The sequence below is a fragment of the Caloenas nicobarica genome, chromosome 6 (genome assembly GCF_036013445.1).
Source record: "Caloenas nicobarica isolate bCalNic1 chromosome 6, bCalNic1.hap1, whole genome shotgun sequence".
Taxonomy (NCBI): Eukaryota; Metazoa; Chordata; class Aves; order Columbiformes; family Columbidae; genus Caloenas; species Caloenas nicobarica.
Genome location: NC_088250.1, coordinates 15,932,167 through 16,155,462, shown reverse-complemented (window position 1 = coordinate 16,155,462; position 223,296 = coordinate 15,932,167). Strand labels below are relative to the sequence as shown.

The 223,296-nt window shown below is 38.0% G+C and overlaps 3 protein-coding genes across 3 annotated transcripts; all 3 read left to right on the top strand.

The window, feature by feature from the left end:
* Window positions 1-107,700: 107,700 nt before the first annotated feature.
* On the top strand, window positions 107,701-119,994 carry ZC3H15 (zinc finger CCCH-type containing 15). Its single transcript, XM_065637720.1, has 10 exons — window positions 107,701-107,893; window positions 110,413-110,514; window positions 112,702-112,813; window positions 114,617-114,769; window positions 115,760-115,851; window positions 116,806-116,988; window positions 117,707-117,853; window positions 118,002-118,106; window positions 118,344-118,470; window positions 119,191-119,994. The coding sequence occupies exons 1-10, from the start codon at window positions 107,816-107,818 to the stop codon at window positions 119,382-119,384; spliced, it is 1,293 nt and encodes a 430-aa protein (XP_065493792.1). The 5' UTR covers window positions 107,701-107,815; the 3' UTR covers window positions 119,385-119,994.
* Window positions 119,995-132,616: 12,622 nt separating this feature from the next.
* On the top strand, window positions 132,617-182,944 carry ITGAV (integrin subunit alpha V). The gene is made up of 30 exons (XM_065637542.1): window positions 132,617-132,836; window positions 137,399-137,526; window positions 149,999-150,090; window positions 150,575-150,689; window positions 151,984-152,045; window positions 153,661-153,706; window positions 155,125-155,250; window positions 155,932-155,976; window positions 156,166-156,209; window positions 156,297-156,353; window positions 156,828-156,880; window positions 157,293-157,495; window positions 159,961-160,152; window positions 160,264-160,309; window positions 160,899-161,000; window positions 161,770-161,828; window positions 162,856-163,010; window positions 164,400-164,537; window positions 165,254-165,321; window positions 166,337-166,484; window positions 167,660-167,752; window positions 168,771-168,850; window positions 170,659-170,739; window positions 171,771-171,876; window positions 172,547-172,705; window positions 174,108-174,221; window positions 175,698-175,811; window positions 175,904-176,011; window positions 177,084-177,206; window positions 177,582-182,944. The coding sequence occupies exons 1-30, from the start codon at window positions 132,682-132,684 to the stop codon at window positions 177,675-177,677; spliced, it is 3,108 nt and encodes a 1,035-aa protein (XP_065493614.1). The 5' UTR covers window positions 132,617-132,681; the 3' UTR covers window positions 177,678-182,944.
* A 3,354-nt stretch (window positions 182,945-186,298) lies between these two features.
* Window positions 186,299-222,882, top strand: FAM171B (family with sequence similarity 171 member B). The gene is given in 16 exon segments (XM_065637609.1): window positions 186,299-186,417; window positions 186,626-186,674; window positions 186,676-186,765; window positions 186,768-186,857; window positions 186,859-186,903; window positions 186,905-187,051; window positions 187,053-187,084; window positions 187,086-187,172; window positions 187,174-187,436; window positions 208,523-208,756; window positions 209,465-209,557; window positions 209,853-210,011; window positions 211,837-212,004; window positions 215,925-216,041; window positions 216,830-216,953; window positions 217,224-222,882. Coding segments are annotated over 16 exon segments (3,153 nt in total). The 3' UTR covers window positions 218,560-222,882.
* Window positions 222,883-223,296: the final 414 nt, after the last annotated feature.

Genomic DNA, 223,296 nt, shown 5'->3' with positions numbered 1-223,296 from the left:
TATTCCAGCCGTGAGAGCACTTCTTACACATGCTGGTCAAAGTCTTAAATGCAGAGTCACTCTCTCTCTCTCTTTAAAACACACACTGTTCCAAGGCTCAACTTTTTTTTCTTCAAAATAAAAGTTGTGCAGCTGTTTCAGCATTCCCATGCGAGTACCTTCAGAAAGTTTGTTCTGGTAACAGAACTGTATACAAATTAATGAAGACGGATGGATCTGGTCTGTGAGGCTGGCTCTACTTCAAGAGATTGTAATTATTTTACAATCTGGCTTTTATTCACTCTGGATGATGTGTGGATATAACTATGCAAATTAAAGCACTGCTCATAATTTTTAGCATTCATAACCTAATAACCCAGAGTAGGCTGAAGCAGAATATGGTGTTTGCAGCTGGTAGGACCATAACTGCACAAAATAAACCAACACCACACGAGTGAGGAAAACAAAACTGAGCAAGTTCACATAGTGACAGTAGTAAACTGTTACTGTTTGCAAGATAAGATTTCACCAGAGATCTAAACTGAAAAGCTCGGTCTGACATCACGCTGACATAAATCAGGAAGAACTCAGCCGCAGCAAACACAGGCTGTAAAGCAAGTTGTAAAGCAGAACCGGCTGACCCTGGCTCCCAGGGAACAGGAGTGACAAGTGGTTCAGGTGAGATGCCATTTCCCCGGCACATCCAAGGCCTCATGACAAAGCTGTGCTGCTGGAACAGGGCTCAACAGGAAACATAGACCCCAGCCAGAGGAGCAGTCAAGTAGCAGAGCCACCACCACGGGTGCAGCTGCGCAGCCCGGCGGCGTGTGCCCCCTCCCTGCCCAGGAGGGAAGGGACCCGCTGCAGGTGATTCCTCCTGGGACCCCAGTCCTGGAGCTCCCTTGTGGCTTAACTCCTGAGCAGCACTCCGTGTGTGCTGGGTAAGGTGACAGGGAGGATCAGGAAGGTTGGGCATCTTTGGCAACGGCATTATTGGTTGGAGGGAGGGGAGAAGAGTGGTAGATTTACACAGTTAAGTGCATAACACTGGCATTATCAAATTAAGTTTGAGGGACCCTTTAAATCCACAAAAAAGGCAAGTAACACTGAGATGTGTCTTGGGCTGCACAGGACCAAGAAATTTCGTATTACATTACGCAAAAATTATTATTCAGTTCATAACATTTACATGAAATAATGCTATATAACAGAGATATAACAAACATTCTAGTAACACATATTTTCACAAAGAAAAATTTAGCAGTTTTACTCAAAAAGGTAAAATCTCTTCCTAGAGCTAATATATATTGCCTATACAACAAAGAGACTGTCAAGTGTCAAGTTTGGTCAGCCTGATCCCCACAGTATATAAAACTATTTTCTTGACACAGCTACGGAGTAATTCTCAGAATTATCAGACAGTCATCACCAGTTATTTTGTGTCAATTCATTTTCACCTTGCCCCACAGTTCATTTCTACCCCTTTGAGAAGTAAAGAGAAATACACCTTCACCAGGAAAACAATTATCTTTGTCAGATCCCAGACTAGTTTTTGCCAAGATCTTGAAGGATCTGAAGATCCTTCTTCAACAATATGCAGTGTTCAGAGTGTTGTTATATTTTTAAAGACTTTCATGTAGTCAAGTTCTTAACTTATTCTTGCCTGCCAAGATTCACATTTTTCCACATGTAGTTTTCCTGCTCTAGGTTTCAGCATTTCAAAATAATTTGCTGCTTTTTGAAGTGTGTTCACTCACTGTCTATACAGAAAGCTGAAAATCACAAAGAAACCTCTCTTTTCTTTCTGTTTCACATTATATGCACAGGACTGCCATACTTTTATTATTCAGAGGAATTATCTGTAGCTCAGGGTAAAATCCTAATATCTTCTGAGAGTTTCAAGAAAGAAAACAGAAGTCTCCAAGTTCTCAGTGAGAGCTATAACAAATACGTTTTGCCAATGAACTCCCCAAGCTTTCATCTAGCACTTTTATCAGTCCTGAAACTAGTATGCATCTTAAAAGTGAATTTTTCTGGGCCTAGTCCAAGGCACATTGTCATTCATGGGACTTCCATTCAAGCATGGTACTGTAAAAAGTACTATTTGAGGGAGCTGAAGTTCCTGCAGTGTAATGGCTTTGGCTGCAAGGAATTTTGAGCTGGTTAAAAAAAAACCAAACAAACTAAACAGGGAAAGAAAACATTAATACAAAATGGTAACACAACTTCACTTTAATTGCATTGTTTTCCATCATCCAAAGAGCCTTTTTTGACCATTTGTTCATTCAACACAGCAACGACCCACTGACTTTTTCCTTATAGTATTCAGAAATCATGTCTACATGTTGAATAAATATTCACCAAGAAAGGGCACTTTAGAAAGATACAATAGATTAACTAGACTGCCTGAAGCCCGAGTCCCACTAAGATTATTCCTGTAATGTTCAGTGGAAAAATCACATGTATAAAATTCACCAGCATGTAACTTTTTGCAGACTACAGAATTAGAGCTTATCGGAGTAATATTAGTCAATTGTAGGATATACCTGGACCTCATATATGGAATGCACTGAAGTGTTGCAATTTTTTCAGAATGAAGAAGGCTTTTGCTTGAAAGTATTATTGCAATTTTTAAAAGTCCTTTATAGATAATCTTCATCATATTTCTTACTTCAGACTAATCCTTTCACCAGTAAGTAGAATGGTAAAAATCTATTTAAATGATGCCCTAGAGATATCTTACTTAATTCGCCAACACTGGATGAAACTCAAGCAGAAAACTCCTGAATTGTTTGGTTTAAAATTTGTTTTCCAATTATTGTTGCTATTGTTTGCCCATTGCAACCAATGACCACTGCTCTTTCTATATGATCCAAGCTAATTTTATTTCATCTCTCACACATATATTCACGTAAAAGCGGACTTTTTGGACCAAAAGCATGCAATACTTTACCACTCACAAAACCTGAGTTGCCCTAACCTCAAGATCTATGGCAATGGTTAAGCAATTTGACATCTAGTACTGCGCCCCAAAGCAAAAGATTACATGTGAGCTAGAAACCAAAATATTTTATTCTTGTTGTTTTAATGGCACATATTTCACAGAATCACAGAATGTTAGGGATTGGAAGGGACCTCGCAAGATCATCTAGTCCAATCCCCCTGCCAGAGCAGGAACACTCAGATGAGGTTACACAGAAAGGCATCCAGGTGGCTTTTGAATGTCTCCAGAAAAGGAGACTCCACAACCTCCCTGGGCAGCCTGTTCCAGTGCTCTGTCACCTCACCGTAAAGAAGTTTCTTCTCATATTTAAGTGGAACCTCCTGTGTTCCAGTTTGCACCCATTGCCCCTTGTCTTATCATTGGTTGTCACAGATAAGAGCCTGGCTCCATCCTCCTGACACTCACACTTTACATATTTATCTACTGGACACAATATTCTAGATGCAGTCTCACCAGGGCAGAGTAGAGGGGAAGGAGAACCTCTCTCGACCTACTAACCACCCCCCTTCTAATACACCCCAGGATGCCACTGGCCTTCCTGGCCACAAGGACACAGTGCTGGCTCATGGCCATCCTGCTGTCCACCAGGACCCCCAGGTCCCTTTCCCCTACACTGCTTTCCCACAGGTCGTTCCCCAACTTATACTGGAACCTGGGGTTGTTCCTGCCCAGATGCAAGACTCTACACTTGCCCTTGTTACATTTCATTAAATTTCTCCCTGCCCAACTCTCCAGCCTGTCCAGGTCTCGCTGGATGGCAGCACAGCCTTCTGGCATGTCAGCCACTCCTCCCAGCTTGGTGTCATCAGCAAACTTGCTGACAGCGCACTCTATTCCCTCATCCAAGTCACTGATGTATATATTGAATAGTACTGGCCTCAGTACTGACCCTTGAGGGACTCCACTAGATACATTTCTTATTGATCTGTAACTCTTTGCCAGGAGTCTATAAACGTAATTATTTTTCCCACTTTAATTTCAAAGCTATAGGCAATTAAGATGGTATATTTAAGAACCAGTAGTCTGGATGCTTCAGACAGTTGATTCTTTCTAATTTCTAGCTAAAATATCTACTGTCTAATGAAGATACGAGTAGGCATTGCTGGTCAGGGTTAAGGGCTCATCTGCCTCTGTAGAAAGACAGATATGTGGGAGGCTCAGCATAAGGGGAAGACAAAGAAATTACAAATGCATGATCAACCACATATGGGAAAAAAAAGAAGTTATCTTTATGAAACTGCTGGAACATAAGTGAGAAAAATAATTGGTAAACTGTTCTGGAAGAGTAGTAATTCTGTCAAAGTAGAAAGATAATTTATCTAAGAAGCTTGCTGTCTCAGGGCCAGCACTATTCAATGTTTTCTTCCACAGTTTGGATCGAGATAGGTGATATACTTAGTGCAGCACTGATAATATTAAGCTAGTAAACTCTTCTGAATGTCCCTGACAAAATGGAGAAATGCTCAGAAAAACAAGAGGATATCAAACCTACCAAGCTCTGCATACACATGGGAACACTCTGCTGCAGAAGGGTCCACTGGCTACACAGCACTTCTTCAGAAAATGCATGGGAATCATACGCTAAACATACTAACACAGTCATATGAAAACATAAGCATCACTCTGGGACATAAAAAAGAGAGTACCATCCAGAAAAGCAACCTCCCATTCCCTCTGTATTCCTGAGTCTCACCTGAAGCACTGTTTTTTGCTTTGAGGCAAGAGGATTCAGCAGAGGCATACTGGACTAAACCTTGAGAAAACAGAAATCTAGAAAAGATCTCATATGAAGAAAGGCAGAAAGTCACACATAATGTAGCTTAAAGAAACATAAAAGCAGACATAACTAAAAATCTTCTAGATTATAAACATAGCCATTTAAGTTTATGGAAATAGACTACTTTCCTTATTCTTGTGGTCCAGAAATAATGGGCTGCGAAATAGCTCATAGGGCCATAAGTTGCAGTAATAAAGATTAAATGATGAAAATATTATTTTTCAATGGAAAATAATAAGCACATTAATTGCTGAGGGATCTGTTCATGGAATCACAATGAGTAGGTTTTTAAGAGCAGATTTTTCAAAGGCTATATAAACACCTCTCAGAAGTTATTAGCTTTGCATTGGAGGAGGAAATAATCTCTGAATACACCATTCAACCTCATTGTTCTAAAATTCTTAGGTAACCAACTGCTATTATCAGCTTCAATCTGAACTTGCTATTTAGTTTGGGATTTTTGTGTGCTTGAAACCTTTTACCAGCCAACCGTACCATTTAGACTTTCAACTCTTTCATCTACTTGCCACTTCATCCCAATTTTGAACTTTGATCCCTAATTCTGGCAATGAAGTGTGACACTTAAAACTTTAATCCATTAAATGCCATAATTTCTGCTCTGCTTCCATAAGAAAGTAAGAGGGTAAAGGTTTGAAAATTAAGAATCTAAAGCAGGACTTATGACAAGAATGTTACTTTACGTTTCAGTACGCTACCTTGGAGCAGTTCACTGTTTAGAAAATTTGTAATGTGACTAAATCACTAACTAAAGCGCAAAGAAGAAACATTTTACAGTAGAAAAATCAGTGTATCTTGTGGAATTCTTAACAAGATTTTTATTTAGGTATTTATAGGATTGGTGGATTAAATCGACTCCAAAAAGGCTGTGTATAGGCTAAGCATTTAAATTTGATGTATAAGAAACTGGAGGGAATGACGTAAAATCCATCTGTGTCATCATTGTCACTTCAGCAAGGAAGAGGGTTTCCCAAAGCTCTCTACAAGACAACAGCTGTCAGAGCCTTTTCATTATAATGAGAGGGATATGTCTCTCAGCACCCCTTTTTCCAGCTTCTTGTCCATATGCTGGCGCTCCAAATCTAACAGTCTATATCGAGCCAGGTGTCTGATGTCTTATACTGTCCCCAGACACAGGTTAAATGCTGTAGGAGATGCTGTGATTGCCTGCTGTACAAAGGGTAATATTTATCATAAGCATATCATACTTAATATAGAATACTACCTACTAGAACTGTGTTTGTGTAATGGTTTAAGAGCCAAATTACAGTTATCCACATTCTCCATGTAGGCACCCATATTCCTCAGCACAGTTCATCCCACCATGGATCAGGCTGGATGCTTTTGCACCCAACTGCTCTACCAGGTCTGCATTAAGTTTATTGCACTCTGCATACATAAACGTGTAGGACAGTCTCAGTTTATTTCATCGTATTGCCGTCAGAAAAACTCACTCTAAAACTTAACCTAATGACTTCTCCAAGCTTGAAAAACTAGACAGTACTGAAGCTAATTGTGACTCATTCAGAATACAGATAGAAAAGTTGGCAAACGTTACTGGATCTATTGTAGTACATGTGGTAAAGCTCTTTGCAAACAGTTGTGCAAGTCTTTAAGTTCTGGCTTCCCTTTTTACATCTCATAAGTAGGAATATTTATGAAACTGTTTTATTCTCTCTTGCTTTCCCTGTTTACATGCACACACAAACTGAGCAGAGACTTACGTCAATGCCGTCATGCAGAAGATTGATTTCCCTGCTCAGACTAGAGCACAGGAACTTGGCTTAAGAAACCTCCCAGTCCTTTAGTTTTGCTTTTATATTTTACTACATCTTAAGAGTCCTAGCAAAGCTCAAAGCAAATAAGCAGAATTACCAAAAAATACAAATACCAATATCTCATGAGGACATTATTTTTCCCAAGTAATAAAACCCTTCTAAAGAAAACAACCAGTATCACAGTTGTATTCTGTTTGACTCTGCTTGGTATTATTAGGTTTTTATAGTCTGCATCTTCAGTGAAGGGAAGAGTGGGATGAGAAGGAAAGGAAAGGAAAGGAGGGGAAACAAGAAGGAGAAAGAAATTCCTTTGGGATACATGATGCTAAATTAGCACTGAGATACACAAGTCAAAACATGGCATGCTTTGGTTTTGAGCCAGTGCAATATTATTATTGGCCACAGCGGATGGAATTTCAGTCTCTATAGGAAAACACTGTAATTAATTTGCCATGTGTTTTCTAAATGTATACCTATAATGCCAGCTATGTACTGGACAATAGAGCAACTACTGACTAAGCATACTGCTGTTCTTTAAGGGGGAAAAGGGTAATAATATGCCCAGGACTTAGTACAGACAGGCTACAGAATATCATGCAAAAAATAACGGCCAGACTCCTTAACGATAATGATTAATATGCATGTCAGTACAAATATTTGGTATAATAATTAAAAATAGTCCAAAAAAGTTTAGAACTTCAAAATTATCCAGAAAGAAAAACATGAGTAACTGTGGCATACATTAAGAATAACCATTGGGCAATGGCAAGATCATGACCAAAAGAATTTCTCTGCTACACTGCAGCTCCCCACAGAAAATATATGGGCATTTCATAGGACAGAGACTATGCTAAAAGGAATCAGACGAGACACGGTGGGCAGTGGCTGTTCTCTCATTCAGCTACATTTGATGAAGAATGTTCTTATAACTTATAAAAGTTATGAAATTTGACTGTATCAATTTTCTCTATATATTATACAATAAAAGTTCTAATCTGAAAGACTAGAATAAAAAGGCAAGAATGTATCATAACTACCTCTCCACTACATAGGTTTTTCTTCTTAACTAGTGTTAAAATCCAGTTTTAAATTTCTGTGTAGGTGGCAGACCATGAACTTGAAATAAAATTTAAACAACCATCAGTCATACATAATAGAAAAACCATTGCAAGGAAACGGGAAGAACTGTAGGCCTGTTCTGATTAACAGTATATGAAAAATAAATATTATTTTAAAGGTTTTTTTTCAGGCAATTCTACTTCAGATACAGTAAGTTTGGTTGTTTGTTTGTTTTAATTTTAGATTTGAAAGTATTTTGTATTGCCTTTCATCATGGTCTCCAAGTTCAGCTATTTCTTAGTTTTCTGGAACTTACTTCATTTTCGTTGGTTAAAATACTCTGGTCTATGCACAGTTATTGACATTTTCTGGTTTTCATCATTAGATTTCTGGCATCCAGTTTGAGAGACATGGAAACTACCTGGAGGTACGCTCACATGCATTTGCCTAGGGGACCAGCAGTATCTGGGCATTGTTGCAGCGTCTTTTCTATCAACTATTTGTTCTTTGGTCACGTTGTCATTATCCATTGGTTAGATATAAAAGAAGTTGCAGCAGCAAAAGCTCTACAGGTGATTGTATATCATCTTACACAGCTGTTCCTTTGAAACAGCTAATAATACCAGAGCTTTGCCTTCTGGTTGCAAAAATTGCTTTTAAATAACTGTTTGTCTGTAGATGTCTTGAAATCTGACATTCATCATTTTAAAGTCTTACAAACAATGATAAATAAAATTCTGAGTTCAGCTCTATCATCGGATATGTAACATGGCCATAAACAAAAAAAGTCTTTTGCATGACTCAGAAATCTATTATTCTAGCACAATAACATTTTGATCATTCTTATCTTTCTATTACAAAGATATTCACAAAATGTAATGCATACAGCAATGATCTGAAGTTTTCTTTCTATCTAGATTCTGTTATGGCCCTTGCAATACACAGTATTGGTTTTCAAAGACAAGATGACTGTACAGTTATATCTTTTATTCTACATATCAGTTACCTACATTATATTCCTCCTTATACCAGCTCACCGTCTCCCCAACACCACACATACATCTTCCCAAGTCTCTGTTTCCTGTGATGACGTCCTTTCAGGTGGGCCAAGCTCATGTGTACTCGTGACACAAAATCAGTGGGAAGTTTACCTCTTCTAGCAAATCTTAAAGGAGACCCAGAAAAAAAATCTCACCTTGCTTTTTGGCAATAGCATTACCAGAGAGGAAAAAAAACAAGCAAAGGAGAAATGTAGACTTTTTGTATATCGAATATTTCTCTCCCCCTAGTAAATTTAATTCTTAGTATGACTGAACTATGTTAAACAAGATTCTCCTGCTAATTGTAGTCTAGATATGAGAGAACTCAAACATATTTCAAATGTATCAGCTCATTTGATTTTAAAAGTATGTGTGCAAAACCAGTAAAGAATCCTTTAGCCTCTTGCTAGAGAAAGTGAACACAATTATATAGGCGTGGGAAATACAGTATATTTCCCACTGAAATTACTGGTAATGATCCTGAAAAAGGGTTCACTAGTGTGTTTGTGTTCAGGACCTGTTAATCCTTTGGATAAATTTTCACAGTCAGTTAATCGACAGTGATCTTGTGAGAATATAATTTATTTAGTCAAAAATTTTTAAAAATAAAAACAGTGCTCAAAAGTAGTTCAGTGCTCACATTTTTTGCCAAGGGTCAAAAGTTTTCCAGCAATTTAGAATAAAAAGGACCTGACTAGAGAACGTGAAACACACTAAATGTTATAGTTTATAAACAAGGAATGAGTCATGGTTTGCTGCAACGTTTCTGCCTAGATTTTTTTTTCTCTTCTCCTTTCCATGGAAATGCACCTTTCTTCATTCATACATTTAAAATCTCATTTCAGAAAAATTTATTTGAAAACTGTACTAGAAGAACAAACCACAAAAACACTGAATATGCATTTGGATTAATTTTGCTAGTTAAATTCTCTGAGATGCTTGAATGTGGGTACAGTATTATTTGCTTTATTACTCATGCAAGTATTTTACATATTAATTTAGCATATGTGTAACAGGCTATGCTCCTAGTCCCATAGAATGCGCTGTTTTGCTTATCCACTAAAAAGAAAAAGCACACACCAAGGTGTTTTAAATTCCTTACCTATGGTCTGTAGGTGTATCTGGACCTAAGAAGGAGTTGATATTTTTCATACTGAAGTCTTAAAATTGAACTAAAAGCAAAGACCAGAATTTTTAACAAAATCCGTGTACTGATGTCTTTCATGGAGCTATTAAACTTCTCATGAGTCACTACTGAATGATAAATTAAAATGCAATATTCAGTAAGAAAAAGATTTTCCAGTATCTAAAAACATCTTGATGACAGCTGAAAAATAATTTCAACAACATATATATTAAAACTGACCACAGTATAATATTTTATGTTATTTGAACTGAACACTGGGTGCATTTTCCCTCCTCCCAAAAGGTGTCAGTTCTGTAGCTCTTTTTAGAATTTTGTCACTTAGTTCCACTCATCCCCTAATGGAAGGATGAACAGTTTTGCTTCACTCATTCCATCTCACCTCTTTCTCTGGAACCCGTCAAAAACACACCAAGTTGTGCTATATATTATGATTCTGGACCATGTTATGTGGGTCCATCTGACCAGAATCAGAACTGGCAATTTGAATTAAAACACTGAAACACAATTCAGACGAGAATCATCAATGCAAAGGTGCAAGATTCTTCTTTTGAGTCCCAGAAGCTTCATGGCTCCCCTTTGTCAGTACACTGAAATATTGTGCACTTTCATAATCTATTTTTACAAATTCTCGTGAGAAAAGCAAAAGTTGCCATTGCGTTGTGCAGTACGGCGGTCATTGTGACATCAATTTCTTCTTTGACAAGTATATTTCACACCAGTATTTGTTTTCTTGCTCCTACCTATTAAATCTTTGACACCAGAGATTAATTTCTAATCTCATTTTTATGAGTAACAAAATCAGCTCTCCACTAATGTTTAATATACATTTTTCCCTTCAATGTAAAATACATATTTTCAACAGCTTTTAAATACCACTGCCATGAGCACAGTCAGTCTCTTGTTATACAGATTATCGTCAAGCAGTAAAGCATAATGAGACTAATTTGAAATTAATGATATAAATAGCCAAGTAGCAGAATTTTAATTATCTTGTTGCAGAATTTATAATTAAGCAAGGAGATCTGTATATTCATTAATGCTATTCTGTTACTATCCTGACAAGACAAACTAGAACTGGAGTTAACCTGTCCAAGATAACATTATCCAATCCAGTCAAACAAGATGTAACAGATGCCACCACATGTATCCCAAATCGATGCTGTTGCTGAAGCCGGGTAGGTGTGCCATGGGGAACGTGGAGCATCTGCTATAATCAGACTTTTATTTTTTCTGCTACTCTATGCTTTTGAATATTCAAACCAGACCACTTGCTACAAGAATTAAATTAATGCATATAGAAAAAAGAAATACAAGACATACATGGTCACGTAACTAGTTCCAACCAGCTAACATAGTCGCAGCTAAGCACACTTAACCAGACCAATTAATTACAGTTAATTCTCACAGGTGTACAAAATTCTATGGATTCAGTATTTCCCACCATGAGTCGTAGTAGTCTCATCATGGACATTTTGAAAAACAGAGTGCCTCTCATCCACATCAGAGAGATCTTGTCATAACACCAGTGCCACTGATGTCAGTAGCATTCATTGCGTGATTAAACTCACTGTCACTGTGGTCCTTAAAGAGCAGATGGATCAATGTTCATTAAACACACTGTATGTGGTAAATCATATGCACAACAAAAAGACTTATCCAGTTAGGATAGGACCTAACTAATCAGAACATCTGCAGCAGAAAATAAAAAATGCAATTTGAGATAGCCTTAGGATAAAGAAACAGGTTTTTAGTGGATCTTGAAGTAAAAACACACTCCCCACCGCATTTTTACCTTTTCCACCCATAAAGGCCCTGAACTTGGGTAACACCTGTCAGATATACTTCCAGAAATATTAGTGAAGCTCACAGACAGTTTTCAAGTGAGGAATTACATCCCTTTACATAGGAACAATATGAGCCATGAAGATGCTAAACATCCCCCCACGTAGCCTGTTAGCAGCGCTCGTATAGCTCAGAAACAGGAATGCTAGGAGAACAGCTGCTGGTACAACCACTCTGCCCTGAGCAGGGTGCTTAGCATGGTATCTTCTCCAAGCCTTAAACTGACATAACTAGGAATGGATCAAATCAACCTTTTAGTAGCCGGTGTTCCCCCAGTGCTCTGTGCCCCACTGCAAACTATGCAGACTGAGCTCGCACCCTTTGCTCCAATACTGCTGTTCAGATTCTTGAGGTGCATTTGCTCAAACTTCTTGCAGTCAGGTAAGTCTTGTGTTCAGATTGAGGCAGCTGCTCCTATTCAGTTTTATTTGAAGTAACCCACAATATTTATTGCAAGACCATTATAGCAAGTCAAAGACTTTAAATTCAAAGACATAGAATTATTCTGGTTTGGTACAGTGAATGATTTCACTCTACAGATAGATAGAATCAAGAAAGTATTTAAAAATGGTGATCATTTAAGTACCATGTAAAATAAAATTAGCATGTTATAATTAATGACTATATGACAGGTGCTAAAATATAATTGTTCATTTGAACAGCCTTCTTTACAGAGCATTTGAGACATTTCTGAACCTGGCTTTCACCCTGACTCTATACAAGCAAGCATCTGTGCTCACATGACTTCTGTCAGTAAAATGCCAATCACGACTAAGAATTTTTCCCACTTGGATCAATGCAATACTGTTTAATTGGATCTGGATAAATCTTTATCCAGATTACTTATCTGAATTCTTCCATTATATTCTTTGACCCTTACGAAATGATTCCTTTAGTGATATTACAGGGACCAGCTCAAAAACCACAATTAAAGAAAACATTTCACAAAAACATGTAGCCTCAGGAAAATGTTACGGGCTAAGCAGTGTTGACCTGAGAAGGTTGTTTTGGTGTTACCATTTTTAGAAAAGAAACACAGGGAAGACCATGGAAATGCCAGGAATATGTCTATATAAAAACAAGTTGTCTTCTATTTCTGATAACACTTGTATTTCATATTCCTGTGTAAATCACTGGTGTTGTGATTTGGATTTCTCTGATTTGGGGAACCATATCTTTGGGTAGGGGTTCAGGGGGAGTTCAAATCGTGGCTGTGCTGTGCAGAAGTTCATGTTACAAAGCCATGGGAGATAATGATTAATTAGACTTCCAAGTGGCCCAGGGTATCAAAAACAAGAACCATGACTGCAAGAAGGGAGCCATTAAAAGCTCCCAGAGAGCTGAGGCTTTTTGGAAACACAAGGAATAATTGCAGCTTTAAATAGTACTTCATTTGTCTCTTCCAGCAATGGCTGCCAGCAGTGAGAAAATAGTCAGAAAGCAGGTTTAGTTCTTAGAATAATTGGTTCTGATGCACTTCACATTTCAGTATTTTCCTGTTAGATTAGGCAAGGATCTATGAAACTGTATTGCAGGTGCTGAAGAAAATTGCATTCCACCTAAAACTGAAAATTTTAAAACTGCACTGCAAACACATATCCTTGAAAAGAATGAAAAGTGAGAGAGCTACTCATTCATTAACACAAACATACAGGCTGAATCTCTGAAAACGAAACCAAAACCAAACAAATGACGATGGTGATCTGGAAAAAATATCTCAGAATGATACTACTGAAAGACCGTATTTGCTCTTGACCAGTTATATTCGCAAATAAAAAACATTTTGCACTTCAGGTTGACATCTTAAGAAGGGTAGAAAACCTCTCAAGAATAACCCTGTGATGCACATGCAGAGCTCAAAATTAGATACATCAGCAGTATTTTGCAACCATCAGAAACAATACAAGACAAGACAATAACAAGTGTTTGGAAAGAGATGCAAGAACTGCAGAAGTTAGATTACTATGACAATCTTCACAAATGCTAGCATAGATTATATCTCCCAGCATGATATTTTACCTGTTTTGTAACAGCAGGAGGCTGTTGATTTTTGTTCAAGTTTGTGATTACCTCCTGAATCCTTTTCTGTGGTATTGCAATGCATCTAGTTTTTTCCCCATCCTGTGTTTGTACAACTGATCACTGTTGCCTAAATGTAGCAAAAGCCTGGTAATTGCACTGTATTTTTGGACCACAAATATAATTTTGAATTCTAATTTTGCTCTCACTGTATTTGCAGCTCTTGCTGTAAGTTAATAATTCTCCAAACTACAGTACAAAAATGTACCTGTGTGTCAGACTACTTCAGAGCCAGTGGATACACCTTTCTATTCTGACAACAAACCTTTGATAACTCTTTGCCAATACTGTTTTCAGCCAGTATGTGATTCTTAGAAAGTTCTTCCAAGCCCTAAAAGCAATTATATGGATATGTTTCTCAAGAAACCATAGAACAAAAGAGGTGGTAAAGCAAGATACTGTATCCATTCACAGTGATCACGGCAGAGGAAAAACTAAATCTAAAAGGCAAAGCCACATACAGCAAACAGATCAAACTTGCACTCTCATTTCAGTCAACTAGTATCAAAAGCATATCTTCAAATTCGCAGGAAAAATCCCTCTATTGGTAACTGTGGTAAGCAATGACCCTTCCTCGGACCCCATCTAAAGTGATGTTGACAGGTAAGCTATGAATATAAATTAGATAGAAAACTATTTCACCAACTGTATGAAACCACCGCAGAAAGGGTATACATCATGAGTGGTAAGTACATTATCCTCACAGTTTCTTAGAGTAATCTAAAATTATGACGTTGAAGTGACATCTGGACACATAGGAGACAGCTTTAACTTACTGAGATTTAGCTTGTTATTGCTAATACTGCACAAAACCTCATATGCTTATGCCCAATTGATGGTGGAAGCTGATCGCTTCACAGAACGTCCTTTGTTAAGTGAAGTGAGTGCCATTCAGAATGGATTGATGGCAAAAATAACCTGGTTATTTTTCGTTCTTGTACATATGTAAATAGTGTGGACTGATATCGGACTAAGACCCTGGGCTGGGACCTAAGAGCCCTGAGCTTTTGATTAGTCCACTGGCTGATCTCGGACAGGTCACTCAACTCAGACTGTTTGAGTTTCAACACGGAGCTGATGAAATTTCTTCCCTTCAAAAGTTGCTTTGATTTTTATGGACTAAAATTCTTTGTAAGAACTAGGTATTCTTTCATTCTCTGTTTCTTCTCCTGTATCAAGCAAATTTTCATTTTAGTGACTTTGTAGCAATAGTTTCTTTTGAAACCCTCTTCCTATGTAGTAATATCTAACAATATCTTTTTCATCCCTCTTCTGTATCAGGTGCCCTACTCTCATGCAGATATTCTCAGTTTGTGGATATGTAACTCACTATTTCATACTAGCACTTGCCACAAATTCAGTGTGTCCTCTGATATAAGCTTTAAGGAACTACTTTAAGTGATAAAAAACAAATATCCACTTGTTCTCAAGGTTTCTGCTTTGTTCCAAAACCACAGTTACTATTTGGAATACTGCAGCAATTTCCTGCTGGTACTTTGATCCAAGAACATCATGAGCTATGCAGGTGGTTTCTGTCACACCATCATCCATACTTTTGACAGATTTTGAGTCTGCATAATATTCCCTGATAAATTTCTTAATGTGATCTCTGCCAGGAAAGGAAAACTTATGTTCTGACAGCTTGCTGACAAACCCCATCTATGATAGCAGACTTTTGCTCAGTTAGTAATGCAAATAAAACTTCAAATCACACTGAGAAACACTGAAGAACCTTGTAGAAGGAGGCCACTACTCTTGACCAGGCTGACTCACTGAAGTCACGGTGTTACGTATACTTTGCTGCATAATCATAATCTTGGCTTTAACAAAAAAACAAAACAAACAAAAAAACCCAACAACAACAACAAAACAAAACAAATCTTTAGTCAGGTCTGGAGTTCACCAAACCTACCTACCCTCTCCCATCAGCATAAGTAATCTTTAAAGTTAAGCAACATTATAATGAAAGAACAGTGTCTGCCAATAATTCCCCTTAAGTTGAAGATACAAAGCCAAGGAGGGTTACCCTGTTTCAACTTCTTAAAGGACTCTTCATTAACATCTTTGACTTGGGGCAGGAGTAAGCAGAAATAATACTGCAATTTAACAAGTCAGCTTCATAGAGGTTGCCTGGAGGAGAGGTAACTATTCTGGACCCTAAATAAACATGTGGAAACACAGGTGGTGTTCAGCACCCTCTCCAGCTATCTAATTACTCTAATGAAGAATGAAATGATATCTACCTCAATCTCTACCATTTATTCATACTATGAAATTTAAAAGGTAAATCCCTATAAGATTCTAAATTGAATATCACAATGCACAAAATAGCCATTTATTTGTTTTCCTGATGTAAAAGTACTGAAATGTCTACACTTGGACACAGTCCTCTTAGACAGCCAATATATTCACTTACTTTAAAGCTGAAACCTACTTTGAAATACTGTTTTGTCCTACCAAATTAATCGGCAGCTGGGCATAGTAACTGAAGGAATTTAGAAGATAATGGGGGTTGGGGCTCTTCCCACACACATCACTTCTGGGGAGTTTTAGGTCTTCTCCCTCCCTCACTACTTCCATTGAAGTCATTCCCACCTCCCCCCTCCTGCCACTCTTAAAACTTCTTTTGTTACACACCATCTGATTCCTCCATTTTTAGTAGTATTCCAGCATGAGACATGTTTTGGGAAGGCTTTGATTCTAACATACAACAACATAAGGTCACAGGAGAGACCTTCAGCTGGAGTTGAATGCCACAGGAACAGGGAAATCAAGGCAGTTCTTTGTGCCTCACCTCCCTGTGTATCAACAGAGCTCAGGTGACATGCAAAAATAAATGCTGAAATACTACATAATAGCGTTTACTTGCTAGGTGAAGATTTTCACTAACATAGAATGCACTATATGACTTTTAAACACTGTTCTTTTAACATCTGTTTGCTGTGATAGTACACAAAATTCCCAGGGGTAGATAAAGACATCATTGTACCAGTTGTTATACAAACAGAACAAAAAGCTGATTGTTACCCCAAAGATCTCACAACATAAGTTATCTGGGAAATAATTACATTGATATGTTACCAGGTCTGAATTTTGTTTTACACTTTCAGCAATGACTGGTGAGAATGAATCTGCATCCCACAGTAGTTTACTTATCAGCAGAATCAATTATGCTTTGAGTCATTTTTATAAGGTTCAAAATTCTAAGAAATTACAACTATACATTGTTAAAATAAGAATCCCTGCTTGCTTAAAGGCAATTGCCAGGGAGCATCTATAGGAGTGAAGCTACAAGTGATTCATTTAAAATTAGATAAATACACAAACTGAATGCTAAACATAATCAATGGATCTCGAACGTCCCAGTTTAGACAGTGAACAAACGCTCAGCTAAGAGGTGGAACTGTTTTCACATTTCAGCAGCCAGCTTCCAACAACAACAAACACAATAGCTAAACCAGGTGAATTAGTTTCTTTTGTATAGCCGCTCTCCTAACTGCAGCATACACCATTTTTACACAGCTGTTACACATTTCTTGCAGGTCATTCGAAGTAAGGCAGCTCAAGCCCTGGAGATCGGTATCATTCGCTGTTTAAAGCAAACACCTGTGCTGCCCTGATTTTTTTCGGTTGGTTCAGTTGAAAGGACAACTTTCTGAACTTCCAGTCATACTTAGCACATCTTTAAAGGGTGCAAATAGATAATGAATGGTGATTGCAGTGATAATTACACTTGCCAGGAAGTGATGAATCATTTCATACTGTCTTGCTGGTCTTATTTTAAATCTAAGAACTTGGTACTCATCCTTTTTTTTGTTTTGGCAGATGTCCAAAAAGCTGCAGTATATTTTTCTAGACCAAGGGTTAAAACAGACACATAGAAAAATGTAACAAGAAAACAACTGCTTCAAAGAAGAGAAAAAGAAAGGAAGAAAAGCCAATGACAATAGTCATTGGAATTTCTAGGTATGTGGTCTGAGGCTCTACTTAAACTGCCAGAATATTAAGCTTTCCACACTGGTATGGGGAGGAAACATGGAAAAAAGCTCTAGAAAAAATGCTGAACAAGAACTAAGAGGAGTTTTAAGCTATGGGATACGAAGAAAAAGCTGCAGATACCCAGTTACATGTAAATGGATCTAAGAGGAGAATGGCTAAGAACACAAAGCGTAGAGTTTGCTTCTTGTGATACATTGATACTTCAGTCAGATAATCAGTGCTATGTCCATTATCTGAGCAGAAACTTGTAATGGAGGAATTTATCAACATCCCAGGATGAGGAAAGACTGTTGAAAGTGCTTTAAATTCTTCTGCTTGGTTTCCATCAAAAGTTGAAGGTTGGGCACTTAAACATCATAGTTACTTCACAGAAGTTCATAGAAGTCAATCACTCCTGAGCACAGTTTCCTATGTCCTGCACACAGCTATGCTCTTCACAGAGGTAAACTAAGAAAACTATGTTTAGAAACTTTGATTTACAACAGTTAAACCAAAGAAGCATTTTCTGTTTTATCCAATTATAGCATTAGTGGACAAGTAGAATCAGCGGTATCTTTAAAGAGGAATGAGAAAATAAGAAATACTTTCCTCTTCACACCTTTTCTCAAAGCCTTTGAGCACTGAGGATTACATGAACACTGAGAGGTGCCTGGTGAACATTTAGTTTGAACATTTTCACACTCAGGGTCTCCAAAAGCCACTGAAAAATAAGGTCTCTGAAAGGCTTAAAAGTAACAGACAGCATTGTTTGATTTTTCCATGTGCTGATCTGCCAAGAAGAGATTAGAAAGTTCAAGCATCTGGCTCCTGACCCTGACACAAAAAGACACAAATCTGCAATAAAGATCTTCTTTAAAAAAGTCTGCTTGAAGTAACAGTAAATGTTAAATAAAATTAGTACTGGCAGCCTATAAATTTGTATATGAATTGTCCCAAACCTTTGTTGCATTTAAATTCTGGTTTATTTTTTCTGATTACCAGTATTCTGCATTTTGTCATGTATAAGACTTTGAAGAAGCACCACTAACAGTGCAACTCAACAGCTACGCCAGCAGCCTGGAACCTAAACAGCCCAGAGCATAATGCCCAAAAACCTCCAAAATCTTTCTAGCTGCTGCACTGTAAATAATAATACATACTAATAAGGATAAAACTTGTACAAGAACTTAATGATCTTGCCTTTTTTTTTTTTTTTTTCCTCCAAGGAAATGGTTTTCTGTGAGATTCTGCATTAACAATACCTGAAATGTGGAGCTTGCATTGCCTTACTTTTGATGCCTTTTTAGTTTCCCATTTTTGTCTAAAATATCCATTTCATGCCATGCTTTTTTATCATTCCTGTGTGTTTTCCTGCTATTTGTTACTGGTCCAGCACTATTTCAATTTGGAAAACTGACAGAAAAAATCCAAAATGAATATAAATAGTGCTTTTAAAATTTATTATAACTTTAAATAAACTGTGGATGAGTCTGCCTGTCTCCAGCTCCTCAGATACATTTTTGACAATGGTATGCAGTGCTGCTACCTCTAAAGATTACTCTTACATTTTGTTAAGTAAAAGAATGTATTAAATTCACTTCTTTCTCCACAGCTTCTGAGGATCAATTGGTGCTGGTGACTTGAATTGATGTTGGTGTATTTAACAGCACATATCTAGCTGCTCTGAAGCATTCAAGTTCACCTAAGTAATGACATGTGAAAAAGTATCACTCAGATTTGACAGGTATTTTGAAAGAAAAAGTACCATAGTAAAAGGAATTTTCACACACACACACATATATATGTATGTTTAACACAGCAGACTATGCAAAAAATTGAAGTATTTATTCTATTTCATCAGCTAAAAGTATAGTTATATAAGAATCAGCAAAAAGGAGATAACTTTCTGTGACACGTGAAGGCAGCATGCTTATAATGACATTTACGCCCACTCAGATATTCATCTGGGAAAGTCATATTGACACCTTAGTACTTGAAGTGATCATTGTTCACAGACACATACAATTAATAGCTAGACAGTAATGAGATGTAAGTCTACATGAGTATGCAGAGGGTGGAAGGTTGTGGTGTACCCACATATATCCACTATAAAACCTCCTTATTGCAAAGACTGTCTTTATTAGCAAACTAGGATAAATCAAACTAAAATGCCATTTTTGTGAACCCTGTGTAGGGCTACTTTCCAAGTCTTGCCACTGTCCAGAATCTTTCATTTGTAGGTTGAGGGGAAGAGGGTGAGGAGATGTTCAGAACTTGTTCTCCCTGTGTATCACCATCTTTACCTCTATATCATGTCTTTGCAAGGTGGACTTGGGCAAGTCCCATCAGAATAAATCACCTGAAGAAATCAACAATAATTTGTCTGGGGCTCTTACTGAGTTCCCAGATGAGCTCATGGCATAAAACATCAGAAAAGTAAAATATGCATGAACTTCCCAACCTTGAAACAGTTTATAATCTGCTAAGAAGGCTACAGAATTTCACACTTCTTATGGGATGGGTATTTTAGCTTTTAATCAGTTTTACCAGTGACTCTGGATTTCGTCAGTCCAGAGAAATGAAGACTCACACAGGTATATGTCAGGGGAAATGCTCAATAATCAAAAACCACAGAGACAAGGAGGAGTACAGATGAGAATTAAATATAACCTTCTAGTCAAGTGATACACAGAAATCAACCCTGACACAGCGGATACTGGAATTACCCAGAGTGCATAGGCCTCAGCTATAGCCCTCACTACACATCACCTCCAACTCATAGTTCTGTACATATGCTTCGGTATCATCCAGAATCAACAGCAGAGACACATATGTTGGTAACATGAACATGTGTGACACTTTCTTTCCTGTTTTTCTTTCTGTCTTATCTAAAGCAAAATATTAGGCATATCAATAAATCCTGATAATTTGTGTTAAGATATGTATTTAATGTTTCCAAAATATATTTTCCTTCCTCCATCTTTTTGTCTTAATCATTCCTTTTAAATACCTTTTTAATACTTGTGTTCTTGCAAAGAAATGGCAATGAGATATCCACTCAAAAAGTGTGCATTTCCAAAAGCACCATTAACATGTTTATCTGAAACATGTTAGGTTTACTTACCAGATTTTACACTTTTGAAGAAGTCCCTCAGCACCACCATTCATTTTACTTCAGCCTCTCTCTGAGAGGTGAAGTGTTAAAAGAAACTCTCTTGCTAGCAAAACACAGTGACATGACTAAAACAGAATCAATTGAAACTGAAAATTAAGCCTTTATTCTAGGTCAGGAACTAGTTCACTCTCTTGCTCTCAGAACAACAGGTATTTGCTTAGTAGTCCCAGATGCATTAAAGTTTTTGTGCTATTGGAGCTCAGAGAACTACTTGAAATGTTTGAGAAGTTTGATTGCCATGTATATAGACAGTGTAAGCAATATGGTCATAATGAACTAAAGCGGATGGGAAACAGGACATTAACAAGAATGTGCAACAATGACCTAATTTATACCAAGTAACTGCAACTAAATGTGACTTTAGGACTTTGCAACCTAATCATTCCATAATAAGTAGGACAAAGCTATTGATCAGTATTTTTAAGGGGAGGACAATCTGAACGTATTGAGTATATTGTTTAGAAGCTGACTGATAAAAAATGACCAGCAGCTTCACTGAGGGGGCAAAAAAAAGTGAAAAGCTGGTCTTTGGGCGTAGCTTGAATGAGAAGCGCTTTAACCGTCAAGAGAAGTCTTGCCTGTCACAGTACTACTTAATGATAATGCATGAATGTTGAGAGTGATTTTACTGGTAACCTTTGGTCTGTTTTGCTACAACAAACCCATTTAGTAAGGAGTCAAGAGAACTTGCAATCATGTCAGGATTTCAGGTTCTAGAGAAGTGACTAAACACCAAAGGAATGTAGAGTGCATCTTTCAGCAAAAACGGAGTGGGATGACAACCCATTCCATAAATATCGCTGTCATCTACCTTTAAGACTATTTTTTTCAAACATTAATAGGAAGAGAATAAAATAACACATTTAGAAACAAAAACAAGTGCAAAACCTTGAAAGGATGCAAGCCATTTTGTGAAAGGGAAAAAACAAAACCAAAACCCCTCTTTTTCTCTGCTGCTTTCTTTGTGAGTCATACTCTGGGAGTGGCACCAGAACGTCTTGTTGTCCTATTTCTATGGAAAAAATCCTTGAGCAAGTTCATTCTTGATTAAGTTAGCCTGGTGCCAAGCAAATGTAACACAGTGAATCTTTGATTCAGTGTTTTCTATTGTTCCAGTTGCACTGGGGGAGGGAGGCAATTGCATGGTTTTGTAAACAGTGCTTCAGCACTGCCATTGCTGGGGTGAAATTTCCTTGCGTTTGTCAGCTTCAATGAAGGAAAATATTTTTGATTCAATTTAGAGATTTTGTTTCTCAATACAGCAGCTTCAGCAGTGAATTAACACTTGCACCCCAGCTCTGACAGCTCATTCCCATACCATATCCATTATGTGCCAATAAACCAGATCCTTGAAATTACATGGATTCCTACAATCTGGATGAAAGGTAGCCCTCCTTTCCAAAAAACTGTGGAGAAGTAAGAGAGAAGAAACTATTTTGATCCCTGATGTAAGCACACGTGATTGTATCCAAAGCTATGGATTGAAGCTGACACAAACGAGACAACTTCTAGTGTTAGTAATTTTTCCCACAGTAGAAATACAACCTTTTTATGCTTACTCAATTTGTTCAGAAAGCTTTCATGTGAAAAGAAAAAAAAACTACCTTCCATCGAAGTACAAGTGCCTGAATAGAAGTGTTATAATTGTATAATCACATCACCATACTTGGTAATACATTGCTGCTCAGGTAATGCCTTTACTCATTTTCACTTCCTTAATTCATTTACACAGATAAGGCAATCTGGGGAGCTGCAATCACATAGGTTGGCATTGGTGCTCTGTGGATAATGAAACTGAAAATGGCAACCTACGTTTGCTTGTTAGCAGTCTACTTCTGGTACAAAGACAGTTTACTGAGTAAAACATCGCCATTACATGTGTAACTGCTGAGCTGAATTCTTTACACATGAAGGAATGGCAGCTTCTAGACTCGGTGTTAGGAATCACAGAATGGCTTTCAGTGTTAATTGGGAAGAGAAGCATAGGGAAACTGAAATATTTGTGATGGGAAGAGACATTTTGTAATGGAGTAGTAATGCAAAAGAAAAGAGTTCTTTCAATTGAGAAGGCTGGATTTAATCATGAATTGAAGCAACAAAGGCTTTTGTGCTTCTGACACTTTCCTCTGAGGCAACTAAGTAGGGAAAAAACAAAACTTTATTTTTTTAATATACTTTTAGCAGTGCTGAGTGTATAGTGAGAAGCCTTCAGCTACCTATAAAAATGCGAGTACAACTTTTAAGGCTTGACCACTTAATGTGTTATATACTTCTACTATTATACCAAATACTGTACAATATTCTGTGTATCATGCTAGTTGCATTCTGCACTAGAAAGGAATGCAATGTAAATATCTGGTTTAAGTGGGGGTGGCATTAGATAAAACTTCCCTTCCCATCTATTTCTCCCTTCATCCCTATTCTTATTCCCCAAATTGCTCCAGAAAAACTGCTAAAATAAAATTTTAGATGAATGCTGTTCACCAATTTTTTCTTGCAATGTCTAACTCCCCGCCTCCGCACAGTCAAAGCCTCACAGTCGCATTGAACATGGCGAGATCTAGTCAAGACAATCATAATACAAATTGGAATGTGCTGATTTTATTGTTAAAAATAAATTTAATGACAAACCAGGGTACAACCAAGTGCATGTGAGCTGAGGAGCCCATCCTTAGTTTGTCTATCTGCAAAAACACAGCTCATTTTTGAGAGTGGCAAAAATCCAAAATCATAGCAATAAATAGCAAATTTGTTGCAATCTGTTTCTGTGTTACTACTATAGCTGCAGCCAAGTGATAGACAAAGGGAGGTAAACATGTTTCTGTCCTTTGGGAGACGGGGGAAGAAAAATAAAGAAAAAAAAAAAACTAGAAGCTTCAGGGAATCATTCTTATTCTATCAGGTGACTTGCTCACTTAAAATTAAGAAAAGAAGAATCACATCCAGTAACAACTAACTTTGAAAAAATATAACATACTTGACATAGCCCAGTGTTCATGAAAAGGAGTAACCAACAAACCTTCGCCAAATTCCACTGCATCCACAAAATACTGTGCTTTTTTGTCACAATAAAGTAAATCTGTTTTGAGGTCTCATTTATTGTGTTGTAATTCAATAGCCTCCAATTATGCTGGTGTGAGACCAGAACCAGGATAATTTTATTAAATTATGGACTTGATGGAGAAACCACAGGCTGAAATTCTATTGCCTATGTTCTTTGGGCATGACATCAACTGTATTATGTTAATTATGACACAAAAACTATTACATGCCTTTTTTTCCTCATTCAAAAACCCCAAACCTCTTTCGCACTGTCCATTTCAGAAAAACCTGCAGTCCAACCCTACATTTTACCTGAGGGAATGAATTAAATGTCAGATCTTGACATTTTCTTACTTCTCTGAACTGCAGTCTTGCAAAGCTATGAGATTTTCAGGTCTTTCACACTGAACCACAAAGTGCCAGTACAGCCAGGATATTATTATATCCTAATAGATTTTATAAAAGCAGATGACCGAGCAAGAAGAACCCGTAGCTGGCCTATGAAGTACTTTTTGCTGAGATACAGAATTGCATTATGCAGCAGCCCTCTTGTGAAAATCATCAACTAATTTTCAGAAGTGAAGCATCATATGGAAATTTTTGCACTCATGCCCATGTCTAAAGCTGGAACTAAGCCCCTGCATGTGGTAGTCTGCCAGCTTCAGTAAAGCATGGGTGCCAGCTAACGACAGATTTAATATAGCTTGTACAATGTAGAAAAATTTCAGTTCCATGCCAAGAGGATCATCATAATGTTAATCATAGTCGAATGATAATAATGCATTTTAGTGTGAGAAATCACATCTGTTGTCACTTTACATTGCCATTATAAGGCTTTACACAGTATCTTTCTGAGTCTCTTTCAATGCAGAGTCACTGTATGTAGAGCTGCAATGCTGTTTTTCATTACTGGGAATGAAAAGTACAGAGTTAATCTCTAAGACATCTATGAATGCTACCTTTTCTTTGAGATCTTTCCCCTTGAAATCTTCCACTACTGAAGCTGATGTCTTGAAGTACAAAGTTTCATTCTATTCCCTTTCTCATTCAAGCTAAGTATGCGTTTGAGATTATATTTAACATATAAGGTTGAAAAGTATTTAAAAACCAAGTTCTATTAATAACTATGTTCCCTAAAGAGTAACATGATTCAAGGACTCCGTAACTTCTGAGTTCTTCTCTCCCAAGGCAATGAGATGATTTTTAGCATTGACCTGAGGATGAAAATGTTCTAAACTTTCAAACTAAGAGATCTTAAGTAAAACTCATAGGAAATTATATACTTTCGTTAACTCATTATCCACTCTCTATGTTTTGCTTTCATCTTGTAAGTGAACATAAGGATATTTTTAAGCTACACACAACAGCATTCTGGATACAGCCCCTTGTCACAACTCAAAGATCAGCACAGTGCTAGAGGGCTAAACATGAGCACATGCTAAGACTATGTTGACTCTCTCATGTATCCGGAATGAATCTGGTCAAAGCTGAGTGTAAGTCAAGGGAGAGAGAGGTGACAGAAATGGCTCCACGTGGCCTATGCCCACCTGAGTCACCTCATTTTTCCAGAAAGTGATAGTATTAACATATTATGGCATGTTTGTTAGTGTTGAATTTACTTAAAGTGTAACAGAGTTGGCATGTGATGTTAACAGATCTGCCAGATTCTAATTTAAAAGGAGAAATACAATCAGAGGACCAAAGCTAAAATTTTCAATAAGTATGCTAATATCATGTTTATTGTAAACTTCAGGACATAGTCCATAGTTGTAATAAATCTACCATAATTTAGTCTTCTAAAAGGCTCTAAGTGTTTGAACACAAACTTTGGTTTAGGCTATAACAGTGATAGGAGCAACTCCGAAAGTTTAGATTGAGCTATAAACTATCATAATCTTCTGGGATGCTCACATCCTGTGTTTACCTCACATCCATCTCTAAAAGAGACTTGCAGCTGTTGTACATTCACTTTTAAACCTTTTTGTCCCTGTGCTATGTAGGCAGACCATTTTTCTCTTAATGTTCCGTTTCACACAGCGTATGAAGCACATTTGATCTACATATGTGCACGGTCTTGGAATACTGAAGAATAAAACAATACCTTACTGGTGAAGGAAGGGGGGAAGTTTTGAACTATTAAACCAGAACTGGGAATCACAAGACCCAGGCCACAATTGTTCATGGGCTGTCCGACATTCTTGGAAATTCAATTTCTGTTTCATAGGACAGAAATATGTTACCAATCTTTCATTTCTTACCACAAAGATCATCTGACATAACCCACTGAATAGCAAAGAGCTACTAAGTATGCATCATACTTTTTTTAATTACAAAGCCAGGAAACCAATTAATTATATAGGTTTAGAAGTGTGTTGAACCAAAACGTTTTAACACTTTCATGCCTAGTTACTTCTACACATTATATATTTAAACATTTCAGGAACAGTAGGGATGTTCTAGCAATCAAGTGGAGAGGGAATCCGTTTTTGAGGTGTAGCTCACACAAAGCAGACCATGGCTAACCAAACCGCTCAAGGGAACAACTAAAACCAGAATTAAATATTTGTCTCTTGGAGGTGAAGCTTCCTCACAGTTATCACTGAACTATTTACATGTATAGGTTATTAACATTCTTCAGTATGACATGTCTTTGACAAATATATTTTTAATATTTCAAGAGAAACAAGAAATATTAGAAGTTCTCTTCTAACAGATTGATTTAAGTCAAAAGGCCCAAATAACCCAGTTTTTACTTACAGCATTTTAAGTTAAGAACATAGTACTCCTGACAAAAATTTACATAAACTAGAAAGTTTCTAGGAGAGATGAACTTATTTTGAAGAGCATACATCTTTTTCACTCTTTTACATATGCTCTCATCACTCTAAGTAATACTTCCTATCATCTAATGATTGCAGTCATCCTTTCAGAGGTATGTGTACTACTTCATTAAATAAATCAAAACAGCTACACAGTTTTGAGGAGTCTCTATGGCAGGAACAGGAAGGAAGGGCTCGACATTTTCCAGCACAATATTATAATGTGCCACTGTTAAAAGCATCAAATACACGCTCAACATGGAGAGACAGAGACATACATTTCTTCTCATTATTAACAGGGGCTTGTATCCAAGCTAAGCTTTACAGATAAATGGGAAAAAATCAAAACCAACCAAACAAACAAAAAAATGCACCCTATCAAAATGTATTTGTATGTAAAACACGCTTCAAGAACTGTAAGTACACACACACAAAACAGTCACAGGTAAACTAACTTGAAGTCTGATTTCTGTTACAATTACTTAGAATTAAGACCAATAATGTATGTTCAAGAGAGTTATAGCACAAAAATAAGGTTTTCTTTTCATGGCAGTACATGGCAGGGAAAAGGCAACTATATCTCCATTTTACTGCCATTGATTGTTACAAGATTATCCCATGAACCTGGTTTGTAAACTTTAACTGATGTTATGGCTGCTGAAGGTGTCTCAGTAGCCATTGAAACGTATACTCCAAATTATAAAAGAATGAATATATGATCAGAAAAAACCTTCTGTGATAATTTAGCAGTTTTCCGTGAAAGAGAAACATCTAAATTCCTATTACCCATAAAATCCATGGTATTTCTAGTGAAGTTGAAAACAATTAAATCAGAGCTGATCGGTAATTCTCTAATTTAACTTCTTCTCCGATGGAGAATTTCAGGTTTTGTGCGTGGCTTACTTGCTCATAAAATTAAATCTATGTTGGAGGTTTCCTGACTATAGGTAACTATTCCACTGGGTGGCTCAGATCTTTGCTCCCGGGTCATTTTTGGCAGCACAGGGACTAGAGGCACTGGTTTTCAAATATCCAGTTTACTGTCACCTCAGTTTATGGTCTTGAAAGTAGAAAAAGTCAGAAAGGGAAGCTGATTCAAATTTTTAAAAAGACATTTCAGAATACTCTGTTATTCTGAGGATTTCTTTTTGGTGGCCTCTTTCAAGGTTTTTTAAATGTATTTAGTTATCTTCAGAGCAGGAATTCTGCATTCAAGCCCACCCTAATGGAAATCAATGCCAATGATGCAATGCTTTTTGCAGTGCACTTGCCTGTGCATCAGAAAATAACACACTGATGATAAAAAGGGACTGTCAAAAGGGACAACCATTTGCAGCTCCAGCTGAGCCTGGCATGTTTGGCATCTCTGCCAAACAGGTGTCTCGGTTACCTTAACTGAAAGTATTTGGGGTTAGGAAATACAGTGATATTAATAAAACTCTTCAGTTTAGAGGAAAAAACTTCAAACATTCATCAAGCCCTTAATAAAAAGGGAACACAAAGCTTCTGCATTTGCCTAAGTGGTGTCAGAGGTATTAAGGAAAAAAAAAAAAAAAAGAAAGAAACTATTCCAACCTAACAGTAAATCAAAATACAAAACATGTAACTGCAGGTAAGCATGATGTTAGACATCAATTCTTCAATAAATTCTGCAGACAACACAGCAGGAGGAAAAAAAAAGTATTTCATTTCTGTTTTCCCAGGCAGAAAAACAGTTCTGTATTGTGGATGAACAACAGAAAGAAGTAAATACTACCCAGTAGTCTGTTCCTTAGCGTCTTTCTGGCATAAATTACACTAACAGTGAACCATTCAAATGTAACTGCCTCCAAACACTATTTATCAGAGAAATTCACAACAATTAAATGTCTGTGTTATATTTATGGAGGCTACTTGTTCTCTTGGGGGCGCCAAGAGTCTGGAGAAGGGTTGGGTCAAACAAACTGCAGCCAGTGTCAAACAATAGATAATGGAGCATAAGCACTTCCATAGACAAACATCTTCCTTTAGATCTCTCTCTGTTAAATAACCCTGCATCAAATAATATTTGCATTATATCTGGAAGGTTACACTGCTGTAATTCCTCTCTAAAACTCGTTAAATAAATAGAAACAAAACCAGGCAAAAATGCTGAATTACTATGATTACAAACATATGGTTATGCCATCATGCAGCAGCCATGAGATCAGTGAGGAAGACTTCAGAAAAAGCACATTCCTTTATGTTTCATTAAAAAGCAAGCAAACAAAAGACACACAAACAAACACCAACAAAAAACCCACAAACAACCCCCCCCCCAAAAAAAAAAAAAAACAACCACAAAACACAAACAAACAAAACCCACCACACCACCAACAAAACACATTTGCAGGGATATTTGTAGAACTCTTCTCCAGCAGATGACACCTCAAGGTACTCTGGCTTCTCTGGAAGGTTTAAAATCAGACACATTTGTCTAAATTGCCAGAAAAGCAGTTTAGGAATACTTTTTTTTCATCGTTTTATGACACTGACTCAGACTTCTCTTACTTGTTCCAAAGAACCTATATTAAACCTCATGACTATCCACCTTCATTGTACAGACCATAAGCAACCCGACGGCAGCTAACAACTACTCATTCTCAGGGTATTTGGTTCAAGAAGAATCAAAATTTTAATGTAGAAGCTTTCACCTGTTTTTTTGATTTGCAGATACATGAGATATTCACAGTGATGACAAAGAGCTTTATACAGCAGTGGCAAACAATAGGCTCAGGGGGGGTCTGGATTACAGTTCTGTAACTAGTAGTTATAGATTACCTAGCAGTACTTAACTGATTCAGTTGAGGTGCAAACATGTGATTACAATTGTCTTGAATTAGCCAAAGTACACAACACAGATGTTTATACTGGCCTTCTTTCAGGTCAGCTTTCTGCTGGCTGCAGGAGAACGGATGTTATCTGATGCATCAAAAAACTGCAGTGACGTGGGCAGTACTTGATCTTCATAAAATCTGCTAGTTCAAAGTTAACCTTTCAAAAATACTGGAACAAAATTGAACCCTCAGGACAAGTACATACCGGATCAACACTTTGTCATGTTTTGATCTAATACTAGGCACTCTACAGTAGGATTTACAGTATTACAGAATCAAGGACTTAAACCATGAGCAATATAAGACTATGATTGTTTTGCTGGAGAGCTGCTCAAGCAGAACCATCCCCTTTCACTTTAACTTCACATATTCCCACCCTCAAACAACTTCGTCCATTGTAAGGATGCACCTAGGTATGGAAACACAGACAGAATCCAACCTAGGAACAGGTTCAAGTTTAAATTTATAGTAGGGGTAAAAAAAACATTATTACAGGTTATTTTTAACACGGAAGAATTCCCTGCATGGCACCAAAACCAGTCATACTAGAACAGCTAAGAAAGATAGCGCAGAGGCAGCAATGAGAGCTAGGAGAGAAGGATGAATCATGGGAGACAATTTAATCTATGATGGCTGCTGAAAAAGGTAATCTTTAGGGACCATGCGGCTGACAAACTCAGCTCACAGAAGACGCGTGTGGTTATCCCTTTTCCAGCAGAATCCACAGGAATAAACGCAACAAATCATGTTGACAGTATTTGACTTACACTTATGAAATTACATATGCTGACAAACAGTCAGAATCACCCAAACTTTCAGGAGCAGGTCACGTACTCCTTTAAGACCACTATTCCTTGCATATAAATATTCAGCGAATGTGTGTCTGAGCAACAGACCACTCTGCAGCCAGCTGCAGCCTTTAACAGACACTGAATGCCTTCAGTAGTGCTTCAAAAGCCTAAGCAGTTTTCAAAAAGAAAAGAGAGGTTCAGGAGAAGGCTGGATTGTTCAGTCTGCAACCCTGCCTAATTATAAAGCCTTATGGACCATGAAAAACGAGTCACTTCATTGTCAGCTGTAACTTATAACTGATGCACTCAATTTCTGTTCAGCTTCCCTTAACCACAGCAGAGTGCAATTTTCTGTTATTTTAGTCACAACTGCTCAGTTGTCTCTATGTCCTCAGTAAAATCAAAGGATTGACTTTATATTAAGTTCTGACTGCCACTACAGCTCCCCTCTACAGGGCCTTATGTTAAAGGTTCCATTAATTGCATTGGTGACCTCAAGTACTTCATGAGATTGTATAGGAAGGCAATTAAAAAACCAACCAAACAAACAAAAACAGAAAACATCTGCTGTCAACAGAGAATGAGTAAAGTACTTCATCACTCTGTTTGTGGGTCAAGCTCAGCCCATTTGGTCCTTGGTTCGTTGGTTGATTTTCCTTCCTTTTGGGGCACTTCAGATGCTTTGTTTGACAAAAAGAAAATCTGCATGTTGGATACAACAATAGAGTAGCATACGAGGACTTGCTGCCCTACACTAGATCTTAAACCTTTTTTTGCAGTCTTAATTTTCTAAAGACTCCAGGAAATGGCAGCAGAAATAACTGCAAGTGTTTTGCTCTAGCCCTCCTCCAGGCGTGATATCAGCAGTAAACCAGATCGGATGGCAAACACAAACAAAATGGAAGAGTGCTAAATGCTTAGTTGACTCCTAACTGATTATTTTGACATTACAGGAAAACTTCTGTCAGACACAATTTTGATAAACCTGAGCTTATGTTTCTCTTTCAGATGTATGAAGTCAATGCCTATTTTTATTATAACTTTCACTGGTAACTATGTAATTTCAGTATTTAGGCATTTGCATTTTTCCACCTCTGTATAATTAACAAGACAAAAGGTGCTTTTTTGCCTATGCAGATATTCTGACTTATTCTGTTGTGAATGTGGAGCAGAAACCGGGAGTTACATGCAGGAGGGCAATGTGAACTCTAAGGTTTTGACCAATAGCTCTGAGAAACTGCAAACCATTTTGTGGCAGGATTCAGTGTGTACCAGCTCAATCAGAGAACGAGGGTTTTGAAAGAAACAACAAGGGCCCTTGCACAAGCAGCTGGTAGGAGTTCAAAATAGGAGGAAAGTAATTATTTGCGTAGGGGATTATATGCAATCTCTTTCTAGGCAGAGATCTGAATTGAACATTTATAAGTTAAATACTCACTTATAGGAAACCCTAGAAGTATTTGTTGTAGCATAAGTAGAGTCAGAAGCCTAAGCCAAACAAAAATACAAAGTATAGAAATTTGAGACTTCATTTAATTCCAGTTTAGCAGTCAGCTTCATGAAATGTTAATTTCCTTTGCAGATCTTAGATAGAATACTTAATTTTAATTGAAAGCATATGTGAGGAGTGTATATACATGTACATTTACAGTTCTAGAAATGGAGGATTTCAGTATGATATTATATTATTTAGGGACTGTGAGACCTGTAAAGACACACTGCTGTTGTTCTTAGTGATATCATAGGCAAATTATGGCTTGTGCACCACTCCTTCCATTTGCAATCACTTCTAGTAGAGCTTTCTATAAGCACAGCAATTCACCTACCCACAGTAAATTGGAGGATTAGCATTTACTCTAATCCATCAAAAGCACTGATATGTGAAATTGCAGCAAAAAATTAGTATGAACCAGAAAATTAATTCTGTGCCTCCTGTACATGATAATAATGGAAGTACTTTTCTAACAGCAAAATAAAATCATCATTCTAATACGACTGGATAAAACTGCTCTCTAAATTGCTAATACTAAGTAGCTGAGTATGGCTAAAACATCTATAGGTATTGAAAATTCTAACATTTATCATATTATCAATTTAATTAGATACATATTTTTAGGTTACAAAGTTGCAAATTGTTTACCTTGACTACTCAGGCACAGAAACAGGCTTTGATTTCAAAATCAAAAGAAGCCATTCACAATTTATAATGGAACAGTTCTTACTGTAATTATAGTACTAATGGGATACATATCAATCAAGAAGCAAATCATTATATAAATTCTTCAATTTTCTGTTCAGAGCATTTCTGAAATCAAATTGGGCAAACAACAGCTTTCATTTTACTTCCCTTTAGAAATAGCTGTCACTTGAATTCTTCCAAGAGCTTAAGATTTTCCTTTAAAGAAAAGTTTTCACTAGAACTGTATATCCATTTGTTCCTAATATAGTTGAGCAGTGACAACTTCTGTCTCATAGTTATCCACCTGTAATTCTAGCTCTTCTCCTCTCTTTGATTGTTCAGTACTCACAAATTTATAAAACTTTATATCACAAAATGTTATGTTTTGAGAATGATAATCTCTTCAGTTAATCTTTACTAAACTTTCCTAGTTCAGGAAAATTGACCATACAAAAAAGGACAATAAGCAAACACAAACACCAAATATAGTATAAAATAAAATGTGAACAAGGAACTTAGAAAAACAAAGGAAAGACCTTTTTGTTGTATACAGTTCTAAAAACTGTTCTATAGCTCTTCTACCAGTATCCATGGGTCTGGAGAAGGAATGACTGGGTGAAGTTCCTTAACTAAAGTTACCCATTCTGGTCCTTTTAGACATAACACGCTGCTAATCTGGATTCTGTTTGATGCCTTTTAAAGCATTCTCTCTTCTGATAATTCAGCAGGTGTGGAGGAAACCTCTTCTCTACTTTCCTTGACATCGAGCCAAGTTTCCTCAAATCAGTGACTAGGGCCCCATTTTGCCCCCTACAAAATGCGTGCTCATGCAATGATAGGCATTTGTCATTGCAGCATTGCAGAATCAACAAACCAGGTCTACGAGTCAGCTCCTTTCAGTGTCTAAACCAGTTCAGACTCTGCAGAAATGTTGCAGAAATTGGGGTCTATTCTGTTGGATGGGGAGGAAAAAAAAGGGAAGAAGGTAAGGAAAGAAGCTTACACTTTTTCTCAAATCTCTTTTACTACTCAGGGTAGCGTAAATTAGTTTTAGGACAGTGATGGCAATAACACTTACTCTCTTTTTACATCAGCAACAATTACATAAAGTAGCCTATTCTAACCACATGTGAACTCCAATCCCTCAAACTCTTGGGACCTTGGATTTTAACTTCTTCCATTCAGAGATGTTCTGGCCTTTTAGAGGCAATTCTAACAAATATGTACATCTATGAAAAGCAAGTTATTTTCTCACAAAGTAATTCAAAGCTCAGAAACGGACCTCACTCCTAATACTGGGTTCAACAGTGGTGGGGGTACAAGAAGCTACTTGCAAAAAAGATGCCTCCTTGCAAAATAAGGTAAGATGGGGTGTGTCTGACTGTTATGTGGGTGACATTGAGTGAAGTGCCAGACAGCCAGTGTATACCATAAACAGACAGCACACCATTTCACAGATTAGTGAAGAACACAGAGTTAAGTCTATCTGCAGATTAAGGAGAATACCAAACACTGTAAGGCCAGTAAGCATGCAGAGCTTTGCTTTCAATCTGGTTATCTGGGTTCTGAATCTAAAAGCTTTAAAGGTGCTTCTCTTTCAGAGTTCACTGCTGTACTCTATCAGCATCTGAAGAGAAACCCTCCTAGGTAGCAAATCTTCTGGTCCTATTGACACCAGAATAAATTTAAACTGGAGACTTAGTTACTGTCTAAAGTAAGATCCTATCTGATAGAGAATGAAAGGCTCAGGGACAAAAAGAGTTCTCAGTGGCACTGAATAGTTTGAGGAGGCCCGGCCAGGCAGTGAGGAGACATCCTCTGAAGCAGGAGGCACACAACGCTCCTCTTCAGTTGGGCAGCTGGAATTATAGCAGTCTCAAATGGCTTTTGTTTTTACTCTTCTGCATAACAAAGAATTATAAAAGCCCCACTATTGTATTAGTTGTTTAGTTGTCACTTGTTTTTGCTTTCTCCCTGAAATACAAAACATTAGAAGCTCACAGTCTGCATACTGAAACCGTCTTAATTCAAAGATCAGAAGCTCAAGACAGAGATGTACATGACTCATTTTCACAAGTCCTGTTTCACTGAACTTGTGTTTTATACATTCAGACATCAATAAACTCAGCACCAATGTTGAAGAAGTTATTAATTTCAAATTATTCTCTGCCAAAGAATCTCCCTTTATTGCAGCATTGCTGTAAATGCAATGTAAAGGAAATATAGTTGGATTTTGACTTGCCATGCAGAAGGCAGAGCTTGGCTGTAGGGCCATATGGCCTCAGTGAAAGTTAGGTATGTTTTTTGTTTTGTTCAAAATGTCCAAGCTTTTATCACAGCACTTAAAGAAAGCATTAGGTTTGGAAGGTCTATGCAAGTCTATAGAGTAGAAAACTTATAGAAATGCCCTTTCATTCAAGCTTCCACAATACCCAGCTTTTCTCCTTGAGCATTCAAATAAGGATTTTCATTTATCCTAAAGCATATTCAATTCAACTATCTTATAGAATAGCTTGCATTTACAATTAAAAAAAAAAAAACCAAAACCACACAAGAACAACAATAACAAATCAGCAACCAAAACACCCCAAGACAGGAGGTTAAATGTATATGGAATTTTGCAGCCAAATGCATAATTAAATGCCTACAATGTGAAAAGCTGAAATGCTAGAAGAAAATAAAAGCTTCTTTTAAGTAAGGACCTATTGCGTAGCTTTTAAACACCATCCTGACAGTTACCTAAATGAAATCCAGTGTTCTTTCAGAAATAATGACCTGCTTGCATGAAGATAATCAGCATTTTTGACTGGCAAAATACAGTAAAACTGTGTCAAAATCACATGTATACATTCGTGAAAACTCAATAGGCCTGTGGACTCCATCAGGAAGAACAGATTCAGCTTCATAGCACATCTTGACTTCAATGCAGATATATACTACTGTCCACTCCTTTAAAAAGTCAGAAATTTGCTTCGCACATACTAGTTTCATTAACAGTTCCCCTCTTTAAGATGAAACAATTCTCCTGACTGGCAGTTTATAAAAGAATTCTTCCCAAGTCAGCTTATCTGCCGCAGTCCCACTTACCTGTCCCTCTTCCCTACCACAACAAATAGTCATGAGGTTGGCACCAACCTGCAAAAGATGTGTGTTTTTCAAACACTTAAGCTCCAATTGCTTTTGATACATGAGAAACTCCAACTATTGTTTTAACTACTCCTAAAGAAGTATGAACCTTATTTTCTGGAGTTGTATTGAATGTCACCAATTTTTAGTTACTTACTTTAGTCTGCTTAATGGAACCATTCCAGAGCCATCTGAAAGGAAATGTTTCAACCCAAGAGCCCAACAGAGAATGTACAGAACGGACAAAAGCAACAACTTAGACCCTGCACAAATGGGACCCCGCACAAATGGACGTCTGCACAAACTGATGGAGGTCTCTAGCAGCAGAAACTCAGAGGCAAGATGTGTGGCATAAGGAAATTACCAAAATATTTGCCCTCGGGTCCCTAGGGGCAAAATGGTTCCCAAAGTGCATAATCTTAAACAGAACGATGGTAGGATTCAGAGCAAAAATTCAAAAGCATATCACAGAGAAGTTCTGTTAAATCCCTGGCCACAACTGAAAAGTGACTTTTCAGTGAAGCAAAACAACTTTCTCTTGAAAGAAAGCAGATGATGCAAAGTTATTTTCCCACAGCCAGCTTGAATATCTACCCAATGCATAGAGGGACAGGCAGTGCCACAGACAATGCATCATTCTTTTAGCACTGCAAGTAACCTGTTTCCCTTCAACAGCTGAGGTACTATGTAGCATCTGTGGTTTACCTTTAGAAATCCAGAATTTCAGATCTTTCCAGCAAAAATAGTAGTGCCATTTCCCTGCTTCCAAAGCAACAAATGTATTTGTTTGTAACATCCTGACTTCTGCTTTCAGAGCAAAACACCAGACAAAGACTTAAAAGGAGGCATTGAAGTTTAAGGGGTTTAGAACACACTAGTTGATGGAATTTCTCTCTGACAGGTTGCAGAGGTTTATTTACTGATCATTTGTCTACACTGAAAATTGCATTTGAGAGGAGTGAATTATACACAGCAGGTGCATAGTGGCCCCTTGAAATAATCCTTCAATTTGTTTTTAGCACTACTGAGCACCAAAATAATTGACAAAAAAACCCCTGACACATAGCATCCTCCTAATAGCTAAGTACCTTTTAACACAGACTTCTTTAGCTGCACTCTCAAAAGACAAAGTACTGATTACTCCCATGGAACTGCAATTATATACTTACCTATATATACTGCCAGGAACGATTAAACAGCTCCAGCAATGCCTATTCTGAAGATAATATTTACAAAATCACAGCAGAGCTATGGAAGTGTTAACTTGAAAGGACTTACCTGCATTTCAATTTGGATAATAACTCTCACTAGTTATATATCTTTTAGATGAGGTGATTGAACCTGACATTAATCTAAGTACTATCATATATGAGAGCGATACACTGTATTATGAGAGTAAATACTATTCACAGCTTAGAGATAACTCTCCCGTTTGCTAATTAGTCATTTTAACAAACAGATGAAAACGATCTTTCCCAGGGAACAAAACAAAAGCCAAGGAAAGCTACTCACATTCCTTTGAGCCGTTGCCACATTTTCTCTGCATGTCCTCCTATTTGGTACTTTATAGAGGTGCTTTCCAGTTCCCGAGTTGTTTCCGTTGCTCGAGCCCCCATCGTTATTGTCCTACAGTGATACAGGTACAGTCAGGCTCAGCAGCAAGTAAAAGCATTCTTTAGCCCACTACAAATGTCAGAAGATCCAGGCATGTTAGACAGTAGCTGCTGTCATATCGAAACACATCAGAATTACAACAGCTGAGGGACAATACTGCCTGAATCGGTATTCACTTTGATAGACAAATCTAATCTTCCACCCCCCGCCCCTGCACAGCACCAAGCACAGAGCAAGTACACACAGCTCCTCTGACCTCACAAGTCTAATCCATATGGGTGAGCCAGCTACTACACTGACTGCTCAAGCTCCTTTCTTATGCACTTTTTCTGCTGTAGGAATATGCACAGAAGCACAAAAGATTCCTTATTCCTTAAAATGGACTATAATTCATTGCCATGCAGGATAAAAGTGAATGGCTTTCACAATCCAAAAAGGAAAGAAAGGATGGTTTCTGCTCTGCAGGTTGGAGAAACAGGCTGCAGTAGGAAAGCAGATGGTAGAAGCCAGTATCAGCCACATCACCCTACAAAAAGAGTGCATGTTCAAATGCCAGAGCTTTCCTGTCTCTAGTTGATCCTGAATTGATTCTTAATGAATAACTATCTACCAGTCTCTCAGTAAAAATATGACTGTATAAATTCTAAGTCGGTAGTGAAGACATGTATAAATCCCTGCCGAAGAGAAACCAGAGAGCTCTACAGGTTGTTATTGAAGGAATATGCTGTAATGATGACTATTCACCTTCTCCTAGCAACTCCACACAGTAGGTAACTGTCAATTTAACTGGTGGAAAATGCAGTAGCTGCAAGACAGCCTGCTCAGCGAATCCTCTGGGACAGCAGCATGCGTGTGTCAAAATCCAACGCTGAACTGTGTGTCTGCCAGCAAAAAACAATTAAGTGCAAGCAAACAGCAAAAGGGTTGAGGACTAAACAGTACTCCAGCCGTGCAACAGATTCCCAGCTCTGCCTTTCCAGTACAAACCTAAGAACCAAGTTGTGTGGCCAAAGCTGGAGTTTGGAGAGGGCAAAGGAGAGGATTTCCTTGCTGCTTGCTCAGCCACGGACTTGGGTTTGCCGAGCAGCTCCTGTGCTCTGTAAATGGCACCTGTCTTGTTTGGTGAGTCAGTAACAATCTTCATTTCGAAAGCAACCGCCAAATAATCAAATATACCACCGACTTATCTAAGTGATCGTGTTTGTTTCAATCAGAGTGAGAGCTGTGCAAAAAGCCAGGCAAGAGGGTGGTGCCAAGTAGGAGTAAATATGTCTGAGCTTTGCCAGCTACTGGTGTTGCTGCCAGCCAGGAAAAGGGGCTTTGGGGCCACGATGGAACAGTGAGGATGAGTGTCCTCGGGTGCTGACTAGAAGGAGCCCAAGGGTAAGGGATGCATGTCTCAGTATGGCTTTAACTAGGTAGCTTTATCTGTGTTAAATTTTACAAAGATATGAGATGACGAGAGGTTCCATCTGATGCAATTGGCATAAATGGATAACGTCATTAAGTACTTAGTGTCTTACAGAAAAATAAAAAAGAGGCTCACTGCTTTGAAATAATCCTAACAATTCAGAATTTTGTAATTAGTTTTCTTTCTCTAGGGTACCTTTTATGCACATTATAGATTTAAAATACATCCTGTGAGAGTTATAAACCAGTTTGAGATGTGTCTTTTACACACTGATTGTGGGGAGATAATTAAATAGTACATTTCATTTACTTCTGTGGATTTAACACATACACAATTTTAATCCAGTATTAATTCATGGACTTTCACAGAATTATTCCTAACTCAGTCATCCAGGGGTCAGTCCCATAATATTCCCTAGCAATATCTGAAGAACAATCACTGGGTTAACAACATGTCTTACGATTTTCAGACAGCATGATATAACAAAAAAGAAGAGATACAAACAGCTGTTTTTTTTCAAAAACTGCAATGCATTTATTTGGTTAAAGGCGCCAGTAGCATCTTTGAAACTTCACTAAGGAACCACTTAAAATCTTGCAAACTTTCCACTCCTGTTATGTACCGTCCAAGTAAAGTTTGTAAGAAAGAGTATAAATATCCTTCCATGGAATAACTAATGATAACCTCTTGCACTAATCTGGGTTCTTCCCTGCTTTTTAACTGCTGAACATCTGAAGCAAAGCGAAGAAATTCAGTATTTATAGAAACCACATAAACCTCCAGGGACAGAAGGGAATTTCAAGGGCCTATTTTTTCTCATAAAGTATTCTCGGCTCTTGTTGTCCAATTCTACAATGAAAAAATAGTGGTGTTTGTAAGCTGTTCTCTCTCTCACACAAGGAAATAAGTAGTTGAAAATATATTGCTTTGATTTACTGGAGAAAAGTATTAGGAACAGGTAATATCTGTCAGGAAGGGAAGAAGGAACTAACAGCTCAAATAATATCACTGCAAATGGAGATACACCTGCTAACTTCACCAGAACTCCATGAAGGAAAATTGTAAAAACTTTGCTCTCTGCAGGACCTCACCACTGCAACAAGTGAAATTCCTACAATGAAAGCACCTGGCATGGCTCAAGCAAAGGACAAACAAAGCAGCCTCCTCCCCAAAGGTTTAACCTAAGGATCGATATAGCAAACCACCAGAGATGACACTGAAGAATGAAATTGTGTCTCTGAAAATGAAAGAATCAGCAGGATACACATACAAACAGATAGATAAGGCATTAGAAAATCAAGGAAGTAGCCAGAGCCAGTGTACTGTATGTCTCTAAGGAGAGGGGAACAAACCACTTAAAAAAACCAAACAAACAACTTTTAGGTATGCTGTTATCTTGGAGACATGAGCAAAGAAATCCTCACAGAGACATGGGGAAAGGGCGGGCCTTTCCTCCCTTTCGCCTCTGTGAATAATGCTCAGAGAACAGAGCTGAGCCTGCACCCCTCCTCACGCAGAGGCCAGGCAGGACAGAGCCAAAGCAGCACCAGCACCCGCTGCTGCAGGAGGTGACGTGGGGCAGTAAGGACAGGAGTGTGCTGCTGGGATATAGAACCACCATACATTGCGGTCCATGCATAAAGAGGGGATCAGAGAAGGAACTACGGACAGCCGGACAGAAACACACCTCTGTGCCCCTGCCATGCAAACTGCTGTAAAGATCCAGAACACTAAAGAATGAGCAGCTACTTCAGGAAGCCAAATCCACCAGAGAGGGAGCACCTGGAATGACAAGTTATTTTAAATCATTTTTCTCTTTCCACTTCCTGTTCTTGTTCAGGTTTTCTGTTCTTGCCCTACCTAACCCGGTGTTTGTGCTACAGTCCTAGCAAGTTGTCGTTATAGTCTATCTTCCTCCCACAAAAATATAAACTTTTTTGCCCTCTGCCCACAGCTTTTGCTTAAAAAAAAAAGCTTAAAATTTCCATACTAATGTGAACATTAAAGGAAAGCCCCTATTAGTCAATATGGAGATATATTAAAATAGGAATAATCAACTTTTTCACCCTTAATTATGGCAAAATAAAACCATCCCAGTGCCACTTAATCCTCAGATAGGAAGCTACACTTAGTGATAACATATCCTAAGGTACTTTTCTTTCATCTAAAAATACTTCACTTCAGGAGTAATATCAATACAAAGAAATAATTTTAAAATACACCAAACAGTAAAGAAAAATCACGTTGACTTTCAATATTGAGTACTGAGAGACCCTTACAGTTATGCCAAAATCACACAGTTACAATGAAAACAACTTACCTTAAAAATGGGAAAATCCTGTGGCTAGACCAGATAGAGACTAGCTACAGAGACAGAAAAAGGATCGTGCAGGTTTTGATGAGAAGAATTAGAGCTTTATTTTAAATAAATCCTCTGCCTCCAAAGGGAAATTAAATATGCTGCTTTGTTTGAAATTATCTACAAAACATCTAACTCATGACAAATGGAGAATAAGGAAGTACCAAGAGGCCTGCAGGGTGACTTGTCAGACTCATACTCATCCCTCCAAACCTGACAACACAAACCTCCCCATGGTGGAACTGCAGGAGACCCACAAACCAATTAAGAAATTTGAAAACATAAGGAGAAAAACAAAACAAAACCAACAAACTTGCAAAAAGATAAGATAAATTTATTGAAAGCAGTGACAGCAGGTATTAGATCTGTGTGCGCTGACTGTCCTGGCCCTGATCTAGCAAGCACTAACACACATTTAATTTTAAACAGGTAACGCATTGCATTTATTTGCTGGGTAAGACAGAGTTCAGCACCACTGTAAATAAGAGGTACATCACTAAAGAACTGCCTGCCAGCAGGCTCCAGTGTTACATGGTACTTTGTGAACAGGACCTAAGGCAGGACAGAGATCCCATCGCTCAAATTCTGCCCTTGCAGAAAAGGACTGGTTTGCTAGACAGTGTTCTCCACGTCTCCTTCTGCTCTCCCCATCGTCTATTACATTCGCATTTGTGATGTGCAATTCCCTTCTTCACAAGCAGAGTCTCCAGCTTATTTGCAATGCCCAAACATTCGCATTATTAATTAATAAGAAGTGCGGGAGAGGAAAAGGGAGTATTTGGTCTTATTAAAGTTCATGGATTTTATTTAAATACAGAGGTCTCCAACAATCTGGCAACGATAAGATATTGATCTTACAGCAGACTTGGATTTTCAGATTCTCCATAGAATATATTAATGAAATTAGTAGAGTTTCATAACTGAGGAACAGCAACTTTAAAGATTTACACATACGGTTTACACAGTGTATTGGCATTGACTCAATTAAGTAGGTAAAGGAGTTGGGACTGATATATTAACAGTTATTAGATGATCTAAATAAGGACATCCAACAAGGAACATTTTTGCCTTTTTTTTTTTTTTTAGTATTTTCTGCTACATCTGTATTGGAGGCTTCTTCATACAATCACTAAAGTACATATATTCATTCATGTGTCATGCAAGTTTTGAGCTTTAAGTATAACAGGGAGAAAAAAATATCTTCTATTTGTTTGCCATATGTATGGCATATCATATTGGTAACGAACATAGTCAGGTTTACTGAAACTTTTAGGCAATTAAAAATGAAAACAAACACGCAAGAAAGCCTGCAAGCAAATTAGCTCATAAGCCTCAGGGTACAAATAGATATTTCAAAACCTACTTATGACATACTAAGACCTCATCACATTTGATTGTTCAATACTGCCCCTTACTAGAGGTCACCAGCTCCAAAACTCTGTCATGACTGTGTGTGAGTGTTCACAGACCAGTTCAGTGTCAACTAAAGTTGGGCTGATTAAAGATAATGTCTTAAGCCTGCAGTAAAGCTGTCTAGGATCTCACTGCAGTAGATAGATGTCCAGATGCCTTAGTTAGGCACATCTATTTTTAAGTTTACTTTGAGTACGATCTTTCATGCAATTTATTTTAAGGAATCATTTATTTACTACAGTGAACCAAACAATCTGAAAAATTGTGGAAGATGGAAAGATGGCAAAAAATGAATAATTGCAGAGATGTGGAATGCATGAGAGGCGTGCTACAGATAATCCCAACAAAAAGAACTGCAGAAGAAAACTTGCTACTGCATCATCAGTAGCAAGACTGAAAAAGATAAAAACCCAACTATTTTATAAGCAACTGGACTTGGAAAGAGGCCTCAGAAGCAAAGTTTGAGAAAACAAAGACAGCTGTCAATCAAGAAGAAATAAAATGTTCAGCAGAAAGTGTGTTGCATGTCAGTGAATGAAATTAAGCAAGAGAGTTGTTCAAGGCAGAGTGATGAAAGGATCATCTTGACCTGCTTTGTAAGATAGACGGTCAGCTGGCAGGTACATGCTACATCTTTCTCCAGGTACGTGGAAATTAATCAGCAGAAATTCACTGGTAATTCAAGCTGAAAGATAACTGTTTCATACACATAAAGCAAACTGGATGTTGAGTGAAGAGAAAATTTCAAGTACCGAATAGTTCTGAGGTTTTCTTTAGTCTTACTTCCCATTAAAAGTTACTCTGTTACAGTTTTTCAGTACTTAATTGTAATACTTCAGAAAGAAAATGAGAGGCTGTGGTTTCTGAAAACAAGAACTCCAGCAGTTGCTTGTAGCTCATCCAACGTCACAGGGCAATCAGCACAACCCAAGAAAATAGAGGTTACAGGTTTTTAAGGTTTGGTGCCTTTTAACTTCTTTACTTAAGATGAATTGACAAACTGGTTTTGCAAAGGATTGGCTGAAGCTGATAAACACCAACTTTTAGGAACTCCTTAGGAAGCAGTTTGGCTACAAAACTAATATGCTGATATTTGCAAAGAGAGGAAGCCATTCTAGAACTGGCAACAGTGTTGAAATAAGAGGGATTGAAATGGCCACAGAGAATCACAAGGATAACTGTGTACTTCATAACATGAGACTCTTACCTTTCAATGTCCAAAAGGGCAAAAATGTCCCCATAGTGCAGAATAAACAGTTGTAGAAGAAACATAAATGTTCCAGGTTAGTTGTGCTCCTTTTATCAGAGGCCACTACCTGTTTTATCACATTTCATATGTTTTCAATCTTCTTCTAGAAAGTTTTTATGAAGCCATCATAATTTTGATAACCATACACAGAAGAGGTAATGGCAAAGTAAAAGTCATTTGAACTACAAAAGCTGTGTGTGGCTGACTGTGAAAAATTGTAACTTCCAAGTTATTGGTGTGAGCATATAACTAGGGAAAGAGAGAGAATACAGAATACAAGGCAAAAGGAAGTAGGAAATCTGGATTTAGCAAAGCATTTGCGAGCTTATCCCACTGAACTACATTCATGTAAAGAAAATAACTAGTGCGTTGTGGCAAGATTTGTGCAGACAAAACCAACATGGAGTAATGTTGTTTCAGCTAATTATTGGCCACAAGAGGTTATTTCAAGCATTCATTTTGAGCTACTTCAACAAAGAAAACAAGAAAATCATTCCCTTTTGCTATACGTTACTTACACAAAGACCATAGCAACAAGAAAAATGTTTCTTGATATTTATAAAAGACTATAACAGAACAGACGCCAGCAGAGAAAAAATTGTCTCAAACTAAAGCTGTAAATTAGGGAATCTACCCTTACCACAGCCGTTTTTACTGTAAATCAGCTTTTCATTAGGAATTGACCCCAAACACATGGAATAAATTAATTACATCCCTCATAGCAACCTCTTCCAAATCTGAACTACAAATCCAAGCTTTTGCGACAGAAGGGCAAAGGCAGCCCTTTGAGACAGGAGACCTTCTGCGTTGTAATCCCAAGCATCTCCTGTCAGGTGGGCGCAGTTCTGGATGACACACAGTATTACATGTGATACTGTGAGAGCAGATTACATCTAACAGTGCTTTCAAAGGTATCAAAGTCTTTATTCATGTATGTTTTTGCTTTAAAGGAAAATAATACTATCAGTACTTCCCCAATCCATGCTATAAAAATATTGAAGGACAAATCTTAGTAATGGCAGCACATTGCATCTATGAAGCAGCCACTTGATCAATAGAGGAAGCAAAAAAATAACTATACACATAACCTGATTATTTTCATTTCTACACACCCTAAATGCACAATTACTTTCTTGCAGATATTGCTTGGACCAACCTTGTCTCCTACTTAAGGATGTAGGGGTAAAGTAAAAAAAAAATCTGATTTCCTATATTTTATTGAATGTGGAGACAGTCACAACTATTGTGTTCCTGTTTACATTTATAGATTATGCTCCAATGATCAGAAGAAAGCACCAAAAAAAGATGAGGCGTTTTTCTAACCTATCTTCTCATATTCTGTATCAGCCCCATAGAGTCGTCTAAAATTGGCATTTGACAAATCAGAAAAATTCAGAAGGTGTGTACAGAAAGCTAAACTGTGGTTATCTAAACTGTAGCTAGAGGATTTGAGGTTTGGATTATCAGAAAGTGGCTTTCCCCTCAAAAACTAAGCCATTAATACTGAATACTAGACTTCATTCCCACTTTACACATTCTGGGGAAAGACAAGCATCTGTAAGTAACAGCATTCTAACCTGCGCTGTCAGATTTCACTTGAGACCTTTCTTACCAATGAGAGAAGAAAGCCCCAATCCCACACCAAATCTCCTTCAACCTTAGAGAAAACATAAGAAAAAGGGCATTCAGTACTAGCTGATGGGCAGGTAAAACAACAGGGAAAGCAGAGGGTAAGAATCAACAAAACAGGAAAATTTGTCTTTTCACTTCACAACATCTCTGATAACTACTTTAATTTATATAAATGTTAATGAGTAACAGGACAGAACTATAATTCTCCAGGAAAGAAATTCTGCACCAAATGCATTACTAAATGTGGAACTCAACATCATGCATCAGTGGTGAAAACCAAAAATATAATTATTTCCAAAATACTGGATAAGACATTAACTACAAGTCCAACAATAGCTGTTAAACGAGAGTTCACATATAACCTGCAGCTCATGATGTGAACAAACTGTGGGATGTTACAAGGTAAAAAAGACTCACTCTATGTACCTATTCTTTGTTATATTCCTTTTCAAGTATTTTCTCTTACCCATCACTGGGAACAGAATACTAAGTGATAGAAATATGGTAGTTCTTACATCTTTATTCAATATAAAAGTCCCTCTCATGACAAAAAACTATTTTTTATTCATTTTAAAATTTAAAAAAAGTATCAGTAGGTGCAGTAGTTTTCCTCCTTAATCTATAAAGCAGTAGTGTCTCAAAATGTTTGCAAAATGCCTTCCACTTCAGTAAACAAGATGATGGAGTCATTAGTACTGCATATGCATGGCAGAAAAGTAAATATATAGAGTGTCCTTAACAAAGAGCCAAGAATACGTTCCACACATCCTTCAACTTGGCTTGAATAATTTGCTATATACTGCAAAACCTACAGCAGATGTGTAAAGAACCTGAGAAAAATGCAAGCTTTATTTTCATAGCTTCTAATTTCAAAAAAAAAAAAAAAAAAATCAATCTGTACAAAACTAATATTTTCCAAAAGCCAGCATGAAATAGAACTGTATTGAATATCATTATGTATATGACATGACTGTGTTGGAGGATGCACAATATTATCTGATTCAGAATTCTTCTGTTCAGAGCCTCTGCGCTTCAGGGAATTGATACATAACTTGAAATCTCAGTGCAGCTGAAATCAGAAAGGCCTTTTCTTAACATATTCTGCATTTTAACCTTAATCCAGGAAGATAGATTCCAGCTTTTGGCTTTTAAACATCTTAAAAGATGAGTGGAGTACGAAACTGATGGTAAAAATTGGCAGTACATTTAAAAATTAGTTCAACAGTCTAGCATGCAAAAAGATTAATGACAAGAACAAAACTCTGCTGACAGTCAGATGTTTAGTATCACTTAAATGTGTTTAATATCATTGGAACATGCAAGTTCAACCAAAGTATAAAGGTAAAGTTTAGTTAAGTTTAAATTTTTCTGGCAAAATCTCTCTCTGTCAAGTTTTTCATATCAGCCCATGATTTGGTATAAATGTCTACGTACACATATGCCAAATAAAAATTAGAAGAGAGAAATACATGAATTCAAGTCAAAAAAGCAACTAAAATGATGAGTTTTCAAATAAAATGTTGGGTTTTATCTTAAATGTTAGACTGCTTAGAACGACAGGTTCTAAAAGCATGATTTATTTATCTACCGTATTAATTTGTACTTTCTTGACCCTTCAGCAGTTGAATGTTAAACATACGTTAAAAGACTGTTAGTGGAGGCCACCAAAACTACTCACATGTACAGGTTGAAACCTGAGGCCAGAGGAGCAGTTGAACCATTCTTAATGCCAAATGCATTATTGATGGAGCAGTACATTAGCAATAAGTTTACGTCTTTCATCAGGTATATAACCAAAGTGATTTTCCTATTTTAATAGCTATAACTCCTCCACTACAGGCTGTTTTCATTGTTATTGTGGGGGGTCTGTTGCTGTTGGGGGGGGCAGTTGTTTGTGGTGTTTTTTGTTTGTTTTGTGGCACCTGACATTATTCTAAGACCACTGATAGGACTGCTGGGTAGAGTAGGAAATGAAAAAGACTATTACTCCATCTCTTATTCACTCTGTAGAGTTACTAACACTGATGACTAAACTTTGATACACCTGGTAAAGTTGCATGAGCAATAAAGACTTACAAAAAAGAAGGGTACGGGAAAAGTAAGCCCTATGCAGCTCATCAGAATCCTTTTTTGGGCTTATTTTTCTTCTGTTTGTAGATTTATCCTTATAATGCTTCCTCCCTGTATTAATCTCCATCAACGTAATGTCTGACCATTTTTAGCCTGTGTAAATAGTTGTAAACCTCTTACCAATAGCAAAAAAAAATCTGGAGATTGATTCAGACAAAAGCTTTGTCAAGCTCTGGGAGATGGAGGAGTGAACTCACTCTAGTGTGATGAAAAATGTAAAAATATGTAATCATAAAATCATAGAATAGTTTGGATGGAAGGGACCTTCAAAGATCATCTAGTCCAACCCCCAGTAAAACAGTGAGGTGGTTTCCCCTGAAATATAATACAGCCTGAGCGTAAACCAATCACAGATTTATCATCTTACAGGAGTGAAGAGACATTAAGAATTTCTGCTTGATCTGATACATCTCACCTACCAGATCAGGGCTCTCCCTCCTCATTATTAAGTCGACAAGGCAATCATGCTGAAAAAAAGGCAAATTTCGCAATTTAAATAAGGCAAAATACAGGAAATGTCTAAGAGATCTCAGGCAAATTCCTGTCCAGTTTTAGGAACTAAGCTTTAGTAGTTTGAGCAAATAAGAGAGTCCAGAGGAGAACAACAATAAAAAATAGCATAAGTATAGATAAATATAAGTAAAGTTAGTATAAAGGAAACAATAATTGTATTTACTAGTCTATAAAATAAAAGAGTTTGGTTAGGATGCTTTTTTAACATATCTACATATATCTCAGATACGAAGGCTAAAAAAAAAAAATCAGTGGTTGTCAATATATAGTTAGGGCAGCAGAAGAAGTAATCAGTTTAATTTGTAATCAAGTTTACGCTAGAAATTAGGAAACATTCTGTAATTAGAATAGTTAAACACTAGAGCTGGATACCCAGGGTGATAATGGAATCTTTTTCAGGGAAGCTTAAGAACAGGACAGACAAAAATCTATCAGAAATATAGATGGTCCCTTGCATCTTTTCTATTTCCATTTTTTTAACCTTGATTTTGAAAATAGGCACTTTAATTAGCTTGGGCTGAGATATTCAAATATATCCCATAAAAAAGAAGATAGCAGTGGGTCCCACAGAGAAGCAACAGGACAGCACATTATAAGCACAAGAACACCCAGCTACTCAAAGGAGAATTCTCATGACTTGTAAAATCTAATTTTCATTTCCATTAATAAAGTATAGTCATTTTCTTTCTATCAATCCAACATACTAGAAACACTTTAGCAATAAATAGCAGTTTGTACTTCACTCAAAATGAAAATATCTCTGACTCTCCAGAAAGCATCTATGGAAAGCAATGGCTGCACATGCATGTTGTATGACCTAAAAAGTGCATTGTTGCAGCCAGCCAGGTGCAACCTGAACACGGGTTAACACACTCATTTGACCAATTCCACATCACTTTCAAGAGCAATGGTATTGTTGAAGTATATCTTTACAAAATACTTCTATATTTTACAGATTAGAGCAAGAGCTGATAGTAAGAAAGAAAAAAAATTGTTTCTAAATTGTTGCAGTGTTTAATTTTTCTTTTTACTAAAAAACTTGCCCTTTATTTCCAACTGGTTTAGGTCCAATTTCCAATACTAGGATATTTTTCTATTTTCATCCCTTGCCTTATGAACTCTCTCTGCAGTACATTGCTTCCTCTCGTCCATACCTACGGATCATATTCCAGTCACCATATAATCTCGTTGATAAACTAAAACATTGGAGTTCTTAAATCTCCAACAAAAAGTTACATTTATCACTCTTTTACAACATCAAAAGAATTTTCAGTGTTGGCTAAAATAAGTTCAGCCTGAGTGTCCCAGCTGAGCTCTCAAACAGTTCTATTTTCTGTGCTGCCACAGATGTTTTCTGTGAAGTAACTTGTCATCAGAAAGACTAAGTTCATCTAATTTTTTTTTAATAACTAGTATTTAGCAAAAGTATCATATGTTTGATAGCTTCCAACATTGATGCGATCAATCAGATTATTTATAAGACTTCCAATGAGAGTAAAAAATAGAAAATAAGCCTTTTCCTTTTTAAGACAATAAGCCTTTTCTTATTTCAGGCTACAAAAGGGCCTGAGTGAACATGCAAGAAAAAAACATTAAAAAAACCACACAACAGCAAAACAGGATAGAGGACTAGTGATATTGTTATTCTGTAACTATTTTAAGCATCTTTACACTGTTAACCACTTTTCAGGGCACCATTTGATGCCTAAATTACGACCATTAGGATAGATCCATTTCAAGGAAAGCCTGGAAATGGAAGTCAAAGCCGACATTTTGGTTTTCCTCTGATAAAAGACTGACAATACATCCTCCGAAAATTCAAAAATGCTAAGTTCAGGGAATATTTCAAGTCAAACACATAATTACAAATACAGATAGGAAAAAGCAGTGCAGTTTATCTATTATAATGTAACCACTAGTTATATCAAACATCCCATGGAGATGTGGCGCTTTTTTCTTGTTTGTTGTTGTTTTGATTTAAAGACAACTATACATTAGGATATGAAAAATATTTACTATATTGTGATGGAAAATGACTGGAGAAAAATATGATGTCTAGTACATGGTATTTTAGCAACATCAGCATTCATTATATGTTCCAACATACATGTGAACTGCAAAATTTTTTTCACGTAACATTTTTGGTCTAGTACAAGATCTTAAATAATGTAAGTTTTTAATTCAGGCTACCAGATTTTTCACTAAGTGCAGCCCATTTAAGGATTAACGGGATTTCCTCATGACTATTTACCTTCCTCAAAATTTGAAGGGAGGCTGCCATTTGACCCAAAAAACACCCCAAACCAAAACCAACCAAACAAAAACCACAAAACCAAACCAACCAACCAAAAAACCCACCTAGTTTAAAAACTTTCTAGTACCCACATGTAATTTAGTATACTTTCACATTTTATAAAAGTGGTCCAAGTAATTTATAACATTATCTCAGTGAACTTAATGTCATTATCTTGTATTTATACATGCATAAAGCAGTTAATTTACCTTCTGCGGAGAGCAAAACTTTGGTGAGTCCATACAGATTTTAATTATTCTGTAAACTAAGGTTCTGCTTTGGGCTTTTGCTTGAGAAACTGGAAATATAACCCAGACTGTTCCACTGTTTCCACGTGGCCTGATTCAGCTCTCACTGAGGTGTTTCGGCCTACGGAACATATTTTTGTGAGGCTGTTGTGCGTATCAGCATTGATACAAAAATGGCAAGAGGGAGGCCCCATGATGACACAATCCTTGGCTCTGAATGGTCCTTTACCAGTGAGTCTGAGGGCAGCAAGTCCCTTAGGGCTGCTGCACTAGGAAGGATCTGGCCTCTCTATCATGGAGCAGAATTTTACACAACAGGAAATATCTCCTATGAGCCTGTTTTTAAGAAAAGGCATTAAATTTTGACATATAAAACAGAAAGAATGTCCTGCAGACATTGATCTTGAACTTTTAACATCAGCATGATTTGAGCTGTAATTCTAAAATTCTTGCAAACATTTACACTAAATGGTCATAGCCCAAGTTTAAACTGAAGCACTTGCCAGAATATTACTGAGATCACTAAAATGATGGATATAGCCAGAATAATCTTTCCTTTTGTTCATTAAAACAGCCCAGTTTCTGGAATATGAGGGCTATAAAGACCTTTTATTTCATTACCACGTGCCAATATCCTGACTGCAAAACCAGCCAACATTACACATCTAGAGAGCAAATATGAAATTAGGTAAGCATCAAATGAGCCTTCTCCAGCATCTTCCCAAACCAGGGACTTTTTGAGCCAGAGATTACATTTGATAGCACGTCCCATGGCCCCTGCTAGATTTATTCCATATGAATTTGCCTGAAGCTTTCCTGAAATCCCTTATTCATTATTCTCCACAATATCCTGCAGCAATTCATTCTACAATTCAATAACCCATTACAGAAAATATATCGTCATTTGTAGGTTTTAAATGTAATGCATGCTAGTTGTATATGATCTCCCTAAATTCTTGCATTAGAAGAACATTAGATAATTATTTCCTGTTCACATTCTCCATAGCATTCACAGTTTCATACTATTCACATGTAAATGACACGGATTTACAGAGTGGCATAATATTTCACGTTTTACTCTCAGTTTTCCTTCTAAGAACTACAAACTTTTCAAGTGTCTTTTCACAGTTGCTGAGCTCTGAGTATCAAATTGATATTGAAATCTCTTTATTGAGTAACAAAAATATTACAGAGGCCGTTACTGTGTAATTATAATTCAGGACTGGTTTTTTTCCCCTCCCTATGTTAATGATTCTTCATTTATCCACAAATTGTCTAACAGTCAAACTGTCAAGTATTTGTCAGAAATCACAACGTTGTTTTCTTTGCTCATTTTTAGCAAGAAAAAAACCCTATCAATTACTTCTAGTATGGTCTTCCAATCCATCCTTTTCAGTATTCCATCATGTGGATTTTGTTTCATTTTGCATTATGGCAGACCTTTGCAGAACATGAATTACATATTGCATATGGTCCTTGAATTAGGACAACCTTGATCAGTCCCTGTAAACTATCTCAAATTGGTATCAGCTTATTATTGCAGTATGAGAATTTAGCTCTATTCCTGAATTCCGATCAGTTATCAGAGTTTAAACTGTCTGAATCATTGATACATTATTCATAGAAACTTAATCACACTTTGCTATAGTTACACAACTAAGTGTTTAATGAAAGATACTTTTCTTTTTCTGTTAGTGGTATTGGTATTTTAAAATTACACACTTCAGGAGTGAGACTGTCACTGGGACAATTGCAAACAACTTACCAGTCCTCACGACATCTCAAAAGGGTCTCCAAGGTGGCTCTGTTTGGTCACACAGTGCCTTGTGCAACAGTACTGTCCAGCACACCCCAGCTGGCTGAAGTATTACACCTGCTCCCACTCAACAGACAAAACCAGTTCTCCACATACCCTGCTTCTCACTTATTGCAGAAGAGCTTATGGTCAGAGGTAGCAAGGCATACACTGCCACCTCACTCTCAGGAAAAACAGAGCACTCCTGGGGACAAAATTTGAGCAGTAGCACAGAAGAAAACAAAACAGAAGCAGCATCCCCTGTGCAGGTGTCCAACAGCAGAGAATTCCCACTTTAGGTAACTAAGTAGTGCTAAAATCTTGTTCAACTGCTGTACAAATGGTTTGGTCAGACTAAAATTTCCTCACTGTGAACTTAACCATGGTACAGCATCTTTGCAAATTGGCTAAAACTGAATTATGTTAAGAATTATAGTTCTGGAGAGGAAAGAACTAATTGCTCAAGAGTGTTACTAAAATTAGCAAAGTTTTACACAATTCTTATGTATCACATGATTTGGTTTTTTAATATGAATTCCCCTGTCTTTTCAAAGACCTAATAAAGATGACTAGAGGAAATTAAGAGGTAATGCATAACACAATTTCTAATACAGTTTTAAGATACACTCACCTTGTATAAAAAGCACGTATTTTGTACAAAAAAGCAGCTAGAAGTTTTACAATAACTTTGTATCTGGGTTTCTGAATTTCATAAATAACTTGTGTCAGCATGGGAAATTATATTAAACTATGAGGAAAACAGAAGGAAAAGAGACGAACAAGCAGAAATGTAACTTATCCAAGTACTATGACATGTATATAAGACAAAAAGTAGGAACACAAAGACAAAAACTGAATACGACAGAACAATTTTATCTTACATTCATCTTCAGAAGTCAGACCAACATTGTTTCTGCTCTTCTAAAAGAGTGAAACAGTATTCATGTAGCACTTCTGAGATCAAAGAGATTCATTATATTAGGAAACCTCAAAAACATATTCTAGAATTAGCAACCTACTGCTTGATATTTTTCATACCAGAAAGTAATATTACGTCTCAATTTTTTAATACATAATAGGTCAGATCACGTAAAGACCTATGTATAAGGCAAAGTCCAGAAAGAGAAGAATACAACAGTAAGATAAAGTTTACCTTAATACCTTCTTATTTCAGCATTAGGCATCAGTGAATCCTCATGTGTTAACATCCTACAGAAATAACCGAGACTAAAGCTGCATACATGCACCCTAGCCAAACTTTTTTTTCTGCAGGAATGGCAAACCTATTCCCCTGCCTTCTCTGATTGGTCTCAGCCAAGAAATTCTCATAGTATTTAGATAGTTATAGCACCGGTGAAAGAGAGGTGCACACATAGGTGAAGATACGATCTGGAAAAGGGGAAGAGAAGATTCCCAAGTATTTTCTCGAGAAGGCAATAAAAAACAACAGAAAAGAAAATTTTCTTTTTCCCTGGAAAGGCTTGTCCAGTGCCTTCCTGAGTCCATAAGCCTCCCAGCAGACACTGTGGGAGTGAAACAGCACTTACTGCAGAGGGACAAAGAGAAGGGATCACTTCACCAACTTGGGCAGAAGCAAACCCACAGACCAGACAGGAGGGAACCAAAAGGCACTGAAGGAGCTGGACAAGGTCCTTGCGAGGCTGGTCTCGATCTTCTGTGAGCAATCAAAGGAAACGGGGAGCCCATAGAACAGAAGGCTCAGAGGAGACCTTATTGCTCTTTACAGCTACCTAGTCAAAGAAGACAGAGGAGATGGAGAGAGACTCTTCTTGGAGGTGCACATTTATAGGACAAGGGGAAAAGACAAGTAGAAACATGAGAAATTCTGGTATTTGGGCAGAAAATTACAGTGAGAAATTCCAATATTTTGAAAATTTTCACCATGAGGGTGGTTAACTACTGGAAGAGGTTGCCCAGAGGGGTTGTGGAATTCCCTTCCTAGGGAGTCTTCAAGGCTCAGCTGGACAAGCCCTCAAGTACCTCGGTCAGGTTTGATTACACGACCTCCAGAGGTCCCTTCCAGCTAAAACCGGGGCTCTATTATTCTAACACAGAGCAAAGTACCGACCCGTGGATAAAGCTGTGTTAGCAAAGCTGTGCTGTGCACTGCAGTAAGTTGGGACTTTTCATTTCCAATTACTTGAACATTCTTTTAAAGCAGCACTTGAAAACTGTACACTTCACATTGTCTCCATTAGCAGGATATAAATGATATAATTTACCTGCAGAATTCATTGCTCCAGGATGCAATTGATTTAATTATGTTATTAAGATTTTTAGCAGATTAAGTATAAATAATAATGACGACTGCTATTAATGTAATATAGGATACAAATTAAAAGGCTAGCAATTTTCAGGCTTTAGTCAGACCATAAGCATATCACCAGATGGAACAAAAACAAAATTATCTTGTTACAATAATACAAAATCCTGGCCAGATCTATCTAATACACAATACTATCAGAGACAGAAAATTGAATTATTTAATTATTTTCCTACATGTTATATACTGGTTTTGCTATGAACTATTTGAAGAATTATTTTGTGTATTTGATTTTTGGGGATAAGAAACAGACAATACTGCACATCAGTAATTGTCTTTCTGCCTTTCCCTTTACTCATTTGTCAAAAATATAAAAGAATAATTATGACGGTATGCAAAAGACAGATAAAATATTGAAATTTTTGTTACAAGTTATTGTTGAAATACACGCATCTGTTAAATCCATATTTTTGCCAAAGGTATTACAAAGTAGATCTAAAATTTAATATTCAATAACCCAAAGTATAATGGTTCGTTCAGCCCAAGCAAAGGCTAAAAACATTAAAAGGCCAAAGCCTGGAAGAATTATCTTCTTTTTTTAAAAAACACATTTAAAATGAAGAGACCTTAGCAAATTTAATCTGCTATAGCTGACATCATTCCTGGGCATCTATTCAAATTCCAAATTTAATTTCAGCGAAGCTTTAGTAAAAGTAATGCCTTCTGCAGATTCAAACCCATCTGACTGACATTATCTACTCATGACAACAAAAAGTAACTTAACCAAATATGGTTTCTGTAAACAGTTCTTAAAGTCAAGAATAGATGAAATATATGTTAAACGGGCTTGGGACAACTTTCTAGTGGATATTGCTTACAACAGTTTGTAAGCATGGTTTATGCCCTTCCCAGTAAGTATCAGCACAGACTTTAGAGTTCCTTTGAATGCGTTTTTTCTTTTAGATAGACACATGCTTTGTGTCACAATTTGATGATTTTTGATTTATTGATATGCTGAAAACATATTTACTATTGAAGAGAGATACAAGACATGGTGAACAAAGCGTAGAACAGAGAAAAGGAAAATCCAGGTTGGGGAAAACCTCTGCCATGGGCCTACCTCCATTCCATTTAGCAAGATTTTTAATCTGTGACAATGGTAAAAGAAAGATTAAAAGTAATTTTATTTATCCTACTTTTTATGGTAGATATCAAAGTGTACTTAGCTCGTCCCTGTTATTGACTTTGCAAAATTGGCAGGCAATTGCGTGAGTTGAAGCTTTCTTGGGAAATTTTTAGATTCCAACTTTGCTCAAAAAATTATCTGAAAGTACACTTGGCAGAGCCTCCTATAATTTCACAAAAGAGCACATTGGAATTTGCTGGGGATTGACAGAGCTCCAAGCACATATATTTGCATATGCAAAAAACATTACTTGCATTTATTCATATCGGCTGATATTTAACCAAATCAATTAAATAGTAACTTACATAACAGCTCATTAATCCTTACTAGTGTGCATTTGTATAGTTCCTAGGATTTCTATTTGTAAGTATCTGAGAAGGTAAATGCTTTTCAGTTGCAATGAAACACACTCTATTCTACTTTTTTTTTTTTTTTTAATTACAGCATTGGGAAACAAGGCCATAAAGGTGCCAAGCACATCATATCAAATCCCTTCTCCATTCCCTTCTCAGTTCCTCAATCCCTTTCCTCATAAGAGCAAGTGTTAAAGAAATAAGTATACCCCAAAGTAAAAACTTAAAATCCATATCCAGGAGATTTTTCAGAAATGCTTTCCTACCTCTTAGACTAAAAGGTTTGTGAACATGTGAAAAAAACTTTGCTAAATCACTCAGAACATCCACATGCCCATGGCCTTTGGGCCCATCAGTGAAAAACAAAAGTGCTCATCAGTGAAACAACTGCTTACGTAAGTTTGCTTAGTTTTACATTCCTAATCAATAAATATCTTCAAATAAATTTCTGTTTGTAAGAATACCACAATTGACTATAGACCATGAAATGGTATATTAGAAAAAAATCTGAAAGATGCAATAACACATACATTCCCTTTGTGGGCTATGAATAATACCCAGAAACTTCTGTGTTACGAAAGTTGTTGAACTTAGTTAAAAATTACTACCAAGAAGGAGGCAAACACAGTTCTTCCTTGTTTTAATAGAACAAACATCACCTCTCAACACTGCCCCACACAGTTACTAGGAGATAAAAACAATTGTTCCCACATTGCAGCCACTTCCTAAACAAGCAGGACCTTCCCCATTACCTTTCCTCACCCTCCATCTGTCACTTCCTAATAAAGAAAAGGGGAGAAATTTTCTTCATCTGTGACCTCTGCCAACAGCAGTAATAATTTGGGTGGGGTTTTTATTTGTGGGAGGGGACTTGTTTGTTGTTTTGGTTTGTTTTGTTTTTAAAGAAGGAGAAGAAGAAGAAGTAGGTTAAAATGTACATGGTTTTAGATTTCCTCAGGAAACTGTGAAAGTGAGGAAGCTCCTGATGGTAGTTGAGATTGAGTTTCAAAAGAAAGCCTGATCTGCTTGGTCAGAAGTATTTAAATTGCATTATAGTCTGGCAAATAAACCCCTGAAAAACTTCCAAACTATTTCTTCAGAAAACAAAGCCCAGCCATGTCAGACATGAAACAATTGATTTCCTTTAACAGTTGTAGATTTAGAGTTGTGAGGATTTTAGAAGACAACAGCACCCACCTTTTAGAAGTCTGAAAATATAGATTTCTTGGCAGCTGGAAGCGTGTGGAGCCACATTTTCTCACAAAAGGCAAGGCAGAGGCAGGGCCAGGAAACACAATGGTAGCCCATAAATGGAGAAGTTAACCAAGGCCATTACAGAGAACTTCACCCCATCTGTGTATCTGTAAGACATAGTTTGGGACATGGAGTTAGTATAAGTACCTCCTTTTAAACTATTTTCTAATGCTTTTTCATATCACTCATTGTAGGTGAAAGTTTATTATTCTAATCTGAATTTTTATGGATGGGAAATACTTGGTATTCCACAGTTTACATAAACCTCGGGCAACTATAAGGTATTATAGCATATGATTAAAGGGCTGTATCTCTGGCACAAAATAATGCAGAGGAGAAGGAATGATGGCCAGCTTTCACTGTATAGCCCTATACAGTAAATTAACACCCTATACAGTAAACTAACACCAGCCCAAGGCACCAAAGGCTGCACAGACAAAATTACGCTTGGCACTGGTTTAAGTTTCAAACAAATGCAGCCTTTTATAACTAACAAATATTTTGTTCTGTGGAATCATTTTAGTCCAGAATTTCTGATTCTTCCTATTTTCCACATACCTTTAATAGCAAGTATCTGGTGGATTAAATAGAATATTTTTGCCAGAAATTTTTAAAATGTACAGGATCTCAAGCTTCTTATAATCTCTCTGTATTTTCCAAAGCAGCTCTTTGTTTCATTTTGTGTACAATGTTTCAGCCATTTGGATGAAGACAGCAGCTTAGAAAGATCTTTTGTAATGCACCAAAAACAATAGGGAAAAAACTCTGTAAGGTTTATGTTGAACATCTTTGCTGCAAATTCAGAGTAAGTAAAAATAGACCTAATCCAAAATCAGCATAAGACCATGCCATCCCAAAGCATGCTGCAAAACATTTACATGCATGCTGGAAAGCTCAAATTGAAAAGCAAAAGGGAAAAGTAAACTGACAATGGCAACAAAACCAAACAACAGGAGACAAAACCAAAACACTCATCACTCTGATCACACTAACACAGAGATAACTTTTTACCCATAATCTGTTCCCTGACAGCCAGTTCATAACTGTCTTCAAAATCCCAGAAATAACATAAAAGGAATTCCCTGGTGAAGAACTTAAGCTCTCTAGATAGTTTCTAATAAGACTTGGCATTTTTTAAAAAGCAAGAACAGTATCAAGAATAATAATAAACGTACAAGACTGCCACTTTAAAGAAATGAAATCTTTGCATTGTACACTTCTATGCCTTTCCTTTTTGTCCTTCTCAACTATGTACATTAAGGACTTGATTATACAGAAAACACAGTTATTTGGTCCCAAGCCAAGAATCTATTTGCTGAACAAAATTGTAAACATGAGAATAAATTTGAAAAACAATATTTTTGATTTTTAATTAACTGATAAAGAAAACACCTTGGAAATTTGCATGAATTACACACTGAATTTTAGAAAAACAAATAACAGAAACTGTAACTGCGGTCCTATGTCAAGACAGAGAGGAATTTGAAATATGTTAATATCCCTCTGAAGATGCTTACATAGACAAGTGTCTGCTTACAGTTTGCATGACAGATCTGCAAACCCAGCAGCCGCTGGCCCCTACAGAAATTTTTTAAAAAGGAAATAAGAACTAATCATCCCAGTAGCATTTTAGTCATTGTTCATGGTAATATCATTGTAACAATGTTACTAGTATTATTACTAATCATCTTATTAATATGTTGTAAAATTAGAAAGCAGAAACCCTTTAGAGTTAGCTGAGTTGGGTTTGTCCTTTAAATCTGTAGGAGCTATATTTTCAATAGGACAAGACATCCCCCTTGCATATATCACCTGATGAACCTGTTTCTCCTTGATCATTAAGCACTCAAGGGCAGTTGCAAGGATTTCACAGAAACACTGGCATAGGTGCATAATTATATCATGCACCTGCCTGAGGCTGGGTTCTCTGTGACAGATACAGGACATGGGAGTCATCCTGAAGCTTAGGAATCTCTTCAGGTAACATAGACACACACACACACACACCAAAAAAAGTCATACAGAGTATGTAGCATCTTCATTCTGCTCTTTTGAACTCCCATTTTTAAAAAAAATATTTCAAAATTTCATGTTAATTCAAGCCATAGTAATCTGGGTTCTTAGCTATAGCTTTGATCATGGGAATTACTGATTAAATCTCACTCATTTTAGGTATCATTGGGGATTCCCTATACTTCTCAAAACCATTAAAACTGGGCTGTACACTTCTGCTTTTTTGCTTTTCCACATTAGGGAAAAAAAAATCATCCTGTTGTTGTCATCATGGAGTTTAAAACTGAGAAGGAACAGAGACATGAGAAGAATCCTCAACATCAAATTACAGTAAAGCATGGAACACATTCAATGTACCATTCTCGTAAAGACGACCTTTAAGATTCAAAGATATTAAGTGAAATGCATTCTAGCATAGCAATACAACATTGATATCCAAGTTTATTTTATCTGCAGAATTGTCAGTCTTTCTACCATCCTTATCTGCTGTCTCATTTACATGAATGAATACAGTCTTCATGTTTTCCAAGTACTAATATTGCAATACAAAAGTTTTATAAACTTGGCCTTTTCAACAGCAAATATATCATATTCAAAATGTTCCTAGATGTAAGTTATTCCTTATTTAGTCTTCAGTGAAGACCACAGATGGGGATAACATTTGCTCACACTTTATTACAGAGCAGACTATTTAATAATCAACCTGTTGAAGCACTGTTCATTTTGCCTTAAAATAAGTAGCTTTTAAAAGAAGTTCCAGTGGTTAACACTAAAAGAAGTGTCTTTTTCCTTTAAATACAGCATGGAAGTTCAATGAATATGCAGACCAAAATCCTAAAAGACTTTACAGCAGTCACAACTAAATTTATATGTGTAATCATCCGTATGAGCACTCTGAAGTTGTAATGTAATTCTGACTAGTTAACACAAATACACTGTTGAGCTTTAACAAGAGTAGAAATTTAATACTCATTTGACAATTGAAAAGTAAACAAACTGATGCATCTACTAAGTGATGAAACAATTCTGTAAGAATTGGGCAGGGAAATCAACCAAGCGCTATTTTCTTTGTACATAGTACCCAGAAATGTGACTTCAACTGGCACTTACCCTGTCCCTGCTATAACAATAAACCACAAGGCAAAGCTAAAATGAACCTCTCTTCTGAACAAGTATTGGATTTTTTTTTCCTACTAGCAAAAGTATTTGGCAACATTTTAGTACAATGCAAGAAAAGAAATCTCGCAAAGGAAAATGAATTCTAAAATCATAAACAGCTGCACATAGCAAACATCAAGTAAGGTAGCGCAAATATGTCCTAGATTAAAGTAATTTCTATTTCCACATTGTTTCTCAGCTACCTGCATAAAAAACTCTCTGTATTAAAAATAAAGACCAAAATGGCTTATGTTATATTTTAAAGGAAATTCGCATAACAGGGCACTAGTGTTTTGAGGTTTGATTATGTATTGTTTTCTGTATGATCACCTTATTTATTTGAATTCGTGCAAGATGTAGCCTCCTGTAAATACAAACCTAAAGCCAGTGTTACAAATTGCTTGCACTCAATGAGGTCACCCCAACAAAGTCTATTTGTAATCAGTAAAAAATTCATTTTCATGTTTTCGCTATATTGTACACACAGGCATATTCTGCTTAAGTCAATTCTTTTTAAGTACTTTTCTATTCTGATACATAGTATAGAATGATCACATGCCCATTCAAGCCACTCTTATACTTCACAAATAATTCATTCTGGTACACAGAAACATGGGTGTGAGGATACCTGTGATGATGTTAAGCCTGCGAGGAAAAAATAATAGAAATACATAAGATATTTTATAATGTATTATAAATTTATTATAAAATTTATCATTTTCATCCATTCCTTGTCATGTGTCTTAAAAAGGGAGAGAGGAAATCAGGATGCCCAAACAAAACAAAAAAAAGGGGCATTCTTGCAGCTATCTGGTAGGTATTACATCTGGAGCATTTGTTCTGGTTTTTGGAGGTTTGGTATTCTTTGTGGGGGTGACACTTTTTATTGGTTGCTTTGGGGTTGTGTTTCATTGGTATTTTGGGGGTTGTTTGGTTTTTTGTTTGTTTGGGGTTTTTTGTTTTGGTTTGTGTTTGGTTTTGTTTGTTTGTTTGTTGGGGGGTTTGTTTGTTTGGTGTTTGTTTTAATTCTCAACACCAGAAATCTAAACACTATCTATGTTAGGCTTGTTCACCAAGTTTTTTGAAGCTCCTGTCCCCCTCACTGGAATTCAGTCTGTATCCCCCCGACAATCCCTCTGCAAAACCAATCCTACATTGTCTGGAACATCCAGACACATTTGCAGACATCTGACTTTCCAAACTACGCACGCAGTATTGCTCACCAGGATGATCTGGAAACAATCTTGTAAACTCTTATCATATCTGGAAGCATATGGAAACAAAACAAAATCTTTCTCACAGAAAACCTCTGCTGTACATCCACTAAGGAGCACTTGGCTGCTTATGGTTGGATAAAACATAGTAGTCCTTCAGAAACACTTTTGCAGATGATGTTATATCACTTTGTGCTGCCTCTACATGAATGTTTTCCAAACTCAGCTGCCCATAAATTCTAGAACAATACTTAACTGCTAAAATATTTTAATCCATGTAAACGATTCTTTTGACATGTAATGAAAAGGTGTAAATTCAGCTAGAACTATTAAATACACTTAGATTCCTCACTGAGCTCAGTTTCTTTTCAAGAAAATAAACATTCATAGTCCATCAATGCAATAGTAACAGTTTAAAAATATCTGAAGTTTTATGCCTTACATGGGCCTTTAAGAAGTAATAAAACATTCAAAAGCTCAGGCATATATATTTCGGCAATTAATGTTTCAATTATATTGCATTATATCTTACATATACTATGCATCTTAAATATATCTTGAGACATGTATTAAATATTTGTTGTTGTCTGCCTGCTCAGTTATTTTAATTTTCTGTGTTACATAACACTTTCTTTTACTTCCTTCGTTCCACTTGCTTTATGTTCTCCACTAACTGATCCGCTGCTGTTACAAGCAGGTCTAGGCCAGGTCAAATTAGGGACTCCACACATTTAAATAAACATTCAGATTCTGGTTACAAGATGGACCCAAGTAAAAGCTCCCAAGGTTGACTCTCACTAGTAGTATTTTACTTCTAAATGTTCCTTTTCCCCTAGAACACAGAGTACAGGCAAGAAGTATGCAATGTGCAGCACTTAGAACCCTAACATTTTAACTACATTCCAATAATCAAATTTGATGCAAATACTGTTGACTATCCTCAGGTAGTAATTTTGCTCTCTTTTAGAATGAATCTAGAGGCAATTTGTTAATAATATATACGATTTAAATATTCTCTTGGGACATCTCCTTAAATAGGATATGGCAATTCACAAAAACATCAGGGAGAAAAAAATATACAATGATTTGAATAAATACAATTTGCTAAAACAAGCTTTTATTGGGATGTGGTTAAAACGTTAGGGTTCTAAATGCCGCATATTGTTACATTTCTTTTTACAGCAGCAATGCCCTGAGGTTTGCTCTGAAGACAGCTGCTATGATTTTCAAGACCACCTAACCATTTTCCTTGAACATTCCTCAAACGTAAAAGCTATTTTCCACACTTTGTTTCCATAGATACAGTGATTCTTTTTATTAATCAGAATGATAGCCTGTAAATTGCTAAGCAAACACACCATGAGCAAGACATGCTATGTCTGTTTAAACAGGGTCCCACTCTGATGACATTTAATTTTGGACAGTTCAGGCGGTGTGGGATGGGACAATGTGATACTTTCTAAATGAAGATTTTGACACCGTGGATCAGGACAGAAATGAAGGTCACTTATCCCATAATACCACAGGTGAGGAACGTACTGAGAAAAGCAATCGGTTGCTACTTACAAGAGGAAAAATCCCAGTCCGGGAGACCAAATTAAAGCATAATTTCATCCAAGTATTTGACTAAATTGAATTTTAATCCAGGAAACCTAAACAGGCAGACTGGATAGCAGAGGGGAAAGGGTTCTCTCAAGCTATTGAGTTAAATGGAACAGCTCTGGAAACACATATCCAAAGTAAAGGCTCCACTGTCTTCTGCAGAGACACCGATTTGGGTTTTTTTCTGCCTGTTGGAATAAGGTAGTAAAGCAAAACAGATGGGCTAAAGTTGCTACATTATCTTTCCAGGAAAAAACAACACCTCAACTCTCCAACTTCAGCATATACATTAAAGTATCTGAAAGACTCTGAAGTGGGAAGACTGAAGTATTCAGAACTCAGAGGTATTTTAAAAATTAGAAAAATATAACATTCAATCATGGCCACAAACATTCCCTCTCTCCTTTATCTCCTCCAAATAACCAAACTGCTTAAAAAAAAGAATGAGATTATCTTGAAAATATTTCCAGCAAATTGACAAAATAAAATGAAGCATTGTTCTAGACCAGAAAGTGTGAAAAGGAAGTGTGTTGCAGAAACACAGTATTAAAACTGGTCCTCCTTGAACAGTGTTCACATGACACAAGTATTTGATACTCAGGCTAAGTGTCCAGTATTGAAATATTCCACAGTATGAAGCACAAATTTAAGGTGCAAATCCAATTGATTCTAACTAAGAGGAGACAGTGGTGTCATGAATATAAAGTAATTCTATGGACTCATTCGTGCTTGTGTATTTTATATAGTATATTTAACAAATAAAGCAGCAGTGTTGGATCTCCATGAACAGACATATAACCAGGGATGATCCTAAGCAAAATTAAGCTTAATTTATATTTGTGACTGAAATAATTTCCAGTTTCTTGGTGTTGCTGTGGCTAATGCACCTGTCATGATGTTAGTCTAACAGTTGTTTTTATTTAAATTTCTCAAGCAGGTCCACCACCAGTGGGCAGATATTACTATGGCAACTCAGCACAATTGGAGAAACTGTTCTGAAGTCGTTTGGCAACACAATGCCATCTGCTGCTGATGTTGCTAAAGCTTAGTGCAGTTCATGCTATCTGGAGTCATCTAATTAAGTACACCAAAAAAAAGAGCGCTCCATTGGGAAAGTGATGTGAAAACAAGCTGTGATAAAAAATAAAGAATGACAATATCGAGTTTAAAAAAAAAAATAAACAGTAAAGTAGCTAATTTTTTTTTTTTTTTTTGCGAAACTCAGTATAAAACAGAAAGTGGGTTTAGTAGGTTTCTAAAAAGCATGTATGTAATTCTTAATGAAATTTATATAATTTGGTGGAAAAACACGTAGAATTTTTTTAAAATTCTGCAAGAAAATTTTTTTTTCAAAAATTATGTTTGCTTTAGAACGCTATTTTGGTTCATCTCCCTGCAATAATTTTAATTTGGCCTGCCTCGGTCTATATAAAACAAATCACAGAATCACAGAATGTTAGGGATTGGAAGGGACCTCAAAAGATCATCTAGTCCAATCCCCCTGCCAGAGCAGGAACACCTAGGTGAGGTTACACAGGAAGGTGTCCAGGCGGGTTTTGAATGTCTCCAGAGAAGGAGAATCCACAACCTCCCTGGGCAGCCTGTTCCAGTGTTCCATCACCCTGACTGAGAAGAAGTTTCTTCTCAAATTTAAGTGGAACCTCTTGTGTTCCAGCTGGAACCCATTACCCCTTGTCTTACTGTTGGTTGTCACCGAGAAGAGCCTGGCTCCATCCTCATGACACCCACCCTTTATATATTTATAAACATTAATGAGGTCACCCCTCAGTCTCCTCTTTTCCAAGCTAAAGAGACCCAGCTCCCTCAGCCTTTCAAATCTTAGTAGCTTTCCTGGGGAAGAAAATTCTTAACATAGTTTGACGAGTGCAAATCATCAGTAGAGCTGCCCTCACTTTGGCTACCTACAACATTAAGAACTGATGGCTACAGAGATAAGCACTTTATCTCACACAGGCAATGCCTCCTGCAAAGGAGTGAAGTGTATTGCCAGAGCAACACGGACAAGTTAATGCTGTTGCTGCTTGCCAGGTGTTTGCCGAGTGGCGAGGGGGGGTAAAAAAATATTAAAAAACCCCTCATCCTTTCTTTTTGAGCAGTAAGTTCAAACACAATTTTTAAAGCAAGAACTAATGAGTGAACTAGGAATTATTATCCAATGACTTATTGTTCCACGTGTCTTCTGTATAGTGAGCTGAGTATAAGCTTATAGGTTTGGAAGGAAGACAAAGGTAGCAAAAATACCTTGGAGAAGCGTTCCTCTACATGCAAAAGAAAATCCACACCAACAACATCCAGCTTATTGCTAATTGTCAAAGAAAATCGAGAACAGCTAACGTCACAAAGATGACTGGAAAAAATTACTTGATATGTGCAAGTGCAAAGGACTGAATTGAACTGAATTGTGACAGTTTGGGATTTTGGGTTGTTTTGTGTGGGGTTTTTTTGTTTTTTGATTTTTTGGGTTTTTTTTTTGGGGGGGGGGTGGTTTGGGTTTTTTTGTTTGTGTTTTGTTTTGGTTTTTTTCATTTGTTTGTTTTAGTTTCTTTTTTGGTTTTTTTTGGTTTTGTTTTTGTTTTTTAATCTATGGTTCCAGACATAGAAACAATTTCAAAGTGCTGTAAGACACACCAGGTCAAAGTATCACATAGAAACTTGTTTCAACACTTCTAATTAAATGTGGAGGGATTTCTTTGGGCCTATTGTAGCTAAAAAAAAAAAAAAAAGTGGATACTGAAGGATCCTGACACTCCCCTTCTGCAGAGGTAAGCACAGAAGTACCAAGTGAAGACAACTGCAGATGCACTTGCTTAACTCTTCAAAGTAAAAACTAGATCAGTTACAACAGTTTTAAGACTTATCTTCTAGGCTAGATACAACTCTGACATATCAGAACTCTCTGCCCTCAACGCCTTGAAGGCTGCAGCTCTCCAGTGCTGCTGGTTACTCATATTGCTCTTGCAATATTACTTGTGGTACCTTGTGTGACTTCACCCCAACACATCCATGCAAAGCTCAGATGTCCCTGCCTGAACAGCTGGATCTCTCTAATGCTAGTGTATCTTGCCTGATAAACCTCCAGATTTCTTTGAGAAGTGTCAATTTATTGGAGATTTTCTGTTGTACTATCTGAAACACAGCAGCAGGACAAAGAAAAAGTAATAATGAATCTAAAAATAAGTGTTATCTAAGGTAAAAATTATTTCATGTTATAGATCCTGGATAGCATTCATCAAACTCTAGCTCAGCCCCACGTCATCTCTTTGTTTTGTATCCACTATCCATTGGAGAACATCTACTGACATTTAAGTTTATATCCATCATCCCACTCCTCCTTGCTAGGAAATACTGACCTACCCAGTCATTAGTAATGAGAATTTAATTACTTCTTTACCAGAATCCTAGCTGGGTTCAGCAAAAGCATGGACTTACTAACATGTAGAGGTACAGAAGGAGAACTTCAACTACCTGTCCCTTTAAGTAGAAAAATAAATATATTTTTTTTAAGTCTCAGAAAAGTCTTTTGAGCTAGGAGATGATCCAGAATATAAAAGTCAATTAACCATAAGTAACCACATGGAAAGTTTCTTAATACACCAGAGGAGCTGAGTATCAGTATAACAAATGTAAAAGAGAGAATATATCAGTGACAGGAGAGGACGGGTTTTAACGCAAGTGCGTCTGTCAGGCTGCAGAGGTCCCCAGGATGTTAATATTTCCACAACTACTTTTTAGCTCATGTTTCATTAGTGATACCAGTTATAACGTGAGGCACATAAATCTATGCATGTTTCACTGACAACAAAATAATTTGGTTATCAACCTGCTGAAATACAAAAATGATGACTTTTGGTCTTATTTCTTTATTGCATCATTTCTTCCAGCAAAACAAATGGAAGAAATTAATGTAATAAATCTTTTCAAACTAAACCAACACTGAGTCTAAATATCTATTATGTTTTGTTTAGAGTTCAAAAAGAATCCAGAAGGATCCATTGGCATAGTCTGTTGCTGGACACTCTCCAAATATTTATTTTACACATGTATTTTCACTTGGCAGCTTGTGCTATTGAAAAATACAAGTGATGAATAAAGAATAATATGCATTGTGCATTATGAAATTAATTGCTTTCTAACTTTTCTTCTAATTTAAGTAAAACGGCAATGACACAGTTCAGAGATCTTTTTCTCAGTTGCTTCTATTTGTAGATCACTTTATAAGAGAAGATAGCTATTCTTGGTCAGTTCTGCATACCAGATTTTCCAAAGGCATCCAGAAAACACTAGACACCAGTAAGGATATTTTTAGGTCCCTTCCCAAGTCCATTAAAGTCAGAAATAAAACATAATTCTGTTTAGTGGTAGATAAATCAAAGTACTACACTTTAAAGAACAGTGTTTTCTTCAATTTATAAAATCCGCAACCAGTAGCATTAACTCCAGTGATGCAAAAACCATCTCTGCACTCACTGATGTTATTGAGTGATGGTCACAGAAGCATATAATCCACATACATTGTTTAGCATGCAGAATTGAGAAGTTACTGTGTGCACATTTTTATTTGCTCTGACAAGCAAGGCTTCAGTGTGCTGAAGCATGAAAAGATTAACCAGCCCCTTGTTCAACAGCACTGAACCCATCTTCGAGTACCCATTTTTACTGGAATGACCTCAGCTCATATGCCACAATGACCGTGTTTGCTGCTCTCAAGGTTATGTGTCTTCTTGTAATCAACTAATAGTCTTTATCTTCTCTACCACTTCCAACTGATGGGCCTCCAGTTTCTAATAGAGATGTTAATCCACAGAAGCATAACCTTACCTTTCCCATTATTACATTTCCTATCGTTACTATTTTGTTTCGCAAGGTCAAGCAATTGCTTTCATGCATTATGTTTATGATCACCCTCACTAGTTTTTACCTCCTGACTTTGTGGCACAAATAAACTGCAATCAGTACATTCTTTTTTTTGTGCTATAGCTAGTACTAAGCCCAAAGTCCAAGACTAGGTATGTCGGGAGCATTACCTAGTAATCTTACTACACCCTGACTGGTTTTTGTCTTAGCTCATTTTTGTCTCTCTTTTCCATAACTGTTTGTCCCCAGATGTGATTGTTTAATTATTCTGTCCTCAAAAAATATGTTTAAGAGTATTTATTGTTATTATTATTATTGTTTTGATAACAAAGGGGTCTGCAGTTCATATTTTTCACTCTCTTTCTTCAAATTCAGTTATTTTAAACATCATTCTCCAGTATTCTGGTGTCAACTAAATTAAATAAAAAACCTCTCTCATTCCATGGCTATCAGATGTCTGGAGAGGAAATAATTTTATTCCTTTCAGGTGATCATATTAAAATGTTTTGGCTTGCCTTCCATGTAGGAATCCTCATTTTCATGCAGTTTTCTGTTAACCATCCTTTCTTTTTGCCTGTACATTCTTTATTATCAGCCTTACTAAAAACTGAAGTGAAGTATTCATTACGTTTGGAGGCGACATCCACATTATCTTTTATGTCCAATTAGAAAATATCTGCTAACAGAGAATAAAGTCAAGCAGAAAATGACATTATTATGAGGCATTTAATTTCAGATATAGATTGTGAAGCAAATGCTATTTCTGGTGGTGAATCCTTAAACAATCACAGAGCCATCACGAATAGATGCTATTTAGATGGGATTTCAGTAATTACCGAGAATATAATATAAGAAATTGCTCTAGGGGCAAAAGAATGAGCTGAGGAGAGACAGCTATTCAGTTCTAATTAAGTGGAAATTAAAAGGAGATATAGTCTAAAGATTCAGTTTTACGTGTGCAAACTTTGATTATTACAGAATCACAGAATGGTTCGGGGTTGGAAGGGACCTCTGGAGATCATCTAGAAAAACCCACCTGCTAAAGCAGGTTCACCTAGAGTAGATTGCACAGGAATGTGTCCAGGAGGGTTTTGAATGTCTCCAGAGAAGGAGACTCCACAACCTTTCTGGGCAGCCAGTTCCAGGGCTCTGTCACCCTCAAAGTGAAGAAGTTTCTCCTCATATTCAGATGGAACCTCCTGTGCTTCAGTCTGCGCGCATTGCCCCTCATCCTATCATTCGGCACCACTGAAAAGAATCTGGTCCTGTCCTTTTGACACCCACTCTTTACATATTTATAAATATTGATAAAGTCCCCTCTCAGCCTTCTCCAGGCTGAACAGACCCAGCTCTCTCAGTCTCTCCTCATAAGAAAGGTGCTTTAGACCCATCACCATCTTCGTAGCCCACCGCTGGACTCCCTCCAGTAATTCCTTGTCCTTCTTAAACTGGGGAGCCCAGAACTGGATGCAGTACACCAGATGTGCCCTCATCAAGGCAGAGTAGAGGGGGAGGACAACCTCCCTCAACATGCTGGCCATACTTTTCTTAACACGCCCCAGAATACCTTCCTCCCAGTTTGGTATCATCAGCAGACTTGCTGAGGGTGCAACTAAGTGTCTGCATCCAGGTCACTGATGAACAGGTTGAACAGGACTGGACCTAACACTGACTACTGGGGAAGCCCACTAACTATAGGCCTCCAACCAGACTCTACACTATTGATCACAACCCTCTGAGCTCTGCTATCCAGCCAGTTCATGACTCATCTCACCATGTATTCATCCAGCTCGCACTTCCTGAGCTTGCCTATGAGGAGGTTGTGAGAGACGGTTTCAAAAGTCAAGGTAGACAACATCCACTGCTCTTCCCTCGTCTACCCAGCCAGTCATAACATCATAAAAGGCTATCAGGTTGGTCAAACATGATTTCCCTTTGGTGAATCCATGCTGACTACTCCTGATAACCTTCTTTTCCTCCACACGCTTGGAGACGATGTCCGGAATGAGTAGTTCCATCACCTTTCCAGGGATGGAGGTGAGGCTAACTGGCCTGTAGTTTCCTAGGTTGTTGTTCTTGGCCTTTTTGAAGACTGGAGTGATGTTGGCTTTCTTCCAGTCCTCAGGCACCTCTCCTGTTCCTCAAGACCTTTCAAAGATGATGGAGAGCAGCTCATTAACAGAATGATTTGGAAATTAAAAAGCTTTGAGATTTTAATATGGAAGAAACTTGAAATTTCTTTCGGTTAGTGTTTCTCAAACTCCTTTTCCAGTGAACTATATGCAGCAGTAAAGCAAGGAAAAAGTTCTCTCTCACATACAGGACACATCTATAGGACTGGCCAGAGGGCTGGGAAAACAGGAAGAGGTATGACCTGTTATTTGCATCTCATAGATGCACTATCTGCATTTTTCTCTATGTGAAGTGTACTTTTTCGTACATTTTTAGCTGTGATATGTCAAGAAAGCACATATATATATAGGAAGATAAGTCTACCAGAAGTTTTCTGCATTCCTTTACCTTCTCTTTCTGACCTATAGAATTCACTACCAACTTTGGGAATACTATTGAAGTGCTTGGCACAAATGCCAACTATTGCTGCATACTAGCAGATCAGTCTGCCCAATTTTTGTTATTACAAATGCGGCAGTCCCAACCATTTTCCAGAGGCCCATCGCTAATTAGCAGCCTGCCAGTGACTATCAGGAGCTGGCCAGCAGCCTGGCACCTCCCCTGTCCCACTGTCTCTTGCGGTAAAGTACAGTCATCATGACAAAGACATATTGAATTTGGACTCCACACGCAGAGCCAAAATACAAAGACCTGTCTAGCTTTAAGACAGGTCTAATACAAAAGACTAGGCCAACTCTCTCTATTCATTGTGCACAAGAGGAAGAATGACGAACTTGTGACTCTAATTGTCCCCACTGAACGTCCTCCAGCTGAAGGCAAGCAAGCCTGTACCCATGCTGCTGAGGCACTGGATCAGACAGCTGTGAGCATGATCATTTGCTGGCATTGGTGGACGTAGCCACAGAAAGGGCAGGTCCTGTCCCTGTATCAGCATGCCCTGCAGAAGCATTGTGTGTGCCACAAGCACCTCCAGGAGGTCCAGTACATAGGCGTTACATACACTGCCTCGCTCATTACAACCTGCAAGGCTGACCTCCACCTCACTAAGTGACAGTACTATAGAAAAAGCTAAAAGTTGTACTTAAATCAGAAATGGCTCACTAATGCAGCAATTTCACCAATCCTGAGTTTCAGGTAAAAGGATTCTGCTCTGGAAGTTAGACCACAGCCGCAGTATGGGAGTGATGAGAAGATGAGAGCAGCAGAGGTGAAGTGCTCTCCAACAGCAGGAGTCCCTGAAAACATTCTGTCTGACTCATTAGGGATTATTCTTAAACTGAGTGGAGAAAACTGAGTCATAAATGACTCATCCACTTACCAGATGGGAGGGAAGCATATATGAAATTTGGGACTGCCACTTGGTGAACATCATGAGCCACTACTGCTTGAACTGTGAGTCAGCTTCCCTGCCTGCCACAAACTGAGGAGCGTACAGAGTGACAGATGCAGAAGCCACACACATCTTCACCTTCTGGCTAGTTCCCTTTACAAAGTGTATCACAAAGGAAAGGGGTCTAGAATATGACTTCTACCTCCATTTAGCTACCACACAAGCACGGATGTTAACTGGCCTTATCCAAATCAAGCTTATGTCGTAACTTTTACACAATTGTAACAGATAATCAGTAAAAATTCAGGAGATGAAAAAGATATTGTCATGTCTGCTCTGTTGCAGATAAATTCTTAGCCATACACTTGTATTTTACTACCAAAGCAAAACTGCTCATTGAAGACTGGTGAGCAAAGCCAGAAATCTGTAACCTTGCACATCACAACTGTTCCAATAAAAATGGAAAATCAAGGCAGAGAGAAGGCAACAGCTACTCATCTTTAGTGGCACATGCCAAATTTCAGGATTATGCACTTCATCTTTTAGAATCAGAAATTTCAAATAGCAAAGAGACTAAACTCAGAGTGTGGATTTACATCAATCCCTTAATTTGACGTCCCATTTTCCACAATCAAAGCCTCTCTGAGCTGCCTGTGTACATGCTGGAAAGTCCATAACATCCAATCCAGTCTACTATAAATCAGCTTCAAGCTGACATCTAAGAACACAAAGCACATAGCTGCCTATCCTTTTTCTGGCCTGACATCTGACAGTTCAAGGTTAGTCAAGGGTCCATCAGCCCTGTCCTACTTATTTACTTAGTAATGTCATAAGCAGCTTAGTCAGACACAGCTGTAAGTTTTGTCTTTAGTCTTACAGTCCAAACTTTCCAGATTTCCACCTCAGCAGCGCATTATTCTGCAGCTTTAGCAGAACAATATTCATTTGACATATACTTGTATTGGGAGCTGAAGATGTAGGGATGTATGTGAATGAAAAGTATGAGATGTATGTGAATGAAAAGTATTTGGGAACCAGGGTCTAATAGACCAGAATTTAAACCTCAGCTTACTGTGGTCACTGTATAGATGGGAATGTCCTCCCAGTCATGGTACAGTTACCCTCCTGTAAGCATGGTACAGATTTTCATAATTCCATAGTCAAAATCTCCACATTATTACTTGTCACAGCCACAGAAATCAGCTTCACAGGTGTGCAAGTATGACTTAACGTACCATAAAGTTCACAAGCTATTTGCAGGAATACCTTACGCAGCTCCCGATAAAAGTATCGAAATCTAAGTAAGCATTAGCATTTAAATAAGTTCAGCTACAGAAGATGTTTTCACAGTACCTAAGGAAAATTCAGATTAGAGTTTTAGCTGATCCATAACATTAAATAGCAGTGTATATATTCTGACAAATTCAAATTACTTCCCAAGGAACATCAGCATTGTTACACGCCATTTTTATCTTCTTCCTTTGGAAGATATGCAGAAAACTGTTTTTCGCATGTATTAGTTCCTCTGATGGTCTAATATAATGGCTACAAAGCAGTGGGTTTTCTTAGATGAGAACTATCCCCTCATGGTACTAGGCTGTCACCATCAACACCTAACAGGCAATTCGTGTATGAGAATTTAAGATGAGAGATTAAATATTGCCAACCACAAAATTCTTCTGCTTGGAAAAGACTCTTAATATTTGAAGTACAAGTATTGCTTCTACTTTAAATTTAATAAATAATGATTGATGCCTAAAAAAATACATTAGTATTATTATCAGAGATCCAGCCAGGTTCCTGGGCCTTCTCTTGCCTTTCTTCCATGGGACAAATCCAAACTAGTGATTTCCATGCTAAATATTTGCATAAAGTTTGATTCAAGTCAACTCTCCTTTTATTTGGGATCTATGTTTTTATCATATGTGGAAAAAAAAAATCTTCATCCAAAACAGCAATTTTGTTAAGAAAAACAATCCTGGCTGAATTCTTCTCTTTCATTCTTGAAAGAAGAGGTCATAGCACTAACTAGTGCTCTCTCCACACACTTCTTTGGAAGATGGGATTTCTCTGTAGCTACAATTGCAAATCTGAAGCTCAAACTAATTAAGTAGTAGAGGTTAATTGTAGAGGCTAATTTCAAAAATACAATATGCCAAGTCTGATGGGAAGAAAATTCTATAGTTACAGTGCTCAAACACAGCAACCTTGATGAGAAAATTCCAGGTAATTTTTCAGTTTACAGCTATTATGTTTGTTTCAGTCTTTCATTCCAAGTCCTTCTGGCCTGGGACCCACAAAGGGACACAGAAATGCAACCTTCATGGATCACACTTGTTAAAAGTTTATTTAATCACCAGCCTAACAGGGCCAGGTGGCCCCGAGCACTCATTTGGTGTTTTTCTTTAAAGATGTTGCATTATTTGCATAATAGAATGAGTAACAGAATGTACACAAGAACAGCCTAACTTTACTGCTAAGTAGCTGACTAATGTCCTACAAGACAGACAACTGCGTTATCACCTGTGTTCCAATGCTTGCTTCTGGTGTTTTGTAATAACACAACAAAACACAATATGCTGAAACATTAAGAGGTAGAAGAGATTTCAGGCAGACTTTGCTTAGCCTTCAAAGGACACTGGAAGTTCCTGCTGACCACCTGAAATGTGATTTTCCAACCATCAATATTGTGTCAGCACTATTGTTTCACCTTGTGTTAAACAAACATTTAACTTTTTGCCTTAAAAGATTTGGGAATCAACCTACCAGATGTGAACCATTAAAGCTGTTTATTTAGCCCTGGTTTCAAGCAATAAGGTCTCCTGAATTTGAGTGGGCTTAGCAGAATACTGCTAAATTATCCAAAAGTATGGTGTCTGATTAAAGCCTAGTCAGAGGGTTATAAGATCTGGAAGACATTGCTTTTGTACTGTCCCATTGAGCCCTACATTAAAATAAATCATAAGGTTTGTGCTTTGGCTTCTTTCCCTGTGAAACACTGAACTGTAAAGCAATTCAAAACTGTGTTCAAGAATTTCAAAATCTACATGTAACACTTGGGAATGGAATACAAGGAAAAACAGAAAACATTGCTTTCAAACTGTATGTTTTAAAATGTTAGAAATAATTAGAGATTTACAGAAACTGACATAGTAACAATGGCAGAACAGGGGACATCTGAAACTCCCCAAAGAACTGAAGTCTGGCTTCCTGAGTTAGCCTGTTCTTCCCTCTTGTCTCAAAGACAAGCCAGTAATTACTGAATTTTCCTCGCTTTTACTCAGAAACTGAGTGAATCCAAAAATGAACTTGAGTTTCTTTAAAGAGTGGAGTAGTTTTTACTAGAGAATAGGTACTACAAAACCAGACAGTGGGAGCCAAGTTGCGTCCTATAGCTATCTGGAATGAACATGTGCTGCTCAGATTAAATGCAGTCCTTGATATGGCCACAGCAGATACGTAAAGCTACAGAGGATCTAAGGTCTCCTACTGTTGATAATGACTCATATCCTGCATTTTTCATATAAGACAGCAAGTTCCATCTATTTATAGTACAGCCCGTTAAAAATTTCTTTTCATGAAGAAAAAACACTGTCAGTTGCCATTCAGGAGTTGATGTAGGAGGCTTGCCAGCACGTTACAGAAATTATTAAAGAAAAATACTATAATCACAGAGCCAAATGTTTCTTCTTGAGCCCTTTAAGATAGCAGATGCATAGTCATAAGCAGAACCTTTTGTCTCTGAAGATTTTGTTCATACACAGATCACCCTAGAACAAAAGAAGGGTGAAAAATATGGCATGAATTATTTCAGTCCACTCAGTTCTTTGCTGTGTATCTCATGGACATACAAACTCTTCCCCCAACCCTGCCCCAAAATGCAGGATGTGAATGTACCTACACCACTGTGGAACTGGATGCAGAAGGAGCAGAATGCGTGTGCGTGTCTGCTGCTCACTCAGGTTATACTCAACATCTTGCAGGTAAAGGGGAAATACTACTTAAATGCAAAGCTACAATTTACATTACTTTAATTACAGCCTTAACAGTCTAATCAAATAATTATTTGTCCAGTTAAAATGCAATACTAATATTTATAGTCAAATTTTACCAAGTCAAAACTTACATACGCAAGCTTTCTACTGTCTACCCATTTCTCTGGTGTTTTCCTAAGCCTTTCACGGTCCCTTTGGGTCTTACAGTCAGTCACTTCAGTCTGCTACACTATAGGGAGACCTCAGTGTCCCAAATCTTCACTGGGAGGAGCCTGATGGTGGTGAGATGATGTTGATGGGGTGGGAGGAAAGGCAGCGTCCTCTCTTTTGCAAGGAGTCTGATATTATATTGACAGTTTCTTCCTCCTCACCCTACAGACCACTTGGAGCTATTTTTATACATTTTCTAACATGTTTTTACACCTTGTTCTTTCACCAGGTGTTTCTACCTGGTGGTTATTTCCTATAAATATTTTATACAATGGGGGAAAAAGAAAAATATCAACTACAGAATAACCATGCTATAAGAACTTAAAATAAACCCCACAGTTATTGCTGGCAAATTTCAGTTGTGAACTGAGTCAGCAGTCTATTAAAAAGATTAAAAGACATTTCTAAGTAAGCGTGCTGACTTTTCCTCATGCAAGTAGAATAAATTTTAATAGATGCCTTGATTTTTCGGTTATAATTTGACTGATTTATTGTATCCAGATGCTAAACACTGCTCATATTTCACTACACATGCAAGAGTTCCCCGTTGCACGATGTAATTCATTTCAAAGTAGTCCCTGATTGCTGAGGCATGGTTTATAAAATCAAAATTGCCCTTTAAAAATATCACCAGGCAGTAAATTTTACAAGTGCTGAGCTTCGGTCACATAGGAAATTAGGTGTTAGGAGACTTGAGTATGATATTGATTGATCTCTCCAGAGTCATATTCTGCCATCATTCTCCTTGGAATCAACAGGAATTTTGAATGGAAAATCAATAGCAGGATATTATGCTGCGATTAAATGCCTCAGGGATGACATATACAGTGAAAAAAAAAAAGTTCAGATAATTCATGACAGGATTATTGACAGTATAAATACCAATACAGGAACTGCAGTTCTTCTGTCGCAAGGAAATTTTCAGAGAATCACAGAATTGCCAAGGTTGGAAGGGACCCATCGAGATCACTCAGTCCCACTCCTTGCTCAAGTGGGGTCATCTGCAGCAGGTTGCCCAAAATCATGTCCAGTCAGGATTTAACTGTCTGCAAGGACAGCAACTCTAACACCTCTCTGGGAAACCTGTGCCACTGCTTGACCACCACTTCCATGACGAAAAGGCTTATTAAACTGCCTATATCCCTATTAAGAACTGATCATATAAGTAATAGCAAAGTGAGAACAGACAAAGGTATTTTTCAAGTAAGAAATTATATATGCCTGTGCCATCAGGTCTTTTCCCATGTAATTTCAAAGGGGAAATTTTGATTCTTCATTGTTAGGTAGTGAGGGATGGTTCTGACATGTTAGTCTTTGGAGACACAAAGGGAGCATCTGCAATCTATATGCACAACCTCTGACCAAAGTATTTATACCTAGAAAGGGCAAAGATGGACAGGACATGTCACTACCTGATTGTGAGTCCCAAGGGATGGTTACTCTATAAGCATAAAACATATGCATTGCTTTTACCTAAAGAGGTACTTAGACTCAAACTGTAAATGACAGGACAATACAGACAATGCTGGAAGACAACACAGGATCCACTTTTCTCACTGTGATTCTAAACTAAGGTTATCCATGTCAAAAGCCACAACTGAAGACCAAAAGAAAGGGCAATTGCACTATTCAGTGCAACAAATATTTCCATTGTCAAAGGGGTTAGAAATCAGTTCTCAGGTACATCTATGCAACCACTCCAGTTTCTGGTACTCTGCAGGATTCTTGACTGTGGAATGGTCACAAAGAGAAGGATTTCCTAAACTGGAATTCCCACAATCCCATTCTGGGGAAGAATTGACCGACAATAAAGCTCCCAAAAAATTTTAAAAGAAAAAAAAATTTAAAGGGGCTTCAGAAGGTCTCTAGTCCCAATTCCTGCTCAAAGCAGGGTCAGCTATGAGGTCGGATTGCTCAGGACTTTATCCAGTTTGATTTTTTCAAAATTAAACTTGCAAATGACTCCTCTGAAGTACATGTATGTCAGCAGAGAAACCGGCAAACTACCAGAATATAGCTGACTTACTGGTGAACTGGAAAAAATACATTGAAACTGCTAGCACCAAGGTCAACAGACAACTCAGGATTTAAGATGCTTCTGAACGACTATGAAATTTCCTGGATGTTTTGTTACAGCATTTAAGAGACGAGACAAAGAATCCCAGTTAATTTGTGCACAACACTGGGCTCAGTGGGACGTATTTGAAATAACAGTTCTGTGCTTTAGAGAACTCCATCCTCTGTCATAATAAGAAACTTCATTGCAGCAATAAAGCAATTTATATGGCTTAGACTTTAGGGCTCAGACTTTAAGGTTTCTTGCTCCAAACTGATGTGGAGTTTGGCCCACAGGGACTCTTAACCTAATACTTTTCTGCCACACCGGTATTAATCAGAGTAATGTCTTTAAGTAAACTTTTTCTGAATCATGTATTTGGCCAAACCACACTCAATGCAAGAGGAACATCAGGCAAAAAGTAGGAATGGGACAGAGATGTTCTGCCCAGGGCCAAAAGTGCTTCTACTTTTAGCCAGATTATTATGGAGATGTAAAATAAAATTATTGCATAACATCTGGGAATCCTGACACATACCCATACCCTAGCACAGACTAATAAGTTTCACATTTTTAGGGGGGAGGAGAGGGAGGGGGAAAAAAAAAAGAAAAAAGAGAGTGAGCAGAAACAGGATCTAGTCAAGAAGCATTTAGCAAAAATCCTCCAGAAATTTCCAAAGCTTACAATAGCCCCACTATGAAAAAAAAAAAAAAAGGTAGCATCTGAAAGTTTACAAAATCAGTAAGGCAGAAAAATAAAGGTCAAAACTGTTTCAACAACAACAAAAAACAACCACACCAAAACCAAGCCACAAACCGTGGTGGCTGAGGGGGAGTGGCAGGAAAAAACAACAAAACAAAAACAAAACACAAAAAAACCCCAAACAAAAACACAACAAAAAACAAAACCACACAACGCCACAAACCCAAACGCAACCCACACCACAACCCACACCACTCACAGGTCACTGCAATTGTTCCAGTTCTTGTAACTGGATTTACCTGAAGAATTTACAGTTCTAATGTTAAAAATTGGAAAATAGTGATGATTGGATAATTTCATTACACTTTATTTCATTTATTCTTCATTCCACTTACTTCATAGAGGCCACTATCAGTACCTTAGCTATTATGAGGAAAAACTTCTAAGAAGCCTGTACTCATATGCTCCCAGGGAAACACGCAAACGCAAATTTTACTTCTGGGAGGATACGGCCAATGGAAACTGCAATGGGAAAAATTGCACATGTCCTACAATAAGTGCTTTCATTAATCCTCTGCCTATTCAATTAATTTCTCAACCATCCCAAAGAATGAGACTATATTTGTAGTTCCTACATTTACTTTTGTTAAACTGATTATGAAAATAAGGATCAAACAAATAGCTGAAGAAAGGAGAATAATCCTTGAGTGCATTTCAGTTCATTTTGCCTCAAAATACTGCCTACTGAAAGATCCTTTGTATTTATTTATTTTAATATTATCACCCACACACCCCCTAAAACTTAAAAAAAAAAAAGTTCTTTGAAAATGTACCTAAGTTTCTCTCTTAAAATGTATTAACAAGCAGTAAAGATATTTTTAGCAACATTTTGAAATTCATGTTTCAGATAATGGTTTGTGAAATCTGAGAGCATGTCATGCCAATGACCTTTCCTTTCTTCCAAGAAATTAAGGTACAAAAGACCCTTAAACTGTAACCATCTTGGCAGTGACTGTCTCTCAAGCACCTAGATTTATAATAATAATCATAAGATGCCTCTCACATTCTCTTTTGCTGTACTCTCATTTCATTGTTTGCTGTTCCTATTTCAGAAATTCTGCAATTCTAACAGGAAAAATCAGAACTTAATCTTCTAAAATGTCTTTCTTCCCTCCTCCCTCCCCTTAAAAGCATCTAAAGCTCACACTAAACCCAATGTGGAAAAGCTGATAATATCTAAATGTTGGAGAGTATAAAGGAAGAAAATAGGAGAAAAGCATCCTGATGTGAAACATAATCTAATATTCGCTGACATGCAAGTTCAGAATGTTTGCATTTCACCACACATCTTTTCATCTGATTGTGTCTAACTTTTCATATGTTTCAAAAATTAGAATAATAGAAACATCACCTAGCAATAGTTGTATTAATGCATAACATGTATTTCACTAGACTGGTGATGAACTATATAGTTTGTAAAAGTGCTTCCCATGTATTAGTGCAAGTGTTTCTGCAGCCACATGGTGAGCTTATCAGAAAACTGATTTTATCTGGAACTGAGCCAAAAAACCCCCCCCCAAACAAAAACAAAACCAAACCAAAACAAACACAACAAAAAAAACCCACCCAATTAATTTTCAATCAGCATGAACTATTGCTCCAGCATGCTGTGTCCTCGCTTGGCAGGACATGGCAAAACATGTGGCAGAGGATGAAGGGGAAGTCAGGACCTCTCTTTTCAGCAGAAGCCTGGTTGAATGGAAATTCCAGCCATAAACTGTACATCTTCTATCCTCAGTTAAGATGTATTGAAAAAAGGCCAACATTTCCTTGTTAATTAAAATCAGAGATGCTTCATTCAGTAACGCATCTTTGCTAATAGAGAAGTCCTTACAATTTTCTTTAAGCACATAAGTTTACTGAAGTGAAAAGTAACACTGTTCTTGTCATTCTAGAGGTGAAACTTGGTATAAATGGTGCACACTTCATAAAAGAGAGTCTGCTTTGGAGACCAAAATAGTAGCTCTGTAGTCAGTGCTCTAAAACATGAAAGCAATGGCTGGGTATGCTATTGAATGAATCATAGCTGGGGAGTGAAGTAATCAGTGCAAAAATCTCAGTGCAAAAGTAGTGAAACTAAATGACCTACAGTTTGAGTTGCTAATTTCATTGTGTTTTCAATATGTTTCCATGGTACAGCCAATCTTTCATATCTCTGAGGCATCACCATTGCTCAGGATTCTTCAGGGAAACTAACCACATCTAAACCGCTTTAGCTTTATGTAATTTGGATATATCTGCAACTAAAGCTTTTCAATTTCATTACTGACCAAAAAGCACAATCTAATTTCTTCAATTCTATTTCTTCTGTAGTCACATTTTCATGTGTATTCAAGAGCAACATGACAATTTATCATGCAGAAGTGGTTATGCAAAACTGTGTCTATTTCTACCATAAGAGCGTGGGGATACGGGAACTTATATGCCTTTCAACAAGAAACTTAAATGCAGAAAAACACAGTTTATTTCAAAATGTCATTCCTATGACATTTTTGCCTTTTTTGGAGACGCATGGCTTGTTTAAAAGATGCAAGCGCTTTGGAGCTCACAGTTCCCCAAGGAAATGGAAATGCGAGTCTAATTTCTTGCAGTTGCATAAAAGCACAAAACACTCAAGCATTAAATCTTAACTTTGTTTCATTATTGCTGAATGCCAATTTTAGGATCTTTACTCCTTAAACAACTTCAATTCCTAAAACATCCCACCAACTAGACTTCCCATTAAATAAAACCTATCTTTTACTACTGGACTTGCAAAAGCCACAATGAAGTATTCTCAAATCTTGTGGCTGATTTAGATTGCTAATAAAAACCCTGTATCACATGTCACAAAACCTGTGATTACACCAACTCCATTTGTAGACGCTTGATTGCAACTGAAATGAAATTCAGGAGGTATTCAACTGTGCATAACAATTTAATTAAATCATTCCAATACTTGACATTGCATATCTTCATAACACTGAGTTTTGATCCCAGAATTTCTTACATTTCAGCTCTCTGTGTCTTGAATGGAAGCTCAGTTACATATTCAGTACTAGACATGAAAGAAAACAGGAAGAGTTCTGATTATAGAACATCCTGCCTTTGAAAAGGATGCAATAGACATAACAGATATTATTAGGCTCAACAACATTCACTCAAGCAGGACTGCTGCAATGTCACTACTTGTAATGATAAAAGACAACACCTTTAAGGAAATGCATGCACTTGAAACTACTGGATAGCTGTATCCCTTCCTTCCCATTCTCTAACTGCCAAGGGCATTTACTTGCAACTGGAAGTTTCCTGGCTAGAAAGCAGCATCTCCAACACTACAGCATGCCCTAGAACTCAGTAGTCCAAAAGAACTGGCAGGTAAAGGCACTATAGTCATCTACATGTTCTTCCCAGACTACAAAACTCTATTGGCATGTCATCCTTCAGTGCAAAAGGGCACAGTTTTCCACCTTCTCTCACCACTCTACACACAGGTTTTCTTCAGGTCTGTGCCCCACTCATTCTGATTCAAGAACTAATAATACAAGACTGGCCTTGGTTTCCCACAACTTCAATCTGACCAGTCCAGTACAAAGGCATTTCTAACCCTAGGAAGTTCCCATTTTAATAAATGCAAGTTTCTAGTCGTCTCATTATGCAACACACATGAGATAACATTATAGTCACTCAACTCAGACCACATGGGTGAAAAGGCCCCTAAGAATGCTTTGCAAAACTATATATAACCTATATGCTAATCAAAATGGGCAATTGTTTGTGGAATGTTTTTGTGATACCCATTGCCTTTTTGTCTTCTGAGTTACACCATCATCTGTGGTATACAAAATTGAACTTCTATAAGAGGCAGAAACACATTGATCTTATCCTATTAAGAATGAAATGGCAAGATGTTAATGCCCATAAATCCAGGCTAGAAAAATAGCTGCATTTCACAGGTGAAAAAATATTTTTTAAATTCTAAAATGGTAGAGCAACCTTTATCATTGCAGCATAAGTGAATTAAACAAATACCTAAAGCAACAATCCTCTCTCCTAACTTCAGTGCTCTTCTGCTGTTGTCTGTTGCTCCACTCTGTTAACTTCAAGTCATTTCTGTATCTACAGAAACACATGCTCACATTACTGTTCTTGTTCTTGTTAAATAAACCTGCACACCATAAAGTCACAGTTCTGTAAAGGGTGTTGCAATGCCTATTGTCATTGAGTAATATTTAGGAAGAAACATCTGTTTAATATTATACAAGTGATACTAAAGAAATAGGATCTCCTTCAAAAAAAGTATCAATGATTCCACAAAAAGCAGAGGACACAAAATCCTGTTGTCCATCATACATATACTTACATATGTGTATATACAGGTGTACATATATATGTGCATATGTACGTATTACTAAATATTCCCATTTTTTATATCCAGTTTGACCGAGATTCTCTAACATATTACACAGATGAATAAAACTAGAAAGATTCCTTGCACTCAGCATTTTTAATAAATTAATTCAATTTTTAGAATGACAAAAGCAAGGCAAAGAGATCAAGAAAAGAATAAGTTATCCATAGTTTGAGGCTGGACTTAAGTACATCATATTAATCTATACTTGGTGGACAATGCTGTAGCCTCTAAAGAAAGTACTTTCTCTATTTCTCTATGTGCACTAGTCTCACTTGCAACATATTTGAAAGATCAGCCTTCATCTTTAATGGTTGCTTTTTGAAAAATCAAGCAGTGATTTCAACAGTAATTTATCCATGCTGCAAGTGACACATTCTATCTGTCCTTTGTAAACAAATACATAATGCATTTAATCAAGTAACCCTAGACCATGCTGTTATTCGGCATTAGAATATATTTTACCAGTACTCATTTCCAGTTTCATTTGAAAAAATAATTCATTGGCTTATGGAATTAATTGTATAAAGACGAAACTATGTCACTATCTGTCAAAAGTAATGCTAGACATAGCTCTTACTCAGCTTTGAATGTGCAAGATTCTGAAAAAAAATGTAAAAAAAATCAGACAGGTTACATGACCTTTTCTAAAGCAAACAATTAACATTCAATTCAGGCAAAGAGATGTATTTCTGAAGACAGTCAGAAATTTTGCAGTGCTCTGCAAGTATGTGCTAGAAAATAAATGGCTACATACAATGCATATGGCAAGCAAAGATTGGAAAAAATTCTGATATATTTTGACTGCCTTAAGTAGCAATAGGTAATTTCCTACAAATGACAGTGGAGAATTTATCTGCCAGCACCTGTACTGGGGACATAAGATGAATGATGTAAAATATAACACATTACAGAATGTTAAGGTTTAGCATATTTTAAAAGTTTTTGGTCAAATGCTGTAAGTGGATTTGCTTTAGTGGAATCAAGATTCCACATGAGGAAACAGAAGTCAATAATGACTTTGGACCTCTTAGTCACACTGATCTTCACAGAGAATCAGATTATTTGCTAATAATATTACCTAAACTTACCCACACTGTTATGCCATAGGAAGTACCTCATGCTTACAGAAAGCTGAAGTTACCTTTAAAAAGAGTTCACCCAGGTATTTTTCACAACATGAGAACATGAGAGCAATGGAAGCTGCTCACTGTTTAGCAGGATTAGGCCTTTATTTCTTAAATAGGAAAGTGACTATCTTAAGTCAGCAAATGGCAACCTAATTTTCAGGACAGTCACAGAAACCGTTACATTGAATATGAGGTAGAGTAGCAGGGAATTCAAAAGGTAAAATTGCCAGATGACTTTTGAAGTGTATAATGCACCACGTTACAAGAATTAGAAAAAGAAGAACAATTAAAATGCGCTCTATCGATCACCAGAAATTCCTGTCCAGATTCAAAACACAGCAAGTCATCCCAACCCTGAAACTGAAGAGATTTAATTTCACAAGAAGAAACAACAATTTCATATTTTCTGATAAAGTACATCATGTCCCTCTTCCACATTCAGCCTTCATTGTTTCAGAGAAAGGGGAGAACAATAGAAGCCAATTCCTCATATTAGGGCTGGAGAAAGTGGAGAAGAGAGAGGAAACACTCTAGATCACCAAATAATACGGTGCAAACTAGCAAGGTCCACAGTGGTCAAGAGAAGCATCTTGTCAGTCCCTCTCAGGCTCCCAGTTTGTTAGCGTCACAGAGAACATGCTTCAAAACCTCCTTGTGCAAGTTCCTAACGACATGGCCACCCCTGCCTTCTCATACCTCTCTTCCACAGATTCATCACCATCTAGCTTAAGGTAACTTAAGTTCTATTATGACATTGCTTTTCATTCAGTTTAAACCATAGAGTTATGTCTTTAGACAGTAAGAAATTAGTTACTGTTCAGTAACACGTAACAGTCTACAAAAAGCACCTGCATAAAGATAATGAAGTTCACTCCTGGTTAAGGATTCAAGAGAAAAGGAAAGTGCAATTACCTTATTAAATTCCTTAGGATGGAGAAAATGCGTAATTCACACCTAAATCACAAGTATTTGCTTTCTTCTTTCTCACAAAAAGTAACCCTCAAATGAGCCATATTTCATTGAAATTTACCTTGCATACCTCTCAAGTATAATACTTTGTCATGTATCTTCATCATTATAGTGACATCAGTAATAACAAGAGTCCCACCAAAAATAAAACCTCAAGAGATATTAAACAACCAGTGTAAATCATCAGTTAAAATAAGTATATTATTCTAGAATTAATCTTCAATTATAGATATATAGCAAAAACATCAATCTATATTCACACAGCCTTTGAAATGGAGTCCTTGACATTTTATTGTAGAAACATGTGTCCTCATCACTTGGTTTAAACAAAATCCTTCAGCAAATTTTGTATCCAGTTTGTGAAGCAGCTAGAATAAGACGGACACTGGAGCAAGGCCCATCATCTGTTTACCAGCCATGTCATGCACACTGGCCAGCATGTTGCTCTTCTTTAAACAGAGACCATTCTGGAGAAGTTGGTGTTTACTCACAGCAGTAAAAACTCAAAATCCCTCATCAGAGTATAGCCAAATAAATTCAAGCCCACATAAGCTTTCGAGCTACTACATGGCGCAGTACAGGGCCCACAACATGCTTTTTCCATAAAACAAGTTTCTGCAACTATGCTTAAATATAGATTTCCATTAGTTTATTATTTCACTTTGCATACCTTCTGGTCAAGGTAACTAATCGTAATAATACAAGGTTCTACAAAGAGATCTCTTATTGCCGCTGCAGTTCCATCCTTTCACATATTTCACACAGCAAAGAGAGGGAATGCAAACAAAATATTGCTCAGAGTAATCCTAAATATATAAGATGTGTCATACCGAGTTTTCTTCTTTACATAAGAATAGACAGGTAAGTACATGGAACAAGTAGGCAGGTACTTGTGAATATTTACCCACCTTTGTGGCAAGTGGAAAAACCCTGCTGTGGTTTACTTCTGCAAGTTACAAATCTCCTTTTTTAAAAGTGTCAGACAATTTCGTTTGAAGGACATTTCAAGATTTTTATCTTAAAATACAGTTGCATACATGATTGGAAGATTCACCAATTAGTTTTCAGTAATTTTCTTTATAGTCTGTTATTCATGTAAACAATTACAGAAAGCTAGAATTATTTCCTAATGCATCAGTATGATGCAGGACTAGCATACACTTTACTCTGTCTAATGGAAAGAGCTTTTAGGCTCTATAAAATGCTAGTGATGGAACTGTCAGTCATTCAAACAAGTAAATAGCTTTTTTTCCTCCAAATCATGCTTTCAGAAAATGCATAGCTACTTAACCTCAGTCCTTCACTACTTGTGAGCTGTTACTTCTGTTAAAGGTTCTCTCACTCATATCCAGAAATCTTTATCTCCAGCTACTGGGAAAGTTCCGAGATCCACAAGTCTTGGGTGTTTCTCCAGACTCTCTGAACCTGAACTTCAGACACTGAAATCTTGCAAGTACAGCCTTCCACCCACACCTGAACACTGTTCAATACATCAATCCCAGCCAGGTCACCGGACATCTGAAGAACACTTGGAAGTCTACAGCCTGCAGGCTGGAATTCAGGCAGCTCCTTTCTCCACATAACACAACAGCCTGCCTCCACAGCCAGTCCTTTAGAGAGACTTTCTCCCATCTGAGCTCCTTATACTCCACATCTAACAGAAATAACTACTTGAACAGTACTATCAGGTGCCTTTTAGAACCAAATCCTCCAAGACAACAGGTAAGCAAAGACTGAAAAGGCAGGGAACTGACGAAACTGAACTGGGATTCAGGTGCCTCCATGGGGCAAACCAACTCATTGTTTTGTAAATGGAAAAGGCTAGTAAGTGGTAAGTAGTTACAAAATATTTCCTAATATGACAGTTTGTTAGGCTGCAAATAACCTACTAACTTGGGACTACCTTGTCTTGTTGATGTCACTGTGTCAGCTGTAGAGTTTAATAAGCTATTCCGTCTTTAGCTGCTTATTGTTGTCCTTCTTGAAATAGAATCATCAAATAGTTTGGGTTGGAAGGGACCTTCCAAGGTCATCTTGTCCAGCCCCCTGTAACAACCAGGGACATCTTCAACTAGATCAGGTTGCTCAGAGGCCCGTCCAGCCTGACCTTGAATGTTTCCAGGGATGAGGCATCTACCATCTCTCTGGGCAACCTATTTCCAGTATTTTACCACTTCGTAAAAAATTTCTTCCTCCTGTCTAACCTGAACCTCCCTTTCTTTAGTTTAAAACCATCACCCCTCTTCCTATCGTAACAGGCCCTGCTAAAAAATCTGTCCCCATCTTTCTTATAGCCCCCCCCTCCTTTGAGTCCTGAAAGGCCGCAATAAGGTCTCCCTGGTCTCACCAGAGTGGAACAGAGGCAATAATCAAACAGGGTGCCACATCTTCCAAATCTGCTGCCTGTTTGCTTGTATGATAATACATGCTGGCCCGTTTTAGTAGGAAAGAAAAGTTGTATCAGAATAACTTTATTCCTACTGTTTAAACCAACCTAGCTTTTTTTACTCTAATAGGTAAGAAATTGCTTATGTCATGGACCTTCAGGCAAACAGGCTGGTAACCTCTGTCCATGTGGCGAGAGCTACAACAGGACATGGACCCACACTTCATGTTCAGTTTCAGAAAGCTACATAGTTTTCGCTTTTTCCTTTCCTTAAAGGTGCACATAAAGTTACCTGTTACTCCAATATCGATCCAAGTACATATTGCCAGTTTTAAAATGGGAATAGAAATATCCCTTTGCCTCAGACGAATGTTGTGAAAATCAGCTGGTCGTTATTTACAGACCTTTTGTACACCCATGCTAAGCACCACAAAGGCCTATAAAATTAACAGTTTTGTGTTCATTCCCTACTAAGGGCAGAGAGCAGAAAAAGCACTGACTACTCCTCAAACCAGGAAAAAGAAAATAAAAAATAGCTTTGCCCTAAATAGATACAATCTTTTAATTAATATATTTTGATATATTAAAACACATACACAACCAACAATAAGAGCTGCTAATTTTAAAAAATTGCACAAGCAGCTGTGATTTCTTACTATTCAGAGTAAGTTCCTATTAATCTTAGCAAAACTACTTCAGTCAAGTTCTTTGTGATTAGAAGGCACCTTGCACTAAACCACAATAGTCTGGACTAAACCACAAGGATAGTGCAAAGTAACAAATGGTATAAACATTGAGGAAAGACATTTGGGTTAGTATTTTCTGAATATTCTAAGTTTACAGAGCATTCTAAGAGCACAGTGTAACAGATGGATGGAGTGTGCTCTGATAAATTACATACATCTCTGTTCCTATTTGAATTGTAAATACCATGTTGATACAACTAACTCTGTGAATAAATTGCAGTACACACTTACATAATCTTCTGCTAATGTAATGTGTTGAAAAAAATGCTTGCTGTTAGCTAGAAGCATGACAAAGTAATTTGAATGCAAGTAAAAAGTAGTTAATACTGAATACTGTCTTGATAAACAGATTTTGATGGCTTTAGCTCCATCCTTTATAAACCAAGAGACTAAACAAAGTGCAATTTGGATATTGAATGTCTTCAGTACCAAATCCCTTGTGGATTTCTACATGAAGTATTGAAGTTGTCACTCAAATAAATATTGCATTTTAGTATTTTATAAAAACAAGAGGTTTTTTCCCCAGTATTATCTATTAATACAAATTCTTGAAGCATTCTATCTTCCAGTTCCTTGAAATGAAGGTATCCAACATGGTGAACATAAGGTTGAGCAGTTGAAAGTGAAGTCTGCTTTTAACTCTGATCCAGACTTTCACTCTCACTTTGGGTGAGTCCAGCTACATCCAGACTGAAACAGGGAATGTTTCCCATCTTATGGCTTTGAGTGTGCATCTTGACTCCATAACAGGAGGAGATTGGGTGGACACTGTTACCTGGAAATATCGCCAGCAGGAAACCCAGTCACACAGGATGGAAATGAGGACATGCAGTGCAGGTGCAGCCTTAAACAATCTGTCTTGAGCAAAAACCTCACTAAATTCTCAAGCCCCTTTATTTAGTGAGGGAAAAATTCAATCAACAGGTTAAGGACTAAAATTAAATAATCACTATAGCCATGAACCATAAGCTGCTGTAAAATTATGCAAGGTCTTCTGTCCAGTGTCAAATGACACAGCTAGCTAGTTGGAAATCATGGCTAAAAAAGTTATTAGTGCATGACCCATATTTTATGTGCCCACTGACATGTGGCAGGAAGGTAGACACAACATATAGGCTTTCACAAGCAAATGTAAAATCCTGTATTCTGACCTTCTCCTCAAGATTCTCATATTTCCACACTGCCAGCAGAAGTAAAATGCTTCAAAATGCACATACGCTAACCTTTCTTCTGTGTTACTGCACTCACAGGGTCTTGAGAGTTCTTTAAAAGAGACAGGTCATAAATTGCCTTTTATTATGTAAGCACAAGATTGAAAATTCCTCTATTGTACACCTCCTGTAGTATTCAAAAGACACTGATAATGGTAAGGTAGAATTGATTTTATTAATTGAGAAATTTCTAAAGATGTTTGTGAATAAGTGTCCTACAGTACTGTGATAGTTTCTTTTGTATTTCAGAGCCAAAAGAGATTTTACTTTAAATTACTCATTAATAGAAACAGTTTTTATCTTTTTAAGCCATTTCTCTCCATGTAGAAAACTGTGAGATGAGCTCCCTCTAGAGTCTCATCTCTGATACAAACTTTGAATTACAAAAGATTGCATAGGTCACTTCTACATGCCAACATCTTGCTTAGGTCCCTTGCAAAAAAAAAGTTGAGATACCATTAATGAAAAAAACACAATATATCACATTCCCAGTTAATTAGGTTTATGTATTTATACAGATCAGTTAAATTCTTAACACAGTGAAGGGGATTTTGCTCTTCCAATATAGCTGTCACAAGATCCAAATAAATTTTGATATATTTCTGAAACGCAAAGCTAAGGTTAGAAGTAGAATCCTACATCTGTATAAAAAATAATAATATATCTTTAAAGAAATGCATTATGTATACATAAAAAAAGCCCTTACCCTTGAACACCTCTTAAAGTTGTTTCAGTAATTCAAGTAGAACTCACAGCAACCTGGAGTTCGATCTTGTTCAATTCAGGTCAGTGGATGCTTTCCAACTGATACAAGCAGGAGAGCATGCAAGCACATTAGTGCCACAGTAACTAGAGAAGGGCATAAAAAGTGTAGGTGGACAGCTTTTGCCATCATCTAGTGAAAACTGTATTATAATAGAAAACACCTTATCTTCTGCCCAGAAGACAGTGAGTGTAGAGGAGAGATGGTGAGGAACAAGGTGAGACTGGGCTGTGTCTTTCCCCCATGGAATACGCAGGGGAAGCAGAGCTGGAGCAGCATGGATGGGGAGTAGCCTGAACCAGAAAAGAGACAGGCATCCTCCATTTTAATTCCCTAAGAAAAGGCAAATCATATTGTGAATCTCAGGATATATTAATAGTCCCTGACACAACTCCATGAGTAGCTCCATGCAAATACATAGTACCTCTTTCTCCACCTAATACAAGCAGCAGTGTTGAATCCTGGGGACATGGAATACAATAATTTTACAACAATAAGCTGTTTCATTTCATTTTCTATAAACTGGTAAAACAGAAGACACAAACTACTGAAAAAAACCCTTTTGATTGTATAAAATCCCAGTGTAAGTCTAGCACCCTCCCAGCCTTATGTTTCTATGTTCTTTAGTTTCCCACTCATTGGGAAAGAAAACATAAGACTTCACCTTCAGAGAAATATATTAGATTTTAGATGTGACAGCCTGTTCTAGAATGAAGATATTATAATTGTCAAATTTATGAGGAAGTAATGTAATTAACACAGCTGCATATACATAAGTTATAACCAAAATAAACACGTAGATTAAAATCTGTCATTGACAGAGATACAACAAATCATACATGCTTCCCGCTCTTCCTAATCCTAGGATTCGCACTCTTGTTTTGCTCTATGGTTCTACATTTAAGTCTCATATTGTACTTTAAAAACAAACAAACTAGCACATCAGTAGATTAAGATGGCTATTAAGTTTTCTTCAGAACCATTAAGAGTAGTTTTCAGACTTTTTTCCCCCCACTGCAGATTATCAGTTAACTTACATTTTCCCATTGCAATGCACCAAGTGCTTTGCCAGGGCTGATACAAGACTCATCCTCTGCAGAGTCTGGCAAGGAAAAGGTATAACAAGTAAATTCTTAGGCTGAGCACAGAAAACTCTCTCTTAAAAAACAGTTGCACTGCTTAAAATAAGAATATGTTGAATGGCATCATGCAGTCCCTTAGGGTTTTGATACATATATGCCAGAGTTCAGATAGTTAACGGGAATACAGGCTTAGAGAGCAACAGTATTGTAGAAAAGTTTCTCATTTTTTAAAAATCACCTTACATTAAGCATCAATATAAATAAATGCATTATCATATTTTCCTTTATGCTTCAGTGCAAAATTATGTGTGTAATTACATCACACGAATTTTCATTATTAATATAGTTAAGACTTCCTTCTAGTTTTGTCTATTAATGAAACAAGAGAGCACCTGTTATTATGGGTTGGAAAAGATTATCAAATATTACATACAACATCACAGAAATTTTCAAACACAAAATTAATTCAGGACCTTCTATAAAGCTCACTCTGCCATGAATTCATATTTTAACTTCCTTTCTTCTTTCACAGGTACCACAGCCCCCTCCAAGTTGGGTAAAAGATGGGGGTTTTTAGCATGCTTGGAAAAATGTATTATTTTTGAAAATAATCAAAGGAATTAATCACTATCCACATAAGTTTGTTCACGGACAAACCCTTTTGGTAGCTCCATATTTTATTTAAAAGGGTTTCAGGTAACATTCCTCCCAAAACCTTAATATAATGCATCCCACAATACACTATCAAAAAACATAGTAACATTTAGCCTGTGATTAAAACGATTTTACGACAACATCCTACAAAAAAATATGTTACAAACACGCATCAATTAAGTAGTTACTCCAAATCACTTGTCTATTGATTTCTTTGGGAAATGGGCAGGCAGAGCAGCCAGCCCACTACCCTACCCCAGCAGGGTAACTGCAGCTTCAAGCTCCTGTTGCAGCCAGTCCCACAGACTGTTTGGCCTGGGGCTGAGCCGAGGACAGGCATTCAATAATCCTAACCCAAAACCAAGGCAGCGCACTTTTGGGAGCTCTGATTTGTATGGTAGGTGGATGGAGTCAAAGCTGAGAGATCTGAGCATTAAATTGATGCATTCTAGCTGAGACGAGCACCCTTCTAGGAGGCAACAGTTAAAAACATCCTTTTCAGCTGAGCCCAGTGCCTTCTGACCCAGCACTCTTTGTAACGCCACTGCTGCTCCATCCCATTGCTGGGATGGGTACAACCACACGAACACAGCTCCTCTGCGCTGCAGCCCTCTGCGCACAGGTGCCCTGACTCGGCCAGTGCCAGCCAGACCTACCTAACAGGGAAGCAGGTCCACGTGGGACCTGGGCAGTCCCACCGCATGGCCACGCACACTGGCAATGCCCTTCTCCAACAGAACAGGGATCTGCCCACACCTCAGCTCTGCCATCGTTCAGGGCAGGACCGAGCTGCCGGACCATCCCCCAGCACAGCCACACACTCAGCTCCACTCCAGCAGCAGCCCAGGGCTGCTACAGCAGTTGTTTACCCTAAAAGCAACTACAAAGCTCTTAGTAAATATTACATGTTTGCACAAATGCCAAGCAGTTAAACATTGCTTACATGTTTACAATAAATATCAAAGACAGTCAGGGTTGAAGCATCTTGATTTGTAATTTATGTATGAATGCTAGTTTACATAACAAAAATGAATCACAGTAACTTTGGCTTCCACCAGATTCTGATAAATTCTTGGATCACGTTAATAAATTATGGCACTTCTACAGCTGCTAAATCTATTGCCTCGATTGTACAGACTTGAGTTCTGCAAACATTCAGACACACAAACATCCTCTTTTTTAAAAAAAAGTATAAAGCGCTTCAGTCAAGATTTTTTTAAAACAAATGCATGTCAATGCAAAGTGCCTACAGAACTGAGACCATGTGTGCTAAACAGTTTCCTCTTACTTTGAAAAGTATTTTTTCATAATAGCCCTAGTAATATGCTTATAATTTGCTTATAAGAAATCACAAATTACAACCTTTCAATCTATAAATTGAGGACAAAGTTAAAAAAAAGAAATCACACACAAGCTTTTTTTTTTTTCTTAATTCAAATACCACTTAGTAAAGAAGCTGAAGTAAGCTGAGATCTCCAGAGGTGTGAAGAGGACACACTATGACAATTCCTGGTGAGTTCAATAAAACTACTCCAGCTCCTACCACAAGGAAAGCGGTTCTCTGTTTAGGATCCAGCCCAGCAACCAGACTGGGCATTTAAAACACTGTTTTGACTTCAGCACATATGTTTATTGCAAGAGTCTCAAGTGCAAACTTACTGAATTGATAGATACTTTTAGTGTTTAATAGAAATCTTCACTTTATTACAATTTCAGCATAGAAGTTAAAACTAAATGATGATTCAGAGCATGAATTAGGAATCTATTTATGCATCATGAATTTTAACAGGAGCACAGGGAACAATTTTAAAGGAATATAGATAAAAATAATGCCATTAACATCAGTTTTAAATTAATGAGCCAAGTTCAGTTGGCTATTGTTACTCAGACTCATTAAGGATATCCGAATGTGAATCACAAGAAATTTAAAATCATATATTGGGTTGATCCATCAGGCTTTTTAAACATTTTCTTCTCATCAGAAATTATAAATACAAAGTAAATAGACAATGCAAATAAATCAGTTAAAAATTTTCTGCACTATCTCAAAGGCTTAAACTGCAGCACGCTGTAGAGTCAGATGTATAAACAATGATATATGACATACTAATGGAAATGAATGCTTTTTCTCACAATGCCACCTTCAGAAATCAAACTAAGCATGATACCTAACACAAAAACTCCATTGTATGTTAAGACAGCTACAATACAAGCAGAAGTCCTGTTAATATAGCACATAAGTGTATGCAATTTGATGCTCCAGTTATTCTAGAACATGCTCATAATGAATAAATCTTTATGTGCTTGCAAAGTGGAAGGGGCAGCATCATCACTGCAAACAGCAAACACCTGTTCCACCTTTCAGTGGTAAAATGCTAAATAAAACCATAGGAATTACCTATATGCCCCAAGGGTGGATGATTTTAAATCTCAGTGGCAACAGAATGGTCGTGTTTCTAGTCTGCAAACAAGCTGCCACACAGTTCACTCCTACTGTGTATGAGGAGATGTAGAGATTTGTTGAAGACTTATAGTTTCCACTACATACTGCACATTATGGCTCAGGTTAGAAGAAATGCAACAGCTGTGAGGAAATATGGAAGCACAAAGACAAGTAGAATGCAACTGTGACAAACTTGTATGCTGACGAGGGGAGGTACTATAGCAAAGTCATCTCTGAACATCTCTTCAGCTAAGGTGTCTGAAAATCCTATAAAATATTGTAACTCAAAGCTTATTTCTACAAAACAATTTATCCTATTTAGACTTAGAAAAGCATTAGTGTTAACACTTTATGTTCTTAAAACAATGACTATATATATTAAACCATGCATTAGAACAGGTATAAAGATTTCTGTGAGGAAACAAAATGAGGCACAAATCCCTAGAATGCACAAGGGAAAAAAAGCACACTGTAACACCATAATCAGGAATTCAAAAGATCAACCACTGGCAGAGCAAGTCAGACAAAGTATGTTCTTGTGTTCAAGATCTCTAAAGAAACCCTTAAACTGTTCAGTACTCATTACAGGAAACTTCTGCCCCCACAGTCATACCTCATTTTAACTCCTCATCTTTTCCAAAGTGTCACAAACCATCCTTCTGACAAGCAACCTGCAAACAGCTTTTCAGTTGTACCACAGAACCTCCTAATACGCTTGAAAGTTACAGTCAAAAGGTCTGCCTGTTAAAAAAGACCACACTCCCTTTAGAGAAGATTTTGAAAATTTGCTTACAAGGCCACAGCGTTCCTGGTGAGCACCTTTCAGCTTTTAGCATTTAGTTTGGATTTGGCAGGTGGCTTTCCCTTGTGCAGGGGCTCCCTGGGAATGACTGAAGAGATGTACCCTTTTTTGCTCACACCTCCTGTCAGCCTCACATAAGGTGTTGATTCTTTAACAGCCTGCAACAGGAATTGAGTTTGCAGACACCATGGCCTGAAAGAGCTGTATCTGACAAAACTTTCAGCTATTAAGCATCAATGAAATAGTTTGCAGGAAAAGGCCCAGCTGATTAATGGAAAAAAAATAAAACCCAGTTCCTCCTAAATTACCCATGATGCATCATACAGAAACCTTCAAACTGCCACCATCTACTTTAGCCTTTGATCGTCTTTAAACTGCTGGTAAGAACAAAAATCTTAAATGACAAAAATTGATAAGTTGAAATTCAAAATAAGCTAAAATGAACAGAATTTCTGCTCAAAATCTTCATTAACCATTATTGCACATGTTATTGCAGAAAAAAGTCCTTAGGAAAGCTGAATACTAATTTTAAAGCAATCAAAAATGCATAGATGTTTTAAATTACAAGAAATTGCTCTGTAACATCTTGACTATTTAAACAGATGCAGATGGTTTACATGGCTTTACTGCTTAATTAAACATATATGGTATAAAATGATATTTGACAGCATTCTTTCCAATTGGCTTTCCAAATTCAAATTACAAATTAATTTTATGTATGCACTATATTAACCAGAAAATTAATTAAAATATTTATATCCAATACCAACTTACCCACCTAGTTGGTATTTTCTAATACATGTGAAAAATCTTCATGATAACACTAACTTTTTTTTTCATAATTTTACTGAGATCCTTTATTTTAAATAGTCCAATTTAAAAGCCAAAATTCTAGATTTTCCCTTCCTATCCTGTTTACAAAAAAAAAAACCACCAAACCCCCCCCCCCAAAATAGCAAAGCAGTAAAAATAAGATGGAATTTATTTTATCAAGACCTCAAAACCAACTCCAAACAAGATAGAGGTGTGGGTGTTACTATGATTGTAAGATACAACTACTGATGAGTGTGCAAGATCTGAGAAAGATGATAATGAAGAAGGTTTAAAGAAAGGCTTAGAATTCATGTCATGAAAGAAAGGCAACTGGGAAAAGGTATGCTGTCTCCAAGTTCCCCAGGGGAAAATAAAATCAGGTTACATAGTTCCACAAAGCCACAATCACACGGTTGGAAGAAAAAGAGGGATGCAAAGACTGAGCATAGTGGGTAAAGTTTTCATAAAGTCTTTACCAAGTAGAAATTTGATGTGGTAATTCCAGCAAAAAGAACAATTTCACAGGTATTATTTGTAGTTACTGGAATGACTTTTTAAAGCTGATTCAAAACAAAAATCGTGAATAGTAGAAATAGACAAAATAACAATATAATCATTGAGCCAGGGGCTTGTTTAACTGTGTGACTACTAAAGACAACCTTAGATTAGAAAGAAATAACTTCATTCTGTTCTCATGGCTTGTAGTTCAAGTTACCAAGAAAAGGTAACATTCACTGTGTGCATAAATAGCCCTGCTCAGTTACACTTCACTAAGATCCTTACGTGAGCAGATGACAAATGCCTATCACAAAGTAAAGCACGAAGCTGCTTTTAAGTGACTTGTGAGTCACATGAAGTCATTAGGCAAGTCATTACACCCTCTACGTAAATCAAAGCCTCTAACATTAGAGCATGCTGTATGGTTTAAGCTACAGCAGCTTTTCCTGGTTCTTTCTGGGCAACTTGTTCAGTGCTCTGCAGCTCAGAATTCCATAAAACTTTGGAGGCCTCACCTGCTGCTCTTGGCCCAACACAAGCCCACACCAATAAGCATGGAAGCAAACCAAAACATTAATAGATATTCCTCAATTGATGAGCTATGTCACAGCACAGTTCTTTTTATATGACCAGTACAGTGTAGAAACATCAATAACCCTCTCTTTCCAGCTAGACATGCAGACATATTTTGATTAAAAATAGCAGTTAAAAAAAAAACCATACAAAACACAAAACCACCTGAAGCATTTTAGTGAGTAATATCAACTTGAGAAAAATTTGAAGTAATATGATAAAACTAGGATAGTTAGCTGTTAAAGTGATCAGAATCCTTAAGACTATATAAGAGCATCTGCTCCCCATTTCCTTTAACACTCAAGTTAGGCATTCAAATCCACTGATGAAAAAAAACCCATCAGAATAACTCATGGAACTCACTACCATTAGGAATTAAAGCAAATACTTTAGTGAATATTTCTAGACGTATATTGTTTTCAAAAACATAATATTAAAGTTATTACTAAAGTTTTAACCATGACTGACGATCAAGAAATGCCTATTTTTGTATTCCTCTAGCTAAACCAGGCAGCTCTTACATTTTCCACAATACCTCTAGCATTGCTTTCTAGCTGCACATGAATTCAGAGAGAGCACTGATCTCACTTAGAGGAATATAAGCAACTCTTAGCTAAGTGAAGCTTGGCTGAAAAAAAGGAAGAAACACCTGACAGTTAGTTACACTAAACTAACTTAGGACTGACATTTTGTATGTTTTAGCATGCATTCATTCCTTAATGCCCCTGAGAGACTTTATGTATCATCAAGTACTAAATGAACTTTTAACAACTGCAAGACAATATCCTCATCCTACCTGAAAGATCCCAGTCACTGAATGTACACAAAAAGAGATAAAAGTCACAACAAAAAGTCAGTTTTTCTATAAGAAATCTCTTTCAAATTCTGAAAATTGAAGATTAAAAGCAAAAGGTACCATCCTCTTTAACCTATTTTGTCACATAACCACTAAGAAGGAAATATGTTTCCACAGATGTTTTTCGACATTAGGAAAATCAAAACATCTGTCAAACTAAGTTTGTAATAACATGAAAATTGCAAACTAATTTCTCAGGTACCCTCTACTGGAATATATTATTTTTGTCTTTGACTAAACATGTTTTTTTTCCCCAAAATATTTCACAATGGAAACATTTGTTCAGATAGCTAAGACTGAGAAGCAAACACAAAAAGCATGAATCAATTCACTTTCAACAACGAGCCTTAGGTGCTTCTGTGTCAGTTTGACATTGGCTGAAGTATCTACCTCGCATTTGGTTTTCTCAAATGAAAATAATTGTTGCTGTGTTTTTACAGGACCTTGGTCATCCGAATGCGAACAACCCAGTGTTTCAAAAATAATCATTGTGTACTGTAAGCCAGGCGCGTGGGAAACAGCAAGAGGAGAGAAACTCCCTCACGCAGCTGCAGGGGAAAGCACCCAGTCCTCTATAATCGCAATTATGTAAGTGCAAGTTGCATCCTGAACCATTTGCTTCTGCCAAATGGATAAGACCTCTACTGCTTGCTTTTGCCAAATAGATAAGATTCTGCTTTTGCATGACTGATAATAATAACTAAGTAATGCTGTTTTCTTGTTCAAATAGAAAAATAGATGTATTATGTAACCTTGTAAGTTGTAACCTACTAATAGTATGTAGAAGAAGTATAAATATTTGTGTGACTAACAATAAAGGGCTCATGATGATCATATTGATCGTGTCATGAAGTCCGTACCCTCACGTCAAATAATCTCAGAGAGTGAACCATAAGACTCTTTGACATAATTTCAAACAAAGTAAGTGCATGGAGGGGGCCAACAGCAAGAAATTTTGGATTATAGTCATTCCAGAATAATCCAGAATTATCTTTAAAACAGATAATCCTTCAAAGATTTCTTGCAATGTGTATATATTTGAGAATTTGCTTTCCAGGTCGTGCTCATAAACCAAATATTTTGTCTCCCGAAATAATAATGGTTGCTATCAAAGCTCAATAGTACTTAACCATACTTGAACTTTCAAAAGAAGTCCACCCTAGCACCCAAAGCACCCTACCACTTTCCCAGTTCCTTCATAATCCCTGGCCTGACAAGCCAAATTGCTCGCCAGCCACAGTGAGACAGAGCACCCCACCCCGGGGTCGTACCGAGATCCTCCCCAGCGTGACACCAGGGTCAGCCCAGGGGTCCCCCAGCACACAGGCAGTATGACCTCGGGGTCATGCTGAGACTCCACCAGTGTGATGCCGGGGTCACCCCTGGACCCTCCCAGGACCCTGCTGACATGACCCCAAGGTCATGCCAAGACCCCTCCGGCATGACACCAAGTCAACCCCAGGACCCCTCAGTGACCCTGCTGGCATGAACCGGGGGTCATGCCAAGACCCCTTGGCATGATAACAGGGTCAACCGCAAGACTCCGCTGGTACAACTCTGGGTCATGCCGAGACCCCGCGGGCATCAAGCCAGGGGATCAAAGCCAAGACCCAGCCGGCATGACACCAAGGTCAACCCCACGAACCTCCAGGGACCCTGCCGGCATGACTTGGGGTTATGCCAAGACCCCATCAGCATGACGCCAGGGTCAATCACGGGACCCCTCCAGGACTCCACCAGCATGACCTCAGGGTCATGCCAAGATCCCCCAGGAATGATGCCAGGGTCCACCCCAGGGCCTCACCAGCACCCCGACAGTATGACTAATTAAACATAGAATTAAACGTTACATTTTCTGCATTCCAATTAACAAATTAGTCTCCAGAATTTTGAAACATTTTTATGATTTCTTACTACTTTTTCTGGATGTTTTTAGAAGAAGTTTAGTGTCTATTATAGATGTCACCAATACAGCATTAATAGCACCAGAGGGGGGGTTAATGCAGAATAAAAAAATTCAAGTAAACTTAGGTTGAGCAACAGCAACTAAAGGCAATTGCCTGAGTAATTCCATATGGACATGCTCCAGATTTGTGGCAGCTCACTTACACAGAGCAAAAAGCAGCACAACTCTGCCCTAGTTTCCTGCTGTGGCAAGAACTATTGCACAAAGAGGGCCGGGAACACAGATTCTTGTAATAAAGAGTAACTATATTGACTACAGATGAGAGTTCCTGGCTGCATTTCTCCTATAGGAGCTCATTTCAGGAGCCTGACAACCTCTAGGACACACAGTCTGGCTCCCAGGCTCACAAAAGATCCCCTGAGCTTTTGGCTAGAAAATAATCAATTAGCATGACCTTCTTTACATCACAAGCTATCATAGTTTATTTCTATCTTGAACCCAAATAACTTGCATAGGACTATCTTATCATTTCCCAAATGATATCCGGATTTAAATGGAAAACAATTCACTGCATCTCTACTATGTTTTTTTTTTTCCCAGCTGCAAATTAGTTACAAATACAGACTCTAATTTAGCTCCTATTTCCGGCCTTTCCAAAATCATGTTCCATTTGTACTCAGGATTTCCATCTTATGTTTATACATAGGATATAAAAATAAATATATAATCCATTCTGGTCTCTTTATTTTTATACACTAAAATAAAAAAAACCTCCAACTTTGCCGCCACTGGAGATGTGCTCTCCAGAGGGGTACATTTCCTCCATTTCTTGACTGTGACTGTTTGCTCTCTCCTTTTGATACCCTCCCCATTTTTCCAAAATCCTCTTACAGAGATGTTTCCCCACAGACATCTACATGCGTGATCTATTCTCAGTCAGTTCTTAAAACATTTAATATGGGATAAAGTACCAGAGTAGTTTCAGCTTTGGAAATTAGGAAATCATGTGGTATTTAGACTCCATGAAAATTCATGAAACAGTTTAACCTTTGTATGATATCAGAATGGCTTTCCCTAAGTCCATGCTGTTCATTAAAATGCCTTCTTTCTAACATCAACTGCTGTGTTACTATCTCCAATATTCATTACCTTATAAATGGCAGTCCTACAAAAAGCTTATAAACTCTATATTGCTGACACTGGGTCACCAGAGTTTTGAAAGCATTTGATTTCGCTGTCTTAAATGACACTTACACCAGATGTCTCCAAATACTCTGTTTCCCAAAAAATATGACAGGGTCTTATATTAATTTTGCTCCAAAAGATGCTTACTTTTTTACATGTATAGCTGCCTGGACACTATTTAAATTGAATTTTTTTAATGAACTGTAACTAGGGCTTATTTTTGGAGTAGGGCTTATATTTCAAGCATCCTCAAAAATTCTGAAAAATCATGCAAAGGCTTATTTCAGGGTAGGTCTAATTTTCAGGGAAATAGGGTAGCTATGGTATCAGGAGCTGACACACACAGTTTGTAATATATGAACTTCAGACAACAGCATCCATTTAATTCTTAAAAATCATTTGTATTTTAAGCTCCTACTAAAAATACCTCCTTAATTATTTTTTCTTTCACATTCTAGGGAACACTATGCTCTAACAGAATTTTGATTGTTTCATATACAATTCTGTAGAGATTATAATTTTCTAGGATTCTTCTGTAGGCACAGTGCAAGCTCTGAGAATCCTAACCCAAATACACATAGAGAACACTCTGAGTACCACAGCCTTAGTTAGGAAGATGTAAAAAAAATTAGACATAAAGGTTCTGGCACACTTCCCAGAGCACAGACCTCAGAAAAGCAAAGCTATCCAGTAATATCACCTCTGCAATATAATCCAGGCTACAACAGGGTTATTCCAGACATGGAGTGGATGCCACCCAACTGCAAATCCAGAGAACACCAAGCTGCCGCCTCTGGAGATGTCCTCCACTCTCCTTCCCATCCCTGTATGGGCACTGGGCATGGTCCAGGTACAACATATGTGGTTCCAAGAGTACAGCACATGAAAACAGGGAGAAATGTGCAGGTTTACATCCCTTTGGATCTTCCCCACTAAACATGGCTCTCAGTCTTGCAGTCTTTGAAAACAGTTTGTTAAATTCTCACTTCTTTTATTATATAAAAAGCAGCTATTCATCGGCATTTATTTTCTGTCCCTCAATTCCTGGTGTGAAAAGACCTTTCTCAAAGCTAAAGTTTTCTTAAAGGATCCATATATATATGGCAACCATATGACTTTTCAGGAACTTGACCTGCAACTTGCAAACCCTTGTAATTACTCTGACAGCAGAATTTGACTGTACCACTTACACAGTTTCCTGGACAACTTACTGGAAACATGGGGGAATTCTGACACCTTACGGCCGTTCGTGTATATGACCTACAACAAGTCCTGAATGAGCACGGTCACAACATTAGCAGAAGTAAAATGAGCAGCTTAAATGCTATTTGGATTTCTCTAAGTTCACATACACTCCCACATACCTTGCACAGAGTCTCCCGATGCTCAAACAAAAGTACCTCAGTGTCCTTCTGCTGAAGATCCAAGATTTATGATGCTTTCTGTTCCCCTTCTTGATTCACCTATAACTGTCTTCATTCACTGTTTCTAACACACCAGATCCACTGGCAGCAATGAGAAACGAGTGCCTCATGTTAATTAGCACCAGCCTCATCACAGCCATTCCAGATCAAGTCAGCAGGTGTGGCAAGTGCAGCTATAGCACCTGAGAAGTGACCACATCTCTGCAGAAGGTGTAAGAACCACCCCTCACTAGGTGCCTTAAGTAATAATTAAGCATACTTTGCTTATTATCAAGTCAATCACTAGCACATGATCAATGGAGATAGGATAGCTGAGACTTACCAGTTTGTCACTGCAGAATTATAAGAACGTTTCAGCCTGCACTCACAATTCCAGCATCCTTCTCCAGATCAGCTTCTGCCCCATCCACTTGTGTTCAATGAAGAAAACCAATGCTCATTACGTAGGACTCTGCTCTCAGGCAAAACTGCCAAAACTCCTGAGACTTTTTTCCTTCCCTCAGTTAGCTGCACAATTACCTGGGGAAAGGGAAAGGAAGGAACAAAGGGATAGTGTGACACATACTCATTGTCACAACAGAGTCATGTAGCTGTGCAGCTCCTCCCAGGAAAGCTGGCATACATTCAGTCTTGCTTTCAAAAAGGCTTATTTAGATTTGCATATAAATAAATGCAAAATAATGCATTTCACCTAATAATAACAATAATAAAGGGTTTTTTTCCTGGTAAAGGCCAATATATTAACCCCACAATTTTTCACAATGCTACGTCATCCTCATTCCTCCCATTTCATGGGGACAAAGGGACCAAAAGCAGATGGTTTGTAAAGGCAACTACCTGCTTCATGGATCATAAAAAAGTAAACACTGAGAAAGTAAATGACATTCTAAGGAAAAGCTAAAACCTAGCAAAAAAAATATATACTTATTTTAATGTCACAAGGCATAGTTAATTTAAGCAGGTGGTTTGGATTCTAAAACTTAGCTAAAAAGCACAAGTGGATGGGACAAGTGAGGAGAGGATCCCAACAGGCAGAAATCAGGAAGAAAAAATACTGTCACGCAGAGTTAAAGGCAGGGAGATACTGTGACAATATTTAATTGAAAGGCCTCATGGATTTACAAGAGCCCATATTGAGAAACAGACAGTACAAAGTAAAACCCCAGGAGATGCAAATGTCTGTTTACAAACCCCTGCAAATGAAGTAGGTAACTCTGGGTGCTAAGGAAGAAACTGGCCTGTGAGCTCATCGGCATAAATCAGCCTAACTGTGGGTTACTAAGAGTGGAGTCCCTTCTCCCACTTGCCTTCCCTTCAGTTAGCTCTAGCAATTGTGTGGTTGAGAAATGGCTGTTTGTAGACACAAAAATAATTACATTACTTGTTCTTTCCAACAGCATTTTGCTTAATAATGCAATTAGTATTGATATCATGAAATTACACCTTCCTAAAATGAATCCTGATCAACTAGGGAATAACTTCTTCCTGCAGTGATCTAGGTTCAGACTTTACTACATATGTGACAAGTCATCACAAAACTTTCCAATAAGGAAAATTCAATGAAGAAAACCAGAGCTCATTTCATGTGAAAAAGGTACATCAAATGTACTGTTTTGGAGGAAAAAAAAAAAAAGCAAGCTTATTTAAGCATACTTAAAGCAAGTGCACTTGAAGGCTTCTCATTTCTAGAGTGTGTTAAGGAAGAGAACCAGATGATTACAAACAATGACAGGCATAATACTAAATGTCAATATTTATACCAATGCTATGTTGCTTGAGACTCTTCAAATGAGCCCATTGCATGTTTCAGGAAATAAGCAAAAATAACAAATGCTAAGTGCATCCTAGCCTGGAATGCACTCTTGACCAAAGTCAAGCTCATGTATATCCAGTATCATCTTTTTTGCAGGATTTCATTCCAACTGAAAGAATACCTCTACTTCAGTTCCACCTACAAGAAAGCTTAAAAAGGAGGTTATTCTAACATGTATGGCTCATTGTAATGGTCCAACATGGCGTAGCGTAGAAAGAAACAAGATGTTCTTTTATGTCCTGACTCCAATTTTTAAGAACTTTGCTGTGGGGAAAATGAAAAAAATGCCATGTTCTTGTCAAGAAACAGGATTTAAGAACAGGCCTGCAATAAGAGACACGCCTGGGGATCTCAACTACCTCCCAGGCCTCTAACTGTCCTTTCTGTCACCCTCTTTGTGTAAATGAATATCTCTAATCAGCTGTGTCATTCCACACAAAAGGTGTTACTATAACATAATGAAGAACTGTAAGCACAGATTAAAATCATTTGTCCTGAAAAATCATATGATTGGTATCTTTATCTTGGATTGTTTGGTTTTAAATGCCTAATTGTGCGGTACAGTGACTGTGAGCCCGTTTCCCTCAGAGCACCAGGGAGGGACCTTCTCTGAGGAGAATTGTTCACACTCTGCTGTCACAGGGTTTCTCTATGGGCTCAGCAACGTCTCACCCTCACCACAACTTCAATCTTGACATCCAGCAATACTGTGGCAGTAGACTGGCCTCAGAGAAGACAAGATTTCCCTCTTCCAGGCCGTGCAGCAAATCAAATGCACGCGAACAAAGCTCAACAAAATGGTGACCGCGCCCTGAGGGGTTCACCCTGACTAAGGGCTTCGCAGCCAGGCGGCCGCCTCCAGCCCTGCCCTGCCTCACAGGGAGGCCTGACAGCAGCTGTCCCTCAGCACAGGCCTTTCTCTACACAATGTTTTATTTTAAACTCAGCCAAGTCCCCAACAGCCCTGAGGTGCAGCAGGATGGGCTTTTGCTGCCTCTGTTCCGCTGCACTTGCTGGTGTTTGGCTTGCCCATTTGTCACACCACCCTCTCGTTTTGAGATATTAAGAAGTTATTTGCAGCTGTTTGCTTTCTTCCCTTTCCCTCTTTTTCCTGAAAGGAAAAAAAATAGCACCTGAATCTGCCAAGAAGTTTCTGTGCCTGAAGGCATCCTCAGGCTTACCTTTGCACCACAGGAGCTGCTCAGCAACAAGCCTGTTCTGGGTGACTCCCGGCACAAACGCACAGGAATGGGCTGTCACCCCCACGTCTGTCCAGGAGAGCCGGCCCCTCAGCAGCGACACCACAGGATGACACCACGGATGATCCATTACTACCACACTAACACGGGGCAGCAAATCCACTTGCCCAGCACATCCAAGCACCCCTCACCCTGGGCTCATCTAAGCCCAGCTCAGCCTCTCCTCAGGCTTCCCCATAAGCCAAAGGAGATGATACCTAAATTAACATGCAGAAGGTCACAACAGCACTCAGCTCTCACTAAATTTCTAGCAGGGATTACAGGGCCCTTCCTTGTCCCCTAAGACCGCTATATATCCCCTGCCTTTCCCCCAGGATTGTGTTTTCCAGGTGGCTCTCGTTATCAGTCAGAACATCTCCAGCTGACTTAACCAGTGAAGTTTGCTTTTATCTTATAAAACCCTCTACTGGAGGCTGGTGGGGCTTGAGGAAGGATGTGGTGGGGTGGCTTGAACAGGTCACTGGTCCTATTGGGGCTGTGTTAGTGAGAGACTCTTGACAGGCCAAGAAACAACATCTGTGTTGTCTTTGTCAGCTTTGCTTTTCTGACAGCTTTGAAACTTACTTAGTTTCAAGAAAGTCTCTCAGAAGGATAGAAGCTTAAAATTTTAGGTTTAGCACAAATATGAAAACAGGTGGCTGAGGAGATGAAGAAGACTAAATGAGTGTCCTTGTTGCTGGAGGAGTGGATTATTCAAATACAAAACAAATACTCAGGTAAGCAGGAGTCACAACTCTATAGCTGGTTTCTGACAGAGAAGAGAGGAACTGGAAACTGCCTCTTGTGCCCATTTGGGTGCAAACTGCAGCTCTTTGGCTGTGCTTATAAGTTCATACCTTTCCCATTTGGCAGAAATACGTGGCTAGATTTATATCTTTGTGGAAAGAACAGTACAATGTATTGAATTTGGTTTATTTCTTCAGTGGTGAAAGATGCACACATAACATAGTGAAACAGAACAGTCAGTAAAGTACAATGGGCTCTTTGACTACCCATAAACACCTCTAAGTTAATCATCCCTTATCATTCATTAAACTATTCATAAAGCAATTAATAAGAACTAGAGTAGTGATCTTAATTTTTAAGGTACAGCAAAGAAAACAGAAAAAAATCAAGAGGCTTGAGTCATGTTAAGCATGGCATTTCTATTGCTATTTAGGTTTTTTTAAAATTCAATATTGTAGATGGTACTGACTTGTATTTACTCACAATTCTAGCCTCAGCTAGTTCAAAGTCTAATGCTGAATGTAAACTAGAACGAAGTTGTGTAAATTCCCCGAAACTAGAAATAAAATACTGTTCTTCAGGCTTATGATGAATCTTTTAATTATATGTGTTATAAAGAAGTACAATCTCAACAAAGATGGATTTACCTGCTCCACACTAAATGTTCTGGATATGACTGATTACTACAATATATCTTGGATCACTTTGCACACTTTTTTTCTCCCCAATATTTATGGTAGTACATAGCGATTTATTGGCAATAGCATTTTTCAGACATTCAGGTCTCAACCTACCAGATCTCGCTGGCAAGAAGTTCTTTCTGCTGTTGTTTATCTAAAAAGCCAGTCCGGTACAAAAGGATATGCAGCCTCTGCTAAAAGGGAACTCGCACCAAAATTTAAGGCAGTTCCGTATATGTCAGTACAGAATTGGGCCTTAGTGAGTTTTAAGCTTTTTTATTTTCCTTTGATTCTGAGTCTCAGAACTGGGTTAATTATTTCTTAGCTGTACAAGTGATCAAAATACAAAATGCATCATGTGAACTTGCAACGATGAAGGACGTGAACTACTAAAATGAAAGGTTGCACGGACTCCGACCACAAAGCCCGCTTCCACAACAACACAGCTCGGCGGGCACTGCGGCTCCGCACGGCTCGGCACGGCCGCGGGGGGGCGGGGCCGCCCGCCGGGGGGCGGAGCCCGCTCCCCGCGGGCCCCGCCCCTCTGTGACGCTCAGGCGGAGCGCCCGGCCGTCGCCCCGCCACGCGCTGCCTGCCGGGAGATCATTGGGCCCTCGCGCCCTGCCCGCGCTGCCTTCCCAGCGTGCCCCGCGGCCGCCGGATCAGTTGCGGCTCCGCGGCGGCCCCGGCCCCGAGAGTCCCCGAGCCAGAGCCGCGGCCGCTGCGCTCCCCGCCATGCCCCCCAAGAAGCAGCAGCAGCCGGCGGGGGGCAGCAAGAAGGCGGACCAGAAGAAGAAGGAGAAAATCATCGAGGTGAGGCGAGCAGGGCCGCGCCGGGCCCAGGCGGCCGCTGCCGACACCGAGCGGGCCGCTCCGCGGCCGCTGCCGGGGCCTGGCGCTCTCTGCGGGTCCGCCGGGACGCGGGCAGCGCCGTTCCTGCGCCTCCCGCTGCCGTCCCCTGGCTGCGGGTACGGGCGCTGCCGCCGGGCTCCCCGAACCCCCGCGGGCCGCCTCTCCAGCCGCAGCGGCCGAGGCGATGGTCGTGAAGCCCGAAGCCGGTGTTTGCGGGGCGGTGTGCGGGGCCGCAGCCCGGCCCAGCAGCACCGCTCCGGGGGTGCAGGTTTCCTCGGCGGCTCCGGAGCTATGGGGTCACTGCCCGTGTTCCTGTCAGTTGTGCTGGTGGCCGCTGCCCTTCTTGGGCCGGGGATCGGGGTTTCAGCTGGAACGGCTTCTGGGCAGAGCTGTTTGTGGGCTGAAGGTGATTTGGCCAGAGAGCTCTTCCTTTTCCTTGCTCTTTCCCTTCTCCGGATATTTGTTCTGTGTGTTCCTACATTTTCTGAGTCTGGTTCTTTGAGCCATAGCTTTGCATTTCTCACTCAGTTTAAAACCTGGGTGTAGTTTGTTTGGGGTTTTTGTGATACAGTTGCACCTGTGTGGCTGAGAAGGCACTTCCTGGAGTAACAATTTAGTAAGTCTTTCATAGAAGTTGGATACGAAATAATTTGAACATTAATTAGCAATATCTCATTCTCTTTAGATACAAGGAAGGAATTCTTCCCTGTGAGGGCGGTGAGGCACTGGAACAGGCTGCCCAGAGCAGCTGTGGATGCCCCATCCCTGGGAGCGCTCAAGGCCAGGCTGGAGGGAGCTCTGAGTGACCTGGTCTAGTGGATGGTGTCCCTGCCCATGGGAGGGATTGGAACTAAATGATCTTTAAGGTCCCTTCCAACCCAAACCATTCAGCGATCTTAACTGATGCTCAATTCCATGGTAAAACAGGTTTTAAAGAAGCTGTTAGAGGGGTATGTGTGTGATAATTATTAGGATGGTCATGCAAATCTTCAGCTGTACAAAAGTAAGTTATGTTGAATGTACAAGGAGAGAGCAGTTATAAGAAAATGAAATGTTTGCCTATATCTATTGGCATGAAAGATAGGAGCAGCTCAGCTGTTCAGGCAGAATATCCATGTAATGCAAGTGTTCTTTTCAATCTAGCACTCTAAAACATTATTTCTACGTTCTTTGGAAATGTGAGGTTGCAGTGGTTGTTCTCACTCTCTGTTGGTTTCAGTGTTTCTGATGATCTTATTGAATGTAGCTACATAGGAGAATTCTGGTTTTTATTATTAAAAAACCCCAAACAAAACCAAACCAAGAACCAGCTGAAATGGGGAAAAGCTTGCATTGATTATTAACAACAATCTATTACATAATTCAAATACATGGGGATTATATATTCCATCTGGCAGTTGTCACGGAAATCACATGTGTGAACTATGTATTTTCCTTCCTGACTAGTTATTTTGACAACTTGCAGACTTTTCAAATTAGCATGAAGTAACAGAGGACGAGCTGCTGTTGAGAGGGGATATAATGTAAATGAAAACAGAGTAACTCTGGAAACTTGGAACTGTTTCTTCTGTCATTCTTTTAGAATTCTGGATTTTTAAGTTTTCTAAAAGTATGTTTGAATTGAGGTATTATCACTGGATGAACATCTGTTGTTGCTGGAAGGAAAAAAATACTGGTGTCAAATCAAAGGTATGGATAGGTTTTCAATGCAGGTATTTCTATAACAGGAAATAACTTCTACTTCACATACTCCTGTGAGAATAAGCTTTTTTTAATGAAGTTTGTAATAGGTTTGGTGTAGAAATCTGTCTTTAACAATAAAACTGGAGATATAGAGGAAGAATGGGTTCAGGCAGTAAACAGAAACATGTTGCAATGGAGTTTAGGAAGTGCATACACCTATCTGGACTTGACAGAGGGGAAAGACATCTTCAAATTAGTACAGTTAGAAAATGAAAAGCTTAAAATACTTGAAAATAAAAAGTAATATATTACATGGGGCAATATTTGTCTGCATAATAAATATGTAACATTTATATACGAATACTTGAAGATAAAAGTAATAAGTGATTTCAGGTAGACAGGAGCAGAAAAAAAGGCAGTATTTATGGCTATTCAGTGTTCACATTTTCCTCAAAGGTTACTTGGGTAGTCACCAAAAACATATTGGCCTTTTGCTTTGAGGGGCCTGGAGACACTGTGTGTGTACAATTGCACTTGTATTTGGACACAAGTAGATCTGGTGATAAAAGCAACAGCTCACACAAAAGCAACATTTAGTAGCTTCTTTGCAAAAGCAAATTTTAAAGATGATGTGAGGGGTCTAAATATTGTCTGTAGTGTTTCTTGGATTGGGTGTGTCGCTAGAGGAGACAGTCTGTGTTTAACTGAAAACCTGGCAGGAGTGGCAGGTCTGTCTTGTTTTGGTAACAACATAAACTTATTTCAACTAATGTGGCTGTATTTATCTCTTGATTTAGGATAAAACATTTGGTCTAAAGAATAAAAAAGGTGCAAAACAACAGAAATTTATCAAGGCTGTGACTCACCAGGTTAAATTTGGTCAGCAAAATCCACGTCAGGTAAGCATTTATTGTGTAATCTTTTCCCGTTCTATAGGCAAAGAATCTTTTGCTGTAGTTATAAATTGTCATAATACTGAAGTAGAAAAAAGCAGAGACGTTACTTGTCTAATGTATTGTGACTAGCACAGATTTAACTAACAGTCCTCTTGCGAAGCTTGTCTAGCTGAGAATTAGGTACCTATGTACAGGATGGGATTTTGTTGGATTTTTAAAAATAAAGCAACAACAAAAAACCCCACCCAACCATTCCCCCCTAAACTCAACTAATAAGGGTGGTTTTTTTGTTTACGTAGTATTCTAAAAGTATCAATTAAGTTTAAGGTGTAACTGAAATGAAATTGTAGAAACTGGCTATCAGCAAAGTACCGTTGGACATTCTTTTTTTTTTTTCTCTTTAATTCCCACCTGATCTAAGAAATAGTGAACAGTTAAAAATAAGAGTAGCTTGTTACTAATACTAAAACTGGAATTGAGAGAAGAATAAAAAAGTATAAGCCCTTGTGTACTTGTTGTTCTACTAATGGAAGTATTTATTTTAATAAAAAGTGGAAACAAGTATGACAAGTCTGCATCTATGAAACTGAATTTTTGAGCCACTGTCTACTCCTCTGCTTTTCTTTCGTATAATGAAGTAAATTGTAATGTTTAGATTATACTTAATCAGCACAGATTTCGTGAAAATATTATTGAAATGGCAGTGAGCCAGGTCTCTTATTCCTGCAGTGCTGGGGAAGCTGGTTGGTAAGTATTTACACAGCTTCCTGTTCTATGAGTAAGATGCTGCTGTAAAATAATGACACTTGCATCAGCTAAATTCATGATGTCCAGATGTATGTTAAATTTGTTAAATAACACAAGTGTTAAGTAGTAAATGTCAGGCACAACTTAACAGTAAAGTTGATATTTGGGTCATCAGATCTAATAATTTCTTGTAGTGGAAAGGACTACTTGATGTCCCTTATGATTCTATGTGTGTGTTATTCAGACAGTTCTTCTGAAATTTCTGTATGAAATCTCTGAATCTGTAGCGTGTATAGGAATACCAGTATGTAAATTAACCAACTGCAATTTTTTTTGTGTTCTGAGATACAAATGGAGATGGTGTCCATATTTGTGGTTTGTGTGTGTTTGTTTTAAAAAGAGGCAAGCTTCATCTTCATGCTTTTAGAATGCTAGGGTGAAACAAAAGCTTTCTAAGAAAGTACTACTCTTCATAGTTGACTTACATGAGTCTGTATGCTACATAAAATAGGATTTGTGAACTTAGAGTGTGAAAACTGACCAAACACCAACTGGTTTTAAAAAGGAATTGATTAGTTTGTTTTCCAAATTCACCATAAGAACAAAGCTCATTTTTTAATATTACACCATATTTTACCAATAAAGTAGACCATATACTTATATAGTGGTGTTAGTCTCACTACCTTCTCTTAAAGATAAGAGTGGAATTATCTAATAACGTTTCCCTCTTTAATCTGTTTTCATCCCTCTCTGTTGCTCTGATGTAGATAAAGGCTTTTTCTGGCTTGTCCAAAAAGAGTAAGGCAGAGTCAGGTTTTTTTCTTATTCACAAACCTTCCTTTCCGTGGTGAGCTTGTTCAGTCTTTGACCCCTAATATCTATGAAAGTCTTAGAAACCAGTGGTTATCACTGAAACATTGATATGTCAAATTGATATAAATTCAGACATACACTGTTCTGAATTTGGTTCCCAAATTCTAAGGACAGATTTCCTGGAATTGCTATGGGTATATGTGAAGAGAGAGAGCAAAGCAGCACAGAGGGGACTAAAGAGAGATGGTTTTCGCACAGATCTGGAAGTACCTGCACTGCTAATGTGTCACAAAAGAGCAACTTCCTCTCCTAGTCTCAATATTATTCACTTGATTTCCTCACCTGTAAAGGTGGAATAAAGGTAACAGTGTCACCTCATGGTGCCTACCAGCATCTCAAATCCCTGACAAATTGCATTTGGAATCTCTTCTGTCTGAAAGGGCGGTACTGCTAGATGGCACTGGCCACGTGTGCAAGGGCAGGAATTCAGAGAAATGCAGAAGTCACAGGTTCTTTCCTTCTTCCCCTTATAAATTTAGAATGGTTTGATACCTTAATGTACAGTTCATGTGAAGCGAGTAATTTCATTCTAATTTTATAGTAATAACTTCAAATTTTGGGTCATTATAGGCTGCTCAAACAGAAAGTGAGAAGAAATTAAAAAAAGAAGATAAGAAGAAAGAATTACAAGAGTTAAATGAACTCTTCAAGCCTGTAGTTGCTGCACAGAAAATTAGCAAAGGTACGGGTAACTAAATTATCTTAATTTATGTTCTCTTATTCCTGTATCACCTCAGGTAAAATAATCCTTTAAAAATGCCAGTTCATCTTTTAATGGAGTAGATATGTCTGTTTCCTTGTCTATCTAGTGTACCAAGTAGTTAGTAACGATTTGGTATTTTTTTCAGTAATTCATTTGGGATTACTAGGTCATTAGGATATCAAAAGCTACATCAATATTGACAGGGAAGCTATAGATACAGTTTCATTAATTAGATGCTTCTGGATCAGTGGCATGATTTTTTAGTATGTATGATAGTATTGTTTAAAGCAGTTTGTCTACTCAGGGAAGCATGAACATCCAGGTATGACAAGAAATAAAATATGATCACTATTGTCTTCACAGAAAACTTGTGTTCAAATCGGAACCATAAAAAATTTCCAGTTACTTCTGTCCCACTTTACAATTAACAGTAGGACTTGGGTTTGGAAATGTGATCTTACTTGAACTCAGTTATTGAACAAACTAGTTTTGTCGTGAGATATAAGTTTAAGAGTGTTTCATCCTTCTAGGAAACTCTACAATTGGCTACCATGTGGGACGTGAACAAAAAAAACCACACAACACCACACCAACACATTTAGGAATGAACTAAATGTCATGTGATGAGCTCTTTATTAATCTTCTGGAACTAATAAAATTATGTGCAATATTTTTTTATTAAACAAGTGTGATTTCCATCTAAGTTTTGGAAGCAAACCTGATACTTGTTCATTGTGGCACTTAGCAGCAACAAAGGCCAGTTTTCTGTTTATGATCTGCAGTGGTCAGCTTTCTCCAAATATAATAGTTATTGACTTAAAGTTATTCCAGAAGACTAATATTGTTGTAATTAAAGCTTTGGCTTTCTGTCACGATTGCCAACAAGGAGAGCTATATTATGTGAAGGTCTTTCAGGGATCCACTCAGTGTTTTTTTTTTTAAACAAAACAAAACACCACAAACAAACAAACCCACAAACAAAAAAACCCAAACAACAGATTTTTAGTTAAGATTTCAAACAGGTGTCAGGTGACCTGCACCAAGGATAAAATCAGCAAGTGAAAAACTTGAGCTTGAAATCTTAGATCTTAACGAATATTACAAGTAAAGTATTTCTGATTTAGTTGTGTCTCATAAATAAGTTTCTACCTGCTTTCACTTTTGTTTTCAGCTCCTAATGGTGAAATAATTCCTTTGGTGGGATGATATTTATTTAAACTGTAGTTAGGTTGATTGAATAGTTCATAGTATAACAAAAATTGCTTACTTTGGAGGCTATGAGTAGCCATCTTATTTCTATTATTAAACAAAAAAAAGTGGTCTGAATGAGTGAAGGTTAGAATATTATAATTTATTCTAGTGTGGTGTTGATCTCTTAAGGAAAGGCTGACATCCAGGAGATGCTTTGCTGTGTATTAGAGGCAAAAATAGTTTATTGTATAGGGAAGAAATTTCACAGAGTGGTATCTCATATGTATTACATTTATATGAATTAATAATTCACTGGGGTGCAGTGCTATCCGTATTTCTTTAAATAGTCAAGTGCCAGCTTTGATATTTAATGCAAATATCATGCTATACAAAGTAAATATGACATGTTCAGGACATTAAATATTTACTTTTGATGAACCTCACCTTAAACATCTGTCATTTTTTTTTAAGAGTGTTTTCATTCTCTATAGATTGTAAAAATTGTATAATCCTAGACATTGTTCTCAGAACTTCTAACACATAGCTTTTGCTTAAAAATACTATTAAAATATAAAAACTTTCTTTGCACAGGAGCTGACCCCAAATCTGTGGTTTGCGCTTTCTTCAAGCAAGGACAATGCACTAAAGGAGACAAGTGCAAGTTTTCTCATGATTTGTCTTTGGAAAGAAAGTGTGAAAAACGAAGCGTCTACATTGATGCAAGAGATGAAGACCTTGAAAAAGGTACAATACTTCTAGAAAACGACTACTAAACTGTTCTGATTCTGAAACTGGATTTTTATGATTGAGTCTCCTTGTGTTGTGGTTTTGATGCTGAAGACTCTGATCAATGACCGAGATAATCCATACCACCATGTTGAAAATTATAAACAACAGTGAAACTTGCTTGCTCACAAGTATGCTTTAGGCCTTGTTTACAAAAGAAGTATGACTTAGTGATATTGTATGGTAGTTTTTAAGTTCTGATGTGTGATGTATTATGTCATACAAGTAGCGGGTTGTACAGTATTTGGTCTTTTCTTAGAGTTGCTTATTTCTTCTAAGTTGTATAAAACAGAGCTGCAAAAGGAGGAAGTGTAATGAGCAGCCATAGTTGCCTTCCAGAAAATGTGTTTGCCCCATTGTGCACAGTTCTAGAATTCAGCATACTTTGGAATATTTTCTGAGACTTTATCTCCTTTCCCCAGATGATTTGTTGGCTAAATACTCTGGATTTTACTTTAACTTAGCAGGGGTTAGCGATTTTACAGTCAAGGTAATTTCTTTTGTTTTCCCACAATTCATCATGTCTCAGTCTTTATTTGAATTTTAGCCTATATTAATATGATAGGATCCCATAGATTCACTACTGCTGTTGCCATTGGTGATCTTGCTCTTTTAATGGCACGTTCTTTTAACTTTAACACAGATAAGTTAGTATTATCTCTTTTGATCCTCAAGTTAAATTATCTGTATTTCTGGCCATTAGCCACCAACCTTCTTTTCAGTCGTCTTCCTTTTTTTCTTCTGTAAGTTTCTGAGCCTTTTGAGGAAATTATCTTGTGAGCAGCATAGGAGAGTTTGAAGACTTCATTATAAAGGCCTGATTTATTTTCCGTTCTATAAACTAAAATGTAAAAATGTCATATTAAAAACTGTTGTTAGGGAGAAAAGCAACTTCACAACAATTTTTAGTATTTGGAATTTTTGTGAAACTGTCTTGTCTTTTTCTAGATACAATGGATAATTGGGATGAGAAGAAGCTGGAAGAAGTGGTGAACAAGAAGCATGGTGAGGCGGAAAAGAAAAAACCCAAAACTCAAATAGTATGTCTTTTTTTTTTTTTTTAATTGAGCTGTAGTAGAGAGAGTTATCTAATACCAGTCTGCAGTTATGTTTATCATTATCTAAAGATTTTGAATGGAATACTATAACAATATTCTGAGTATACAGTTTGGCTGATAGTATTGCTGTGTTTAAAAAAAAAAACACTCCAAAGCTCTTTCAGTCATCACAAGGTATTTTCTATTTCTGTTGTAAAATAGAAGTGGATAGTAGATTAAGAGTTTTCAAAATAGAGATGCTAAATGAATTAGTAATATATCTAAGGCATCCTACTTGTCTCTTATAAGATGGAATTTACTAATGGAGTTATTAGTAGTTCCTGACCTCTAACTTCAAGAATATTCTTTAGTTTGGGGACTAAATGGTATTATATTGTAACCTCTTTTTCATTCTTTGGAAGTATTTGACCTTGTTTTCAATACCAAATAATTAAATATTCTGTTGATACTGCCTAAATTTGCTAAAGTTGAACTTTGATATGGCCAAGTTTGAACTATGAATTGCTCGTTAGAAGTTCCAGAATGGCATCTTTACCTCAGGATCTTGAGCTGGAAGGTTTAACACCTGAGGCAGGTTGAATTTATTTTTATTAAAATGGCACAGCTGTTGGTGAGTGGAAGGGAAAGGCTGTCAATGTGCTTTTAAGGCACTCCGGGGTTTGTAGTCATGCACGACTGCCAGTCTCCTGAATCAAACTTTCTTTTTAAATTGGGATTATATTAAGGGGAAAAAGCTGTTGACTACATGCCTTATAGATAACAAGTTGCACTTATTTTGTCTGCTTTTTTAGTAGCAATGCATTTCACATGCCTCTTCTGTTTTTAGCGTGACTGGCTTTGAATTACTGTACTTCTGACAGGTAGTGGCCATATGTGTAGTCTAAATTGCTGGGGATGAAAAGAGAATGCAGTGCTAACAACTGATGTTTTATACAGGTCTGCAAATATTTCCTTGATGCTATTGAAAACAACAAATATGGTTGGTTCTGGGTCTGTCCAGGTGGAGGAGACAACTGCATGTATCGCCATGCTCTCCCTCCAGGTTTTGTATTAAAAAAAGACAAGAAGAAGGAGGAAAAGCAAGATGAAATTTCTTTAGAAGATCTAATAGAAAAAGAGGTAAAGTTCTCAGACAGGTACCTTTTGGTGGTGGTTGTTTTCAGTACTCTGAAGGGACAGTTGCAAATAACTTCCTAATTAGTAATTAAAAAGTATAAACTGTTTTTATAACTGTGTGAGCTTGAGGTAGGGCAAAGGATGCATAGTATTTGATTTGTGTCTTTGGTTAGAAACTATTGCCTAGTGAATAGATTGAACTATAGCTGCATATTTAGAGCAGATTTGCTCATCTTTTTTTTAGGAGGCTTTTATTTCTTACTGCTGTGTTCCCTTTGTTTGCTGCAACTGCTTCTATGGGCCTTTCTTAGCCTGAGCTCACTGCCTCTGTAGTTCTCTCGTAACTGTAATGAGGAAGCAACACCAAGAGAACGGGGCCTTCTGAAGGCATTAGGTTGCTGCTCTGCTGGTTTCTGTCCGCACTGCCTGGCAGCCCCACTGCCTGGCAGCCTCACTTTGAGGAGAACCTGAGCTGTTATTGTTGGTTTCTGTCCTCCTCCATTTCTCACGTTAACTTTCACGTCCATTCATCTTGCTAACTGGAAAATCGTGTGTTGAGTCAAACTTTGAGTTGATGGTACATGTTTAACAGTGGTGGGAGTGAAGGAAGAATTAGAAAGAAATGTTTTCAATTAGTTTCTGGAAAAGGGTAATTAAATCTCTAATTTGTTATAGCCTTTGGAAACAATTTCTAGCATTAATCAGTCTCTTTACTTGACAGCGTGCTGCCTTAGGACCAAATGTTACCAAAATTACTCTAGAGTGTTTTCTTGCATGGAAGAGAAGAAAAAGACAAGAAAAAATCGATAAGGCTGAGCAAGATATGGAGAGGAGAAAAGCAGATTTTAAAGCTGGCAAAGCATTGGTGGTATGTTCTACAGTCCAATTCTTAATGCAAGAAGAAAGAGTAAATTAGTTTTTGTAATAGGGTAGCTGGCCTGGAGTTGCTTTGCATTTTTTTTACAGCAGTATGACATCTATAAAGTGATAAATTAATATAATTTTTTTGTTAATAGATTAGTGGACGTGAAGTATTTGAGTTCCGACCAGAGTTGGTTGATGCTGATGATGAAGAAGCAGATGACACCCGTTATATTCAAGGAACAGGAGAAGATGATGAGGTAAAGAACAGTACTAGCTTGAATAATATTTCAAGTTACATTCAAGTTCGAAAACCTCATTTCAGAGCTCTTATAGTGCAACTAATAATCTTGTTCTTAATTTAACACTGCTACACAGTATATGTTTTGTCAAAATTTTGGTTTCAAAAGGAAGATTAAAAAAATGTAGAAAGCCTGCAGAAATAAGAATTTCTGTAGCAAAGCAATTCACGTGGAGCATCTTGGCTTATTTTTCAGATGGAAGACCCTGTCTGCATAAATGATGTAGATTTGAACCTCTATGTCCCAAAGGCTGTAGATGAGACTGGTATTACTGTGGCCAGTCCTGAGCGATTCAGCATATACAGTTCCCTGGATAAAGACGGTAAGTTCATTATTTTGGCATCATTAATACGGGATTGAATTGTTAAGGGCCTCCCAAAAGGTAGATGGAAATGAGTTATTGATCTGCTGGAAATGTTTGTTTGAAAAGGTGGGGAAGTGAAATAATTAATGGTACATTTAGTTACTAAAGAAAAAGCTTTGAGTAAATTCTATACACTTCTTATATTCTTAAATTCAAGTTTAAATAAAAGGTAGTGTTTATGGCTGCTTCAAGTAAATCCTCAAGATGTTTGTTTTAGCAGTTTCCCTTTTTTTTTTTTTTTTTTTCAGATTTAGTAAATGTTTAAGTGAATAATAACAAAGCCCAAGCTTTGCTTCAGTTTTTCTAGCTGGCTTGAATCAGCTTCTAATTTCTTAGAGCAAATCAATGATCCTGGTGTGCTTGTGGAATGCACACCCTGGTCTTTAAGACCCTGAGTCCTTTAAGTGCAGACAGTGAGTGGGAGCAGCTCATTGAGTTTGGCCCTACTATGAAAACAGGAGTTTGAGGAGGTTTTTTTTAACCTATTTTAGTAACTGATGATCCAAACCTGTGTATTAATCAGGTACATGCAATTTAACCAATAGAAGTCTACATAAATTTCAAATAAAGTAACTTCTTTATTGTTTCAGAACTTTAAAGCCTGTTTAGTGGGATTGTGAATTAGTGATTAAAAAAATGTATGACACTGAAATATGTAAGAACTATTTTTATTTTCAGATAATAAATTAAGTGAAGCCTCTGGTGGTGATATAAACAGCAGTGAGCAAAATTATTTAGAGGAAGATAATGATGGAGATGGGGAGTTGGAAAATGGAGTAATTGATGCAGTTCCAGTTGATGAAAATCTCTTTACTGGCGAGGACTTGGATGAACTAGAAGAAGAACTAAACACTCTTGATTTAGAAGAATGAATTAAAAAGCTCAAGTGACAAGTTAAATCCATGTGATAAAGAGAAAACTGACTACATTTTTTTTTCTCCTTCTTGAATAGAATTCTTAAACAGGATGTTTATGGTTACCCAGCTGATTCTGATGGGCACGTCATGTACCAGGAATATTTTCCTTCAGTCTCATCTACTTCAGTCTTGACTATGCTCACAGTAAAATATTCAGATTAGTTCAGAATTACCTGCCAGCTGAATTTGCAGAAAATGTATCTTTCCACTAAAAGTAGGAAGTGTAACTGCTCTGCCAGTATGCAAGTGTAAGTGGGCAATTTGATACCAGGTACAGTATAAAAATCAGAGTATACGTTCTTCACCAGAACTGGATTTTTATTAGTGATTATGTTGATTTAGAAACTGTCTGAAGTGTTTTTAGGCAGCATACTCTAATGGAGCTGATGCAGATTATGCTTATTTAAGTGGTGATCAGCTTGATTTGATCAGCTGGATACTGAAGATAGCTATTGTGAACTGATGCATCATACAATACAACACGGTGCCCCCTGTTTAAAATGTTTTAAACTTTCCCACCGCCTTTTGCCAACAAAATTGTAAATAAAAACTATGAACTTTGAAATACTTGTGCTGATTTTTCTCTGTTAAGTTAGGATATACCAACTTCATTTACTAGTAGTGATAAATATTTTATTTCCGGTCCTGATAAAGAAGTGATGATGTTGGCTTCAGCCAAATTAGGACTAACTGCAGTTACAATTTCTTTTTCTACACTTCATGCAGTGTAAAATTCAGCAGCTGACTTTTTTCCCCTGCTGTTCTAACCTCCTACCCATCCATTAACTGATTTGATACACTCTATACATGACTCATTGCTATTTGACTCTTGCCCCTCTGTGTTTCGTACATTAGCAAAGACTTGAAGCTCTGCAGAGCAGGGATGTTAGAGTCTAAAAAATGCCTGTCATCTCAGTGGTGTTCTATAAATAACACAGAGTTATGCAGTAGGAAGTTGCCTCAAAGCAGAGCAGCCTCATACCCTGCAGGGGCACTTAGGTTGGGCTTAAATGAAGCCTGTGTGTCCTTTGAAAATTCATCAAGTCCCTGCCATAAAGATTTCTCGGTGGTGGTGCTTTTTCAAGGGGGCTGTAGGTTATGCTTCCTTGCCATACTACTAATAGTATCGGTGACACTATTGCTGTACTAACAATACTGTTTGTATTGATTTTTATTTTTTTTCCTAAAGCTTCTAAATTACTATTAAAGACCATTAAGATTTGTGGCATTGTTGGTGAGCTTTCTCAAACTGCTTTTGGGTGGTAATATTAGCTTTAATGGTTATTTTTGACACTGCGAAATTGACTCTTGTATCTCAAATGCTATTTCTAAAATAGCTGACTCAGACTTTTTTTCTTTTGCCCTTCCTGGGATCTTTGTGGAATGTTTCTCCTATAGGAACAAGCAGCAGTGTTTGGAGAAAGAGGCCTACTGAAATTGACTTCTAACTGTAAGTGTTTAAGGAAAAGCTGCAATATCAGATACAAATATTTCTTTACGGAGATTTTTCTCCTATGGCCATAAATAAACAGTGTTGACAGATCATTGTATTAAACTGGTCAGCAACAGGATATCAGGACACTTAGGAATTCAATTCATATTTGAATGTATGCTGCATAATTTTTCAAAGTTGTATATTTTAAATGAGAATTAAAGTAATTTAATCATTATTAAGGATGAAAATGGCTTTCTCTATTTTGTCTTAGAGGCTGGTATGTTGTATATAATACTGATCTGTTTCACTGATCTAAATAGGTTAAATCTTTGCAACAATTATATCAGTGTTGTTAATTATTTGCATTTTACAGTGGAGGAGTGACAGGATAACTCATTGTGATTTCAGCTTGTAAAACACTGAGGTAATGGGCAGAGAGGGAGTGTCTATGCACCCTGTCCGGTCTAAGGGGCTCAGCTGTCGTGTGAAACTCCTGTGTGTGAGCTTCATTTGGACATCAGGACAGTTGCCTTGTGTATTTAAATATGTTGAATATCCATAAGTTAGTTGAAGAAAAACTTAGAGGCAGTAGTTACTGACAGATGACTTCCTGTGGCCAAGAAACAATAGTTTGCTGTCCCTTTTTGGTTTTCACCCTTTCTTTTCCACTTGTTCCGGCACTTCCCCTGACTGGTCTTGTTCAAGCCTCTGGGCTTGGCTCATCTGTCTGCATTTCTGACCATGAGCACAGGGTGGCTGCTTGTAAAGAAGTCTTCTGTCATGGAGCGTTCAGCGTACTTTGGAGTAGCAACATGCTGCTACTTGTTCCTTCTGTGTGAGGGTAGGCTTGAACCTAGCCTATTAAAAGTTTTCCATCTTATGAGTTACAAAAGCCTAAATTTGCAGATGAGAGTTTCAGTCAATAAATGCTCAATTAAAAATGAAAGCAAAGGCCTTAATTAGGGTAGATGGATTTTTATTATACTATATTAGAAAAGAGCACTGTGATAGAATGGAACCCACCTGAATGTGACTTGCTGCTGAGTTGTTCCTATTGATGCAAGTTACCCAAAATTCATCTGATGTAAAGTGAATGAGTCACTTATGGGGAAAATGAGATATCATCTGAATCTTAAAATAGCACTATCTTCATTCACTGGACAGTTTGTGTGGGAGCAGGAGGAGACACACACACACACACGAGGTCAGGCTGTAAAGGATCATAAGCAAGGAAAGAAAAGCCTCTGTAATAAGCCTTGTTCCTGTCCCTTGCAACACGCACCCATCTGCATCATCTTGTTTGTCTCATAACTGAAGTGCATACAATGTGAGAAGTGCAGTGTAGCTGCGGCTCTGACGTTTCTGGAGGAAAGAGCTGGTGGAGCACTCTGCCTTCACAGCACCTCTTACTGGGCGCGCCTGTGTGGGCAGAACCCATTGAAACAGCGCTGCTGAAAAGCCATGCCTGCCCTTCCTGGGGTTTGCTGTTATGCTAGTAGAGTATTTGTTGGCTTTACATTTTAATGTATGTTAAAATCCCACTTCCATCACACACAAAAACTGCTTGAACAGCATGAACTGGCTGGCTTTAATTTTTCTGAACTTTTTTGAGAGCTGTGCGATTGAACTTTATGCTTGCCATTGCTGTTACTCAAAGAGCTCCATACTTGTTGCATAATATACACTGTAGATAAAGCCCTTGAAAAAAATAGATGAAAATTTAAATTTAAAGACTGGCAGTAACTGTTACATTCTGTGCTAGTTGTTTGCAACAGAAATGTTGCTGTTTCTTAATGGCCACTCTCCTCAACTGCTCTTTATGTAGGGGAAGTTTTACTATTGATAAACTCTGAGTGAAGCAATGGTACTTTCCTTGGCAATTCAGCGTTGTCATAATAGATTGTGTTTGTTTAGCAAATAGACTGTACAGAAAGAATCTACATATATAAATTAGTATATTTTTATGAATATTTTCTTTCACAGTTCTTTAGTCAGATGTGAGGAATAACAAGTGTCAAAAACCTGTCTTGGGCATTCTGAAAGCTGATTTCTACTTATTTTGTGATGTTTATGCCTCTTTTTAAAAATCACCTGAATATGAGCAATGCGGGCTTAAATATTTTGTAAGCTTACATATCTTGCAAATAACATACTTGGAAACTTGGAATAAGCGTTTGTTATTCTTGTCTCATGTGCTGGTTTTGTATAACTTACTGAAACCGTACAGTGATTGACTAAACCAAAAATCTTATGAGGTTAGATCTTCCTTTCTCTGAGTGGATTTATTACGGCCATAAACTGAGAGAATTAGATTGCTCTCATGCAAATATCTCTCCTATATATTCACCTGAAATATGTCAGGAGAAAAAAAACCCTGAATAACATCAACAGGAACAGAAAGAGCATTGGAAAAATGAGGCCTAGGAAGGCCAGAGGAAACGCAAAAACTCCATAGCAGCAGCTGTACTGCATCAGATGAAGAGACCATTTATCACACTCCAAAACCCAGATGCATGGGGAAGAAAGAGGCAGGAAAAGGACAAGCCTGTGTACTTCTCAGGAGCGCTTGTCTTATGTAACCTCTGACTATTTTCCTTCTAGAAGATTTTTCTCCACCAGATGTACCTTGTGTCCCTTGGTGGCCTTTTCTTCCCGATATGTTCCCTGCCCTCCCCCTTGAATCTCTCTACATTTTTAGCATCTTTGGAAACCCAACAGTTCCACAGCCCTGCTGCATCTTGTTTTGAACGTGAGTCCAACTACCTTGTATTATTAGATCTCTAGGGGAAAATACTTAGAGGAGAGTATATCTTATGCCTTCCTTTGCTTTGACTTGATGCCAAAAAAAGTAGATACAAAAAAGGTCAACATATCTCAGTTTTGAAGAACACAATCCCGTGGTGCATTTCAGTGCTAGAAACTTTTTTTTTTAACAAAATCAGAAACTTTCTTAAGGTGCTTGATTCTTTGCTACAAATGGGCCTTAATCATCAAAATCTTTAATGAAGAAATAGTCTGTTTCCTGGTTATGTACTGGATGTATTTTATGTAGCTATGATCACATTAAGTGCCTTTACAGTAATATCTGCAAATCACCCTTCTCTCTTTCCCTCACGCTCGTATTAGAGGCTTAGCAGTGACCTTGGCTTAGTCTGTCACTTTTAGTTCTTTCGTTTCAATAGATGCTCTGTCTTTTTACAGAGAGTTGCTGTTGCTGGTATCTGCAATAAGGCCAAGATGTTTTATTCATTTATGATGTTATAGCCCTAATATGTGAACACAATAGGTTTCCTCATAACACATTATTGAAATGAATGGCAAAAATAATCAGTTCTTTTGATCATAAAATAGCAGCACTTTATTTAGTGAAAAATACCTCAGAGATAATCTATCTTTTACATTTGTGATTGAAAATGGTTACAGAGTGTTATAACACATCTGGACATAAATTTGAACAAGCCTGGCTTAAAACTAAAGAGAGGTTCCCGAAGTGTACCCCATCAGACTGCAAAAATGAGATGGAGTCTTAAATTAAAGCAAGATGCAATGGAAAAGAAAGCATCACAGCTTTCCTTTAACACAAACAGACAGACAAAAAACCCCACCTAAATTACTATATAAAATACATGGAAAGAAGCAGAAGCATTTCTGAAGGGAAAAGAGGTGCAATTATAGAATGTTTCACAGGGCAAAACAACGTTCTTTGTACAGGTGGCCATTAGAGAAATGTGTTCTGTGGATGCCACATCCTTGGTCCTGTGGTGGAATGAAACTGTCTTGTCAGCATGTAATGTAGGTGTAGTGCATCTATTGGAGTTGTGGAAAATCAGCTAAAACACTTTCTCAGTCCTCTAATAAATTTTAACAGCTTGCTGTTCTAGGAGACCGTTTGTCCTGTTCATGTTTCATTTCCATGCCTGTTTTATTCCTTGGTTTACATTCTGACACTGAAGCTGTCAGTTGTGTGCTCTGAACGCTGCATGTAGATTGGATTGAACACATCATGGTAGGCTGGTCTCTGTACAAGAATGTGAATCCTTCAAAAGCTCTCAGTCTATGTTTTCTACCGATCTGGGTAATGTCTGACATGTCAAGTAGTTTAGTTGTCCTGGTTTGGGAACAGTAGGCTACTTAAGAAAAAGACTAATTACCCTCCACTTTAAAAATTCTACAGCTGCAACTTAACGCCTCCTTAAAATCAGATAACAGCAAAGTTTCTAATCAATAAACCTTTAATCTTAGCTCTTCATCGCTTTTTTGTGTTGTCTTCTCTCTGTTCCAGGTAAAAACATGCCACAAGGGAGGCTCTTCTGCCTGACCTGAGCCGTACCAACCAGTTTAGTGCTGGCTGTGCCAGCCAGCGGCTGCCTCTCCCTTGGGCTCCCTCCGTGTTGCCTGGTAGCGTCTCTGCTCATGTGGCTCTGCACGCTCCGGGGATTTGTTTATAAAATGGGGAGAAAGAGGGTTAGGAAAGTTGGTTGGAAAGGACATAGCGGAGATCTTACCTCCTTGAACATCTGTCGGACCAGAGTCGAGAATGATAAGAGGGGATAAACTATATGGGATCAATGGAAGTTTAACTGCTGTTGTCTCACCTTTGTGAACTTTCTCCTTGAATAAGAAGCGGGTGGGTGTCAGAACTGCACTTTGTGTTGGTAGAAATCAGCCTTATACCACAGGCTTTTCAGTCTTTTTCTTGTCAATACAAAAAGTCTGTATTCTATAAATAGCAACTCTAGTTTTTTTGTGTCCCACACAGTGTCTTCCACAGACATATGAAGTTACAGCTCTACATTTGCTATACATAAATAATTGCCCATTCTTTGTATGGGGAGGCAGGATGGTGCGGAATGAGGGCTCTTCCTCCAAGAGAGCAAACATTAAAAAAGCTTTTAAATGTGCTCTTTCATCAAAGCACAGAAGTGTCTGCAGTTTCTACCACAGATAACTGTTGTCAGGACTAACTGGCGGGCTGCTTTTTGGTAGAGGCAAGGAAGATTTGTATTCCCAACATTCTTTCACCAGCAGCACCCAACGAGGAGTCTATTAGAACATCCTCCTGACAATTGCAAGCTAATGTTTTAAAAGCAAACAATAATAACCTCCCAAAAAAACAAACCCAAAAACTAACCCGCCTAATGTTAGAATGGTTAGAGACCTGATTCTGTATTGATCTGTTTTCTTTAGCTTTATTTTTTAGATACTCATTTCTTTAACCTAGGAAAGATGTAGTCACCAGTATAACGTTTTGTAGGTAACACTACACCTTGGTTTAATATTAATGCCAGACAGGAAAGTATTCTGTGAATATAGAAGATCAAATATAGTAGTTTTCAAAGTGAATGTGAAGTTGGGTCTTTGGTTTGGGAGAAATGGGATTTTTGGATGAGGAAGAGGGAGGAAGTTTGGACTCTGGGCCATTCTGTAAGATGGTACCAAGTCTTCTGAGGCCCAGAGGCTGGAGCTGATGGCTGAGCTGGTTTACCAAGGCCCAGGGTGTCTGGGCTCAAACACTTGAAACACAGAAGGGGAAGGAAATACCTTTTCCCATGTGAGTTTGTCTTACTGCAATCTTTCAGTGCTTTTGCGTTTGAGTGTAGAAGAATATTTAGAGTAACAGGTTTAGTTTGTTAGCAGATTTCTGAAGTATTAAGGCATCACAATATCCCTTTTGCTATCAGATAGAAAGGAGCTTGCCTGTATCATACTCTGTTGCCTTTCAGTCCTACTTTGCATGTGATTATTGTTTTGCCATAAAATTCTTCAACACGTTTAAAGTCTGAACTCGTAATTAAGCATAGAGCAGTGTGAAGAATTTTGTTTTGTATTTCTAACCATTTTTTGTAAGTTTTAAACTTGGTTTTGTTCCAAATCCTTTAGCAAGAACATAGAAGTGTTTCTGTAATACAGGAGCACTGGAGGACAGATGCTTCAAGGCAAGATGTGGCATTATGTTTCTGGAACAGTAAATTTAGAAAAAGACGACTGTTCTTTAAGACTGAGCTTTATTTCATTACTTTGAAAATGCATGGTGAAAAAGTTGTGGAAAAAAATCAGTGAAAAATTCTCAAAAATCAGGGAATAAAGTTGTACACAAATTGTCATGCTTTTACTGAATAGATTATTTGCACTAATGACAGGAATGGCAATATCTCTGTACCAGGAAGCAGTGGTCTCCAGTATTTCTGTACAACCAGAAGCAAGCAAGACTAAGAAAACTAGAAAATGCCTCATCATCTGGAAATTCTCCATAAATGGCAATCTCCTAGGAGGTGCCCCTTGCCTTTGGTGTCTGTGGATCCTGGTTGCAGGGAAGTGTTGTGTTTCTCTTTGCTCCCAGCAGAATGCTGCTTCACAAGTATTTCTGCCAAGCAGAGTCGCTTCCACTTTCTAAATAAAAACTCTGTGTGTGTTCTAGTAACGTGCTCTGGGTGCACTTGCTGTGGCTTGATAGACTCATCAGAAAGGACTGTACTTAAAATTATCTGAAAACAATGAGAAGCAATGGAATAGAGGTATTTAACTCTGTGTCTTTATTACACCTCATATATGCATGGATATTATGAAAACATTTTTGATGTTGTGTAGGGAACGTTAGAGGCTGGATTTTTTTCCTGATCCATTTCTCCTTTACTGCATTATTTATTGTTGATCCTTTTCTCTAGAGTAAAAATACTGTTTAAAAATATCTTTTTAAAAATACTGAAGTCTTTGGAGGTGTTACCGAGTGACATCAGGATACGTTTGTTTGTTAGATCTGCAGAATTGCTCTGTGAAGAAAACCTGAGACACGCACATGATTTTATAATGACTAATTTTGTCAGACTGAAGAAATACAAATCCTTTTGTGAATCAAGCAGAGCTGTCCCTGAATTTGATGGTATGAAATCCTAATGTAAACAAAGGCTTGGTGAGTAATGAGCATTCTCTAAAACACCCATAGGGGGTGGTGGAAAGACACTGACTAATACTGAAGTAACACAGCTAATGGTACTGAACAAATCAGAAAACATCCTGCTACAACTCACTTCCTTGGGAAGTGAGATTTGATAGTTGTTCACCAGCTAGAAGCTGATTTTACAAACATGGTCATACCCTCATTGTCCTAAAAAAATCCATTATTCTGTAGCCTTGGGCTAAGAACAGCTATTGCATGACAACGAAATGAGATGTTGATGTGGTGAGTTGTTCGTAGGAGCAATAAGGCAAATCAAGCTTACAACATCACTGTAGTGGCTTCCTCATGTTTCTCACCCAGTAATACTTCTGTAGTTTTCAGATTTTTTTTCAAGAAAATTAACATTAAAGATTAATATTAGACAAAATAGAAATAAAAGGCATCAACTGACCAAACCGAAATAATATGTGAAGTCCATCATTTTGGTCAAGTTAGGCTTGCTTTCTACTGCCTCATTAGAAAGGGAATTATTTCTTAAAGATGTGTCCCGAGCAGCTGAGCTGCTTTAGAATCCAAGTGTCTGGATGGCACAAGAGCAAAATACGTAGTAAAACTCTCACGTCAGTACTACTGATCCTGTGAAACACTGGACCCACTTGGAGGCTGAAGCTCATCACTCACAGGACATCTTGCTGAGCCTTTTAAATAGGACCATTGTGCCTTGCACATCCGCAATTTTTACGGAATGATAGGATTTTGTCCATTTTTTTTGCTGATGAGTGTAATATCATGAGGAGGAGACATGATTGCAAAGGAAAAAATATTCTTAACTGAAGAGTCTATGTTACAGGCTGGAGACGCAGGAATAGCAAAAATAGAAATGAGTACCTGTCCACCAAAAGTGCCTTGCATCTTGCACAGTTTTATTCAGCCTTGTTAATAATTAGTTGCATGAGTAAAACCTAACAACTTGTAACAGGAAATCAGTTTTATCTGTCAAATAATGGGAAGCAGTTCTTTAGAATTCCAAACTACTTGTATTCAATTATAAATACAGATTAAAATTTGGTTTCTTGTTAAAAGGAATGACAGTTTCTCTGCCCACTTCTTAGTGGTTAGTTTTCACCACTGAGTATCTTAGTCAGTAACGTGTAATTTGAAGACTAGAGATAACAGAAGAGTTAATACAGAAACACATAATTCATTTGTTTACATTCCGTGGTATGATCTCAGTAGCTGTTGTTTATCTGGTTGTTCGTCATTCTGAGAACTAAACCAGACAGTGAAGAAAAATCACATCTTCACTGAAAGGGTGGGGTGTTTTTGCTTTACGTTAGTGGCAAAATTCTGGTTTAGGCTTGGATTCCTTTGTCCGTGGTTCTGTCAGACATAGTAGCTCAGTGCAAGCAATTAGGTCACTCGGTCTCTTCCGCAACAGAAAATGTTTTGGTTCATTTACAGTAAGCTTGGCTGGGCTTAGAGGGACAATCCCCCGCCTGTGCGCTTCGGATTTTTCCCGCGTGGAGGCCGGGGGTGTATTAAGCACCATGCAGGGAGCTGCGGCTGAGCCCGCAGCCCGCCTGCCGCGGCCGCCTCCGTGGTGCCCGCCGGGCGCAGGCAGCGCCGGGGCCGCCGCTCCCGCGGGGTGACTCAGCGGCGGGAGCGCAGCGCGGCGCTGAGTCAGCGGCGAGCCCTGGCCCGGGCCGCGGGGGGAAGCGGATACAGAAACAGCTGGTTAAAAAGCCATTATCTGCTCGAGGAGAGGAAATGCTTCGCAAAAACCGGTTCCCTAGGGGTGAGTAACTGTGTAAAGTGCGAGTTGTTCCTCTGGCCGGTCTTTCAGCAATTCGCCGACAACAAGCAGTAGTGCTGCACGGCAGCCCAAATTTGTCATTTGGTAAAACAATTCTAATATCTTAAAAAATAACTTATCCTTCACTGCTTGTGTAATGTGGTGAAGCTATGCAATCAGGTAGAGAAAACAAATCCTCTTTCTCCCTAAACTACTGCCTTCCTGATCAAAAGGCACAGAAACCACTATTTTATTTTATTGCCCTGTTTGCTAGAATTTGAGTACCTACTACCCCATCTGCAGTTTTGCTTTGATCAGGTCTGTAGTCCAACAGCTGTGAGGGAGTAGTCAGTAAATAACAATAAATGTTAATCTTATTGATGACTTTTTGTTGTCGTTCTGGGTTTTTTGACCTATGAAGACACAGCAAAGCTAGGAAAACTAGCAACAAATATCAAGTCTCTCTGATTAAGGATTAATTAAGGATTAAGGATTAGGAACTCTCTGATTCTTGATAGAATGAGAATTTTTGAGTTGACTTCCTTGGGGAATTATTATCATCACTTGGTAGCAAGAACAAGTGACTGGAACACAGGACGACTCGGTTCTTCTTTCTGGCTCTGCCATGGGTTTAGGTGAACAAACCGCTCATCTGTGTGCTGCTGGTTGTCAAGCTGGAATAGTGCACACGGGGAATTGTGAGAATGAATAAATGGAATTGTTTGGGGGGTTCTTCCTTTGTAGACCCCAGGATGTCTGGAAAACCTACATTTAAAATATTTTTTAAAAGCGTAAGTATGTACATGAATAATACGTATTATTCACTGCTTACAGTGGAGCACCAGCGCCACAGAGTTGTGCAAGAATCAAGGTGACGCCTGTATTTCTAGGTGGGAGGAGGAAAGAGTTCAGACCTGTCGCATTTTTAAATGGAAAACTCTTAACTCAAAACCCCTTTTCAATGAAAACAATTTATTGTGAAATCCTCTCACACTGTCTATCCTTGCTTGCTTTTTCCCCTTGTATTGGTGTACAATATTGCTTACGTATTTTACATCCAGCTTTTAAAAGGTTGCTATTAGCTTCTTTCTGCTACTCTATTGTTTTCGAGTTTTTTTGTTTCAAGACTACTTCATTTATCTTACATGTTAATATAAATCCTAACTGTATTTAAAACAACTTTCTCTATTCATTTAGTGAGAAATTGAAATGATCACCCAATATCAGTGTTCAGTCCTTCACTTTGGGATCCTTTATACATTACACATTTCTTGTAAGCCTAAATTCCATGGTATCAGTAAACGTAAGCTGATTGGACATTACAAAAAAAAAAAAAACAGTGACTGTAAATTTGCACTGGAAAACAGGAAACTGATACTAATTCTGAGATATGATTCATTAGTTGGCAATGAAGAAAGCTTTTTTTTTTTTTTGAAAGGTCCTTGGGTTCTTCGAAGAATAATTCATTAAAAGGAAAAGAAGACAATGTTAAATGAACCTGGGTCAAAGTTTTACTATACTAATTTGTCTACATTGAATTAAGTCAATTACATCAAAACTTTCGGAATGCCAAATGATTATGAAATCATGTCTTGTTCAGTAGGTTAATTGGCAGTTCTTTTGCAAACACAATGCTGCTGTCTTGAGTAAGTTGCCTACCAGTATTCCTGATTATTTTTACTTATTTTCTGCCATGATGATGATTGCTTTCTATTGGAAACATTCTCAGTAACTGGCTTCCAATTTTGCTTGCTCTGCATTTTTTTAGCTCTACCTGATGCACCTGAGCGTGCAAAAGTTCACTTACAGCAGATTTAACAGATTTCTCTTGTAGACTGTAAGTCCAGAAATTCAGCAGTGTTCCCACACCCAGTTCAAAAGTTTAGGGGGAGTTATACCAGCATTTTAGAAAGACACTCCAACTGATGTAATTTCTACTCTTTAATTAAACAAGCCATGCCTTAACAATACCTCCAAGGTAGGACTTTTCAACCTCGTTACAGCTACTCTTGTACTAGAATTCTTCACTTATGTCCCTCAGTAAATACATATGGAATATTTTTAACTTGTCTTCAGGGTATGAAACATCATTTTATGTTCCTTTTACTTTTTATCATGCTCACATGAGAAAGCAGAGCTGAAAGTTTAGACTTTTGGCAGCAATGGTGTGAAACTGATTATGCAGTAACAGTATTGGGTTTTATGAATTCATATTCTGAATTAATATTAATTAATTCCACTTTTGGTGTTCCAGCATGTTTTCTCTTTTTTCTTGAAACACTGCTCTGCTAAGCAGATGCTGAACTCCGCTGTAGGCTGCGAGGGATTTGGTAACAGCCTAGAGCTGCCTGAGCTCCCCCGATGACAGTACTGAAATCTTGGTAGCGACAGCTGATCCAAGGGCCAGAAGCTGTGCCTGAAGAGGCTCAAGCTGGACACTGCACACCTCTGCCCCAGATGCGGTGGTAATTTTAAATTACACCATTTAATATCCTATTTGTTTGACACTCGTCGTTTTCCTCCACGGGTGGGCCCATGCTGGCACCTACTTCACTCTTTGCTTGTGTTAACAGCTTTCCTGCAACAGATTGTCTCCAAGACTTCAGAAGAAAGGCTTTACAGAGCAAAGTCTTATCAAGAAAGACTTTATGAAAAGGATGCGCCCCCCTCTTTTTTTTTTTTTTTGGTGCTTCTCAATAGCACTTGACCTCTTCGAGCCTTCGGGTCCAGCAGTAACCAGCTTTTACGGCTCGGCTGCCTACCCCAAAAGGCGCTCACGGGGCAAGCGCTTTCCGCGCAGCTGCACTGCCCCGCTCCAGCCGGCCCGCAGCGGGGAGCGCCTCTGGCAGCCGTGGGCCGGGCCGGGCCCTCCGCCGCGGCGGAAGGGAGGGGCGGGCGGGAGCGGCGCGGCTGCCCGGGCCGGTGCGGAGCAGGGCCCGCCTCCGGCACCACATGATGCCGCATCTCCTTCCTGCCGCCCCTGTCCCGAGGAGAAAAGGGAACTGGGCTCAGGGCGGGAGGAAGTGATTTCGCTCCCCGCCCCGCCGCGGGAAACGTGCGGCCCCTCCGCCCCCTTCCCGCCGCCGCGGGGCCGGGCGCCTCCGCGGGCAGAGCTGCGGGTCGGGCCATGGCGCGGCTGTGGCTGCTGCTGCCGCTGCTGGGCGGCGCGCTGGCCCCGGGCAGCGCCTTCAACCTGGACGTGGAGCGCCCGGCCGTCTACTCGGGCCCCGAGGGCAGCTACTTCGGCTTCGCCGTGGACTTCTTCGCTCCCGACCCATCCTCGTAAGTGCCCCGTCCCGGGCGGCCGGCGCCTGCCGGGGCTGCCGCTGCCCGGGGCGGGGGGGCCCGTCCTGGCGGCCCCGCGCTGCGCTCCACTCGTGGCGCGGTGCTGGCGGGGCCGCGGTCGAGTCCGGCGTTGTCCCGGCGAGGTGCGAGAGCCCGGCCAGCCCGGAGAGGACGAGGATGAGGAGGGCGATGCCGGGGCCGGGAGGAGCCCCTGGTGTCAGCAGCCGAGCTGCTGCCCCTCGTTCCCTGTGCGAGCCGGGGGGAGAGCTGGCGGCAGGGCGGCTCGCAGGAGAGACTATTGGTCGGGGGGCGCTTGCTCAGGCCCGGGTGCGGGGATGGGGAGCGCCGGGCTGGAGCCGAGCGGGGCCGCGGTGCCCGGCCCGCAGCACGGGCGGGTCTCCGGGCGGTACGGAAGGGACTGAGCCGCGCCGGGAGCACGGGCTCGGCCGCATCTCCTCACCCCTCTGGGATGGCTTTGGCTGCTGATGCTCGTGCGGTCGGTCTGCTCTCTAACACAACCTTGGATTTTCTGAATAGCCTTATCAGTCTGCAGTTTGTGCAAATAATGGTGGCAATAAATGCAGTGTAGAAAGCTGAAGGTATGGTATTTTGCTTCGTTACGTTTTCCACCTGAGGCTTTGTCCCGTGAAATTTCAGGAGTTCTGCTGTTCCCTTTCCTGATGGCTCTGTGCAGAAGTGTTCCGAGTTGTGCTCGCTCTGTGCGGGTCACAAAGCTGCTGAGGAGTCCAGAAAAAAAAAAAGTTCCATGTAAATGCCCTCCACATGTGCTTCCTGAATACCTTCTTTCATGTTAAGCGAAAATTAGGCAATGAGCAGTAGCTGGTGTATTTCAGACTTCTGAATAGTCGTGTTGCTAGCTTCAAAGTCCTGGTCTTGCCATAATGAATTAGCCTGTCTTTCTCAAGCGTGGGCTACATTAAGATCCAGCTTTTGCCACTTTTTTCCTCTCTCATCTTATGAAAGGGCTGTAAAGCTGGTAAAGCTGCTGCCTTCCGTCACGCTGAGGGGATTTTTTTCTCTCTCTCAATCTCTAGCTCCTAAAACTTTATAAACAAATTTTGTAGCTATTGAGCAAGTCTTTTTGCAGCACATTAGCTAGCCTTGTTTGCATTTCTTTATTGCCTACAAATATTAGAAGTCATCCTGTCTTAACTTGCATGTGTTGCAACATCTTTCTGTGCTATCTTAATCCTATAAGTCTTAGTACTAAAAGAAAAAAGCTTCTATTTGTGTCCCTCCCTTTATTTTTAAGTCAGCATGTGTGGCTGCAGAGTTATCAGGAGACTGGTAAATGCATGTAGTAAACTTTCTTGCTTTTTGATAAGGGATTTTGTGACCCAGCTCTCACTGAAATCACTACTTGGAACCTTTCCATCATTTTTGTAATAACTATTGACCTGAAAGTGCATGGCCAGAAAATAAAAGACTATTGTCTTTTTTTTTTTTTTCCCCCCTTAAAAAACCCACAAAAAACAAACCAACAACAACAACCAAACTTAGAACACTGGTGGTTTTCAGGCGACATGGAAGATTCCATATTTTTAAAGACATTTTTTCAGTTTTAAGGTGTGCCTAGAAGTTAGTCTGTATCTGCTAAGCTAAACCCCACTACTGAGCTTTATCTTAAATTTAAGCTCATAATTGAAATGAAGCAAGTTATGCAACTTTTACATTTACAGAAATGGGCTCTAATGGTTTAAATTTTGAATTTATGCCTCGGGAGACTGATCTTTTGCTCCATGAAATAGCCAGAAATACTGGTATGCAGTGTTCTCCAGACACAGGCCCGTGTCTTCCCCATCATTGGGGAAGGAGCAACACACCCCCCTGCAGACTGGAATGCCTGCGGATTCCCTTGAGTTCTTGGAGGGGAAAGAAAGGTAAAATCACAGAATGTCCCAAGTTGGAAGGGACCCACAAGGATCATCAAGTCAGGTAGCGATGAACAGCGAGCTCAGCGATGTCTGCAGTTAAATGTTGGGTAGAAAACTGAGCGAACTGTTTTGCAGCATGATTAGCAAAAGGTGTTAAGTAAAATGAGTCTTGTTATGTGGTTTCTGTTGAGTGTCATGTGTGTCACTTGGTGCTTACACCTTTGTTGTCGCTTTGGTGAGTTTTTGTTTATCTCCTTAACATGAGTATGAGAGATTAAGTAAATTCACTGGAGCTAAAGCTATTTGGATTGACTAGCCTGACAACAAAGGAGTGTTATTAGTTCTGGAATGCTCAGGCTGCTGTTTCGTAGTCTATTTTGACCTGCTGGATACCAAAATAAGCCATATTTAGAAGTCCAGTGTGAAAGACCTATTCCAGGAGTCAGTGGTAGTGTTGTATTGTTCTGTAGTGCTTGACAGAGGGCTTAACTATAATACTAAGTGATTGAACATATAATAACTTTATAAAAAGGAAAAAGGTTTCTCCTACACGCTATGTCTTAAAAGAATGGCATTTGATAGTCTGGCTTTCCAGTGCACAAGCACATGGAAATACCAGTTTCTCTCTACTGGCCCATGGCAAAGCACTGGCAGGTGATGGCTGCTGCAAGGACAGCACCTGTGTGGGTGGAGCTGCTGAGGGTGTCAGTGCTCTCCCAGCCGTGTCCACAGCGCTGTGCTGGGGCAGGTGGTGGCATCACGCAGGAGACAGGCAGGATCAAAGCATGGCTGGCCTGTTCCCATGGGAAGAGCAGATTTCCTGCTGTTCCCCCTTGCCCAAAGTATGCAGACTAGAGACCTCTTTGGTTTTAGGTAATTCGTTGTATTATTATAAGACCCATGACAAAAACCTGCTCTGTGGTGACAAAAATGCCTTTTTCTTCCTCTTTTTTTTTTTTTTTTCCCCCCCTCTCTCTTTGGGAAAAGAGGTGACTAAACCTTTGTGGAGTCCCACAATGATGCCTTTATTGGTAATCTTGTTAATAAACTTCATCACAAAGATTATCTTGAGAAAGATTTAAAATATATTATTAGAATGATTTATTTTTTAAAAACATTTAATTTGGGGGGCTTCTCAAGAAGCTAGTCATACAAGTGTAAAGTGGGAGGCAAGCTACCACTTGTTTAATAGATTGTAATTATAATAATTGTGTTTCCTTACTTAGCATTATGAGGCTTACTTTTAAGCATTTCTGTTATGCCCAGAGAGAATATTTTAAGTTGATTAAAACATTTCAAATTCTTGCTCTTGGAATCTAGAGAGTCTATGAGTGGCAACTAAGGGTAATAAATGGACTGCCAGTTAGCCTAGATTTTCTATCGTGGTCCTCATCAGGAAGTTTTTAAGGTTCTGTAAATTCAAACAAGTTGAAAACTGGTAGCCTGTACTGGTCTTTGTATGCCTTGAGCTTTGAGCTGCTATGTGTTTACACCTGGTATTTATATGTGAAGAAGTACAAAGTTAGCTTTGTACAGAAGTGAAGTCTGGAAGGTGACTGTGAAGAGCAGAACAAGTTAGATAAGTCTGGATCTGCCTACTTGTGGACATTCTCTCCAACCAGTCTTGCAGCTTGTTCAGCTAACGCAATTTCAAACCTAAATAACCATAATGCCTGATAGAGGATGGTGAGACTTGCTCTTGCAAGCTATATTCTCTCTTAAACAGTCTACATGGAAACAACAGAGCAGATTCTGATGAAAAGAAGCATTTAGTTTTATGTCTTTTGTACGTCTTTGTCTAGATTTCAAATTGACTTCCTCAGGAAAGTGCTGATGAGTCAAGTGTGTCTCAGAGGTGCTGGAATAATTAGAAGATGTTAATAACCTTGTTGGCAGATGCTAAGAACCTTGCCTGGTCCGGTGCTTTATTCGGTCTGTTTCTTTCTTTGCAACTGCTGAATTTTACCACCTGCACAGGCATAATCTTGTAGCAACTCCTGCTCAGAGTGCACTTTACATGTACATATAAGCAGAGATTTATGAAAGTACAACAGATCTTAATAAGAAAGTTATTACAGTGTAATGAATATCACTGAGGATTCATTAATGTACAAACCTGTGGTTGACGGTCACTTGGGTACTTGGCGATTATTTTTAAAAGAGCGTTTGCTAATGCTAGGCTGACTCACCACTTAGTACCTTCTGAGCTCAGAAGCACTACTGTTTTGTTTAGATATTGTTTCCATTTTTGTCTGGTTTCCTTGAATTACCCTCATGTACAAAATTAACCAGAAATTATGCCAGCTGATGACTTGCTTAAATTACAGAAGTACGTGATTTCCTGTTCCACTGCATACATACATATTTTTGAAAGGAGAAAAAAAATATAAAAGGTGTTTATGTCCTTTTAAACATAATTTTAAGTAGGACAGCATAATTTTCTCTTCTTTTTGGTAAATGTCTTTTTTTTCTTTTTATACTTTCAGAAAAGAAGAACCCAAGACCTAAAACGTAATATTAATTTCTCTGAAACTCTGTGTAGTTCTAGTCACATTTAGATTTGAATGGGCAAGGGCTTTGCTTTAACTCTTTAGATGTCATAAAGTAACAACATCTGTGCCTTAAGTTTTGAAACTTTTGTTTTATTTCTTCTTTTTACTGCAGGATATCTCTTCTAGTGGGAGCTCCAAAAGCCAACACCACCCAGCACAACATCGTAGAAGGAGGCCAGGTGCTCAAATGTAACTGGAATTCCAACAGAAATTGCCAGCCGATCATATTTGACCCCACAGGTACCATGTAGTTCTCTGTGAGGGGAGGTGGGGTGTCTCTGCTCTGATCCTGATGTGAGGGCGCAGAAAGATTGAGATTCACATGAGGGTTTCTGACCGTCATTGTGAGGGCAGCCACTTCTGGATGGGCAACTACTCAAGGCTTGTGGGTGTGGCTTTTGGGTTTTTGATTTTCTTTTTTTTTTTTTTTAAATCTCCTCTCTTTGAGAATTCTGTTGTCCTTGGTATGTGCTGGAAGCCTGAGTGAGCACACATTCTCCTTCTTCTGTTTTAACCTATTTATATTTTTCCTCTGTACTTTCCAGCAATCCTAAAACATTTAGCAACCTAATTCCCAATAAGCATAGGCTTATTGCCTATTAAAACATGGCATGTGAGGAGTGATACTTTTTAACATCAGCAAAGGTGTAGTGTATGCAGTAATATTCAAAAGTTCAATATGAAACTGAGTGTAATATCTTCAAACTGAGGGGAAAAAACCCCTTTTTTTCTTTTCAGACATAGCTTCACAGTATTTGTGACATTTGTGATACCCTTTTCCCCAGAAAATAAGAACTACCCAAAAATAAGCCCTAGCATGATTTTTGAGGATGCTCGAAATATAAGCCCTACTCCAAAAAGAAGTTACAGTTCATAAAAAAGTCTATTTGAATAGTGTCCAGGCAGCTGTACATGTAAAAATGTAACATTAATTGGCAATAGAATGCAGCAGGGCAGATAGACCCTTCACCAAGAGAAGCAGACACCCCCAAAAGAATCGCGCTCAACAGACATCACGAGACCCAAAGCGATAAGGGTTGGCGAGTGCTGGACTCTCACAGAGACTGGGCAGTCCTGCTGGTGTTGTGATATGTGGAAAAAGGAAATAGAGTCACAAGAAATTCACAATGGAATTCAGGCTTTGGAGAGTTATGATGATGTTCCAGAGTGTGATGACATGACCATATTTGAATAAATGTTAATTTTTTTCTTCAAGAATAAATGTAGATTGTTGTTCATGGAAAAATAAGACATCCCCTGAAAATAAGCCCTAATGCATCTTTTGGAGCAAAAATTAATATAAGACCCTGTCTTATTTTTGGGGAAGCACGGTAGCAGCACTCTAGGTGCCTGAGGTCAGAGGCATTACTTGCCCATTTCTGAAGTATGCTAAAGCTGAGCAGTAGCAGCACTGACATTAAACATTTCTCTCCCTCTTCATGCTCTGGTGCTCAGAGTGATTTGCACAGGCTGTGGCACGTCATGTGAGAACACACTGCGTGTGCTTTTCTGCTTCAGCCGTTCGGTGCTGAATCCTCTTTTCCACAGCATGTTTCAGGCCAGTGGAAAGACCTTTCTGTGTCATGGGAGTGGATTAGCAAGACCCATATGGTAGGGCGGAGGAAGCACCTGTGCTTTTAAGGTCCAGTTGGTGAGAATTCGTTCTTGCCTCTGCTGGTATTTTGACTTGGCAGTGTAAAGGCAATTAGGTTTTTGCAGCCTTTGTAAATCGTGTGCGATACATCAGAGAAGCTCTTCTTCCAGTTCCATTGTCAAGGTATACCACAAAATGTTGTTGGTATTCAGACTGCTGAAATCCCTGTATATTTTTCTGAAAACTATTTTGTTAACCATTCTCTTGCAAAAAAAAAAAAAAAAGTAGTATGTAATGGTACACACAAAACCCAAGTCATTATCAGTCTTCTTCACTCTCCAGGTGCTTTCCTGCCAGATTGCAGCTTACTAAAGATCTTAAGTAAAGCGTGACATTTTTTCTGCAAAAGTTGTTTTTAAATTTTTTTTTTTTCCTTTGGGCTTATCGCTTACTACGAATACAAATGTGGGGTTTGTTCGTTTGTTTTAAAGAAAGAATCTAGATATCCCTAATTAACAATCACCCCTAATGTAACAGCCAAAACCTTCTGGTAGGTAAAGATGAGCCACTTGGGTAGGTTCTAGATGCACCTTCCAATGGGAATTGCGGGGCATTTATCTTTTTATACTGTGAACATCTGCAATAGGCTTTTCCATGTGCTAGGCAGAGTAAATAGATACAGAGGCCACGCTGCTTTGCTCTCTGTCTGTGCGTAAGGTATATGCTACTGGGCAAACAAACAGTGTTTTGCTTATAATTTGCCTTTAAGTAATGGGCATGTTAATTGCTTGAAATTTAACAGTAAAAATAGCAGGTTATAATTGCTTAAGAAGGATTTCTTTTGGGCATATTTTAACTCATTCCAGCTTTGTGGCAATGAATTGGGAAATAATGCATTTGTCAATTATTCTCTGAGTGAAAAGGGGCATTGTATTTCAGCATAATAAAATAATAAATGCACTGAGAGAAAATAAAACGTCGTCTTCTTTGTGCATAATACAATGGTTGATTCCCTACATTACGATGACAGTGTCTTACTGCCAGCACAGTGTAAAGCTGCAGTCCTGCCAGCCTCTGCCTCCTAAGGTGGCAGGTTTAGGGCAGACCCATGATTCACTGTGCGGGAAATAGGAAGCAGAAGATTTGGCCACTGATTTGTGGTGCTGACGTGAAGGTCTTTCTTGTAGATGGCTTTACACAACCTCTGCAAGAGGTTCATCCAACAGTATTTCAACATTTTTAACTCCAGAGCTATTGTTTAGCCGTGAAATACAAGTGAAAACTCTCCTCCCTCCAAGATTATTATTTAGCTGTTTTGTTAATGGAAAAAGCGGCACAGGTTCTGCATAATTAGTTAGATGAGTTTCTTTGGAGTTCTTTTCTACTTATGCACAGCTAGTGAGAAACCTGACCTGTGAAAATAACGTAAACATTTGTAGTTGTGGCTTTTCCCTGTTTCCTTGTTGATGCCAAACTCCATGTGTGGAGTTGCAAAATGATAGTTACTAGAAGGCATGTCCCAGTTCCTCCTCCTGCTTCCCTGTGCCAAATAGCAAAGATCCTGGACCAGGCCAAGCCGCTGCGTCTTGCTCACAGCATCTGTGAATGTAGCAGGGGAATGGAAGAAAGAGCAAGTCTTTTTCTGACCGTGTGAGGTTGTGTTTGTCTGCTCATCATGTGGTTGTATCGCAAATAAAAATGAGTAGGGTTTTAGAGAGCTCCACCAGGCAAGGTTTTTTTTTCCTCTCTCTATTATTATTATGTTTTCTTATTAAATGTTCCTTGTTTTTAGTTAAGCTTTCCTCCAGTTCTATGTGTCCTTTTCCCCACCTGTACAAAGGCCGCACTGATGGCACGGAATTGAGTTTTATTTTCTAATGCTTGCTTTTGGCTTAAATATCGTGTTGCCACAGAAGTGTGGTCATTGACACGAGACAAATGCAACAGCTGTTGTGTAGCCCAGGGGAGAAGGTCCTAGCTGCTTTATGTCCATCTTTAGAGGAGAAGTTGTTCAAGCCCTTACCTTATACCAGCATTGCTTGTTACTTATATTTACCCTCACCCCAGTGACTCTGGAGGAAAGCGATAAGTCATTAAGCTGATGGTTCCTGGTAGCACCAAATTTACTGCTTTGTTTCTTCCTTCCTGTGCATGACAACTCAGTTCTTGCAGGAGGAGCCCAGTCATGGAGCCTGCATAGCTCTCATGCTGAAAATACGTATATTTCCCTCCCTTTCACACCCTCCCCACCAGCCTGTAACATTAAAAAAATCCCTCATTAAAACATGTATTACAATTTTTAAACTGCTGACCAGAACAAAAAAAAAAAAAAATCACTGTTCCTACACAGCGTATTTTCTTGTTTACAACAGCAATATACTTGTGAAGGGGAATGGGGGGTCTCCCAGCACAATGGTTACACTCACGTAAAAATACACTAGAGAATATTCTGTATATATATGTGTGTGTGTTTCTGTGCATATTATACTGATTGATTTTGATGTTCTGGTATACATAGTGGCTTTGGAAGGCGAAATGTTTATATCGCACATTAACACTTCCCAAATGTAAAGATGCTTCGCTGTGGGGCTGCTGAGCATTTTAGCACTGACATCAGTTGGCTTTGATTTAACATAGTTATGACTCTGTGAAAATTGCATAACAAACATGTGTAGTGATAGAAAATGCCCTCAAATTCAGGGGTGCATATAGCTGTGCTGCATGTGCTTGTGTGTGCATGGCCAGAAAGTACTCTTTTTTTTTTTTTTTTTTTTTTTTTTTTAAAAGGCTTTCAAGTATCGTTAGGCATGCATTTCAGGCTGGTTTTTGCTGTTAGAAGCACATAAAAGTTAAAAAGGAACCAACCACCAGAGTGAGTTTCCTGACGTACTTTTGCTGATCCTGTTGCAAAACTGAAATATGAAGCAGTGCTTGTATCTGTTACTTTAACAGGTTATCCTGCAAATCTAAATAGAAATAGGTCTGATTAAAAAGTGCTGTGTAAGTACTGAACTTTTTTTTTGCCTTATTCCTATTTACCTTGTTAATTCAGTAGCTAAATGTGCTGCTGTCACAATACTAAAGTTTCTGGTATTTGTGTTCTTCTGTATCTTGACAACTTACTACAACTGCCACAGCATTACTACAATTTCAGTTTGGGTTTTTTAAAATGTAAAATACTTGGGATTTTCTTCTCTCTGTCTCCGTTAACTTTCAGAATGTGTAGGAGGCTGTGTTTTTTTCAGGGCAAGCACCAGATGAAAGTTTACATTCTCAAGATAGCATATTCTTCAGAATTGTTTTAAGCGTAAGCATTATCGGTAAATCATTTCCTTTGCAAGGTGTTTTACGTTTCACATTAAAATTACCAAAAACTACAAGTAATAGGTCATGGTGGGTAAATATTTGTCTTCATTCTTAACTCCTCTTTACACCACATAATTTTGTGACAAAAAATTTAGTTTATTTTTTGTTTTAATCCACAGCAATAGAGGAAGATTCTGAATCCTCTAAAAAAGAAAGAATCTAGGAAAGTAAATGGTGGAAAAACTGCTCCTACAGCTTGCCGAGCCCTAGTACTGTTCTTTCTACAAGACTGGAGAGGTGGCTCCTCTCTTAAAGCTTAACGGTGTCTAGTGAGCACTTGGCTTTATCTGGCAGCTGCTTAGCAGCTTTTTCCAGGGAAAACATATTTCTTGTGGGTAAACTGTAAAAGGAATGCACTTAATATAGCAGTCCGTTTTCTGTTTCGGATCAGTTTTGAGCCAGAGGTCCAAACCCATTTGTTTTAAAGACACATCTATTCTCCCTCCCCTTCCACAAGCCCTCACGTACTGTCACAGCAAAGCTTGAACAGTTGGTACCAAGTATTACTGAAAGGATTTCCATAATCCTGCTCAGGGTAAATATTCTTGAAAAGTTAAAGATTTTTCTGTGAGTCTCATTTATTTTGTGTAGCTGTCCATTTTTTTGTGTATAAAATTAAACATGTTTTTTCTGTGCAAGAGGAAGATCAAAAGCTCATTGAGCCAGATAACAAAACTAGTGAGCAGAGGGGTGGTCAAATGGGCTTTTTAGGAAAATCAACAAGTCATCTTTATGTTTTGATGTGTTTTATGGTTTGGCATACATGGAATAGCACGATAAATACACTTAGCTAATTGTCTGATATCTAGATAAATACCTCTATTACTCAGCCATGGAATTTTAGAGAGCAGGATCATGGAATTTTCATTCTGACAAACAAAAAATTCTTCAGAGACCCATGTAACCAGTTGGAGTTAATCAGACTGTACACATGTTGGCAATATGTAGCAAATTAATGTAAACCAAATGAGTTTCCTATGTGCTTATTTCCCAAAAGGAAACAATCTTCATAATTATTTGTATTATTTTACTTTTCATCTTTGGAGTCCTAGCTCTTCATCAGTCAAGAATAGTGGGAAGTGGGCTGGTGGAAATAGCATTTCTTCATGCTCCCATGGCTCTTCATAAAAATTTAACGAAATGGGTTTGTGATTATAGAGTTTCTCTTACAAAAACCTGCCAGTTTTTTAATGAAAACTTCCATCGAGAAATGTACCTGCTCCCGTACAGGATGCTTGAAGCACAACTCGATATCAGCACCAAAAAGTGCAGTACTGAGAATCTAGAATAATCTGATGAAATGCAGACAGCTCTACAAACTGTTACAAAGGAAAATATGCTCATAAACCAACTTTGAACTTCTATGCTAATGAATTGCAGATTTCTCAAGCACATTTCATTTTTAGCACAGAAAGATCTGCTTGCTCAGACAATGGGTTGTTTTGCTCTTCTGAGACACGTAGCGTAACAGCTCGACGCGCTGCTCAATTGTCATTCTCTCTCTTGGTGAAAGCTTTCCCGACTGCTTTTCTTCTCTATATCAGATCTGGAAATTTAGGATTGAGGAAACTTACAGAAAGTGTTGAATACTAAAAACTAAGAGCATCTCAAATGTCCTGTGTGTTTATTGCTTTGGAAAAAGAATTAAGTGTAGCCTCTGGCTGCATAAAGTTTTATCACTGGCAGTTGTACTCTCCCTCTTCTTGCCCCCACCTGTGTGCTTTGACACACTAGAGTCATTTTAGAGAAATGGTTTGTTCTTAAATATTGTTGGATTAAATTATTTTAAGACTAGTTGTTTTGATCTGTGCTAAAAGAGGAGAAAGAAGCTTTTGAACAGGAAAATACTTATAAAACCTCTCCTGATTCCTCCCTATGTTTCTTTTTTTGTGTGTTGTGGTGTTTTTTGGTTTTTTTTATTTTTTTTCCACTCTATCCCCAAGTGGGTGATTCTAGACAATAGGAGTCTTTGTTTGGAAGCCTAAACCACCAGTTTGGCATGGCTTTATCTATCTGTGACCTATTTAGTTTGAAGTGAATATTTTAGCTGCCTCTTGCAGCTTTGCGCTGTAGCGTTGCACAGTGCAAGATGTGCTGGTGGTGGGAAGTTGTGACTGGAGAGGGTGTCATGAGCTTATATTTGCCTTTGGGAGATTTTGATCATATATGCAGACAAGTCAGTTGTTCATCACTCATCTTTTCCACTTACAGAAGAACGAGGTGGATAAGGAAATGTGGGATAGGACAGTGTTTTGTGAAAATAGCATGCTTTAATGAAGTACTGTTTTATTTTTAGCTGATTGTTTTATTGGTATTAGGGTGCAAGCTGTATGGGGATTTCAATGTCAAAGGCTATTGATTTAGTCAACAGCAAAGCAATAAATCTTGTGAAGACCATTCATTCGTTTGTGGTAAAGTGCATTGATTTTTATCTCACGAAATCTAGCATTACCTCAGTCCCATTGAAGTTTGGTTGTTATCCTTATCGCGTGTGCTGGTATGACTGAAGTCTGCGTTGGGCTCTGGGTGCTGCTCTGAATGCAAAAGAGGGAGGCAAATGAATAAAACCTCCTCCGCGTGTTGTTGTAGCTGACAGTGGAAAAATGCTCATGCCTTTGTGATTAGGTAGACTCCTGCATGAATACTGTTGGCTCTGCATGTGTGTAGCTGGATCTCAACTGTATGACTAGTTGGAAAAAAATAAAATGTCTTACTCAAATTAAGTAAAGGAAAAAAGATGCTTTTGTTCCAGCACACTCCCCCCAGGGAATGAAGGAGGGTTCTTACCTCAGGAGAGGGAAGGGGAGTAGTGGGAAGTTCTGTGTAACAACACCGAGGCTAAACCAAGGTTGCTAAAGCATCAGCTGCCGCACCGAGTGGGGAGTTTCAAGTAGAGATAAGCTTGTGCCTGCTCTTGCCCCGTTAACAAAGGTCGAAGTCACTGAGATTTTGGATGGAAGATAGCCAGCTTTATACCACCCCATGTTCTCATGTTATGAAAACACAGCTTTTGTATATTTTATAAGTTTGTTTTTCTTTTGGCTGGCAGCATAAAGTTTGCCTTTCCCTAGAAGGGGCAATGTCGTTTACTTTGGATTGGCATCATTACAAAGAGGTTTATTTTAACGGAAATTCCGTGAATTGGGTCACTATTTAAATTTTACAGCTTCTGAAGTATTTGCAGTATGACACTGAACCAGGCTTCATCAGGTCACTGCCTCTTGACTCATGATTATCTCAGTGCAGTCTGGCACTCAGAGCAGGGGCAGATGTTTTAGTTCCAATTTCTCATTACCATGCGAACAGGCTACAAGTTACAACTCCATCCACTTACTCAGCTGCAATCATTTTGTAGTAACACTGCTGTTCCTGTAACTGATAACATTTGCGTTGGAAAAAGAAGGTGCCAACTATCCAAAGCTGATAGCCAAAAGAAATTCATCACTGAAAGAACTTTTGATCTTTTCATTATTATTTGGAAGATGGTTCAGACTGTTGTGGGTTTTTTCCCCCTTTTCTGCAATTTCTACTCAGCATCACTCCATGTCAGTTTCCATTTATAAATTTAAATCCTTTGTAGCGCAGTAAAGTGACTATGTTCCACTGGTCCGGCAGCAACAACACACCTATGTAATGGATTTTTAGAACGACTCTCCTGCCTTGACAACCCCATCACCCCACCCGGGAAGTACTTTGTGAGACAAAGCACCGTTGACTTGGCCTGTCAGCCCTTTTCCCTCGTGAGAATTATGTAAAATCATCATGAGATGTCTGCTAAAATGAGAAGGAACAAAGGAAAAATCTGCGGCATAAGTTGCCTTTACAGATACAAAATAATGCCCTATGGTCAAATGACATCCTGAAATTAACGACCCATCAAGTAGAAGTCCTTGTAGCGGCTGCATTTTAGCCTGACAAATAGCATTGTGTAAAAACTCTGGATGTTTTCTTGAATAAATCTGGTCACAACGTAGTTTGTATTGCATAGATATATTTGTTCGAATGCCTGTTTAAAATGTACATCATTGGTTTAAAAACACTCCTAAGGTATTCTCGAGACACTGTGAATTGAAAATGATCTAGCAATACAAGAAAAACAGCAGTGGCTATAAGAAGTGTTATAGCACTAGGGCTCACTGAATTACATCAAAGTGTTGGTCTGAATTTATAAAACCCAGTATGTTTAAATCCTGCCTGTATTACAGTTTGCTTCATTTAGTGTAGGTACTGTTTTTAAAAGGGTATAGGGGAAGTGGGGGAAGGCACCTTTTTTTTGTGTGTGGTGTGTTTTTTAAGTTTAATTTTTATAAGTGCCACTGGGAAGTTATAACATGATAAAATAATCATAAAATCATGGTCTTTATACTAAAAACCAGGAACGCTGAAGTCAGTCCTGTATCTTTCTGTAACAAATCTACTTCACAGTGCAGCTAAAACACCTTACTTAACTCTGATTTGCTTCAGTGAGGGCTCACGTTTAAGTGTTCTTTATGTTTGTTTTCCACAGTCAGGAACAGAAACACAGATGGTTTCTCACTTAAACAAGGGGATTTTTGAGGACATGGTGTTTTCCAGATTTCCTCATAAAATTGGTTTCTCTTCTGGACCTGAGGGAAAGGCTCATAATCTGTTAACACAGTGTTTTCCTGGGGAGAATTTTGAATAGGGATGGTAAATAAGGGTTAGTTCTTTAATAGAGAGTTGAAATCAGATTTGACTTGTGTTTAATGTTTGCAGGTTTTTATTTGAAAAGTCCATGTTTCCAATGTATGTACTTTCTACTTGATCTGAACATCACCCTCCCCTCCCCAAGATCCCCCCTTAGTTTTAGAGAACCTAATGAAGCTTTGCGTACAGGATAAACTCAATGTAAGGCATCTTAGCCTCGTAGCAGATGTTGTTTTATGTTATGTGCATCTGCACTAACATTAGGCAATTTGGCTAACTAAGATGTTGGTAAAGTATTTTTGCGATAGTGTATTACAAATAAATAAAATTTATTTAGCCAAATTGCCTAATGGAGCATATTTTACTATGCGGTGGGAGATTTTTTTGTGTATAAGAATTCCTAACTTGTTATTTAGACCTTCAGAAATTACGATGCTGGCTTCTGAAGTCATGACATTTGGAACAGAATCAAACTGGGGTGGTGTTCATTTGCTTTCTGAGTTGGAGATTTTGGGGTTTTTTATATGCCAGCTTCAGACTATATCTCAAAGCCTAGATGTTTACCAATTAAAATAAAATTGAAGAGATGCTTCCAATATTATCCTCAATTTAAAGCTGAATTGGGGCTTCTTTCAGTACTGTAGAAAAAAATAACTTTGTTCCCTGAAGACTGAGGAAGAGAGAAGGTTTTGTAGCTGCTCTCCTGCGCGTTGATTCTTCCTTGGGTGGGGGCCCGGGGCAAAGGCTCAGAGGGCTCTTTTGGCAGGATGTGCTGGTGAAACTGCTGGTTCCCCTCCTCTCCAGTGCAATCAACATAGGCTGTGGGTAGATGGCACCGGTAACCAGTAAGCTGGTGCCTTTTTTTTTTTCCCTCAAAAAAATTTTTTTAATGTTGTCTCAGGTGATGCCTTCAGCTGAAACTTGAAGGAACTGATTTCCTCACCATCTGTGATAAAATCAGATTGCTGATAATGCCAAACGGCTGTTTACCTGATGTTGCAACCAGACCATTCCTTGTACTTGTTGCCTATTGTTTTAAACTGAATTGGGAAGTTTACATCCTGGATATCTTTATAGTACCTAGCACAACAGGATTCTGCTTTACACTATAAAACTGCTACACTAACCTTTTGTATTAGTTGTAGATGTATAGCATTGTATAAGTATCCAGCAGTGGAGAAAGGTGTAAAGTGCCATGCTGTAACTATTCCCAACTTTAAATTGTTTAAACTTTGTTTGGCAAGTAAAGCTGAGAGATTTCTTTGTATTCAAGAGCAGCTGGACAAATAGAGGGTAGAAGCCAAATCTGTCTTTCTAGGCTATGTAACCTTGGGTGTGGTTAGAAGCAGAATAAACCAATTTTAAGTTCCAGATGCTGCCAAAAAGGATATAGTTCCCAGCCATATGTTCATGTCTTCTCCCCAGCAGGTTGGCACTGCTTCCCCTGCAGTCAGCTGGGTTGGTCCCTGATCCCATTGAGTATTTTTTTTTTTTTTTTCAGTAGGGTTCATTCTTAGGTGGTTCTTGTGACTATGTGACCAAAAGGCAGTAGCGCCAAGACAGGGGCTGGCAGCAGAACATATGGACAGGAGCATATGGGAGTTGCTACCCCTTTTGGTGGCAGCCTCATCTGAAACTATCCCAGTCGGTGTCCTTTGAGCAAAAAGAAGATGATAAACCAGGGATTTTGGAAGTGTGCTCAAGACAGTTCCCTATTTGGAAAACATCTTGATCTGGTTTTGGTTTTCTGTACTATGAGGAGGTGACACAGGTTTCCAAACTATGTTTCTGTCTGTGCAAGGGTAACAGTATAAATGTTCAAGTGTACATAAACCTATGCAGATGTGCTAATCATCAGGCCCTCCATGTCTTTAGCACCTGTTCAATAAGAAAGTGGAGGAGGGGGTGACAGAAGGAAGTGGGTTTTTTTTAATTATCTTTCATGAAATTGGGAAAACCACAGTAGTTCTCTGTGATGCTATGCACTTGGCATTGATTTCTACAGAGTTTTAACCTAAGGTCCAGATACTTGCTTGTTTTGGTTGACTGCAGATTAGAATCACTTTTGTTGTCCTTTTCATGGGATTTTTCTAGTGGAAGTAACACAGTCTCTCAGACAAAACATTCTTTATGAGGTGTAAGACCTGCAAGGAAGTTTCAATTCAAGTGATCACAGGTCTCTGATTCATAGTGGGGCTGGGTTTGGGGATTCCTCCTGCAGTCTGTGGAAGTGATGTGTGGCTGCTGACCTCACTGCCCAGTAAACCAGCGATTTAGGTGACTTTTTAAAAATATATGTTTTCGGGAGTGCTACATCCATTTTCAGATTAGGCTGCCAGAGTTTCCATTGTTGTTCCAATGCAAGTACATAAGAAACATTACGTGATGTAAAGACTTTTAACATTCACACTTGCACAAGTACCACTCATTAAGTTGCTTTTACCGGCATTCATCACTGAACAGTCAACATACAGACACCAGCGCAAATTATCCATTATTTAACTTCCTTTTCTGTATGGAAAACTCTCTGACATTTTCATTGTTGAATACCCTTTCACTTTACTTGTAGCTTTAAGCGTGCTAGTTGCCGTGCTCTGGACACCTCTGTGGCATTCAGAATAGAGATGTTAACACTTGGGAGAACAGTGGAAGGATTTCTGTCCCGATTCCAGCCAAAGGCAAAACTTGCACAATTTAATCAGGGCAATATTTTTCCTAGAAGCATTAGGCCTAACTTGGCTTTGGCACTGATTCTTGAGCAGTGCTGTAATCTGACATGAAAGGCAAATATCTCAAGTATGAGGTATTTACTGGGGGGGCTGTCAAAGACACTATAAACTTGGCACTCTTACAAGAAATCAGGATTGTACAAATGCTTCATATGTAAGAAGGCTGGCCCTAGATGTATAAGTGAATAATAATAATAAATCCTTTTTAAAGTGTATTTCCATGAAAGGGTGATATCTTCCAGTGGTACTGTTTTCTGCTTTTCTCTGTATGCATTCAAACCAATGACTTTTTTTATTGTTGTTTTTACTGTAGAGTTTCCTGTGAAATTATGCTGCTTTTTCATTTTTTTTTTAGGCAACAGAGATTTTGCTCCTGATGATCCACTGGAATTTAAGTCTCATCAGTGGTTTGGAGCCTCTGTGAGATCCAAAAACGATAAAATTCTGGTAGGTTTTTTATGCCCTTGAAACGTCTCGGTACTGGGATACTGTAGTGGAAAAAATGTGAAAAGACCCAGATAACTCAGAATTTAAACCAAGTCCCACTAATCAGTATGGCTTGTCTCTTTCAGAATTTATTGGCTAGCCTTTTTCAACTCTTTATAAACAAAGGTTGTAGCTTTTTTGTCTGATCTTGATAAAGTAGTAGAATTATTTTTTCTGAAGTTAGAATGTATTATAAATTCTTGATGAACTCTTTTACAGCTGTTGCTTTAAGAAATTATTATTTCTAAAATACCTGCTATGAATAGGCTATTTCTGAAAATACAAACTTGTGATACTTCTGCCCCAGCACTGATAATATAAATCTTCTCTAGTAACACACGGTACATCTGCCAAAACTATTTTTTGGTTAGTGTTCTGTAGAAAATGGGAATTCCAGCATTTTGGCGAGGAGTTTGCCTTCTCACTGCCCTGTTTTCTCCCTCAGGCCTGTGCCCCGCTGTACCACTGGAGGACTGAAACCAAACAAGAGCGAGAGCCCGTGGGAACTTGTTACCTGCTGGCTGGATCCAAATCTGTGGAATACGCGCCCTGCAGGTCCAGTAAGTGTAGCGCCCTTTGTTGCTTTTCTGTTGGGAGTTTCTCTTGTGTTATACCTTGTGTACATTTGAAGCAGAATGTCTTACAGGTATTGCCCCCCTCCATGTATAATCTCATAGCAATTTAAAAAAAAAAAGCCTAAGCTAGATCCAGACATCTGAATTCTTCTCCAGTTGATGCTGAGTGCACAGACCTTGCTTTCTCTGCCGTAGGCCAGAGGGAAACCTGAGATCCAAGTGCCATTGGAACTGAGGACTTTGGTTTTTGAATGGGTCACTTCTGTAGTAATTATTCCAGCAAAATTATGTATCAGGTGCTTTTTCAAGGACCAGATCTAGATTTTTCTTGAGCTTCCTTATTGTTATTCCAGTAACTTAAAGAGAAAGCTCACTTTAGAAGACAAAATTTTGCACAAGTAGTTTCTGATATTAATGTATGCATACATATGTAGTGATGCATTGTTTCAATTACATTCGTTGTTGAAAATGTTGAGTCTCATATTGCAAACACTTCATATCCATGTCATGTAGTTGAGTTGCTGGATTATTCAGATGCTTACAACCTTTTTTTAAATTACAGAAGTCTAAAAGTTGAATGTTCAAGCTAGGATTTTTTTTTTAATTGGCTGAAAATTATTAGTGAACAGCAGGAATGAAATCTAGTGTGGTCCAACATAAAAAGAAGTTAAATAGCATATATTAAAGTAATTCATGCTAGTTAAGCAGTCACACTCCACATAAGGGGGTCTCAACATTTCTACTCTGGAACTGTATAGTTGTAAGATTAACTCAGCCATAACAGTTCCTGCTGGGGTGAGTCTTAGTATGTAGAGGTATTTTCAGCCACGTATGGGGTTTTTCTTATTTGAAGCCAATACAGCTTATGGTTATGTACCTTTCAGATTTTTATTCCATACTAACAGAAAAACTTACTCCCTACTTTCCAGATACCTTATTTCCTGAGTAAAAATTGCAAATATCTTTCCCCAAAACTTTTGAAGATTAAATAGAAAGGCGTATGGAGTTGCTGTTTACTTTTATTATGTTAGGCTAGAACATGTGTTAATGTTATATGCATGTTAGGCCAGCCCTTAAGTTGTTACAGCATTTGGTTCTGAGTTGTTGATAAAGAGAAAATACTGCTTTAGGAGGAAAAAAAATTCCAAGGTTCAAGTTCAGGAGTGCAAGGTTACTTAGGCAGATGCATTGGAAAGCATCCACAGAATGATCTGATCTAGTACTACCGATAATATTTATTTTATTTTCCCCTCTCTTTTCTATCCATTCTTTTTTGTAGCCACTATCGATGCCGATGGACAGGGATTTTGTCAAGGTGGATTTAGTATTGACTTTACAAAGGTATGTGATTCTTTCTCAATTCCTACCGGTCAGCAGACGGTTCTAAGTTAACAACAGCCCTGGTACAGACCACATACAAGCACAGCTATTATGAAACTAAATGTAAACTACCATTCCTGGGGCAAAAAACTACAACCAAACACAGCCTTGTAAATAAACAAACATAACTTCAAACCACTCCGGTATCATAAACTCGTTTCTCCTACGTCTTCACAGCAGCACACTTTCATCTCTTGTAGGAACCGTGTCTTAAACAAATAATCCACTTTTCCAGCCTCATGCCATAAACCTCTGCTGCAGCTGGGCCTCAACTGAAATAAACTGTAGTAGTGAGGCTTTTTGAGAGACTTATTTTGAAGGGATTGGGCATAACTAGTGTTACTTCTTGAGGAAGAATAACTTGCTGCTAAAGGGAACTGGTAAAGAATGTTCCTATGTATTATGTTTTGTTTTTCCCATCAGCTAACAGAAGCAGACTTTTTTTTTAACCATCTGTCTTATGTTTCTTCTACTTTTAAGTTCTCCCTGCCTTTTATAGTTGTTTTATTTTGTTGTGGTTTTTTAAAAATTCACAATTACTTTTAAAATCCAAGCACAGTAAAACTGTGCACAAATCTAAGAACTACAGGTTTTTTTATATTGTACAGTTAAATTGTTTAGCATAGTCTGGACATGTTAAGACCACACAAGTCCTATTTGTGTTGTGGCAATTGTTTGGGTTCTTTACATTTTATGGTTGGGTCATACCGCCTCACTCTTTGCCTGAGGACAGTCTAGTTTTTCCTCCAGAGCAAACTTTGCAAAATGCAGTGTAGGGCTGTAAGTGTTTGATTTATTTTGCATGTACCCCTCAGGCTTGCTGTGCCAACTCTACCCCAGCTCAAACCAACCTTGGGTTCTAATCCAAAACCCCAGCTGAGGGCGCAAGCCTGGGTAAAAGATATCTTCAAATCTCTGACCTAGATTTTTCTGAGTGGTGAATATGGGAGTTTTTACGATTAAAACCACAATAAGTGGCTTAATTTTGCAGCAAAGCCCATGGCCCAGTTCAGTACTTACAGAGCAGATTCCCAGCACTGGGACAGCTAATGTGGTTAAAGTTTCATAAACTGGTTTGTGGATTGCAGTTGTACCAAGGAATATGGAGTGGGAGAATTACATCACAGCTTTTCTGAATTAAATTTTTCTAAAGATAAGTTACAGAAAGTGGCAGGGGCAGAAGATGAATCTAGTTTCGTGTACTGACCTAAAAACATGTTATGATTGCCTTGTAGCAGTTTTGAAAGTTTTCTCCTAATTATATTTCTGTTGTCTTACATTTATGTAGCTAGAAGGGTCTATTACAATAAAAGCAGAATTTTGCCAGGAATTTTAAATGGGTGAAATAGAGAAGCAAGTCACTGAAGGCATATTGTTTGTTATTTTAACATTTTACAAGGTGCATTTTTAATTAATCATTTCTTCAAAAATTAAAATGTATTTGGGCCAGCGAAGCTACAGCCACATACATACATGAGATTACTTCCCATAAACATAGGACATGTTCTCTTGTCTTTAGCTATGCTTAATGTGTGTGGTGGTGTTTTGGTTTTGTTTTTTTTTTTTCCTCTCCAAGGGAGACAGAGTGCTGCTTGGAGGACCTGGAAGTTTTTACTGGCAAGGTGAGATACATCATTTAAGTCAGAGAAGTTGACCTCTTTGATTTGTCTCTTTATCCTCTTAGTCATTTGTATCCACACTCCTCCAACCACTGTCGAAGTCTTTGTCAGTAAGAAAACTGACAGAAATAATTTTTCTTCATCCTTCAAAATATATCCTGAATATTTAGGGCAACTGCAGATTGAAGCTGAATTAATAATTGTATAGATGTGTCTTTTGTCTTTTAAATAACTCTATGATCATTTTAAAGGCATTTTCCCAGAAATGGGGAATTTGTTTCCACCAGCAGGATGTTTCCTTTATGATATTTTTCTTGTTGCTTCAAAATCTACATGTTTTGTGATTTGTGATACACATACGAAGCATGTATTTTCAATGGGAAATGCACCCTGCAAAGAGTACGATCTTTGTTTTCCTTTCATGGCAAAGATGTATTGCATTTGTTTATATTGATCTGTTCGTGCCATGGTGCATGTTTTACCGCAAATTGCACTGTTTACACTGAACAGTACCTATATATTTTGCTAATACGGGCTTCAGTCAGTATTTGGTTGCAGGATCATTCAGTATTTAGTTACAGCTCTCTGTTCAAAAGATGATGCATCTACAATCAAGATGTAGCTGCCAAACTCTGTTTATGACAGTCCTATGTTTTAAACTCTGAACAAAATGGAATGATGGAAATCAAACTGTGGATACAGTATAATATAATGTTTGTGAATTGATTTTATAGCTTTTTGGCAAAAGTGACAGCTCCTCTGCTGAAACAACTTTATTCTCTTTTGCTATGACCAAAAAAAAAAAAACCAAAAACCCAACTCTGAATGGAAGACAATTGTATACTTCTAAAAACTAGGTTTTTCACCCCCAATTTTTTATTCCACATTCTGGGATGCTAGAGGAGCAGTTTTGCCTATACTTCACACATGTATGAATATGTATGTGAAGTGCTCTTCTGAAAAAAAATTTTTAGTGATTCAAGATTTAATTGAAATGCCAGGAAAAGAATGTGATGATGTCACCACCTAGTGGCTGGTGACACGGGCACAGAGAACGCAGCCATATACTGTGCTCATGGTATAGAGACAAGGGATGGTGACTCAGTTCTGCAATACCATAAGCATGTGCTCACTCTGACCTAACTGAGCGGTCCTGTTTAAGTCCTGGCTTAGGTGTAGGAGTGGCTTCTATTGGCAGTGAGAACTCTGTGTGTTTTTGATTAACTGTGCATGAATCTTGCTGAAGTGGGATCCAAACTTTCACTTGCATCCTATCTAGTGCTGCTGTTGGCTATTTTCTGATTAATATTGTGGAACAGTTGTTGCTTTAGAAGAAGGCATTCTGTAAATGAGTCCCGTTGCTTACTGAATGAGTGCACGCACATTTTTCTGTGGTTTTAAGCTATTTTCTTTCTCTTTAGGCCAACTTATTTCTGATCGAGTGGCAGAGATTGTGGCTAAATATGACTCCAAAGTCTACAGCACAAAGTATGATGACCAGTTGGCAACCAGACCTGCCAGTGCTGCTTTTGATGACAGCTACTTGGGTGTGTAGTTTGAAAAGGAAGAAAACCTAGTTGTACTTGAAAAACTCCCTTGCGCTATTCACATTTAAGTCTAAATCACACAACTACTAATTCAACGTTTGTCAGGTACCTAGAGAACCACACACCTGAAAATGCAGTAATTTACATGTGACAGGAACTTAATTTTCTTGCCACAGGCTTGGTTCAAAAAGCACCTGATGACAAAATAAATGGAAATATTTCCATGGGAATGGCCAAGGTACAATTTTTACGTGATAATTTAGTCACATACCTGTTTGTTTTGTTTTTAGAAAAACAGATGTTTCTAAATAATCTACCAAAACAAAATAGAAATGTGAAAGAATAATATTTAGGAAGAAAACTAGTGAAGGAGTTCCTCAAAGGAGAGGGAAACCATCATTTCACTTCATATGTGTCTAACTGGCTTCAGAAAAAAGCAGGGATGGACCAGGACAATTCCCGGGATGATAACTTTAAAATTTTAATCTTCTGATCTCAAATTCATGGGTGCTGATGAATTGCAGTCTACTCATGTAGCTGTTCATAGGCTAAGCTACTTAGAGGTGATATTTATTTTAAGTGAAGCGAGAGGACTGTGCACAGAGACGTATGAAGAGTATAGAGAGAAGAAAGGTTTAATAAGGTTTTTCAAGGTATTTACTTATTTTGTCTATTAATCAGGTTATTCGGTGGCTGTTGGAGACTTCAATGGTGATGGCACAGAAGGTAAGACCCTTGCTTCAGTAAAAAAATCTTGTTAATATGCTGGATAACCCTTTCAAATAAATGGTATAAAACAAATGATACAGTGCATGGGAAAACGTATAAGCACTGGGAACTGGCTACTGTGTTCAAGCAACGTCATTGTGCTTTGGGACCTGAATGTTATCTGGGTGTCTTGCTTTTATATTTCAGACTTTGTATCAGGAGTCCCAAGGGCAGCTAGAACTCTGGGCATGGTAGGAAATTTGAAATATTAAACTTTACAATAAATAAAAAAGATTAATATTGTTGGTATGCTGTAATGTGTATTTCTTCATTTGCAGGTGTCTATTTACAATGGGAAAAACATGTCTTCCATGTACAACTTCACCGGGGAGCAGGTGTGTAGCTTTATTCAGTGCGGTGGGTGACCAGGAGGCTATTCCTATAGGAAGATGACACCTTGAGAGAGTATTTAGGGTACCAGAACATAGAAATTGTATGTGTTATTAGCTTATGTGCCGAAGAAAAAGTTTACTAAGTCTGTAGGAATCCTAAAAATATATGTTCTATGAGTTCCCATTTTGTAGTACTACTTAGAAAAATAATCTTATTTAAATGAAGAAAATGCTGCCTGTTTTGAGAATTGGGAAAGAGGACTAGGTCGTGAAAGGGGGAAGGGGGAAGGTAACTGCTCGGTTTACTTTCTAATGCAGTAAGGAAGAGAAAGGAAAATATAAGGAGAAAGGTGGCAAAAAAATCTTGTGGTATATATTATCATCTCCCTAACATCTTTTCTATACAGCTTTGTATAAACAACTTTGTGTGTCTATATCACTGCAACTCACAAGTTTGGTTTGAATTTTGTTTTCCAGATGGCTGCTTATTTTGGGTATTCGGTGGCTGCCACAGATATCAATGGGGACAAGTAAGTGCCCTCTTCTCCCCACTGCCACCTAACTTTTTTTCTGGATTTCTAAGAAAAAAAGAAGCTTTTATTAAAAAGTCTTTCCTACATTATAGATTTCTGTCTTTATTACTGGTTTAACATGTATCTGTGCAACACGCTTTCTTGCTGGCACTCAACATTTGTTTTAACAATTGTAGATTTGTTTTTGTATTTATTTACATAAATACATCTATGTGTTCACATGCTTTAAATGCATGAAATTCTGGTATATTTGTACGTACTTTGTCAATCAATATTTGCAATTTAAAGATGGGTAACTTTGATCTTAATATTGACTTCAGTGCTGAGTTAGTCCTGCTAACAGATGCTTAAGAGAATGAAACTGAATTTTCATGCTGTTACTGAAGAACGTTATCCTTCTTTGGTCCAGTTATACAGATTTGTTTATTGGAGCTCCTCTATTTATGGATCGAGGTTCTGATGGGAAACTTCAAGAGGTCGGCCAAGTTTCCATTTGCCTTCAAAGAGCCTTTGGAGGGTTTCAGATCACAAAGCTGAATGGTTTTGAGATATTTGCAAGATTCAGCAGTTCTATTGCACCACTGGGGGATCTAGATCAGGATGGCTTCAATGGTAGGACATGATTTCTTGATCAGTATTTTCAGTTCGTAGATGAAATCTAGAAAGCACACTGCATGTGGATTCTGCACACAAACATTCTGCATTCTCACCATGACTGAATGTTGGACACAAAGGTCTAGACTCCTTTCGATGCTTGTATGCTACTCCCAAGAATGCTAACAGGAGTTCCATGTATGCATCGAGCAGAGACTATACCATTTAAACTACAGCATGGACTATTTTGGCTGTTACACTGATCAGTTTATTACTTTCTAAGTGATAAGAACATTAGAAACTTCGATGAAATATCCAGCTCTCCACTGTGACTTATTAGGACATCTTCAATATAATTTTCCTGTTTCCATCGCTTAAAGACAGTTTTCCTCTCCAGAACCACAACGGTGACTGAAAAGAAGGTTTTGTTTCAGAGCGCTGGTTAAAAATGTTCTGATAGAAGAGATTTTCCTGAGAAAAGCCTACTTTTTTTTTTTTTCCTTTATTACAAAATGGGAGAGGCTGGTGAAAATATCCCATAACAACTACAGGCATCGGTATCAGGAGCTGGCTGTCCTGGGCGAGTCTTTGGATGAGAAGTCTGGGGCTGATACAGTGGAAGCTGCAGACTCTCCTCGGCCACTGCTTGTTGTTACTTTTGCTTAGGAATGGGGACCAGTGACACAGACAAGAATCCTATAGTTTGGGGATGGAGACTTAGGAATCCTAGCAAGAATGCTTTGTTTCACAAATCATACACCAGTGTTTCCTAAAGAGTGGCAGGAATTTGAGTTCCACAAAAATGGTCATTTATGTGGGTTATGTTGTGGTGGGTTTTTTTGTTTTGTGTGTGTGGTGGTTTTTTGTTGTTGTGTGGTGTGGTTTATTTTTTTTTTCCCCATTCTGCTTGCAAGCTAAGTCTTTTCTGAAAGGTCAAAAATTATAATAGGCTAATATTACTAATTGCTAGGTAGCTCTAATTTATTTTTTTAATGAAATCATTGGCATTTTCTCTAATCTTCAGCTTTCTTTAATTGTCTTGGAAAGATCTCGTTCTATATCTGAAATAGTCATATTTTAAAACCCTGTAAGAAATGCAGAAGAGATGTAGAAAGCGGTATAATTTGTTCCAGCAACTTAGCCATTAAGTGATAATAAGTGACTTATCCGTTAATGGATAAAACTTGATTTTATGAACCAACTCTAAGTCTATTTACTTCTGAGTCTCTTTTTGTAGTGTACCAATTTAAACAAGATGTATATTTTGTAGCTCAAAGTATTTTATGCCATTGGTTTCGGTGAGGTTAATGTTTCGATTTTAATTGCCAATAGTATACAGAACTAGTATGAAGATGCAATATCACTACAACTATTTACAGAAGACACTGGAAAGGCTACAGCTGACAGCCAAAAATGACAGCCAAAAATCTGGTCACTTGATGAGATTATCTGAAAACTATTTTGATTCCATCATATTTCAATCTGCGGTACACTGTAGGTGAAAAAATCGTAGCAAAAGCTGCCTCTTTTTAGTTACTTTGCCATTTTTTAGTGTGTTTTGTTTTGTTTTTTCCCCTGCTCTATTTAGTTTTGGGAGCATTAACAAAAATACTTTCCATCACGGTATAGTGCAAGATTGGAATTTCTACTGTTTTCATAAAGTTTGTAAAGAAGCATCAAAAATAAGAAATTATAAACTTCCAAGTCCTTGTTCTTTTCATGAACCTTTCTCAAGTTTAAGGAAAAATAAGGGAATAATGTAATTACTCTGTATAGTGTTTAAAGTCTGGTCTTTGAACCGACTGCCAAAATGTTGAATTTGGATCATATGTACTCTTCTAAAGTTATCCTTACAGATAATCCAATTAGCATTTTGTTTATTACTGTTTATTAGTCATTGATAATGAGTACTCTCAAATTTACTAAGCTTTAAGAGATAGCATAATTACACTGAAAGTTCTCCATAAAAGGTATTGCCAAGCCATGATCAGGATAGGATAGATTGGACTTTGATATTTACCATTGTTTTAGGCTGATTTAGATTTTCCAGAATTATTAAAATGTCACACCGTTTGGAGGAACATGTCTGTTAATGAAATGGGCAGACGGTCCCACTTCTTGTGATTTGGCACCAACAGTGACTAGTTCTGGGTGTTTAATACTCTCAAACATCTCAAATCCATATGATTTGGCTGTAAGTCAGTCACTGAAGTGCAGAAGTGTTTGCAGAACAATTCTCTTCCCTCCTCCCCTCCCTTACAAGTCTATGATACATGTTCTCGTTAAACATTTATATTTTCTAGACAAACCAACATCCAATTAAAAAATAAAAAAGGTGGTTGATGAGCATTTTAAAGGCTGGTTGCATTTCCTCCCTACAGACACACCTTGAAACTGTATTATCAGAAATTATCGGTTGATGTAAGCACAAATATGTTCTCCTAGACTCTGGAGATGTTGATGATTGTTCTTTTGGTTTACAGACATTGCAATTGCTGCACCATATGGTGGAGAGGACAAGAGAGGACTTGTCTACATCTACAATGGAAGAGCAAATGGTTTGAACGCAGTCCCGTCTCAGATTCTCGAAGGACAGTGGGCCGCTCGCACTATGCCACCCAGTTTTGGGTACTCGCTGAAAGGAGCCACAGATGTGGACAAAAATGGATATCCAGGTCCTTTGCTCTAAACGTCACTTTAGAATAACTTAATAGTAGCCCTACCTCTTAACAGCATATTTAAAAAAAAATAAATTATAATGTGTAATATTTCTCCTTTCTTCCTAGACTTGATTGTTGGAGCCTTTGGTGCTGACAGAGCTGTTCTGTACAGGTAAATCTCCCTCTCTGCTTTTACATATATATGCGCAAGCAGAATGAAAGCTCGGTGGCGTTCTTGAGTTTCAAAAAAAAGCAGGATCAGGAAATTCTGAAATTCTGCCACTCCACCTTCCAAAGTGCTGGAGGTAAAAAAAGGTGGTATCGCTGTTTTCACTGAGTTAAATCTACAGTCTGCCATCTATTATTCATCTTTTTCAGTAATCCATAGTTAAGAGAAAATACAAATAAGCTGTCTTCTAGACCTTCTAAATGACAGTTTTCTAGATTCTGACACAGAGGGTGCTGCTAGCTGTTCTGCTACAATCCCGATACTGTCATCCAAACTTGCTCATTTTGGGAAAATACCTTATTTGTCTGTGCTAGAAAGAGATAGGACATCCTCTTAACACAGTTGTCCAGGTTCTGACTCTGATGGTAATAAGAGGGCACAGAACAGCTTCCTGCTTTTCCCTAATCTACTCAATGATTATTTGTTATTCTTGCAGTTTCACTAAATATTGTCTATCTGTTTCACAGTGTGATGGGGAGGGTATTGTCTAACATGGTGTTGAATGCTGTTTAAGAGGATGTGTTCTTTGCAGGGCTAGACCAGTTATTAGAGTAAACGCTGCTCTGGAAGTTAATCCAACCATTCTAAACCCAGAAAACAAAGCCTGTTCCCTGGGAGATGTAAAAGTTTCTTGGTAAGCACGATATCTTTGCTTTTCTTTGAGGGGAGGGACCTTTTTGGTTTCTATTTTCATAAGCTTTCAATTTTGAAAGAATTCAGGAAGTCTAGTCTGCTGATTAAGAAAGAGGTGATCAAAGACGGATTTTTTTTTTTTTTTTTGGAAGAACAGACAATACAAAATAAGAACTCTTTGACAACAGTGGGAGGACCAACATTGTCTTCAACAGATGCCAGGCTGCCTCCTAGGTGACATCCTACCTGCAGAGTTTGCCACTTTTCTGTGTTGAGTAGTGTGAGGTCTTCCCAAGATGGGAATGGATCGCACAGCTTTTGCAGTGTTGTTACCCATTAACTTACTTTTTAGGTGAAAAATAGAGTGGGCTTATGGAAGACACTTGGGAAATTATCTGCTCTGCGAACTGGTTTTGGTTCTTGTTCCTGGACTATTATCCAAACCCACTTCTCCTTTCTAGCGCTTCCTCCCTTTTCAGCTCAGTATGCCAGCGCCTTCTAGGTTTAAAAATACATGAGCCACACTTGATTCCAGGAATAAACACTCTGCTTCACAGGTGACTATTCCTGCATGAATCCAGACTCCAAAGCTTTGCATTGCTGTCTACTTACCGGTTATAGTTTCTCTCCCATCAGTAGAAAATAGCTTTTGGGAGTGAGCTAGAGGCTTGAAAGAGAATGCCTTTAAACTGAGAAGAGCAATAAAGAATTTTAGAAGAAAATGAGAGAAAAAGTGTGTGAAATTAATCTTTTCTTTTCCTCCAAAACAGCTTTAAAGTAAAGTTCTGCTTAAAAGCGGACGGCAAAGGGAAGCTCCCTAATTCACTCAGTAAGTTTTGCTAGTTTAAAAACTTTAAAGTCTTTTCATATTGTTTGCAGACATGAGCACTGGTTGTCATTCTTTTTCATTATCAAAACAGTTGGCTGCCCTTGACAGCACAATCCTACCAGTTCAGTAACCATATACATCTATATGACTGTCTTCAGTAGTTCTTTTGCTGAAGTTGTGTTGAAGTCAGTGGGATTTGAGCATATTTGGCAGTTTAAGCATACGTTTAACCACTGGGTGGAACTAGTCTTGAAAGTCCTTTGTATTTTATAGAACTGAGATCGACTCTCATTGAGGGGACTTTCAACAAGAATATTTAAGCATGTGCATCCTTAGGCCTGAACAATATAGAAAAGCCACAAGGGACTTCTCAGATTTCTGTTGAAATCATGACCTGATTGATATAACTGATTTTTTTTTTTTTTTTTTTTCCTTTGGTCAGATTTTCTGGATCAAAGTCAGGAAAAGGTTGTTTGAAACAGGTTTTAACCTGTCTCTAAGGTTTTGTAGTGTGGCAGACAGCCTGATACAATCAGCTTCTGTCTACTGATTATAAAAGCTTTTCCCTATTTTCTGTATGGCATGTATAGAGGTGATATCATCTGGGAAGATTTGTATAAATAGCTGTTACATATTTTAAATTTCATTATATCAAATATGTGAAATAATTGGATTAGCAATACAGTTAAATAATTATGTGCAAGATTGCTTCGAAATTTTCAGGGGGCAATTAACTCTTGGTCTTGCAGTTCTATAGCAATTATAAATGTAGCAGTGCTCTTATAGGTTTCCAGTTTTTAAGGAAAAAGCAGAGGCTAAGTTAGGACAACAGCAGTGCTTGTTAGTTACTGGATGGAGAACTAATGTAGTAACTGATTTTATTTTTAAAGAACTGGACGTTTTGAAAGTTTCAAGTACTGGGTTTTCATTGCAGCTGAAATCAGCTTTTGGTTCCTTTTGTGATATGAATCTGCAGTGTGTTTAACTGAATAAAGTACCCCTAACCTAACCGCTTTGGATTGGGCAGATTTCCAAGTGGAGCTGCTGTTGGATAAGCTGAAGCAGAAGGGAGCCATAAGGAGAGCTCTCTTTCTCCACAGCAAACAGCCCAGCCACTCCAAGAACATGACTATCACAAAGGGAGGCAAGATGAACTGTGAAGAACTAGATGCCTTTTTGAGGGTGAGTAGCCATTTATGCTTTAGGCAAGTAATTTTTCGTGCATTGTCTGTTACAAGTTCCTTAAGTGTTTAAAAAAAATAGAAAAAAGAAATATTAGAGAAACCTCACACCCAAAGGATAGACTTGAAATTACTAAAACCATGTGTCTGTCCTGGATTGTCACTGCTGTCAGGGAACAAATGATGGATGGTATCATGACTAAGATCCTGGTTGCTAAATGCATTGGTAATTCAATTCTGAACATTGTTGTGGACTTCTTGGACAAGTCATCTAGGCACAAAATTAGCTATAATTTTTAAGGAGCATGATAGTCAATAAGCAGAGGTTGTGCTTCTGTGTTGGAGGTAAAAGAATAAAGAGAAATATGGATCTGCAACTAAAAAACAAAGATCAGCAAATAACAGAGGAGACAGAAGGCTGAACAATTAAGTTTCCTTTTTCTGTCTTTTTTGGTTTAGTCCCCACAAATGTGGACAGATACTAACATAATGTAAAAGTGTAACCCAGTAGAAAAAACAATGGCTGAAACAGGGAAGGATGTGTTGAATGTCTAGCTATGTCAGTGAAATGCAGCTCAGATTTACTTATGAGTAATACCTTTCTTTGACTGGCCTTGTGAGCGGATTATAAATGGAAATAGACATTCCTGATCTCAGTGTTAGTAAAGCTTTAACACTTTTCCACCCAACATTCTCATGAAGTAATGATACATGACCTACATGAAATTGTTAAATTAGCTGCAAAACCAGTCAAAACTCTAAGGAAGAGTTAGCAAGAGGTTTCTGCCCATAGAAGATAACTTCTGAAGTAAGATCCCGCAATGAGCTGGTTTAGGTTCAGTAATTATTATTCTCAGAAATGAGAATAATGAAGCGGAGTTTACGTTGATAAAATCCGCAGCTAACATAAAGCTAAGAGATGGTTTGTAAGTACTCTGAAAGGCAGGATTTGATAACCAGAATGACTTGAAATGAACAATATGAAAGTCAGTGAATCTAAATGCCACATAATTTTAGGAAGGAAAAAATTACAAGTCCACAGATGAAGATTTGTGTGGGATCTTAAAGCACACTGAATTTTGTGTGACAGGAAAGAGTGGAATTGTCTAACACTTTAGGCTCATTGCTATTATAGTTCTGTGACTTAATACTTCTGTTTGCTCCAGTTTTCCATTTGAAAAACAGGCATGTTACTACTGAAATTGTCTGCCTTTAAAGTTTACACTGCAGGTTTTCCGACAAGAGGTTTACTAGTTTGAAAAGAGCTCAGGAGTTTTAGTACTGCTCAGCATTGCTCTCAGAATGACTGTTGTCTATAGAGACTTTTAAAGGATATTTTTCATGTTTTCTTCACATGTTTTAACTGTAATTCAAATCTTTGTTTCCTTAGGATGAGTCTGAGTTTAGAGACAAACTAACTCCCATTACTATTTTTATGGAATATCGTCTGGATTACAGAACAGCTGCAGATGAAACAGGATTGCACCCTATCCTCAATCAGTTCACTCCTGCCAATATGAGCAGACAGGTATACTTCTTACACAATCTGTCATGAGACAACCCAGAACATATTCTCAGCTTGCAATACTTATGTTCATTTTAGGACTTCTGAAAAATTAAGATACCAAAATATACATCAAGGCTTTAGTCTTCAAATTGTGAAAGTATTGATGGTTACTGTATGTTTGTCTTCTCTTTTTTTCCCATCTCTGATCTAAATTTCTTTTTTGACATGTTATTCCTTAGCACTGGACATCCTTTTCATGCATATTAATGAACAGTTTTCTGGAGAAAAGCAGTTAGAGTAGTATTTGAAGATGTTAATCTTGAAGGATTGGACTGTTTCGTCCAGTGCTCCTGTATTTTATGTTTATCTCTATAGTTCTCTCAAGGTAATAAACACTGTTTTTCTATTTCTGCCCTTCGTGCAAATTTTTACACTTGTCTGTAAAGAGGATATTGGAGATGCAACTCAAGATGAACAGACTATTCAAAGTACGGAAAGAGGATTAAGATCTGTAGACATCAGTCCTAGAATTGCAGAGTGGCAGGATTAGGCACAGTGCCCCCATATATTGAAACTCATTTATTCTCTTTTGAGACTATTAAGATTAAGATATCTTATAACCAGCTATTTAGTTTTGTTTTTTTTTTTTATTTGGTGGTGAAAGAGTATTATTGGGAATGCATGTTAGAACAGATGCAGGAGGTATTAAAACAATATAAATTTGGTTTTTTGCACAGGCACACATTCTGCTGGATTGTGGTGATGATAATGTCTGCAAGCCAAAGCTGGAGGTTTCAGTAGAAAGGTAAATATATGAGAAAAATACTTCAGAGAAAAGTAACTTCCCTGCTTGAATTTTAAACTTCAAGAGCTTGTAATACTTTTGTTACAAGGATGAATGGAAATAAGTAGGACACCTAAACGTATACAATCTAAACTCATGCTTATTTGTTTTAAGGAAAACCCATTTTCTGCTTGTAAGCTAATGTCTTTTGCATGTAATACAGGGAGAGCGTACACCACTTCCCCCTACCTTGGCCCCCACTATAAGTACACAGTATTTACTAGATAGACACAAGAAGATGAGAACAGGAAAAGATTTTATCCAGCAAGGTGTTGGCACAGCTCTGTGGTCACTTGTGTGAAAAAATTTGTTTGTACTGGTAATATCTTTTATTAAACATGGTAAAAGAAACGAGTTTTAACTCATAATTCTTTCCTGAGTCTGGGCTATAGCATATGCACCTGTGTGTAGGTAGCACAGTTCACAAGCACTCTCATTCATGCAAATGCTTCAGAAACATTTTACATCAGTGCAGGTACAGTTAGGTTTTGTTGTAGTTGGTGAAACAAAAATACATTGTTTGGAAAGATATTGGTTTTGTATCTGGAACAAATGTATTACAGAGGTCTCGGCTGTATTCTGTAGTTGAACCTTCCATCCAGTTTGTTATAAATGTATGCTTGTACTCCGCTAAATAGGCATATCATTCAGAATGTACGCAGTGATTTAACTGCTGTTCATAGTTGGTTTTTGTTTAAAAAAGATGTCAGTGGTTTTATGGCTTATTGTAAATGTTATAAAAAAGATTCTTACAAAATGGCACGTAATATTTGTTCTGTTTTGGTGATTGCGGACATGTTTTTGTTTTAAACGTAGTGTAAAGCTCTGCTGATATTCCTGAAGTGGAGGTACTGCCTCTAGATTTCTCTAACATCTTTGTGCAATTTCAGAAGGTCTCTTGTTTCTGTAAGTTCAACCAGTTCAATACACTTCAAAACCTGAATGCAGGGCTCATTTTTACACTTATTTTTTGTAGCGATCAGAGGAAGATCTATATTGGTGATGACAATCCCTTGACACTAATTGTGAGCGCTCAGAACCAAGGGGAAGGAGCCTATGAAGCGGAACTCTTTGTCATTGTTCCACCCCAAGCAGATTTCATCGGTGTTGTTCGTAACAACGAGGTAAAATTCCAACTATCTTTCTTCTTTGGTTAGCTGTATTTCAGGTCTTGCTATGGAAGTCCATGGGAGAGGGTCTGGTGGTGGTTTTTACACTTCAATCTTCAAGCAAAGCATTGAAAAAATGATCAGGTTCTTCCAAGCCCAAAGGCTTTATAACACCTGGCTGTATGGTTTCAGTTTAAGAGCCTACTGCTAGCAACAAAGGAGAATCATCTGTGTGATGGAGCTTGATACGCAGAGTTTATCTCCTACAAGTCTTTATTTGAGCAGTGCCAATGTTAATTTATTAAATTTAGACTTAGCATGTCATATGGTAGGTAAAGAGCTGGGCTCCTCTGAGGCAAAAGTGATGTTAGGTGTTACTATTCCCTTCCACCTAAGTATGTAGAAAGTCTTGGGTGTCAGTTATCCTGACTACACAGAATATTAAAATTTCCTGACTTTCTCTTTTTGTATTATAAAATGTCTTTATAACTTTTATTTCTTTAAAGACACATGGGTACAGTCCAAATTTAATTTTAGCCCATTACAGCTACATATAAGTACTATACTCTCAGATTTTCTTCGTCTTTGTTTTCATTCAGTATAATCTATGATCAATCAATGAATCTGTAAAGTTGCAGAATGTTAAGGGGAAAACTATTTTCCCCTATATCAAAGGATTCCAACTTTGATACCATATCCTTCGTATATGTTGGACCCTGCCTTGGTTTGGTTCTCCAGTTTGCCTCTGCTACTTAGAGCTTTGTGATGTGGCTTTATCCGAAATCTGATAGCTCCTTTAAGGCCTCTTTTTGAGTAAGCTAATAAGTGTTTGTGCTATTTTGCCTTCCAATCTTTATTTTCCTATGGAGTATTTTAACCCTTGCCAGATCTTCAAAGTTACTTCACATAGGTTTTAAAGAATCGTGGAGAAAATGCTTTAGGTCACAAAAATCATCAGTGCTACCCAATACAAAAGTATTGAATTTCTCTTTTTATAACCTTGGAAAGAGCATCTATCTTGTTTCAAAAATATTTGTTTCCACCGAGACTTTCGTACTCAGATTTTATTTAATTTTAGTGCTTGACTGTGTTAATAACTCAGCATATCTAGAGTTTTTCTCCAGACTTTAATACGAGTGTCCAGATGTAAAGAATGACGTTCCTTAATATTTCTTACTGGTTTATTGCAGGCTCTAGCAAGACTGTCATGTGCATTTAAAACAGAGAATCAAACTCGCATGGTAGTTTGTGACCTGGGAAATCCCATGAAAGCAGGAACTAAGGTAAGGTTTGGTCCAGCAGGTGTTTGGGAGCTCAAACAGGGGTGCAGTTGGCATTTTTCTTAATCACAGCAGTGTTTGGGCAGGATGTTAACTCTCAGGAATTGAAGATTAGATCTGTCTGATATTTAGCTGCCCACATGTTTGGTTAGTTCAGTGCTAATGGGTTTCAACTTTTCAGCTAAATTAAAGGCTGAAAGGAGTGTTCATGAGTATTATGATGCAACTCAAGAGGAGTAGTTTATTAAGCAGTGGAATTAACGAACTCTGGTCCCTCATGAGTTTGTCTTTAGTTTTCTCTGATACGTATTTCTTAGTATATAATAAAAAACTAGCTTATAACATGCCTTTCTCTTAGTGGAAGGCTAATAGTGCTTCTCTCTTCTGCCTGGCTTTATGAAGTTTGAGAGGGAGTTTTGTCTAGTTGAGACCTCTGCACTTCCACCAAATGTAGCTGAACTATTAGTGGGACTTGCAGATATTAAGTCGATATGACATAAGAAGTATTTATTTTTGGAGGACATAAAGTGAAAATCAGTCACAATTATTAACACTTCGGGGCTTTTCTTCCGAGACGTTTTGAATAGGTGAATAAATACTGTTTCCAAAGTCTTTCAAAGTATATTAAGTTGAACTGTACAGATTTTGAAGCAACTGTCATGTGCTGACTTAGAACAAACCTTGGGAACTGAATTCAGAACAATGAAAGTACTCCCTGTTCTACAGCACTTTTTGCAACACATAGGGATGCTCAGTTATGTGTAAAATGGGCTGAAGCCAGGAGGCTGAGCATGATGTAAACCTTACATTTCTATTTTGTGGCAATGATGCATCAGCTGAAATACAGAGAGATTTCTAGTCTTGGTGAACTGAACAAGTTTAATTTGCCAGTTCTCTGTGTGTGTTCTCTTTATGACCACATGCCTCAAGCAATTTTGTTGTAGTAGAATAGCATCAAGAAGCTTTTATAATGTATTTTATAGTGCACCCACTTAACTATAGTGGTTTTTTTTTTCTCAAGTTATTAGCTGGCCTGCGTTTCAGCGTGCACCAGCAGTCTGAAATGGATACCTCTGTCAAGTTTGACTTGCAGATCCGAAGGTATGGAAATCTATTGATTATGCACCTCACCTGGCAGATAACATGCTAAGTAAATACATCTGATGTAGAGCCAGAATTTCAGATTTTATGTATTTTGAGGATGAGAGGTATTAAGTCTTTCAGAAAAAGCAATGCATGTGATGGTCTCAGCAGAAGCAACATGCAGTGAACCATTTTAAGTGTTGTGCAACAGCCAGCATAGGAAAGTCTAAAAATTAAATAGAACAGTAGTGTTCCTGTTAATTATAAAATGATCACAGTGCTTTCATAGAAATATGATAAATGTGAATTTATACCATTGGAGATGATATTTAAGATTTGGAGATGTGATCAGTAGGAATCTCTTTACCCAATACAGTTTTATGTTGCTTTATGGACACTATAAATACAGATGGTTTTTCTTCATCCATGGTGATCCAAAAGCTTTTTTTTTTTTTTTCTTCTCCGTTTTAGGGCTTCCTTTTTTTAAGGTATTTAATAAATTATTCTCATCCACATATGCATTTTTCATCTACAAGTGTTAAATAAGTTTAAACCTGCCATTGTATTTTAATGACACAGTGGTTTGCCATACTGATCAAGGCCTTGGCAGCATTAATTCTCTCTCAGATCTCACATTGCTGTCTGCTCAATTTTTTTCATTCCTTCCCCAGCAGTTGGCAAGCTGTGCCTGTGGCATGTCACTCCAGTCCTTCTTTGCAGAAAGTGATCTTCTCTGGGGTGTCAGTCGTCTTCCTTAGGCTGATAGCAGTCACTAACTGCCTTTCGCTGGGTGAAAAAACAGTGACGTTGCTTAAGTCATGCTTCTCTTCTGACAGAAGAGAAAGGAAATTCCTGTAACATTTTATATGTTTTATGGAAGGAATTTCCTTACATGGCTTCTGAATGCAAGAACAGTGATGCAGTTGAACACGGTAATCACAGTTTATAGTGACAGGCATTATTGAGGTATTATCTTCAAGAGGTTTTAAAGATCACACTGGTTGTGTTAAACTCACAAAGCTAGATTTCCAAAGCTGGCACAGTTCCTAGCAGAACAACTCTAGTCTCTGAAAGGATGAGGTGCTTGCAGGTTGGGGTAAAAAACATTATTGCATGTATTTTTTTTACTACAGCAGCAGTTAGGAATAGTTAGAGGATTTAAGAGCATCGTTCTAAAGGAAATTGTTTGGTTAGGTAGGTGTGTCTAAGGAGATCAGGATTCTGCTCCCAGTTCCATTTTGAGGGAAATAGGAGTGTTCTATTTCTTTGTTTACAAAGAAAGTCTGAAGAAATTTTATGTATGAATGAATCTACATGCCTTAATATCTGTCATCTCTAGGTATATCTGATCTGCAGGAATTGGATGTAAACCCTATTCATTTCCTAGTTTAAACACTGAAGAGACGTCAGCAGAAATAGCCCTAGCATGCTTTCCTGCCCTGAGACCAGTGTGAGGCCAACAAGTCCTTGAGCAAAACAGATGCCCTGAAGTAGAACTTAAGGCTCTGCTCACTGTATAGTTGATGTTATCCCACAGCACTGGCATATGAATTTTCTTACATGTGGCAGCTGAGGAACCGAGTCAGCATTAGCTTTGTGTCCTTATCAACCGCTCCCTGCCGAGGGACCTCCACACTGCCCTGAGGGTGGGACTGGCGTGCATGTCACTGAGAACTTGCTGGAATGTGCTCCTTAGATTTCATTACGTGTGCTTTCCTACAGTGGCTCAGGAGTCGTGATGTTACATACAATTATTTTAAGTTTGGTGGGGTTTTTTAATACTTAGCTTGTTTCGTTTAATAAATTAACTTTTTTTTCCTCTGCAGTTCCAACCTGTATGACAATCTAAGTCCAGTAGCATTCTATCAGGCTGACCTTGCCATTTTAGCAGCTGTTGAAATTAGAGGGTAAGCATTGATACTGTTTTAATAAATGTCTTTCTCAAATGAGGTTTGTATGTTTGCTTCTTTATAATTCGATGAATGTTCTTTCAGGTCTGCCTAAGTTTTCAATTATAAAGAAAATATGGTTCTCTCTAGACACCCCTTGGAATTTCACATCTTAAGTAATTCTAGGTAATTACAAAGTGATTTCCAAAAAGGAATGTTGTGCCTCCATTACTAAAGCTTTTTTTAGAGGAAAAAAAAAATCACCCCTCTTTTTTGCAGTTGTACACATTTTTTCCAAGTCACTTTCCTCATCCACAAACTGACTAGGTTTGCATCCGAAAACACCTGTAAACTTTCTTAAAACTAAAGTTGAAAATCCTGTTGAAGATAAGTTTGCAATGCCCTCCCCTTCTTCACTCTTAAGCATAGTATTAATATTGTAATGACTCCATTACCTCTGTTACTTCTGCTTACTGGAAATCTATACTTTACACCTAAAAGCTCTACAGTCCCCTTAGTTAACTCAGCCAGTAATCTCTGATTCCTGAGTCATCACTTTAAAAAATTTCCACTACATTAATTATTGTGATCTAATTTTGTTAATATCTGAGAGGTGGGAGGATGGCACAACTGAAAAGCATAACTGCCAGCTTCACTGTTTTCAGTGCACGCTGAATTATTCTTATGACTGTGCTGATAAGTCTCTACATCGTCAATATTTCTCATAATTGAAGTATTTTACACTTTGGTTTTTGGAGGTCATGTATCTTAATTCTCTTCGTGGTTTACTAGATGTCGTAGGATGAATTCGAAGTTTAGGACAGGAAAAAAAAAGTCTCGAAATAGAACGTTCATCTTTCCATGTAGAGAAGAAAACTGAAGATTTAGTATGCAAGCCGCTCAGCTTCTGTTGTTTTTGTTCTTATATACAGGAGATGAAAAATTGGAGATTGTATTTTAAGTGTGTTGATTTTTTTTTTTTTTGACACGTTCTAGAGAATTACTCATTTCACGCTTTACAATAACAACTTGTTTGTTCCACTGTTTAGTGTGTCGTCTCCTGATCACATATTCCTTCCTATTGCAAATTGGCAGCCAAAGGAGAATCCAGAAACAGAAGATGATATTGGGCCTCTAGTTCAGCATATCTATGAGGTATGCAATTACTACTGCTTTCAGTTACACAGTTTTGTAATAAATTAAAAGAAAAATCTTTTGGTGTAGGTTTTCTCTAGAGTAAATAATATGTTTTTTCTTCATTTCTTTCTTGCATGGAAACAAATTTTTTTTTTTTTTTTTTTTTATGCTGGGTCAATAATTGGTACCTGCAAGAAGGGTTGGAATGCCTGCAATTAGTGTAACTGGAGTGCCCAAATAGAAGGGACTGATATTTTTACATCATTACACATTCTTTATTTTCTTTTCTAACCCTTTGAAATATAGATAAGACTTGAAGTCACTTGAACTCAGAAAATGACTCATGGCTGTAAATTATTCAGTGTTCTCATTTGTATTCCAACTGTTCTGAATCATTATTGGAAAGTCTTTTGCCTTGAAAAATTATATTTAAAATTTCCTTCAGAAAATGATCACAGCTTTAATCTAGATTTTTTAATTAAACGAAACTTACCGAGAGTGCTGCATGAATAAGAGTAGTTAAAAATTGTTCTAGAACTTAAAAGACCATTTACATAAAGAAACTTATAGGTGTATGTATCTGTGTTCAGAGCATCTTGGCTGAGACACCTACCGTGGCTGTGATGAGTGCAATAGACTACAAAAACCTCACATTTTTAACATCTGTTAAATTTATTTTCATAATCAGCTGAGAAACAACGGTCCAAGTGCATTCAGCAAGGTGATGATGACTCTGCAGTGGCCTTACAAATATAAAAACTACACCCTGTTGTATATTGTTCAGTATGAAATTGATGGTCCCATGAACTGCACTTCTGATATGGAAATCAATCCATTGAAAATTAAGGTAAGCAGGACTTGTATTTTTGTTTGAGTGGAATGAAGTATATTTGTTTGTTTTGGAAACATGCTCAAAATACCCAAACCCCTGAGAATATCTAACACTGCCTGAGTTAAGTTTTCATCTGTTGCTGAGGAACAAGACTGTTCTGTTTGATAGTACTTGTTAATGTATATAACAGGTGAAATAGAAGGTAGACAATAAAATGTCAACCCAGAGATAAATTTGTCTTGTTTCTTTTTTTTTTTTTTTTTCTCCTTGAAGACTGTACTGTGTGAGCTCTAAGTCCAAAGCAATGGAATTGTATTGAATGTGGTCATGAACAAAAACATTCCAGATGCTTCTGGGCTGTTTATGTAAATTTACTGGGTTTTATGTGTTGGAAGAAGATGGCATTATTTTTTCTGTTCCTAGCTTATTTATTTAGGCTCTCATCCAAATGCCACAAAGGTCAATAGGGGTATTTCATTTGGGCTTAAAAGTACACTGTCACCGCCAGCAAAACATGCAGTTTGCAGAGCACAGAGCAGAAGAAACCCCTTTTTCTTAAGTTGAACTAGACAAAGAAACAGCAGGTAAAACCCAGCAAGTTTGACTGAGAGCAGAGAGCTGAATTCTAAGACAATTTAGAACAAGTAGTAGAAATCAGTATATTACTTCTAGAAGAGTTTAAGTGAACATATGTATAAAAATACTAAGGAAAGATATTTGATGTATAGAACAACAAGGAATACTCATCTGTCTTTGATAATCAGAAAGCAACTTTAGTGAATATATAAATACTGATTTCCTGTGCTTTTGCTACACCATTTGTAATATATTTTTTACAACTCCTGTAAGTTTTCTCATATAAATTTGTAATGTAGAGGGCAAGTAGCATGGCTCTGCCTAGTCCCATATGTAAATTTGCAATATTATATTGGGAATTTCTAACGGATTACTGAAATAATTTATTAAACCTACTGTATACTTTGTCAAGCCCCTCATTAAAAAGTTTTTGGTTATGTCTGGACATGTGTACACATGTACAGTGGTATGTGGTACATCAGTGTCATACTAGTGCTGTTTTTACAGAGTTAAAAACTGAAATGTTGAAGAAAAATCTTTAATAAAAGATTGCAAAAGTGAATTATTTATTGCAGTCTAAGAGTATTTTTTTCCTATACTTCTAAAACTTTTGAGTTGAAGAAGAATTAAGATACTTAAGGCTCTGTGTTAGTTATTAGTAGAAATGTGCATCAGTGATCTAGAAACGGCAGGAGTAACATTTTAATTCCAGCTGTAGGTAAAGCCAGGTTCAGAAGAATAGCTATGATAGAGAGAAACCTGAGCAGTTATTATTTTCTTGACCTTAACTTTGAAGTCTGCAAGAATGATTTATTATTCGGGTTTCCTTGGTGTATCCTAGATTTCTGCTTCTAAAGATGATGATAAGAATGAAACACTTAGCAGGGAAGATAATCGCAATCATCGGATCAGTCGAAGGGATATCACTGCCATTGAAGGAGATGTGCATACTTTGGTAAGCTCTCAGCATTGATACTGTTGAGAATGTGGGTTTTGTTTTGGTGGGTTTTTTCGTATTTTTGGTTGGTTGGGTTGGGTTTTTTGTTTGGGGTTTTTTTGTTTGTGGGGTTTTGTTGGTTGGTTGTTTTGTTTTGTGGAGGTGTTGTTGTTGTTGTTGTTTTAAATGAAGATGGAGATGAAAGTTCCATGAGATGAAGAAACATTTCATGTTCTGTATGTAAACGGTTAACAGACAAAGTCATGCTCTGGAGCTGTTTTGGTTCATTTTTCCAATGCACACCAGTTTTTCTCAGGATACTCAGCCAACAAGGCTTGTGCCTATGGTTTTGTGCTAAGTCCTTAAAAACAAAGGTCAAGTTAAACACTTCATTCAGAGTCAGTCTTCTATATTGTGCTATTCCCTGCATTTGAAAATCAACATTCCCGAGGAGGAGGGCTGGTAGAATAGGACAACTGAGAAGCAGCGGTGAGTGCTGCACTCATCATCTTTGCGACAAATTCCAGATTTCACAACGCTTGTTTCCCAGTGGATCCATGGCCGTTCTGTGATCAGACACGTGGAGGACCTGTCCCTTCTAAACAAGATTGCGAATAATCTGTAATATGAAGTAAATATATTGTCATATCACGGTCTCTGCTTTGGGCAAGGCAGGACAGGCAGGCAGTGGGAGAGGTGCTTGGGAGTTCAGCATGGAGCAAAGTGGCTCAGGGAGCACAGCCCTGATTCCAGAAATGTTCAGACTTTGGAGAGGACAAAAAAAGGACCGAGTAAAGAAAGTGAAAATAGGAAGTAATATCCAGTATTCCTAAAAATTTCTCAGAGTTGTATTATGCTTACACTGGCAGATGTACCTTCACTGTACAGTGCTTTTATTTGTTGTGCAGCTAAAATCACAATTATAAAATGAAGCTTTGTTTTGCTCTGCTTTCTTCTTGAATTACTGATGGTTTAGCATCAATATTATCTGATGGATTTTGACAGGAAATGTGGTTGACAAAGGCCACTTGAACTTCAGTAGTCTTAAGTATGGCTTATATATCAGGTCAGTCAGTCAAGTTTGGAGACTTCCACTGAATGCAACAAAGCGTATTTTGTTGGCACCGAGTACTGTTAATTGCCATGAGTTTACCTGTCAAACAACATGTGGAGGATTGTGATGTGAATAGACCAGAAACGGCCCCCCACACTCTGACGTTTTTTCCTACGTATGTAGATAAAATATGCACCTTAAAGGTGCTGTGAGCTGTTTCACCTTTGGGATACAAGTGGCTCACATATTTTTCTGAATGCAAACTTACAGAAAACCATTATGCAAATATTCAGTATTAGGGTTGATTTAAGATATTTGGTTAGTTTATGGTGCTTTGCCAGGAAAATAGGACATAAGGTATGTATAGGAGTAAAGTAATGCCATTAACGACTTTTTGAGTGTTTTCATATTTGGAATATCCTTCCTATTTTTATATGCAGGGCTGTGGAAATGCTGATTGTTTAAAGATAGTCTGTCAAGTTGGCCACCTGGAAAGGGGAAAGAGTGCAATATTGTATTTAAAATCACGTCTTTGGACCCAAACTTTCATGAATGTGAGTGACTGTGAATATTCTCTCCCTGCTTCTGAAACATAAAGTGATTTTTGAATCCAGATGCAATACTAATTTTGTCTTTTCTTACACAGAAAGAAAATCAGAATCACTCCTATTCTCTCAAATCATCTGCTTCTTTCAATGTTATTGAGTTCCCTTATAAGAACCTTTCCTTTGAAGATATCCACAATTCTACAGTAGTAAGTCATTTATATCCAGCTTGAGTTACCATATATAATTACTTCAAAATTAATACTCAACAATCATTGGTTTTGTAGCTTTTTCTGTGGCTTTTGATTTTATCAAATATTTGACTAATATATTAATTTCAGTTATACAATTGAGGGTAAAACAAAAATTTTTGTACTAAAACTAGAGTTAACAATATTTGTAGCTTTAAAGACTTAACTGAAAATGAAAAGAATGATGGTGAATGGTCCTGATGTTCTTGTTAATGCCATTGTTGTTAGAGAAATATTTTACTTGAAATTTGTCTTCTACTGTAGTAGCACTTAGAGCTTGAATAAGGACCTTTATTATATTATATGAAGTGCTATGTCAATGTGGAACAAAAAGACAATCTGTGCCCAAATGTGTTTCAAAGAGAAAGGAGACAGAGTGCAAACAGAAAGGAAGATACAGGCCATTTTTTTGGGCTGCCAAATTAAAAGGTTTTGGTAGGCACTATTGCATAATAAGTCTTAAGAAAGGGGTTGAAAATGATTGTGATTGATTTATTTTTGAGTATGGTTTCTAATTACTGTTATTAACTCTTTTTTGTCTCTCCTAAACCTTGTGGACTTGTTTTTTATTTCAAGGAATACCTCCTTTTAAGAAAAAAAGGAAAAGCCTTGAATTCTTTTTCTCTAATTCCCAAATATTTCCAGATTTCTACAGTTTTACTGAAAATCATTGAGCATTACAGAAAAGCAAAATACATATTGCCATGGTATCACTGATTAAAACAAACGAACAAACAAAACAAAAACAAACCCACACACCTAAAACAAACAAACCCCCTCAAAACAACAGCAACAAAAACCACAACCCTGTTTTTATTTTATTTTAAAATCCTATTAAATTTGGGTCAGTGAAGCCTTTATGTCACTATTAATTTATAGCTGTTTACTGACATTGGAGAGAAAAAGTAATTTATGATGGATTAAGATTATTTTAAATACCATAGAATAAACATATAAAAGACTTAAACTTCATGAATGAGCTCAGCATGTCACTGCTGTGTGAACTGTGATTTATTGTGTTTTTCTTTAGGTTACTACAAATATTACATGGGGCATTCAACCACAGCCTATGCCTGTGCCAGTTTGGGTTATAATTTTGGCTGTCCTAGCAGGATTATTGCTCTTGGCTGTTCTAGTGTTTGTTATGTACAGGGTAAGTACGGTATTTGAGGTTTTGATATTGTTTTCCCTATTAGTGATGTTATTACTTCAACTAGTACCAGCAGCTTGCAGAAATACCTTGGTCTCCTAATGATCTGAATCAGTTAAGCTTTTGGATAACAGTAAAAACTTTTCAGCTTTGTCAGGAAGAATAAAAGAAGATGTCTGTGATTGCGCTGAATTACTTGATTTAATTTTTCATCTGATATTTATTGGCTTTGGAGGTCAAAAATATGGAAGAAGAGAGGAGGAGGGGAAAAAAGTCAAATATCTAATCAGTTAAGAACCGATCAAGAAGGAAAGAGAAAGAATGTGCATATGCTTTGAAAATCACTGTGCAATTTCTTTATTGTTCTCTGAATGACAGATGGGATTTTTCAAACGTGTGAGACCACCTCAGGAAGAACAAGAAAGAGAACAACTACAACCACATGAGAATGGAGAAGGAACATCAGAAGCTTGAGCAGAGTTTTACCTGTAAGACATTCTGAAAATTTAAAATGCCTACATCTTGGTTACAAATATTGGTTTCCCCAGTTTGGAAAAAACACTCATGACTGCAAAGCTGCTGCTCTCAGAAGGTATCGGCATGTACAAAATAAGAGCGATATATTTTAAACCTCCTTTTTGTATTAATTATGTTCATACATGTGACTAATGCATCTGCACTGATTTGTGTGTGAAAAAATTGAGTAATATGTAGCGCCATGATTTTGCTTATTGGGATGTAGGAGACATCATCCTTTTCGATTCTGCATTTGCTCTTGAAGCCAACAACTTCTGTAGATACTTGCTGGACTACACATTCAGTTTTGATTGATTTTTGTTAGAGTACACTGCATTTCATTTCATAGTTCTTGAAAGCTAGTTGCACAAAAAAAACCGAACACAGCTTGTTTTACAAAACTGAAGACTATTCTTTGACCCGTTAATTCTGCTGATGATTTTCCTCCTGCTCCAAAAATGAGAGAGATTATTCAGTGGAATCATGCACATCTGATACCTATTCTGCATGCCTTCCTGCTCAGTCATCTATTTTGTGGTTTCCCTCTAGACTTTACAAATATTGTTTTCCAGGTTCCAGGTCTTTTACTGAAGGGAATGAGCAAAAAGGAACAGAAGTGCATGGTAGAAAGCTGGATATGATGTACTTTTTATGGGACCTAGTGAAAAGATTTAGGGCAAGATCCAAAGACTCTGCCGTGTATTTCCATGGAGCAGGATCCAGGTGTTCTTGGCAGCATGGATCCATTCAGGTACTGCCAGGGACAAAATGTTGGACTGTGGCTGCCAACAGACATGTCTGATGAGAAAACCCACAGCCTTTATGTTCACAAGTCAAACCTCCACAGGGTTTGAAGATAAGTCTGTATATTACTTGGGTTCAATTTCAGTTTCTGGCAAAACAGTTGAGGGAATCTTTGTGACAGGTTACCTGATGTACAGTAGGGAGGCTTATAATAATTCTCATATTCTGCGGTTGACCGTGTCCAAGTGCAGGATGGAGTAATATAGGGACTGTTCAAACTAGACTTATCTGCTAGCCAAATTTATCTAGATTACATCAGTACTTCAGCCACACTCAGACCTGCCCTGAGAGAACAGTGAGCTTGTCAAATAAAGCAGAGCCTGGCTGGCAATGAGAAAGGATTTGAAAACAGAAGGTTGATTTGACTTGTTTCGTGTCATTCATTCATTGTTTCATTCATTGTATGTTTCATTGCACAAAACACATTTCATTGCACAAGACATTTCACTATGTTCAATACATTTCACTACTGGAAAAGACACTAAGTATTTTGTTTCATTGGGGTTTTTTTAAGCACACCAAAATTTCAGTGGTTCAAAGCCACGGGTCGTTATTAGCTTATTTCCCCCACCATTGTTGTGGCAAAATGAAGCTTCTTATGAGAGAACAAAAGAACATTGACAATATGCATTTTGTAGACATGTAACTGCAAATTAGGAGGTTGTTTGGCTTGTAACCACGTGTAGCTGTGTTGCACAAATCTTAGAGTGGACATACTTAAACTATTACAAAGGTGCCTTATACGAGATTTGTTTATTCTCTGTTAAAAAGGAATAAATTACAGTATGAATCCCCTGTATGCAGCCACATACAGAAAGGAAGACTTCTACTAGAATTATACCAGTGAGATTTCAAGTAGATAAGTTCTTAAAAGGCCAAAAACTCTGGTTTGTTTTTTATCGTGGGGTTTTTGTTCAAAGCTGCATCTCCCCCGTAAGTACTGCAATACCCAGTAAACCCAGAATCATCTGAAATGAACAGTTTGATCCAGCTCTCATTTCTGCATCCTTTCTGAGATTTAAAATTGTTAAGTCCATTCTTACTCACTGAACCGTGATGGTATTTGAGTCATTAAGGGAGACAGCATGAAGTCTGTGGGGGCCCATATTTATAAGATACGGGCTTGCTTATTTATCCATTCACATGTTTTTGTTTTAGACAATTTGTTTAGATATAATTAGTTTCTATGAGAGGGTATAGAGTGTAATTCCACTTTCACTGAATTTTCAAGGTCTTCAGTGTGGCCAACATTTTATTTCTGTCTTTACTTCTAGTATTGTGACTGGTAATATGGTAAATAATCAGGAGTCAGGCTTTAATCCTGGCCTCAAAATGTGACTTATAAAACACAAATTCAGTTACTTACACAGGCTTCTAGTTCACACACTTTGTCAACTGATTATCTATATGCAAGGAGATTGTTTGTTTTTTCCCAGTCTTAATCTTAGTAGGTTAAGAGGTTTAAGAGACTGTCAGACAGATTATAGCTCTAATTCTTACATGTGTGCTTTCATTACATGTATACACTCTGACTTGAAATTTATTAGACTACTTGCATGTCTACGCATTATAAGGAGATGAAAATTAAAAAAAAAGCATGATCAAGATCTCTTCAGCTCACATGGAAGGGATACCATAGCGTTGTTAGTGTCAGTGCTAAGTGCACCTTAATTTTACTGTGGCAACTGGAAACTCTCATTTTGCTGTTTTTTTTTTTTTTCTTTTTTTCCTTTAGGATAAAAAAGGTACATGTTGTTAGTACATCTACTGTAGCTATGGGAAGTTTCTTCCATTTATTGAAGTTACATAAAGTAAGACTTATTTAAGTGACTTCTATTTTCTTGCATTCTACTGGAGAGTAAAAGCAAATGGTTGCTTCTCCCATGTCCACTAATTTCCAGTTTGGTTAAATAAATATCAGTAGCATATGAAAACGGAGTATACAGGTTACTTTGTGAACATAGATATAGCACCCCAAATTCAATATAAAGTAACATTTGTTTCTGGAAGATTCTGAACAGGATCTTTTCCTGTATGGGGGTGCAGAAGACATTTGATACCACATTCTAGATTCAGCAATAATATTACAGACTATATATGTACGTGTGTCAGTATAAATTTTGTACTGACTTACAAGCATCAATGTAATCTTATAGCAAATACTGTAGAATGATGTTAAAACTTTTAAAGAAAATTTAAACAATGTATTTTGAAATGAAATTAATACTCTTGAGTCAAAATTGATATGCATAAAATGCATACTGCAAGCATTAAAAAAATGCAAGTACAGTAACAGAGAACTAGTGGTCTTTTGAGTATGATTCACAAGCATAGTTTTTATGAATATAAAATCCACAGCTATGTAATTATTTAGACAATGAAAACATTTTAAAAGAGCTATATGTTTTATAATGAAATATGAAATCTATAAGTACTCCAGTTTGCAATTATTGCAGAATCTTATGATCAATATTAAAATTATTTCGATTACAAAATGCATGTTATCTATTGCTATATTTGACAATATTTAGAAAAGGTAAAGCAAAGAACCTAATTTAGTGGTTTACATTTCTTTCAAGAACCTACCAGATTGTGGAGAAAGCTTTTGTTTTAAGCATGACTGCAAAGTCAAATGTGGGATACATTTATCAACATAAGTTGAAATCTTTGAGGAAATGTTCACAGATATCATTATCAAGTTTACAATATTTTGTCCCATTTTTCTGTGTAGACTTTTGATTTACATGTTGATCTTTGATTCACATAATGCTTGTGGAAACTTTAAGAAAGTTTATTATATACGCTCTTTCTTTATAAAACATTTATTCCAAACAAAGATCTTTAATATTTAGTCATTACTAAAGTTGTGTCCATGCTTAAATAGTCTTTAAGGTAAACTCTCACGGGTATGTTGAAAGTATTTTGGCTATAATCAGCATATTCTTGGCGATTTGAAGGATTCATGTTGTGCTTAGACCTTTTTTTTTTTTTTTTTTTTTTTTGCGCTGTTCGTCACCCTGGCATAGGCCTTGCAGTATTTTTTTCCTACAGCCTCACAAAAAGTCAGAGCAGCATCACCCTGGTGAAAATCCAGACTAAGACCTATTCCAGTCTAATCTAATGAAGTCTCAGGAAACCTGACATTTCATTGCAACTGGCTTTGAATGTGACCCTTTGTGTTAATGCTGCTGGCTGTTAGAGAGAAAAGAAAAAGAAACAGGATTTTATAAAAGAAAAATGGAAATTAAAAAAAATCAAAAGGTGGTGGCAGACCACAGGTGAACCTTACAACAAAGAGATTATTTTTTTTTGTTGTTTCCTTCTGAGATGGGAAGAACCCATTAGCTCTCTGGCAGTGGCCTCCTATCACAAACAAATCCCACGGTTTGGATTGTGATGATGTGCTGAGCTCTAATAACTCTCATTGACTTGAGGGGCATCTGAACTCTTTGGTACTGAATCTCTAGCTTCTAATTCCCAAGTGCAATATAACATGATCAGATATAGTTCACTGCCAAGTCGTCTGTTTATTTTTTGTTTGCTTAAGAAGGGATGTAGTATTTGCTGACTTGCAGTGGTCAATATTTTTAAGGCTATTAACGAAACCAGTGTGTGAAATTGAGGTGATAAATGAATGGGATTGAAAGTTTTTGATCACCCATATTGGGTGAAACATGATGTATATTCTAAAATGTATCCATTACTAGCTCTTGAGGTATTGAGAATTGGTACAATATTCTTTAAGTCCACTGTAGAAATTTTGACTAGAGACTATATAATAATGGGTTTGAGTCTGTAGTGCTACTACTGTTTCATGTGATTATGGTATTCAGTGTTTTGGTCTATTTTTTCCGGTGTGTAGAATTTTTGTATAACACAGGAATCTAACAAATCTAACCTTTCATGCAATGACCTTCTCCAAAGATGCCGCATTGAGGTTGAGTAGCTTGACCCTTGGCTTTTGCAAAGTAAATGAAGATTTAATGTAGCGTTTGAATCTTAAAAAAACTTTTTACAGGTTTATGTGGCCCTTTCTAGTCCATGAAGGAAACCTGTATTTGCTATGATGCAAATATGTTAAAAATGTAACACTTTATTTCTTTGTAATAGGTTTTTTTTATTGCCATTTTTGCTTGTGCATTGAATCAGCAGAGCACTGTTTGCACAAGCAGAAAATTAACATACTAATGAGAGTGCTGCATTTTGGGTTTCTTAGTAAATACTTGTAACATAAATGGGAATATTTTCAGTAACTATGAACTTGTTTCAAAGGTCTTCGGTACATTTAAAGAGAGCAATATACATTGGAAGTCACCTTATTTTTATTAAATTATAAATCTTGCAAAAAAAGTGGGTATTGTGGCACAGTAATTTTGTACTGATATCAAATATATAGCTTTTAAGCTATGGTTTTCTTTTCATCCTAATTCAAATTTAATTGATTTTATTAGGTTGTATTTTTCTAAATATGTATACAATTTCAAAATATTATGATTGGATAAACTGAAAAATGTAAGTATGGAATTGATATTTAGAATTTTGGAATAAAATACTTCTTAATGAACAGGAATTCTTTTTTTTTTTTTAATTATTATTATCCTGGGCATATTTTTAAGAATGCATTTGATTCACCTGAAAATATTTCATAGTATATGTCTGTAATCCACAGTTATCTAATAATACAAAAAGGTCACATAAACACATTCTCAGCTAAAGCAGCACATATTAACCTTGAGTCAAATAATTTTGCACTCACAAGCAAGAAAGAGGATTTAGTCACAAATTATATTCTGTCACCAGAAAACTGATTTCCTACAAAAATTTTGTACACCAAAAGTAAATATTTCAGATGTTATAGCTGCCACATCACTGTAGAATATGGTAAATTCTTATCCTTTCCTTAGGAAAATTCTCAGGTGGCATTTCTTGCTGTATTACTAGAGACTAATTTTATCTTGGTGTTACATGCTTTCTGATTAACAATCATACTCATCTTTGAGTGGGGTGACAGGAAATATTTTGTATCACAATAGAGGCAAACATGTTTATTTTACCTTGCTAGAACACTTACTTAAAAATAAATGTTGGTTCTTTTGAACCCTTTAGAAAAACTCCAAACTACTGAGTTTCCTGGGTTGCTAATACAGAATTTGTTAACATAAAGAAAATGATAAGAAAAGGACAATGAAAAGATGAAAAACTGATATCAGTGTTTTAATAGCTTCCAGTGACATCACAGTAACTACACTTCATGTGCCTAAGAAACATCACAGCAGCAGTCAAAACATGATTCTTACCATTTGTTCAGTACACACCGCAGCAAATACAGGCCTAGTTTTTGTTAAATACCTTCAGTTAGTTATCAGTTATGTTTAGCGGTTTCCAAATCGATGCATTATTGAGAAATTAGTGACAACAGCTGATTAATTACAGCAACAAGGCAGAGTGGTTTTTCAAATTCCCATCTTACACCACAACCACCTTCAACAAAATAGTGGTCTGTGTCTTGACGTTATTTACATCAACTCAAGTCCACTGCCTCCACTTGAGTTATGCTGCTTCACACTGTCTAGGTTTCTGACTCTTTGCATACATGTATGATACTTTATTGTATCACTAGTGAGTTGGTAAATTAATTACTAATATATCAATACTTTATTACATATTAGTACATTAATATATTTTTAAGCTGCAAGTTCAAATAATTTTAAGAACATGGTGAAAAATTGAAAGGACTTTTTTTAAAGAAAGTATGTGTATGAACATCTCATCAATATATTGTCTAATAAAGAATTAGGTTAGTGCTGCCAGCAGCCCATCTTCTCACAAGGTGTTTCACAATTCCTCTGGTTTATTGCATCTTTCTGATAAACCTTCTACAAGTTTGGTGCTGAATCATTACCTCTCTTGACAGCCATATAGGACATGCTGTAAGAGTAAGCTTGCAGGACAGAAATGCACAACACAGACCTCCAAATATGAGAAGCAAAAGAAAAATTACAGTAAAATACCTCATTGCTAGTCTCTACCATTGCACATGCAGACCATGTCTCTTATTGTTTTTCATAGAGTTTTTTAGAGTCTATCTACATTTATAATTTCTGTGTCATTTGTGTACATGCTTTTCAGTCCCTGACAAAATATCAGATGCCATGCTATATCCCTTCAGTGGTTGATGATGATGGCTGTAACTTGTTTAGTTTGAAGAGTGTGCAAGCAACCTTTAAAGACTGCAGGAGTTACTGCAGACTAATTTCCTCAAGTTAATACTCGGGTAGTTGAAATAAATTACTTACCAACTTTCATCTCTTTTCAAAGAAAATTTGGTTAAAAAAACAATTCTGATCATGATTTTTTTTTTTTCTGAAATGGGTGCGATTGTGTACTATAATCCTTTCTCAGCAATTTATCTAAATGAGGTACAAACACTTAATTTCTACATGTGTATTGCCCTTTTGGAGCCATATTCAATAAACTTTTGTAACACATTTAGCAGATTCGTTTTAGAACTATAAATGAGTAATTGTGCATATTCATATCATCAACAGTACTTTAAAATGTTGCGGCTGCTAAGCTTGTTCAGCTATTCCTCTATAAATTTAATTTATATCTTTCTAAAAGCCTGAGTGTACAAACATTTGGAAATGAAAATGTAGGCGATCCACACTTTCTCAATACCACATACTCATTTGTCAGATTCATTAACAAAGGAAGCAAATTGCTCAAAGCATCAGCTAGCTTTCTGTAGACCCTGTTCTCCCACCTGAGAACACAATGTTGCAGGCATTCCAAAATGAATTCAGCTCTAACAGAGGTTGTGCAGAAGCAGACTTTTTCTTTGCAGTGCTCGGATAAAAGGTTGAAGTGGAAAGCTGGGTGAGAGGACTTTAACTAGGCAAATAGGCACTGAACAAATATTTTTCTAAACAAAAGATAAACCAGATCATCTTTGCGAGCTGCTGAAGGAGAGTTCCACATCAAGTAAATGATTGTTCTATTCATCTAGGTTTTGTACACTTTTGTTTACTTAAAAGAAAGGCCCTGTCAAATGAAATAAAGTTTTCATGGCACATTTTTTTTTTGGTGGAAGGAAGGCTGATGTACTCAAACTATTCTAAAGAAAAGTATTGAATAGTACCTGCTGAGAGGAGAGTGCATTTCCCACTGCAGCATTACTCTGCAGGCAGTGATTGTTCATAATGCATGAGTGGGTGAAGTCAGTCCGTTCTTCGGTGGTCTCAAACGGTGCCAACTAACTACCAGCAACTGCAATAAAAGTAAATTGTATTCAAAAGGTGCCAACAAATTATCAGTAACCACAATAAAAGCAAATAGTATTATGTTATGCCAATCCCAAAGCTATTTGAAGTCATTGCTAATGGCAATGAATTAATTACATTGTACTGTATAGAATAACATTAAATCAAGGGAAAAATATATTAGATTTCCTTTAGATTTTACGAGAGATTGTTGAAAATATGCACTGTAACCAGGCAATTCCTCCTTTCAGTGTGGGAAAATTTCTACTCCTCTATTTTTTTTAACTCTATTTGCTTCCTTTTTCTCCTGCATTGAAGAAGTTTTTGAGATCTGAAAACTTCAGAATTTGGCATAATACACCATTATGTCTAAAATAGAGATTTTTGTTTGCCTAATCTCTTATTAAAAGGCAAATAAAGTGATGTTATGCTTTTCAAAGAAATTTATATTCACTACTCAAACATACACTGAAAATGTAGCATCATCCGGTTCTGAGAGTCCTCCAGTGGAATGAGATGTTTCCCTCACTGAAATCACAGCACGGGCACACTCGTCACTACCAGTGCGAAACGCACGGTGAGGTGGTCCCGGTACCTGCTCAGCTCTCAGCCCTGCAGACGGCTGCATCCCGGGGGTGAGTTTGGTTTGTCCAGATACTCTGCTCAGGTGTAGCAGTCTTACTTGCTGCAAACAACTTCAATAGTTCAGTAATTTTTCCATGATCTCACTCCAGGTGCGATCAATTTTATCTATGTTAATGTGTATCCTTAATTCTAAAAAACGTGCAGTGTTTGATATTGGGACCGCTAATGTGATTTAGCATGTAAGTAAGGCAAAGACAGTCCTGTGTGTAGAATCAAAGCTTTAGGAGACATGACAGACAGACAGGTTGGTCGCCACACGGACTGCCGCTCTCCAGCGCCTGAGAGATGGGGATTTCGGGTTGACACACGGCGATCTTAAGCACATGAGGTGCTGCACAGGGGTTTTTGCCAAAAGCGCTTTAGCACTCCCAGCAGCAAGTGTTGGAGTTCACTTAACCGCTGTCAGTTGGGAGGGCTGACAGGAACCTGCGCGGGTCAGTCTGCTCGGCCGCTCCGCTCGCGGGCCGCACACCGGCCGCTCCGCGCCCTCCCCTCTGCCGGCCGGCTGCGGAGCGCGGCGCTGCTCGCACCCCGGGCTCCTCAGGAAAGCCGCCAGCCCGCACCTCCCCGCCCCACGCAGGGCCTGGGAGCCGGCCCAGAGGCGGCGGGGACCCCGGCCGGGGTGCCGGCCCCGGCTCCCGGGGAGGAGCCGCCTCACCTCACCTCGCTCCGCTCCGCTCCCGCCCCGCGGCTCTGCCAGGCCGTGGCTCCGCCCCGTCACGTGCGGGGGGCGGGGCTCTCGCGCCGCTCGCCGCCGCGCTCCCGCTGCCGCAGCCGCGGACCCCGGCCTCCCGCCCGCCGCCTGGCCCGCAATATGCCTCCGCTGCCCTGGGGCTGCTCGCCATGCCGGGGACCTGCGGGCGCCTCTCCTCCCTGCTCCCGGGGCTGGCGGCTGCGCTGCTGCTGCTGCTGATGGGGCGGCCGCCCCCCGTCGACGCCGCAGCCGCCGCCGCCCGCGCGCAGCAGCAGCGCGCGGCGCTGCCCGGGGGCGCCTCCGCGGCCGCCTCAGGTACCGATCCCCCCCAGAAACCCCTTTTCCCGCCTCCCCTGCGGAGATCGCCCCTCTCTCCTCCCCGCAGCCGCACCGTCGGGCCCCCTCAGCCCCGCCGCGTCCCCCTCCGGCCCGGGGCGGGGGGTCGGCGTCCCCCCAGCCGCTCCCGCCGGGCTGCCGAGGCGGCCCCGGTGCCGCGGTGTGGCCGGTGGAGCCGGGCGCTGTGCTGCCGTGCGAGGCACCGGCGGCGTCCCCGGGCGGAGCCCGAGCCGCCAGGTTTGTAGCGAAGCGGGTAGCGGAGAAGGATCCATCTTTGATAGCGCCGGGTCCGTAGCGAGTCAGCGCGGGGTGGTCACCGGTTTGTGACCTGGCTGGGGATGCTCCCTCGGGCGCCAGGCGAGTGGGCTCGGGGGGCTCTGCGAACTGTATTTGCTGGCAGGAGTCAGCAGAGCAAGATACGTATCTGTCTATCTGTAATATACATGTATTTATTTCTGTATAAATCTATATCTATTTAAAAATAAATAAAACCCGGCTGATACATGTGCAAGTATCTTAAGCCTATCAAATGAGCGGTGGGGCTGGTGAGCTCATCAGTTTTTGCATCTCCTCTGCAGAATGATGAAATATGTCATTTATCCAACAGCTGAGAGTGTGAAAATGATGTGCTAGTTTCAGTATTAGGCCTTGGTATTGCGGTCAAATGTATGAGCTTACCCCTTTATAGAAGAGGGGCAAGTGAGGAGATGTTTGTCCTGTTGTGTAGTTCAAAAAATACATGTATATTCTGAAGTCTTAGTGGCTTAAATTAAGACCAGTATTTTTCCGGGCATGCTGCCTTTCACCAAAAAAATTTCAAAATGGTTTCAAACATGAATTATTTAAGACCTTTTAGCACCAGTGCTCCATTTGGGCATATCACTAGAGCATATGTTTCATTTTTAACATATATGCATGTTTCTATTTCCATTGATTTCAAGAAGCTATAAAATGTTCTTAGTTTCAGGCATATGGTTAATATCTTGCTGAATTGAAGCCAATTTACAAAGCTGCCAAAGTATGTATGTTAATTAGAGGACATAAGCAAAGGTCTTGAATGATGGTCTTGTAACTTGTTAGAAATGTGGAACGAGAAACTGGATTTGGTAGAATATGAATACACTCTTAAATTCTCCTGATACACTCCTAAAATGCCTTGATTTCCTTTTTGTTTTCTTTCTTGTGAGGGTTTGAGGTTTCGTTGTTTTGTCTTTTCTTTTCAAAATGTTTAAACTATAGAACTTTAAATAAAGGTATTTGCTGAACAGCTTGGTTCTTAGTTTTTCTTTTTGGAACTGACAATTTTTCAATATTCTGTTTCTTATCATGCTTTTAGAGGAATATACCATTAATCACCAGCAAACCCCACTTAAAAGGCATTGGCAGCATTTCTGACTTGTGTGGTGAACATTTTGCTCATTAAAAATTGAGTGGCAAGAAAAAAAAGGACTGTTTTTGTAATTCAATGATCCTCTTTGGTTTCAGGTATTGATTTCTTTTCAAGAAGCTCTACTAGCTTATCGTTTTCAGCCCTGGCCAAAATCTTTGTTGGTACCAAACAATTTGATACCGATGCTGCTGTTTTGCCGTTGTTGCTGTTGCAGACCCACGTGCCTAGTAGTTGTTGCTTTCTTTTATTTACTTATATTTACTTCATAGAATTTGAGGTATGAGATCCCTGAAAGTGTCTTATAGTATGCAGATTTAATGGTAAATCCCAGTTTATGAATGTTAAAAATTACCATTTGAGCTGATCCTCAGCATTTGTTTATTTTACATTGAAATACAATTAAAGCTTCATTTCACTTGTTGGCTGGGTTTCTAAATGATCTTGTTTAATTTTTTCTTTCATAAAGAATTGAAAAAAACAATAGCGATTAATCTTTTAAAAATCCAAGGTAATCACTGCTATGAAACTTTCATTATTCTGAAGAAGGAGCTAAGCACCTTTGTTTTTTGTGTGGTATTTTTTTTTAGTAAAGCATAAAAGTAATTTTTGCTATATCGACATTTTTGAAATTCTAAAAAGGAAGAGCTTGACTCCAGATATATATTTATCAGATACTAATTCCTTTTTCCATGAGATTATTTTTGATGATTTACAGCTGAAAGGTAGGCAGGATAAATGGCTGTTGCCTTTCCAGCAGCAGACTGGCAGCAGAGTAATCCCCAAGGGGAATGCTCTGAAGAGGCCACTCCTGCAGCAGCTGCAGGTCCTGTTGCTTCAGGAGGTAAGGAGGCGTCTGGCCGAATTTGGATTTATGCTGCATGTTTGTGACCCCAGTGTTGCTACAGCAAAGGAGCCTTTTCCTCCTAAAGCAGGGAAGGTACAGAGCTAAGGCTGGAGTTCACAGCCTTTTCTCATTTGACGTTCCTGTATCGATGTCCCTGTTCTGTCGAAGCTAATTATACAGTTTTAAGGATCAATTCCCTCCTGGATTAACACACTTCTGCCAGTGTAGTTATTGTGCTGTCTGAGATGCTAAAGTCAGCACAGCTGTATACAGAGGTTGTTTGGGGTGCAGACTCTACTGCTGACATGTAAATGTAGCAGTGAGAAGGTAGTTGCACATCATGACTGAATAGGTTTTGTGGTTCATCACTTCTTCCTTCTTTAAAAACAACAAAAAACTTGTCACTTCTAAAAGGAATAAGTAAATTCTAAAAACAAGGCAGAGAAGACGTGCACAAGAGAGACTCAGCTCATGGAGTTACTCTGACTTATGTTATCTAATGGATGTAGCTATTCTTCCAAATTTTAGAAAAAAAAATATTCAGCAAGAGAGAGAGATGGGCCTCTCTGGTTAAGGTGGTGATTGCCGAAGTGGAGAACCTGTGTTGGTTCCTTATTATTCATAGTGAGTTTTTCCATTTTCTGTGTGGCAGTTTAGAAATCTGGACTCTGGTGTGCAGAAGTAATTGAAGTCGCTGGGAGCTTCAGACAGTGAGCATTGGGGTCAGCGGGCTTGAGCACAAAATTCAGTAAATTGTAGTTCTGGCTTTGATCCAGGCAAATCTGTTTTTGTTTTCCTCGTTCCCTTTTGTTTATCTTTATCGAGATGCGTTCTTTACAGGAGGTATGGGTTGTGTTCTTTAATGGTCATGATGCTTGGGATATTCTGGATGTGGTGCATTGTTATTCTCTTTATAATACAGACATTGTGCAATAAATAGAGCGGAGACCACTAATTGAATAAGTGATACTTAACTGTGTCAGTTCCATGGCAGATCTGATGTGTACTGAATGAACCAGATTCTTCTGGAAAGGACGGCAGTTGGGTAAATAGAAGCTGTCACATACGTGTAGACAGCACACAGGATAACATACACCATCTTAATGTTGAATTTTTTTTCCCCACATTGAGCCCTTAAATTGGATGTGAAGTATGTTTTAAAATAGGTATTATTTTTTCAAGTTTCTGTCATAGAACTGCATGTTCTACACTGTGGGAGCTCTCCATACCTTTTGTAATCCCAGGATAAACAAGAAAAGACTTGCCATCATATTTGTTATAGACTGTTCTCAATCTGCCTCACATTCCAGAATTGAGGGGAAAAATAAACTGATTTGCCTTTTTTTTTTTTTTCTAAGCAGGTGGTTTTGCATACAATGGGAAGATTATATTGAGTTTTGTAGAGTGAAATTAAAAACCTGTAGCAGCTAATAGTGGTCTTGAACAAAGGAGAGGAGGGAATTGGAATAATTGTACATATTTATGCAGTTAGTTCTGTTTGTTGAGACTGATGAGATACATAAGTGATTGTTGGCAAACCCAGAAGAAAATATGAGATAATGTTTGTACCTGTTGGACATGAATACGTTGTCAAGATGCCGCCTGTAGTATTTGATTCTGTGCCCATTTCTCAATATTATCTACTTGCATGTGATGGTGAGTTGCTATCTAATGCAAAACAGTGTTCTAAACAAAAGGTTTCTAGTTAAGATTTTTCTAAACTCTTCTGTACGTTGTCTTATTCCTCCTGGTCATCCAAGGAGGAGAAAACTTCCTCGTGCTTCTTTTTTATTTGAGATACTGAACAGAAATATCTGATGCATCTTTGTGTGACTTACTGCTTTTCTCATATTTGTTTTCAATATTTCTAGTTGTGAAACATTTTTTCCTAATGACTTACATATTGGTGTGTAGGTAGTACTTAGGTATTCAGAGGAGCATTTGGGTTTGATAGCTTGTTCTGTTAATCTGGGTTTGAATTTGGGTGATAATACATAATGATGCACATTTTCAGAAATATGCAGTGCTGTGTGACTGGCTTGTTTGTTGCTTGATGGAACAACCTTTATGGTTCACTCTCTCTATAGTAACTGGGTAGGGGATTAGTACGGCAGGAATATATCCAGTTCTGTTTTGGAGCATTCCAAATTCAGTAATTTTCATGACCGAGTGATTACTAAGGATACAGTTGCTGGTCAAGAAGTCAGGGCTGTCTAACTAGAGACTTCTGATCAGCTCTGGAGTTAATTGGCTTATATGACTAGCAACACAACCTTCTTATCCATTAGGTATTGGAATATAATTGCTGTCAGGGAAAAGGTTTATTTTTTTAGTTACCACAGCTTATGGGTTAAATTGTAGTGATTGTTTTCTATTGGACATGGAGGAGATGGTTTGCAGTCTTTAAAACTTAATTTGTTTCAGATATATAAAATGTGAACATTTGTTGGGAATCTGTGTCTTTCTTATATGAAGATCCTTAATGAAGCTTTGGAAAGCTGACTTTGGATCTGGTGAAAAGTAATGCTTTCACTACAACATCAACTCCGAAAGTATTATGTGCACACCCCAGCAAAATGGTTTAATGCAAACAACTAACTCCACCTATGGAAATAAGCTCAGAAAATGTCCTTTGATTTCCTGTTCAGTTTTCTCAGTATTCTCAGCCTCTGGGATTTGCAATAGTGTTTTCTCAGCTAGGTGAGAAAGTAGAGAAAGAATGTGAGACTTAAGACTTGGCCTGATTTATTGGAGCTGATGTTCTTAAGTGACTTAGCTTTCTGTGCTGATCTCAGGCTTAGTAGTGCAACAAAATATCAGGAAGGGCATTAGGACACTGAGAGGTGATAAAGCATCTGCGGTTTGAGATAGAAATATTCATGGATATCTTCATTTATATGTCCATGTGTTCCATCATTTATATCACTCAGTTGCTAATACAAGAAAAAGGAGAGTTTTGGGGTTTTCCATGGTAGAGCACAAATGAAAAATTAAGTACTTTTTGTCTTTTGGGAAGGAATCTATATAAGCAAAAAGGTACTGAGGAGGTGTGAAGGGGCAGGCAGCTCTCCCAAGGTGAAAGCTTGCTTTTATTGAAGCTTATAATGTATTATACAGCATCATGCTCTGTACTTCCGAAAACTTGATTTCAAGAAACTTGCATTGCTGGTACCTTTCTTTATAAAGATCTGAGAGAGACAAGGGCAGAAATGTGTTTTAGCATTCGCAGGAGTAGAGCCCACAGTTACGCAGTGAGAAGTGGCAGGGAGCAAGAGAAATCAATGACAGCAAGAAGCTACCTATTGCAAGGTGGTGGTTTTTGCAGTTCTTGTTTGCTTTGTTAAAGTTTCATTACTTCTTGTCAATCTGTTGGCAGATGATACATCTTCAAAGGCCAATTGATATGTAAAACATTCACAGACTTGTTGTCAGACTGAGAAAAAGGCAGTTTGGGGATGTGGAATGCAACTGCTATCTGGGTCACTAGGGATCTATAACATACTTTCTCTGTGAACTATCTCAGTTGATGAAGTCTTTGAAGACAGAGGCAAAGATCTGACAGGAAAGCTTATTCAAAATAAACTTAATTTTTGGCACGTCAAACGTAGAAAAACAGCACAGGTTACTTTGTCATCTTGAAAGCCGCATATTTTTATATTTGCTATATCCTTCTGAAATGAATGGGGATTTGAGGCACAATATGACAGAGCAGATGAGTCCTCTGTGTACTGCCCTTAATTCCTAATTCATAGATCTAGCTATCTGGTGTGCCATAGGAGCACCCAGATCCCTTCAGCAAGAATTTCCGTTGCACTGTAGGGGTTAACATACTCCTGAATAGCACTTCTGTGTCCACTAGGATGAAACTACCAGATCTAGCTCCTCCTACCTAATCTTAGCTTGCCAGAGGTGTTCCAGCATATACCTCGTCTGTGTTCCTAAACTCTCATCTTCCACAGATGTCTACAAGAAGCTGCATTCAGCAGGCTGCAAAGCAGCTATTTTTTCTTGCTTTGCTTTTCTGGCACTAGCTGTTGTACAGAAAACATGAGGTTTGAAAGCAGTTTTCATGCTAGCACATGCTTGACGGGAGGATGTGAGGGTGCACAGCTTTACTATTAGCAATATGGACGTGTATCTGCTGAAGGAACTTAATGTTGGAAAGACCAAGAGAATGGATTAATCGTTGGGAGTGCCCTCTGTCCCTAAGCCAAAAGGGGAGGTATCCCTCAAGCTGTAACTCATCTCTTCGGTTGGAACAGGCACTTCAGATCCATCCAGTAGAAGACGTGGGTCCCTGGGAAAGGACAGTCCTTCCAAACCAGGTCTGAGGCTGCACCAGTTGACTTAAATGCAGCTTCTCAGGCAGAACACAGGACTAATTTGTGGCATCAGCAGTTCCGTCAAGTAAAAAACTGTATCGTATGCTATGAATTTCACGAGCAGTTGTCAGCTGTCTGTAGATGATGTGATGAAAATACCCTTCTCCCGTCTCAGTTGCACCAGTTGCCGTAACTTTCCAAATGATTCTGCTTACTCTCTGACTGTAAGCATATTATGCATACTTGTTAACAAAATACTGACAGGTCTGCAGTTTACGCTACGTGCGTGGCATGGCCCTGGGGATGTGTGTTCTTGTCCTATGTTGCTCCTGGGAGCCATCCTGTGTGACCTGCTGGGACTGTTGGGGCTGGGCAGTGATGCTCTTGGCCGTCTGTGCACACATAAGCCCCCCAGGCTCACCGAGCGCAGGCACGCATCCTGTCCGGGTCCCATGCTGTCCTTATCCCTTCCCCCTCAATTTCTTGCCCTTCTTTCTCTTCCCTGAGGTTGTGATTATATTTCATCATGTGTGCTTGAACAGCGTCTCCACTGACTGAAAGAGATGTCAGACTTCAGGGCACAATTGTTTTTTTTACCATGTGGAAATGAGACAGCTGATGATCTTCCTGCTGGACTTTCCACATGACACTTCTTGTTTCAGCATTCTGCATTCACTGCTGGTAGCACCGGGTACCTAAGACTGCAGTTCTATCAGTGGAAGAGGCAAGTGGTGGCTTCTCATTGAGATTACATGGAAATGAATTGTGGCTCTTGGTGCGTTGGAGAGCAAAAAAATTCTCGGCCCTCTACCTCCTGATTTTCCTTGTCCCATTTTGAATAATTTGATGGGTTTGGTGTGGGTCTTACCTGAACCACTGGCAGCTTTAGGCAGTTAACCTGCAAATGGTGACTGAATAACTGTGGTGGCGAGTGAGGTTTTTGTGTTGAATATGATGCAGTGGTTATAGGTACGAGTGTGTGGCATGTATTGAGCCATGTGCATTAGGAGGTCATGAGGCAGCAAAATACAGAGAACCTCAGAAGCGCTTCGACATGTCCCCAGCATATTCCTATTGAAATGCATTATTGACATGACCACTGCACCCCAAAAGCACTCTAAGGTCTGTAGAGTGTTGTTCGATTAATGTGTGCTTCAGCCTGTACAACTGAGTATTTGCTTGAGCACTTTTACTAAACAAAGTGTAGTTACAGCCAGAGAAACTGGAGCACCAAGCCATTACCATGCAGTTTATTTTTGGAGGAAAGAGTTGAATTTAATTGTTGTTGTTGAGCGGTTTTTTTTGTTTTTTTAAATGGTCATTAATAGTTTATGTGCCTCTTCTGAAATGTTTTCTTCTGGTCAACATAGCTTTATTTCTTTATTTCTCATAGATCTTTTACCTGTATTCAACAATTGAGCTTTCCCACTGGAGTGTGCATGTAGCTTTCAGGTTTCATGTTGTCATTTTTTTTAGTCACAGGTCCAAGCAACCCTTTGGTTAGTCAAACTCACTTTACTTTCAGAATCATCAGTGTTTCTGTTTAGATTGACTGCAAGTGTAATTGAGCAAGGCCATACAAGATAAAAGTATATATTTTCACAATATTTCCTTAATAAAGTGTAGAATTAGCATCCATTTCTGAGCCTCAGATTATGATAGGATACTGCACTCTTGCTAAAACGTGCAGCCAGATTTGCTAAGTGTTTTAAAATTAGCAACTGAAATAAACCACAATTGAGTGTAGATGATCTTTGTTCTTTGTGGGTTTTTGTCAGTGTTTTCTGTGATTTGAAAGTAACTATGAGAACCTGGAATCAGGAAGATATTCAGGCTGGCGAGGGTATCAGGAGCACTCTAGTCCAGCCTGCTAAAAGCAGGGTTGACACTGAATTCGCTCCTGGGAGCTCTTTGCTGTCAGGCCTTGGAAAGCTCCAGGAATGGAGAACCTCTCTGGACAACCTATTCCAATGACGGTTTATCCTTAGAGAGGAAAAAAAAGTCCAGTCAGATCCTTCTCTGCAATTTGTGTCTGATGCCTTTCGTTATCCTGCCATGCACCTCAACAGAGACCTCGGCTCTGTCTCCTTGGTAAACTGGATATTAGAAGGCGGTTGTTTAGGTCTCCTCAAGCCTTTCCTTTGCAAGGTCAAACAAGGCACATTTCTTTCTGTGGGTCCAAAACTGGATGCAGTTTCCAGCTGCAGTCTAGCGAGTGCTAAATTAGAGGGATTAATTACTTCTCTTGCTCTGTTGGCTAAGCTTCTGTTTTATAAATACGATGTATACAGTTGGTTCAGTCTGTTGAAATATATACTAAGGACTATCATGGACTTTCTGACTTCTGATGAGCATGTCCTTGGTTATGAAGTTTGGCAAGAAACGAAATTTATAATTCATTATTTATTATTACAACTTTGTGTGGGCAAGGCTTCCAAATGAAACAATGCGATTGGAACATTCCTGTATAAATTATTTTCTATGAGATATCAAATCTGGTTAATAGTTTGTCTGTGCTAATGTGAGCTAAAATGGAAAAAAAAGGTCAATGATGTCAAGAGATTTGAAAATATGGGCCGTTTTGCTGGAATGAATAAGGAAGCGCTTGCCCTCTCCAACTATTATAGACACTACTGGAATTATAAAAAGTTTTTTCAGGTCATTGTGGAAAATATTCTCCCTCTGTTCTGAAGCCTTTCATTAAGTGACTGAACAGGAGAAATAAGTAGTTTTATGTTGGGTAAATGCAGGACATCAGTGGAGTGTGTGTTTCGAACAATAAAAGCTGTTAATAACATGAATTGTGTCTTGTGATAAATATCACAGGAGCTTTTTTCTTTTTTTTTTTTTTGTGAGAGCAAGGGAGAAAACTTCCTCTCACTGGGCTGAAGGAGAGATTTTTCTTTGGGTTGTGGACCACCGATGTTGAGAAAATCCTATGATTAAGTTGACTGGAATAGATACCCAGCAAAACATTTGTGAGATTCTGCATAGTTTTGGTGCAGTGTTGGGCAAAAGAATCTGTCACGGCTGTTTGCCTCTTAATTACTTGTTAGATTTCTTTTTTTCTTTTTCTTTTTTTTTTTTTTTCCTAAGCACAGTGTGGAAAACCTGTCCTACAATTCTGTCTCCTGGATTCTTGTGTTTCATGGAACAGCTTGTCTCGGAAATACTTAAGTAGATTTGTTTTCCCCCAGTCCAGTTGGCACAATATCAGAGGCGCTGAATGAATCTGAGTATTTTGGGGAAAAACCAGTGTTTACTGTCCCAATTTTAGTCTTGGTGTCAATAAAAATATTTCTGTCACCCCAGAAGGGTTTCCATGGTGCTAAGTTGTTTTCCAATTATTCCCTACAGGAATTTGGCCACTTGCTGTGAAGGGAGAACTTGTGCATCCATGTTGGTGGTGTTTGTGTTGGAGACACAGTTGGTGGACCCCATGTTCTTCAGCTGGCTCCTGGAGCACTTCATCCTGTGCTCAGCTGTAGGGAGGCAATAATGATTCCACGGCAGTGGCTGAATCATTAATATGTTCAGTATTGCCACTTACCTCAGTGGCATTCACATATGCAGAAGGGTTATATTAATGTGGGGGTAGTCTTGATTCAGCTGTTTTGCTTTATCCTGTGATCTGATTTGACAGATCCTTCTCTTTTTAAAGCTCTTTTAATGGCATCTATGGAATTTTACTTAATTAAAATTAGTAAGAATCTGCAATCATTTTAATCTGCAATCATTTTTCTAAAAAATAATGTCATATTTATTGTGATTTTAAAAAAATCATATACTTTATGAAACTCAATTTTAGTAAAAATTTATGTAAGGAAGAGTAGCTTGTTGGATGCTGTTGTTTTGCTGCAATATGGATTTCCTAACTAGTGCGTTAAAAAATTACCACCTGGCATGTACAGGACTGCAGTTAGGAAATGCTGGCCTGCAAACTTTCAATTGTATTTTCTCCATATAGGTCTTTACACACTGGCCTTCTTCCAAGGAGTTAGAGGATCTTTTGCTGTAATCGAAGATAAAGACTGCCGGAACATTGCAAATATCCTTCTTCAAGCAGTAGTATGAGATTTTGCAGCTTTTGGGGAAGAAAAGTATTTTTGGGAAGGAGTAGTGACCAGTATGTTATTGAATAATGTCACTGAATGCATCAGTAGTTTTCCTCTGTGATTAGCGAGTAACATGCACTGACATTCAAATTACTAGTCTGTAGGTTATATTATGCCACTTTGAGTTTTTACAGGCATATCTGTCTTAAGGTTGAAACCTTCAGGGCATTAAATGTCACGTTTGAAAAAGGTACAGCTTTGTTTTCCTGTGACTTTTTTTTTTTCACTCTACCAAATAAGGGCATGTTTGAACTTGCACAGATTTTTTTTTCAGCTAATCCCATTCACTATCCACCACTAAGAATTATGCGAGACAAATCCTGTACCTAGCTCATGAGGTTAAAAAAAGATTATTCATGCTACAGGGTTACTGGAATATTCTTCCTCTGTCCAAGTATATTGACTGTTAAAGGATAGGTTTGGCAAATCGTTAGAAATTCTCCATAAGAAATTATCTCATTTTTGTCAAGGAGATGATGCTGAATTTTGTTTGTTGGTTGGTTTCCATAACGAAGGTTTGATTGTAAATTTAATGAGTGGGAAATGCCTGTTGGGTTGCTTATCACCTAAGAGGCACTTGCCCATTTTTCTTGAGAGTATATAATATAATGTGGATATTTAAGATAGCATATTTAAAATAGTATTATGCAGATTTTGATGATTGTTTTCTGTACTTTTTTCCCCAGTATTCTATAAACAACTGTGAATTTTTAATTTTTTTTTTTCATTCCCTCAACTCTGATGCAAGGTAGAATGATACAGGCAGTCATTTAAAAAAATAAAAGAGCAGCATTACATGTTTAGCATTAGGCAGTGAGTAAACTGAGATGAGAAAAATGATCTTGTAATGGCCTCTGAAATGCCTGGGCAAAGGGTTTCTATTTTGTAGGCTTCAGGATCTTTATTACTAGTATTTATTTTTTCATTTAAGTCTCTTTCACTTGCAAGTTTATCTTTATTTGATATATAAGTTTTATTTAAGCTTTTTGGTCTTGTAATATTGATCATTTATCTCAGATAAGATTACAGAATATGATATTTAAATGAATCTCAAATAAGTGAAGCTCCACAGACTGTACCATTTAGTCTTGTCCGCTGCTTATCTCCCTTGCCTCAGAAAGGTGAATTTCTCAGCTTCCCTCTTCCATAGTAACCAGAGTTCTGAGAACCAGGCTGGCTGAGGCAACAAAATAGCAGCAAATAAAAATGCAAAGTTGCTATAGTAATTGTAATTGTCATAGCTTCAATAGCAGGTGTCAATTTTGAATTTTATTGAAATTCTTATTATTTATGCCAATATACCATACAGCAAGACATATGAAATATAATTCTCTAATGAAAATTCTGGTTTATTATATCCTGTGAGTTCTCATGTTTTGTCTTGGATGGTGAAATATTATGATTTTAATATATAAGTTGAATGAAGAAGGCATCTAGTGATGGAAAAAAAATCATGCAACTACTTACCAAATGAGTACCTTACAGCAGTACGTGATATGCACTTAAAAATATTCCAGTGGAATTTTTTTTAATGACACAGGTATACCATCCAGTGTTAAAAAAAATACAGGGAAAAAATTCCATTTAAATTTTATAGCTGCTTCCATGCCTAAATTTCATAGCTCTTGCTTGGGTAGTCCATAAAAATATTTAAAGGGGAAGGCTTGTTTTCTTTATATTTTATCTGCCTTAGTGGGTGTGCTTGAAAGCATTTGGGGGTCTGTTCCCCTGGATATGTGAGTCGTTAGCAGCTTTATGGATTAGCGCGGTGCCATTCTTGCGTGGTTCTTACAAGCATGATCATTCCAGGAAGGTGTTTATTGATTATGCAGTAGTAATCATGAAGGACATAGCCTGTAATGATCTGATTTACTTTATTGATTTTGAAGGACCTTAATTTCATCAATATTTGGTTCACGTCAACATTTGTGGAATGAGTATCATGCTTACTCAGTTTCTTTATGTGTCTGGTCTGAGATCTGTGTTGGAAGTGTAACCACTTACCATGGTGTTACTCAGCTGTTGGCTGTAGGAGAGGCTTGTTTTGTTTGTTGTTTTTATTTATTTAACTCATTAAATTACAGCAGATCTTAATATACAAAAAGCTGAAATGTTAATTTACCTACGCAGTAGTACAGATTTCGAATGCTAAGGCTGTCCAGACCATAAAACAACCCGAATCCAATAAGATAATTAGAACTACTGAAAGTTTGCATGTGAAGTGTGGTAATTTTTTAAACACATGAACTCAAGGTCGTGCTGCCATCTGTATCTGCATAAGTGGGTCACGAAGGTAGATAGCTGGAATGCGATGTAATGTTTCCTTTGTGTTGTTTGTTTGTTTTTCCTTTCTTTGTTGTTTTCCTTTCCTCTTGTGTTTTTGCTTAAGATTTGTGTTTATATATGCACACACATATATACAAAATGTAAATCGCTGAAATAAGTTCATGTAAAAGGAAAATTATTCTGTTTAAATTAAACAAGATTGTTGTAAGTAAATAAATTCAATGAACATTTTTTTCAATAAAAACATCAGTAAAAATTCAGTGTTAATTTTATGTAAAGAAATGGTGCTAAGTCTAGAAATACTTTTGGTGGAAAAAACACCCTAGAATCTATACCTGAGAAAAACAGTCTATTTCTAAAGTAGTGTGATTTTTTTTTTTTTTTTTTTTAATTCCGTTTCCTACCAAAATCCCTTTTAGAAGGGAAAGAGGCCTTGTTCTTATCTGTAAAACAGAGAACACTCTTTCCAGTGTTTCAGTAGTTGGTCAGCTTCTCCGTACTGTTTGATATGGTTTTATTATAACGTGAAACTGGATTTGGGGTCTGTGTTGAATTAAATAAATGATTAGTCTTTGACCTACTAATTTTCTTAGACCCTTGAAGTTTTCTCTGGATCATGTGCTCATTTGCCACAGGCAACCCCCTGTAGTTTGTCATTCCCCTAGATTTGAAGTCACCACTTAAAGATGGGTTTGACTCAATGCATTTAATTTTACGTAATGCATTTATCAATCTCTTTTTATTTATGAAGCTTGCAAAAAACCTAATCTTTAGAAAAGTATTGATCTTTTGTTGTGATCTGTGATGTCATGGGCTAAAATATTATGGGGAGTCGTCACAGAGATGTCTCTGGGATGGGACGAGTGCTGGGAGGAAGGAGACTGAGCAGAGCTCGGCCAGGACAGGAGGGCAGCGTGAAGGGCCTGGAGAAATAGGAACTGGGGAAGATAGTTTTCAGAAATCAATGAATTAGCAGAAAGCGATGGGAGCAAGGACGAGATGTTTTTGAGGCTACAATAGACTGTTTGGTTTATGTCTTTCCTATGTTGCTCTTGTGCTCAGCTCTTAAAAGCAAATGCATCCAGTTGTTTCAAGAGATGCAGCCTGCTGTTGATTTGGAACTGAGGAGCCAGGATAGAGCATGAAATGTTTTCTGAAGTACTATTTTTGTTTTGTCCCAGTAAGGTGGGAAGAAGGGCCACCTGGAGACTGTGGTGTGTGCTGGAACAGTGTGTGCATCGACATGAATGACCTCCTAGTAAATAATTTCTTTTTTTTCTTTCTAACCAATATACAGATGCTTAAGGACTCTGACACTGTGGTCTGCATGTGCCTATCACAGCATATACCATTGATGTAAGGAAGTGTTTCTCTGTATCTAAAATAATGCTTTATTTGAAGCAAATCTAAAAGAAAATATTTGGAATGCTCTCAGATTTAGAATAGATTTTTTTTTTCCCAGCAAAAGCTCTCCAGAGCAGCCTGATGGGTGACAAAGCCCCCGCTTTGGTAGCAGTGTATTCAATTTTTTTCTAATTTCTGATCTGTTACAGTTTATCTTCAAATGAAGTAAGTGCTTGCTGGAGACACCTACATTTGACTAGACAGGATTAAACTGTCTCCTGTAAAATGAGTGTAACAGCCTTTTGCTGTGTAGAAGGCGCTGCTTGTCCCCCCAGGATCTAGCCTTAGCTCCTTTATAATTGAGATTTTGTTGATGGCTTCTGTAGAAATTGGTTGACCAGAAATAGGGCAATGGGAATACCATGGTGTCCTACTTTCCCAGACCCTGTTTCGCTGCTTTGTCCGTGGAAGTGTGTAATGTATTCTGCACCACTGCAAAGCTGTTCTTTTAAATATACATCTTAATGTTCTATTTTGCATTAAAATATTTTAAAGGAGTGCTAAGCTACAGAACTGTGCTGTATAGATTATGCAGTGGTATTGCCTCCACAGGACTGGCTGTTCATATACAAATGGAGCAAACGTTAATTAGCTCTGGGCTCCAATTTATTTAATACTTATTTTTTTACAATTTTGCATTATCTAAAAGCTCTGACTCTGACTGACTCTGTCAGTCTCCATAGTCGAACATTATTGAACATCACCCCTGATGTGTGGCAGTACAATGCCAATCTCTTCTTTTTCCCAAGTGCATTTCAAGGAGCAGTCCACACTTGCTTTAAACTCAGGCTTATCATGCTGTCATTTTGCTTAAAGATCAACCAAAACAGGGGCGAGTTTTAGCTGTGCTGTAACCCGGGTCTGTCCTTATGCACTCAGGTTCTTTACTAGTCACTTCGTGGTTATAGGTAGTTACAGGGCTGTTTGCTAATTAGATGAAAGTTTTAACTCCCAGAGTGTTTCTGGAGAGGAGTGGTACAAATTTTAACCCTTCGCTAAATGCAAGAATGAAACTGTCAGCTGGTTGTCAACTTTCAAGTGTTGTCTCTTTGCAGCCAGGTAGAATGATTGTATTTGTTATCCTGTGTGTATGTTGTTCTTAGAAAAATCTAACATCCTTTTTTCCAGAGAAAATGATTTTTACTGCTTGTTAGGTATTTGCTGAATTTCCTCAGGCCCTTTGTGAACTGTGTGAGGTTCTTAGCTTCTCAGTTCAGTTAAAATGTGTTGAGAATAAAATGTGTAGATTGTACTTGTAACTGATTAACAAAGACAAAGTTTAAATTGCACAGGGCAAAACGTTTGCAGTGTTTTGTATTTTAGTAGTATTCCTATGTCATTTAGGGAGGAAAAATAATTTTCTGCATTTATCTTATGCTATTATTTTGAATCAGAGGAGCAGCATATAAATAGCATCTAAACATCTTTATAAAGAATCACATAATTAGTTTTTAAATGAGATACTCTGTCAGCAGTTTGGAACATATAGAACTGTTTGTGTAGAATTAGAAATGTCATCATACGTGTACATGCCCATCTGTATATAAATGTCTATAAATGACTGTGTGGAGTAAGGCAGCATTAAAGACCACTGATAGCTACCAAATGATGACTACATTAGGATGTAGGGGTTATTAATGAGATTTTCAGGTTATCTGATAGCTACGAGAAGCAAATTGAAAACTGCTCGGAGAGCTTATCCTAGTGTCGGACAATAACGCTCAGAATATAGCCATAAAATAGCTACTAGGGTTTAGGAGTCACCTATTATGTCATTTTAATGCACTATGCAAGGCAGAAAAATGTGTCCAGCATCAATGCATTATACCCTAATAAAGAACAAAAGGTAACCGCGGGCTGACGTGCGCTGTGCTGAGGAGGGCTGGCTTCAGTGTTAAACCATCCCTGTGGCAGTGAGTTGCTCCCACAGCTCACCTTCACATACATGGATTGTTAAGGAGCTTTAAAGATATAACAGGCTTTTACTTTTTATAGATATGCTTTTATAGTTTGTCACTGGCTTTTCTGTAGTTTTAAGGAAATTTTAAGAAGTAATGGTTGGTCTTCATGGGCAGGAGAATTGTTTTATATGACCTTTTTTTACTAAATCCAGATGTGTGACTGTGTAGATTATATATATTTCATTGATTTTTTTTCTTTTTTTTTTTTTTTTTTTTTTTTGCCTCCCTCTTCTCCAGTGGTGATACATATGCAGTATTGCAGTGGATAGTAAAACCTGATATTCTTAGAACGTGTAATTTCTTCTTTACAGATCAGTGCACCTTTCATATCCTTAATTATATTAAGCCAAACTATATGGTGTTCTATGAATATAGAAGATGGAAAAAAAGATTGTTCAGTCAGCTAAGACCAGGCAAATTGCACAGCACGCGTTTGATCTGTCTGGTTAGCTGAGAGCAGCTAACACAGTGTAGGCAGTTTCCATAAAACACATGTAAGCGTGTGCCTTTTCTGGCGTGAGTTTGAACATTCTCTAGGCAACCACAAGAAAAGTCTCCTCCTAAGGAAGGAACTAATGAATAATTTAATTGTAGTTACTGTTTCCTCGCTCCATAAGATAATTGCTTAATTTGGTAGCTGTCTGTGTGCTTGAGAAGAGTAGCTGCCTCCTTCGAGGTGTAGAACCTCTTTTGCCACAGGACCTTGGTGAGGAATGGGAAAAGGGACTTAGGACTGAGTTGCAGAATGTGTAGGAGTATTTCCCAGGCAGTGCCTGCCTGTGTGTGTGTGTGTTCACTGCTGTATCTCACAGTTAATAATATGTGTAGTTTGGAATGTACTGATGCCTGTAAGGTCTCTAGCCTTGACCATGTTAATTAAATCTCAGATAAATATGGAAACCAGATAACATGACTATCTGCATGTAAAGAATTAAGAACAAGTTACACAGGGGTATTATAAAGAGGGATTTTTTTTTTTTGCACTGTTATGTTTTGTACCCAGCTTGCAATTCTGAGCAGTCCTTTGGCTTAATTCTGTGATATGATTTCTGATTTAGGACCGTGATGTGAAGCTAAATTGCAGGCATTAGATGTTGTTGCTGGAAGAAATGAAATGTCATTTTACGGTTGTGACATTTCTGAAGTAGCTAAATGTGGTAGAAGGCCTTGTTTCCCTTTGTCTCAATAACTTCTGCGTTTGTCTGAACATTTGTCAGCAAATGTTTAAATGTTGCAGAAGCTGGCATTTCCAGTGGGCTCGCCAAGAAACAAATCTCCCTTCCTCTGAGGCAGCACAAATCAAATTAGCTAAGACTGAGTTCGTTCTTCTAATTGTAGGAGTTCTGTCAAATCTATTTAATATTGTGATACAGCTGACCCATTTGTGTTTAGCGAGTGTAAGTGATGAGAAGAAAACCACAGATTTCGTCTATCGTTTAATTTATCAGCTTTGGTTTTGTTAAATAGTTTACCAACAGTTCATTTTTGCATCTGAAATGTTTTTCAGTACATTTTATTGTGATTAAAAGAAACCCTACCACAGTCTCAATCATATTTGAGACTTAAAAGTGTCCTTAAGGACTCGTGCTTTAAGATGTTTATAACAACAAAAATTAAGAAGCAGGATTTTCTTTACAAGTTAGATTTCATGAGTGTCAATAGGACGTTGTTAATAACTCAGGACTGCTGTAGGATGCTCTGGTACACTCCACTTTACACAAAACAGTAGCAGAATGTGGCTGTGGGGGAGGAAAATTGTTGTTACTGTTGAGTTCTGGCTTTTTTAACTGGGATTTTGTATGTGTTGTCATTTCACTAGCATTTAGATTCTGAGGCGTAATATTGTCTTCTGCCCTGTTACTGTCCAGAAATTGAAAGATTGCATAGACACTTCAAGTGACTTGTTGGCAGAGCATATTCTGGTTGATAGTAGAAAATTTTTAGTATTTGCTTGTGTATATGACTTGCAGGGAGGGAAGAACTCGCAGCCACTTGGCATGCTTTCCTTTGTCAGGAAGACTTGTCTGGTAAGGGCAGAAGCAAAGAGAGCTGGGGATCAAGTCTCCTTTAATCTTTGTCTTAATGTGAGCGGGTGTGAAGCGAGCGTTTTCCACGTGAGTAACCGCTGCTCACATGCAGCCGTGATACGCAGGTAATTACTCTTTCGGAGCTGGCATTGCACAGGGCTGTGTCTGTTTTCACACAGGAGACCTTTGTGTCGGTAACCCGCCCGGGACTGCAGTCTGCATCTGCAGCCGCGCTTCTGCATCTTCTCTTCGCCGCTTCAGACAGAGTATCAGTTTTGAAAAACGCCATGGCAATTTCCAAACCCATAGGAGAAAGAACTAACGGAAGTTGAGCGTGGCTAAAAGCAGCCCATGATATTTCTCAGTTCATTACGAGAGTGAAAATAGTATAGCTTTCTACATTTTTGCAGGGTTTTGTTTGGGGTTTTTTTTGTCAACCAAAGGCCTCTAAAACAGTGGGTTTTAATATGGCTGCAACTAAAGGAGATGAGAGGAAGAAATATTTTTGCAAAAAATAGCCTTTGAATTTACTACCAGCTGGAGGAGGACTGTAGCAATTCCCCCACCCTTGTGTTTTCATTAGGCTTTTTGTTAGCAGGAAAAGGAAAAATACACATTAAAAGTGGGAAATGATTGAAAGAAAGTGTCTTTCCGAGTGCATTCTAGGTTTTCATTTTTTTTACAACTTATTTCAGCTGTTAATCATAGACTCTTTTTCTCCTGACTTGATTCCAGCTGTTAAAATACTACTTTATACAAAGCATTTCCAGTATTGGTTCCTACTGGCATGGGCTTGGATTTTGTACTACTGAATTTCTTATTTTTTAAATAACGTTTCATGAGATACTCCTGGCAGCCAAGCGATTACAGGGTCAGAATATTGTACACAGTCTGTTTCCCTGTTTAGTAGCCTTTTAAATTGTCATTGGCCAAGGGCAAATGGCCTGTATTCTGAGTTTTGGCAACCACTGGAATCACACTAGTATATGTGTAGCTGGATCAGTCCCTGGAAGATCTGTTTAGCAGCCATAATTTGCTTACATGACTTTTTTTTTATCATTACGTGATTTTAAAACTCTCTAGCAACAGCAATTTGAAAGCATTTTTAATCTTGAAATATCATGCATAAGGAAAAAAAGACAGATGACATTGTTCTAAGATTGTTGTACATTTTCTGTTTAATTCCATCAAAGTATGTTCAAGTACCACTGGGATATTTTTTTTCTTTTTTTTGAAAGTACATATTAATTTGCAAAAGAAGATATAGACTTTTCTGTAATACGGTAGAGAATCAAACTGGCACAGCTGCTAAGCTTTGCTGTGTGTGCAATAAATAGTAATAAATTAATGTAGCTTTTGTTGTGTGCAGGTTATTTTTTGCTTTAATATATGGTATGCTCCATGCATACGATAGATCTAAATAAATACTTATTTCAGAGAGGCCTGATTTGGATGTCTTCACTGTATACCTTTTTTTTTTTGATGGATTGCGCTTGGCTTTTCCAGACCCTTTTCATTTAAATCAAGGTCAATGGTAGTAATTCCTTGGTGCAATGTCAATCTCAATTCTAGAGGAGATAACATAAAGAAATTGAACTATGATTTTATGTAGAGAAATTTCAAACAAACTTAGCCTGACATTTGACCTAAATAGAAATGCATATTCATAACTGAAGTATCTGAAAATATTTGGGTATAAAGGAATGCAATGGTGTTGAATAGTAGTACGTCTGTAACCAAAATACTGGAAAACTGATGTTTTTTGAAATATTTTTAACGGTGGTCCATAGATGTTTTAATTTATGATAATAACTTAGTTTCACACTGGAAATAACATGGTATTCTGTCCATTTCCATGTACCTGCTGTCTATGAAAAGACTCCCTAATAGTTTATTTACAATCAAGGAGAGAGAAAAATTAAATGTAATTCAGAGCATCTTGAGACTCTCGTTGCGGCAGGCCTACTATTCTCAACATGCCACTCATCACTGTAATATGATCTCTGCAAGACACTCAGATCCTCTAATTAGCAGTAGACAGATAGTATATTGGAGTTGCGATACGGAAAGGTGAAAGCTAGACCAGAAGTGGAAGTCTGGTGGGAGATGATTAAAACAGTCCAAGTGTCTGAATGCATTTGGTTACTTTATAATAATTTTACGCATGTAAAGATAAATGTGTTATCCCAGAGTCTGTAGACATCAAGTTCTCTGTTTTTAGAAACTCTAAGGTCCATCCTTAACTGTGTGACCCAAGCCAAGGGTTACACTGGATAACAAGACCAGCTGTGATATTGGTGCAATGCCACAGAGCATTTGCAAGGCACGTTGGATCTCATGTTGTCATAGGTGCATTGTTCAAGCTTAAACAAAAGGGGAAGAATTGCTTTGTAATTTTATTTTGGTTGCTTTTTTTGTTTGTTTGGGGTTTGTTTGTTTGTTTTACCTGGTTAGGTGTTATATTTGATGAGTTTTCTAAATGCTTTTTGGCATCTTTGTGCACCATCTCAAGGGTGTTTTCTTCCTTTTTCTCCATGGTATATAATTATATGATTATCTCTCCGTTTGGCCAGAGCTTACCCTCTGTTGAGGCAGAGATCCACCGTACAGTGGATGAATAGCTAAGGCATAAACTCTAGGACTTCCTTACAAATTTAAGTGATGGTCCTTAGTTACGATGTATTATGACCTCCTGTTTTTTTCTTTCTGTTAATAGGATCTGTTTTTACTCTAAAAGTTCAAGTAAATGACATAATCAGTCATCAGTACCTGCGACAAGCGGTTGTAGAAGTGTTTGTCAACTACACGAAGACAAATTCTACTCTTACTGGAAACAATGGAGCAGTATTAATAAAAGTTCCCTACAAATTAGGATTAAGTTTAACTATCGTATCTTACAAGGATGGCTACATGTTAACGCCTTTGCCTTGGAAGACTGCGAGAATGCCAAGTAAGCAAACATCTTACAGTCCTATTATTAAACTGTATCTGTCACTGATTAAATTCCTCTCTTCCTCAGCAGTCTGGATAGTTACTGTCAACTGGCAATGACTGAATGAAGTCAGGCAAGGGAGGCAGTGCCTGTCAGTGCAGATGTAAGGGTGAATAATCTGTCAGACTTGTCAAAATTCCTATTGTTGTAAAACAGAAAATAGCCCTTTTTAACTCTAAGTAGATTATATTGCAATACCATGAGTGTATCCTGAGAAATTGCTTACCTAGGCTTAGCAAAGGGCTGGTAATGTGTTTTTACAAAAATCATGTTGTCTTTAGTGATTCCTGGAGTGCTGATGCTCTGAGTCCTGTATAACAGGTATAATGTTATTATAGCTTCCTTTCAGCAGTTTCCTCACAAGTTTTCCTGTTTAATTCTTGCATGATCTTAGAAAAGTTATATATATTTTTTTAAAGAGATGGACTTTTAAGTATTCTAGCCACTCGTTTATCCACAGAAGGCATAAGACAGTAGCGAACATACAACAGAGGTCTTCCTGCCTGTCCACTAAAATCCCTGCTCTGTACAACAGGAGTTATTTACTTATCCAGTCTTCATAAACGCTCTTTTTTCAAATGCTCTATTCACTGTTCCTTCAGATTCTGAGATCTTACAGGATTTTTTTCAGTTGCACAGTGTAACAGATATTATCACTTTCCACAGTATACTCCTCTGTGACGCTTTCATTATTCCCACAAAGGCAAGCAAATCTGCGGCTGTTTGAAGATATTGTCTTAATTACTGGAAAACTGTCCGGTAAGTTCAGTGTACACAGACGATAATCTGAACACTTTGTGATAACCATCTGTGCACATACAAAAAAAAATTAAGCATTTTAATATTCTCATATAATACCTATCTACTCAAAGCCAGATTTTCAGTTAATTGTGTAGCTGTACATGTGGCTGTGACAAGTGCTAGTCTAGAAATACACAAACCGTGGAGAAAATGGGTGAAAACAAGTTGTTATGCTGAATGGATTTCTGAGCAGGAATAAAACCACTGTTTGTGTGTTTCACTATTGCTAAGACAGAGTATTACTTTTTTACAGATGCCAAATCTCAACCAAGTGTTCAGTTTCCAAAATTTTTAATGAAGCTTCCAACAAATCACCATATTACAAATGTTACAGCCTATCTGACAGCACCAGAGCAATTTTTAAAGGACGACAGCTTTCTCTATACGACAGGAATTCTTCTAAATAAATCAGGTATGTAACCATGTTGTTTGAGAATGTTTTTAGAAGAAGAAATCTTCAAATTATAATGCATATGAGTGCACAGTGATTCAGAAAAACATACACTTGAATTAAAAGGGCCTGAACCTGCTTTCCTGGCATTAAATCACACAGCTTTGTTCTATAGGAGTAAGCTATAAACACAACAGGTGAATAACTGATGTTACTCTTTATTCGCTTCTGTGTGGTATGAGAACATAACATACATCTTATACACAGAAATACTCCTTCAGAGTCTGCTTTTTATATGTGTGTGTATGTATATGTTCATGGTTTCATGAGACTGTGGAACTGGTTTAGTAAACACCTTAAAAATATGGTTATGGCTAGAGTGTAAACTAGGTGAACCTAGAGAAATCAGTGAAACTGCAGCAGTTGCCTTCAGCTGTGGGGTTTCTGCATTGTCACTAGAACGTCTGGCTCTGGGAGCTTTACGCTGAGCATGAAGACTGAATGGAAGCTCTAGTTTGGCTCACAGACAGTTAATCTGCATAAACCTGTTTGACACCAAGTAGTCGCTGTGTATACAGAGCAGAATTGCAATCACGTTTTTTGTGCATCTCTTTCACTGGAGAAGCAGTAAGTTGTTTCATGAGTCATTATAACTCTGCTTATATGCACTTGGATCTTTTAGTATTTGCCATTCTATCAGATACTTCTTTAATTTGCGTAAATACAGTAGTTTCTAGTAGATTGTACTCTGTGCAGTTCCATCTTTCTTTTGTTCTTTTCTTTCTGTTCCCAGTGGACCTGAAGCCATGAGGCTCTTAAATTCATTGCAGCGCATGAGGAGGCCACTGTATGGCTTGTTTGAATTTGTCATGCTCTCTTCTTTAATTTTAATTGAATTAAAATCATCATATATATTTATATCTTGACTTACATATTGTGGAACCTTTCTTACCTATATTTCACCTCCTTAAATGTAAAGCATAAGAGAATAAGCAGTGGTTTCTCCTCTTTGAGTTTTCCTTTCAATCTGTTTGACATGTGTTTTAAATTATTCATGTATTCCTGAAGGAATAGGCTTCCTTTTAGGGCAGGTGGAAGCTAATTGATATCCGATGCATCAGGAGTTTTCTCACAACCAGCTTCTAACAGCTTGCATAGATTTAACATTATTCTCAAACTTACTAATTCTGTTTCAGCTTCTTCCACCATCCTGTCACATTGTGCATTCTGAAATATTTGCAAATTAGTGTAAGAAAAACAAAGGAAACAAACTTTCAGGCTGCATCGTAAAGCTCTGTATATGCAATGTTTCCTTTGAGTGCTTTGACAAGCCTCAAGATTAACTATTCTGTTAATTTTAACTGCCAAATCAGAAATCCTTACAGAAAAATTTAAGAGGACTGTTTAACTATAGAGAAATTCAGCAGTCATATATTTGCATGTCTTCCATTTGATTCAATGCTGTGTATATTGCAATTATGTAAAAAAATGTTATTTATATTTGACATAGGTTATCTATTTTGTAATCTCTTCTTCCCTCACCCCCAGGCCAAGTTTTGCCTAATCATTGGTTCTACAGTCAGCATTGAACCTATATGTCAAAAGTCTGTTTCTCTTTTACAGATTTGGTGTAGAAATGACTGGGGTTTACTTTAATAATAAGATTTTGAAAGTCCAGAAGAGATGTTGATTTTTATTTGACCAATTTGGTGATAGCTGACTGTGTAGCTGGATGTGCATGAGGGCTTGCCTTTGGTCATAAAGAGGATAGAGTCTTAATTTTAAACATTTTTTAAAACATACATTATGAATGGAGAATTACAGATGAGATATTTCTCACAATCAGGTTACAAAAGCATGGAATTAGCTCCTCTTGCTGCAATATGCGTAAACATTCTTTTGGCTGGGAAAGAACTGAAAGTCAATGGTCCCATTCAGATTACACTTCCTCTTCCCACAAGTACTGTAAAATCAGGAGATGCTATACCTGCATGGACATTCGATATGAAAACTGGTAAGTGGGCTAAGTTATTTGTTATTCTGCTTTGTAGCACATATATATAGTTTTCAGCACATGACACTTTATGTCATGGAACAGTGATGGCACTAATATATGACGTGGTGGTAAATAGTCACCAATTTTATTACGGATTCTGTATTGGTTTTTGATTGACTAGCCTGAATTGTTCAAAGGAATTTTCCTGCTTTCATTATTTCGAAAAGCTTTGGTAAAATTCATTAGCATTCCTATTTAACAAATGTTTAATATAATGGATTTTTATTTTCATGGGAGTCTGAGGATTCAGGAAACACACATTTTGAGTGATGTTAAATTTTAAGCCTGGTATTTTTGTGAATGCCTTCTTAAAACAAATCAGAATTGAAGATCTGGATGCTCTGTTTCCTAGCATATAGCCTTAAAGATCCTTTGACTCTAAAACTGGAATAGATATTACTTAACAGAAACAATTGAGAAAGTGAAATGAGGGGGAAATAAGAGTTATCAAAGGGAACAACATAGTTCTTACAGTATGCATGGGAAGAAGATGCTGGGGATTAGACATTCTAAACCTTTTGTCATCCCTTCATGTCTAATTTTAGTCAACAGTGAGTAATGAGCTACCTACACTTATCCCATTTGAATGTCCTGTATTGCGTGTGTGTGCATTAGTGTACTGATTGCCTTACATTGTACCTTATACTTACCATCACACTTCATCTTGAAATATGCAAGTAAAGAGGTAAGTGTCTTATTCCTTATTGAGGAAAAAAGCTGTTATTCAACTGTTGGAAGTACAGGAGAAAACATTAACAAAGCTTCGTTTACATGTTCAAGAAATAAACTCATCATCGTAATGAAGAACAACCAAAGAACATTAATTTGAATTAAGAACATGCTAATAAAAAATTGGCTAGATTTTCTCTTGGGGAGAGAATGAATAGAATAAGTTTTGGCATAAAATATTAAGTCTGTTTATACACCTAGACTTCAGAGGAGTAACTGGTGATAAGAGATAGCATTCTCCATCAAAGAAGTGGGGTTAGTCTGACATGGTCAAATAGCACAACGTGTTTTATTCCTTACTGCCACAGCCACTTTTGCCAGTTCCTCTGCTCATCAAAATCAGTACAATTAAATTAAACAGTATTCCCTGAAAATACAACAAACAGTTTCAGAACAAAATGAGGCCTTGGTACTTATTTTTAAAATGTTCTATAAGCTTCAATGATTGTTTGCTGCTACCCTTATCTACAGTCATGCTGAATAAAGCTATAGCTAAATGGAAAGTTAAAGCTGAGCTGTTTTAACTCACTAAACAGAAAGCTAGGTCAACAACATTATTAAACATAAAAGTTGACAGAGCTAGAGCAGCTCGGCACGGGGTTAGGTTAGGGTACAAAGCAGAGTAAGGTGTGTGTGGGTGTTGAGGGACCTACTCAACGTGCCTACTTAGGTGTGTTGGCCTTGGGGGTAGAGCAAGAGCAGGAACGTGGCATGCTGACCCAATAAAAATAATTAAAACAGTAGTTGTGTTCCTCTTGGACTCTGATGAAGGTTCTGTGAAGTTAAGTTGTTTGTGATGGGTGCTCACTGGGGTGTGGTGTTTGCATGGAGCCTTCACTGCTGCTTGCTGAGGAGAGGACAAGGAGGGCTCTGGAGAAGGAGAGACATTTCAGGCATAACACAAACTTCCACTTTTTTTCTTCCACTTCCTTATCTCTTCTCTGCAGTGAAAATTTGCAGCTGTATTCACTGTTCTGAATATTTATTCTTAAATATGTTTCTTTTACCTTTGATCTGACATGTGCGAACTACTTTTGAAGGTAACTGAGTAATATCAAGGCATTTCTTAGTCAAGGTTCAGGTGACTGAGGACAGCTGGCCACCTCAGCTCTCCAGCAAGCATTTGAGAGCGTCCATAAGGAGCAGTAGCCCCCACTCGGATGAAGAGCTGTCACTGCACTGAGTGATGAGGCTCTGGCATCCAGGATGTTGCATGTGGAATGTCCCCAGCAAGATGTTAACACACACTTATATACTCTGAAGTCCTTGGGTAATATGTCATAATGGTATTCAGGGCTTCCATGTCAGTATTGTTAGGGGTAAAGGAGCAGGTCTGTGTTTGATGTTGTGTAGAATGATCCGCATGCACTAGAAAAAAAAGCCAGAAACTGCTTTTGCATGTCTGCTGGTGCAGCATTCCCTGGGGTTACTTGAAGTGTAATAGTACTGAGATTGTTCCAGGAAAATGAGCTTTTGAAACTATATTCCAGCTGCTGTTAATGCAGAATTTGTTGATGTATATTGAATGTGGCTTCCTTTCTACTAAATATTTTGCCTCATTAGTACCAAAAGTATTATGTGGGATTTAACAGAATTAAAAAAAAAAAGCTTGCATTGCAACATTTAATTGGGAACAATATCCCTCTGTTTCCCAGTAAATCATAGTGAATATATGCTTACTCATAAATCACATTTTAATGTTTCTCTTAATATGTACTGTTTTCTATGGAGTATATTGGAGGAAGATATAATTTACAGAAGAGGACAGCAAACATTGTGCAGCTGCTTATAGATTTGTTCAAGTCAAGATAGAACTTCTGGAGACCTAGACATTTTTTTGCCTTTTGTATGTGTTGGTTTATGGTTTTGTTGTTTGGTTGGTTTTTTATTCTGCCTGTAAGCAGCCCACCCTCTGTACTTGTAAAACAATAGTTTTGGACTATAGTGACATCTTGCCTTAGAGTTGATGGTACAGAGAATTTGAGGATCTGTTGTTGTTGCCTCCATATGAGAGTTAGGGGTGGAAGACCCTTCTGGCTGGTGTTGCTCCTGAGTCTGGCCAAGGGGTTTTTCAGGTACCCGAGAACCCACCTGTGTAGGTGGCAGCTGCTGTTCCCTCCGCCAGCCCTCACAAGCACCAGGAGAGGCTGCAAGTTTTACTGCCGAATGATATTGTGCGTGTGTGCCTATGTGCGCGCATACGTGGCATGTGTCAGTTCTCATCTTTGTCTCCTGTCTGGTAGATATTTCTTTTTGCTTTGCTGAAAGAAGGGTCCTGGAGGAAAATGAAACTTACAGGCCTTACGTGAATTATACTGTTTGCATGCGTTGGTTATTGTTGTTCTAAAAAAACTAGTCATTCTCCCTTCTTCTCAATATTTGCAGTTTGAAAATGTAAGGTTATTTATATGAGGTTGTTTTCTGTCTTTAGAATTTCACAGATGGCCCACAATAAATGTGGTCAAGTGCTTTCAGTATAATTCTGTCTCTTCTACTGCGTGATGTTATTATTTGTAGAAGCTGGCATACCATGATACTTGTCCTTTGCATTGCCAAACAGATGGTGTGGGATCTGTGTCCTAACGATAGACCTTCCTTGGGCTAATTGAACTGTTACTGCCTTGGGGCAGGGAGGAGGACAGAAACACTCAAGACAAACATTGTTTATCCTATTGTAGTTTGTTATATTGAAATGCTTTCCCACTAAGTGCTGCTAGCTAATGTTAAACTTGTATTCATATGCTTAAATTACCTGCTCCTTGATATTTTTTTTTTTTTTGTTTTTAGTCGTGGGCTTCATACATGCTTAAGCTCATGTAATCTGATTTTTCAAATGATTTGTGTGCATATCTATGAAAGACGTTTGTTAATAGAAAATTAGTTATATTAAATTAATTATGGTAAGTAATGTTGATGCTTAGTTTCAAAGTAAATGTCCACACTGGGATATTTGCAATGAAATTGTCAGGAGAGAAAGTTTGTGTGTTTAGCTAAAGCTGTGTAATGAATAGCATATAGGTCAGAAGTTGCAGGTTTTCTTGTGACCTTGTATATTTTCGATAATAGCTTAATTGCTAATGGTTTGAGGTATAGAAGAATCCTGCATGTCGTTTGTAATATTTTGCCTTTTTTTTTTTTTTTTTTTCCAGGTGCTTGGGTAAGCCGTGGGCTGGGAATGGTGAAGGAAGCAGACGGTCAGTTAGTTTGGACATACACTGCTCAACACTTGGGCTACTGGATAGCAGCTCCACTGCCTGGAACAAGAGGTACTGCAACAACTGGCAAAGAAATTACTGAGTAACCCAACTTACAATGTATCATAAGGCTGTCAGCTTGATTGCTTTGGTTACAACAGAAAGGGAAAAACGACATGCAGTTTCAACAGTTGGATAACTTTTGTTTGAATATTGCTAGTGTGTCTTTGTGCATATAATAATTTCCTAGAACTTCAAATGTTGCAGAGGGCAAAGTCTGGACTGTATTTATTTAGACTTACTTGTTTATTCTATCGCCATCTTTTGGAAGAAGCCCGCAAGGGAGCTGTGACTTTGGAATCTAAAAATCAGCAGGGCTGTATCTCTTACTGTTGAGGATCATATATGACAGGAGGAAATACAACAAGAAAATTAGACCTGGGCAAAACTTGTTGCATTTTTTGGAAATTCATATGAAGGGATTCTTATTGGAGAAATATTATGTCAAAATTTAAAACCGTACTTTCCAACAGAAGCACTAAGTAGAAAATGTAGACCATGTTTCTAAGTCAGTTTGGACAACGAATACAAAGGTAATTTGACTGAAATTGAGTAGATGTTATGATAAGGCATTAGTACTTGAGATGATCCTTTGAAGATCCATTATATTGTAACCTCTGTTTGTATGTTTACTAGTTCACTGAGATAGCAAGGTGAAAAGGGAAGGATGAACGTAGTGCCATAGGAACACAAAATCATTGGAAAATTACAGTTTAATTCATTAGCTACAGCTCTGCATATCAAGAAGAATTATATGTTTTTGAGAACTAATACTTGCCTGGTTTTGTTTGACAATCTAGAATCCATTATTAGTGCGGTTTCCAAGGACATAACAGCCTATCACACAGTGTTCCTTACGGCCATACTGGGAGCTACTGTTGTCATTATCATTGGATTTTTTGCTGTTCTTCTTTGTTATTGCAGGTAAGCAAAACGGCAGGCTATAAGAAGCTCAGCATGAATGGAATTTAAGGTTGATAAAATAGTCTTTTGAAGTTGAGACTTGTTTCCTTAGCTAAACTATAATACGTAGCCTAATATTTCTTCAAAAATTACATTTATTACAGAACTTTATTTTAAGTTTGTGATGTACGGTATAACTTCTTTACCAAAATCTAATACTCAGCTTTGGTAGACAACAGTCTAGTGATTTCCTAATATGCTATACAGTCACCTTGCATCTCTTTTGCATAGGGATAAATGTGGTCGGGCACAAAAGAAGGAAAAAAATACAACTAAGCTGGAGGTAATAAAAAAAGACCAGACAACATCAACAACTCACATAAATCACATCAATGCTGTCAAAGGGTCTTTAAAGTTGGAGGATAAGTCACAGTTGTATACACCGAAGATTTCTTCATACAGCCCTCAAAGAAGGATGTCCATAGACACAGAAGACGGAAAATCACGAGACAACTTTAAAATCTACACAGAGGATGCTTCTTACCAGTCATCCTGTCAGACTGGTCAGGCAAGAAATTCAGGCCATTCATTGGAGCCTAGTGCTGGACTTAGGCATTTACAGCAGCCGAAGCATAGTAGCAGTGCTATTTCCCAGGCTCCTAGGGACATTCAAGACCCAAACAGGTACCTTTCACTGAAAGAGGAGATGTATGGTCTTTCCCATATCCCAGAACATCTAATGCATGTTTACAATCAACCCATTGCTATTCTTCAAACCTCTGACCTTTTCCACTCGCCAGAACAATTGCATCCTGCTAAATCAGCAACTTTGCCAAGAAAAGGGCAGTTAGTGTATAGCCCCATGGTGGAACCCGTGAATCGCGAGAGTTACATGCAAACATTACCGAAAATGCCAGTGCACTCTCATCCACAGCCTTCTGCCTGCAGAGATGAAAACAGTACATTGGATACTGAAGAGGGCTTACCTTCCCAAACATCAAACTGGGGCCGGTACACTAACAGCTTACTGGAGTCTGTCTCTGTTCCTGGGACACTGAACGAAGCCGTTGTAATGACTCCATTTTCATCTGAACTCCAAGGTATTTCAGAACAAACATTATTGGAACTCTCTAAAGGAAAACCATCTCCGCACCCTCGAGCATGGTTTGTGTCCCTGGATGGAAAGCCAATCGCTCAAGTGAGGCATTCTTTCATAGATCTGAAAAAGGGCAGAAAAACAGAGAGTAATGATACCAGTCTGGACTCTGGTGTGGACATGAATGAGCATCATCCTAGTAGGAAACTGGAGAGAGAGAAAACTTTCATTAAAAATATGCCACATTCTAAGATCCTTGACCTGGAAGATCTGGATCTGAGTAGCAGTGAAAGTGGGACCACTGTTTGCACTCCAGAGGACCAGGCTGTGAGGCACATTCTGGATGGAGGGAATGGGCCAGTCATGGACCAGCATGATGAAGAAGGTCTAAGAAGAAAAACTGTATCAGTAAGTCATGAATCTGGTATCCCTTCTGCTAAAAAAAGGGACAGACCGTCTATCACGAAAAGAGATAGCAAAACCAATATCTGGAAGAAAAGAGAGGAGAGGCCACTTGTTCCTATAAACTAAAACACAATGTGCTTTGTGGTGTTGCTCTCCTTGCTGGTTATTGACCTCTTGGCTGCTTCTGTAATTCTGCAGTGTTGGGTTTACAAGGGAAATGTTGTTTTCCAGTATTGAGCAAAGTTACTGGTGGTTTTTTTTAATATACCGGTTGAGTTACTAAACTTCAAACGGGCAATTGATATTCAATGTGAATTGAAAACAGGGAAATGCTACTATGAAGATTTTCCAGTTCCTAATTTTGCTGGCAGTATAGGGAAGGCCCACATTTAAATAGCCTGTCATTCTTGGACACACCTCTGGGAATGCACGGTGAGAAATGTAGGCACACGTTTTAATTTTTTCGTACTTGTTGCTGTTGCGTTGGCAGACTAGTTAAAGCCATTCCTCAGCCTTATTCCTAATCAATGTGACCATCTGTACAGTATTTTATATGTGAACTTTTCTAGGGATCTGTTCCTACTTCTTTGTATAATGTAAAATGTTTCATCCGTTAGTCCCATGACACCAGCAGACGAGCTCTGTTGGATTTACCAGCGGAGCTCCATAGCGTTGCTGCCCTCCCTGTGTGCCCATCCATGTGCAAATGGTTGCTGTTCCACATAGTAGTGGCAGAAGGGGGAATTGTCCAAGCTCTGTGGTCAGTGCAGTTCATGGTCCCCGCTGTCTTCAGATGTTGCCCATCTGCTTTGTTACGAGCTGTGGACATGAAAGATTGGCGTCTGCTATGAAGTGTCCACATCCAGCAGAAAAGTACTGGTTCTGGTAGCACTGAAAGCTGCTGCTACTCCTGATCCCAGTGTCTTGTCTTGGCTTCGTTGTCAGTTAAGATCTTCCCTTCTGCATGCTGTTGGGCAAGCTGAACTCCACAACATACTCTTGAATCCCTGCAGGTTTGTAAGTTGGAGTTTGGCCCATAATTAAAATACGCGAGTTTAGACAAATTATGCCTTTGAAATAGTTTTTCTTAGCAAGGAAGTTTGGCACTGTTGCTTTTTATTTTATGTTTAAAAAAATGGAAGATCGTCGGAAGTTTATGTGCCTACATTTTGCCAGCCTGAGCTACTTTTGTCTAGGTTGTGCATCACAGAGAGGTTAAACAGGCTTTAAAAGTTGGGGGTTTTTATGAACATGAGAGCAAATTGCAAAATTTGGTCTGTAATGCAATATATATACTACTTATGACTCATCTTAGAGTTAAATTTACCAAAAGTCATGAATGCATGAAATGTAACTAAGATATGTATAGAGGAAGGAAAAGGCCATCAGAATATTCTTTATTTTTAATGTTCATCTCGTCAAAGTGATTGTTTCAACTTTGGCTAACAGAAAAGTAGATGCATCCCTTAATGTGCTTCATATAGTATATCAAATGTCTTTCTGTGGCTTTGAAGCTGTTTCCCTGGTGAAATAAGTTCCAGCATTTTGGCTTTGGCGGTTTGATTATAAATCATCCTAAAAAAGCATTATAAATATTTCCTTTGGAACTTGGTTAAGATTCTGTGCCAAGATCCAAACATACAATGCCTAAATCTGAATTGTGGAGTGAGTCTGCCCTGTAGTACACTCAAGAGTAGGGAAATATCCCTAACATTCAGTGATATTGTGATACAGACTCCTGTAAATGACTTTATTCATGTGAGTTCAAAGGAATGAAGTTCTGCACTCCAGTGTTCTCACTCTGCATCCAGGTAGGTATCTGGGCACCAAAGTAAAAGGATTAGAAATGTTGAGAACATCAGTTATAACTTTGGGATTTCAAAGTAACAGTGCCAAAAGACAGACTCATGTCATGCAGCTTCTCGTCAGCTCTGACAGCTGATCAAGAGCAAAGGGCAGGGTTTGATTCTGTTCCATCGTTCTAAAGGATCTTTTGGCCATCTGGATTAGTCACAATTTTACCCTGCACATATGGTAGTGCCAAACAGCCCCTTTAAAGGCCGTACATCGATGGGGCACTTCAGCTTGTAGCCAACAAAGCAAGGCGGAGCAGAACAGATCTTCTTAGAAGAGTTTCTGGCTGATGGGCTTCTCGGTAGGAGGAGGAAAGATATGAGAAAGTTTTTTGAAAAATAGGCACTTCATCATACATAGGATTGATATCTCTACTAGATAGTAGCTCCTCCCTTGGCAAACGAGGGTGTGGGCATTTCTTTTAATGGAATATTTAAAAGATTTTCTGGAGAGTGCTTGCTGCAGTTCTGGTAATACCATTTCCAAGGCTGTCATTAGCTGTTGCTTCTCTCCATGCCAGTCAAGCGACAGCTGTCTTTGCTTGCTTTGGAGATCCCATCCGCCGACTTTTCTGTGTGTAACTTGCTAGAATTTTTCGCATAATGTCTTATGCTGCTGGTAACACTTGAAAAGGCTTTTCTGGAGTTGAGTCTTATATTAAAAATAAATACATATCATGTTTTCTGTGTCAGAATATGATCAAACGATTCTGTAGAGAGAAATTACTGCTGCAGTTGTATCTGCAAAGATAAATGCCACATGGAAAGAGGTGGTGGCCCTAACCACACAATGACAGGGAAGTCTTCCTTGGCCCTACCATGAGCATTAATCTTGGGTTTTAAAAACTCTATATAACTCTAAAATTATTAGAATTATTCTTCATATTTATATTCGGTATTTACAGAATATATTATATGAGTCTTCATCTTCCAGCTTTATGTTGGAATTTATGCACTGGAAACCTGTATTACTTATTAGCAGCTGGAATTCTTTTTGGTTTTAGATCGTCAAAAAAAGGAGTTTGACTATACTGAGTTCTGATAATTTTAATTCCAGAGGTAACAATACATGATGTGTAACATGTGGAAAAGACAAAATGCGATCATGAAATTTGTCTTTGTGGTCAAACTAATGCTTTTCTATATTTCTATGTATGATATCAACATATGAATTAATAGGAATGACTGAATTTATTATTTATTTTTTCTGTTGGCTCAGTATTGCAGCGCGAACAGAATGCTCAAATGCTAGTGCTAGAATTAGGTCCATACAAAAAGTGGCAAGGATTCATGGCACACTGCTTTTGCAAAGACCAGGGAGAAATTCAGCAGTTTTAACTTCTCTGAATCTGGAGGTTGATTACTTTGAGAACAAGAAGTGGGCCACGCCTGAAGCACCTTTAAGTAAGCCCCTGCTCAGGAGAGGGGAATGAGTGGCAAAATTGGAAAGGATATATTAATAGCCTCTTTCTGATGCTTGTTTCCAAACTGATAGGTATTTGTGCTTCAGTGGAATCAATTCTTTTTGAAGAATACAAATATTTGCCGGAATTATGTCTCAGTTCTTCACAAGATGCCTCTTGAGCTGTCAGCTTTTGCAAAAAACCCACATATACGTACGTACAGTTTTTAAGTGAAAGGTGCTAGGTAGGTACAGAACAGTCAAGACCAAAGTTTATCACATATTTAAGGTGAAAGGCAGTTAATAAACTTCGGGAGTTTCCTCACTGTGGTTGCAATACATGATGTCGAGATTCTTCTTGCAGAAGGGTATAACCAGTTCCAGGACTTACCTGGTTTTGATAAGGTGGTTAATGGAGTTAGTCAAGGCTTGTTTCTGCAGATTAATTCAGGTGGCTTAGATCATACTTTGATGTATCACAAATTAAGGCTAAATAGTCTGTAGCTATATGCACATTAATCTGGATATGTTATCTAGAATAAACTAATTGACTAATACTCTGTTTGCTATCAAATGCCACATATTACAGAAATTTTTTTAAAAATGGAGGAACCACCTAAAAATTCCATTTGATTACCAGGAAAAAAATTTACAGTACTGTCAGAAAATAAAACAACTCTATCTTAGAAACCTGAAAGCACGATCAATTCGGTAATTAGGGACATTATTTACCAATGTAAAGCTAGAGATGATGCACAAAAAATAATCCAGGATGTAGGAATGCAGATGTTTATTTGTCTGCTTTGTTTTTATGCAGGAATTTGTACCAAAGAGGATGAAATGAATGGGCACCAGTCTAACCTCTTCACATTAGTTTAAAAGTGAAGCAGGTTAACAAAATTACCCATCTAATGCTGTACAAATTAAAAGGCAGTACACTATATCTGTTGTCTAGTACTGCATGTTAGGAAAATCGAAAGGTAGATAAGCCTGCTGAAGTGCCTTTCTTTTTCATCAGACTTATTTTATCAGTGGGACACCTGGCTATCTGAAAAGCACATTATGTTTTGGGTTTTTTTTCTGTTAGCCAAAAGAACCTCAATTCATACTTATAATGATGTAGCTTTTATAATATTTCAAAAGGCAGATCTAGTGTTGTTTATGTTGGAATACTGATTCCTGCATGTTGATTATGATGGTAATTGTTGTAAACCCTGTTGGTTTTTGGTTTGGGGTTTTTGTTGTATTTTATGTTTGAAAAGAAATCAAAAAAATACATCTTTAACAATGTGAACAGTATTATATTTTAAAAATGCACCTACATGATCTCATTCAACTTCATATGTCAAGAGTAAGCATCCTGAAGTCACTGGATTTACAGGTATGAAACTGACTGGGATTTTAACTTCAAAAACAAAATTAATGTATGTTTGTATATAAAAATTATTATCATGTTAAAAATCCTTTTTTTTTGGCTGCTAACATCCTTTGCCAGTAGGAGTACAAAGTATATAGAGATAGGTACTTAATTCTTATTTTCTAGAACCAATTTGGAGCCTAACCTGTATTGTTTATATAACCCAAGCTTCTGCTTTTTAATTTTTTTTT

Bases quoted from the DNA above. Each gene is read 5' to 3' on its own strand.
- ZC3H15 (XM_065637720.1), top strand. From the start codon at position 107,816: ATGCCCCCCAAGAAGCAGCAGCAGCCGGCGGGGGGCAGCAAGAAGGCG. The intron at 112,814-114,616 runs GTACGGGTAACT...TTCTTTGCACAG, and splicing joins TGCACAGAAAATTAGCAAAG to GAGCTGACCCCAAATCTGTG. The intron at 118,471-119,190 runs GTAAGTTCATTA...TTTTATTTTCAG, and splicing joins CAGTTCCCTGGATAAAGACG to ATAATAAATTAAGTGAAGCC.
- ITGAV (XM_065637542.1), top strand. From the start codon at position 132,682: ATGGCGCGGCTGTGGCTGCTGCTGCCGCTGCTGGGCGGCGCGCTGGCC. The intron at 137,527-149,998 runs GTACCATGTAGT...TTTTTTTTTTAG, and splicing joins GATCATATTTGACCCCACAG to GCAACAGAGATTTTGCTCCT. The intron at 160,310-160,898 runs GTAAATCTCCCT...TGTTCTTTGCAG, and splicing joins GACAGAGCTGTTCTGTACAG to GGCTAGACCAGTTATTAGAG.